Genomic DNA, 270241 nt, shown 5'->3' on the forward strand with positions numbered 1-270241 from the left:
TGGTTATTTGATAATTACGAGGAATAGGACTCCCTAAAAACCTGGATGGGTGTAGTTTTCCAATGATGTAGCAGTGCACACATGGAGTATGAGATCATTTTATTTAATGCATGTCAAGTATGAGGGCATACAGAGTCTACTATTCATATTTTTCTATAATTTGTGCATTTGGTGTTACACATGTATACATGGACATTGATAGTCTGTAGATTTTTGTTGTTGGACATAACTTCATCCATGTCAATGTCAATATATTTTAGCACAATTTACTTATATATATTTCCGGTATTATGTTGGTCAGTTTAATAATTTATCAACAGTCAGTTTGAAGTAATTTGAAAATCTACAGGGAAGTCACAGTTGCAGTTGTGCCAGCAGTACAAGGAGTAAAAGTAACTGTAGAACTGTAAAAAGTGACAAGACGATCCAATGTGAAACAACAAGAACATGTGTCTGGCACATAAGTTTTTGGGGAGTCCCCATGGCACATGCTGTGTTGAAGTATAACACTTTGCTCCTTATATGAAATGACTGAAGCATTGTGTGTTATTATTATATATTATTCAGAAAAACAAAAGAATTTCAGAGCACTATGTACTACATCTATCATTTCTCTGTAGAACTGATGTTGCTTTTTTACACTAAAATTGTTTCCAAACCAGCGATTTATGGCAGCAGTCCACATGCATACAAACGAAGTCATTTTGACAAACTGTTCAGCAAGCAATATGAAAACATGCCAGGGAGTTCATCCTCCCGGCCCCCAAACCCTCTCCACAACATTCCTTTCATAAATGTGCGGTGCTGGAGTATTTTTTTTAAGAAACTGGAGAGAGTTGGTATGTGGATGGGCCCATTATGGAGCTACTTCTATGGGAGGTTACTGTTATCACTATAAGATCTCCTCTTATACTCTGACCCATGGTCCAGTAGTTATTTCAAGGTTGGATGACGATACGCTAGTAAGGCCCACCCTCCACCTAACACACATGCAAACACACACACTCACCTCCCCACTGTCAATATGTAGACACACAGATTCACAGAAACATAAATATCATTTTACTCCCTCTTGTTAATGTATGTGCATTAGCACCTGCGTGGCAAAGACCCTTTAGTCTCTGACATTAGTGTGAGCAACAGGCGTGGCTGCATTCTACAAGGAGACATCAGGTGGGTGTCAAAACATGTTTATCTCTACCAATTATCGTCCAGCTACACTAATCCCCATTGCTTGTCTAATTTCAATCTGTGAAAATGTCTCAAAATGTCTGTAATCAGAGGACAGAGTATCTTATTTTGACATCTTCTTTTCCTGTAAGCAGCATCATAGCACTTGCTTTCATCCCAGAACACCCCTACCCTCCCCCCTCTTCCTTTTTCTCTGCCTCCTGCAAGCATTCCTGCCCCTCCCCCCTTTCAGCTCCCCTTGCCGGTATGGATCTGTGAAATGTTGGCAGGGTGTGCTGCTATGGCATGGAGCCTCTCAGCGATCGGCATGGTGATGTGTGAGAGAAAGACGTGAGGAAAATCAGAAAACCACTCAAAATGGACTCATTTCCCTGGATACAGTGAAATCCTTTTGTTTGCCATGATTGGGCAAACAAAGGGATTCATGTGCAGGCTGCACGTTAGAGGCAGCCATGTTCCACCATCCAAAATATTTGTAATGCAGCCAGTGACCTAAAGGACATTGCTCTTTGTAGGTAAGAATAATCAGTCAAACTGTAACCCACGGAAGCTGATATGAGCTGTAGTGGTGGTGGATGTCAACAAGTGGTTTGATATTAACAGAGCCTAGATGTTCTGCAAATAATTCTGCTTCTCCTGCAACTACAGTGACATCATTCTTAGATTTTAAGGTTTAAAATTACTTAATATTTTCCTGACTGGGAAAATGTGGAGGTTTTGTGTGGATATCTAGTCAATGTTGATGGTAAATGTAGCTAATTGAAACAATAAATTCCTCAGTGTGTGCTATAACGACTAAATCCTCATGGGGCTGTGACAGCAGTGCCTACATGCACCAGGATACATTGCACCCTCAGGCTTCTGATGTCTATGCCCATGTTGCCATGTATCACAGCTCCAGCCTTTAGCTATTTTTTGGCAAGAACACAGTATTAGCTGACAAAAAATACAATCTAGCATGACCCTGGCTACCAAGAGGAAGAGACAAGAAATCCAAGCTGAAATACGGTGCTACAGGAATAACATATTTTTGTTGGTCAATCCAAAAGTTAGCATCGCTCTGGTTCCCTCAACAAAAAGCCAATGGGATTTTTCCATTGGATTTTGGAGTAGTGCAGAAAATCAGCTCCGTGGTGAACCATTTTTTTTTATATTTACACCTTTTGTTTAGCAAGATAATCTTCACAAACACCACTTTTGTGATTTCTGAAGCATAAATGCAACCACCAGTAAAGTAAAAAAGCTAACATAAGGCAATAAACTAACTACAACACGGTTGCATACTCTCACATCACCTCTGCTAAGTGACTTATGTTTGGTGTGAGGATATTTGATGTTCCTGACAACCTCCATAGTTTCATTTAGCTTCTTGTTAGCAACCACCTTTTTAAGAAACCTAAAAGCTTCATAATTCAGAAGTGAGGTATTTACTGACATGTTTCATGTTGTAGAAAAAAAAAAGTGTTCAGTATTTCAAGCATCTAACGAAAAACCCATTAAAAAAACCCCCACTGACTTTGAGACAAGGGAACCAGAAGGGCTAATATGCTAACTCATTTCCAGGTTTTAGGAAATTCTTGTAGCACTCTATTGCTTCAAGTGACTGCATTAACCATGAACCCTCACTGGGCATCAACATGAAAAATTACATTTTTTTGCTTTAAAAGTCTGACCCATAGCTTAAAGTAAAATAAATCTCTGGTAATCACAGTACCTAAGGATTTGACGGATTGACCTTTCATAAGTCCTCCAGTTAAACAAGCTTAGTACTTAAGTCAGCTTTCTCCTTTTCTGCAAACATATAATATACAATAAATATATATATTCACAACTTAAGTTAGCTAATGTTAGCAAAATGCTAGCTATCTAATGATTGATGTAAATTTGCCACCAAGTTAGCTAATGATTGATGCACATTAACTAGCTAGTTAGCTGGTGTTTTGCTAACATTAGCTACTTTAAGATGTAATCTTAAAGATCTTTTAATAATCTTCAAAATGTAGTTTTCTTTTCAACATAGATGGGCCCAGCACATAGCATATCTAAATACAGTAAGATATATTTTCCCAGGATGGCAAAGGCATGTCCAGGCCTAATCTACCTCTGATTGGCTTACCCTGATATCCATACCCCATCCCTACCCAATCTCACTCTTCATGCCTAAATCTACTCATAACCTACCCAACCCAAACGACCCAAACCAATGAAGGCAAGGAGTACTAGCCAATTGGAGTCAGAATAGGGCAGGACATGACTTTGCCATTCTGGAGGGAAAAAAATCCATACAGGAAATGGGAAAGGAGAAGTACAACATTTGCTCAGCTGTTACTGGAGCACAGAGCAAAAGGGGGTGTGACTTAGGAAGAGTCAATTGTGACACATTTGACACTGACACTCTTTGCTGACAGAATGTGTGAAAAAAAAGAAGATCACTGTAGGCTATAACAATCTCTTTTTATTCTCTATTCCGAACAATCAATTTAAAATGAACAGTCCTCACAGATACCATTGTTATAAAAGGCCAAAACATTTATGTCAGGTCTCTGCATATAGTAATAGAAAGGATATATGACATTCTAAATCAGATAACATACTAATAATGGATGCTGTTCCAATAAACCACTTTGTAATATTCATTGGGCTCACACACAAGGACTGATTTATTCATTCCATTTCGTTATTATCATATTTACTGTCCTGTATTTCTTGCACTGCTGTCCAGTTTCACTGTCTGTCTTAACTCACCCTCTAACTCAAAACTCAAGTCTCCTCTCTGCACTTCCATCTCACTTCCAATGTCTCTGTCTGTCTATCTCCCTCTCTTTCTATCCTCAAGTGGTTGCATTTCATTTTTGGTTACTCAAAAGAAAACATCCTTTTGCCTGAGTTACCACTACAGACATTGCGGTGGTTACAGCATTCCAGAAAGCCTAGCTGTTTTTGAGATACCTTGATGGCTTTCTCGCATCGGAGGATTAAACTGAATTCACATTGATTTGAAAGATGGCTTCTTTTCAGACTGCCTCGGTGACCTCAGTGCTGAGACCCTCCACCATGTCGGACACTCCATCGGGAACTTCTGGGACATCCCCACTCAGATTCACATCCTTTTTCAGTTCACAGTCACTCTGCTCCTTGATAGGCGTCTGCTCATCTCCATTAACACATTCCTCTGAATTTGTGCACTCTCCATTCACAGCAGGAAGTACATCTACTTCTGCCACATCCTCTGGAACAGAGGGGCTCTCTAAATCTCCATTTTCCATCTTGTCTTCTACCTCAGGCTCCTGGGGAGGCACCTCTTCTACAGATGCTGCGGGTGCCTCTTCAGAGTCAGCACTAATTTCGCTGGAGGAGAGAGACTCAGAGACGACAATGTCAGGGACAGGTTCTGCTGCCTCTGGCTCAGCTGCCACCTCAGTTGCAACAGATTCCTCCTCCACAGGCTGAGGGGCCTCAGGTGCTTCAGGAAGTTCAGGAGCGTCAGATGTGTCTGCAGCTGGTTCTGGCTCAACTTCTTCTACTTGTTCCTCTGCTGCAGATTCTACTGCATCAGCCTTTTGCTCTGCCTCTGGTTCTGGCTCTGGTAATTGTTCAAGCTCTGGCTCTGGCTCAGGTTCTGGCTGTGGTTCGGGTTCTGGCTCTGGCTCTTGCTCTGGTTGAGGGGTTTGCTCTGGTTCTGGGGCCTGCTCCAGAACAGGCTCAGCCACTGGCTCAGGTTCTGGGACAGCAGCAGGCAGCGCTGCCTCCTCCACAGTGGCTTCTGGCTCAGTAACAGTCTCTGGGGTGGGCTCTGGCTCTTGGACGTCAGGTGCTTCCTCCGTGCAAACAGGAACAACCTCGGGCTCTGGAACAGATTCTACAGTTGCAGCAGGTTCTTCTACAGTGACTGGTTCAGGTTCTTCTGATGCTGCTGCTGTAGCCTCTGGGAGCTCTACTGGTGCTGGATCCTCTGCCACTGGAGCTGGTTCCTCTACTGTTGCAACTGTTTCCTCTGTTGGAGCTGGTCCCTCTACAACTGGGGCTGGCTCTGCTGCTACTGGAGCTGGTTCCTGTTCTACAGGAGCTGCCACCTCTGCAGCTGCAACTGGTTCCTCTACTGGAGCTGGTTCCTCTGCTGTTTCAGCTGGCTCCTCTACTGGAGCTGGTTCCTCTGTTGTTGCAGCTGGCTCCTCTACTGGAGCTGGTTCCTCTGTTGTTGCAGCTGGCTCCTCTACTGGAGCTGGTTCCTCTGTTGTTGCAGCTGGCTCCTCCACTGGAGCTGGTTCCTCTACTGGTGCAGCTGGTTCTTGTGCTACTGGAGCTGCCTCCACTGCTGCTGCAACTGGTTCCTCTACTACAGCAGGTTCCTCTGCTGCTGCAGCTGGTTCTTGTGATACTGGAGCTGCCTCCACTGCTGCTGCAACTGGTTCCTCTACTACAGCAGGTTCCTCTGCTGCTGCAGCTGGTTCTTGTGATACTGGAGCTGCTTCTGCTGCTGCAACTGGTTCCTCTGCGGCTGCAGCTGGTTCTTGTGATACTGGAGCTGCTTCTGCTGCTGCAACTGGTTCCTCTACTACAGCAGGTTCCTCTGCTGCTGCAGCTGGTTCCTGTGATACAGGAGCTGCTTCTGCTGCTGCAACTGGTGCCTCTGCTGCAGCTGGTTCCTCTGGAGGTGCAGATTGGGGCTCTTCTGGAGCTTTTGCAGCTTCAGTTTCTGCTGCTGCCACATTGTTTGCCTCAGCTGTCGGCTCAGCTTCAGTGGGTGGTGCTCCAGCCTCCGCTTTAGCAGATTCCTCTGCACCTGCAGCTTTGGGGTCGCTAACATCATACCCCTTCTTCTTCTTGCTCATTTTGCCTCCCATGGTGACTCCTGGAAACAAGAAGATGAAGGTGTCTTTTAGTATGAGAGATAAAAACATGGTTGAATTTTCCCTGTCGCTTTAGTCATTAATGAATACAGTATACATCATATATCTTCAATAAATAGACAAACATTCATTCCTTCAGGGAATTTAGAGGATAAACCCAAGATCTTCCTCTTGTGAGGCAACAGTGTTAAACTACATTGCCATCCAAGCACAGAGGTGATACTCTTTATTTACACACATGTATGTTTACTTAGCTGGTTATTTTAGGCAGTGAACATTTATGCACCACTGAGAACATTAGGAATGTGAGCCGTCAGACTTTCTAAAATGCAGGGGATGTTCAACTTAGCTCCTTCAAATGTAAAACAGTGCTCTGTAAGACTAGAGAATGGAGAGAGGTCTATTGTATAGAAGTGAACTAGAAGTTCAATTAGGAAGCTGCTCTCTGCCAAACACAGTTTGGCTAGAAAACAAATGTAAATGCATGGGAACCTTACTGAGATCAGACAACCCCTCAGACTCTATGCCTTCAGGAATGTTGGGTACGGCTCAGTGCCAAATGAGCCCACAACTCTGAATTGAACATCTATGATGTAGATGTACAACTATTCCTCTCAGCATGACAAGCTACAAAACTATACAGTGTAGTGAGTCTCATGAAGACAGAGCCTGCAGTTAATCCACATACAAGAAATATATGACAATCTGGATTTGATTGCTGTTAAACCACAATAATCCAATTGACACATCCTGTGACTGGAGGAAAGATGTACAACGGGCCCATAGTTCTTCGTGTGAATGTTGCAACACTGTTGTGGCTGTAGAGGAAGAGTTCATGATTGCCACAGATTTTGACTTCCTTTCAGTGACAGAACAGAGAACTGGAAGTTCAACTTTACACTGACTGTGTCAGCTGACCCTGATTAAATCAACCTGTTTGCATATAAGAGAAACATTGCTGTGTTTCTGCAGAATCGACTTTGTGGGTTTATGTTGCATTAATTCTTAAATGTCACATTCTGACAATTTGATTAACCAATTACGGTCTGACACATGCTAATCCAACGAAGGCTGGAAATATTATGTAACGTATTATTATGTATGTCTAAAATGCCTAGAGCAGTGCTTTTACCCTGTCGGGCAGCATGTCAGTATGAGCAATCTGGGAACTGTCCATAGTGCTACAATGGAGCAATCAAGACAGGATGCGCCACAAACCAGGATAGGCTGCACAGCCATTACACCCATTTACATTCTTAATGAGTGGTTCAGTAATAAAAATGAGCCATTATATCTGCGTTTATGGCAACAGCATCCTAATTCTGCTTTTGGAGCTACTTTTGACTAATTATACAATTTATGTGGCTGATTTATTAGCCTATTTGCCTGTTTTTCACCAAAACCCTCTGGCCTTCAAATCAGACAAAGCAAATATACAATTTAAGGAGAAAACCTAATATTTTGACATCAAATCGTTGTGGGTTTGCACTGACATTTTTTTCCAACTCAGTTTCTGAGTAAATATGCTACTGAAGTCAGATGTACAGCAGGCACAGGGCTTCACACATTTTTTAGAAAGATGGAGGAGAAAGGTTCGGCAGCATGTGCCGGCCGGTAACAAAGGATGGGGATTCCTCACCAGCAGCTACTCACTGACAAAAGTAATGGGTTGGGCTAATTTAGCAGAAAACATACACTAATCTGTACTATAGTGTGGGGTATAGGGCTGAAGCCTGCTATACGGGGGAATTGCACACCGGCCTCGAACACTTGAGTGATATAAGCTGTAGAGGGGTCTCCATCCCCCATTTCAACCCACCCACCCACCGCTGCTTCTCTCAGCTGCTCTACCCTTTTTTGTTCACGAGCATTTGAAAATTGTTGTACTCGCACGAAAGAAAACGAATTTGACCACAACAACGTGTTAATATCTAATGAGCATCACAACTTCAGAACTTTGTTTTGCGCTTTTCTTTTATCCCTGAAGGTTTTTTTGATCGGCTGGCCTACTTAAAAAAAAAAAAAAAAAAAGCAGCGCTGTTGCCTGGAAGACGCACTAAATCAAATTCCACTGCTGCTGAGAATGGTCAAGGGAAAGGAAAAGAAAAAAAGCTGCATTTATTATGCAGCCTCGCAATGTACAAATTAGCATATTAGGAGAAAGGATAAGAGAGGGTGAACAATGAAACTGCAGTCTTACTTCTTTCTTTCTTTCTTTTTCTTTTTTACCAACCTAATACCATAAGAAAACATATCCCAGACACGTTGCCATTAAAAAACATAAAACTGTGAAATAAACCAACCTGTATGTGTAGAGAGTGATCACTTAGGTTTTCTTCTTCTTCTCTTCAAGACTCCGGCTGGATGTGATAATGGAGGTAAACCTTTGGAGTGACAGCTGCAGATTCCGCCCCTCTCCCTCCGAGGTGCAGTGTGGGACTGTGATGGTGGAACTGAGGAGTGCCCCTCACAGTTCTCTAGACATCTGTCGCTATCACAATCCAGCCTACCCCACCACTGCTCCGTCTGCAATCTATACCCTCCCAGTCTTTAACCCCTCCTCTCCCGCACACACCCACTTCCAGCGCATACGTCTCTTTCTGCGAACTGAAGGTGATTATGAGCGGGCTGTAAAATGCGCATTTCTCCTCCATAGAAAATTACAGTTATTCCTTGATGTTTTTTTTTATCTTGTGTTGTTCCTCAGAAAGATCCCTTGCATAGCAAACACCAATGAGAAAGGTTTAAAAAAAGTGACATAATCATGAAAAGGAGCAGAACAAGTTTAAAGACATTCTTAGTCAATTATAAAGCAAACTGATTTTAATTGGTTTAATTGAATCTACACAATTGGAAAATGAGATTTATTCCTGTGCTGTGGTGAAGTGCTGACATGTGGACATCAATTAGGACTGTGGGCTTTTAAATAAATCAACTTGATCATGTAACATTACAAAACATGTACATGAACAGGCTGTCTGGAATATTTTTGTTCCCCGTGCCACTGTTTTAATGAGGTTTCTGTTCCTGTTAGGGACATAAAGAGGAACAAAAGTTCATCTTAACCATTGCGAAATATTCTGATACATAGCGCCTCTTTGCTATTTGCCTTCCATGTGTTAATTGGACCAGGTTAGTCCGGGTGAGACTTAATGAAATTCAACAACTGACCCTTCCAGGTGAACATGTTGTTTAGGCATCATGCCACTGACACACTGCTGAAGTATCTGAAAAACACTGATGACTATCAGATATAGTGTATATTCATCAAAGGAAGCTAAGGATTATAAAGATAATCTTTCTCCACCGATCTGAACATTTATCTACAAGAAGTATGATAATCACCTCTTGTAATCACATTTAAACTGCCAGAATATAATTTTCTTACTGGCCTCTCCCAGCAACAGTCCCACTTGTTTCCACTTGCAGAGCGAGCTTTCCTGTGAAAAGAAAGGTGAGATTGGGTCTTTCCCTGTCAGTTCACACAAACACGCTTTTCTTTCCAGTTTCTCTCAGTGAAACTGAAAGAAAGGCAATGTAAATCACCTAACAATTGGACTGACGATCTGATTACATAACTCAAAACTCACCCACCTGGTATTTGATGAAAAATCCCTTGGAGAGCTGCCAAACAGGTTATTTTGTTCTGGTTCAGTTGAAGGTGCTTTTTAAAGAGATTTCCCCACAAAAGTACAGTGGTTACATAGGTACAATATTCACTCAGAAATGTGTCTCACTGCATGAAAATATATTCTTAATTTTTTTTTACATTATATGTTTCCATTTAATACAACAGGTCCTGAACTCAGAAAGGTTTTGATTTACATTTTTGCTGCTGAATGTGATACACGCCAATGGATTTGGTAGTTTAGAAAGGAATTTTCTTCTTTTCTTTTCTTTTCTTTTCTTTTCTTTTCTTTTCTTTTCTTTTCTTTTCTTTTCTTTTCTTACCTTAATATATTTCCCATGTAGGGATCTGTAAATAAATACATTTATGAGTCTTTTTTTAACAGAGTTGTGACCAGATTGGCAGTATTATTGAAGAGACAGCCCCCTCTGCTGTTATAAGAGCTCATATCACAACGCAGGTATGGAGAAACCTTGTTGGTCATCAAGGTAATAATGATAAACACTTTAGATTTAACAATTTTAATGTTTTATGTTTATATTGTATATGTCAGGTATCTAGTTGGACATTTGTGAGATATCAATTAAAACTGTGTGCTACTGTCAATAACAAATTAAACTAACAAATTAAATATTCTGGATTTTTTCAGTGTACATCACCACAAAAAAAGAGTTAATTAAAATATCTACAAAATGAACAGTCACTGGAATACTAAAAGTGCTACACACATATATAATAATGTATATACAGATAATTAAAATCAGACTAGTATAGGATAAAATATTTTTAAAAATGTGTATATAGATAACTCTATATTTTTTTATGCTTTATTTCATTATATATTTCATCCTATTCTATTTTATTTTCATTATCTACATATATATGTATATGTGTGTCATATGTGTATGGAGCATGAAGGCACTGAAACTCTCTTTCTGTTGTGCAACACTGTGTTATATAATGAGTATAAATTACCTTAATGCCTTGACAAAAAAAAAAAAGAAAGAAAAAGAAATTTCTGTTATTTAGTTGATCTTGACATACCTAAACTATGAATTTTGTAAAACACTTTATCTACCTTTTAAGCCTTCCAGATACCACAAAGTTCTAGTTTCTATCTGTGAAAAAAAACAAGAAAATAAGCTCAATCTTGTTTGTTTTCCTTGCTGACAGCAGTGTGAAACAGTGACAATGGGGCAGCAAAGTCTGAGTTTCACATGATGCAAAAGCTCTGGAATGCATTCCCAGGAGTTTAACCAGCCAACCTCTGCTCCACATAGACACAGGACTCACAGCAGGCAGATGGGGAGGCCTTGGAAAAGCCTCCAGAGTCATCATGTTGATGTCCAAAGCTCATCTGTCTGCAAGTTCTGGTCCTGTTGACCTAAACTGACATGAAGACTGAAGAGGTGGAGAAATAAAGAAACAGGTGCTGGCTGCTACAACACACTACGGGTCAATAGCTCACCACAACAGTGGCAGAATGTGTGCAGGAATGTGCAAAACTACTGGGCTTGTGTGGAAGCTTTCACTGTGTGAGGAAGTTGACTGGACAGATGACTATATTTCTTAATAAATATATGAAAGGCAGTCACATCAAATGTGCAAAACTGGGGCATTTTTTTTCTTTTAAGCTTAAAACTTATTGGTGACAAATTTTTGAAACATATCACACAGCACATTCTGCTGGTTTCAGATGTTTTGTCAAATATTTTGATGACGGTTCACCAAAGATTGAGCAGAAAAGAAAATGTTGTGCATACAGTACAAATTACTGCAAGATATTAAATATCACTGCAATTCAAAACACTTGATATCTACAATCTAGAGAATGTCTGTGGTGATTTTGGTTGCATTTAAAAGAAAACTTGTGAAGATAAATATGTTAACGGATTGTTTATATTTCTAAACATATAGAGTGATGGACCTCTGAATTGACCAAACATTGCAGCGAGGCAATTTAGCAGATGTGAATAAAAAAATTTTAGCTCTGTGGGATGTACAGTTGATTTTTTGAAGTTTGGATTGTGAAATGTCTAGAAATTAAGATTTGTGGTAATAAGTCACAGCCAGTTTAATCAGTTATTACCAAAATTCATGCATCGACTGAGTCATGACCCGAGATTGTGTAAAAATTTTTAAATTAATCCATGCAGCCAATTACAAGATATAAACTTTTTACATTTGTGGTGCCCTCTAGAGGTGAAATGTGCTTTAATAATGAACTCTCCTGAACACGTCTCAATTTAAGTCTACACCAAGCTGTTCTCAAGATAAGTGCAAAAATGTAAACTTTATTGTTACAGCGCCACATTGAGGTCAATGAGTGTCATGACAGACAGGAAGAATAATAAGAGTAATTAGAACAAATACAACAGGGGTCTGCAGCGAGTGATGCTGCTTGGGCCCCTCATGGTGCTGTTGTTGTTGAACATCATACTTAAGGACTGGTTGGTAACTATGATGCATGGCCACAGTTTGTCTGGACTTTATTCATTCAAAGGCAAAATATTCTGTAGTTCACCAACTAAAAAGCAAGTGTCAAAATGCTGATATTTTCAAGAACATGGTTGCACAGACTAGGTGCAATATGCAAAGTATGACGTGCACACCAACTCAAATACTCCAGTAGTTTTGACTGGATGACCTCAGAATTCAGTATAAATAAATGATATTAAAATCTAAACTGATGTGACATGAAAGCTTTGCTTCATAAATACGGTGTCAGTTCAAATGGGCACATTATTAACCTTTGCAGAGAGCAGAGGATCATGGTTTGATTTCCATTCAATGTCAGCGAAAGATGAATAGCACCCTCTACTGGACACTTATTATTTGACAACAGTAATGTCAAATAAGACAAAAACTGCATGTCTATAAATAATTCTTCTTAAGGGTTTAAATTAATTAATTTATTTAAAAAAATGCAGTTACCTATACATGTGGACACTGAATTATTTTATGCATTCTATGTGTTTGCAGTGTTTAACATAATTTACATCTTAACATTAATGCATACTGATGCACCCAGTTCTCACATACTTTTATTAGTATTGTTAGTATCTTCTTTCTTCTTTATTGTATTATCTACAGTAGACTACATATTCCTAATTTATTATCCCTTTTCTATTCCTTACATACCTCTGCTGCTGTGAGACTGAAATTTCCAGGGATAAATAAAGAGCAACTTTTTTACTTTTCCACTTAAAGGAGCTGTTATCACTAAGGCTTTAATATGACCTGCCTATATATCCTGTAGAGTATTCTGTTAAAGAACATATCTGTATTGATAAAGCTGAAAGATTATTTGCTTTCCAATTAACTTTTGCTTCACTACTTGGTTATGGAAAAAAAAACATTACTTGACTCATAATATCCTCCTCCATATGCCTGAGTTTTTTGACTTAGTAGAAAAAGCAAATTATTTTTGTTGTTGTTGTTGTTGTTGTTGTTGTTGTTGTTGTTGTTGTTGTTGTTGTTGTTGTTGATGATGTGGTCATTGCCACAAATGGCATTAAATGACCATACTTGCTGGACTGTCTTGCCCCTAATTTTTACCTAAATGAAGACTGTATGTCTGCTGACACTCACACAATTTGGTTTTCTTTCCTGCTTCCGTGTTTTTACTGCTGAATTTATCTGCATGTCATGACCATATGTTAAGTGTATCATAAATCTATTTGTAAGTCACAAAATCACATCTTAGAAAGAAAGCCTTCTTTTAGGATGCTGGAGACTGGTGAAGATTGGATTGGATATATGACAAAATGTAGAATGGCTTCCAAAAAACTGGGTCAATTTTTATACATTAGACTCATCATAACCCAAGGCACTCTATGGACTAAGCTATCAATATTGCAAACATTGCCCTGTTCCAGAGTTTAAAGGCCTGGGGCAACTTAATCTGAAATACACGACTCACAGGGACAAGTAACCAATTTCCTGGTGTGTACAATGTCTGTAATACTCCTCCAATAGGTTAAGTCTTTACCAAAAACCTTAAACAAATCAACATCCTTTGACAAGAGAGTTCTTGGGTCAGTGACATGCGTGTTGGACTGTATCTATGGATACCTTCATGGTATGTGTTTATTAGACTCCTGGGCAACCATGACACCCTCTCAAAGCCCACTGTCTTGCTTTTCTCTTGCATGTGAAGTGAAACCTTGCAGAAGAAATGTTTTAAGAAAGCTCAAAATCATACCTGAATAAAATGGATAAAATTGGCAGGCTAAACTAAATCCATGAAATAAAATGTAGTTTGTAGAATTGAGAATTAAAGGTTAAATCCCCACTAAATCACATGCTACAGCAGTAGTTCTCAAAGTGGGGTGTGGGCCCCAGTGGCGAAGCATAGAGCAGGTGGGGCGTGGATCATTAAGGGAAAAATGTGGAGTGAAAAAAAGTCGAATGAATGTGGGAAAATAAACAAGAATTTACTGACACTATCATGCTGTCTTTTATTTCGCAAAAAACTCAACATAGATATTAGATACCCCTATCATTGCCAATTATTGATTTTAAAAAAAAGTATTGTGGTGTGTGGGGTGTGACTTTTTTTGGGCTTTAGAAGTGGGGCACAGAAAACTGCAAATGCTTTAACTTTTGAGTAAGGCTGGGCAATATTGACAAAATTAAAAATCACAATATTTTTGACCAAATACCTTGATACTGATATTTATCAATATTGCAACAATATAGGGATAGCCTATTAACACAATGTGATTGTTGGTAAATAGTCATCTGCAATGTAGATGATTTTTTAAAACTGATTTGGTAAAAGGCGAATAATAGAACAGCTATTACAGTGTAATATGTTTAGAAAATCACTTTACTGTAATGTAGCCATGAAAACCATGAAAAAACAACACTTCAGCCATAGTACGATATAACAGTATCCAAAATCAATATATATCAATATCAAGTCTCATATCACAAGATCGATATATCAATATATTGCCCTGTCCTACTGTCAAACATGATGCACTTCTGCCACAAGGCAATTGTTGGTATCACAGTGTTCTTCATCAGCTGCTATGACATCACTTATTGGGATGTGGCCAGAAGTGCTTGATTGGTTGAACCAGAGAAATGTCCACTTGTGTCAAATCCTCTTTTTTCGTATATAATTATCACAATTGATACAAATTGACTTTTATTCTCGTAAAATAATGATTGAAGCAATCAAAACCGACACTTTATAGCCCCTTTACTTAATTTCGGGTGTGCAGAGGTGGACCCTATGTATACCGGTCGTGTCTAGAAGGGAACCCCACTGTCCCTCAAGATCTCGCGAGAGTGATACATTTTAACCCATAGTATGATATATCCCTAACCTTAACAAAGTTTTTTCCGTCTCTAATCCTACCCAGATTTTAACCACTGTGTTGTCTTATTATTAAACATAGTTATTTTGTTCGAGGTGCACAATAAAGAAATAACGTATACAAATCTCGCGAGAGTTTTGCAAATCAATGGTTCCCTTCTAGATGCGACCAGTGGTACCGGCGCGACGTCGCAGTCAATGAATGTAACGTACCCTTGGCTACTTGGATGAAGGCGGTGCTAGTTGTGCCCAAGAAGCAGGGCCTTGCCTTTGTGGTTGTAGAAAGAGAAGATGGCTCCCGTTCTGGAGAAACAGCTCCCGGGCGCAGCCGGGGCAGGCGACAATAACAACGAAGATGAAGAAGGACAAAATCTTTGGCAAGTTCTGCTGTTCTTTTAACGACTTCATGGCTGTCGTGGCCCTTCTCGAAAAAGAACAACCGTTAATGGTTCTGCTTTGTCACTGCCGGTTGCTCACAATCAGACACCGGCCCGGCTAGCAGCAGTAACGTTAGCACTAACTGAAGCTGGGCGGTCAGTGTGCTAGCTAACGTTACTTCTGTTAGCAGCTCAGCTAACGTCAGCTATGCTAGCTAAGTGTACTGGACTACCGTTACTACTGATAAGCTACAGTGTAGTTAGCAGTTAGCGAGTTTTACTAATAAAGGCAATGTTGTTGAACTAACGAGTCAAGTTTGAGAGTCATTCATACTGTCAGAGTCTAGCCCTAGTTAATGTCAAGACCAACACCTAAACACTAACTAGCTTCTTTGTGCAGGATAAAACAGGCTAGCAGGAACGTTAACAAGCTAATACCATAACCGACTAACAAGTATGCAGAAAAAATAATGTTAACACTAGACTGCGCTTAGCATTGGGGATCCTACTCGTTCGGGGCATCAATTCATGGATTCAAATCCTTAGCTAAGTTGGTTGGATACTTATTTCTCACTGGTCAGTGTAGATGACTTATCATTTCCTGCTTTTTTCGTATTGTCGTGGACACATCACTGGACTAGCTGAAACAGTGCAGTAATTTTGTCTCTTGATACAAGTAATAGGTAATGTACGTTGTCCAATGTTTCGGGACTGTCACTGTGTCACTTGACTGTCAATCTGACGGCTGTACGCCATCTGTGTCTCTGTTTTTCTCAATCTGTGTGTCGTTATTTCTTGTAGGTCCTCAATACTGTCTGAAGTTTCAACTAGATCGAGTTCAAAGTTGCCATCAGGAAAAAATATCCTGGTATTTGGTAAGAATCACTCAAGCCACATGATTGAAAGTATATGCTTCTGTTGTGTTTGCAGTAGTGGTGCACAATAAATATCGAGGTTAATCACGTAAAATTTGTACTATTATTTATGTTATTATTATTTTTATAATCATTGTTTTGTTTTCATAGTGATGCCAGTTAGATTGGTTAGGTCAGGGTTATGAAATATTAAGTAGTCCATCTTTCCTGACTGCATCTTTACCTTTCTTGCCTTCAGTTGTGTATTCATTACAGGTTATATGAACTTATATTCAGAATGCAAAAATGTGAATCTATTGGTTATCTTATTGGTATCGGTCATGTGAAACAGGAAACGGGTATCAGCCTCTAAAAGTCAATATCATGCATCCCTAGTTTGCAGCGCATTTGAGATGGTCAACCCTGAGGGGCATGAATGGCCTGCAAACTTCAAAACCACACTGAACTGACAAAAGCTGATGATTGTACATTAAAACCCTTCTGACTTTTCAGATGGGCTAAACTCTCAGCTGTGTTTCTTCCCACACTCTTGAAAAGAAGTCATAATAAATAGAAAATACAGAGAAGTATTCTCAGGTGGGGGCATAGTTATGTGGGATGGCCTTCCAAAAATGTGAAAAATACTGTTACTGAGTAGTGAGTATGTATGAGACATTGCAGCCTCTGACAGTCATGAGAACATGTGCATTGTCATTGCATTGGAGGCGTAAAGATTGTGAAGTTTTTATATGTTTTTGTATTGGCAGTAAGTTTAAATGTTGATTTCTTTATACATCATATCCATATTATTCTTAAATATCCATTATGTAATTGAACAATTTAACAACTGCTACTAATAATAATGAATACTGTCATATTTAAACAAATGAATAAAATGTCTTGCAGGTGAGGATGGATCAGGAAAAACGACACTTATGGCCAAACTTCAAGGAGCTGATCACAACAAGAAAGGGAGGGGAATGGAGTATCTGTACTTAAGTGTCCATGATGAAGACAGAGATGGTCAGTGCTGCTGCCATCTGCTTTTCTTTGGCTGTTCTGCAGCAGTAGCCCTTACAAAATAAAAGTATTTTAAAACAATATTTGTATCACTTGTATTTAGCTAGCATTTTGTTTTACTTTCGCAGACCTTACTCGCTGTAATGTGTGGATCCTGGATGGAGACCTATACCACAAAGGCCTACTCAAGTTTGCCGTTTCAGCGCAGTCACTATCAGACTGTCTAGCTGTGTTTGTTGCGGATATGTCACGGCCATGGACCATTATGGAGTCGCTGCAGAAGTGGGCCAGTGTGCTTCGTGACCATGTGGACAAGCTCAAGATCCCACCTGAGGACATGAGAGAATTGGAGCAGAAGAGTAAGTAATGTTTGACTTTATGGTCTGTGTTCCTCGCATTATGGATGGTATCGAAATGAAATCTTCAGTGATGTGTACACTGATGATAAACACAAGGCTTTTATTTTGAAAATGTAGCCCTTAGCTTGCTGTAGAAGGTTTTTTCCCTGCTGGACCTAGCTAGACACTCATAAACCTGTACCAACTTTTAAAAGTTTGGTTTGGGTCACTCTGAGCTAAAATACTATGAACAGCAGCACTTAGTGTCATCAAAATGGGCCTTTGTTGCATTAAAACAGAACATTGGTTAAGACTGATATATGTATGGAGAGGGCTCAAAGGAAAGAGCACTCAAAAGATGCCTGAAGCATCCCAGGGTGGAAGAAACGGTAGGCTTACATAAGAGCCGAACCCCTTGCTGACTGGCGGCTGGGAAAAAAGGAGAGACTGGTCGCTGCATAGCACAGAAGACAAGCACTGTATAACATTACACATTGTCATGGATGTTTCTAGGTCATCATCAGAGAGGCCCATGATCCTCAGCTGTGTGTTCTTGCTGGAGGCGAGTTCTGCAGATCAATGAGTGTGATGCACTCAGATGTTGTTCTCCTGTTAATTTTAGAGCTGATAATCTCCCGTTTATGAACAGTTCTTTTGTATTTGGGAAGATTGTTGCTTTTCAGAGAAGTTAGTTAAGCCTGTAGGGTTTTACAGAAGGATCTTGTCTGCCTCCAAAGTTTGCTTGCTGCTGTTGCTCTTAAAGGTCTGAAATTAGTTCTTGCAAAGAAGTCAAATTATTAATCATTGTAAATAAATTTGACAGAAAAAAAAAGTTCTTGACATACAACATGTTAAGGCAGTAGTAGTAGACAAGTGGTAACATGAAGTGTAATCTGCTGGCAAACCTGTGAACAAGAAAAGGGAAGCTGCTATGCAAGTGATGACAAAAGCACATTGGTAATTACACTTCAAGTGTGTATAATGACTTTTTAATGGGTTAGCATTTTCAACTTGTTTTACTGACTTCTTTCAGTTCAGATAGTGATATTAGTTAAGCGTAGTCAATTCATACAATGCACTATAAAGGAAATACTCCTGGAGTTTATACATTAGATCTTGTGTTCAGTTGATGTAGGCTTGAGCATTCATTCCAGTCAATGTGCAATTGTAGTGTGTATCTATACTGTGTAGGCATGGGGGAAATACTTGATTCTTGCATCGCGATGCGGACGTGAAAAATTCTGAATCAGTTCTTAGATCATTTCTAACTATCAATTAACATGAAGTTGATAGAAAGAAAAGGGTGGAACTCAGCTGTGAGGGCAGCCCAGCACCCGGACAGTCTACAGCACACACACTAGAGTTATCAGCAGAGGAAAACAGGGCGATGTACTTGATCTTCTCAGAAGACAGCAGTTGCAATAATGTTTTAATTTAATGTCAGAATAATTGCATCTGCGAGTTGAACGTGAATACTCTTTACCATCACCCAGAGACATTGAGCAGCATCAGCTGTAACAAACGAGAGTACCTGAGCAACACACACAGCTGCATTAAACAACTTCGACCAACTCTGTGATGCAGAAAATAACTCACAGCTCAGACTGTTTCACCTCAAAAAGTCTGTACCTGCTCTGCATGTTGGACATCGAGGTCTTTCCTCAGAGCTCACGGTGCAGCAGAGAGACTGCTCTCCACTGCTGGAGACATAACATGAATAGCATGGAGCTTCCCTGAGTTCCCTGAGCTTCCCTCTCTGGAGCTTGAGACCCCCCCTCACATTCAAGAGAAGGCATCTCTATATATGATATCTACAAAACTCAGCAGTTCACTCCAAAACAGTCTAGATGGATAAATAGCACGATGGATCATAGGAAAAATATGTATTTTTGATTTTGGGGTGAACTGTTCCTTTAAAACCTGTTTGTCAGATTTCTGTAGGGTTCCTCCTTCTTTCTCTCTTTGGCCAAATATTTTGACACCACCCACTGATATGGTCAGATTTCCAGTTTAGCAAAGACATGTCATCCAGATGAAGCATCTTCCAGCATGTCGATGGTGATGTCAGTAGCAGCTTTATGAGACCTAGTCAGATTATGTATTTGTGGATAAGAGTGTGCGAGTGAGAGAGACAGGCTGATAGACAGACTGGGAGTGTGTGTGTCAGTGGCTTTTGTCCAGGGAGTCTTGCAGACGTCTTGCATCATGGTTCCCTCCCCTCCCAGCACCAGCGTCAGGGAGAGGAAGAGACATAAACTTGAGTGGGTCTGAATACAGTCAGTGGGCCGGGCGTTCTGACTCCTGGTGTGCTTGTAACTGAAGTAGGCTGACTGCTGGAGTCCTCTGAAGTCAAATTACAGAATCGGCCTATTGCTGCCGGGACCACACGTTGAAATGAGAAATATTTCACTCAGAGACTTCTGTGGTAGTGTTGAGACAAGGATTTTTTAAGCTACAGTATCTGCGACTGGTGTGTAGGCAAATATCTCTGGTATTTTGTTTTGACTCAAGGTCTGCTTCACCTAAATTAAAGGAAACAAGTAACCTGACAGCTGTAAGAAATGTTTTAGCCATGAGCCAGTAACCTTAAGGAGTAAACAGTTTAAGACTGATGCAAATGTTTGGCTTATTTGACAACTGCCAGTGAGACCAGATTTGCTCATTTTACATTTAGTTTTCCAGAAAAGACTCCTTTATTTGTAGCTGAACTCAGGCTTTGTCTTGCACTGATACCTTTCAAGAAAGAAAGACTGCCAGTTTTGTCCACAGGTGCCTCCACAATCAACACAACAGGAAAGTTCCTACGGTATATTTAATTTATTGAAGGCCTGCAGTCCTCAGTTATGTGTGCCAATGCATGACCTCACCTTTGTTTGTGGAACAGATAAATAGGTCTTAGAGGGGCAAAGTCTGTCTGTCTCTTTCACTTTGTATTTTATAGTGATACTCCACCCATGATCAGTCAAATCAAAACACCCATACAGAGTACTCAAATCATCCTCAGACACTGTTGAGGTGAAGACAGAGCACCATGATGAAGGGATGGCAGTGCAGATTATTTTTAAGTGAGGCTTTTTGCTTGTAACTACTCATATTTTATTATATGGTTTTCTGACAAGACAAAAGACATTCATAAAACATATTTACAATTCCTGAAAATGTTAAATGCAAAGTAAATATTGTCAGGTTTTGATCTATGCCTTCTTGATTTTGTCCCTTGCCTGTTTTCATTCAGTAAATCTACTAAATGTGTGCCAGTTTCAAGACCCAGCAGACCCCCTGTGTAGCTTTAAGTCTCTGCACTGAAAAAGATTACATGAAAGTCTTGACTTTTAGCAGTCATTCAGATTTGTCAAATTAGGTCCATGTATCCATTAACTTTAGGTAGGACAAAAAAGACAGTCATTCTTGTGAATCTTCCTTTGTAATGGTGTAAGATCACCATGTTAAATTCCTGCTCTTAAACCCTACATATTTGTGCATATGCACTGGATTTGTGTAATCCTGTGTCCAAGGAGGGCTCCCCTTTAGATTGCTTGTAACACCAGTTCTTGCCCTATATACTAAATCCCATGTATAAAAGTAAAGGAGGCTCAAAACAGCAAGTCAGTCTGGCTTTGTGGGCTGTCCCCAACTGCATTCTCAAAGCTCCTGAGGAAGTAGGGCAAAGCTTCCTGCATATAACCCCTCCTCCCCACCACCATCTCACACCACAGCTTCATAAACGTCTGGACAGCTGGGGCAGCAAACCAGACTCTCCAAGTGGCTCTGTAGTTATAACAGAGGTATCGCCAAAAATGATACTCATGCACCTAAAATAAATTGCATGTTGGGGCTATGGAGATGTTACCAAAAGAACTCTGATCTTGTGTGTTTTTTTTTACTGTATTGGGAGTTTATTACAGGCACAATAATGCAAAGTGAAGAAATTCGCAGCAGGTTTGCTAAATGTGTTGCTGATGCCTCACACATTTATAACTTACGTTTTGCACATAGTTTATTACTTTATATAACACAGTGTGTTATTCTGTGTTATACTCTGTTAAATGCATGTTGTAATAGGTCATTATGCATCTACAGAATATTCCAAAGTGCAAACCAATTCAATACCAGTTAGAGAAAGACAGGCATTTTTATTTGAGAAGAGGAATAAATGCACAGGTCTGCGTGCACTATTGGTTCCAGTTTTTATATCAATCTACAGGTACACGATGTGATTGCCTTTCTTACTGATGGGTGAGGCAGATAAAGACTTTGGAAACTGAACTAATCTTCATATTTATTGGGCTCATCTGTAGCTGTATGTTCTGTTCACTAATGGTCTGAATTCTTATTTTATTCTCTTTATCTTTCCGCTAGTGATGAAAGCGTTTCAAGAGTATGCAGAACCGGAGGATGCCAACCCATCCTCCCCACAGAGACGGGCCCCAACAGCCGGGGAAGACGAGGCCGTTGTGCTACCACTTGGGGACAATACACTCACACACAACCTGGGCATTCCAGTGCTAATAGTTTGCACAAAGGTAAAGAATTCACACAGCCACAAAACTCTTACTCTATCTAGAGGTGACTAATGTTTTTGTGATGCTATACAAGGTTTTTACAAATCTATCAAACCTTCTCTGACCTAATACTAAATCCTTGTGACCAAAGAGCCAAAAGAATGATACCATAAAGATTTAATACTTAGTCATGGCGATGTAGTACAACAATTTTTTTAATTTGCTGTATAAGAAAACAACCTGTGTTAAGACAAAAAGAGATTGATTAAAAATTAGGACAGGGACAATACATGTATCTCCTAATTCAATACTATCGCCATACTTGGGTGCTGATTGTATGTGTATGTATTGCGACTCTTAAGTATTGAGATTCTACAAGTACTGTGATTCAATATTTTGATTTACTGAGATTTTTGTTTGCTTTTTTTTAACAGTAGACCATGAGAAAAACTTTAGTCATACACTTGTAGAGACTGTATATCATGATATAATTTTCCAAAAACACTGCACATCACACATCAGTCAATCTTTGATTTTTCTATAATCAACATCATTGCTATATTACTTATAAAATTAGTAAATAAAATACTTGAACTATGCAGTAAACTTAAGCTGTTACTGATCATCAAGCTAGTGCCATATGAAATTTAAAAAATAAAACAAAACATTAGGTCAAAACGGATAGAGCCCCTGAAAACTGCCCACAGTACAAAGAGCCTTGAATTTTTTATCATCATTTACATATGAAATTAAACTTTGAAACTGTTCTAAGTTTAACCCTTTGAGGTTGCTGTAACTGGTCAATATCGAGTGTTGAACCTGCATAACTTACTACATAAATTACACAACTTATTTTTGAATGCACTTATTAAGTCATTCTCCCTTGTGATCAGTTCGTGTGAAACTGAATTTTGAGTTTGAGTTTTGACCCTTTTGAGGTTGCTATGCTAATTTCCATTAACTTATCATTGGGAATTCCCATTACATGTTAGCATTGAGCTAACAAACTAAGCATTTATTTATACATATAAAAAATGATTCAGGAATCACAAAAAATATTCACAATTTAAGAAATTTTTTTTCTCCCACCCCTATTAAAAAGTACAACTTCCCATATTTCATAGATGTAGCCTCCACAAAGTTGTTTTTTGACAGGATATATCTACAATCACACTATACCATGTATTTGCCTTCAGTGAGCCATTGCCCATCAAAGTGAGTATCCCCAGAGAAGTCTAGGAATACTTATCTTAGAATAAGGCCAACACCACTTGGTTCACCTCCAAAGTAGCATCTTGCCACCTTCTCCTTAGTTGCTGAATGGTTTTCCAGAAACTCTTTTGGGACACCTGCAGTTGTGGTCCATAACTCCTCTAAACACTCCACCAACCATGGGCTTAGCCCTAAGTTGCCTGAGATAAACAAGCACAAACAGCCTCCTGTAACACCTTGACAGACACCATCACTGCTGGTTTCTTCTGACAGGTTCTTAAATTGCCACCATTGTGAACACAGACCCTATGGAAGGGCTTTCATTACCCCCTGATACATTTTTTATCGGATGGCTCAGTTTTATGTTGTGGTTTGTGAGGCAGTATCCTCTAATAAAAAGTTGCCATTATACTTGCTTGTTAACCCTCCAGGCAAAGACTAGTGCAGAAAAACAGACTGAAGCCATCAGCAGAGCTTCACATGCTAGCTGTGAAATGTGTGTAACTAGAAATTGGTGAATGCACCTTTTTTATCTGTAGTGCCTTTGTCTAGCCCTTGTCAGAGAAAAGGTTATGAGCTGGCAGAAAAAGTCATTGTTCAAGACCATTATTTGCTGTTTGTCACTTATCAATAGATATTTTTGAAATATTGAAATCTTTTGACTTAATTATAAAACTGTCGTCAGTCTTCTTTATAACCTCACCCCACCACCAGTGTTTCCTCTCCAATTGTACAGTCCTGGCCAAGGGGAGCTCCCTCCAAAAATCCCCTAGATAACACCAAATATCCATTCAGTTGGAAATCAATGATTTGGTTTTGTTCTGCGTTTCATGCACACTATGTTCATGAAGTGCTAATGTTTTGCAAAGGTCATAAGTTGCATGGCTTATTTTTAAATGCAGCTTATTAAGTCATCCTCTCCTTGTGATCACTTTGTGTGAAATCTTGAATGTACCAGGTGAACAAGATTGAACCCAAATATAATTGCAGACTTCCTGTTGCACCATCTGAGTGAAGCCAGCCATATCAATATGCAATAGCATCAGGCCTGAAAAAAACATTACAGGGGAAACACTGATCTGATGATTAATCATGTGAGCATAGAGGTGGAAATAACGGTTGTCATATTAAGAGTCATTTGTAGTTGTACACATGAAAATCTCTGCACAGAGCCTCCCAAGGGCAAGTTTGCACCCATGTACTCATTAAACAGTGTGTTCATCCTCATATCCACACCAACTCCTTCCTCAGTAATTCGCTGTCATTGCTCTGCTAAAGTTCTGTGCTGTGAATAACTTCTTTTGACAGTTACGTTTTACTAGACGCTTAAGACAGGAAAAAAATGTGGAACATGAAAGCTCTCAGTCAGTGTGGATTGACAGGTTTTTAGGAATAAAATCTATTTGTCCCTAGAATCACAACAGAAAACACTGTCATTATAAAATGGGCTTAAGACAGAGAGAGCAGTGTAATCTAGTTCACATGTTTGTGAATGTTGACATTTTATTGTTTGTGTAATGGAAATATTTATCTCTTTCCCTCTTTCAATCTTTTATTCTTCAGTGCGATGCAGTCAGCGTACTAGAGAAAGAGCATGACTACAGAGAGGAGCACTTCGATTTCATCCAGTCCCACATCAGGCGGTTTTCCTTAGAGTGTATCCTTTTAATTAATAATTCTTTGTAATTATATCACAATAGTTTTTATATTCACAACATTAAATGTTACAGTATTGTCACATTGAACAGAAAATGGGTCAGGTTTTGTTTATATTGTCCATGATATTTTATATTTATTTTCATTACTGCAACAGTTGCTGCCTTAACTGAATTACACAGATGGAGCTGGCCTGATCTATACTTCAGTCAAAGAGGAGAAGAACCTGGATCTGCTTTACAAATATATAGTACATAAGATGTATGACTTCCAGTTCACCACACCTGCCTTAGTGGTGGAGAAGGACGCAGTGTTCATGTAAGTGAAACTAGAGGTGCACTAGTTTACCATAATGTTTTCATGGAACATACTAAAACCAAATACTCATTTTTATTCTAAGGAAGCAGTCTACACAATTATCAATAACTGCATCTTCCTTTTTTTCCAGTCCATCTGGATGGGATAATGAAAAGAAAATTGGGATTTTGCACGAAAACATCACAACAGTCAGACCCGAAGATCCATTTGAAGATTTTATCACAAAGCCTCCAGTACGAAAGGTATGGCAGTGCAAATCCTTGCAGAATGGATACTTTTAGGTTGATATTACAACAAAAAGTACTGATTAAATAACTGCATTCCTTCTCCTTTACTCTTCTGAACAGCTGGTTCATGACAAAGAGATAAATGCAGAGGATGAGCAGGTATTCCTGATGAAGCAACAGGTATGTCAGTTTTTCTTAAATATTTCATGATTTGTGTCACCAGAGGCTGTTTTTGAAGCGTTTAAAAAACTGAGATTGACAGTGTCTTAATGCTCTTTGAGGCAAAGTTTCACAATCAAATGAAATGTCATCACCTGATCAAAGTGAATTACATAATATGAAAGTTTTTAATCTTCTGAGTGTTATTGTTAGCATGATAAAATAGAGTTCTAAGTTGTCTGTGTCACAAAGATATCTCAAAAAACAACAAATAGATTGGGCTAAAATTCACTGACCAGCTAGACCAGTCATCTGTTAAATTTCAGTGGTGATCCTGAACTGGCATTTTCATAATTAAACAAATTTGGCTGCTTATACCCATGTGCTGGTGAACATCTGAAACTTCCACAAAATGAGTAACATTGCCTTCACTTCCTTTTTTGTGGACAAAATAAACCAGGAAGGCAGTCAAAAATAAACACTCAAGTGAGGCCTCAGCCTGGCAGGTTAGAGAAGTGTTCACTGTTAGTTGAGGTTTCTTTATATCAAATGATTCCCTCTACTTTTATTTGCACTGGCTGCCTTTTGTATTTGTGGGCATCTAAAGAAAAGTTTGTACAGGGGCTGATGGAAACTGTCTGATATCTACTATCTTGTCCATTATCTTACTAACATCATGCAGGCTTTCAAAATGAGATAAATGGTATAACTGTGTATGTTTGTTTTAAATTGGTTTTTCAGAAAATCCACAATTGGTGAAACATGTATGTTAGCAGTATCCATTTTGGTCTTGTTCTTTCTTTTCAAGTGTGCACAGGAATGTAATTTTGTAATCATAAACCATGTCTGAATTGAGCTATTCACTTTGTAATGCTTCTTTCTTTTTTCTCGCTAACAGTCTTTGTTAGCAAAACAGCCAGCCACACCAACAAGAGGAGCAACAGTAAGTGTCTGAACACCAATGTGAAATATTAAAAATATATGAATACATCAACATGTTGACTTGGCCAGAATAAGCTGGTGAAAACCAGATTAGTCAACTTTGTCCTGAAGGTCTGTTTGTGACTCCAGTCTTGCTCTGTGTTGTGTGTTGCAGGAGTCTCCAGGACGGACAGCATCAGGTTCTCCCAGGCCCGCGGGTCGTGCTGGCCAGCCCACCGTGGCCAGTGGCTCGCCAATGGCCGCCGTCAAAAAGCCTGACCCCAACATGAAAGGTAGGAGGCTCTGAGTGCTCATTTGTTTTCATAGGTGATAATTGAGGATCATACTACTACCCTAGTTTGTCCCAGGGGCCTCTACAGTCCTTTCTGTTTGATTCAGGATTCTTTTGATGTTTGGATCCATGGTCCTTTCTATTCATCTTTGATCCCTGATCTGTAATGAGCAAAACTTTTTTTTTTGTAAGTGCTGCAATATTGCCCCCAAGAGGTAACAACTAAAATAATCCACATAACAATAGATTCCCACACCACCTCATGAGCTGGCCTCCCGTAAGGAGAAATATTGACTTTCCTTCCATCATTAAGAACAGTAGGGGGCAAGCGCATTCCAGCCGTGAAAAAACAGGTTTAACTAGATTTAATAGAGGTCTGTTAATGCTCGCCTGTTGAGGTATTGAGTTGCGATGTTGTTAGTGGAATTAAAATTGCATGCATGCAGCTTTTTTCTAGACTTTTTTTTCACTCTGTGTCAAAGGAAAGTTCTGTGCAACTTCATCCACACATTTCAACTGTATCATCACATCTGTATCACCACATAGTTCCCCAATAAAGGATACATTGAGGAGTACTTCCTTATCCAGATCAAGGATCCTAAGATAGAAGGTGTCATATGCTGTGCAGATTGTAAAGCCCTCTGAGACAAACATGTGGTTTGAGGGTGGTGCACATACCAGAGAGAAACACACCACCCCTTACGAGTTAAAGGGCTTTTGTCCTGAACTTAACAAGATGAAGAAATGGCCTTATTTTGCAAAAAGGTTGATTGTACATGGAGGAGCAATGGATGCATATTTGAAAAGGAGTAACTGAATCTGTCCCAGATTGCTGATTTGGAATGACTACATTGTATAATCTGTTTATAATCAGTCCATGTTCTCAGTAGTCTTAGTGTTGAGAAGGTAACTAGCAACTTAGTAATTATGTGTAGTGAGTGATGGCTTTTATCAAGTCAGAGTATGTTAAGCCTTTTAAAACAGCAGTTTGTAATCTTGTGATTGTTCACAGTTTTAACAAGGGAGATGTTTAATAATACAGAAGTGATTTTAAGTTTCATGTTTCTCCTGCAGCGGGGGCTGCCAATGAGGGAGTGCTGGCTAACTTCTTCAACAGTCTGTTGAGTAAAAAGACTGGAGCCCCAGGGAGCCCAGGAAGTGGAGCGGTTGGAGCTGGAGTGCAAGGGTCTGCCAAGAAAACAGGTACAATCTCTGATTCCAGTACTCTCACCTCTAACCTCTTTCTATTTTTAAACCTTCTCCCTTACAGGTTATTAGAACAGTTAGTAAAGCATTATTGTTGAGTTATAGCACCATGTGCATTTAGATCCATCTCAGAGCATGGACTGCATGCACACTTAAGTCAAGAAGAGAAGAGTTAGAAAAACAGGGCCTTTTGTTGATAGCGGCTGTGGACCATTTTGCTGTTTGGAGTTTTATCTCTACAGTCTGAGAAAGAAGGTTAAAACAGGAGAAAAAGAAAAGTTGTCTTCTTTGACTGAACTTCTGACACCCGAGGAAACTTGTGACAGGCCTGTATGCACCAAACCTCCAGTCATGCCCCCATTAAACTAATGTCACTCACTCCACGTCTTAATATCCCGCTGCTCTCTCACTCCACTAATTTGTTTACCTGTTATTTTATTTGCGTAACCTCAGCTGTTTTGCATGTCAGCAGTTCTTATTTTCAGTTCCAGCTCTTTGTTATATTATTGAAATATAACAAATTCAAGTACTCTTTGTGAAATGGCTGACTGTACCCCAGAGAAACATTGAAGGAAACATTGCATAACTCATCTCTGTCTGAGACCACTGACATGTACTTTTTGTTCCAGCGCTGAGCAGTGTTAACATCTTTGTGAGACCCAGCTGAGAGGATAATGCATGACTACATGTTCCCTTTGTCTGATGATTAGTTTTGCATGTGTGTTAACTGTGGCAGCAAGCCGCCAATCTCCAGCATGGGACTGCATCACCATCCAACCCCCATCCATCCGCTTGCTGGCCATAGAAAACTGTTAATTTATGAATACATACAGACGCTACAGGAGATTACTTTTGGACTTTGTCTCCCATTTTTCCCAAGGGCAGAAGCCGGGTTTGACTGACGTCCAGGCCGAGTTGGACAGGATGACTCGCAAACAAGACTCCATGGTTTCAGCTAACAACATACCACCGCCGACAGAGAACGAAGCGTGAAGGCAACAAAAACAGCTGCATCGTCCACTGCATTAATACTCTGGAAAAAAACATGTACATGTGAGCATAAAAAATTGACCAAATTCCCAATGTCTATATCAGTCAGCGCACACAGTGGTTTCACCAAAATGAGATTTAGATGCTATCAAATGTTTTGGTGTTCTGGTGAGATGGGAAGAGAAGAAAGAGGATGGAGGTGTTAATGAGATGATACGTGCTGAAGGCTTGGCTTTATTTCTGTCCTCTCTTCCACTGTAAATGTTATTTTGTGAGGGGTGTCAGTTTATGGAAATGCGTGCACACTCCCTGACAGCCAACCTGATGTGCTGGGCTGCAGGCCCCCCAGATTCCTGGGGTGTAACACCCTCCTCATGGGGCTTAAAGAGTGGAAATATTACTGGTCCTGCAGCCTCTGGTTCAGCTTTTTTTCATGGAAGGAATTTGGTTGTGATTGGAAAGTTATTTAAACTTTAAATGTATTCATTGAGAAAAGTAATTAAAATACTTGCAAACATATGTAGTATGTAAAAAATGTTGGATATGATACTGATGTATTTATACAAAGTTCCTCCTTTTTATTTTATTTTGTGCACCATTTATCGGTTTAAGGAATCATTCATCTGTATCGCTTAACATCATGACACTAATATGACAAGTCCAGATAGCTGATAGCACATCATATCATTTGCCCTAATCATCTCGAAGGATTCTGTAAATATAAATACATACAAATCTGTTCAGGTTAACTTTGATTTTGTATAAAAATGCAATTCTGTCCAAATTCTGCAAATAGCTTCTTTGACTAAATGAGACTGGTTGGGATTTGACAGGTTTAGTGGCTGCAACAGAATTTATTTAGCTACAGGTGTGTATATTTGGGGAGGGGGTTGGGCAGCATCTTTCCTACTATAACTCCTAAGTGCCTCGCACAGTTAGCTGTTTGTGTCATAGTAGAGGTGCTTGTCTACATAAGAGAAAAATGCACTGTAGCGCCATCGGTTAAAAAAGGTTTTTGTCCATTTCTTGTCATCCAAATAATTTATTTCGTTTTACATTTTTGTTAATGTACAACAAGCCTGTGGTCTCTGTTATTTTTCAGAAAAGATTTCTGTGGCCTAGTTGATAGTGTTCAATAGAGCAATAGATTGAATGCCTTCATACAAACTGTTCAAGGCTGCTGATATTAAGAAGAAACCACACGATGGAACTTTTGGGTCCCCCAGATGAACACTTACTGTGGTTGAAACCACTCGCTTTGCAGCCAAAAGACACACAATGATTTGTTGTGGTTTTGAACAAAATGAGATGTTGTATCGACAGCACTGTTCTCCTTTTGGTTTCACATGTTTTATTCTCGCATGTCAGTTCAAACATTCCCAGTTTCTACATGAAGTAGCTGTAGGAACACATCCCTGTAGGAAACCTGTTTGTTCAGTCAGGATAATTTTTTTTTTTGTTTCATTCTCTTTCAGTGCCCATTTCAAATTACAGCCTTTGCCTTCAATGTACAGCTAACAGTTTGTCACACTGGGCACCCTGCCTGCCTTCACAGGAATGCTCCTAATTAATTTGTGTGTCCTTAAGGGGTTGCTTAATTGTCTTATGTAATTTCTCTTCTTTTTTTTAACTAAACCATGATACTGTACCATATCAAATAACCTGTAAGAATATTTATGGTTTCATGATGCCATAATCTAATCAAAATTAATTAAATGTACATTATCATTCTTAAGTCTGTATGCAAGGCCCTACTTAATCCTATGGATAGTGTACTTCAGTAGCTTTCACAGAATTAATAGCAAGTGTGAAGAGAGCAGCTATTTGCTATTAAAATAATAATAGCAAAAAAGGAAAACTGGAGTGAATTGGAACATGGAACCAAAGATGCATATTAGTCACTATTTTCTGCTTTTATAGTCTGTAATCATCCATAAGATTAACCAGCGGCCATTTTTTTTTGTCCTACTCATGCATGGAGCCCTTGCATTCCAAACTTCAGACCTGCCTATGAATCCTATAAAAATGGTAGAAATGCCTTACTCCACTCAACCATATCAGGGGTTTCAGGAGTCAATAAAATACCATAATTGTGTACAATAGATTATGGTAAATTCTCTAAACTGATCTAAAATTAAGATTTAACTTCTCTTTTTATTTGCTCTCTAAGGGAATAACCACACAATCGTGTTTGTGTACAGTCTGCATCTTTTCTGGATCTACTTTTGATCAAAATTAAGCTCTTATTTTTTATTTTTACTTTATTTTTCCCTGTTTTTGTTTGTGACTGGGTGGAATGTGCACCTAGGGGGCTGTTGCCGAAGTGAATGAAGCACAATTTTAAGAACAGTCAGGAGCAGCACCGCCACATGTTGAAATAAGCACTTTTCCTTGGACAGGTTTAAGATACAGAATGCATTGTTTCCCTTTTTGCCTTGCCTTTTTAGAACATTTAGCAATGAACCTAGAAGTTAACCAACACAGTAAAACTTCACTATTTATCTACATTTGCTGCTTAAGTTATGAAAGGTGCCCCGGGTGGTTAACTATAGAATTACCCATTTCTGCTGGTGATATTGTACATTTAACATCAATCCTCATAACACCTATTGCTAGGGATGTTTTTTTTTGGGACATCTTGAAGTAGATAAACCAAATAAATGTCCATTCATTTTCAGGTTTGTCCTTTTTTCCAATGAAATGCCCCCATGTTTGTGTTTACATCCTAGTTTGGCATGTTTTTGTTTTTGTTTTGACACTCTCTGTTTAAAATAATTTTGAAATCTCACCCTAACCTAATTGACCACACTAGTATTTCTTCATAAAACGTGGCCACACTTGTTAAAATTGGCATGTAACTGAGTGGAATGAAGTGCTCTCATGCTGCTTGGTTTCAAAGTTGCACTTGCTCTTTGTAAAGATTGGATGTTGCTCCCATGATTGATTATTGAACAGATGTGGTAACTTTTTGTACTCAACCGTCAGTTGGAAACAACTGCTTCTTCACATCCTAACTGAATTGCCTTCAACCACTATCGACAGTCTACACCTATATAAGACTTTGAGCTTCTGCTTCCAGTCCTTTTGTATTCAGGATATCAAGACATTGTAAGCACATGGCTGGCTGCATTTTTGTGTATCCTGAGTTAATTCAGAAGTTTGATTGTATGACTTTAACACAATTCTGTAGCCTCTAAGCTGCCATGTGGACTTAAGCTTCTTATGCCGACAAAGATAAGGAAAATGTTTATCAGACCCCTGGCTTCAATAAAAATCAAGAATCCAACATTTGGTTGACTTTCACATTTTTGGCTCTATTTATTGATTTTTATGTTACGACAAAATACGGTCGCCGGAACTGAACAATTCAGCTTCAGTCACTACAACTTCTGACTCCACCCCCACATTAAAGCATAAAACACTGAGATAATGACTTAAGTAATTTATAACTATAGAGATGTAAATAGAAAGTGATAGATTGTTCACCGTTGCATTGTCACAAACCAAAGTCTGTTTATTTGCACATCTGTAAAATAGAATAAAATTCAAAATAGATATATTGTAGTTGTAACAAATGTGCTAATGATAATATTGTAGAAGACCTAATGTATTGTAATTCAGTATGTATTTTCCACCAGATTCGCACTATGAAAAATTTATACTCTTCATTCAAATCCGAAATGGATCATTTCTCAAATCAAATAAATTGGTGTTTATGCAGATCCAGGCAAAAATATTCAAGTGCAAGACAGAAATATTACTAGAAAGTACAAAGGAAAGTAAGAAGGCCGCACATTGTTTGGCTCCAAATAAATATTTTAATTCTCTATTTTTAGGACATTCTCTTAAAAAGAAATGCTTTGATATTCCTCAGGTAAATGACAAAGAGAACATATCCTAAAAAAGAAAAAATATTTATGCCTCTGAAGGGGCATGCTATAAAAGGTTTGAAAACCACTGTGCTATTCCAAAGACTTCACAGTGAATACCAGTTTGCAATTCTGAACATTTTGTTGGCTGATTGACATTGCCAAGGTGAATCTGCTCATTTGTATTGTACATTTGAGCAGACTCTTCAAAAACTCAAAAACCAACTGAACTGAAAATACTGCCAATGCACTGGTAAGATAACCAGATAACTGCACTGCTTCATTAAAGGATAATAGCTGTTTGGATGCAACAGGCGGATTTTCCCAGCAGCCCTAGCCATCTACTATCACCCTGGCAACCTTGTAATACCACTAGATACCACAGGAGGGCGGTGAGGTACAGGGAAGCACAGTGTGTTTCATTCAAGGCAATTAGGTCACTGAATTCTGAAAGCTTACTGAACATGACAGACATGACACAGGATAAAAATCCAGGATGTTTTATTGTCACACCTATCAATAAACACCACTCCAACGTGACTATATGATCTTTCATGGAGTGTCACTTGCCCTCTGAGCTGCACAGTGAGTTCTTTTAAAGGGAAAATTCACCACTTTTCATGTGGATGTCCAGTTTTGCTGTTAAATATAGTCAATTTAAGCAATAAATTCCATAGTGCATGCCATACTGACAGAGAAGGAGTTCTCCTGCTGCAAAATCTGTAGTTCTTTATGCATCCAGTGATGTCACAACGATGTAGTTGGGGTTAAAGAAGAACTTCAGACTATATTTATTTATGTTATATTTTGGCCAGCAAAGCACATGTAGGCACTGCCAGAACGACTCTGCAAGCAGGAAAACTTTGCTCTTTTTGTTGATGTAACACTCACTGAGGTTATTACAGTAGAAGCACTTTTTAAAGAAACCACTTTTGTCCACAGGTGCCTCCAAAATCAATAATATATTGAAGTTTCTTTTAGTAGCCTTAAGATGTGATGTTGCTTTTACAGCTCGCCCTTTTAACCATCTTCAAATTCCGGTTTTCTTTTCAACATATGTAAGTGAAGTGAATAGGAGAGGACAAAGTTGACTAAGCTCGCTGAACTATCATTGGAGCACAGAGCAAAAAGGGGCGGGACTTATAAAGGGTCAATGGACTACACACCATCAAAACTGATTGGATATTCTCATGAAAAGTGTCGAATTTTCCCTTTAAGAACTTGGTGGGACCATTATGTCCTATACAGCAAAAGCAGCTATATTTATTGAGGCATGGTTGCCTGTATAATGCTTTGTTTTATAATGATAACAGGGTTTTGTAGGCTAATACAGCAAAAACTATTAATATCATCACGGGCTACCCCGGAAGATGAAGTACAGTATTAAAGTCCAAAAACCAGAACTGCAGCCACAGTGTAATCCTCTGGAGAATAATAAAATAATTTCATCAGGCCTGGTTACAGGCTGCAGAGACATGTCGACGATGAGAAAGGACCGGTCATAGAGAAAGAAAAACTGCAGCAGAGCAGAGCAGAGCTCGGTCCTGTCGGCGTGGTTCCGGCTGGATTCGTTTTGCAGGCTGTTTGGGAACACTTAAAACGGGCGCAGAGCCTGCACAAGAATGTGCAGTTTTCAGAGGGGCGGAGACAAGCTTGCCTCGCATCCATACGGACGAGTAAAGCGGCGTATAGGCAGCCTCACTGTAAGCTGCTCCTGCAGAGAATAGTGCAAGTTTACAATAGGAAACAACAAGGTTCTCTCTCGGTTCTTCTGGGCCATGATGGCTGGATGTTTTTTTCAGTCGCAGAGGGGACTCACACAGCCCGGTAGGCTTTTTGTTTCGGCACTGCTGAAGTAACCAGAACCGTCCATGGTGAAGTGACACTGGGATTCGAACAAGTGACCCGCCTAACATAGTTAAAGTGCGGCAAATCTGCAGAGACGCAGCGTTGTGTCCCGGAGGAAACACCGCAGGGTTACGTTAAAGGAGACCAGCCGGATTTTCCCGCATGAGCCTAATGTTAAAGAGCACCTTCCGCGGCTGCTGGTTCCCGGTGGGGTGGCGATGAAAAGTGGACAGTCTGGTTTGTTTTCTCCATCCACTTCCAGCCTGCATGGAACAAAGTGTGCTTTATGAAACATCATAAGCTGCTGGATACAGGCGGTTCATACGTCCCAACGTTTCCAGACAAGAGTCCAGCAGCGTCTCTCCCGAAATCATCATGAGGACCACCGAGGAGCCAGAGGGCTTTGACGGCGAGGCCTCCAACACTTCCATGATCTCCGGGGCCAGCAGTCCCTACCAGCCCACCACCGAGCCCGTCCACGCCAGGAACGTTTTAGGGGGGATAAGGTGCGACATGGAGTACCTCAAGTCCTACTTTGGGATTTTAAAGGTGGTCGAAGTGGTAAGTTTGTGTTTGTTGTCATGCTTAGAGATGTGCAGCCTCATAAAAGTGACTAAAACAAACCATGACGCACAACTGGTGGATAGCAGACACTAAACATATGGTCAAAATAACTAATAATTGTTCTTTTAACAGCTGAAACCACCACCATTGTATTCTGGGTATTAATACCCGACTTATTACGGCCACCACTGAAGTGGCAAGCCCAGAATGAAAATATTATTCAAATGTGACTCTCCAGGTGCTGCTTCACCCTGCACTACATCCCTAATAGTGGTTAGTCAGGTTTCATGCTATGCTGCCCACTGACATGTGAGGAGACAGGGAAGAGGTTGTTACAGTAGGGATCACAGTTCTGTGACATTTTTGTGTCTGTGAGCCATGCTTTACACACTTTGCCAAACATGTGAATATGTAGTCTGTTTTCTCCAGTAGACTCTTATTTTGAAGGATACAATGGTAAATTTTGGTGTTATCCTCATCTGTGCTTTTATAGTGATCTGACTGTCTTTTGTCATATTTATTGTCTGTTGTGATAAGCTAGCATTTCTTAGGAGACTTGAGTTTTGGTTTGCATGTTTGCAAGATCATATTATAAATCCTTAAAGGGACAGTCCACCCCAAAATCAAAAATACATATTTTCCCTGTGGCCTGTAGTGCTATTTATCCATATACGTTGTTGTAGTGTGAGTCGCAGAGTTTTGGTATCTGGTGTAGAGATATTGCTTGTAGTGCTCAAAGCACAATATTTGTATCATTGTGCTAGCCTTCTCAATGTTGCTAACCGATGACTGTAAATAAGATGACGAGGTTCCTCCTCTTCCTCACTGTGTACAGAAATGAAGCCAGAATATCCCAGATATGAGTGCTGGAAGCGTCATATGGACCGAGAGTCTGTGCAGACCGGGCCAACTCACTCACAAGCTGGGCTCAGCTGTCAATCATGACGTAAAACCCACTTTCTATAGCATCAAATAACTAATTAGAATGACAGTTAAAAGAAAAATGAACACTTGAACATATGGTATATCAGCATGATAAGAGCTAGGGCTTTTAATTTACCTAAAATTCTGTCAAAAACTTGTCTTATTAACATTTCAATAATTTATTCAATCATAATTCTGAAATATAGATACATAAAGCACATAAAAAGCACATTAAAAGGAGCTGTGATGCATATTAATTTAATTACTAATCACTGTCAACCCTTCACTCAACTGGACAATCAGTATTTTCACTTAAAACTTAAACTGGTTATGACATGAAGATATGTCATCACTGGAGTCATATGCAGGTAGGATGATCACTGGCAGTGTATTTTTGCATCATTGTGAACCAAAGAAAAATACTTTTTTCTGCTAACAGACAGTCTTTAACATTAGTTTTAATCATTTCTGTCTCATATGTGACTCATAAAGTGAACAGAAAGTACAAAACGGCAGAATAACACAGTTAGATGACTCATGGTGTAAAGTGAACAGCAGTGGTGCAGACATCATTGTTAACATGGGGGTGATAAAGAGACCTCTAGAAAATCCATCTTAAGGGAGTTCTGCTAACAGAAACATATTCCATGTGTTGATAATCCTTATCATGTTTGGGTGCTGACACAAAGTAAACAGGGCAATGCTGCTGCTGCTGCAGGAGGAGGACGGGTGGCTCTGTGCTTCACTTCCAGCACTCGTGTGGAGCAGTTTGTCCCACTCTTATAAGTCATGTGCAGTTTTTGGTGCTAAAGAGTGCCAAACTGTTGCATCTTTAGATGATCACGGCGAGTCGTGCTCTCTGCAGCTTGTTCTCCGGGTGGAATCATGATCTGGCATATGCAAATTCACATTTTAATTTGGCCCATGCCCTATCTGCAAGCATGGAGTGGGTGGGATTTATGAAATATACTGTAGCCTGCCACCAGGGGATGATCAAGATGTTTTGGCTTCACTTTTGGGGAGTTGTCATGTTATCTATCTTTGTGTATGTCAGTGGTGCCAACATTACTGCTCAGCTGCAGGAGGAAGCCATTAATGTATACTTCCCGTGCTGTCACGAGCATGAGCCTCTCGTCAATGAGTAGATGCACGCTTCCTTCTGTGCGGTGACTCAGTTTCCGGGTGTATTCAGTAGTAATAAAATAGTTACTACATGAACCTGCTAACAACAAAGTCTGTGGATTGTCTTGAGTAGTCAGGCCATACTATGGATGGCGAACACACATGAAATCGTGAACACTGTTTTTTAATTCCTTTATCTATTGCTGTAGTTTGGTAGAGAGAAAGTAGTTCCTACATGAAATTACTGTCAGCAAGGTTTTTGCATTATTTTTTGTAACTAGGTCATAATTCCTGGAAAGAGACATTGTTGTTGACTTTTTAAAATGTATTTTTTGGTGCACCACAAACTTACTGCCATGTAGTTCCATTATATTGGAGAGAATTCTGACATCTCTACAGCCAATATCTCTAAAACTCAGCACCCAAAACTATCTAGATGCATAAATAACACCACAGGTAAGCGGGAAAATATATATTTTTGATTTTAGGGTAAAATGTCTCTTCAACTGTGCATCTATTCAACAATACACCTGGTGATACCTGCGTATTTGATTGGATCCTGAATTGCTCTTGGAGATCAAAATAACCATTATCACCATTTCTTTGTGACGATGTATTAGTCACTGGAAAAACATATTTTCATTCATATCAGTGCACCTAAACCAGATGTCTGAGCTGAGACAGACGCAGCAACAAAGCAGAATGAGGGCTCCTAAAGCTCTGACAATTCACCAGAGGAGGAAATATCTATCAAGCCAGAGCAATTTCTCTTCTTCTGGTGCCAAAAAACTCAGACGCAGGCTGCCTGCACACTCATACACATGAAGTCCAACAGGAGAAACCATGGCAATGAGGAAACTAGCAATTACTTCTAACAATGTTTGTGGATAGCACAAGCAAACTAAAAATCCAAACTGTTGAAGATAATAGTGCTGGCTTCTATTCTGCTTCACTTTGAAAACTTCAGTTTAAATCAAGAAAAAGTAATGTTTGAAGGCAATTTTCCTATTCTTGTGGGCGGCTGAGTGTCCCACTGGTCTTACAGAAGAGCACAGTCAGCCCATGCTGTTGCACACACCTGTGATGTTTACCTCTGTATGTGGGAAGTTAGGATAGGACGCCATCTGTCATCAGCGTGGGAGACGTTTGGAGCAGGCAGTAACTAAGAAGAAGATTCATATTCACAGTCTTCATCTGTTTCAAAGAAAAATATAGAAGAAGAAAGTCTTTGACTTGGCTGATCAATGGCAACACAAAAGAAGTATTTCTGTATTTCTCTAACATTCCTGTAGCCGCAGAATGTAATATTCATAAGTATATTTTCATTAGTGTATAATCGCCTGAAAATTAGAATCATTGCACTTTTGTCTCCTTATAATGAGCCATTTACTGTATATGTTTGCGTCTTCAGTAGCCCAGAACAGACAAACTTGCTCTAGATGCAACTTTCTTGGCCAACATAGTTTCTCCTACTTGCTAGGAAGTGGCAGAGAGAGACAAGATGTTTGCAATATAACTGCTAGATGCCACTAAATCCCACACACTGGTCCTTAACTTTAAACTTTAAAATGGATTGTTGGACAGATACCAGACTGTTCAGTACTTACTGAGTACAGAATATTCATTAGTTTTACTTGTTCAATACCTTGCAATAAGAAACATAACCTTTCTGTTTAACAAACCAATTTTTTCATTCAGCAAAATAAACCAAAAAAATTCTAAGTGTTGGAGTTTCAAAGTTTGAGGGCCCTTCAACAAAGATTGGGAAAAGGAGCCACCCTTAGTTTGCTCAATTCCTTGATTTCTCTGGGATCACGATTATGTCATTTGATCCAATAGACATTCAACAGTTGAGCCAAGATAGCCTAATAATGCTGTTTGAAATAACTTTACGCTACATCAGATAGTATAATAAGGTCTGTCAAAGTTATTTGCTTTTGACTCTGGGAAAACAGTAAAATTCTCCAATATTGTATTTATGAGCGATCACACATATTTAGGCTATTCTATGTAATCTCCTTTGCATAACATGAAATATTTTTTCACTTGTGTTCACTGAGTCTTCCCTGAAACTGAGCTCTCCTGGGGAGACCTGCCTCCCACTTCGGAGACCTCTATTCTAAACACAAGCAGCTGTAGACAAACAAAGAAGAAGTAAATAAAAATGTGATTTGACTGAAATACTGAAAACAAACTGCAATCTGACAAGACATTTGACACCAGTTTCTGACAGTTTTAGAAAGTCTGTGCATTTTTGGTCAGTAACAAAAAAGTATGTAGGTTCAATAACCAGCTCCACAAATGAGCTTTGGCTTCAGCACATTTAGCAACAACGCCCACATGTGCAAAAAACTGTAAATAAAGCCGCGCACAATATTGCAAGGGCACTGATACAAATAGGACGTAAAACCTGCAAAAAAAAAGGCACACAGCAAGATTAGGAATGCCATGCAAATATTGCAAAGGTGCAGGTATTACTTTATAAAACAATGATGAACAAAACAAGTGCAGGCCCATCTCTGTGCTTGGATGTTCTCAAAAACATTTCAGGTACATGCAGAAAAATACAACAGCAAATGTGCGTACAGGTATTTAAGTATTATCTTAGCTACTATTACAGTTTTAATCTAGTGTTTGCACTTTATATTTACTTGAATGCTTTGTTGAGTGCTGATACTGACTCTCCAGTCTGAGCTAGTCGTCATATCTCCTTCACCAACAAGGACAGAACCATTGAAAGTCACCCAAGTTTACAGTTAGTATCTTAGAGGAGGCCTACAAGGCACCCCGCCAACTGTTAATAGCTTCACTGGCGTGCATTTTTACTGCTCCGTCCTCTAATTGTTATACTCTGTGCCAGTTGAGGCTGTGAGGATCTTTTAGGGCTGATAAATGATAATGCAAAGCTGGCTGCATGTGATTTACTGTCACAAGTATCTAATATAGCACAATTTCTGATTAACTGTGACGCACTCCTATGCTAAGGAAGTGTTGTTCCTGTTATTTATATCACTGTGTTAATGGAAAGTTGTTCTGTGGCTGAAAGGGCAGTAGTAATAGATCATCTCTGTGCAGAAATCAGTTACAGGAAGTAATGATTAGCATTAGTGTATAATGGACTGGCACAATGCATGCTTCACTATACCACACACACACCTTTTTGTGCATGAATAGGCCCATCATGATAATTATTGACGTCAGCATAAATGATCAAGCTCATGTCCATATATTGTACAATAGTAGCTGTAGGGTTGGGTCTCTTTAGGGACATTAAAGTGGAATGACTACCGCTGTTGTCCACAGGGGCCTCCAAAATCAACAAAATGAAAGTTCATAATCTAGTTTTAATAAAGGACATTTTTTTCAGGTCGTCATTTTTCTTTATTTCTTTTCTTTAATGTCACAGTAAGTATCATATCTTGGCCTTTTGCTCATTGTATTATTGTACCTTGAGTTTTTGGTGCCTTTACATCCCTATATTCCAATTAAATGTCTAAATTGAGGGGGGGGGGGGTGTACTTGTATTGTTGTGCTATTATATTATCATTATATCAGCAGCATAAAATGACATTATGCCATTATCTCTGGGACAAAATATTTTCCAACAAAACGCAGTTACCTACACATGGAGGAAATACAGCTTGATACTTTAGTGATGATGTCAGTTTTGCCAATCATCGCTCAGACATTAGTGGGCCTAATTGCCTCACCCACCCCCTCTGGCAATGTCCATGCTTCCTCATGACTCTGTCACGGAAATGTTTATTATATTACCTCCACACCCAGACCTTTGTTGCACTGAGGTAGTAGTTACAAACCCCTCTGACCTTTGCATTGACCCATGTTTACTGGGAAATTCTGTTTTCCTCTGTGCAGACCAGAGTGCTAGGAAAGTTGTTGTTTGGAGATGTTCCACACTGAAGTAGAGCTGTAACTAATTATGATTATTTTCAATATCGATTTATCTTTAGTTTTACAAATGATGGATTGTTTAGTTTATAAAATGTCAAAAAATTGTGAAAAATGCTCAACACAATTTCCCCAAGGTGATGTCTTCAAATTGCTTCTTTAGTCCAAAATCCAAAAACTATTTGTTTACTATCAAAAATAACAAAGAAAATCAGCAAATTTTAACATTTGATAGGCTGGAATCAGCAAATGTTTGACATTTTTGCATGAAAAATGACTGAAACAAATCATCGATTAATATTTGTCGATATTAATACCATCGAAAATAGTTGTCAATTAATTTTCTTTCAACCAACTAATTGATCAATCATCTAGTCGTTGCAGCTCTGGACTAAAGCTCCAGTCAACTCGTCATTCCTTTGATGAATGAATGGATAGGCAGGCTGCTGTTCACTCCGAACTGATCAGAAACAACCTCCAGCAGGATGTAACCTGAGCGAGGTGTGTCCACCCTGACAGCCGCTTTGTCTTTGTCTCTTTGCTGTGACTGGGTCAACAAAGTACAACTGATATTCAACTCACATCGTTCTACACACAAACAGCAATTTGATACCTCGTAGGTCCTGACAGTACACCAGGCAAACTCTCTTTGTTTCCCTACAAGCCACAAGCCTTATGCCTCCAAACAAACCCATGTTTCCCTCTTTTAAGTATTATATTAACAATTGGCAATTAAAAATTATGGTAAGGTGTTTTTTTTCAGCCTGTGGATGTTGTGTAATGAAGTTACCAGATGTTCCCAAATGTCAGCGAGCACTTCCTGCTCTGAGAGAGACGCCACATGCTCCATTCTCTTCTGGTTGAAACATTACTTATTCTGAGCTTGTAGGGAGACATAAAGACAACAAGAACGTTGTGCAGTGTGCATGCTTGTGGGGAGACTCGCATGCCTTTTCCTACACACACTTACCTTATCCTCTGGAGTGAAATATAACCTGCATGTAGGCTACATTTTCCATCACATAGATGTCTGTGGGCTGCTGTGGAATTATATTCAACTTTCTGGGATTTTTTTTTTGTGTGCATGAGGTCCCATCGCACTAGCAGTGCAGCATATAATGTTGCGTATTCTCTGCAGCGAGGCCACTTTTCTCCTCCATTAAAGAGATGGTTTGGACCCCCAGTTAGGTAGAACAGAGGGGGGCACAAGCACGGAAGCTGAGCGATGCGCTACTGTGGACAGGGTCAGCAACAAAAGGCATTTTAGCCACTTAAAAAAGATCCACCAAAAAAAATCAGTACGAGTTTAAGTGTTCGCTACTTGACTTTGCTTTCACACAGCCTTTTCTGATGAAAAACTGCTGCTATATAAACCAAATATTGCTCTCTTCAAACCAACCACACTCCATAGGTGAAATCAGTAAATTCACCGTGCAGAACAGGGGAGTTACCAGCAAACTGCTGCCTCAATCTTTTAGTTAGTTTGTGTTATCTTATGACTTTAATGAATCCATACTATCCTATCCTCACAAAATAACACAAATAAGATCAAGGCAGCAGTACATGAGCAAATCCTGTGTGCTGAGAGGTAAAATCATTTTGCCTATGGAGTTATGGAGCCATATTTGACTTATATAGCAGTTTTCCATCAGAAGAGGCTGTCTGGCAGCTAGGTAAAGTGATGAAAATATTCCAAATGTAGCATGAACTTAAACTGATATTAATATTTTTTTAGGTGGACCCTTTTAAGTGGCTGAAATATCTTGTACTTCTGATCCTGTTCACAGCAGTACATTCCATAGCTTCTGTGCTGGTGCCCACCTCTGCTTCTCTAAACTGGGGGTTTGGTGAATGCCACCTACTGTAAATAGTACACAGATTGTAGGTAAAGACCTCACACAACCCCACTTCAGTTAATCCAAACAGTCCGTTTAGTTTTCTGTCCACAACAGATGGTCTGTAAGAAGGGGATCTGAGTCCAAGAGGCCTTTAAAAGCAACTAATATTGTGCGTAATCCCTAAGATAAGGATGTACGTGCATGTGGGAGGGAGAAGAGAAAGAGGGTTGATGTGCATGATTACACGTGTATCCACGTACAATGAACAGGTTGCGTAGGGTGAAGGTTGACATAAAATCATTACTTACAAAATTAGCCAGTATGGTGCTTTGTGATCCACTGCCTCCTCCCCTGCGGCTGCCTGACACCTGCTACACAGAGACTCGGGGAAAGCAATATGCTCTCTTCAAGAGACATGACATCATCCCTCGGCCCAAAGCAGCCCTCCACTCCTGTTTGGGTGTAACCTTTTTGGTTGCGTTGCAGTCACACATGGACTGCTGTCCAGCTACATGCTCTATGAGGCATCAGCAGCAATAGAAAATGAGACTTTTGTTCCAGTGATCGCCTGCCTTGTGGGTTTGCGTTCTTTTGTCTTTGCTTGAGTGTGTCACTGCTAATGTGGCTGCTGGACATGCATTACTATCTGTGGCTCTTTGAGTGTTTCCTGTGAGGCAATGTCTCATCCAAAGAGTTGGATGATTGGACAAAGAGTCTGTCACAGACAGGAGAGTTCTTCGCTGACAGTCATCACCCAACAACACTTTACTTGTCAGAAACAGTACACCCTGCTCATTAAACTGGATAAACAGGGTTGGCTATTGAGCTGCTGAGAACCAGGGGAGAGGAGGAGGGGGTCTTTTTGGGTTTATCCTCAAATGCTTTGTTTGACAGTGTCAAGCCGTGAGATGTAACTGGCTGTGGCGGCTTCAAGTTGGATTCAGATTGGATGGAAATCTAAAGTGGGACTCGGTGCTTTAAAAATTAAAGTCTTAACTTTAAAGCTTTGTTTATATGGACACTGGAGGCAGATTAATTTCTTAATAAACAAGGTTCAAAGTTTTACATAAAACCACTTCTGAGAATCTTAATCCCTAATTGCATGGGAGTAGTATTACATGGGGACCTCTAGTAATTTGCAATAATTGTGGTGGTCGTCTGTGATCTTAATACCCTGCAAATCTGCTTTGTTTGTAATTTGTAAAGTAACAATGTCACAGAAAATTGCCTACCATGTTTTGCAAAACACTGAAGTCCTGTGATAATATTATTCCCCTGCAAACCATAATCTCTGTGATTTATTATTAATCCGTTAGTATGAAATTTGATTGTGGCTCACAATATGATGAACAGCAGTCAACCCGCTGTGCTGTGAGATTGGCTATATTGATGTTTAAAATGAGTGATAATAACAGCGATGTGTGTTTACACTTAAAACACATGCAGAACATGGGAAAAGCAACTCTAAACTGAAACTTTGAAGTTTCATGGACCCTTGACATGATGTCTGGAGGGTAATGTCGGTAAATTTTAGAAAAAAATAGACGTGAGGGGTAATTTCTATGTCACATGAGTTTTTCTTGGTAATACTAGTCCTGTATGAGTGGGGCTTTAGAGACTTTCTGCAAAAAACAAAGGTGACAGATGTCTTATCTCCAGAAAAACCTTTGACTGGTGAATTAATTGGTGATGTTCAAGTACTTGCAAAAACACCAAAAAATAACAGGCCTGCCACAAACACACAAACTATAAATGTGCACATAGAACCAATCCCTCTAAGTCTATTTTCAGTTCTTCACCATTCAAAGATGGACTTGATGTATGATCAGTCTGTTTATATAAACTTGGCACAGATTTTGCAAATCATCGTCCTTACACCTTTACAAATGAGGCTTGATTTGCACACACACACACACACACACACACACACACACACACACACACACACACACACACACACACACAGTGGGTGACAGTTCTTACTCCATCTCCATATCAATAGCTGTTTGAACACAGCTTTGCATAGAGAGTATATAGGCCAGTGATGTGTGTGTCTGTGTGTTTACGTCTGTATCCGTCTGTTCTCTTCAAATCTTTTATTATGGAGGCAAAACATTTGTCAGGGATTTAAAGATTCTGTTGATATGGGGCTTATGACAGTGTCAGGCCATATATTACTGGGACAAGTACAGGGATTTATGGAATACGGTGTTCTCTTGATACCTTTGCTTTAAAATAGTTGGTGCATAATTTTAGTCCATGACCTTGATTCATTTCAATTGTCAGTTTTCCCTCTCCCTCCCCGTATGTGTTATCCAACCATTTTGCTTTTATCATTTTCAGTCGTTCTTCTTTGTTCTCGTGTCAGTCACCCTGACACTTATAGCAGCCATGTGATTGTCTCTCTAATGTTTTTCCTTCTCTCACTGTCCACCAAAATTCTTTAGTTAATCTGACCACATCCTTAAACTCATGCCTGCACAATTCCCTTGACTTCATTGCCCCGATGACACAGAGGAAGCTGGCTTCAAAGAGGTTGGCGTCTTTGTTTAATGATGATTTGTCTGAGGATTGCTGTAAGCTTGAGTGTAAAATAGTGCTCAATCAGACTCGAGGTTGTCTGCATTTCCTTAAATAATAGGTCTGCGTTATATATAAACTCTTTGCAGCTGGACTATCCAAACTAATATGTGAGAATAAAAACAACCCCAAATTCCTATGTTCCACTGAGCCACCCCTGTGCAGTCCACATGCTGTTTCTCTGGTAATGACTTTATGAGCTTTATTGAAAAAATCAATATCATCAAGGACCAGATCATTACCTCACGACCTTGCATCAAGTCATTAAAGCGACCTGGAGCAGTGAGACGTTCAGTGTCTTGCTGATGGGGAAGAAGCTCTTAATGAAGCAGAACTTCAGTCATCTGTTCATGGAAGAAATGACTGACTCCTGCAGCTTATTATAAACTTTACTCTGCTCAACTTTGACTGCTTTCAAAGTGTTTTTCTGCACTTTTCTTAGTGTGCTGCTGAGCTGTAACAAATAATTATGTCTTTTTACTGACATTCCCCCTGTCTTCAGAGGGGAATGTCCCCTCTGTCATTAGTGTTATGACAGCAACTCCCCTGTGTTCGGCAAAGTAAAATTATTGTTTATGCCAAAGGAGTCTGGTTGCTTTGAGGAGAGTGATATAACTCCAGTTACCCTTCGAAAGAGACTGTCTGACAGCAAATTAAATATATGGATAAATATCTCACACAACGCCACTTCAGATAATCTAAACTATCCCTTAAAGTGTATAGAGGAGTGAGAAACATAGTGAGACACAAGGCTTAGTTCCAAGCACAAGTACATAATGATTCTGATGCAAAGCGTAAATATCTTAATAAAAATGGCTGTAAGTAGTTGTGCTGTTTGGAAAAGCTCAACACTTTGCCATGGACTGTTTTCTTACACTTTAACCTTCAATCATCCCTCAACTCAAACCCATCATTATACAATTTATTATATCAACATTTAATACAAAATGTCAGGCCTGTCCCGACCAAGCATAACCGGTCTAAACTGGTTTGAATAAGGCTGTTTCAGGTCTCAGTATGTCGCAGTGGCATTTTCTTTAGGTCTGTTATGTCTCTGGGTCTTGGACTGCTCTGAGCCAATCAGTAATCTGTGTGTGGTTTCGTCGGGGTCTAGATGGCAGGAGAACACCTAAATAGCAGAATTCTTCCCATACTGTGGTCTGTTGATGGATGTTGGCTGGATGGAGGCATCTTCACTGGCTGCCAGGAGCGGGGCTCATGAGATGGGCTCATGGCCTCCAGTCTATTCATAGGACAATCACTTCATCTTCTGGAGAGCTTGGAATTTCAGCACTAACAAACACTCACATAAAGTTACATAAGTGGATTGACCTACATTACCCTTTGTGCTTCAAAAGTAGCATAACAGTACGCATTTGTTTTGAAATGATGTTACTCAGTGAAACTAAAAACAGTTGGGTTTTTTGGTAGACTGTCTTTGAGATTCATCCAGATTCCAATCATACAAGTCAAACTGTAAAGGTTTGACTGATATAGTCGGGTGAGACATTTAAAACACAGTATACAGTCTATGAAACATCTCCTTCTACTGTTCTTCTCTTGTCGATCATTTCAGGTCCTATCGCTTATTGGATTCATCTGCATAGAGACGATCATGATGTGTTCTCCCTGTGGAGGGGTATACTTCTTCGAGTTTGTCAGCTGCAGTGCCTTCGTGGTGACAGGAGTCCTCCTTCTGATCTTCTGCCTCAACCTGCACACCAAGGTGCCCCACGTCAACTGGAGCCTAACGGTAGGTACATCACACAACAACATGTGTCATAATATATTTGAGTTTAGAACAAAAGGTTCTCGATGAAAGTTTAAGATAAAATGGCTGCCAGTATTGACATTCCCGGTTTGCTTTTTTATGCAACTACTGGGGAAATACCTTCATCTGACACAAGAATAGCGAAAACACATGCGTGTACATGTAACACTAGAGACTGGGGTAAAAAGAGGTAGCTAGGGTCCTTAGTCTGTTTGTGTCTGTATACTGCATTTAATACAACAAGATTTACTTTGGCTTGACAATGAATTTTTAACCTCCAAGGTGATTTTTTTCATGTTTGACTGACATATTGTTACTTTGGCGTGCATTAATGTGACCCAATGAGAAGGGTTGGAGGTGAGCGTGTCATGTCAGAATAATTAAAATGTACAGAATAATGTAGAGTAGCATCAGGCTGCAACTCCGATTATTTGTTATCAGTGTTATGAAGATCAGCAGATTCTGAGGATCGTACAAAGCATAGTGACTCAAACCATGGTCCCAGGTGTGCTACAGTCATTACAGTCTTTTTAGCAGATAGTTTTATTTATGATACGTATGATAGCCTAATCAGTGTAAAACTCATCCGTAATACTCTGGCATGTTTTACAAAAATGAACAAGACATTTTTTAATAACTAAAAGCCTGAATTAAAGCCCATGTGAGTCATTTGATCAGATTATTTTCACAGATTTATATGTTGTTCTTATTACTATAATGGATCATCTTCAGGACAAACAGGACAGGATTCAGGATTTGGGACAACTGCTTGTAATTTGGGACTGCCCTGAAGTTATCAGGACATCTGGTCACCCTAGCTTAAGTGTAAATTTAACAACACACTTCATTTTATAATTGCAAACTGAGAAACAGTGTTCCAGCAAATTGTTCGAAGGTTGAAAGATTAAAGCAGCAGTGTTTCTTGCTAATTAAGCCAATGTTAGCATGCTATTATGCTAAACATACAATCATGAATATAATCAATATGAAGTAGCATGACTGTTGACTCTTAGCCTTGTTACTCCATATTTAAAGGTCTAGTGTGTAAGATTTTCTGTTGCCAGAATATGAAAGAAGTGTATAAACACCTGAAAATAAGAATCATTGTGTTTTTGTTTCCTTATATCTACAGAGGGTGCAGGTCATCCTCTACAGAGGCTGCCATGTTGCACCGCCATGTTTCTTCAGTAGCCCAAACACCGGCTCTAGATAGAGTTTGCCGACCATTGTAGTTTCTCCTTGGAAGCGGAGGGTGAGGAGAGCAGTATTCAGTTGGGTGCAATGTACAACCTCACTGCTAGATGCTTCTAAATCCTGCACACTGGTCCTTTAAGGGTTAAATTGGTGTTATGTTCTTATTTAAACTGTGAAAGTTTAAGACTTAACAGACAGAAATGTTTGTCACTTTTATTTTCTCCCTTAGTCATCATCACAATTTTCATGCTACAAATATCATGGTAGTATTAAACTTTGAAGTTAGTATTGTTTATAAGACCAACCACTATATGTAGCATATGGTCTTGTATTTATTATCAGGGTAAGTCTCAGCACAGACTCATTATGTAAGTGAAACTGTGGAACTTCAGTTTGGAGGGCAAACACCAGAGTCTGCATTGTCAGCTGTAGGCAAATGAGCTGGTGGGTGTTCTCCAGCATCCAGCAGATACTGGTTGCCTTTCAGTATTTGCCTACATACACATGTCGGTGTGTCCTGAGCTGCAGCCAAGTATCCTTTACAGAGGAGAGTGGGGAAAAAAACGTCTTAAACAGCATTTCCAGGAGGCCACACAGCACACAAATCGTAGTAAAACAGTGGATGTTAAGCCAGATGTCCAAATCCAACCATAGCTATCAGATTGCTTTATGGTATCCTTGGTACAATATCCCACCTCAAACATGAAGAGAGGGTGTGCCTCTGGCTTCTGCTTTTGGCAGAACGGCACAAAATGAAAGCTTTTTACAGTCTCTGAGAGGCGGTTCATATAATCTAAAATCCTCCTGTTCGATCTTTTTTCAGAGACGTTCTTTTCTTTTTCTCCTGAGGCTCACTGGTCTTTCTCATGTCAGCTCTGACTGGTCAATTGTTTTTCCACTCAGGTGATTAATGGTACAGAAATTTGTCATTTAAGTGGATTGTTTGTGGCTGTGTGTGTCTGTGCGTGCAGACGTGTCAAAGCAAGTTTGGTTGCTGGTTGTCATTAGGCTCATAGAGGACGTTGTTCTTCAGAGGAGTCAGACTGTCGAAGGCCGAGGTTTGGATCTTTGGTGATGTTAGAAAAACTTTTTGTACAAAAGAATATTTATTTACAGGACAACAAACTATCTGCTTTTCACTTACACACTCTTAGAAATTAAAATGCTAGAACTAGAACCATAAAACGCTCTTCGGCTTATTCCTATAGGAGAACCCTGTTTGGCTTCTGGTTCCTTTTGTAAACTTTACACTTGGAACCCTTTCAGAGACTTCTACCTAGAACCAAACATCTGTGCAAGGTTTCATCAAGAACCCCCTTTTCGAGGTTCAACAGAGAACCCTTCTATGGTGCAATGGTTCCACCCAGAACCCTTCTGGGGGTTCTATCCATAACCTTTCCACCTTCTAAATGTGCTAACAAGAACCCACCCAGGAGATTTAACTTTTTATATTCCAAGGTTTTATCTAGAACCCACCTCAGGGGTTCTACGGAGAACCTATTTATATTCCAAAGGTTTTATTTGGAACACACTTGGGGGATTGAAATGGGAGAAGGGTTCTTTGGATGAAAAGGGTTCTTATGGAACCATAAGTCTTACAAAGAACCCTTGACAAACCCTTTCCTCAAAAAAGGGCTTTTCAGAAGCAACCGGTTCTGGGTGGAAACTCAGCTCTTTGGAAAGAACCCATGGGAGCAAACTGTAGCTAAGAAACATTTACAGTAGGTGTTTCTCTCCAGGTTTCACAGTCTCTGTCCAGACTCCAAACCGTAGTTGATAACCATCCCATGATGCTCAGCTCCACCCCACAGTTGTTGGCTACTCCCCACACTGTTTATATCTATCGGGTTCAAAGCTGCTTCAGTCACACTGAGCCCCTGGGAATTTCACCATGAGTAAGCATTTCAGAGTTGTTAACCAAGTGTTAACCCTTCTGCTGCCTTCCTCTGTTTCCAAACTCTAAACTTTAGACCATGGAGTGACGCTGCAGCTCCTCCTCTGTGGAGCGAGCTGTTTTATAATGCGGTTGAGAGTCTCAGAAGGAGGGTTTTGATCGTACAATTATGTGCTATGTGATCCCATCTCCTCCAATTCTGCCGGTATGATGACTTTGGCAGCGCAGAGGGGGAACCACAGGCCCTGACTTCCTCCCCCTTCAACAGTGAAACGACTGCAGTCCCGGGACCTTTGTGAAAAGGCCACTTGGTGACTTTTAGTTATTAAGTCGAACTTCAGGGTTTAGTCTGCGTGAATGAGCTTGTTTTACACAACCGGCTAGAGATAAAGGCAGACCCCTCAGTGCATTGTTTTCCTAATTCCCACAGCCAAATAACTGTCGATCATGCTGGGGGGGTTTCTGGGACAGAAATGAGGTGTCCATGAGGACACACAGGGAAGAACATTCACAGACTGAAGGGGAGGTAGAGAGGGAGATTAGTGTTGTTATTCTCCTTTTAAAATGAGAGCAACGGTTTGAATTCCTGGCCAGTGTGCCATGGCCAATATCTTCTGGTTGTTTTGTTCTGGGAACAGACAGTATCTCATCACAGTTAATGCATGAATGAATCGGGTCCTTCAGAGGGAAGACCGTTGGTGGGTGCTGACTAAACCGTCACAGCCGTACACCCTGTGAATTGACTGAGGTTGATAGAATTTGCCATATACACTTTTAAATTTATATGTATTTATGTATAACTTTATAACTGCCATACAAAACACATAATATCATACCCTGCGTTTATTTTTGTTTAGATGTTGGTAAATCTGCATCATTTAAAGTCATGCTGCTTTGACTGACAGCACTTCCCATTCTCACCGTACAGACAACAATCAGCTCACTCACTGTTAACCTCAGTTCATCTATGACACAAAAATTAACACACACACATGTTCAGGACTGTCGAAATGCCATGAAGCCTTTGCGTTCACTTCTCACAAACACTCATTCCTTCTGTGACTGACATCATTTTTTTATGTTAAGTCAACAAGTTTTGATTTTTAAATTAATTCTACTGATTTATAAAGCTAATATAGCCTAATAAGTTCTAAACCAATTAACAACACATACATGCTCTAAGCATATATTTTGTTGGTTGAATAAACAAAAAATTAAAAAAAAAAAATGTGTGATGTTTTTATGTTCCTTTGACCTGAAGTCAGTTTCTTGTTTGATGAAACAAATAATTTGTTCACTTAACATAACAAAAACTGCTGAACACAAAAATGTTTTTCTTTCTTAACATAAAACTGCAGCACTTTCCTGTTTTTAACAACATATTTTTTGTACCATCAATTAAGTAAAAATGAGTCAAAGCAACACTTGTTTTTAGAGTGCAGCCACAACATATTAGCAGACTTCCCAGCATGCATTGAGTGAGAGATAAAATTCTCCTGAGATCCTTCTTTTTTGTAGTTTGAAGAGAACATATGATGGAAACTTGACGTGTTTCTTGAATACATTTTGAGATAAGTCATGTTTGTTTGTTTTCACAATGATGAAAACACTGCGAACCACAATGATGGTAATTAAATCCAATCAAATTTGTTTGAAATGTTCGTGAGTGTGACTGAACAGTCGTTGGTTCTTGATATTTCAAGCTTATGGAACTTGTTTTTTTGGAAATTCAGTAAACTTAACTCTGTTTTTTACAAAACCCAAGTAAGAAATTAGACTAATTATTCAAGTTCAGTGAACTTACATTTTTAAAGGAGCATATGAGACCCTAGCGTTCAGAAATGAGTACTGTCGTACAAATAGCGAATGGGAGCCATAAACATCATATTAAATAGGTTGAATCCCCCTATAATATACCATCTATTGTTGAAGTGACAAGGAAAGTTGATCAGCTGTTAATAACTGTAATTGTAAAGCTAAGTTTGTTATCCTGAAAACTGCTCTGCTTTGAGTTCAGTCGCTGCCTGCTGGACCCTATTAACACACTCTTCAGTTTCTTCTAAAAGATTATTATGATTTCTTACAACTCATAAACAGACACTTAGTCGTTTGGCAAACATCCTGCATTAATTTTAACTCTAATAAATTTGAAAAGGGGAAACAAAAACACTTGTTCTGGACCAGAATGGAAATTTCAAAGATGATCACACTGGGTGTAGCATTGTCGACAGCGAAGCAAGTATTTCAACTCAGCATGTTTCCTTAATCTCTGATGACATATCATGGTCAATTTTAATACATCACATATTTCTCCTTGAAGTTGAATCAGCTCAACTTATTTCCTGTGCACATTACAAGTTTTGTCTGCAATCTGTTTACAATTAACTATTAAGTTGAGAGATCGAATTGCCGTTTACAGTGATGGATTATTTTTTATACTGAAGTAAAAGTCAGAATCTGATTGTTATGAGCCAAGATCAGGAATTATTACTGAGTGCCTTATTTTCTCTTTTATTTCCAGTCAGATTTATGAATGTTTGTAGCAGTGTGTGATGTCTGAGTCATATGATTTGAGTTATGGCAGGAAGGAGATGGAGGCAACAAATATCCAAGGCAAAAAAAATCCATGCTTTTCAAAGAGCATATTCAAATAATCAATGTTTTTTGTTTACATCCCTGCGACACACACATGTCAGCTGAAAACATCTATTTAGGGCCACTGTGTAACTATCAGTTAACTAATGGATAATATTGCAAGCAAAGGATTAAGATTCCTGATGGGTTTCAACAGATTTTCCCCCATGAACTTAAAGTTCCAGTATGTTGTCTTTATGTACAGTATGTATGTGTATGCTAATCCATCCTTGTGTCTGTGTTGGACTGCATGTTATTCTGCCGGTAATGATCTACATCTCTCTGCTGAATCTGCACACACACACACACACACACACACACATACACACACACACACACACACACACACAGCCAGCTGAGGTTTGTGGTTATTATTAGCTCTAGTCATTAATCTATCATCAGTTCAGACCAGAGACCACTTTACTCATGTTGTATTTACTTTACCTGCAAGTGGAATCCAATAAAAGCTTTCTTGGTTTTGACAGCTGAAGTTTGCCACCCAGGCAGACAAAAGACATGAAATGCTTCCTTCCTATCTTTATTTGTCTTTCAGGAAGAATCCGGCGTAGATGTGAGAGCCAGGGAGACGTTTTATTCTTGCATGAGGCTTTCTGGCCCCATGTGAGATGCTGCAAACTGTCAAGAGAATAGATTTCATAATTAGCGTTCAGCAGCATCCTTCAAGGTTTCCATAGTTGCAGTCCAATGAGTATTTCTAGCTTCTGTCTTGAGAACACAACAGAAACATGGAACCACATACAACACACTTAAAACAACCACATATAACATGGAACATTAACCCTCGCACAAGCTCATAAGCCAGATATACAAACAGAATAATATGCAACATTTTCCTATAAAAAAAAATGTTAAGACTCATATAAACATAATCTCTTTCAATCATCATTTATGATTATTTATGTGGCGGTGGCTTTATCTGCAGAGAGCCTGCACTCTGCCTGTATTTCCTTATTTTCTCATTATTTTCCTGCACTTGGGATGCTTTACGTTGATATTTGACATCCTGGTATCTTTCTGGTGAGTTTACAAGCAGCTCACGCAAATCCTACTGATTCTACCTTTAAATACTAAATACTTAAATACTGTCTTGTTAATAAGGAAGCCCTTAAAGGTAGTTAAACAGTTGTACCAAAGACCTTAGCAAGCAAAGTAAGGAAAACAACTTAAAGTGCCTTGACTCAATCTTAACCTCATCATGGTGAAGTTTATAGAAATAAATGAATAATGTTTGGAATATATTCTGTTAAAAATTATTTCTTTTTTAGGTTACAGTCTAAATGAGATGACTTTTTATGTCATTAAGCTTGCATTATGTTAGCTAGCTAGGCTATAACATTACCTAAAGTTAGCATCACTGTCTGGTTTGTCTCTATAGCTTAAATACCTTAATGTGTAATGAATCATTGATTAATAAATAGCTTGGAGAGGATGTCATCTTTTTACGAACAACTTCTGTACAGAACTTTATTTCGCCGTCAGTTATATACACTAACTGTTAACAGTTAGTCCAGCCAGCATAAATTAACTTAAAGGTATTCTTGAATTTCTTCCTGTAAGTAGTGATCTCGTTTTGGGCAGAACAGACATGTTGCTGTCATTTTTTAACCTTTTGGATGAAGCACGCCTCAGTGCAAACAAGCAAACAGTCTCCATGGAAACTGTAGAATTTTACTACTCTAAAATTTAAGGAATTCTGTGCAACACCTTTTAGTAAATCCCACAGGTAACGTTGAAATTAAGCCTTAAGTGTGATACTTAAGGAGAAAACCTTGGGTGTTTTGTATGACCAGCACAGTTTGCTGTCTCATTATTGATACAGATGCATGTTTTCAGAGGCCCAAACATGGTAAAAATTTAGGTTTTACTTACCTGTTTTTTATTTATTTTACTTTATTACCGGTATATTTTTACTGTTGCATTGTACATGCACTCTTGTTACAAAATAAGCAACTGTTGTTCCAGTTTTTTCTTAAAATGGTTTACACAGATGACATAATGGAGCTTGAGCTCTGTAGCTGGTCAAGGCTGAAGGAAGATTCAATTGGATGCCAAATTATGTTACTGTCGGTCAGGGGTTGAGCGCAGTGGTCTGAAATTAATTTATAGATCACAGCGTAAGAACAAATCCAACAAAATCATATATTTTTTAGAGCATATTAGTTTTGTTCAATGCTCTGAGTCGAGGACTGTAAAACAATGATACGAGCCAATAATAAGCCAGAGAGCCAGTGGTTTGGTCCAGTCTGTGCTTGTGTTATTTAAGGTTTTACAGAGTGCTGGCCTGGTTAAAACGTGGAATGTGGAAACGAGGGAAGCACAGAGACTGAACAGACTGGATCTGGAGAGAATATGGGATCTGAAAGCTGCAGAAAAGCTTTACTGCACATGAGGACAGGACACTGGAACGTGAATATGCAGTATTTCCTGTTTAACCAGTGTTTGAGTGTGTATAGTGAGCAGTGTTTGTAGTGTGTGTGTGTGTGTGGTGGGCGGGGTTGTAGTTTCATTTGAAGGTTAGAATAATAACACTGGTGTACGCTGACTGTGCCAGTTAGCATGACGTGTTATGGTTCCATATTAATGTGTTACTGATTAAACCAAAGGATCAGTGGCAAAGTGTCACTGTTTTCAGGCCCTGCTGAGTCGTCTGCGTGTATGTACCACTTGTGTGTACGTGTGTGTCTGCTGAGCATTGTGTGTCATATGAGAGACCATGTCTGCCATCATCACAATCACGCATCTGATCACGAGGGCCGAGCCCCAGTCATGCAGAGCACTTCATTATTAACCCTTCCCTCCCTAACTGTCCTCACTGCTGAGAGCAGGAGAGTAAAACATCAAAGGGAAGTATCTCTTTCATTCTCCGTCTCATGTGTAAAAGGTGGGGGATGGAGCGGGTTGTGAGTGTGGAGAGGCTGTTTGTGTGTAATATGAGGTGCTAGGCGGCTTTTTAAGTGTGTGCTGTTGGTTTCTTTTGCCCTCCTGCAGTTTAAAACTCGCAGTGAAGCACCGGAATTCAGTCTGGCTGGTTAGATGAGTGTGTGTTAGCAAACTTTGTTTGTTCAACGTGGTACAATATTATCCAGGATGTCCTACCTGGATGCTGCATCAGTCTTGTTGCAAAGACCAACTCAGGCTTAGACCATGTCAAAAAGGCCTCAAATATTTTTAGATTACTTTAATACTTTGGTGTGCTTTTGGGTAAAAAAGTCTCTTGCTGTGAGTTTTGTTAAGTTCTCTCTATCATGTGCACAACAGTATGTGTGACAGTGAAGCAGTTGTGGGCAATGAAATTCTTGTTCTCAGTCTCCGTCTATCAGTGCTGTTACAAATTGTCCAAAAGAAAATCCAGAATCCAAGAAGAAGAATCCAAGTCAAAAACATAAATAGTGCAGAAGTGAAAGTAAAGGAATTACATATATGTAAAAAGAGTGCTGTAACATTTAAACGTTATACAGAGGTAGACTGGTGTGCAGTAAAAGTGATAAAATAAACTGCAGTGTAGACGGGTTGTGCAGTCATAGTAATATATGTGCTTAAAGTTACATAAGAAACTTTCATATTGTGCAGATTTTGGAGGCCCCTGTGGACAAAAGCGCTCAAGTTTCCTCTGCCATGACCACAAAATATAACATCAGAAAATAAAATGATCTAAATAAAAATCTCCTCATGCTTCTTTTTAGCTGTCTGGGAAAATGTGACAACACGGGCTTGTTTCATCTAATTTCATGAAGAATCTGACCCAGTGTCAGGCATGAAGAAAGAAATAGCAGATGGTGGAGAAATAGCCAGTTTTGTTTGCTTATGTAGGTCACATAAAGGCATTGAATCAAGACTGTTTCATAGCCAGTTAAAAACTCCTTGTTGTAGTTTTAATGAGAAGTGGTTATGAACAGGTAAGAACAGGTATAGTACACGTAAATGGGTTTCAAAACTCAAGCACAGTGGCTCTAGAACTGAGCTATTTCAAATGATACCCTAGTTGTATGTAATTAGGCTTAAATAGAATCGACAGACATTCATGCACAGTTCTTGTTTAATTTCATGCTTTACCACTGACAACTTGATAATAGTGTTATTTTGCAAGTCTGCATCAGCTGCTTCCCTCATAAGATAAAAATAGTTGAGATGTTGCTAATATTATCCTGTGTGTGTTTGTGTCTTCCTGTAGGACCTGGTGAACACCGCTGCCAGCACCTTCTTCTTCTTCTTGTCATCTCTTGTGCTGGCCTGCATCAACCACAACACTGGAGCTGAAATAGCAGCAGTGGTGAGTCAAATTCAATTCTCCAAATCTAGAATTTGATTTGATTTTAAGGTAATCATTCAATTTGATTTCCAATATAAACTTTTTTTTTTTCAGCACTGACTATTATGGCATTTTTGTAGACTTTAAAGTTCTCACCTATAAAAAACCACCAGCACCCCTCAGAGTTTTAACTGGTTACAAAACTGATTCCTCTACATGAAAACAAGACCATCAGCGAGAAGATTGACTATTTTTATGAAGTCATTCTTAATGGCTGCCACCAGGTTGGCATGCAGAAAAATACCGTGAGATTCACAGATTCTGCTTTTAATTTGAATTATTGAAATTGAAAGCTCATTTTGATCGATTTTTGATTTATAATTGACATTGTGATACCCCAAGTGAAAACCATCCTCTTTTGCCGAGGTATACAGATACAAAATATATCAGACATCTTAACAACCGTCCTCTTATCAGTCATAAAGTTTTCAGAATCAGAATCAGGAAGATCTTTATTGTCATTTTACTCAGTAACAATGAAATTATGAATGGCGTCTCTCTGTGCACCAGAAAAATATAAACGTATAAAACTTAACAGCACTAATAGCAGCTTTAAAATAGATTATATATTATGTACATTGTGCAGATTCTTCATATTTTCTCATTTCAAATTTTAATCAAGGCATATCACAAAGGATTTATACTTGGGTATAAATATAGTGATGCGATAGAAGAGTATCAGAAAAGACCTCAGCTTTTCTTAATGTGTGCTTGTGTGTGATTAAACACATTTATCTCCATGGGTCTGTTCATGCACTTTAAAACATGTGAGCCTTTAAGCCTAATATTTTTAGTCTGTTCAGATTTTCATGTGACCTGTAACTACATCAGCCTAAATTGAGTTTGCATTGACAAGCATTTCAGGAACTCATGCAGTGTTTGGTTCTTTGGTTCCCACTCAGATTCAGACATTGTTATTCTACTTCCTGTTCTCTCTTGTACGCAGATTTTTGGCTTCCTGGTGACAGGTGTGTATGGAGTTAACACCTTCCTGGCCGTACGGAGGTGGCGCCTCGGTAATGGCTGTCAGGGGACGGCTCAGACCAGCGAGTACATGCGAGCACGCACGGCGTCTCGTGGAGAAATGGAGGCGAGACCTGAGCTTGCGTGAGTGTTGGCAGACAATCAGACGGACTAAGGGAAAGCCACACTATTGGCAGCTGACGTAGATGGATGCTACTCCGCCTTCAGAACAGCATTTCATTGAAGTCTGGAGCAGAAAGGCCATCTCAAGCTCACCACATGCTTTTGACTTCTCATCACAACACCTTAGCTGTACTTTCCAGCTGCCCAGGGACTGAATAAATCTTCATTTCACAGCCACAGATGAGCTTTGTGACTTTGTTTATCAGGCATCCAGGCTTCAGTGACACATAAAGACTCTAAATAAAAGAGCTCGAGTCAGAATTGAAGATACTCTCTGTTTTCATTCACATATCTCTCTAAATCAGCATGAAGGATGACTTCCAAGACGAGCCAAAAAAATACTTCACTCCAGCTGTGCACCAACTCCTGTTCTGGCGTAGCTGTCGACTTTGTAGAAAGTGTTTCACTGTGAATGAAGTCGAGTGAAAGAAGGTCAGCTTTTGTACAGTTTGCTTATCTCACGCTGCTTTATGTGAAGTCTGTGGTGATAAATGTGATCGTGGATCCAAGAAGCCACTGAACCGGCAACATTGCGGTAAACTAGTACAACAGAGGCACCATGACTTTACTGTTCTTTCTAAGATACTGACGGCAGTGTTTGCCTTCTACATGTGAGCAAGGCTGACATTAGATATTTTAATCTAAAGATTACATGTTGATTTTAAGATTTTTTTTCTCCTTCACAACTTTACAAATGCCTTTGTGATTGGCAGCCGCTATTAGGATCTTTCCTGCCAGCAATTATACAGTAACGGCACAGGGTCATTCTTTACTGCAATAAAGGCGAAAATGAGTGAAAAATATTTGCTTCTTTGCAATGCAAATACATCCAGTGGCTTTGACACAATCTTGAGACCAAAATTAAAATTCATTAAGGGAAAATTCAGTACTTTTCATGTGGATGTCCAGTAAGTATGGATGATAAACTGGCAAATTGAAGCAATTAATTGCACAGAGTGTGCTGTATTGACTGAAAGCTTAACTCTCCTGCTGCATAATCTTCCTGCATCCAGTGATGTCACAGTGATGTCATTGGTGTTAAGGAAGAGCTGTAGGCTATTTCCGCTTAGATTTCTAGTCTCCACCAGGAACCAGAGGGTATGCTGGATGATTTTTATTGTCACCTTATCCTGTTTGGACTGCAAGTGAGTCAGTCCAGTTTTTCACTCACTCGTGTCACACAACAGAAATCTGTGTCTGCACAGGTGTGTCGTCTCAGCAGCGTCTCACGGACATTAGTGCGTCCTGAAACATTTATGTGAGCCTCAAGTCTGTTTTTTTTTTGTTTTTTTTGAGAATACAAGCTTAAACATGAGGTTAAAGCCTAGTAACAAGGCACTGAATGCATATTTCTATCCACATTTTGTAACACAGAGCAGAGTGTGCTCCAGAGCCAGAGAGCAACTCACTCTGCTCTGGTTTATAATCTCACTGCAGGTCATGTCAGGCACTGACATGCACTGAGGAAATGATTTCTTCAATTGATTAGATTTACCGTCATCAATCAGTGATCATCCAAATGAAAAGTGCAGAATCTTCCCTTTAACACTTCATTCCATCCATTTTATCCCAGGTTGTGTGTAAGCAATCCAAAAAATATTAAGACTTGCCTTCCTGCAGTTTTAATGTTGAGTGTGTTAGGTCAGGAGTAGGTTATATGAGGCAATGATAAGGTCATTGGTATCTTTTTCCTTTTGCACATATCCAAGGCTTCAGGTAACACAAATGTTGATGGTACATCAGTGAGATTCATTTTGAAACTAACATCGGTAGGCGATCAGATCAGTGCCCTTAGCCTATACACTGTATCTCAGGTATTGACACACTCTTTCAACCTTTGATTCTTTAAAAAAAAAACATTTGAAATAAAATCACAGGGTGCCTCGACCTGAACGCTGTATTTCTTAATGCCTTCCTAATTATTAGACATGACATGACTATCATATAGAGGAACTGATTCTATAAATTAAAATTCTAAAGAGTCACACGAAGGTGGAGACAGGTGGGATAAGAATATGGTACATTTAGCATTAGTCACAGCATTCACTCTGTATGTGGTTGACTTAAAATGTCTGTGTATATATCTACAGTATATTAGCAAACACTTCTTGTATTATGAAATCTCTATCATTGCACATTGCGGCTGTTTCAAAGCTCAAACATACAGAGTGCAAAATCATTCCTTTGATGTTTTTCTGTCTGTGTACTTGACTGACAAACGGGGCTAAATCTTGAAAAATCACATCATATGTGCTTTTTAGGATGAAGGAACTTAATTTTACATTGTTCTAATGTGTTGAATCCTCACTACATTTACACATGTGTGTTTCTGTTGTTGTTTGAGACCTTTTTATGTATATTAGGCTTGGGTGAGTTTTGTGCAGGTTCTAAATTGACTCTATGGCTCCATCTCCTGGTCTTCATTTAAAATGTATTCCTTGTGACTGCCTGTAAAGCCTGATAACTATAATAGTGTGTGTGTGTGTGTGTGTGTGTGTGTGTGTGTGTTTAAGGCGTGGACCAGAGGTGCGTTTAACTGTGGGTTAAAATGAAAAAAAATAAAAAACTGTATGGCTTCTTAAACAGCCTGAAAAGTCTCAACACTACACAGTATGCTTGATTGATCAGGCTTTTCTCATGTTCGTAGTAACTTATATCATGTACAACTGCTATGTCAAAGTAGTTTTATGAATAGACAATCATATTTGTTACTCTGTCTGTCACTTACATTGATGGATTTGTTTATGACTGATGTAAAAATGTTCGCATAAACATTTGTACAGGAAACTTTGCAGCACAATCATGCAGGAGCTTGATAATATAAACTGACCATCATAAACTGTCAAGCTGCGGCTCTCGATATACAATTTTATGCTACAACTTGTTATGAACTCCTTGTATTTATGGGGGAGATTGTGCTGTAAACAGCAGATATGATCAGTCTGACTGTTTGGATGAAGTTAGAGGTGAGATGTTCTTCTGTTTAATTCTGTGTGCTTTGTTAATGATTACAACGAGGTCTGTCTGTACAGCATGGAGCCGTACTTAGCTGTATTTTTGTATTTAAAACATTGACAAAAGGCTTCACATCAGTTTATAGTGACAATTTAAATAAAGTGATTTGGACATTATTGAAAATAGCTCAGGTTTTTATTCAAACTTTTCTTGCACAAAAGGGAAAACCAGTAAAAAAACAAAACAAAAAGCAAACAGACAAAACATTTTTCACCTATGATAGTTCAGCAAGGGGCCTCATGTATAAAATGGCACTGATCTTCACTGATCTTGGTCATAAAATTATTTTAAACTTGTGTATGCACAACAAATGGATGTGGTTCTGTAAAGTAAAACACCAAATTTTTTAGATGTTCAAATGCTCCTATATGGGGAAAATTTCTCCTTCTTCTTTGGAAAGGAAATGGAAATAAAACATTTAAAACCTACGTGGATTGTTTAAAAAAAAAAGTTTACATGACTGTTTTTCTTAGCTTGTGAAAAGTTGATGTTTTAGAGATACACAGTTTTCACGGGACAACAAAGACCGAGAACGTCACACTGATTAGCAACAGTCGAATCATCTTTCCATCCATTTTGAGCTTTTTCTCAATTTTAGTCTCAAATTATTAATAACAACTTCTTCCGTATTTCTTTCAAACAGAATCTTTATATATATCAAACCGCAGACATAACAAACTACCAGAACTCTCCCAAAGGCACAACGGTGAATAATTATTAGATGTAATTGCAACTTTGGAAATATTTTCTCAACCATTAAAACACCAGTTGAAATTCCGTGTGGAAATCAGAGGCCACTGATGCCAGTTCTTATTCACCTCTCCTCAGTTCACAGCGCTGTTGTAACACTCATGTAGTGCAGTGTATATTACGTAAACAGTCACTGTGGCGTTCAAGTGCGTCTAATTTCTCAGTAGTGGAATAACTGAAGAATCAAACATACGTGCAGAACTGACAAAAAAGTTTGAATGAACAACCAAAGTAAGATTTTCAGTACACAAAATATTCACATAACAGGATATGTAGCACACAACAAAATAATACTGCATTCGGTGGCTTCAATGCACTCTTATCTTATTCACACACAGGTTGTAAGAAGCACATACAGCAGACAAACTCAAAGATAAAAGCAGAGAGTCTCTCAAACTTTGGGTTAATTGAAAATGTATCACTATTTCTGTTGTTAGATTCACAAAATATGAAAATTATGGGACATAAAAACAATGTAATGACACAGAGAAGGATTTCATGCAGTACAGCACGCCACAGGAACTCTGCTGACCCAAAAGTCAAATTTAAAAGATAAGCACATTATCCTCAAGTTATAAAAAATATACCCCTGTAGAGTTAAGACAATTGGACAGAGGTTGTAACCAGCCAACCTGCAACCAATCTGTTCTTCTATAAACTGTACATATGTTTTTATAGTCATACTGTAAAGGTATAAATGATGATGATGCCCCACAAACAGAGGAAATCCTGTCTTTCCATTTTTTAAATTTCATTTGAAATATCTTTGTTACAACTTCATTATTAGTACTCTGAAACATTTATCCACTAAGGACATTAATTTAGTGTTAGTTTAATATGTTAACAGGGTCACAGTGTATGCCCAGAAGTCACTATTAGTCATTAATTCAGATTTAGACATACGCTCCCACATGTAGATCGCACAAACAACCTTAAAAAAAAAAACATTAGTATAATGAAACCAAACAAGTTCACAGCTTTACGATCCTTTAAGCATCCGGTTTAAAATGGCATCTAAAATGCTGGATATGGGTTTGGGCATGACAGGGAGCCAAGTTTTCATAAACCAAAAAGACCAATATATGCAACACATCAGTTTAGAATTGAATATCGTAGCATGATTGTGTGAAATCTGCTGCTCAGATAATGCTCAACAGAAGAAACAGAAGAGGATAAGTGAAGAGGATCTCTTTATGCATGTAGAATACTGCACAGAGTTCCCCAGCCACCAATAAATGCACATAATAAACCAACAGTCAGTGTGACCTTGATGTGATTTTACTGTACAGAGTATTAATGTAACCTTGTGGCATAACGAAACACTAGTGGATCTTTGCAGATGGAGGCTCAGTGGCAGTTCCTCCTGCAAAGATTTGTTTTGTTTGATCAAGTGAATCCGCTGGTGAAGATACAGGCGGTCTCAGTCCGAATCCGAGTCTGAATACTCATCTGGAAAACAAAAGTGAAAAAATACCTTCCATGTCAGAATGACTGTCACATATGTAAGGGAAACTTTGGCACTTTCACATAAGAAAGTAACAAATCAAAACTATGGTGCGCATGAAGACATTTCTGACTTTTGGACACGGTGGATTAAAGTATGTGAGTCGTGATATTGCAGGATACATTTATGGGTTCTATTTTCATCACATTACACAAAAAGAGCAAGCTTTGACGGACAAAAGTCCGTTGGTTCACCCACATCACCAAAAGCTTGTTCACTTCACCCTGCCAGCATCAAAGAGTGCAGATAGTTTCGATTTTATTTACTGAGCTCTTAAAATATCCACCTCTGAAACTTGTGCAACCACTGCAATGAAAATGAGGAGAAAAGCATGTCATTTGTGGCCCTCACAGCACTGAAAATATGAATTTGAAAACTCCAATTAAAAATAAACCTGCCCTGAGATCATTAGAGGTGCAGCTATGTACAAAGTGAAAGAGTCTGAATTTAGTGTTTACTGAATATGTAAGCTGTCTGTCTGTGTTAACTTGTGCACTTTCTGTTTGGTATTTCAAAGTGAGTAGGAGGGAGGCTGAAACACAAACCCAATTTACCACAATTTATTCTTAGTAAGTTTATTTGCATCTCTTCAAGCTGCACAAAAATACAGTCCAAATGTGCAAGGCAGCATTACGAGCTTGAAGGGTGGGTTTACTCATATTAAAAACAAACAAACAAACAAATTAACATATTGCATAATTTTGGGGATTACCCAGAATCACAGAGAAAAGTGCCACGAATGCAATTAAATATCAGAGACAGATATCTCAAAACATTTGCAAACAAAACCAAAACTACATGACTATTGTAAATGAGAAGATATTTGTTGTAAATTACTGACACATTAAAGGTTCGTGTCACTCTTTGTGACTCTGTGTGCTGTAATCTGAGCTTCTAGGTTTATTTGTGACGGCTGTGCAGGAAACATTTCCTTTACATTTCTCCTATTATAGCTAAATAGTACATCAAAATATGTTTCTGAAAATGTTTTAGGCAGAATCTTGATTCATATTTGATCTGCGCTGCCCAGTTGAATAGTTTGATCTGAGAGCCTCCGTTGGAAGCTGGACCCAAAATAGGTCGCTATATTTCTCACATTACAACTAAACTGTACACTAAAATGTGTCTCTGAAAACATTTTAAGCAACAAATAGGCAGTGTGGTAACATAAACTCAATCCATATTTCACCAGCACTCCCTTGTGTAATAATTTGGTCTGAGTTTTGTGAGGAGCATGTGTTCAGATGCTGCTTTCTTTTTTTAGTAAAGTAAACAAAACATGCATCAACAAAATGCATTTGTTTTGTTGATCTGAGATGCTAGTGGTGTACTGCAGCCTCTCTGCCTCTAGAAAAGGGCAGTTGATACAGTAAGGGCATGCAAAATCTGAAATCATATCTGAAATACTGTTTATATAAAGTTTTATGTATATACAAAATAATTTTACAAATCTGCAGAAAAATAATACTTATATTTTCATCAGATAAATGGATAACTATACTGTGCTGTGCTTACCAATGTGTAATATATGGAATTTTATTGTGTGCATGTGTTAAATTTAATTTTTAAAAAAAGTTTGCAAAACAAACTGGGCTCTGTAGTTGTAATTCCTATCGTATGTGCGCATATTTTTTTAATAATAGAAAAATCCCATGTCAAGTGCAGTAGATATTTTATGTTGAATATATGGCTGTGCCCTTTATATTTAAACATCATTAGAAATACATGTATGCCTACATAAATTCTGAACTACCATCACCATTACCAAACTATTACTGCTACATATCAGCACATATATTTCTGAATATGTGAAATGTGAGATTTTCATTTGGGGTATTACCTTGCTGTCTTGATGGCTCCTCGTTGGACTCCCCTCCTTGCTTTAGGAAACTGGCCAGCTCATTAAAAATGAGGTAAAAATCTAAAGCGAAAACGATGGTGGCAATGAACCCAAATATCTGTGAAAAGAAAAACATTTAATATTAATATCATCATGTCTTAGTAAGACATGCAAGCAAACCACATACATACAAACATTGGTGGTGTAGTCTATAATGAGACAACTTTACCCCAGCAGCCTTAGAGGAGCCGTCTGAGTATTTGGACACTGCCATTATGGAGATGATGAAATATATAATGGAGGCCGTCACACATCTCATAAAATCCTTTGAAAAGTAAGAAAAAAAAAAACATCATGCAAAGGAAACAAACTTTATATAATTATTTTGGTTTTTTTTAGCATTAAAAAAAAAAAATGCTCTCACCATAAGAGGCCAGAGGAAGCCTTTAAACCTCTCATTGAATTTGGTGGAGTAGGCGAATAACAAGAAGAGAGCAGCCAGGAACTCCAGCAGGGGAACCGTCACAAAGGCTGCTGCCCAGGATGCCGCGAAACACACAAATGACACAAAGGACAGAACCTGCAGAGACAATTAAAAACATAGAGAGAGAAAAAAAAAATAAGTGGAATGTGTACTGTAGTTTAATCAATGAAAAGAGACAGTTCACCCCAAAATCAAAAGCACATATTTTTCCTCTCCTTTGTCCCTGTGACACCGCCCCTCAAACAGACGTGCACAGTCCTCGTTAGCAGCTGAAAGAGATGCGCCAGGCTTTCAACACAATACAAAGAAAGAGAAAATCTGCACCTGGATGAGGAAGGATAGACGGATGGCTCAAACACGGGACTTTCACCCAAGAGGTTTGTGTCTCATGTGTTACTCCAAACCTACCTTAGTAGTTTGTGTGCCTCAACCTACCTCAACACCAATGTTTCACAACATTAACCACATGTTAAAATCCTAAATCCAAAGACTGTGTTGTGAGCAGTTCCATGTAGGAACTATTGTCTTTCTACCAAGCACAAACCGTATCCCCTTTCAGAAGGAAGCGTGCATCAGCTCATGGAGGAGAGGCTTGTACTTGAGACCTCGTGGCACGCTTCCGTCTGCACACTGAAACAGTTTGTGGGTCTAGTTCAGTAGAAAGAAAGTTGTTCCTACACAAAACTGCTCACAACAAAGTCTGTGAATTATCTGAAGTAACCAGGTCATGATTTCTGACAAGATGAACTGCTGGTTGTTGTTTTTTTTTGTTGTTGTTGGTGCTTTTAACACCAGAAGCTGAGTGGCATCTAGTTCCGTCATAACTTGGCCACTCACACCAAAACAACCTAAATAGCACTTCAGGTGGGAGGAAAAATTTTATTTTGTATTTTTTGGGTGAACTGTCCTTTAAAGACAAAAGGCCTTGAGCAAACAGCAAACTAAATTCTGTATTTCCTTTTGTAATTAAAGACAAGAGACATTAAAGGAGGCACTTTATTTGTGCATGTATCTAGTGAACTGCATGAAGCCAAAGGCAAATTTACATTTTTAATCCAACTGAGAACTAAAATGAAGTTGAATCTTCTTTGATCTTCTCTCTTTAAGATAATGTTTCACTGTCCTGAAGCTGTAAGGCTGTGTGAATTACAGCTCCAGGCTCACTTCCTGTAAGGAGATACAGCTGTTAAGAGTCAGTGTTTATTCACACAGACTGTACACTGTTACACTGAATCCCTCTCGTTCTCTCTCACACACAAACGCACTTGTGCAAACACCCACAAACACAGACCTGTAATAATGAAAGAAGACGTGAAAATGTGCTCTGTGTTTGCAACAAAGTCTTAAGTGGTTAGAGTGGAAGTAAGTGACGCCGCCCCGTGTTTGACGGCCTCCATTAGAAGGGACAGACGCACCATATCAGCTCAAATGAAAGCAAGTCCGGGCAGTGTAATCTCAGACAGGCCCGGCCATCTTGTCTTTGTCTCAGTCAGTCATCCTACACTGCCCTGAGGTTAGGAACTCCCCCTGACTGAACCCAAACTGCTGCAGCTGCTCTTCTTTAAAAATGCTGCTACTGAGTGAAAGCATCCTGTCAGGGATCCATACGATTTCACCGTAATAAAACAAAACGCCTGCAGGTAGAATATACAGGCTTTTCTCAGAGTTTCTCAGTAGATCCTCAGTCATGTTTGCTTATGGAGAATTAAGGCTGGGATGTTAAGTTGTTTTTTTTGTGTTTTTTTTACGCTGAACAGCTCAGACAGCACAGGTTACACACATTAGCCACAGTCTCTACATTTTCTTGTTATATATGTAACGTGGCCAAAAAAACCTAACAAAAATCACATTAGAGAGGCTGCGGAAGCAAACTGCATTTACTTGAGAAAAAAATGTTTTGTTTTTCTGAATTAATGGGATATTTTTTTCATGTAAAAAGAAAAATTTGGCTCCGTTTTGTTAACGTGAAAACGAAGATGATTTTTTTACATGAAAAATTATCTAATTAATTTAGATACAGTGAGCAAACAGCTTCTGGGGGGAGAGATGCAAATTATTATTCATGTTGTTTAATGTTAATAAAGTGGGAAACAAAGCACATTTACTCAAAAACTGAAATAGAATTTCTACGTACTTTACTTGAGTGTTTCCATTTTATGCTATGTTAAACTGTTACTCCACTATAGTTGGCAGAGAAATACTATACTTTCTTTTCTTAACTTTACTTCATGTATCTGTCAACTTTAGTTGCAAGTTACTTTTCAAATTAGAATTTTACACAGAAAACATATCAGGAGCATCTAACACTGACCAGCTACACCTTAATTATAATGTTATAGTAATAATAATCTGATAATATGGTGTAGGATACAGTAATTAACAATGAAGGGGCCCATACTGTTGCTAAATGAGTACTTCACTTTTGATACTTCAAGCACTTTTTGTTGCTAATACTTTTATACTTTCACTTGAAGCTACTACTTGATTTTAGAGGCCCCTCGCAAAAACTATAGTGTTGCCACCATAGTAATCACAGTATAAAATGTCAAAATTAAATGATCTTAATCCAGTCTGGATGCTTTAAATCACTGCATCTGATCTCAGAAAATCTGACTTGATGGCAGGCATTAAGAAATATTATATAAAAATAGCCAGTCTTCTCACGGAAGATCTTGTTGATTAATGTAGGCCATATTGAAGCATCAATAATTTTGTAGTTGTTGTTGGTGGTGTTTTTTTTGCTAATTACAAAAAAAAGTAAAGAAGGTGACATCTTCAGATATGTTTTGTTTAGTTTGACCATGAGTCCAAAAGTCTAAGATACGATTAAATAAACCAGAGAAGAGCAGCAAATCATCACACTGAAGAAGCTGGAACCGCCTAGTCATTTCCTGCAGAATAGATTAACTGTGTTATAAAGTGAGATTGGAGATTGGAGAGAGTTTTCAAAGCACTTCCCTTAAAAGTACCTGATGAGTCAGATAAGCAGGTGCTGAAGGTAGTGAAGCTTGCTGTGAGTGCACATGTGGGCTTTTAAACTCACAAGAAGCCCACAGAAACACATTAACCCTTTGATGCACAACATGGGTCTAAAGTGACCCGACTGAGTTTTTATTTGCTGTATCTTTGCAATTAATTAATTTTATTACTCAGCATTCCAGGTATTCCTCAATTAACTTGTTTTTGATCATAATTCATCCTTCTCGTATATTTTTCTTTTTTACATTTTGAATAAAAACACTTTTTATATCACTACCCCTCTAATGCGCAACATGGGTCTAAAATGACCCATATCCATTTCCCATGTTATTTCATGTATGGCTGAGTGTTTCTATGCTGAATGTTTATAATCTATGTATTTCATCATTTATTAATCCAACTATTCAGTAAATTTTAATTGTTTTATTTAGCACAAATCATCATATTAAGTGTTCTGTTCTTCCTTTATGAATAAGCATAGCTTTTGTCAGTCTTCATGAAGTTTTCACACATGGGTCAGAAATGACCCACATTTGTGTAACATACAGTATTTACTGTAGCCCACTGTGGAGAACTATTTGAAGACCTGAAACATCTAAGTCTTATTTTACAATAATTATCATCTTACCTGATAAGAAATTTGATGTGATAACTCTGCATAATTATTGATTATGTTTAAGGTAATTTGAAGACTAAGTAGCTCCGTTTCTTGTCAGAAAGGGAAACATTTTCAATAGGCTACTGTTAGTTAGATGTTGACATTTGATGACTTGTGAAACATAAGTATATGATAATTGATAAGGGTTTAAGTTACCTTGAGAATTAGTCATACAGTCTATTAAATAAGTACATTAGACTACTTATCTCAGAAAGAATAATAACTAGCCTATTAGTTAGCTAGTTAGACTTGTCAAAGTAACTGCTGCTAGCTAGCTAGACTTGTGAAATATAACTGTATAATAATTGATAAGGTTTAAGTTACCTTGAGAAAAAGTACATTACTTGTCAGAGAGGAAAATATATTCAATACTATTAGCTATATTGTATTATAGCATATTATATTGTAGCTAGCAAGCTATCTTAGCTAGGACACCAAAATAAAGCTAAACTAGTGCGACAGTTGACAGATCCTGTCACTAGAAATGCCTCAAGATCATAATAAACCCTGGCTGCCCCACTATCAAGCTTGTCTCTGTATACTGATGATAATATTTTGTGCATTTGCTTTTCTAAATTCAGATCATGGCTGTTCATTGAAAATCGTGGTCATTTGTGAGGGATGTAAGAATTGAAATGGCTGTTAGCAGTCTACTGTGATCAGATGTGTTATGTTCAGTGGTGGACAGTAGTGAAGTACATTTACTTGAGTACTGTACTTAAGTACATTTTTTATGTATCTGTACTTTACTTGAGTATTTGTTTTTTTGGAAACTTATTACTTTCACTCCACTACATTTCAAAGACAAATATTGTACTTTTGAGTCCACTACATTTGTAGGAAGGTTGTTGTTACTTTTTGACTGAGCTTTGAAGTCAGCTGTTTCTTCTTTTCTAAAATGCAATTGGTCACATGCTGTGTTCCTCACAGAAAGAAACCAATCACAGTAGCTCCTCTCAAATGGGACTGATGTAAAAGCAGAAATACGTCCAGGCGCTCTGTAACAAGAACAAGCAAACTCTCCCTCTTTCATTCAAACAAAAAGCGGTAATGGTGACGGCAGGAGAAAGACAAAATTAAATCTCAAGATGTTATTATAATTATTCATTATTCTAGGTAGCTTAAAGTTAGCTTAAGTTAAGTTAAGTAGCTTAAGTTGGATGGTTTTTATCCGGGTGAAAAATACCACATAATTAATAAAAATACTGCTCCTGAAGACAGAAAGAAATCTCAGTTATTTAACAGACTTGGAGAACAACTTACAGTTGGCTTCAATCTAATTTTATGCAGTGATTTTAATACAGTTACATCAGAAAATGACAACAGCTGTCCTTTTAGTTTTTGATTGTATTTCTATGTTGAAGTGTTTATAGGTGTTTCTATAGACTTTGTGTAGCAGAGTGATTCTACAAGCAGGTCAGTGCATCATTAGATGGTTTCAGAGAGTTACAAGCTTCTGTAAATGCATCATGAAAACAATACAACATGTATTGATATTAGAATATGTACTTTGAAATTTGTACTTTTGAATACTTAAGTATTTTTAAAAACGTACTTTTGAAAACTTAAGTATTTTTAAAAGCAAGTAATCTAGTACTTTAACTCAAGTAAAATTTTGACTGAACTTAACTTTCACTTGTAGTTGAGTAATATTTGACCAGGAGTATCTATACTTTGACTCAAGTACTGGGGTTCAGTACTTTGTCCACCACTGGTTATGTTAGTTTAAATCAAATCGGATTACATTGTTAAATTATCAGTTCAATTTTATCTGCTGCACTGTGATCAGTTGTGTTTTATTGTATTTGGTCACAAATAAGATTACAATTGTTAAACTATTCAATATGTACTGTGATCAGTTGTTATATTTTATTTGGTCACAAATCAGATGTTAAAATGGTTAAAATATCAACTGTTCAACTGTTATCAGAGGTATGTGTCTACAGAATGTCCATGTTTGTGTACGACAAATAAACACATTTGAAATATAAAATGTACGATTATTTGGCCCAAAGGATTGCTAAAGTGATTAGTTGAAGCAAATTATTGTTATAGTATGAAGTAATTTAATTCAAAATCACACTTGGATAAATGGGTCATTTTTGACCCATGTGGTGTAGTAATCCAAAATCTATTTTTATTCCTAAAATAATAAACAGACAATGGAAGCATTGACCTTATACTAATCAAAAACAAGATATTAAAATTATAATTGGGACATTTAATAATAAAATAAATTGATTTTAAAAAAATACAGCAAAGAAACACTCACCCAGCCTGAAAACACATGGAAAATGAATGCGGGTCATTTTTGACCCATGTTGCGCATTAGAAGGGGTGTTCATATGTTGTGCATCAAAGGGTTAAATACTGAGCAAAGAATTCTGAACATCCTCAGTTACTTTTTTTCACTTAATACCATCTAAGAGGAGGCATACTTTGCCCACATTTACCTCGACATGAACCCTTTATTAACAGCTTGTTTGCCTTGTGAAAATATTTCAGACACTACAAAGATCTGCTTTCATTGTGCTGTGATTTCACATTCCTTATCGGGCCTGTTGCTGGCTCAGACTGAGAATCCTAATGAGAAATACATGGCGGTCTGACACACTGTGTATAATAATGCATGCTCAGCAGGATGTGTGTCTGACTAACGCTCCCAAGAATGGTAAAGCCAAGGGCTGTGCTTTCTGTGGAAGACTCATATCTAATAGCAGAGTTCAGTGACTGTAGGCTGATATAACTCTGCCTGTAAGCTTTAAATTACACCAAGACAATAAAATTGTGTCACTATATTCCAAGAAGAATAGCTTCACAGCTACAGCGGGGACACTGCACACTAGCACAGCACACAGACGGTAAGTATCAGGAATATGAATAGTCCTTTTTTGAACTGCTATTAAAACCTAAGCTTTAGTTTGTGGGTGTGGCTGTTAGCATTGTAAAGGGACAGCTCGCTCAAAAACCAAACAAACATACCATGCATCCAAAATCACATACTGAGCACTACATACTCCAAATGTACTGCTGTTCAACATACCGATGTAAATAATAAAGTCTTTTTCAGACACACTGCTCACCATGTGTCACGTAACTTCCTGAGAGCCTCCTTGCAGGTTGCAGACACGTAACCATGGTAACCCATACCAACAACAAACTAAGTATGTCTTCCGCTTCTGACTGTTGTTGTTGGTAACGCTACATTGCATTGTGGGATATTTATGCCAGTGTAGTATACTACAAAATCTCACATACTGTTTTAGCGTACTAAATTGCATGTTTACTAGTGACACAGCTCCATCCTCTCACTTACAGCTACTGGTATTTAAGCAGGGGGTTTACGTATAATTTGCCCAGTAGTTGGGATATTTGTCTCTCACTCAAATATAAAGGAGATGTGTTTTGTGGTGATAATTACCCAGGATTTAACGCACTTCAGACAAAGGTTACTGTTTTTATTTCATATGCGAAAAGTTGTCCCAGTTAGGACTGAATTGATTATACAGCAGTAACTATCTTCTTAACATCTGGGTTTATAAATTACTGTTACATAATTTGCTATATTGCAAATCTACGACCAAGACTGTTTCATGTCAGCATTGTTTTTTTGTTTGTTTTTTTGCATCAATGTGATAAAATACTTTTGTTTGTCACGTATTTAATTTGCTGGATTTGGGGGGAAAAGCCATGAGGAAACACAGCAGGCTGAGTCAGTGACTTCTTTTAAATCTGACACTTCTTTTGAATCCTACCACCTTCCCTGATTTCCCTGGTTGTTATTATGTTTATGGATTTTGCCATTTTAAATTTTTATGTGGTTCGCTTACTTCTTTCATTTATTTTTTTCTTTGATTTTATGTATTACTATGCTGCATTTTATGAGTTCTTTGCTTGCTATGTTAACTTGTAACTTTTGTTTTGTGAAGTGCTACAATATATAAATATAGATATTACTATGATCACATTATTATTTTTATTATTATTATTGTTAGCCATACATGACATTTGTCCATTTCTCATCATTTCTTAATAATATCTGTGTCAGCACGAAAGAAATTCCAGTCAGCTCCATTATGATAAGAAATCTCAGACATGGATATTTTAAAACATGGATAAATAAAACTGAAACTTGCATGGGTAGACAGTACAGTAGGTAAATGAGAAAGTGTTTTTTTTTTTCATAATTTAGCATTTAAACCAGGTCAAAGATAAAAGACTTCAACCAGACAAACCATAACTGATGGTAAACCACACGCACAGAGCAGGGTTTCCCCGAGAAATTACATGAGCACAGGTTGTGAGACACAGATACACTGGCACATTATTAAATTAAATTAGTAGATTATGACGTAAATGATGATCATGTTCATCTCAAATACTGTCACTTGTTGTGTGAAACATCACCTATACTATTTTCCTTCAAACTTGATGACATCTTTCCTTAATGTGTATTAATTTTCTCCAGTTTTAGCAGATATGACCTTTATTTCACATGAGCTAGCTCACCATAACAGGTGTACGCTCTCACCTCTGTGCACACACAGCAGGCCGCACTTTGTCGGTATAGATGCCAGCGGGTTTTCAGTTTAGTTCAGTTCTACAGAAATGTTTTAGCCTGAAGGGCTGCAGATCACAGTCACATTGTTAAGTTGCAGTAAAGAGGCTGTATTGTGTGTGGGAGTGCGGGGAGGCTGCTGAGCTCTGCATTCATTCACACACAGGACTGAGCTCCAGGCTACATGTTGTGGCAACAGAGTGAAGGATGTGACTGAGAGGAAGACGACTGCCGCTCTCTCACAGCCCAACATGATCTGAATGTCACATGACACAAATGTGAGGGTTCATACAGCGTTTTTAACACTGTTGCTGTGTGAAGACTCTAGCATGCAAGTAGGGGAAACAGGGGAGTGATGTAACACCAGATTAGAAGTAATGCTGTCAGTTTTACCAATTAAAAAAGTGTTTCCTTTTTGAGCTCAAATGAGAAGAGAAATTCTTATTGATTTTTATTGATTTCTAACATTCATTGTATTGACTTGTATAACCTGAAGCAGTAGTTTCTCTAGTGTAATGTGATGGTTTGCAGTCATACTGCCTTCAAGATCACATTTTAGCTTTGCAATGCTTGCTTACGGTGGGATGAGAATTTCTGCATCTGAATTTATGCACGGCACACTTTGCAAACTCAAGCCCAAAAGAAGCGTGGGTGTGTCTGTACATTGTCAGTTCAGTTCCCTTATGTGAGACATGCACACTCAGGAATACAGTCTCAAAGTGACTTTTATTAGTAGTAGACAAATTTGGGTCCCATGTATCAAAGTTCAAGAGATTTGGCATGAACAACTACTGAGTTACTGATGCTTAAAACAAAAAATATGTTACTAACATCCCTGGTCTCCCCTAATGTATTATACTGGTGGTGTACAGAGCACCCCAACACCACCCTCACCACGAGCACCATCACACACACACACACACGGACACACACACACAGTCTTTCAGTTCCTGGTTTGATGAAATTAACTTGTGGATTTTAAAAAAAAACTCTATAAACGTTTACATAAGCTGTAAAATTGATTATGCACAAATCGACACACTTAGAGACTGAAACAAGTTTAGACCGTTATGATCAGTAATAGTGTCTTACAACGACTGTCTTGGTGCAGTGTGTCCATAACTCTGTATAAATGTCTATTCCAAGTTTCAGACATTTACCTCATAGCTGCTATAAACCCTGACTGCTCCTCCCTTTTCTAATGGAAACCGTGTGACGGGAACTGGCTGACCCACATTCAAAATGACAGTTAAACAATCTGTTAAACTTATTTATAAATGTGCATTAAAGCCACACGCTGCCATCGCTGCCATAACTATCAGAAAACAGCAAATAAAAGTCTCCAAAACGCAGCGCGCTTAGACTTTAGTGCGCATCAGGCGGAACAATGGCACAGAAACAGTTTCATTTGATTCAGATTCCTCTGGTCATTTCTTACCACTTCACCAATAAGCAGCATGCCTTTCCTGGATGTGGCGAACTCTTTGCTCGGCAGGACAGACATTAGGACAGTCTGGCGCGGCGGACTCGACTCGGGAGCCTCGATATCCCCCATGGCTGGAAAAGATTTGAATTCTCCTCGAACTTCAGATCGTCCAAACTCCACGTAACGTAACGGATTCAGAGCAAAACAAAAAGAGAAGAGATGTGGAGGCGTGAGTGAGGCTTCTCGGAGGTGGAAACGGAAACAATGACAGCGCGGAAACGCAGCGCCAGCCCCCAAAAAAGCGCAACATCTGCTTTCTCCAGATGTGAAATGTGATGCCCCCCCCCCCCCCCCCCGAGCTGCATACAACACAATCCTGAACCGCCACTCAGTGGAAATAGCCAACTTTGATGTCACAAAAGAAAGACAAAGTTTATTGATATTTGTTGTTTCCAAAATTTATGTCAACTTTGAAAATATCCATAAAACATCTGTCAACATCTGTTTGAATTACAGCTGGAATCTTTGCTGGAAACTGGTGCATAGTTCAGTAGAAAACTTTTGAGACATATTGTACAATACAGTCCCTCAGATTTCAGAGCTCATGGGAAACTAATCAGTTGTAGGGATTTCATCTTGTTAAAGGGACAATTCACTACTTTTTTGTGGCTGTCAAGTGAATTGAAGCAATAAATTCCTGTGTGTGACTATATTGACTGAGTTCACCTGTTGCAAAATCTGTAGTTTTTCCTGCATCCAACACGGTCACAGTGATGTTAGTTCTGTTGTTGGTGTTAATGAAGAACTACAGGCTGTTTCAGCTTGGATTTCTAGTCTCCACCTCTTGAGTAGCCAGGGGGTGTGCTGGATTTTGTCACCTAGTAAGTAATATCTATTGGCTAGGGTGGGGATACATGGCAACATGGGCATCAGAACGCAATGCATCCTGGTACATATAGGTGAACTCAGCTTTCTCAGACAATATAGTACGCAGGTAGGAATTAATTGCTTCGAGTGACTAACATCAACACTGATTGGACATACTCATATAAAGTGATTTTTTTCCCCCTAGGTAAGAGTATAAATTGATGCTCATCAACTATTGCTTTCAGTGTGTATGGGCCTTAATTGCACATTATGCAAAAATGTGTTTCATAGTGATGTCACCAAGGAACAGAACAAAGGCTGGATTATAAATGAGGTGTTTCAGGCAGTTCCAGAGCAGTGGGAGCGAGTAACTCGTCAGTTAGTCTTTGACTCTGCGGACCTGTTAGATGCACAAAAAGCCGTAAAATACACTGAAGGAAAGATGAAAACCTACAAAGCGTAATATGGCCACTTTAATGCTCAGATACAATACTACATTGGATCAATTTACTGTAAATTCTTCATTCATTCAGTTGCTTGATTCTGGGTTTCACTTCTTGGCTTGTTGAATGTGATGTTCTTGAAAAGTGTGTAGCTGTCCGCACACAGCAGCCCTGCTGACATGAAGACCACTATCTGCAAATAGAGAGAACAGATCTTAAAATAAATGCATCACACTACGTATCAGCACATCCGGTGTCCAGTATGTTTGTGTATGTGAGAGAGAGAGGGGCAAAATCTTCAAGGGGACTTCAGATTGTTGGGCTACAGTAATGTAGCGCTGACACAGATGAAAGCATTGTTTGGATGTTCAAGTTTATTGACCGTGTAGAGTGGAAAACTAAAACCCACATATCAAAATTGCCTCACACAAGTCAGATTGCAATTATAGATTAAAGAAATATTCCTCACCCCTCCAACCAGCATGCCTGTCACAGTGTATGTAGCCATAGCCATCAGGCTCAAGACAATAAAGTAGAATGCTGCAAACACTGAATTGAAAACATCCTGAAGAGAAGAAGAGAGACCAATTTAAGAGCAACATGTATAGCATTCCCTTCAGCACAAGACTTATAAAAACTCGTATGATATCATAATGTTATTACTGTAAAACTTCACCCACAACGAGAGGCCAAAAGAAGAACGTTAGTCTCTTGTTGAATCTGAACACATACAGCAACACCAGAAATAAAGTGATCAGAAACTCCAACACTGTGGCTGCAATATACTTTGGTGTGGATGCTGCGGCGAAGCACACAAAGCCAACAAACAGGGTGACCTAGAGTAGAAAAAGAGATGTAACACATGGGAAAAATGTTACCGCAAAACTCAACAAAAATATAAAGGCAGCACTTTTGTTTTGCTGCCATTTTTCAGAAGAGGAAGTAAAAGATCCAAGACTTATTCTGTGCACACAAGAGGTTTGTTTCTTTCAAATTTTGCTCACAGATTAGTTCAAATGCATGTTGGTGAGTCAGTGAATAAAAGGCCTCACTAAAATGTGCAGTTTTATCTTGATAAAGACATTTATTAGGCACTGAACTATGGCTGTTTCACATAGGGTCATACCAATTTTTTCCCAAGGAGGACAAAATTCTACTCTTTCTCTGATTGGCTAGCACTTACTCATAGTAAGAATATGAGGGTAAGCCAATCAGAGGCAGAGTAGAGTGGGTCATGACTTTGCCTTCCTGGGAAAAACAATTTGGTATCTGTAGCTGTATATGAAATAGCCATAGCTCTGTACCTAATAAATGTCTTTATTTCAAGATAAAACTGCACCTTTTAGAGTCGCCTTTCATTTTATTCAATCCAATGCACACTTGGACCATAATCATGCAGTTTATTATCTTTATATGCTACACATGTCAGGTGGGTGCATTATCTTGGCAAAAGAGAAGTGCTCACTAACATAGATGTTTAACATATATGTTAACAAAATTCGAGAGAAATTTTGTGTTCATTGCGTTTTGGAATTGCAAATTGCAATATGATGACTTAAGATTTCTCATTTAACTTTGAGCACATCGGTTCTTCTGAGTCATACTTATTGCATATTTCATGTAGAGAAAGAGGAACTGAGTTTCCACTAATATTTCAACATCACTTTTTTTTTATACAACCATCTAATACAGTTGCTCCTTTAGCCTCTAAAATGCTCTTGGCATCTTAATGCATGTCAATACTGTCAACAAATTAGTTCTAGTAACATTGTTAGCTTTACTATACAACAAACTTGTGACACTACTTGTTATTGCTTCAGGTACTGTATCTGTAGCTCTTCCCTTAGCTGTTAGAGAACATCTGGTACAACCTGAAACATGTTCAAACTGTTGGTGCAACGTGAGCAAAATATTCTCACCAGTTCTGCTACTTTGAGGAGTCCCCTCTTGGATTTGAGAAAAGTAGTGTCCACGTCCATGGATGGATGATTAGTTTGATCCTCTGACATGATGGTACGGTTTCATTTGCAAAAGACAGCTAACCCTGTCTGTTTCCTGAAACTAGCAATTTCCTTTTAGCTGTATAGGAAATGACTGTTTGTAAGATTATGCGCAATATTTTCACACCTACTTGGCAACACTGAAAAAGTGAAACAAGGCATAAGTGAACAAATATAAGTTCTGACTTTTACAAGAGAAGATATATAAAAGTGACTGAACAGAGATTCATTTTATTTGCACAAAACTGAGACTGAGGATATATTTAAGATAACGTGAGCCTATGTCATTATGATGAATAAAGCTGCACCACTATCACAAGATCCTTGACAATTTAACGGAGGGAGGTTTTAGATCTTACTCGCTGAAGTCACAGTGAAAATCTCTGTTCACCGTCAGATATTTTAAGACCCATAAGCAGAACTACAGTAAATTTGCATGTCTGCACATAATGCATTCACCGGACCAACACGTAATAAAAACTGCTTTTTACTAAAAATCACATTTTGCAGTATGCAAGTACAAACGATACAGAAATAATCCAATTTTAATACTTTAGGGATGATGATAATAAATACTTTTCCCTCATCATCTGCATCATTAAAACGAGTTGTAACTCAAACCACTGACTGTTGATGCAGGGTTTTTCCGCAAAAGGTAGAAGTTGTGTCGGCTCATTAAAGTCGCAGCTGCAAAATCTATTTACATGATCAATGTAATGTTGTCATACCAACATAATTCCCTTGGTTTTACACCACATCATTCTCACTGTACATAAACAATTTTACAAAGAATTCATAAAGAGATCATTTAAAAAAATATGCTTGTTTGTTCTGTAGAAAGGCATCTTCAGGTTTTGCTTCCTCATTTTCTGCTCTCAGTGTGGCCAGTCACACTTCCAGGGCGCAGACGCTGGCACTTTCAGACACTTTCCCAACTTCTCACAGCCTGCAGGGGCCCAGTTCTGTAAAAGCAAAGCAGACATAACAGTAAGTACAAGATATGAAGTTATTAAAGATATTATTTATGATTAGCACATCATATCTGTGTTCTGTCCAGTGACATGAGAGTCTTGGGCTATTAGGTGGCCACCATTTCCTGCCCTGTGTCCTTAATGTCTGCTTCTTTTCCAAGTCTTTCCCTCTGGATTAGCAATAATTTCTATAATTTTATTGGAACAATAATTCAGAGGACTTTAAGAAGTGGGGACTTTAAAATATATATGTGGTGTCATGAAATTTTCACAACAAAAAGAAACAAATAGTTTTGTTTATTATGGGCAAAATGGTTAGCTTTTACTCACAATAAAGGAGAAGACTTTATCTGTGTGTGCTGCTATTCTGTTTTTATTCTTGCCCGGATTGTGCACCCAATACAGTGTTCATGATTTGAAGATGAGCACACTTATTACTTTTACGACCTTTTACTTTTTCGTCATGACATTTTAAAGCTTCATTCACTGCTAGTTTATATAATTGTTTTTTATTAAGCTGAATTTATTTAAAAACCTGATATTACTGACTAGATTCTACGCTGTACACAATTTTCATAATGTACTTCAGTCAGAAAGACATCTTAATACACCCAATGTCAAACTTGTTATATAAATGTATATACATTTATAAACATATTTCAGTTTATTCTAAATAAAAAACAGGAATAAAAAATGTACCAGTCACCTCTATCACAGACAACAATGAAAAGTCTTCATGACACTGCAGTTTTTTCTCCACATATATGTGAATAATGGCAACAAAGGATAACGACCTGCTTGAGTTCTCGAATATAAAAAGTTAATGGATCCATATTAGCATGACACAGGAGAAAACATCACATTACAGGATAGTGTCATGATTCATTTTTATCCTGACTTAAAACTGTGTTTATTTTGATCACCACAGGGGGGCAGTGCTGCGCCATAAATGAACCCACAGCAACAGCCTCATTCTGTATCTCTGGTGTTTGAGGTGACAAAGCCAACTGCTCGATTTAGCTGCTTTTAAGATTCCCCCCCAAAATATGTTTTTCTTCACAAAAGCAGAGCAGAGACACACAATCAAGGAAGAATGGGCCAGATTAAGGTGAACTGGTTAACATTCTAGAGTGAGTTAGTAACTGTTAAAAAATAATAATAATAAAATAAAAGCTAAATCTGTTGAACGTTAAAAGTTTGAAGGCTCAGTGCAGACTGAAAACTATTATCAACTGAAAAAAAAAAAGTCTATTCAGGACTATTACTGATTTTCAATGTTTTCATAAAGTCTTTATCAATTTCTCGTATGCTGCTGAAGTGTGATACAAAGAACAGAGAAATGAGAAGCAAACATGTCTGGCTTTGTGGGCACCTGGCCCACAAAGAGAAGTACAGTATCTGTACAGTGTCTGCTGTGAAAACTGAACTGGTTTGGCCCACTGCCTCCAGATATAGTGAGGAACGAGCTGCTGCACACAATGAAGCTTGCCTTCACAATAAGACTTCTCTTTTCTGTAAATTTCACCCTTCATAATGAAAGCAATCAATATATTTATTTATGTAAAACTCACCATCACAGCCCGGTCACACATGTTGAGCTGAGGTACACCGGGCACCAGAGTCTTCTTATGCTGCTCCACAACTGGAGAGATCCTTCTCAGCATGTCCTGGTACTCCTTAGTCAAAACACTGAAAACACACAATGCACATGCTCAGCAAGGCTGCAACTAACAATACATTTCAATATCTGTAGTTAAAAAACTGCGAAAAAATGATCATATATTCCCCCAGCCGAGATGACATCTTCAGATGTCTTGTTTTGACCAAAAGTCCAAACCCCAAAGGTGCTCAGTTTACACTGATACATGATACAAAACAGGCAGTTAATCCTCACATTTTATTTATTTATTTCGTAATTATTTTTGGAGAGCTCTTTGAGCCTTTATTTACGACAGGGCAGCTAGAGATAGACAGGAAAGAGGGGAGAGACAGAGAGGAGGCATGTGGTAAATGGGAACCAACTGGTGTTGAAAAATGACTGAAATGATTAATCAATTTTTAAAATAGTTGCTTATTATTGTCGTTCATCTTTTTCAGTTCAGAGCTCACAAATATGGAATGCTTTTAAGGTCCAGTGTGTAAGATTTACAGGGATTTATTGCCACAATATGGCAGAAATGGAATAAAATAAAAAGTATGTTTTCATTTGTGTATAATCATGTGATAATGAGAATCACTGTGTTTTCATTACTTTAGAATACGCTGTTTAAATCTACAGAGGGCGTGGATCCTCTTCCACAGTGTTGCTATGTTGCACCGCCATGTTTCGACAGCAGCCAGAACAGACAAACCAAACACTGGCTCTAGATACAGCCTCTACTGTTTTTTTTTGCCTATTCTGCAACCATGGCAGGCCCTCCTACAGCCTTGGAAGGGGAGGGGAAGGTGACAAAGGGTGCCACAATTTCAATATTACATAAAAAAAATCCTTCAAATTGAGCATAACGCATATACAGTTGTTACTTCTCCATGTGCATACTCACAGCATCTTTTCAGTGTGTTCACTCTGAATCTCTTGTCCATTTGTTTCCGTTGTGTTACTATGACTTGAAAGTCCGACAAACAACCACACACTCGTACACACAGATCACAGATGAACATAATCCCTAAATTTGTGCCTTTTTGTCAGGGAGTGTTGCACTGAATATAGGTGGTCCAAGCCTTGCTCGTCATATCAGAGCTGGGACGTGCTGTAGCTTTCATCAACATAAACATAAACACACACAGAGGCTGTCCACTCAGCAGGGTGAACCATGTAACCCCCTCTCCCATCCCCTGTCTCTCAATTACTGCTGTTGGACACCAGTGAGCCCGAGCACCTCTGTGCATTATTATATTCAGTGTGTAAAACACTGGGGCCCTGAAGGCTTTCAAAGGAACGCTGCTCTCAATAGGACCTGTAGGGTTAATGGGCTGTGTGTGCACGCGTCTGTACGTGTGTGTGTGTGTTGGGGGAGTGGGCGTCTGGTGGCGTGACACATGGACAGACAAATATCAGCAGTGCAATTACACCCCTGATACACTCGCCGGCAGCACCTGTGCCAGCCTTCTATCCTCCCTCCACTGCAAACCCAACCCTCTGATTGGCCCCCAGGGACCATGTGCATGTGTGTGAGGTGAAGTGTCAATTAGAGTAATAACCCCAGGCCCTGTCCAGCTCACACCTACCCTCCCCTCCCCTTTCAGATCTCCCACAGGGCAGCAAGGCTTCCTCCATCAGCCAGCACCTGCTCCTTTTCCTTGATACTCTCAGTCTTTACTTTCCCCTACAATTACTCGACTGGTAGCGCTCCGGCTGCAATTAGTCTCTCTCCTGGTGTGCCACATTCGTCATAAGCTAACTATCTTACGCACTGTGACCCCAGCTGATAGGGGAAAAACCGGATTACTCCCCTCGGTTCAAAATCAAGACATTCAGATTAAATTGCTCCAGCTATCTGAAATCGCAAATTCTGCTTTCGCCCGATCTCGATCAGCGAGGGGGATATTTCACTCCCCTCCTATCTGTGCCTGCTGCTCATTGCTGCGATTCATTTTGTGATAAGTGATGAAGCAACTTAATGGAAGTAAATGTAAGGGAGATTTATCAGTATTCAGTTTTTGCATACAAGTCTGCAAGCAAAGCACGGCATGCAGTGAGAAACTTGCAAGTTTTCTATTGTTTTTGTCTATGCACTGAAAATCTTACAGTGCAAACCTCTAAATCAAAAACTAATAATATCATTTGTTTATGCCCCCTCTGCAAACAAATAATAAAAAGCCCACAGTCAGCACAGCTCATTATCATGATTATAACCCTTAGTCTACTGGTGGAGAGGCAAATTCTGGAATAATAAGCAGGCTGTATGCAAATGGAGTCTTTTGATTTATAATGTATGGCACCCAAGGGGGATGGGGGCATTGCTCAGGTGTGTCACCACTCTGATTACTGATTCATAACGCTATTGCTGGAACACACACACACATACACACAACCTCACAGTGGCAGAAGGTGGGGGAATTGAGGAGACAATCAAATACATCTGTCCTGCCCACCCCTCCCCTCCACCGTCTTCTCCACCCCGGTGGAAATTGAGCACTTCAGTAAGGACTATTGATTGGGGACACAAGAGCTTGGTGGCAGGCAGCAGATGAGGCCAGACTGTGCAGGGCTGCCTGCAGTGTCAGGGCTGGGACTACACGCTCTGGACAACCGTGGGCTCTGGGGACGTGAGGTGAGGTAGACGGTGAGAAAGTAGGATGTGTTAACCTCAGGGCCTCGGGTCACAGAGATGGAGGGTGAAGTGGAAACAAGGCAGCGAAAGGGTTTGAACGGATCCAGTGGGGATCTAAAGTGTAAGGTAGACGCACACCTGGTGGGTCCGTGTTTCATTCAGGACAAACAGACCACCAGCACAGGTCTTCACACCCTCCAACTCCAGTCAAATTTGTCTAGTGAGTTATTTACTCACATTATCTCTGTTTCCGACAATGTTCAAACCAGGGCTCAACAATAATGCTTGCCTGTTTGCCTGGGACAAGTAAAATGCCACGTTGGACAATGTTTTTTTTTTTTTTTTTTTTTTTTTCTATTACAAGAAAAGAAATGCCTTTTTATTTCTAAACTGGGTAAAAGCACTTTGGTCAACTGTGGGTTGTTCCTAAACTGTGCCACCTAAAGAAACTTGATTTGACTTGAATTTAGAAGAAAGCACAGCTGATTAAGAATTTGCTTAGTGGTTTCACTCCCCCGCTCTGTATACGATTAAACAAGTTTGCCAAATACGTTGTTTTTAACTGGCGGCTCAACAATAGTAGCAACTAACATGTAGAGACAAACAGACAATATTTTTTTTTTCCACCAAGAAATAAATAACTTCTGCAAAATTACAAGAAGGCCAAAATAATTAAGAATTTGTCGTAGGCAGCATTTCAGACAGTTTACAGTTTCTCCTCGCTCACTGACTCCCCATACATAATCTACATAAAAATGAACCAAATGATGGACTTCAGTAGGAGTTCAGTAGCCTTTCAATGTGGCTCAGGACACATCGTGTCAGACCACCTCCAAATGTGGTCCGAGTGATCGGATCTCAAATGCGTCCTGGTTGCCGTCTCACCTGTATTTAGAGCTGTCTACTTGTGATCGGATCACTGAGGACGCATGTTATACCAGGTGTGAAGTGAGCCTGAGATGACGAAGGAAGGACGCTGCTTCACCTAGTGTCATCAAGGTATGTCTTTTATTTATTTTTTTAATGTGAAAGAGGCACATAGCGACAGAACTTACATGTTGTGCTTTTAAACAATGGCAGCTCGGCCGCTGTTTGTATCTGGCTGTATTTTTGTTCTCAGATTCACTCCTACGTTGCATAATCATAATCTACGCTGTTTTCCTGTGCGACTCTTTTGGACTAGGGTATTGTGTGTATGTGTGCGTGTATGTGTGTGTGCACTGCTATATCACAGGCTGCGACAGTAGTGAAGGTATGTGTGCAGACAGGCCCTACATCATCTTAAGTGGCTCTTTAGGTGCAGACAGAGATTAATGATGGCCAGGCAGCCAGTCCAGCTGGGGGACCGAGGAGCACACGGACAAAACACACACATACACATGTGTACACACACACTTTTAACTAGGATGAAGGAGAATGGTCCCAGTGGATGCGGAGGGACAGCAGCTGAGTGTTGAGAAGTGAGCTGGGGTGGAGAGAGAGAAGTAACGAGGGAAAAAATAAGACAAAAGTTTGAGGAGGAAGAGGACTGATGGTGCGTACTACGGCGGATTGAAGAAGAACAGCGGATGAAGTTCATGTGCTCCAAAGATGGTCCCAGCTTTTAAATCATAACATGGAACTAACAGGGACGGTACACAAGTCATTCCCTTAAATCACTCAAATATTACTTTACGTCACTTCTTATCAGGGTTAATGCAGCTAACTGTTATAACCTCATACCATATAAATTAGATGTGAGCAAAAAATTGATATGGAATATGTGAATTTAATTAAATTAGGGGTCTCACACATTAAAGTAACACCACAAGATGTAGTTTGATGACATTGCAAAGTAGTGTGGGAGTTGATATCTTCATGTTTAAACTGAGCTGAAAACTAGCTGATGAAAATCTATCTACATGTTTTTGGAAGAAATCCTGTGTATGGTCAAGGCGATATTAAAGTTTTATTCATATAGCTCAGTTGGTAGAGCATACGCCCCATGTACTGAGACTGCTGGTGCTCTGCAGCGGCCCATTTGCTGCATGTCACCCCTCCCTCTCTCTACCCCCTTTCCTGTCATATCTTAAGCTGTCCCTATTCAAATAAAGGCAAAAGTCCAAAAGAATGATCTTAAAGGTTTAGTCATGCTCGCCAATTTCTTTCCTCACTCTCTGATGTATTTAATGAATCCTGTTTTTTTTTTTTCCAAAAGTTATTGCAATTAGCAACTAGCTGGCAAAATAAAGCCTCTGGGCAATCTGCAGCTGGCTTAAGTCAGAACAAAAGTGTCACTATCGACGACTGTGTTGTATTTACCGAATTTATTGTATCGATTCCATTTATTATTTCACAGTGATGAACTTTTATACATCGTGCTGTTTTATATAGGTTGCTGTTTGGTTTTGTTGAAGCCTACCTGCCCAGTGACAACAGATGCCGTTGTCGTTGTCTGTTGATGTCATATACGCATATTTGCAAGTTGTGTACCAAAATTTTTGCAGACTTTCTGAGTTGTAGTTCCAACTTAAGGGGGCGTTCACATGAATTTCCCCAGCTGGGAACAAATTTTTCTGATTATTCCAACACCACATGAATGCAGGACTAGTATGAACAGTGAAGGGGTCATTCTGATTGGACATCAGGGTAAGGGCTGACCTTGTCGACAAACTCAATGACCCCAGTGAAATCTGAGTGTGGATTTTTAGTTGTGTGTGTGCGTTCGTGTTCACATCTAGCACTCAGCCCAACACATGGCTGCGTATTGATTGGTTTTTGCTTTTTTTTTAATTCTTCCAAGTGAATAGCAAGGCTAAAAGGTGGGCAATTGAAAAACAACATTAATGTTTTATCATCCAATCTCACTTCAGAAGTGAGCAGGAGGCAGAGAGGAGATGAGGCCAGAGCAAAATATGAGAGGCAGAGCTGCAGAAAGCAGAACAGAAAGGTCAATCTAGGAGGTTTTATAGCAGGAGGGAGCCAAAGCGAACACTGTGCACTAAAGGAATATTCTCTCATCAAAGCGATTTTGAGATTATCTTAATGTATTAGTCATGGTGTCAGCTTGAGCCATTTTTTTCTAAAAGATCACATAAATATTCTACATTGACAGTACGCAGCAGGAGACGATGCTCATCTATCTTTGCAGCCTTATTTAGTAATAGTCTTAGTTCAGCCTCGGCTGTCTGTGTCCTCTGGCGTCACTCTATCCTCTCGGCGATTCTTAACTCTCCTCTGAGCCGAGGCAGACACACACAAAACTCCATTAAACAGCACTCACTCTCAATTTAGACCTGAACAATTTATCTTGCAATTTTAACCTGCAGCGGCGCACCGGAGGGCTGAGGCCCAGATAGTGATCTTTAAGGAGCTGTTTGCAATCACAAAGAGAGGGGTGTAATCAGGCGTGCTCTGGCTGAGCGGATCAATCCGCCGCCTTCTTTTTCATGCCACTAAATCAGCATTGATCTCATACACATTCTGTGCTACCAATAGGCAACCTGCCTTCCTGTTCTCACCCCTCTCCCGTTCATTTTCAAACATCTCCTCACTTGATCCTGGTAAACTCCCCTCTCCTCCCACTCCTCTCCTCCATCCTTTTCCTTGAAATCAGCTGTGAGCAGAGTTGAATACTGCGTTCCACATTGGATACTTTTTCTTTTTACATTTAGTACACACTGCAGCTGCTCTTACAAAGTACTGTTGCATACAATTAAATCATAAGTCGTTATAACATTATGCCTTGAACTTTGACCCTCTTGATCATACATTCATCACAGTTTGCAGTGCAAAATTTGAAGTAAAACAAAAAAGTATGCAATTTAGAATAATGTAATGTCATGACGTGACGCATCTTTTGCTGTGCAGAGGATTCTGAGTCACAATAGCCAGAAAAGCATGCTGGATTGCATGCTGGAAAATGCGACAGGATGCAGTATGACATCCTGGTATTTTTAGCATATTGCATTTAATATACTTCGTAATGGGACATATTAAACCTTTTTCTGGCATAATAAATAGTATGGCAGTATGGGAATTGGAATGCACCCAAAGTTTTCAGAGAACTAACCTGATAGGGTACTTTTCCCCAGGATCTCGTCCCAGGTGGAAAATGAGTGGCTGCATTGTGTGCTCCTTCTGCTCATGAGTAGTCACACCCGGGACCTCTTCACCAGGACAGAAGTTGATGCCCTGGAAGAGAAAGCACACAAAATGACAACTTTTACACTAGAATGGCTACATATTCATATTAAGATAAATATATTTTCTTTCTTTGAAGCAAATCTCAATATTGGCTAATAATCATATCTCATTAAAAGGATGCAGGAAAAAAAAATGATGAGGGCTCACAGTTAAATCTTTCATCCACAGAGACCCCACCCTGTCATTCCTCTCTTATTTTCTCATTATTTTGCTGTGCTTGGGACACACAAAACATTACTTGATTCCTCTTTCGATACCACATCACAAAGAAAAAATGTATCCATACTTTTGACGACATTTAGCCTTCATTAAGTTAATAACTTTGCCTCAACTGGACAATACAGATGTGTAAAGTTTTTGTAGCTACATGTCTAATAACGAAACTCAACCAGAGTGTGGGTTAGAGTAGTGACTGATAATACAGCATATTGTCTTTTGAAGGCAAAAGTTATAAATGGAGTCAAAAAAAGAGTAATATCTGACATTTGAGGAGGAATGAATAAAAGGTTTTCCTTCTCTCTATGTTTCTAAAGTATCTGATTTACTTTTATTTATTTATTTTTAAACCTCTGAGAATATTTCTCCACTCACCAAATATCCTGTGGCCCTGACATCTTTATGTATGTTTATGTGTACTTGGAAGCCAAGTAAGGTTTGCAATCTGCAAGCTCACCACTAGATGCTACTAAATCCTACATACTAAAAGTAAACATACATGAAAAAAAAAGAAAAAAAAGATTATAACATCCCATTCTCTCAATAATGGCCTCACCAAGGCAATTCAATGTGCTTTACAAGATAATAAAAATACAGCTAAAGTAAAAGATTTACAATTTAAAACGTGCAAAAATACCAGCACATGACATAAGAAAAAATAAGTAAACTAGCGCAGTTAAAAGTTGTTGATGATCTCAAAGAAAAAATACAGCCTAGCAGTGTTTTTTCAATCAAAATCAACAGGATTTGAAGCTGGGGCAGTTTCAGATTTGATGGCTTCGATATACAGTGTCCTTTTGTTGAGTCTTTTACATTTTTTTAAACAAACGTACACAATAACTTTTGTCCGTATGTTTTATCATGTGCAATTTTTAATAAACTCAGATGAGGGGATCTGGATGTTTAGATTTCACTGCACCTGCGACTCCGTGCTCAGCGATTAATCTCGTTGTAGTATGGCCTGCACGCATATTGTTTTCTAATCCGTTGTGTTATTTATGCAACTACTGTTGGTTCATCATAAAGGGGTTCAAAGTCAATGGCAAAATAGACGACTTTTCTTCCTTGTGCTGCCTCCCTTTCATCTCTCCACGCCTTCGCTCCTGCTCCCTGACTCCATTCTCGTGAGCCTGGCACTGATCGCAGCCTGATTGAGTCACACTCAATCCTCCATAACCCCCTGGAGATCTGCCTCCTCCTTCAACACACACACACACGCAACACAAAAACACACACATTTGATGAGCACAACTAATATTGAGAAAGCATTCATCTGTAAGGCTCTGCTGCTGCCCCCCTCTGAGATCACTCGATGGAGAACCTCAAAATACATATAGAAGAGAGAGAAAGGGAGAGGGTGAGAACGATAGATACCCCCCGCCCTGCAGAGCCCCCTCTCATCCAGCCTTGTCCTGTCTTTTGAAGCCAACAGCTTAGAAATGCAGAAAAGAATGAAAGAGAGAAAAAAAAACTCATCCCAGAGGAGCAGCAAGAAAGGCCTGCTGTGTGTATCTCTCTGACTCTGTCTCTTGTACCCACGACATAACAGCAAGAACTCCATATCTCCCCTGACATTAATGCTATGGATACAACCAGGCTGCTTTCAAACTGGAGCAGAGCAGTCGCTATTACAAGATAAAAAGCAGAAGCATCCAGGGGTGGCAGCACGGATTTTGGAAAAGGAAATATTTGGTGTTCATTTTGATCCAAAAGGGAAGGAGAACAATTATTTTACATATATTGTGGTTGAATATTTCAACCAACATATAGGCTACTGTAAACATATCTACTTTACTTTGATAGTGTATTTGACACATTATATACAGACATGTAAATCTATTGATCTATGGACTATTTGCAAAAGGTCGATCAGTTCCAGGACATCTTTATGCGCTGCACCCTACTGGGAACTGCTTTACATTAAGATCCTTGTAATAAGCATTAGTTAATATTCAATAAGTCACTTATATGTCCTTGTAAGAGGCATATTTAACATTATTAAGGGTTAATAACACCAAAGTGTTGATGTAAGAAACTCATAAGGCTTTTATTAACAATCTTAAGCAGTATATAAGCTGTTCACAACTGCATATATGTCTTGTAATCTGACAATAAAGATGTATATGTTGCAATTATTAAACACTGATATAGTCTTAATAAAACATGTTAATGAGCCTCTTATAAGGACTTATAAGGGCCTTGTTACCATTGCAATAATGTAAAGTTCTTGTAAAAAGTATTAATTGATATGAAATAGGGCCAATTATGAGTCATATGAGATGCTTTTTAGCATGATTATGTGTTAAAAATCTATATACATGTTAATAATAACATCATAAGTATATTTAGAGATTAAGAAATGTGTTAACATTTAAAAGACAAATTAAGAATGTTAATAAAAGCCTTATTAGCTTCTTATGATTATTCAGAATAGCATTACAAACACATTTTATTGAGTTAAACTACTAATATAGTCTTATTAACACATAATAATTAAATGAGCATACAAGGGCCTTATCTAGTCTATAAATCCAGTATATAAACTGTTGACAAGTTCCTTAGAATTGCTTATAAATGTCTCATAATCTAACATAAAGGTGTTTCAGATGCCATTATTAAAACATATATAGTCCTGATAGTACATAATAATATTTATGTAATGTAATAAGCATACTATAACAACTTACATGGGCCTTACAGGGATTTATCTATTAACTAACACTTCTTGCCTTTTGCCATAAAGTCACTGAACAAGTTCATTATCTCTTGTCAACTTCTGCAACAGAAGTGATACAGAAATAAGAAACCAGTGCAGGACTAACAGGTGTCTGGGAAACAAGTCATTTTTCAGTTTTCCTTCATCACCTAGTGAAGCACTCAACAAAAAAAGCAATCACAGCGGTCATAGAGCTCCTCCTTTAAGCAGAGGTTACTCAGCAATCCAGATACAAAGCAGCCACAGTCACGACAAACTATATTTCGCAATATTAACATCACTACACTGCCTCCCGAGAGTTTGATAAGAGCCATTTAAGCCTGTGAAATTTCTCATTTTCCTCATGGCTGAGCTGCATGAACACAGCCAGGACAGAGCAATACGTCTCCCAGCTATTAACCTGTAATTTCACTCTTCTTCCCAGACACACATCTTCCCTTGTTTATTTCTCACCATGGGCCAAGAAAACCAAATTATATTTTAAAGTATTACCACAGCCGAAGAGCGAGCAAGAAAACAGGATTTTTAAGGTTTGATTGTGGATTTCTGTCAAAAGAGCGGTTAAACTGAACCCTATATGATCATTAATCCGAGTTATTCCTACCACAGAATGACCCTGAAACATCTTTTCCTTCTAAAGGTAATTTTCAACACATTTCAAGCGTAGTCTGACTGTGTGAAACAGCTCAATATGAGTGAATAGGTCAGTTTGTTTACATTTTTCATGTTTATAAAAGGCACTATGGGTTACATGAGATGGACAGTTTAAGGATTCAGCTATAATGACATGAAGCATATCAGGAATTGAACGCTCCCTTGTAGGAGATCAAGAGTCGCTCCATAAAACACACACAGACATGCACATCTATATAGAGAACCGAACATACATGTTCTCTCTCGTCCTCTGTCTCTCTCATGTACACACGCACACACACCGATCGATAGGCAACTCACAGGCAATCAGACGCCATTATTTGTGAAGTTCCACTTCAGTTCACATGAGTTGATAAAGGAGGCTGCTATTGATTCAGCGGCCCTGAAGGAGAGAGCAATTTAAGCGACCGATGGGGCATAAAACAAACTGGATCACAGGAAGCAGAGCCACGGAGGGAGGACAGGAGGACATGTTTTCATGGGCAGAGAGGGGGGAAAGAAGAACAACACTATCCTGCTCCTGTGTCTGATTTAATATTTTTTTTCATGATACACTGATACATTTAATTACCACTGAGCTGATGTAATTACGGTCGAGAGAACTGCCTGTCTTTCTTCCTTTCTGAGCTCCGTGACGCCAAAAAGAAACAAGTCTACAGCAGGCAATGTCGGCATGTAAATGGAGAGGAAGAAAATCTCCACTGGAGTTAGAACAAACAAGTCAACTGGTTGATGAATGATGTAAGTTCGCTGATGTGGGGGCTCTTCATTAATATTCATTACGCTCTGATGTACACAGCAGTCAACTGATGAGCCATTTTCAAGATAACACCAACAGTGAAAGTGTTTGTGTGTTAGAGTAAGATTAGGAGAGACAAAGAGGGAGGATGTCGCACTGCAAATCAGGAACTGAGGAAACACAGACGGGACAGAGTTGCCGTGTTAAGAGGAAATCTTACTTTTTTTAACTCCTCCCATGAGTTGCTCCAGGTCCAGTAGTGTGCTTTGTATTGTCCAAGCCTCACAGCCATCAGCTCATTCCCACGGTAATAGAAGATTGGCCTGTTGAGGACGAGAAGACGGGAAAATAATGCTAAGATTTGTTTCTTCCCAGGCGAATTTCAGCCAAATTGGACATTTGCTTTAAAAAAAATATCTTTTGTCTTGACATGGTCACACTTCAAGGTCCATTGTGTAAGTTTTAGGGTGAGTTATTGGCAGAAATTTAATTTTCATTTGTGTATTATCACCCGAAAACTGTTCTGTTTTCATTACCCTTGAATGAGCCATTTATATCTACAGAGGGCACAGGTCCTCTTCACAGGAGTCTGCAATGTTGCACTGCCATGTTTCTACAGGAGCCCAGAATGGACAAACTGAACACTGGCTTTAGAGAGAGTCTTTCATGTTTTGCGCTTGTCACATCCACAGACACTGGATACGTAATCACAGAGGACATTAAGTGTTGGATTTGAGTAATGATATCGTTAGCCTGTCTTGCTGAGCTTATTTTAGGGCTAACCCCTTTCATTTTTCCAGCAGTTGGGAAACAACAGACAAGACTTTTCTTGGTCTTGAGAAGTTGCAGCGTTTCTTAACAGGTACAGTTTAACCTGCTTTGTACTTACTGCCAGATTCATAATGTACTGCTAACCATTTCCTCAGTCTCAGTCCTTCCCTAGCTTGCATGCTACACACACATAATGCACTACCGTATACCTTAAATGAACTGATGACAGTATGCTTCAATAAAGTCCAATAAAACAAAATTATGTGGCCAGTTTCTCACCTTTTTTTTTTTTTAACTTATTCTCTCAAATTTTCACCATCCAGTGAAGGTCATGAACTTTCTACCTCCAAAAAAATCACTGAGAAGATTAGAAATTTTAAATCCTCCTCTCTTCTGTGGGGCTGTGGATAGGCTTACAGCAGTGACTTGACCTAAATGCTAACATTAGCATGCTAACATGTTCACAATTCTAACATGATGTTTAGCAAGTTTAATGTTCACCGTGTTCATGACTGAAGTGTGGCATGTTAGCATGCTAGTATTTGCTAATTAAAACTAAATACAAATTACAGCTGAGGTTGATGGGGATTTCGGTTTTGCATGGATTTGCTCATAAACCAAAGTAATTTACGACATATAATTTTGAATTGATGATATGATGGTGTGAAAGGAAATTACAAAATTTCACTGTAATCCACGTAAAGGGCCAGTGTGTAGGATTTAGTTTCATGTAGCAGATTGTATAAACCTTGCCTTACCAAGATGGTAAGACAAAAGCCTACAGTGACAGCAAAACTCACATTGAGCCGCCGTTTGGTTTGTCCATTCTGGGCAACTGTAGAAACATGGCAGTGCAACATGGTGGACTCCACGGAAGAGGACCCCACCCCCAATAGATATATAAAGCTCATTCTAATGTAATGAAAAAACAATTCTTATAGTTTTCTTAATGTTTTGAAAAATGAAGGAGATCTCTGTCCCAAGGTACTGGCCACAAACGCCAGACTACCAGCTGATGTGTGTACTCACCTGTTTTGAAGTGTGTTTGAGGTGTTTAGTAGGTGCGGTGTAAGATCCAGTCCATCAATGATCCTGTCATCAGGAGGGGTGATACCAGCCAGAGCCAGGCTGGTGGTGAACAGGTCCATCACACTGGCCAACTGGAAAGTCACCTGCAAAAGAAGACAAAGAAAAGAAAGAAAAAAACATTGCCACTATTTGCAGTGAGAAGCTCCTTCCCACAACCTGCAAGTTGGGATTGGAAAAAGTGAAAGCTCTGAAGAAATGAGGACTGGCCAAGAGTCCTCTCAAGGACTAAAACTGAAATTGGTCCTCACCTGCCAATAATCAAGAGTTCACAAATCCGGAATAAGCAGTTTTATACTGTGGGAAAACATCAAGCCTGCTCTTTTACACTGGATTTTCTTCATGAGCGCAGACGTGTTAACAATGCATCGTCATGATAGGATGTTTGTATGTGTGCTTGTGTGTACACATGTAGGAGAGAGGTGCATTTCTTCACTCTCTTCTCTAATCTCCGCTTGCAGGTTTATTATAAAAACCTCCAAAATGCCTCTCTTTCTAAATGAGTTTTTTGGGGGGAAAAGGGAAAAAGGAGGAGCGAAGAAAAAGAGGAGAGGAAGTAGGGAGAGGACAAGGCCCGGGCAAGCAGGCGGCTGGAGCTGGAGCGAGCTGGTGTTTTATCTCCTTCTCCCAGTCCCAGTGAAAAGCTTTATTTTATTTATAAACTTTGAACTATTTTCAGATAAAATGCCATTTTTTCGCTGTCATCCTTGATCTTCCGTTCCATTCTCTCCTGAGCGAGCCTTAGAGGGAGACGGCACGCTCACAATCAGATAGCGCTATCAGGCCTCTGCAGCTGCACTGCCATGTGCCGTTGTGCTCCTATCGGCAGCCAGCACACATACAGACACAGACGCACACACTCGCACACATACACACACTCGCACACAAGCTCCTAAGCACTGAAATGAATTCCCTTTTCTTCTGTATCCACAGAACTAGCCACAGAAAAGGCTTTGCAATGCATTTCATGATCTATCTGCACATCCAGACACTCTTTCTCGCACACATACACACACACAAACACTCACAGATTTAGTCCTTCACTTCATTTTTCTTTTCTTTTTTTTTTTTAAAAAAAGTCTCCACACAAACCATTAAAGAAGACAGGACAAAAGGACACAAGAAGAAGCAAAACTGACATTTGGTTGGTAATAACTTGCATGACCAAAACCCCCAAACTTTCAGACTCGGACTGCTCTGACAGGAATTTATCTCATCTTTTACTTCCTTCCTTTATTAGTCCTGCCCTCTTTCGCAGTCCATGCTGAACTTCATTCTTTCTTCACCCTTTGTTCTTTCCTTTTTTTTGACTGACTCATCACTCTCTATTAATGCCACACTCTCCGTCCTTCTTTTTCTCTCGTTTCTTTCTGTGTTGTGAGTGGTGATGTTGGTTATCTGAGGAGGCAGTGCTTCTATCCCCGTCTCTGCCACTCTGCCTGTGTGTCTGCCGCCTGATAAAACGCAACAAAAGGGATTGTGACGCTCGACAACATTGTGGGGCCGACACCCCCCCACCCGCTTCCCCAGCTTTGTTCCTACAGCCACCATCACCCCTCATCATCCTGGACCCCCCACCCACCCCCCCGCCGCTCTGGGAGAATGCTGAATATGCACCTGCTTCAGACCGACCACGCTCCTTCATTCCAGTACACCTCCCTCCATCCTCCTAAACATGGGAAAACACACACTGAAGTGGTTTTTCCATCTACCAATTTTATTGCTACTAGATCTAAATCTATTCATCTTTTTTCCGTGTAGATTTTCAAAGTTTCTGAGATTTAAACATGTTTTTCTATTTTTTCCAATTTTATATAAGATTTAATAGCATTTTTCTCTTTTTGTCTAAGTTTTTCTATTTTTTTCTAGGTTTCCACAAGATTCCATGATATTTTTCTATTTGCACTAATATGTGATTGAATGTGGCTCTTGGTTTTGCACTATACTGAGAGAATAATTCATCAGGTAGCTGATAATAGTGAAACTTTGATAGTGTTTCCCTGAGATCTATGTTAATGTTATTGCCATCATGTTTAATCCTATTTATATCAGTGTTTGCATACAAATCTATGTATTTGCAGTTTATCACAGATGGTGAATGTATGTTTTAAGGGTGCTATATGCCTTCTAATGAGCTAAATACACATGCCTGTGGGACTGATTTCCTGGCAGCTCAGCACAGGTCCCTGATTATCCTCACCTGAGTAGGTACAGGCTATATCTGTCTGGAATGTTCTGTGCTTTACCTGATGAAGAACCAAGATGTTGTATCTTTAATAAAGTTTACTAAAAATGAAGGACAATGAGCGGGAGTTCTCTCTTCTCTCACCCATCGCCAAAAAACATCCTCATCTTAACCTTGTAAAGATGTATCTGTGCTCAGTTGTAACAATAAACATACTCATATCCCCTTTCTAACAAAAGCCTGCGAGGCTGTTTGTTGTCTCCAGCATTTTGCTTTTCAACGCACAGATCAACAGAGATTTCAGAAGACTATGAATAAGAGTGGGGGGGGGGGCGACCCTCAGCCTGTTCTGTCCTCCTTCCCGAACAGCACGGAGTGGTAAATCCAGAGCTGTGGAGTACAGTGGCTCCAACAAAGCAGCTTTGTCATCACAACCCCAGAGAGCTTCAGGGAGGATCTATTGACCCTGGTTCTCACAGATGAGCAACAACTGCACGCGTGCACGTGCGCACACACACGCACGCACACACACAAATAAATAGGTGTGTTGTGATATTCTGCATTGGTAGTACAGTGGGACACGCTGACAGTGTTCACAGTTACAGTTATCAATCGCTTATGTGGATCAAAAAGCTTGCGACAGAATCAATTAATATACAAATGCTGTTTAAATAATTTGCTCACAGTGATCAAGTCAAGTCCGCTTAGTGTTGGTTTGCTTCTTTTCAGACATGAAAACATATGGACACAAATTAAAACTATGGTAATTCTACTTTTTTCACTTTACCTCACAGTAACCTGTCTGTTTCCAGCTGGCTATCTGAGGCTGCAGCTGCATGCACACTGAAATCATGATTGAAAAAGGAAAGTAATTTTCTCTCAATGAAAAATGTCGCCTCCTTGAAGCCAAAAATAAGCCAACAAGATGCAGCAGCGAGACTACGGCAAGCTATACTTCATGTACTGTACTGTATTATAGTGTATTTAAATTATACACAGTAAGGTAGACCGGGGGCAATTGTAAAATACTCAATTCCCCCATTCAGAAACAAGGCAGACTGATGACACTCTGCACATGCTCAGTAGGACTCTCTCTGTCAGCAGAACAGGATCATCTCACTTCACTTTTTGAGGCATGAAAATGACTTTTTACATGTACAGTAGACTGCAAATTTAAACTTAGATCAATTTTATTGATTTTTATTGATATTATTGTTTTAACTTGAACAAACTAGGCTAATATGGGTGTTGTTAGCTCACATATTTTTTCACAGCCCCTGCCACATGGTCCAAATATAAGCACCTTATTTGTCTTTGTGTTGACATACATTTCTTACATACTGTATTAACTGTTAACATTTAAAAGCTCACTTAAACATAAATAAATATAAAACACTTGACTACAGGCCAAATAAACCAATTTAATACTTAAGTAACAGTTATAATGCTAATAACAGTAGGTTAGTTAGTATTCATATTCTACAAACTTCAGTTCTTTTGCAGAAATATGATCATCTCTGCTAACCTGAGCAAAGGCCGCTGTCTTCATCATCACTGCTGTCATCACACACATCACATTATATCTCTGCTCCTCATCTCTGGGGTGAGGGACACCCACACTGCCAGCTGATTAGCATGGCATGCAGTCACACAAGCAGCCAAGGATGGTGCATCACTTTGCTATCAGGTATAGCGCAAAATGTTAAACTTGCCCCTGGTCTCCCCTACAGTAATTTAATTTGTACAGTAATTTAAATGGTGTTTAAACCAGCTGTAGTCAACAAATAGCAAAGCTGTCCTTCGATTTCACCACTTTATAGTCATATAATAAATATACAAAGATCATTTAGATGGTAATCTGCATTGGGAATAAAGAAAAAGAAAGAAACTATGTCAAATAATCATCAGCTTTTAGTGATCAGTTTGACCTGAACAGGCGTGATCACTTTAAGTGGCTCCCACTCATTTGTCTCCCTTCCACTGATCTAGAAAGTTATCTGTCACACATACGACCAATCCAGCACACATCTGAAAGCATGCATATATATGTAGGCATGTAGAATCAGACAAAAATTGCTCAGACATGTATCCACAAACACACTGGTCAATTATAATGTGGCACGGACGCAACAAAGCCCCGCACGAACATAACAACCATCCTGGCAGTGTGGCAGTGCCAGCGTCTTTAGCACTCTTCCTCCTTTTCTCTTTTCTACACCAGCCACCTCTTTTACTTCTTCCTTGCTTCCTTCCCTGTACCGCCCCCCCCTCCTTCCCCTCCACCCCTCCGTTCCTTTATCCTGAGCGCCTGGCATATTCAGATACTGAAGTCCTCATTACAGCTCAATCCAACCTCAGCAAACACACAAACAGATTAGCCGCTTAAGACGCTCCCAATCCCCCTCTCCCTCGCTACTCTGCTGTGCTATCAGGCCCCAGCACACCCCTGTGAGATGAGCCAGGGGCAAGGCTTACTGCAGACTGCAGCCTCCGCTCGCTCCTCCACCAAATCCCTCTGCGTCACAGCCCCGTGTCACAGCTGCCCCTAATACAATTAAAAGTCATTTGCAGAACGCACAGGCTTAGAGGATCACGGTGTGGGTGGGGGGTTAAATTGGGGAGGGGGGAGAGAGGAAAAAGTGGGAGAGAGTTTGGGGCATTAATTCCAGCCAAACATATTTGAGGAAACAGAGGAAAAAGCGCCCACACGCTTCGTGGCTGCAATCACATGGCTTATCTTACAGTTTCTGGAGTTCAATCTCTCGATAGAAGTTGAACATAGTTGAGATTAACTGGGTGCCAAAAGAGCGTGCACATGTAAAGTGGTAAATGATACACAAGTGAAACAAAAAGCAACAATCATTCAAAAGAGAGGATTAGTGAAATAATTATTCCTTTACAGTCCTATACATCGCCTGCAGCTTTGCAGGGAACATTTCAGCTCCTGGTACCTGTTGATAGGCACATTAGGGAGCAACAATGCTTAGAAGACAAAAAAAAAACCTGGCTCTGGTTCCTGGGTCTAACTCCAGTCTGGTCTCCAGAGAAGATGGCAGGGATTAAGTGAATGATCGTCTGTTTTTTTTCTTTTCAGAGGCTTTATTTGGTAAAAGCTTTAAACCACGGGGGTATTCTTCTCACCGTGCCCTCTTTGATGTGTCCAGGCCACCAGGCGATGGCAGGCTCCCTCATACCCCCCTCAAAAGTGGTCTCCTTTCCACAGAGGAACGGACCGTTGCTGCCACCTGAGGAATCGGAAGCACAGAAACACACATATGACAGACAGAAAAGGGTGTACATAAGACTGGCATGACACCCTTATAAACATGAGAGCTCACATGAACATGAGTCTTTATCAATGACTGTTGTCATTAAGTGTCATTCAATCAGTTATGTTATTTTAATGCAAAGTTAACTGTTTGAGATGTCATTCTCATGACAACATCATAGCAGGCCTAATAATCAAACTTAAAGGAACTGTTACAACATTACATTAAACTGTCATATGTGGTTGGTTGTGACTTTTTTGACCATTATAAAGTGTGTCATGAATATTTTCCTGATCTCAGAGATTTATTTTGTACATAAAGATGTCATAAATGCATTTGACAGTAACGAAACTCCATGTCCTGCTCTATGTCCTGCTCCTTCTTGCTCTGTGTTGCAATAACAGTTGAGCAAACTTGGTACCTCGATCAACTCTCCTTTCCTGTAAAACTGACATACAGGGTTATATCTTAAGTTAGTAAATGTTTGCAAAATGCTACCTAACAAGGTAGCTAATGATCGATGTAGATTAGCTAGCTAGTTGACTAGTGTTTTGCTGTCATTAGCTGATTTAAGATGTGAATATAGGTGTCTTTTACAGGCTTTTACAAGCAACATCTTTTAATCATTTTCAAAATGTGCTTTTCTCTCCAGTGTAGATGAGCCTGGCACATGCCATACTGAAGTACAGGAAACAGGAGAGGAGAAAGTTGACCGATGTGCCAAACTTGCTCAACTGTCATTGGAGCGCAGAGCAAAAAGGGGCGGGACTTAGGAAGAGTCAGTTCTCTTGACGTCTAGTAAAGTGGTAACTTTGGACTGTGCTGTACTTGTTGCTGAAATAAGCTAACTACTGCTGTTAACTGTTCCTGGCGTTCAGCTCAGTTAGCTGCACAGCTAGCGTTCCTGTTAGCTGACTCAGCCCTAGGATGAGACGAGGCAAACCTGGCAAGCAAAACACATCGGTCACCAGTCATGTTGTCACTGGTCTGTAAGTTTACCAGGAACGCCTCTTAATGACCACAGTCATAAACACTGATGATGTGATTGAATTGAATGCCTACTTTCGCGTGGGCCTGACATTACAGCAGCGCCGTTGTCTGAGGTGAAGAAGACAAACGTATTATTTTCAATGCCCAGGTCCTTCAGCCATGACAAGATCTGACCAATGCTGTGGTCTAACTCCATCACTGCGTCACCATACCTACAGAACAGACAGTCACAGTGTATATCAATCCCCATCATGAGAAATACATTCATTTATAACCCTCTGCCTCGGAAATAAATCACTTATTAAGTCAGGAAATAATGTACCGGCCTCGCTGGCTCTTCCCTAAGAAGCGTTTGGAGGCATATACAGGGGCATGAGTGGCGTCAGCTGCCCAGTAGAGGAAGAATGGCCGCCGGGCCTTAGTCTGTCTGAGGATGAATTCAAGACCTTCCTGCGGAGGTGTGAGAGAGGTTACAACACTGTCAGTGCACACGTCAAACAACTTACTGTATCTGAATTATGAACTCTAACCATGCTTTGAATATGCAGCAGAGGTGGAACCAAGTCACAATTAAGTCAAAACAGGCAAGTCCCAAGTCCTAAACTTTGAGTTTCAAGTCCTCAGTCATAATGCCATTTTAATAGTAAAGGCTCAACTTACTGTTCTTTGTGCAACTTCTGATGTTGAACAAAGTCAGAAGCATCCCTGTTTGCAATGTCAAACTGCACATTTTACATATTGATTTTTCTTTTTTTTGACCACCTCATAGTTTCTTTGGTAGAATTTTTTCTTAGAGAAGTAACTGCAGTAAAGTAATGTTGGTTCTTCATGGTTATTTCCTGCAACTTGATTTGATGCTGTCGAACTGGTTCAAAGTTGAGTTTAAAGTTTACTTTGATTTATTTTGATTTTGTCAAGTCGAATCTAAAGTCATCAAATTTGTGACTGTGTGAGTCCACACGCAGCTGACAGTTTATTAGGTACACCTAGCTAAAACTAACGCCGTCCCACACAAGTGTCCTGCACTAAACAACCTTCATGAAAGGTTTAAATTTCAGTTTTTCTTTAAACTGTTCAAACAAAACTTTTGCGCACTAAAAGTGTAGTAACCATTTCTGGAGAAAGACCATTGATTGTTGAGTTTCATTCTAAGGTTATAAAGAACTTTATGTTTTGGGAATGAGACTCAGCAGTCATCTATCTTACCAACCTGTTACTGGCCAAAGTCTCCCGCATGGGCTCGATTTTCTACAGGCTGAAAACAGAGCCAAGACAAGGAGCAGAAGTTTTCTCTCAGATCACTAGAATTACATTATGCTGAAAGGTTATTATGGAACGTTTGTCTAGCGATGCCAAAAATAAGCTGCCTATCCCAGCTTTAACTCTGACAGGCATGTCATATGAGGACTGATGTCAAACTTCTGTATTTCTGCAGAATGCAAAACCAGATTTAACAATCATAGCTACCAGCTTGTAATTCAAAGATTTGCCCTTGTTTAATTTTCTGAAACAGTCATCCACATTAATAACTGCACTACGGAAACTAGTCTAGACCCAGCAGACATGCTAATGTGAGCTTTACAAAGCTCTACTCGACAGATCCGTCCTCTTCTTCTGATGACATATTACACCTCTCAAATATGCAGTGTGTCTCTGCAGGCTGCTTTTGATCCCTTCAGGAACAGAATGGGAGGAACTGACGTAGGCAGCAGAGATAATCAAGACGAGCGCGCACAAAACTCAACAATCACACTTCTGCTGGTGAAAAGCACAGTGATGATCAAAGCCCAAAATCAGGCTTTAATTGCACTTTTCATTTGTTAAATAGATGATTTATGTTCTTGTACTTTTATGTTTTGGTGAGACAAAGACAATGTACCACTCTGGTGGGCAATTAACTTATATTCTCTTACATTTCATTCTATTCAGTTCTATTACTTGATTTACAAAGGAAAGTGTGAAACTCTGCTCCCCTGACACGGTTGTATCATCTGAGACGGAGACAGCCTGCGAGCTTCAACTTACCATCAAGTAGATCTGTGTGAGATTGGACTCTCCAGTCTTCCTGTCAATCTTGAACTCCTCATAATATCTGGAAAACAAGTGTGTTCATTAAATAAACATCGACTCTTACTAGCCTGACTGATATGGGATTTTTGAGACCGATGCAGATACTGATTTTAGTGGCGAAAAATTCAGGGATTACCAATAAGGCTGCCAATACGGTGAATTTTTAGACTTTTGTATGTACATGGTGCTCAAATATAACTATGCAAAGGTAGAAAGAAGTAGAGCTGAACCGATTAATTGATTATGAATCCATTATTAAATTAAATTAACTTATTATTCAGCCATCAGCTCATCTGAAGACTTGCTGAGACAACACCACGTCTTCTTTCCTCTCCTTATTCAACCTCTTGAAATGATTCCTTCACAGTGACCTGATTGTATTGTCAGGCTTTTCAATCTGCCTCTAAATTGACCGAAACCACTGCAAACAATATCATCGAGACAGTGGAAGCAAATTTCCCTCAATGCGGACTGTGTTTGCAGGAGATTTTGGTGGAAGACATATTTGGGAAGTCTCGGCAGAGCTGAGCTGAGGGAACTGTTATGAGGCGTTGCTGAAGCGTGGCGCGGCGAGCAGAGAAGCAGTGACAGGCATCTCTCTTTCTTACGCTTCACTTCCTCCAGGTGTCTCCGCATACAGCCAACGCAACCTGCCGTCTCTAGAGGGCGTGTGTGTGTGTCTGGGATGCGTACGTGTCTATGTGTGTATGTGTGCGTCTGTCCAGGGCCCAGGTATGCAGCGCTGATTAAACCCACGGCTAAGCGAAAAACACGCCCGGCTGCCAGTTCCAATGACCCTGAATACACATATGGCTGTTTTGGGGAAAACAAATGGGCGGAAAATGGAATACACAAGCACAGCTGGTACAGAGAAGGAAGAGGAGGGGAGACACTCAGCCAGACTATTCCTCTGAGTCATGTGGAAAGAAGATTTTTATAGATTCTCAGCCTCTGTATCTGTCTGCTGTTATGTATATCTGAGTGCTGGAGTGTGATACTACCTGCCAAACATCTCAGAGTTGTTGTAGACGGGGATGTTGGGTCTGATGCTGCTGTTGTAAGGACCAAAGTGGCAGTTTGGTGCACCAAACCATTCATCAAATCCATTCTCCAGAGGCAGGTACTGTGGTCTGTGGCCCAGATGCCTGCAGTGACAAACAAAGCGCACTCACACACGGTTGTAGAAAATTGACGGTTGTCAGACCACACTTTTTTTTTTTTTTGCTCATCTCCACTATTGAATTCTACTGTATTAGCATTATTTGAAAAATACTGAAATCTACTGTATTAAAGGGACTATTTTTTTTAAAGGTCCCACTCTTAATTTCTTCTGTTCAAGCAAAAGATGTGCAGCTTTCTCAGTTCTCAGCTTTCTATCTATTTTCAAAAGGGAAACTTTTTACTTTCATTTTAAAAATGGTTTCAGCAGTGTTTGTTCCACCAAAATATCTTCTATTTTCACTCCTTTAAGTGTTACTGTTACTGATAATAATATAGTAGGTGCTATTTCCACCAAGGGTGGAACAGCCACTCTGGCTATTTGCACCTGGGTGTATATAGCCTAGCGTGGCAGAGACAAGTACCCAGGTATCCGTATCCAACAATACTAAGTACTTTTGTTGACTAAACCCAACCAAACTGTGACTGAAAATTGAAAATAATACTTAAAAACTGTAACTAATAAGTCTAAAAATGGAAGCTGACTCTAAACTCTATGCTCCCATGGCAGAGTCCTGTGCTGAACCCATTCATCCACCACAACCTCTCATCTACAGAGAACTTGTTGCTCTTTACAGCTGTTCTCACCTGCAAATAAACACTCTGTAATAGCAATACTTTGATACCATGATATTTTCTGAGACAGTTATCATATCATGAAGGTCTAATACTGTTGCAACCTTACTCACACTGCAAGATCAGTGAGACTGAAGGAGCATCGTGCTTGATTTGCAAGTTTAAATTTAGACAATTACTAAAAATCATGGATACTTGTGCTACTACTACTACTACTACTACACACAATTACAGTTCAGTATGTAAATCAAACTGCAGAGACTTGAAACTTAGACACAGGTATGCAATCTACCACAGTAAAGTTGTGTGTTTGATGGTAAAATTCATAGGTGTATTATTACAGAGCAAAAACAAAAGTGAGATGAGATGATATTGTGTGTGATAATATTATCTATCCCAAACAACTTGCAGCTCTCTGCAAAAAGATTTTCATACCACAGTGAAAGGAATGCAAATCACTGAATGCCTCAGGGATAGGAAAATGCATTCAAAACCTACTATAAAATGATTGTATACCATGGAAAATGATCATCAGTAATGTTAAGTATGCATGATTAATTAAGGATTAAATTTTGGATGCATGATATTGGATTTTTGCCAATATCCAATATTTTCAAAATCATTTTGGCTGACTGCTAATGCTGATACCACATCTACACTTATTTTTTTCCATCTAATAGCTGAGGACATCAAGGAATTAACATATCATTATTCCTACTTTTATTGTAATGGCCCACTGGCAGATGCAAACATAAAAAACAGTGCTTTACAAACTGTATATATTCACTAGGCAATACAAGAAAACTACTGCTGACAGTTTTTTTTTTTCTCACTGGTGTCTGTTATGCTTTGGTCTTGTAATACTCATGAGATTGTTTCTTAAGATGAGCAACTAAGTTAAAAGTTTTGAAGGAACGTGATTCGGCAACACTTCCACATTGCAGACATTGTTTTGTATGCTCATAAATATACTTTATAATTAAAGTGTCACCTTATCAGCCTGTCATATCTGCAAAAATGTTCATTTCAGGTTGATACCAATATTTGATTTTAAAGCCTTTATCAGACAATTCAGATGACTTGCTGTTAATATTGTGCTAAAATGTGCAAATATCCTGCATTAGCCCCCCACAAGACTACTCTCAGTGAAAGACTCATTCCACCAAAATGCACCACAGAGCGCCACAGGAAAACATTCCTGCCTGCGGCCATCAAACTGTTCAGCTCCTCCCTCTGAGTGTCTGACACTCGGAGTCAATAGACTCATCCTGGACTTATTTCACGCGTGACAACAACTCTAACCTCGTTATTCATTCTCCATTTATAATTTAACCGTCCACTACTGACTGTCATACAATAACTCTGCAATAATTCAGGCAATAACAGACTTGGATTTTCAATAACTTGTGCAATAACTCACCGTTCAATACGTACAGCATTTTTTATTATACTGTTATATATGATTGTAGCTCAATGCACATTTTTGTAGATAATTTTACATTCATTCCCATATTTCTCTAAATCATTTACTTTTCATATATTGCTGTTTTAGATTTCTGTTACATATTGCAGATAAGGCACAGACACCTTTACACACTTCTTATTGTATATATTTCTTATTGTTATTATTATAGTATCGCTTTTATATATTGTAGTAGAATGTACATATTTTTACATGCTTCTTATTTTCTATTCTTAAAATACTTCATGCTTATATATATTTTTTTCTAATCTTGAACGGGAGCACCAGTAACATCAAAAATCTCCTGGGGATCAATAAAGTATTTCCTGTTCTGATTTAATTCATGAGTAATGAAACAAAATATATATATATAAAAAATCTATCTATTCAATTTACGATCCGATCGTGTTGCTCAAGTACACTTCAGCATGTGGACAGCAGGAGCCAGGATCAAACTGTCAATCCTGTGATTAGTGGATGACAGGCTCTGCATTTTTATTCAATGTTTATTTTGTGTTGTTTTAATTGTCTGGTTTCATTTGCCTCTTTGCGGCCCTGAAATGTTAAAATCCTGGTTCAGCCACGTAAAGCACTGTGCAGCTTTGTTTTAAAAAGTGCTGTACAAGTAAAGTTTATCACACCTCCTGAGCCACAATCACCAGTAATCATCAAAGTAACCTCTAAAACTTCAGAAACCTCTAAAACTTGTGGATTAAAAGAAGATGAAGAGCTCACCACTTGCCAACTATCTTGCTGACGTAGCCCTTTTTCTTCAGCATCTGGGGTAACAAAATCTCATCCTTGGAGATTCCTCCCACTATCTCCTGTGGTGTGTACGCTATAAAGAAGGTCAAGATTTAGTGAAGAAAACTTTCCATGACTTTATTGCACACTGTACATTAATGAGACAACCTAAAAGAAATTATTTGCAGCTGGATAATTTGCACAGCAAGGATATGGTGAGACTGTACCGTTTCTGGCGTGGGCATTAGTGGTGTAGAAGCCGTTTCTGACAGGCAGCCTCCCGGTGAGAAGTGCAGCTCTGGCTGTCGATAAAAAGACAGAACAAAGTCATTTACGGATGTTTTCTTCTAAATGCTTTTAGGGCAATTACAAAAGTCAAGTGTCCACCAAGTTCACATACGCTAGAAATTATAAATTAATTTGTCCAATTTGTGAAGTACTTTGGGTAAATTTTTGATTTAAATAAGCAAATTCAACATTTGTACTTCAATGTCATATTTAATAAAATATGGATTGCTCTAGAATGCATCTCAGTTTTGATGTGTATATAAAAATACTTCAGCTTCATGAGAATTTGTACTCTGTAGCTACCATGAGCAATAACCTTTATTTACTGTTGTCGACTGTCAGACTTTAATTGAAATATTCAGCCATTTGCGAATAGATTCTTCCCTACTTGTCAACAGACAGAATGCTGTGGAGGACTTCGTCAGTCGTATTTATTGCAGTCTGATGAGTCACAGAGCCTTTTATCATCCTCTCTAAACTATAAGGAATTCTTAGGCAAAAAAAGATGCTTTGATTTACTGATCTCTGCATACCAAGAGTCAAACTGGAAATCTGGAAATGCTAGTAGTATGTAACATAAAGGAAAAATAATAAGTACAATAGATTTTTTTAATTATATTTATCAACTGCTATTAATGGCTGTGATTCAACTAAATTGTGTACCTTGTGTAAATGTTCCTACTCAACCTTTATCTAGCCTTTGTTTAATATCTGCTGTCAGGTGAAAACCTGTGCCTCCATATGTCAACTCAAAAAGAAGAAAAGCAGCTTTTCTACCCAGAATTTCATTCTTGCACTTCTTTTAAAATGTTGCATTTTTCTTGATTTTATGCATTCTATATCTCTATTTTGAACTTTAATTCATTGTCATTATTCAGTGGGTTTTATCCATTTGATGATGCATTCATGAATTCTGTTCTCATCAAGTAATAAGTATTGGGTCCTGCATCACCCTGTCTGCGATTATTTCGCAATAATGACCTGTTGTACATTATGCCTTACAACGTTTATTATTATTATTATTAACAATTTATCCACAGGTTTTTAAAAATAACTTTTCACAAGGAAAATGCACACAAACTCTATTCTGAATCCACAGCATTTTTACATAGGCTCCTTCAGTTAAGTTAGCTAAAAACATCTCTTACTAGTGATGTTACAGTACCTGCTTTCCTGTGTAGAATCACTGTAACATACTGTTTGCATGTTGCATTTGAATGATTGCGATGTGCAAGTGCAAGCTTAATTTTACAAAATAACAAATGTTATTCTGGAGTTGGTCAGTGTTAGGTTTGTGTTATGATTATATTCCATGTTGGGGTGTACCTAGCTGCTCAATTAGTACTTAAACTACAGTAGTAGTTGTAGTTGGGCTGTAGTTTAAGTAATTTCAGTATCTTTTTAGCAGTTTAGTTATTGAATTGCAGACTGAATATTCATATTCTCATGGCGTTTTTTGCCATACAATATGCACAATGCCACAGCTCACTGGCCCTGATTATCATTTATTGACAATCACCTGCTAATTGATTAGAATCAACTATGGTTTGCTATTTGACAATATGAATTCCTCTTGTTATCTATCATTTTCCTGATTCCACCTAAATATCTGCTCCCTGTTCATGTACCTAGTGGTATGGTAAAGGACAGCTTTAAACTAGTTTCCCCAAGTTTACGCAACATTTTAATGATGCAACAATAAAAACAAAAGTAGAGATGGAGGGCTGCAACTGTGATGAAAGACAGGACCTGCTGGTTCTGTTTTAGAACATGCTCAGCTGACTCACATGGGGAACAGAGGGGGTTGGCAGTGTAGAAGTTAGGGAGAAGCATCCCCTGAGCAGCCATGGCATCCAGGTTGGGGGTCTCTTTAGAGGGCTGTCCAAACACTCCCAAGTCTCCCCAACCCATCTGAAAAGTTAAGACACACATGCAAACAACAAACACAGTCATGGACTGAACTTAAATGTTCAATGAGAAGAGGACGCACAGACAAAGAGAAAACAAACATTCAGAGAAGGAAAGAGACATATTTTGGACTCTCAAACTCATTCACTGCTGATGTGATGAACTGAAGTCACGAGGAACCAGGCAGAAAAGAAAAAGTAACTTACGTCATCCATGAGCAAGATGATGATATTTGGAGAGGAAACATTTGGTGGATTTTCTGCCGAGGAACAGCATATTATTGCACAAAATAGAGTCAAAGTTTCACAAAACATCACTCGCATAGCTGAGCTGCTGCAGTCATATGAGCAGCAACATCGAGGAAGTGGTTTGTTTGCCTTCGTGCGGATCTTCAGCGCAACACTTACGCATACGCAGTAGTTTTTAATTGTTTTCAGGCGTTTGCTCGAATAAATTAAGGTTTTGAATTCATTTAAAATGAATTGATTTTTATGCCATTGATTTATGAACGTAGTAGCGTTATATATTACGATTAAATCGATAAACTGTAAATAAATGTAAACATTTTCCTTGATTTTTGGTGCATTCAGGGACTTCTGAAAAATGTTGGACGTGCTAGGTGTGAATTCAATATCAGTTGTTTTTAATTTTTAAATTAATTAATTTTAAAATAAAAAACACCATGTAACACACAAACACGCAGGTAGAATAACAGCACATTAAATACAATTAAAATACATACAAAGAACATAATCTTGAAATTAATAAACAAACAAACAAATAAATAAAACACATGAATGCAACTATATTCAGAGAGAGGTATCAGCCAGAAACATTTCACAATATTCCATAAGTTTATCGCTCTTTTTGTTGACTACTAATGTGAGTTATTTTAATAGAAAATGTAGTTCTATAAGAAAAGGGGCAATCAGGAAGTGATCTGGAAAATATATTGTGAATGAAAAACTTTTTAAATAAAACACTCAACAGCACCGTCATCTGATTTATCATGGTAATACAGAGTAAACTGATTTTAAGAAGTGAGACTCCAGATCTTTCCAAATTCTTTTTGTCTCCAATTACCAATCAGAGATTGTGTAGCTCCACTTTTCCACCTGCAGTGAATGCACCATATCACATGACCGCATCTGACAGTTCAGAGGAGGAACACTAACATGGCGGTGTGTATAGCAGTGATCGCAAAAGAGGTAATGATTTCTGCTGTCAGATGTCCCTGTTTTTATCTATATCTTGTTATTAAAGGATAAAATGTTTGTTTTATTCTTGTAATTGTGTCTAAGTAAATGTCAGCTTTCTCTTTAAACCAGAAGGCCCGGCAGGTTGAAATACCCAAACCGAGCTAACGTTAACATTTAAGCTAACAACGTTAGCATTCTTTTAGACTGGCTGCTCCTTCTATTTCTTGCATCGTTGTTGAGATTTTGTGGAAGTGACTGAAAGGTGTTGCGTTCAACAAGTTCGTTATTGTTCAAGTGCACTCCTTCATGTCGTTTCCCCAGAACTACCCGCTGTATATCCGCAGTGTGCCCACTCAGAATGAGCTGAAGTTTCACTACACAGTGCACACCTCTCTGGATGTGGTGGAGGAGAAGATCTCAGCTGTAGGCAAATCTTTGGGAGACCAGAGAGAGCTTTACCTGGGTCTGCTCTATCCAACTGAAGACTACAAAGTGTATCCTTGTGTGTGTGTGTGTTTTGTGAAGGTTAAGAGTTAAAAAAAAACACATAAGACAATTGCTCCACGCGCCGAGCTTATCTTTTAATTAGATCATCTTTCTATTACAGGGGTTAGACTGTGATCTAAGGTTAATTATATTTTTAACAAGATTGTGAACACATCTGCAGTACATAGAACATGACTACGTGTACAGACCTCTGCTAATCAAGGATGCAGCAATTCCTATGTATACCCATATTCTCAGATATGTAGACCATTGCATTTCTTTTGTTGTTGTTGTAGAATGGTTTAATGGATGTTAAGTGTATGAAATTTACTGTAAAATAAAAAAGTTTATTTTTTAGAAAGGCCACATTTGAAAAAAGTGCCAAGAGTCCAGACATGTATATTAGCTGTATCTGACCTGTAAAAGTTCTAATTTAAATGTGTAAAACAGTTCACCTTTGTATTTTTGTCTGCTTTATTAGTTTTTGCAATTGGCAAACAAACATACAGGAAGAAACAATGTACTTTTGTAATCCTAGATTAAAAGTAACTTGGTTTAACACAGTGTTGCATTAGGCATCTTTCTTCATTCTTTCTGATTAAATTCAGTCAGCTTAAAAAAGCCAGAGATATTTTTTTTTAAATATTAAGTGTCTCTATGCTTAACGGACATAAGCAGTGGACGGGCCTACTAGCCAACTAATGAAATGATGATCTTCTAATAAACAGTGTAAATACCCATAAACTTATGTGTGCAGTTTTTAAAAAGTACTATCACAGTGATATACTTTTTCCATATTTAGAAATGATCAAAAGTCTGGATTGACAGGCCTGTTGTAAAAAAAAAAAAAATCTTACAAGGGAAACTGAATATCCTTAACTGGTAAACCAGGTATGGTTATGTAACCAACTCCAAGGTGAAATTTGTCATTGTTGTGGACTCATCGAATACGTCATTACGGGACAATGAAATTAGAAGTGTAAGTTCATCTTAACGCAACCAACAAGCATAATTCACCACAAGCCATGTTTCCATTGTTTATTCCACATCTGCACTCTTTTCTCTGTGTCAGGATGTTGAGCTAGTTATACAGTGTTTATGCAAGCACTGAATTATGCCTTGTTGCCCTAAATGTCAGCTTGGATATTAAGAACCAATAAAAGAGTCGCTATAATGATCCGATTCCTGAATTTATGTAGGCCACTTACAAAAAAGCTGCAACAATATTGACAGATTAGTGCTTGAGCTTTTCTGCATTTTCTCAGTGGTGTTACAGAACCTTGACCACACACACAATCATGTTTGAATGAAAAAAGCCTGAATTTAGGATGGATATGCATACATACTTGAGTCCACATTACAATTTGTGATCTGGTTAATTTGTAACTTTTTATGATTAAGTATTAACTTTCTCTTCCAGATGTTCAGAAAATTACACAACTCTTTCACAGATGTAATGTGCAACCCATTCCACAATCCTGGGGACTCTATTCAGTCCAAGTGAGTTCTTCTGAAACATGATATTCAAAATATTATGTATCACTGATCTAATGTAGCAGTGATTGATTTTTTGCCAATCATTCTCCAGGGCTTTTGATGGCATTGTGTCTGGAATGATGGTCCAAGGAGGCTGACATCTTGTTCACCCCTGATCCTGAGCATCCACTGTACAGAACACCCCTCATCCTATTTTTTGTTTGTTTAAATGTTGCCTTGATTATTGAACTGTGATGTAATAAACTTAAGTGATGTTACACATCAATGCATTTCGTGTCATTTTACTACAAAGGGAGCACTGAATCATTGTTTTATTTATTCATTCACTTACATAGCAAAGAACTTATAACTTATACACTGGGAGGATTTCTACGTGAACATTGCAGGCAGCAACACGATACATTCGCATCAATTTTGTAAAAACAGTAAGACGCAAACTGCATAACAATTAGAGGATTGTCCCATGCATTCACAGCAACATAAGCTTATAATGCAACACCTCTGACCCCAGTCTTCATTCCTCACAGCTCACCCACATGAAGGACTGATGAAGGGATGTAAAGTCCTCTCTTCTGTCCACTCTAGCGCTCACATGATGCTCAACTCAATAATGCCTGGAAAGACTTATTTAAAATCAGTTCCATTTGCCCACTGTAGTGCAGCAGGTGGTGCTAGCGCTGCTGAGGGTAGTGCTGTCCACTCGACCCTGCCCCCAACTCCTCTGATGGAGGGGTGATGAGAAGGAGACATGGGTAACGTTTGGGCATCTGTTCATGGTAGTCCATGTGTCCCCACTGTCTTTTCCCCACTGAGGGGCCTCCATAGTAAGGGTGGGGTATTTGATGTTGGGGCCTGGTTGACTGGTACCTGAACCTTCCCCGAGAGCCGTTCTGGTAGCGCGGTGGACGGTAACCGCGGCCTCTGCCTCTGGTGTGACCACCTCGGTGTCCTCCCCTGTCTGTGGTGCTGATGCCTGGCATGTTGGTCCTCTTTGGCATTACCTGCAAGCCAAGGAACACCGATTTTTACTGTACTGTTTAGGATGATTGATTAGTGTTGAAGAAATGCCATGGTTGCTATTCAACAGTGATGAAACAAAAAAAACAAAATGTCTTGCTGCATAGACGAGTACAATTTATTCAGATCTAAGAGACCAGCTTAAATCGAGGAAAACTAAAAGGTGCTGTGACTGATTTGCTTCAAATGGAATTACATTACCTTTTCAAGTTTGTTTCCACTTCCAAACAGTGATTAAGTTCATCTGCGGTACACAGGACCATTAAAGTACTAACCTGCAGCCTAAATGTGGCATCACCAAACTCTTCTCATCTAAAACTTAGTTTAATAATACCCTCGTCTTGCCCAAATCAAATACAGACCCATACCTGACTGTCCATTCTAAAATTTAAGATGCGTTCCGAATCCTATACTTTCTTTTTAATTCAAGTATGTAAAGCAGCTGCTCTTACAAAGTACATATTGTTGCAAGCAGTATGCATACAATTGGGACATACTTTGTCAAAACATTGCACCCTGAACCTCGCTTGCTCATTCATGCATCGCAGTCCGTAGCAGGAAATTGTCAGTGCTCTCTCAACAGCTCAATCAATGTGATAACTCTTTCATTTAGGATTAAGGCTCAGAAAAGCCAGAAAAGCATACTGCAAATCAATGTAATGGGACATCCTGGTATTTCTGACATACTGCATTTGACATACTGAATAAGATGGGTATTTGAATGCACCCACAGTGAAACTACAAAGTGATTTGGGAGATATCCCTGCACCAGTAAAAGTTCCACAAATTGCTGAAGAAAGACAGTCCACTGAACTTTAACAATCACAAGTGGGCCTTAAGGGACAGTTCACCAGTAGCTAACTAGTTTGAGGGTTTTCCTTCAAGACTGACATGTAGTGTAATGCTCCTCACCTTAAGGACTCTTCCTCTGAACAAGGTCTCATGCAAACCAATGGCGCTGAGCACAGAGTCTCGATCAGAGAACTCAATGTAAGCAAAACTGTCAAGGGTGGGGAGACCAACAGTAAATAAACCTGGAAGCCAACATGCTCACAGTTATAATTTATGGTCAAAAAGTATTAGGTAGATGGAAGTATAAACTGTGCAGAGGTTGAACCCACCCTTTGGGATGGCCAGAGAACCTGTCACACAGGATGGTTACTCGGTTGACAGGACCGCAGCCGTTGAAATGGATCTCCAGCTCATCTGCAGTGGCTCCATAGTCTACCTGAGATTTGTTCAACAGGGTGTCAAACCAGAGCTATGAATAAAAACATGCTCAGTATGAAGAAAAGAGATATACAAGCCTTACATTTCCTACATAGACAGATCTGTTGTCTGCATCTATCCTCTCCTCAGGAGTCATATTGTAGAAAGGTCCTGTGGAGGAAACAAAAACAAATCGTATAAGTAATGTATTATCTACACAGGGGGGTCAGTCCAGGTGAAGTGAACACAGGGATTATTTTCACCAACATATCTATTTCTTGCGTTATCTGTGACAATATATATCTCAGAATCTGGCTCCCCTCTGATTGTATCTCTGTTCTGAGGAGGAACCAAAGGGAGGATGGGGGGGGGGTGAAAGGAATGAGGAGATGCACAGAAGCAGAAAATCGCCACAGGCAGCAAGGAGGACCCTTCTGGTTCTCTGGGGCTCACTGCTTCGTCTCATTGGGCAGTGATGAGGCACATGTGAAGCGTCCCAGGTGTTAGCCAGATGGTGGAGGATGCAGCTACCTCACCTGCCTAGAGGCTGCGATGCTACACACACCTGGCTAAGAATACTCTGTTGAGGCTTCCCAAATGCATGATCAGCATTTAGCTGTACAACAATGTGACACAATAACAAACCACTAGGTGGATCAGACCCGTGGGCCATCTCACCAGGTCGAGGGCTGCTGGTCAGGAGCTGCATGTCTCCTGCATCGCACCTCTCCTCCTCCTCCTTCAGTCTTTCTGACTCCTCTTCCATTTCCAGCTCCTGAACCCTGGCCTTGATGGCTGCCAGCTCCTGAAAAAACACAGCACAGACACCAGAGCTTTAAGTCAGTGAGAACTAAAGCAGAAAACTACATTGAAAACCAGACTAGTGACTCATTTATGGATAAACTTCAATCACTAAGTGCAGAAATACAATGTGTAAATGGCACAAAGTTGAAACTAATTGGTTTGAGAATAAAAATTATGTCAAACATGTTGTGGCCTTTAAATTAAACTTATCTCAGCCAAACTCAACACCTGATTTTGGATGAGTTTTTGGATAACCAAAATATGAAATAAGAGAAGATTTTTTGGATTAATGGTTCCCTCAATGATGAGGAGCATCAAAGGGATATTAAGTCAGTGTTCTTCATACGTGTAGTAATTTGAAGCAATAAATTCCTTGGTGTGTTCTGTTCCGACACAGAAAGCTGAATTCCCTGCTGCAAAATCTGTTTTCCTGCTTACATTTTTAGTCTTAGCCTCTGGGTCCTCAGAGGGTGCGCTTGTTGGGCTTTTTTGTCACCCAACATGCACAGATACGGCGCATCGGCCTTTGGATCGTATGTCAACATCACCGACATGTTGGACCAGTCAAGACCGGCTTGTAACACATAAGTACATGGGGATGTGTTTTTTTGTTTTTTTTCTGGATAAAAAGCACTGCAACATCTACATTTCTCAACCGATCTGCATTCGCAATTTTTTATATTCAAAGCTTTATGATCTATGTGGTGTAAGTTTTTTCAAACGTCTTAGAACATTTTAGTGCTTTTTAGCCAGAAAAACAGCAGCTCATTTACATGCTTCTTCACAGGCCTGTTTTGCCTGGTTCAGTATGGCCCAACAACTTCATGTACTGTGTGATTTTCCTTTGTCACTCATCTGTGTATCGACTGTGATGTAACAAGGCAGACAGAGGTAGTCTGGATTTATTGATGTTTAGGCCTAAAAGAAGCAATTTTTTTAAAGTATTGGTTTGATATCTTTAAGTGAAATGACTACAGCAGGGGTTACCAAACTTTTCATATCAAGGAAGGACCCCCCACAATATATGCAACTTAGACTACAGACACCCAGTTTGGAGAGGACTTTCTTTTAAGGAATCCCTCTGAGTACTTTTATTATTTTTAGGGTTGACATTATGTTGCTTGTTTTGTGGACTACAAAAAACTAAATCCAACTTTTAATTGGCATGAGGGTGAGTAGGTAATGACTATAGGTAAGGTAATCACTATAATTTCAAATGTTGTTCCAACTTCAAAAATAATGTGATTCAAGTTGTTATAATTCTCTTAACCTTTTGGTACCCAGACCCTAGTTTGAAAACAACTGGACTAGAGTGTATGGGCTGCTTGGCTGACATGTTTATCATTTCTGAACAAATTTGTACATGTAAGTATCATGTAAAAGCACCAAACGCTCTCATAGATGTAGGCCCCTCATTCAGTCATAAATGGACCATATTGATATTTTAATCCGTCACATTTTATTCTTCCCAGATGTAGGTTAAATCAGGCATGCAGCTGGCCCGAGATTTCAGGACAGATGGGTCTAACAGGGTTTTACCATTCATTCAGAGCCATAATTTAGAACCACACTATGCGTCCTTTAACCTGGCTGCAGTGCATCTGATTGACTCCCTGCAGAATAAGTCACTCAGCATGTTAACCGGGATGTGGCTCACCGATGTCGTTCATCGCACTTAACGTTTGTCAGTGTTATAGCCACACTACATAGCATAACGTTAGCTTATGTTTGCGCTCGTTTGTCCAACGTAACAGTCGTCATTTGCCTACTGACGTGCGTAAAAACGAACAAACGTGACGGCGGCATCCTTTTGATCCACCACAGCATAAACACTATGATACCCACCGGGTCCTCGGCGAAATGCTCCCCGATGGACTCGCCCTCCAGGTAGCCGTACTCCAGATGATTTTCCGCCATGCTCACTGCTCAAACATGGCATCTGCAAAGACACTGCAGCTTCCCAGAATACCGCCTCAAAAATGTCTCTCGCACAGCAAAAGAAACGGGTCCACGGAGTCGCACCACGACACGGGATATGAGACAGGCTAATAGGTTTCACCTGTGAACGAGAGTCATCACGCGCTGGATTGATTGACAGCGAAACGCACGTGAGAGGACGCTGGTGGTGGGGGTCTACGTCCCAGTGGCGCATCAAAGAGGGGGCCAGTCCCTCATTTGCCCCTGTAAAACTGGTGAATCTGCCTTTTGCTTTTAACATGCTCCCTAATCATGTCAGGTGTGCCACAACACCACCTTTTAAAACTAAACTGAAAACATTTTGTTTTGTAGTCTGGTTTGTAGGTCCTAACTTTAATTTCATTTAATTTTATTTTCATTATACTTTTTGTTTATTTTACCCTGCATGCTTTTATATTCGTATTACCCAACTGTTGGTTTTAATTATTTTATCTTACCTTGATATATTTTATATTTTCTTCCTTTTAAATTGTTGTAATTATCATGTCTTACTATTTTACTGGTTGATTGCTGGTCTTAATTGATTTTATTTTGTATCTGGTTTTAACAATGGTATTTTTATGCATCTGTTCTTGTGGCTGCAACTTTCGTGTACAGCTCATTGTGCATCTACCTGGAGTGAAATGTGCTAAATAAAGTTTTGCTTGCTGGTTATACTCCTTCTCCATACTTCACTTTAATAATAAATAATATAATAAATTCCTTGATAGTGAGTTTGATAAATTTGAAAGTTGAAACTACAGGAAATTTTGTAGTAATCCTTACACTCTAAGAAAAACCAAAGACCCACAGGAATTTAGTGAAATCAACAAATCTTTTCAAATTAAAGGAGAAATATGTAATATATAAAGAAACATACTAAATTGAAATATCAGTTGCATCTCTAACATCAATGCTACACCAATCCTGTCATGTCAAGGCCTATTGCTCCTTTAATGTATTAATATATTTTTGTTTATTCAAGTTCATTAAACTTGAATTGTTATAGCAGGAAAAGCCCAGGCGTTACTAATTACATTAATGGCTCTGTTTTATTTAAGTGTCCCAGTGAGCCAGTATGTAAAATAGGCCTGTCCTCATGGCAACCATACTGATATGAGACTGTGGGGTAAACTCCAGTGTTACCAATGATACTAATGAAGGTCCTGTTCCATTTAGTGTAGCAGAGCCTTTCCAGTGAGCCAACATAAACAGCAGCAGCACCCTGACTCTGTTTGACCTGAATGGAACAGAACCTTAATTTGTATCATTGCTGACACCTGTGTTTACTATTTCATGCCAAAATGGCTGCTGACAAAAAGGCCAGTTAGATCAATTAAACCTTTAATTAGTTGTTTGTTGTCTTTCAGAATCTTTCAAATGATAAATAATTGTGACTAATATGAGGTCAAAGATAGGGAGTGAGTTTGTTTATGTGGTTTGGTAATGTTTCCATAAAGGTGTATAGGACTGTTGGAATATATTTTGAAAAAAGATATTTAATTGTTATATTGGTTTTTCAGTGTGTTATACGGATCTGCTATTTCTGTATACACGAGGGACCGCAATCATATGACTTCTGAAGTTTACATAATAACTTAGTGTTAGTGATGACTCAGTAACAATGGGTGATTTTCCTCTTGTGAGGATCTTTTCTCAGAATACGCTGCAGCGTGTAAAGAAGAAAAGCAACGAGAGTGATGAATATTTCATTTCATGTTTTAATTACACAGTTACATTGTTCAACACAGACAATAACCTGAATTAGAATGTTTTACAGCTTCACACATCCAACAGAGCGAACAGTTAAAGAGCGGTATTAGCAACAGGGAGGAAAGCATGCAAGAAATAAATACAAATCAGAATTTAATTCTTCTGGCACAGTTAACTTCATCTAAAAACGGCAACAGGACCTTTTGAAGAGGGAAATAAAAACAAAAAAAAAGGAGAAAGATCTTCAAAGCGCCAACCTTTCCTACAGAAACATGTTTTTTCTGTAATAATGTATTGCACAATACAGTATAGAATGCTTCCCTACACATATAAAACCATAAACCTTTTTTCAATTTATGTAAAGGTAAAAACAGGACCATCCTGAGCCATGGCTTTTGGGAAAACAAGTGCTGTATCCACTGTTTGCCACTTTAGCTTCCTACTGTATCTATTCATCAGTGCCTGTTTCACAGGAAGGACGTGTCACCATCACATCAGATGAGCCTTGAAACTTCATTGGTAGAGTTACTGGTTGGGGTATAGGGAGAGACAAATGCCAACCTGCTAATATTTGTCTTTTCTAAACATGCGTTTTGCCCATATCATGTACATAGTTAAACAAATAGAAAAAGTGGCTGATGGAAAGTGTTCAGAGACCCTTTTGATGGTATTCACAACAGCAGAGCCCTTATGCGTTTGCCATCTATAATAATAATAATAATAATAATGATATCTTCACAGAGAGAAGGATATGACACAGATCTCATTTGTTTCATGACTTAAAGGGACAGTTCACACCAAAATCAAAAATACATATTTTTCCTCTGGCTTTCAGTGCTTTTCATCCATCGAGATTGTTTTGTTGTGAGTTGAAGATTCGGAAATATCGGCCATCAGAGATGTCTCCCTTATAATATAATGGAAGTAGATGGCACTCGGCTTGTGATGCTAAAACCGCCAAAAACATACATTTGAAAAATCTGAAAGCAATGTCTCATTTAAAAAATCAGACTCTTGGTTATTAAATCTTTTAATGGGCCAAGCTCCTGGTGATTCAATTATATTTTACTAAATATAGGCGTAAACCTGACAAAATGTTATTTTTTTCATTTCACAGCATAGTCATAGTGAGTAGCCATTTTATTTTTTTTAAGTTGCTATGAGCCTCTTAATGCTAATCAAAATACACATTTTAAGCCATAATTTGTATTTAGCTTTGATTTAGAAGGCATAAGGAATTGACATGGCATTTTATAGTAATATTACTTAATGAATTTGTCCAAAAAATATAAAATTTACCAGTGCTAGGGCAGTATCTGCACCCTATTTTAAAGCCACAAAGTAAGACAGGGGTCTTAAAAACTTAAGACAACTCTAAAACTCTGCAACTCACACCAAAGCAATGTAGATGGATAAATAGCACCACAGGTAAGATGAAAAAATACTTATCTTTGATTTTGGGGTGAACTGTCCCTATAATGAAGCTTACACCCAGCTGAACGGAACATTTAACTGATCTTTTGTATCCTGTCCATTGAAATCAGGAGGGAGGGACAGTTTGCACGTTGGACGCTGGGACATAACACAAAAACCTTAACCTAAAAGTGAAATCTGAAGAAGGAAGTTGTAGCTTTTGGTTGCATTTTGGTCATTATAACAGGTTTATTGGGTTTGGTTTTGTTTAGTTTAGATGAGGGCTTACTTGCAGACACGGAGGCACACGCAAAGCACTTCAGAGGTGAATGGAACTGTCATCACGATGTTGTTTCGATGTTCGCAAACATGCTGTTTTACTGCACAAAGCTGTTGCTACATATTGTGAATCGATCTGCCACTAAAGTCTGTCTGGGATGTTTCATTAAAGCTCTGAAGGTTTCAAGTAGTTTGTACAGAGACACGAAAAAAAAAAAAGAGAATATTTTTGTTTTACAAAAACACGCACACCACCATTCACACGCAAACGCACACCCACCACATATTCAGTTCTCTGCAAGGCTTTGTAACTGTAAGAACACGCAATCAGTAGGCTTTTCCAAAGGAGATGCTTCCATTATTTTTACAGAAGCTCTATTCAATATGTAGACAACAAGCGCTTTGATTGCTTGAATTAAGAATTCTACACATTTGAAACTCAGCGTGCTCTTCTTCTTCTTGTGCCCTGATTGTGTGTATTCCAGACACTTTGGTTAACTGGTGTAGTGGAGCTCTAACCTTATTATTTCTGGTCTGTCAATACACACCGTGTCAAAGCCTACTATGGCAATGCAGGAGTACTTTGGTCTGTGCTTTTATTGGTTTAGGACAACAAATGGCATGTCATGCTTGATTCTGTGTTCAGTTATAGGTAAATGCATGTTCGACTATCTGTGTATATCTGTTGCTAAATTCCAGCAGTGTCAGTTTGGTTATAGTGGGATGTGAAAAGGTGAGGTCTGGTGAGGATAAATATTCTATTACATCATGTGCAATGGCAGTTCCTTTCATCACTTCAGTTTTGATCGTTTTCAAACGGATTCTCTCTTTTGAATGTGCGATTCCGTGTCTGCTCTCAGCCCAGCTTTTCAAAGTCCAGGTCAACCTCTCCTGGTGGTTAGCTGTATGGTCACAGGAGGTAGCTAGTGTGAGGGAGGGAGTTATGAAGAGTGGTCTGTGGTAGGAATTAGACATCAGGGGTGGAAAAGACACAAAAAGGCTGAGTTCAACATCATATCGTTGTAATTATAACACACATACATAAATGCTACACACAGATGCAGGGGTACTTTGTAGCTTATCCCATCTGAATTCTTAAATAGTCCCAAAAATGATCCACTTTATCCATCTGCAGATGAACAAAAAGCAGAAAAGGCTTCTTTTTTTTCTTTTTCAAAGTTTGGTCCACGTGTGTATGAGGCCAACCATGTAAGGTTTACAATGACTAATATCAAATTTGTGTGAGAATGGTTTATTTAGGCCCTGTGTTGCTTTAAGTAAAAGGCTCGACACTTATAAACACATAAATCTACATAGATGCCACATTGGCCTTTGGATTGTATGTCAATGTCGTCACCATATTAGTCCGGTCAAGACTGGCCTGTAAACACAAATAAGTAAAAGGGTGAGCAGTTTTTCTGGATAAAAAGCACTATGACATTTACATTTCTGAACCGATTTCAATGAATCACTTTTGTCGTCAAGGGCTCATGATCGATGTGGAGTAAATTAGAAAACAAAAAGCTTTTTTTTCCCAACTCAGTGTAAGTCATAGACTCTTGAATATAACCAAACTCAATGAAATCAGTTGAGAAATGTAACAGTACAATACTTCTTTTCTCCCATTTGCATGCATTTGTTCACAAGCTAGTCTTGCCCAGTCAATATGGTGGCGTGTTAACATATTGCAACAGCAGGCCAAAGCTGTCAATATGGCATCTACCTATACCAGAGGTGAGGGAAGAGCTGAAAAAAAAACCCTATAAGAGATGACAGTTCTCTCTTGGCCTGGGAATAAAGACCCATCCCGGATCTTCAGCTTATGCTCAGATTTCATCATTGCAAAATTGCAACAACAGTAAAAAAGGAGAAACATTTCAGAGGTTGGGGTATCAAAATTAGGTTTGAGGTTTACTGTAGCTTAACTCTGGTATATCACTTAATCCTACAGTAAAGGCATGTCCTGCACCATGGGGGAAACAAACACTCCTAACACACACACACACACAGGTTGATGAGGACCAAGACAGAGGGTCATTACAGTGGCACTTGAGCCAAAAGGATGTTAAAGAGACAGTTCACCCACAAAATCAAAAATATTTTTCTGACCATGACCCAGCTGCTCGAGATAATCCAAAGACATTGTTGTGAGCAGTCTCATGTAGGAACTACTTTCTTCATACCTTAGAAACAAAATTGCTTCGACGTGAAACTGCTCCACAAAAGTTGTGGATTACCTTGGGTAACCAGGTCAGGATTTTTGGAAAGAGACTTTGCCGTTGCCTGTAATTTCTGTACAGCAGACTGTTGTATAACTGACCATTGCTAGAAAGAACAGACCATTGCGATGGAAGCAGTTTTGAAAGAGGAAGAGTAATAAAATAATTGTTTGAATCCATAAAATGATTTTAAAATTAATATGTATGTCAAATTATTGTTTTTTTTAGTAAGTAACCATGTAATAAGCAGGATAATGGACAGTGAGCATCACTTGTCGGGGTCTGTTTCACAGTAATGACCTTAATAATCTTTACATGATCTTTGGATGAACTGTCCCTTTAAGATATAAATTTGGTCTAAGAAACAACATTTTAATCTGAGCCACCATTTTTTCTTTTTTTCTTTTTTTTTCAAACCAATGACTATATTCAGGGTTTTTTTTTTGTCAGTACACACTCTGATCCCCTCCTACAGGATGTAAACTGACCTGGGGTGAATGAAGGACATGACAATGACATCATTTAGGCCCAGTTGCGCCACCCCCATACAAAAGATCAAACATAAACAAAATGAATTGATTGAGAAAATGATCTGGAAGTCTTGTAGTGTCCATCCACCCTTCATCTTTTTTCATCCACTTTCAGCTACATGCATTGTGGTCCTGTCTGTATGGAGCCACTTGACCTCTGTTACCAACAGTCTCCTCCACTCAGGGTCACATGACACTCTGATCTGAGTGAAAATTGAAACTTGTACGAGAGAGAAAAGAAAAACGAAAATTGATAAATTTGAGAAACAAATGAACTGTGAGAAAAATCATATTCTGGACATTAATCTTTAAAGGTTTCTGTTATTTGGCAAACACATTTTTGGACCTCTTTAAATACTATGTACATTCACATTAAGTTACTGATGTTACTTTAAATATATTTATATGTATCTATATTATATGACACCCTATGGGCAGTTGCTGAGGTTCCATTCAGTAGCTGAATTCTCTTCATATTGCACCTCCGTCCTCTCACTGTCTTACAATGCGAGCAATACAAAATATTCTACAAGAGGGGGTTTCATCTCATTAATATAGATACAACAAATCAAACGAGAAGTAAAATGTGGGGCTTCCACTTGTAGACGAGTGTCCGTGCTCTGACTTCACTGCTCAGCCCGAACGCAAAGGAGGAAAAAAAAACAAAAAAAAAACAAAACAAAGTCCTTCTTTCTGGATATACACAAGGGCAGCACATATGGACATCAGCGACAAGAGACATTATTGAAATTTTGAAAAGAGGAACAATATCTACAAGCAGGTTCGGACCCTTCCCCACGTGACTGCTCTGAGGCTCTGTGTCCAAAGCAGGCTGCGGGGGGTCAGGGGCGGACATGAGTCAAGTAGTCGGGGAAGAGTGTAAGAAGGGAGGTGTGGGGTGGAGGGGAGGTAGAAAGAGAGAGGAGAACCAAGTCTACACCGCCCTTCACGAGCCTCTTTCATCTGTTCATCATGCTTTGGAAAAGGAGGGAGTGAATGTAAAGGTAACAGCAATTCCTTGAAATATCTCCTCATTTTGGAGCTTTTTTTAAAAAAAGGACTTACAAACAATCTTCCCATATGTCTCCTCCATAGTATCCTTCTTGGACAATGTTTTCAAGCTTGTTTTTGAGGTTTTTGGCAGCTCCGTTTGCCATGTATCATCTCCTTTGAGGCTGTGTAGCTTTTCCTTTCTTCTTTTTTTCCTCTGTTACCATTCACAAAAAAAGAAATCACACTGTGGCAGGGTTTCCATCCGTTTCATCTAAGTCTTTCTCAAGTTCACAGCATTGTCCTTATTCACTAGTCTGGGCCTTCACTGAGGAATCGCTGTAGTTTCTGTCCAGACTGCAGGAGGAAACAGCTGCAGGTCACAGTTTTGTTTTTTTTATGTTTTAAATGTCTGACTATCTCTGGGTCCCGTTCTGCAGCGTCTTGTCTCTGCAGCCTGGTCCTCTCAGGGCTGGCTTATCTGCTGAGGAGGTGATGTTGCTTTGCGTTTGGTTATAAGATGAGTGCTTCTCCTTATCGCTTACTTACTCACTTTGGCAGTGTAATAATACAAAGGTTTGGATCATGTTATTTTTCATCTTTGAATTCATTTGGGTTCACAATGGTGCAGAGAGGTGAGTCCGGTGTAGATTTTCTTGGCTCGCTAGCAAGGTAGTTAGCAGTTTAAAATTAATTTATTCTCATATCATTATCGTTATCATCAGCATCATCATCACTATTATTCTTTATTTAGAATATTTGGACTTTTCTTTATTTTCCCTTAAAGCCAGAAAGAAACATTTAATAAATACTAAGCTGTTTCTGAGGAATTAATCGCGTCCCCTTCCCTCATCCGTTTGAAAAAAGGTTCCTGTCTCCGTTTGGACACTGTAGAATAAGTGCCACATCAGTGAACTGTTTGGACTGGTAGTGCACATGTCAGGGCTGCTCTCTCATTGGTGCTAAATTAAAGGGAAATCCAATCCAAGTGCTAATCGTCCTACTCATCCCCCCCGTCAATGTTGTCTTACCACAGCCCTTGTCTCGTGTCCTCGTGTGGACAGTATTTTACGTGCTGCTTACATTACTGAGGGAACACCTTCAAGTCAAAGCTCAAACACATCTGATATGTTTCTGTGACCGAACACAGAGATAGGAGACACTTTCCATGCTTTCCACTACACTGAACCCCAGGCTGGAATCTTTGTATTTATGGTTGTGAAAGAGACAAAGACAGAAAAAGTGTTTTTGGGGGAGGGGAAGGTGAGAAAACAAGTCTATCATCAGGTAGTGAGAAGATTTTCAGAAGAGCTTAGGATAAGAAGTTGTGGAGAAGGAAAGGGAGCAGTGTGCGATGAAGATTCCTCAGTTTGGTTTTGTGTGGAGTGTGGGCACTGTCGCGTCAGTAATGCAAGGAAGGGACGTCAGCGAGAGGTGGCATCCAGGAGGGCGGGGGTGGCTGGAGTCGTGGAGCGAGAGGCACTGCTGGAACTGCTCTCCTTGGGGCTGGCGGAGACACTTCCACTGCCACTGCCAGCCCCGCCCGCGATACTGCTCTGGCCCGCCAGGGACAGGGGTCCTGGCGGAGTGCTCTCCGAGTGGGTGGGGGGCGCACTGGAGGACGCTGAGGAGGAGGAGGGGGTGCCTAGAGGGACGCTACTGCCCCCCGGCAGCCCCTGCAGGCCCTGACCACAGACGTGGTGGTGCTTCTCCCAGTCTTTGTGTTGGCAGAAGGAGCCACAGTAGCGAGCCGTGTTGCAGCCGCTGCACGTCTCACTGGCTTTTCTCCCGCAGTTCCAGCAGCTCTGGTGAGACAGTGGGGAGAGAGTGCGTTGATAAAAATAAGTCTCTTTTTTGTCTCAGGATAGCACAGTTTTTTTCTCTTTCTCACATAAAGTATTTTTAAAACCAGGCATGGAAGTAACAAATACAAATTACAGTTACTCACATTATTGTTTATCAGTTTAAGTGTACACTGAGAAATATCCCTTATAACTCCATAAACTAATTTTACCTTAAAGAACACAGGAGTTGCTGGTCTACTTTGTTAGCTTTTAAAACACTGGAGTTGCACAGGACCATAAACAAACAAAAAGATCGAGGTAGCTATAGACCAGCAACTTCCATGTTCTGCAAGGTAAAACGACTGATTTTTCCAGAGTTCGATTGGTTTGAAAAGAGCCCTATTTGACTTAGTTAATGACCATTTCCCATCTGAAAAGGCTGTCTGACAGCAAAGTAAAGTGGTGGAAATATTCTAAATATAGCATACACTTAAACTGATATTGTTGTTTTTAGGTGTACCTTTGTTTAAATGGCTAAAATATGCTTTTGTATCCAATAAGGTTTTCCAGTTGCAAATGGGCCAATGAAAACCATGACATACAGACAAAACAAACAAACAAACAAACAAACAAAAACAAAGCAGTAGGAGGCTGGGGAGGTAACTGTGACCAATGACCAGAACAGATTTTAGAGCAATTTAGACAGAAGATTTGGAGAAACAAAAAACAATGTGCAATTCATAATGCATTAAACATCAATAGTTAAAAAAGCAACTAATACTCTGAGTAAAAAAATATTTTTACTGTTACTGAAGTATTTTTAACAACAGTAGTTTTACTTGTTTTTTACTTGTTTTTTTTTTTTGTTTTTTTTGCCTGATCCTCATTTTGTCTGTTACTCTTTTCATATGGATTTGATTTTGAGGCTTTGGGTCCTGGTCCAACACCACTGGTTTGTGTTACCAGCAGGTGGTGGTCAACTGCTCCATAATGGCCTCAGCCTGGCACTCTGCTCCAGCCATCTGGGTCTGTCTGCTTTTATGAACACAGACAACTGGACTGCTTCTGCAATAATCACGACAACATGGTGCAGCACCAAACCAAGAGCAGCCAGCTGCAAGGATTACACAACACAGGATGACTTAGAGGATAAGTGGAACAAAGTGAAGGTTAATGGATGGCGCAAAAGAGTGTTAAAAATGAGCCTGAAGAGTGTATGACTGGGTAAGGAATTAAACCGAATTTCCATCACAGGGTCAGTTCTGGGGACATTATTTCTCCAAAACCTCCCTGCTCAGGGGGCATGTTCCAAAAGTAACATTTCTAATTGGTCAAGCACTTGCAGAATTTTATTTCAGCCACCATTTCTAATGATGTCACATCATGATAATAGTTTGTTTTTTGATTATCATGCTTTGACACATCAACATGGAGTTACAGAAGAAGGCGTACGACAGATTGATGACCAGTCTAATAATTGTGCCAACAAAATCCAGCAGAAATTGTCCCTCTATCACCCAAATAATGATGCCTACCTGTCACTTTTTATGGCGTCATCGTTGTTGTATAATCACACGCAAAAATGTAGCCCATCCTCACCAGAATAACACAAGTGTTGGTTGTATATGCATGCAGCTTATTCTGACAGATATGTTGGTTTATTGTTAAGCGGTGACCTTATGGGCGTAGTTAGTATGACAGGAAAGGATGGCTCAAATACAGGACCTTCACTCAGGAGACTGGGGTTTGAATCCTGTGTGAATTATTTAAAGTTTTGAGTAACTTAAATTTCGTTATCGATGTGACTTCCGTTGCATCATTCTCATTGAGCAACGTTATTTTCGTGAAATGACATGTAATGAAATTATTTTAATCCAAGCCATATTCTTTCCCTAAACTTAATCAATTAGTTGTATTTACAAAACCTAAGCAAGTAGTTTTTGTGCTTAAACTTAACCAAATGCACGTGACTTATGTAATGTATAACGTCCAGCCTTTAGCGTTCGTTACACTTCACTGTTAATATATGTTGTGTTGGGAGTAATTGCTTATCGACGTATACTGTTTAGGAACGAGGATGTGTTACAAAAATGACGTAAAAACATACGTCAGTGGACTAATCTTATCAGGTCTTCAGACTGCAGTGGAAATGCAAACAACAGTCTGAAGGACCCATTTAGTTCTTTGAAAAGTAAATTCTATGACTAAAAGTTCCAGGTAATATGGGTGGAAACATGGCTTAAGAGAGCAATGAGAGGAGAATGAGGCAAAATGTGAGTGGGGGGTCTGTGGTACTCACTTCACTGGAGTCCTCCTGTTGGTTGATGACTGTTAGTGCATCCTCAGAGGCTTGCCTCTTAGCCTCGGCCAGCGCCCTCTCCATTTTCGAACGTTCGGCTGAAATCATCTCATGAGCCTTCCTCTCTGCGTCCGACACCGCCTTCTGCAGCTCTGACATCGCCTGTCGCTTCACCTCATTCACTGCCTCTTCTGAGAGAAACAGAAAGAGAAAAACAGAGGGGTTAATGCTTGCGACCATCGTGCCATCCTGGGTACTCTGTCATCCTTTATTGAGGCTCTTTAAGCTGCCATCTTGTTGTATCTCAGCGAACAGATGTACATCATCCAAGATTTAAAACTTTCTGCCAGAAAAGGGAAACAGCCAGACTTCAATAATTAATTCAGACACGTCTGGCCACAATAATTTCCAGTGCTGACAACAGCAGATGTCTCCAAAGTTTTGTCACCAACTTGGCTGTTCATCCAACATCCTGGGATTCCCTGTTTGCGTGATTGTCATCTTGTCATGAGGATAATTTTAATAGAAATCATTCATTTACAGTGAATAATTTCATCACCAGTGGGCATGCATATCTGCACTGCAGGGCTTCCTATGATGTAGATTTTATCATGGGGTCTTTTTCTTCTTCCAGCACAAGCACAACCGTATGAGTGAGGAGGCTGTGTTTTTACAACAGGCAGGTGTGTAGACTCCTTTCCAGATGGCAGTCTAAAATAGAATCGTCCCGCAGTCCCTTCACAGTAAGAGGCAGGAGTGATTACATTTTGCCATCTTTCATTATTGGCCTCACGGTGCACAACAAATGTACAATGCATGATTTCTTGTCGGGCTTTATACGCCTGAGAAATAGGTTGCCAAATTTACACTATTTATTAATCAAACGCTAATGTGGTTTGTGTCATGATCACAAGATATGAATTCCTCTCAAACAACTTTTTCTTCTGCTATCAAAGACAGCAACATTTTTAAACATTAAGTGATTTTTTTTTTTCCCTCCAGCTCCACCTTCTCCAGATGTGGACACACACACACACACACACACACACACACACACACACACACACACACACACACACACACACACAGACAAACACACACATAGAGTTGCACCAACAAATATTTATTTAATCTAAGATTAGTTCTAATAAAAGTTGAGCAAGCCTAGGTTTAAAATCTAGATTTAAGACTAAGCAGAGCTCTGTTGCACAATTACAAACTAATCTGTTTAGTAATTCCAAGTTTATTGATGTAAACCAAAATTAAATAGAGTTGAACCAACATGGAGGTGCTTACTCAGCCAAATCACAATAAAGAAATTTCTGTGCTGTTAGAATGTAGTAAGTATAAAAGAGGGGGGAAACTAAGTTTCGGTTGATCTGTATTGATCTGTGTTGATCTATAAATGTTACATTGTTTGCTAGCTAAAGAGTTAACAACACATTACATTAAGTTAAAATGTTAAATTGTTACAGTGAAAAAGTTAACAAAACTTTCCGCTGCTTCCTACTGAGGTAAAATGATAGTCTTCTCATGATGGCTTGGCAGAGAAGATCAAATATCTCCTCCTTTGAGAAAAACTTGTTGGCCATTTTAATGCAGCAATATTGCCAAACAATAAATGATTATGAACATTAAAAACAGACAACAGCCAATAAGGAAAACGAGACTGCCTTAAGTTTAAAGAGATATTTAAATTTAATCTTTCTGAATTTTAAGATAGTTTAAATGTTTGGTGTAACAACAATAATTTGAATTTAAGCCATGATTTAATCTGATCTAAAAATGAATTCCTCTTGGTGCAAGCCAGCCTCAGACACAAATGACACATGTACAAGTGGCTCTCCAGGTGTGTTAGGCCAACCGCGTAGGAGGTAAGACTGATACTGTTCTCTCCGCTGCTCCCCATTTCCTCCAGTCAGTGTTTGTTTGAGAGTGAACTCATAAATAACTGTCACTTTTCCTTCCCGCTCCACTCGAGTTGTTTCAAACTACTGTGCAACAAGATAGGCAGTGGGGGAAGCCTTATCCACACTTCGCAGTGCGTATGTGCATGGTTGTGTGTACATGGATGTTTGTGTGTGCATATGTGCATGTCTGATTCCTACGCTCATATGCTAAAAAAGTTAGTATCCCGTCAATCCTGTCAACATACAGTCACACTCACATACACGTCTCAGCGCTTTCCCTCATCCAGTCATCCCGTCACTACCTTTATCCTTCATTTCATTCCGACTCCTTTTTTCTTCTTCTCACACCCCTCCTCCACCTCTTTCTTCTCTCCCCTTGCAAACACTATCTGCATTATCCCGAGCTTCTCAATTATCTGGCCTAATGCATGCACCACTAAGATTAGTTTGCAAATTTAATTAATTCTTATCAAGGAGACTGCATAGCAGATGCTGGGGCAATTAGCACTTAATGGAAAACACGGGGGCAGCAATATTAACGTTTTAATTCCACAGGGATTTGGCAAGTCCCTGAGACGTGTTATTTCTGTCTGCTTTTTCACACTTCAGATCTTATTTTTCAAAAGGCACTGCAGTCTCTCAACCTGAACCAGACCAGAGAATACGTGTCTGGTTTTAATTAAAAGCAAGAGGTGCTGCAGCTGAATCAGGCAGACTTATACCTGGCTACTGAGATAGAGGTGACATATGTACACAAACATACAGAAAAAAAACCACACACACACACACACACTAGAGGTGAGATGTTGTGAGTGAGATATGTTACTCACCCTGCCTGTTTTTGAGGTGCTTTAGTGCTGGGGAGAGCGGGATGCTTGTAGTACCTGTATGAAAAACAACTGCAATTAAAAGAGCTTTTTTTTTTCCTGCTGGTGAAAATGCAGCACAGAATTTTTGCCGACAGCAGCAGCATCTTTCCTCCGCAGGGTATTGGAGTATGACTGCAACATAATAGTGCTGGGACTGGGGGTGGAACAAGGGCTGAGCCAGATGACTCCTGGGATGGGCTCTATCTAACATGCAGTGTACAACGAGAAGGCCCGTGCAAATGCAACACTCCCACCTGCTTCCCTTTGCCAAAAATAAATACCGTGGTCAAGATTTTTTTGTCTGTATGTCTAAACACTTTTATCAACAGACTAAATAAGTGTGTGGGTACATCAGGAACGGCTCTCAAATGGTTTGAATCATATCTCTCAAACAGAGTCTACATTTGGACTTTGGTTTTATTGTCACCTTCACTGACATGTGGGGTGCCACAAGGATCTGTTCTCCCGTTTTATTTTCCTTTTATATGCTTCAGTTTGGGAACATTATCATTGCCATTGTCATTTTCATGGGGTCTCCGATACCCAAATCTACCTGTCCTTTAAGCCAGATGAACAATTTAGTTGACTGCAATCCAGAAATGGATGACTTGTAACTTTCTACAGCTAAACTCAGACAAGAGAGATATATTATTGTTTGACCCTGATCACCTAAAAAGCAAATTACAACCATTTTATTTTTAATTCCATTGACAACAAACATAAAAATTTACAGCAAGAAATTGTAGCACCAAGGTAGCACTTTCAACTCTCAACTGAAGTTTGAATCTCATGTCAATAATCTCATTAAATCCTGCTATTAACAAACTCAGATTAGCCTTGTCTCCTCCCAAGCTAGAAAGGCTTATCCATACCTTTTGGTTTTTCATGCAGAATGTGGCTGCTTGCATTTTAACTAAAGCCAGTCGCAGGTCTCACCCCAGGTCTTGCCGCCTTCCACTGGTTGCCAGTTAAATTTTTAATTTTAATTTTAAGGTTCTTTTCTTAACTTTTAAGGCACCCTGGTCTGGCTGTGGCACCCTATTACGTTACAGAGCTTTCGACCCCTTCTACTCCATGTTGTGATCTGAGGTGCTCCAACGTGTCATTGCTGGTCGTCCCTAGGTCAAAGCTGGTGACTAAGGGTGGCCAAGTTTTTGTGGTCTGGGCCCCTTGGCTATGGAGTTCTCTGCCAGAGGCAATTAGGCTTAGCTCATTACCTGTTTTTAAAATAATTGCTTAAAACATTTTTTTTTTTATTGGAAAGCCTTTTCTGATGCATAATTTGTAGTGTCTGTAATGTTTGTCTTAGTTTCATGTATTTTATGAAGCACTTTGTAACCTTGTTTAGTTAAGTGGTAAACAAATAAAGTTATTAAATGACTGTATTTGATTCAGTTCAATAATACAGTTTGTATACTGTACACGAGGAAAACAATCACAATAAAATAGAGGTATAAAAACCTCAGTGTGTGTTTCTTAGGACAGTGGAGAACAGTTAATCTCCAACTTGTGCTGTGCTGCTGTGGCCTGCCTTGGGCCAGGTGACTGCATTTTCACTGCAGCTTTAACTGCAGTGGCCTTTCATAGTGGTGACAGATGGAGGGCATTTAGCCCTAATGACACAGAAGGCCTCCAATCCTCTGCCCTGATGAACCTACGGCTGTAAGGCCTCTGCTCTGTCTGACTCGGTGGCCAGGGTGAGGGCCCTGAAGACTGATGATGGCGATTGCATGTGTGTGTGCGTGTGTGTGTGTGTGTGTGTGTGCATGTGTGTTTTGTTAGTCTGTGTGAGGTCAATCATGAAGACAATAGAGAGAAGGGAGATGCTTAGCTCTTACCAGCTTTTCTCCAGATTTCTTCTGGCAGGTATCCTGAGGGAGGCCGATGTAAGAAGTCTCTGTGGATCTCTGAAACACACAAGCAGGCACACTCAGTCTCAATATACAACACACACACACACACACACACACACACACACACACACACACACACACACACACACACACACACACAGACAAACATACACATAGAGTTGCACCAACAAATATTTATTTAATCTAAGATTAGCTCTAATAAAAGTTGAGCAAGCCTAGGTTTAAAATCTAGATTTAAGACTAAGTAGAGCTCTGTTGCACAATTACAAACTAATCTGTTTACTAATTCTAAGTTTATTGATGTAAACCAAAATTAAATAGAGTTGAACCAACATGGAGGTGCTTACTCAGCCAAATCACAATAAAGAAATTTCTGTGCTGTTAGAATGTAGTAAGTATAAAAGAGGGGGGAAACTAAGTTTCGGTTGATCTGTATTGATCTGTGTTGATCTGTAAATGTTACATTGTTTGCTAGCTAAAGAGTTAACAACACATTACATTAAGTTAAAATGTTAAATTGTTACAGTGAAAAAGTTAACAAAACTTTCCACTGCTTCCTACTGAGGTAAAATCATAGTCTTCTCATGATGGCTTGGCAGGGAAGATCAAATATCTCCTCCTTTGAGAAAAACTTGTTGGGCATTTTAATGCAGCAATATTGCCAAACAATAAATGATTATGAACATTAAAAACAGACAACAGCCAATAAGGAAAACGAGACTGCCTTAAGTTTAAAGAGATATTTAACACACACAGACTTGTGTTGCGATAGGGGCATCACATCTCAGTGCCTAATACTAAAACCAAGTCTTACAGTTCCCATGAAGTAACAATCAATGTTGTGTGTTTAATCACGATATATTGCCCTGTATGTCACTTAAAAGGCAGTATCTGGTCCAACAATGACAAAAAATTGTTTTGTAGATATTCTTTGGCATTTGTTATGGTATTTCAGAGTTTGTCTTTTCCTGGAAAACAAATTAAACATGCTGATGACTCATCCCACACTTGAGGGCATCCAATGAAATTTTTTTCTCACTTATGACGCAGCAGAGCATGGAGGGAGAATACATCTGTTTAGTCCAGCAGACTGGAGTGTTTCAGGGGAATGGGTCCAACTGTGTAAAAGCATAACTTTATCTTTATTTAACATTATGCACTGATTTGGGTGAAACTGGATCATATTTTGTGGAGAAAATATATTCTGGTTTCCTATCTGATTCCCTCCAGCTGCTCAGCTTTAACTTTCTGTTATTTAAGTACAGAGTTTCCTGATGGACAGATGGCTTTGGCTTATTTGTTGCTAAAGCAGCTAAAGATAACTCTTAGTTGTTAGCTGCCTGCTTAAGCAATCTCTGATGACATATTGTGATCATTTTATGATTTAACATAGTAAATATCTTATGTATTTCTCCTTTAGCCCTTATACAACCCCAGATTAATGGGGCCCCTTTTGGCCTCATTAATCTGGTTAAGACCCTAAGAATATAGATAAAACAAGCCCACACACACACTCTTGTTCTGCACAAACACATCCATGAGTCTCCCTTTTCAATTCTATATGTACTGGGACCATTCAAACTTTCTGTGTGGCAACATCAGTGAATAAGCTTTTCAACCATTTCTGGGAAGGAATGGGAGTGAATACAAATCTTAATTATGAGTGAGCATGCTGGCTGCATAAAGGTGCAATCAGCTGGTTAAAGTTTCAGGATGTTGCAACCAGATTTATATTGCCTCACAGCATGAGAGGCAATGATTTATAAATGTGCAGAAAAATACGATAATCTAACTGACTTTTTGTGTCTAAATTGATGTATTAAGGCATTTCAAATAAGCCCTACCTTGCTGTGAATGTGTTACTTTGCCAAGCATACCCTGTCTGCGTGTGTTTGTCTACCTGTCTGTCTGCCTGTCTGCCTTTCAGCAGCCGAGGGAGTTCCTATGGGCAGTGACTCGCTGCTGCTAGCTGTGTTGGAGGAGGAGTTGTGGTGAGGAGTAGGAGGAGGTAGAGGAGGAGGAGGAGGAAGGCAGTGCTGGCCGTTGCTCCCACCTTTTTTCATCTCCTCCACGTCGCTGTAGCGCCGGATCCAGTGATTCATCTCCTCCCGGTCGGCCTCCTGGCAGCGGCGCAGCACTGTCAGAGAGCGGCGCGTCTTCTCCACCATGTCCATGATGCAGTTCAAGAGCTGCAGTGGGACAGGAGTGAGGACGAGTTAAGACATTTATTTATAAACATTTACTTATAGGGACAGTTCGGATTATTTGAAGTGGGTTGGAAAGAGTGATATTTGTATTATTATTATTTATATAACATCCATTTCCCATCAGAAAAGCTCACTTAAGTAGTGAAAATAGTCTAAATATAGTATACACTTGAATTGGGCATTTGGCTAAAATATGTTTTGTTGCTGACCCTGTCCACAGCAGTACATTGCTTAGCTTCTAACACCATGACTCCTACTGCTTCTCTAAACTGGGGGCCTGTTGACTGCCATCAACTGTAGGTAATACACTGACTGAACAGGAAGAGAAATTAGACATTACTTCATGTAGCTGAAGGTAGGTAACTTCTCATGCCTAGAAAAATCTAATATTTTCCAGAATTTCTGAAATAAACCTTGATAAATCGGTAAAAAAAAGCCAACAACAACAACAACAAAAAACTCCACAGATCATAGAATCAAAGCCCACTTTCGGAGCCACTGGAGCTGTAAATCTACACACTATTTTAATCTGTCCCAAAACACATACCACCTAGCAGATGTGTATGTGTGCCTGCATGTGACTGGGTTTGTTTCTGTGTCTGACTATCTGTTCATGTGTTGTGTGTGCTCGTCAGTGAATTTCAATGTCTAAGAGCATTACAACAATGATAATGTAACAGCTGGGCTGCTGATGAAAAAGTTGAGCCAATTCCTTCCACCCTTCTGCTCCGTTCTCTGCCAACTCAACAGATTTCCTCTCCTTTCTCTCCTTCCCCCCACACCGTTGTAAACAGTGTCACTTTTTTCCACAGTGTGCCCTGTGTTTCCAGACCCAGCCCGCTCCGCTAAATGGGTTTAACATGTCTGACATTCAATCCATATCATTATTCCCATTCATCTTTCCCTCTGTGTGTGTCTCTGCCTCCTTTCCTCTGTCTCTCCGCTCCCTCCCCTCCCCTCTGAGTTAGCTATATTTATTTCAGTGAAGTGTTTCTAATTTGGCATGGGTCCAGGCCTGGCCGGTTCTCTCCATGACTGCAGCTCTTGTCTCAGCTGCTCTCCCCAGCTGGAGCTGCTCTCTGCTGGGTCCTGAGCTCCATCTGGGGCCCTGTTTCTGTGTGTGTGCATGCGTGTGTGTGTGTGTCTAATGTACATGATTTTATCTTCATGGAGGTAGGTGCCAGGAATCCAGATAGGTGGCTGTCTGTTGTTAATTCACCACACTGACACAGACCTCTGTAGGTCAGCTGTCCGTCAACTGCCAGCTCAGCTGGGATGCTGAGGCAGTTCTGTCTGTCAATAGTTACCATGATCCGCATACCATCTTTAGCACTAAAACTAACTTTAAGCACCTGCTGACCTCTTAGATTTTTATTCACTGCTTTTTGGTGTTATTTTAGATTATGGACATTAAACATGGCTACCATGCTGGTACGTACATTATCAAGGTGCTTCCATTCCTCTGCCCACTCTCGATCTGTAAGACGGTGGTCAATCACCTCCTCTTGGCGGGCTCCATGCACTGCTAAAAGACAAACAGATGGGTCTCTGTCAGATTCAGCACATATCCATATTACAGCAAATACTATAACAGTCCCGGCTGGATTCTTATTCTCCTAGTGAAGGGCTCGCTGCATGGGTGAAACTGTAAAAAATCAAAAATGCAAGTCTCCTTCAAAGGCAATTCAAAGCAGATTGCAGGCTTGTACAAAAGGTTTGTACAAAATCTGAATTAAAGGATTTAATTTTTTTTTACAAACCTTACAGTGTGCCTTGGATTGTTTTTGAAGGAGAATTGTGTTTTTGATTTTTTACTGAGACTGTTTCACCCATGCGATGAGCCCTTCTCTGGATGGATATCTAACTATCTTTGAACAAAAACTGGATGTTTGATGACGGGAAACTGGTCAACAGTCCAACCCTAAGCCCAGTCCTGACTGTGAGTGATTTAGTGACACATAATCAATCAATCAAATCACACCTCTCAGGTCATAGTGCTTTTCTGCCTTTACGTACATATGAATAACGTCCATATTTGTCCAGATGTTTTTAGTTACTGTGTTCCTGTTCTCTTGAACAAACTGCCTGACAAGATGAGATCTTTCAAAATGTTTCCATTATCTTACATTTACTTTGAGTTACTGTGCATGTGCCTGTGTATGTTTTTTTCACCAATGTGAACCTAGTGCTAGTTCCTGGCTGATACTAGTCTCAGTTCAACTTGTGAACCTTCTAAGAATCGGTGTGCTTTTCCACAAGCGAGACAGCCGCCATATAGCCACATCATTACGTCATTGCATACATCTCCACTTACCCAGAAATGCTAGTGCCATCTTCAAGCATAACAAAATCAATGGCGGACTATTTTTTCTCTTTACAATTGTTGCTCCTTTCTTTGTGAGCCAACATTGGCATCCAAAAACAACTGGTCCAAGTTTATTTTGAGCCTCTGTTGGGGGCTACTGTGCAGAAAATTTTTGATTGATTTCATGCCCACACTAAAGCTCTGGTTTTCCTTCCTCCTCTTTGGATTTGACAGTCTAGATGCTACACTAGCTCTGAATTTTTAAAAATCATGGTCACAACATTTTAGTTGCCCTTGTTGGTCATGATAATACCACCCCGAGCCCTTGATGTAAGCAGTTCTTGATTCTTGACCAGTAAAAAACAGTAAAGTGTTTGTGCCACTCTCAAAACAGTTTTCCTAGCCAAGTACCAGTTCTTTGGCTGCCGAAATGCAAACAACTGTTTAGAGATTTGGTACCGGATCTGAACCGGTCTCAAACTGTCTTGGTGGACAGATTGTTCATTAATTTCTTGTTGGGGGCCAAATTGAATTTTGCTCTTCTTTTCTATTATTGTTGTATTGTTGTTTTATTTTCTGGTGTTTTATGTAAAGCTCACTGAGTTTACTTGTAAGAACATGTGCTGTATGAATAATATTACCTGTCCTTGTAATTAATTGAGTGGGAACACTAGACTTTTCAAACAATGTGTGGCCAAAACCTCTTCATGCTCAGGCTTTAACACCATGAAGCATCAAATCTACAATTCAACCTTGTATTCAAAGTTATTAAAGTTAAATTTAACAAAGAAAATAACTGGTGGCAGACACTTGTGTGTCCATGCTGCAGTCTCACGTGTAATCAGTTTGGCAAAGAATTCAACTCTTTCCTTTTGGGAAAGCAGAAGGAAGGCATATATGGTTGCCATAGTTGCAGCACATGGGCATGTATGGCTGTGGTCTTTATATAGACGCACTGCCACAAGGATTATCACACTTGACAGACAACTGGCCTTTGTTCTCTATATGCACCCCACTTTCATATGCACAAGCCCACAGTCTTGACTATATATCTGAGGATTGCAGACCCATAGATTCATCTGACCCTATGTGTGCTGTGCAGCTGTCCTACCTGTCTGTCGGTGCCTGTCTCGGGCGTCGCGGTGTTCATTATGTCTGTAAGCGTCTCTGTATTGGTGTGCAAGGGCCATATCTTCTAAGCGATAGTGCTGGGGTCCCATTTGGGGGTTGGGCGGGTGGGATAGACCATTGGGAGGGTGAGTGGGGAGGCCATTGGGAGGTGGGTGAGCAGGAAGACCGGTGCTGGGGCTGAAGCGTTGGCTGGGGCTGATGGTGCGGGGCCTCTTAGCCAGGTGCTCTGGGTGCAAGCCATCTCTCTCTGAGCTGTCTTTGGTCCTGTTGAGGAGTACAGCGGAGTGGGTTAAAACATGACTGAATGAAACAGAAAGTATACAGTATGAAAAAGTAGACCCAAAAACATGAAACCTCCTATAAAGAGCTTCATGGGATGAAACTTGAACTGCTTTGACACAGACTCGAAGGCCTGCGGCGTTCTTCCAGCAGTGGGAAGTGTGGGATGTGTGGTATACAACAAAACAGATCCTTGTTGTACAATTCACTGTTTATCTGCCAATATGCAGTTGTCATGCTCAGCCAGACTACATCTCATAAGCTCTGTTTCCACCATCACATTTACCATTATTCCACAAATGTCCGCCCAAAAATCAATTCAGCAGCTTCCCAGAAAAGCTGGACCAATCAGAAATGGTTTTGATGCCAATGTGACTGCCCTTATTCATAAAAAATCTGCAACTTCACGGCTCATTTCTCACCTCAGTTTTAGCCAGAAACCAATTTTTGACACCATGTTGATGTCTGAAGGAAGAGAATTAACTTTGTACTGCCCACTTCATCTTTCTCCAGCTAGCCCATCTATGGCCTCGCCAAACCACAATGAGTAATGTGAAAGCTGTGGGATGGCTCTGCCAGACTAAATATGCAATGCCAGTGTATTACTTCATAGCTCAAGAAAAAACATGTCCAAACAAGGACCAGAATGTCCTTAAAAATCTGATAAACTGGCTGCAAAGACATGGTAAACAAACAGACAGATATAAGCCATTGAATGTCACAGATGCTATTTGCAACCAGGGTGGTTTAGCCAATGGGACTATTTGCACCCAGTGTAGCGCAAGGGTGCAAAGACATGGCAAACAAATAGACAGATAAAAGCCATTGGATGTCACAGATACTATTTGCATCCAGCGTGATTTAGCCAATGTGAGTATTTATGACGTGATGTTGCTAGAGTTGCTAAAAGTGGCTAATTACACCTGCATGGCAGAGACAAACCATGATCTTTTCCTAAATCTAGTTTTAGTAGTTTTATTGCCTAAACATAACCAAGTAGTTTAATTACAGAAACACAACCAAACTGTGACTAAAACTGTAAATGATGAGCCAACTATATCTAAAAGTTAACACCAATGTCTACTTACACATGGGACCCCCAGTCTCCTGCAAGGAAATCCTGTGTTTAACCCACTGACCCACCAAAACTTCTTAGCTATAGAGAATTCATGGCTCTTCATGCCTAAACTAAGGCTGTTGGGTGTGAATAGCGTAATAGCTGCTGTGTGCCTATTCTCACCGAAGCTGCAAATAGACACACCTTGATTGATTTCATGATGTTAGTCTATTAAAACAAAACTAAGATATCAACTTAGATAGCAGCAGTGAAAGAGCTGAAATAATTCCTTTACTGGGACTCTGGATGCAAACTGTAACTTGTGTGCCACAGCCGACAGATAATCTGTCAAATGGGAAATCACAGTTTACTGTAAATTGTCATAAACAATTCATTTTCAAAGAATACAGCATCTACAGTACCATTGTGGATTGTGGATATACCTGTTTGAGGAGGCTCTAGAAAGAAACCCAAACTTGTTTTTTTAGCGTTCAACAACTCCCATGTGGTGTATATATACACACACACGCGCATGTATGCCTTCTGAGAGCTGCTTGTTGTTCAGTTACAGTATGGCATTGGCTCTCCAAAGCTTTTGCACAGCTGTACGCCATATGTATCAAACAAAGCCAACTGTACACCCTGCGTCTCAAGCTCTTAATCTGAATATCCCTCAGCCTACTCTTAGATTGCAAGTATTTCTCCCCTCTCCCTCCCACCCTGCTCTCGGGCTTAAGGGGCAATATGGGCTGAATGCTGTGTGTTTGGCAGATGTTTAGTGACACTCTTGTGCGTCTGTGTACTTTCAGCGAGTGTGTGTGTGTGTGTGCGCGCGTATGTGCTTGTGTTTTCAAGCCATCTGGACAGTTTAAATGGGGAGTGTTGATATTAATCTGTTTAGCTGGATGGCAATAGCCAGACATTCAGATGGAAATCACTCTTTATCATCCTGGGGATCAAAGGCGAATAAATGTAACACCGCACCATGAAGATGATGTGTGTTTATGTTTATGTATATGTGTGTGTGTGTGTTCATACTTATCCATGTGTATATTTGTGCATGTCGCCTATACTCGTACACATCCCTTGCTCTAGTATCTGACAAATCAGAGGAACAGCTGGCACGACGTAGGCCTCAACCCCCCCGTCCCCTCCTCCCCCTCCTCGGCTGAGCCCCGCCTGCTGTGCATAAGCCACAGGTCGGGAGGCGGAGGTGTGCAGATTACAGAGGAATCGCACATTCAGCTCCAGCCCCTCGGTCCCACCACACCATCACCACTACCACCCACCTCCCCACCACACCCCACTCTGGATGTGCTCAGTGTTACGGTCAGCACATCACCATCTGGACACATCTGTGACATATGGACAGCTGCTGGGAGCCTGCAGGTCAGGCAGTCGGAGAGAGTGAAAGGGAGAGAAAAAGCAAGTGAAAGAGGTGAAGCAGTGACCAGAAAAGAAGGACAGTAAGAGAAGAAGACAGAAAGAGGAAGAAAAGGAAATGCCTGTTAATTCTCTCTTGTGTCATCTTCTTAACGGGGTGAATAAAGCAGAGTGCTCAGGAGAAATGTGGGACAAACCACAGCTCGCACTGTTGGTCTTTGGGTTATTCTGAGGACATCTACTGTACTTCACTCCCTCTTCTCTTCTGTTTTTCTCTCTCTTTCTCTTCCTACACTGCATTTATCTCACCCCTCCCTCCCAGACAGCTGGCAGAGCCGGCCTGGCATCGCGGCTGTCCAGACTTCCGCCTCCCGCACAGAGGATTTATAGACTCCCCTTGTCGCTTGGCATTCTGAAATATCCTGAAATAATTCATATATATAACACTGGCTGTGTTCTGTGAGAGTCTGCCAATGTATGTGTGCCTCTGAAGTCTGCGTGTAATAAGTGTTTTCTTGTGTTTAATGGACAGGCTTGGGGAGTAACAGATTGTATGTAACAGGCTTATATTATTAGGATATTTAAAAAAAAACCTGTATTCCATAACAGTTTCAGAAAAAAGGATAACAGTTTTAAGATATTTTAAGAACAATATACTACCATGCACACACATTACTACACTCCACAAGTCTCACAACACCAGTCTGGTCTTGAGTGAAACCAGCTAATTTTACAGCTGCCTCTAGTGAAAAAAAATGCTTTCACTGGGTGAAATTCCATCATTGTTGTGTCTTTAAATCAGAAAAGATGAGCAACATGGCAGTGCAGTGCAAATTCTGCCTTCAGCTGTGAAAATACTGTCATCATGTAAGGTCTCGATACCTAATTAAAAGGAACATTTACTAGTCCAACCACTAACATTAGCTATACAGAACAACCGCTAATCTTAGCTACTCCGAACTGTTAATGTTTTTTTTAAGTTCATATTTTAGACATGTAGCCTTTATTTGATTGGACAGCTTATAGACAGACAAGAAATGGGGGAGAGAGAGCGGGGAAGACACGCAACAGAAGGCCACAGGCTGGAAGCGAACGCACAGCCCCTGCTGAGGACTCAGCTTCTGTGCATGGGCTACACACTCTGCCAACTGAGCTACTGAGGTTCCCCAGAAAAAACATTAACGTTAGCCACACGGAACAATGTTTAATGCTGGCTACTACTATGAAAAATATTCAGGGACAGAAGGTGGTGATGCTGGTGACTGGAATGGTGTGTGGGTAAAAAAGCAAACTGGCAGTTTACTTGTTGAGTAAACTGTAAAGTTTCAGTGTGAAGTTTAGCATACTTAACAAAAATGTGCATAATTGCTGTTATTAATATTAAAATAGGAAGGAATAGCTGGACAGACAATTAATAAGCCTAACAACAAACATGAAACATCATCTTAAAGCTAAACAATTTCTCCATATATGGTGCTGAGGTAATGCAAAAGTGATGGAAAGTATTCAGGTTGCATTGCTTTGATATTTTCACACTTGGATTAGGTCACTGAACCACATTTTTTAACATCCCAACCCTAATGGAGAACTGCTGCTACCTGTCAGGGGTCCTTCTCTTGCCATGTTCATTCATCTCCAGCATGATCTCGGAGGAGTCGAGGGGCGAGCTGGCATTGGCGTCCAGAAGAAGCTGCTCGTGTTGGGCCAGATACTGAGCAGGAGTCTGCTTGGCCAACCTGGCACAGTGGAGCAGCTCTCTCTGCAGCAGGGGCAGGTTTGCCTTCAGAGGTTAAAAACAAGGAAGACAGACATCTCTGGATTAGGAGAGAAATAAGTTGTTGTACAAGGGATATGGATTTATTGACCTGATGTAAATGCAGAGAAGAGTGTTAAGTGGACAAGAGGTGAGCTAAAAACTCATGGTGTAACAGCAGATAGATGGGGTGAGAGTGAAATAATGCCAGATTAGGGCGAGAAAAGAAAGAAAGTGATAGATGAAGAGACAGGATGAGATAAGACAGGTCCCTTGACACCTTCCTCTGCCATGTGTCTCCCTCTCTCCAGGGTGTGCTGATGTGGATACTGTGTGTGTGTGTGTGTGTGTGTGTGTGTGTGTGTGTGTGCGTGTGTCTGTGCTGTCAAATAGCTCTCTCAGACCTGTCTGGTTGATATAACGCAGCCATTGCTGCAATGTCCCAGATGTGGAGGATCATCGCACGCCAGGAGGTCTGACACACTCACACACACCACTTTTAACAAATATTCGCAAGCGCATCCCACCGTTTTCTACATTATCCTTTTTCCATAGACCCTGCCGGCTTGACTTGACTCAGTTTGACTCAGCACGTCAGCCCAGAATGGCAGGAATTTGCGTCTCCATTACAGGACTACCCCCTTGTAGGTGTGTCTTTTAGCTTGATGACAAGCTTGGCTCGAGTCAAGCGGCTGTGAAATGGCAAATTTCACCTCCAATTAATTCTTCACAATTTAAGTACTCTGATGTTTTATTATTTAGCATCAAAAACAGGAAAAGTTGAGTTATCATTGGCAGTAACTTAACAGAGCTCCTATTTGGCTAAAAGTGTGCATGAAACAGTAAAATAAAACAGATATCTGATCGTACAAACTGAAATGCAAGAGAAACTTCAACCAACAGAGATTCAGTCAGAAGCTACATTAGTAGGGAGAGCTGAACACATGCTTTTAAAAAGGCCTTTCTCTCTGTTCACTCTTGTTTGAGGGGGAGAAACGGGGTTGGCCACGGTTGGTGAGATGTCACTGCAACCTGCTTGGAGGTCAGCTGGGTGCGCTTTGGCCCCACTCTTGACATGGCTCTTCTTGGGCATGACTCGGCAGAGCTCATCACGTTGAAAGTGCTAATGGACATGCAAATCAGTGCAGCATGGTTTGACTCAGCATACCCAAAAGTGCTGATGGAAAACCCCCATAAAAGTACCATATCCACCTATAAGTTTCCCTTCCCACCTCTCTGTGAACCCTTTCTATTTGGCTGCAGAAAATGTTATAATATCTGCACACACATTTGCACACAGTCCTGAATACTGGCCATATGGACAGCAGCAGAAAGCTTTGAGCTTGTCAGCTGAAGACATCAGGCATGATTTACTTCACATTAAATCTGTGAGTATTTACCTTCAGGAAGGGAATGACGAACGGCCTCAGAGGGAAGTTGGTGGCCTCGTGAAGTTTGGAGTGAAACTCTTCGATGGTGAGAGTGGAGTTCTGTCCAAGAGAGGGGACACAAGAGTCGCTAAGAAACAAACTTTTATAACACTCTCTTGCTGAGCCGCCAAACTCCACAAAGATTATATTCTTTATCTCGCTTGCACAAGGTCCATATCTTAAGCGAACAAGATAATATATTTTGTGCCCACAAGTTGTTATCTTTTGTGCACAGATAAAAAATATAAGCTTTCGGGACTATATGTAAAATACTCTGCAAGACATTAATCAATTGTATGCTATCATCAAATAATAAGTACACTCAAAAGAAAATATAAACGCAACACTTTTGTTTTGCTCCTATTTTTTATGAGCTGAAGTAAAAAATACAGGACTTTTTTGTGCAAACAAAAGGTTTGTTTTTCTCAAAATCTGTTAAAAATTGCTCTTCTCCTTTGGCAAGATAATCAATTTACCTGACATGTGTGGCATATGGAGATGCTAATCAGCTATGATCATTATTGCATGGATGTATCTTGGACTGGTCATTCTAAAATGTGCAGTTTTATCTTCAAACAATACATTTATTAGGCCCTGAACTATAGCAATTTCACATAAGGCTACAGATACCATTTGATTCAAAGTTAGAGGGAACGGAAACTGCAGAATGAATGAAAAACTCCACATGAACAGAAAGAGAACTCACCACCAGCCCCAGCACAAGGCTGCGCACCCTCTCTCCAATCTCAGGCGATATGTCGTTGCCAAACTGCTGCAACGTGGTCAGGAAGCGCTTCAGCTTGCACAATTGCCGGGCCCCACAAGCTGGTGGGAGCTGCTGGTTGGAAAGCGAGGCCGTCGAGGACATGGCCGGCCCATTACTGAAGCCGTTAGGAGTGGATGGAGCACCGTTCAGCGATGTAGGAGAGTGGCTGCTCCCATTCAGCACTGCAGATAAACAGACAGAAGGAAGAGACAAAGTGAATTGGGTCAGTAGTTTTGGAGGGGCCCGGGGGGCATCTGGCAGATCTGGGGGCGAGATGAGGGCAGAAGTGCTTACATCTGGCTGATAGAGGAGAGTGTGGTTAAGATTAAACAAAAAAAACCCAAACATTAGTCTCAGTATATGATGCACAGTGACTTCTGTGGTGCAATTTTCTGGCAGTTTGAATGCTGTGAGCATGTGTGTACGTGTGTGTGTGTGTGTTTGCAGTAACTTCAGCTGTCTCACAAGTGGTACCATTTGAACCCCCCCCCTCCCTGAATCAGTCTATTCCACCCAGCTCCTCCTCACCCTCTCTCCCGTTCACTCAGTAGGACACAACTATAAGAGGAACTTGTTAAAGAGGTGCCAAAAATAGTCCTGAGGCCTGTGTTACTTTTATTCCAATAGCAGGTGTGTAGCTAAATCTGGCGCTACACATGTCCACCAGCTGAAAGTAGATTTGCAGCTTTAAGGTTCAGAATAGACACAGCAGTCATACGCATATATAATCACTCGCATATTCTCCGTAATGCAGGCACAAACAAACTTGCAAATACGCAGGAGCTCACACAAACACCACTGACCTTTCCCCCGTTTTCATATTTTCAAGACACAGAATGCAGTCAGTCTAAGATGTGATTCATGCGTCAAAATATTAAGTTATTTGAAAAATTGCTCAACTTTTTCTATCTCCTGTCTCCTGTCAGTGTGTCATATAAATATTTATGTGCATTATATCGGCTTGAATAATTGACGTAACCTAGTTTTCTTTCAGATTAAGATTTACTTACAATTTTTTGTTGCCTCTGAACGAATTTGTTTTATTTAATAGCTATTATCAAATAACAACAAAGAATAAAGTTAATTGTCATATTTAATCTAGGGCTGCAACCGCTATTATATTTCAGAAAATAGTGAAAAATGTCCCAACTTAATCTTTTCTAAATGTGTTTACAGGACTCTGCAGTGAGCCATTATTGTACTATATAATATATACTGTACATTACACAATACATCAAATGACAACTTTTCTGTTTAGTTCTTCTTGTTAAAATAATCTGTACCTATTGCTTTTATATTCACTTTTGTTTTATTATCTTTTGTTGTTTTAACCATTCATCTGCTTTCTTTTGCCTTTTGCTTTAATTTGTTTTTATTTTACTTTATTTATACGCTCACTTTGAATTGCCTTGTGTCTGAGTGGTGGTATATAAATAAACTTGCCTTACTTAGTGTTGTACATGGTCCCTAATAAATACAATAAAATACATACATTGTAGTCATACTTGAAAACAACACTATAGGAAGAGATCATTTGCAAAAACACACATGTATATCTCCCTTGTCCACTCCAGGGAATATCAGTCCGACTTGTTTTGATAAGATATCTTAACATTTTTTTCATATTCATAAACCGCATTTATCGCAAATCGCTTTTACTGTCATGGGAAAATCAATCAAACTGGTGTCGGTTTATTTATTTTAACAATGGCGTTTATCTGTTTAGATTAGTTGTTTAGTTGTTCAACATTCTCGTTCCCAGGGTTCCTCTGCGGCACGCTTGTTGCTGGGTCAAGGGTCTGAGAACACATATGGACTGACCCATGTGATCCCAACAGGCAGCACTTGTGTTCTGGTTTTAGAGAGAGAGGGAGAGAGAGGTGCAAGGAGAGAGCTCCACTGCTGACCGCCCGCCACAACAGGTGAAACAACATGGCTTGTCATTGCTATATAGGGAAGAAAGTAGTCCACACACACCGCCATCGCCACCCCGGGCCACCGACGCCCAACCAGCTGGTAAACAACACAGACACACATAATGCTGCCACAGCCGCACTTGCACATGCGCTCAAAGACACTTGTCCCACGAGCAAGGGCATTCTGCACACCAAAAGACACATACTCACATAGATAGATGCTTGCAGAGACACACACCTGACACACAAGTGACTTCAACACTTGTCCACCAGAACGGGGAAGAAACACATATTTGGAATTTCTCTCCCTTTACACAAGCAGATAAAGTGTTCATGACAGTTGGCCTAGGAGGGACAAATGGCTGCAGTCCATTGTGAATGGCTTCTGAGGTGCTGCAGTAATTAATTCTAAATTAGTGGGTGAATCACTTTACTTTATTATATCACAGATCTTAACGACACATTGAAAGATAGTTGTCGAAATATTGTTGTAAAAAGAGTTAAATTTCTCTTTCAAACTCAAATTTAATACAGTTTTAAGGATTTTTGGGACAGTTTTGCTTTTATTTGACAGCTTATTGACAGTAAACAAAGAGAAAAATGGATGGGAGTTGATCCCCAACAAAGGTTTCTGACTTGAATTAAACATTGTGAACACAGTGTATGATATGCACCTCTAAGCCATTGGTTGCCCCAATTTAGTAGTGGTTTAACCTGGATGCCAAAATGGCATTTGACCTACAAATGAGTATCTGTGCTTTGATATGCATGTCAGCTCTGTAGAGAAGCATTATTTGTATTAGGCCTAATGTATATTGCACTTTTGGAGCTGATGCTGACAGTAATACCAGTGAGTAAAAAAGCTCATATCAAGATATTGGTCAATATTCTTTATACAAATTACAATAGTCAGAATGTAATATGATATAATATCAGGACAGTCGAACAGTAAGCTTTGGCTGATATTTTTATTAATCATAAATAACAAATTAATAAAAAAAAGCACAAATAGAGCAACATATATGTATATATTAAGCCTGAATTAAGAAAAAGGATCAAATGTACATAAAAGGCTGCCTATAAAGCTAACAAAAACAATCCACATTAAGTTCAGTAACAAAAACTTTTTATATAGGAACATATCAGACAACATATATAGCCTGATATAGCTGTGATAGGCCACTATCGGACCAATAATATTGGTAAACCGATATATTGATCAACCTCTAATTTGCAATGATGTAGATATTAGCTCTGGCTATCCTCTCCAATGCTTACTGTGAAATGAAGAGTTAGAGCTGTTCCAGCGATGGGTTGCTGGTGCCGTATGCCTAGCAGATCACTTTTTTTCTCACACCTGCCTGGTCAACGGCCTGCTGACATGATTCTTCAGCACGATAGGATCATCTTAAAGTCAAAGAAAACACGTATCTCATAGTATGTAAGCTAAACAGCTGTGGGTCATGTAAAACTAAGCAGTTTGTGGTAAAGGTTTTGGACACAAACAATAGACACAAATTGGGTTTCTTCACCTTTTCCAAAGTCAATTACAAGTTCTTGTCGAGCATTTTCAAGGTGCGTTTTCATGCTTTTCCTGCACCTTACAGCTGCAGTAAATTATCTATTTATATGCACATACTCAAAATGATTATACAACTTCTTCACATTAAATGAAAAGTTATTGTGTTATAAGAGATTATGTTTCGTGATAGTATTCTACAGAAAGGTGACAAATTAAAGTAAAACAAAGCAAAAGTAGACTTAGTATCGTTGAGCCAACATAAAACAATTACTCAATCACTAGACAAATTATTTAACTTTCTTTTTTGCCTTCCAATTTTTGCTTTCAAGCCACTGCTCATTAAAATTGCAGTGTCTCAGCATGCTGTCATCTGTTAGCCTCCCACTCACTGTTTCATCAGAGGGCACACATCAAAAAGACGGACAGATCACATTAAGCATAGCCACAAAAATGGAGTGGCAAGCCAGGCTTGAGTGGAATCATCTTAATTTTGGGCAAGAGGAAAAAGAAATTAGGTTTGCTCCTACTCTTCATTTTCCTATGTAAAAAAGTGAACTATTCACTCAGAAAGTGATTTATTATGAAATTAGTACAACTACAGTTTCAAGCTGTTTCAAGCACTTTTAAAGCCTTTTACACACTACATTAAAATTCAAGTGTTTTCAAGGATCCGTACTAACCTTACTTGGACAATGTTTACTGTATGAACTCAACTTAAGGTGACATTAATATCAGAATAATAGTTATAAATAGGAAGGGTCCTTACTTGATTTACTGGTAGTAGGGGTGAATGAGGCATTGCGATTGGTTGCTTGGCTGACAGCCGGGGGTGGAGGAGGCATGGTGGGTGGGGTGGACCTGGGCTGGGTTTTCACATCCGCAGGTGAATCTGGCATTGTTCCAACCTTCTGCACTCTGCTACCTGCGATATGAAAGAAAGGAGAAAAAGAAAAACAGAGACAGTCATCAGGATGGAGCTCCAGCGTGGATAAAAAAAAAATAAAAAATCATACTTTCAAAGTGGAGACAGCTGGTTGAGGAGGAGGAGTACACTGACATTTTCACCTGGGAACCATTGATTGTTTCCTTAAACCAAAAGCCCCATAAAAAGAACCAAAACAAATCAATGCAGGGAGTGGAAATGAATCCAAACTTGTATTGTGTCTCTCTGGTTGGAGATTCATGGGCCTGGGAGACATACAGTAACACCTGCTCACTCGCTCAGCTGCTGCTGACTGAGAGCCCCCCGCTACCCCCTTCTCCTCCCTCTCTCTCCTTCACACACACACACACACACACACACACACACACCATGCTCTGACATCCCAATCAGTGCCCCTCCACTGTAACCTCCAACCCTCAGACACACACACACATTCACATGCACACACTCCTCCCCGCCTGTCCCCTCTCGTCCCCTAGCTCAGACAGCCGGCTTGACAGCCAGTGACAAGTGCAGCTGGATCTGCTGCTGTCCATCACTGCGGACGGGCTTTCAGCAGACCTCCGTCCTGCTACCAGGAGCTCGGCTGTCCTCTGCCAGACACCCTGCCAGGACCAAACAAGGCAAGGCCAGGCTCTGTGGCGTGAAGGGGATGGATGGTACAGCGAGGGACACGAGAAGAAAACATGACACGGGGTGGATGTTTCCACGGCCGCAAGCATTTGGGAGGACTGGTGCTTTACATTCTGTGTTTGGGGCCTCAGGCAGTCTATACATGTACAATGTGTCTTTTACAAAAACATTGTCATTCACAAAACTACAAGTCAGACTATACAGTAGGGCTTCACAATATTGTAAAAAAAATATTACTGTGATTATTTTTGACACATAATAGGACTGTGATTTACTATTAGAAGAAATTATAATTTTTTCCTCAAAATTTTCATTCTCACTGGAAAAAAAAAACTATTAGATGATGATGTGATGAAGTGACATTTGTTAGGGTCTGTACTAAAAAAAACATTTTCTTATATCTAAAGCCAGTTTATCTCTGCAGCTCCATGGCCCTTCATTATAAGGCTATTTTGTCACATTTTTCCTCTATCATAAAATTGCAGCTTCTGCGTCCACCTAAAAAAAAATCAATATCAGTGTAAGTGTACGCTACATTTAGAATATTTTCACCACTTTACCTTGCTGTCAGACAGCCTTTACCAACGGGAAACCACTGTTATAAAAGCCAAATGCACTCTCCAAACCAACCAAACTCCATGAGTGAAATCAGTAGTTTTTTCCTACCGGAGCTCAGCAGTTGCCGATCTACTGCTGCTTCCATCTGTTAGTTATTGTGCGACTACAGTGATTTTAAAAGGATAGTTTGTATCCACCAGTCACACAATAACACAAACAACCCATTGGATCAAGGCAGCAGTAGACCAGCACGAGGTAAAGTTACTGATTTCTCCCATGGAGTTTAGTTGGTGTGGAGAGAGCAATATCTGGCTTTTATAATGGTGGTTATAAAGGTTATAAAGGTTGTCTGATGGCAAGCAGAATGGTGAAAATATTCTAAATATAGCATACACTTAAACAGATTTTAAGTAGCTACAATACCTTTCATCCTCTGCTTCTCCAAACTTTAACCCTTTAACTGTGCAGTCCTACTATACAGTATACACACTGTATAAATAAGCAGGACGTCTGTTATTCAGTGAAAGACAGCGTTGGCTGTCCTTCTGTCTATGTGTCTGTCTCTCTGTCAGTGCAGCTGCTGGATCCAGATTCTCCTGCAATGTAAACCTTAGCTGAGAGGTGTGATGACTTTTGCAGCCTGTGACACGATCGCTTTAGAGTATGTGTACATATGCGTAACTGGCAGAGAGCGCTATAAATGTGTACTGTGCAATGAAAAACAATTAAATAAATACACAGTATGGTTTATATATATATATCTCAGTACAGAAATGTGTTTACTTCTGTACTAGTGCTACACACCACTATTAAGTGTAGTAAACATATGCATTTATTATGAAAGAGTAAGGTGAGAGACAGCCCTCTTCTGTGCTCCAGCAAGGCAGATGTAAACCCCATTGGGCACTTTATGTGACATTCATTGATTCCCAATAACTCTCCTTTGTTTTGCTTTAAGCTGACCCTTAATGCATTACAAGAGAATGAGAGAAAGAATTAACTCAAACATGGCACCCAAACAAAAGCTAATCAAAAGTGTTAGTTTATACTCTCATATACACAGAGTACAGGTCACTGCCAGAATGGCCTTGCCAGACACTGGGCTTCTGCAAATAACACAGGGAAGGGTGATTCTAGTAGTCAGAAATTACCCGTTGTTATACTTCTAATGATAAAATAATCATACCATCACTTAAATGATCAATTAAATGAGCAAACTACTTCAATGTGGTGTTTTGGAGGGATTTTAGACCATTTTTCATCAACTCTGGAGCGTAAAAATGGTTAAAGGTTGCACAAAAAACTGTCTAGTAAATGGCATGAACCCCAAACTTGCAGCAATAACTTGTCACATAATTGATCACGGGAATAGCTATCAAATACTTCCATCATAATGTTCTAAGCACTCTAAACTTTCAAAATTTGAATAGGGGCCTAACCAAAACAAATTTATTACAAATTTATGACTAGAAAAACACAACAGTCAGTGCTGAGCTGCATCTCAAATTAATCTTCAGGTTCCCACTTTTCAGATGATGTATTATAATTTCTATGTACAATATATTGCTGATCTTCTATCAAAGACTGACTCCCTCTAAACAAGGCAGAAGAGGGTCTGCAGTAGAGAGGGGTGGAGTGGAAGAGCATACACATGAACGCTGTTTCAACACCTCTTTTACAGCTGTAAAAGCACTGTAGTCACCAAACTAACATATTAAATCACTTTGCAATAATGTGCTTTTCACTTTAGTCAACTCCACAAAACTCCTGCCTCAGTCGGCTTAAGTCCGTGGCGTTAGCCTATTTCTGAGAGCTCATGTGGATGCGTTCAACAGCTGGTGTCTGTATTTAAAGAGTGCCACTCTGGAGTGTGCTGCACGAGGGCCATTGACACAGTGATCCTCAAGAACACGAGGGCCGCTCCGCTGTTTGCCCCATGCGAGACGCTCGGAACATAAACACACAAGGTTGTAGATCGAGGCAGACGGGGGGTGGGGTGGGGGGGGGTGGCTTGCTGGTATAAATAGATGCAGCCATTCTCTTCTAAAGAACCCTACACACACAAACAAGCCCCCTGTGCTGCTGATTTGGCGGACTGCTTCCTGCAGTTAGACAGCCATATGGTTCACTAAACCTCCTCTTTGACCAAATTTAGTGTGTCACTGTATGCAGAGTGGACTGTAGGATTATATCCAGTAAACAATTATACTAGTGTAGACTGTAGTTAATTTGTCTCCATATTGATATATTGATAGTCCGAAGCTCAGAGGTGGAAGTAACATATTATAACTACTTATATTACTCAAATTAGGTCTCTTTCTGGGCACTTGTACTTTTAGGAGTATTTTTTCTGGTCTGTAATTTTACTTGTACTTAAGTATGCATTACATTATGTAATCTAAGTAGTTGATTTTAAAATCAGTATTCACTTCTGAAGTTCTGAGATAGGTCTACAATTTTAATTTACACCCAAACCTTTAATTTTTCATTTTCGCATTTTTGTTGCCAATAAGGCTACATGAGCCAATGAAAACCATAACGTCAACATTTTTCTCAGAAGTGGATCTACGCCCAAGCATACAGACAAAAAAAAAAAAAAAAAAAAAAAAATGCTGCAGCAGGCAAAGGCTTGGTTAGACTGAGGATTTGGAGAAACAGCCCCTTATGGCAGTTAAACAGTGAAAAAGTAACTCAGACCCTTGGTAGCTCTTGAGAAAAATACTTTTACTCTATTACTGTTATACATTTAAGTGTTTTCTTAACACCAGCATTTTTACTTGTAGTTGAGTAACATTTCAATAATGTAACAGTACCTCTTTTGCCTGAAGCTACACTCAAATGAACAATGGCTGGACACGCACACGATCAAAACATCAGGAGGGTGATAAAAAACCAAAATGCTTTCAGGACTTTCTCTGTTTACAACACAGCTATTTTGTCACTTTGTCACCTCTCCCCACGAGGAGAGGAGAGGAGAGGAGAGGAGAGGAGAGGAGAGGAGAGGAGAGGAGAGGAGAGGAGAGGAGAGGAGAGGAGAGGAGACGAGAGGAGAGGAGACGAGAGGAGAGGAGACGAGAGGAGACGAGAGGAGAGTGTGTTTGCCGCTCCCACCGTGGGATTATAGACAGCTGTTTAATCTGACCAGCTACAGGGACAGGGCACACACACACACACACACCAGGCTCTGGATTTCACTTTTAATACATTAGGAAGTCTGCTAGGTCTGCCACCCCATCTGTGGCCATTTGTGCTCCCATTGTGCTTTGTGCTGAAGGACGAAACACTCAAAGCGACAGAAGCAGAGAGGGAGAGAGACTGGTGTACCAGGTAAAACAGACCTGTGTTTAAGGTCCAGGGCTTTATTACGCACACAAAAAATCCAAGCAGCTTGGCCTATCCTACATTAAGTTTCAGAGATGTGAAACATCCTGTCTTCCTTTCTGTGCCCTATCCTGCAGAAATCTTGTAACTGTGCAAGAACTAGAACCAGAACTGTAAATTCAGTTCTTCAGCTGATGCTCATTCTGTCATGTATCTGAGTTTACAATGTACATGAGAATGCCCATATCCTTGGCAACGGCTGGCTAGCAAGCTGCTATAATGGAATAAAGACACGGGACGGGCGTTCACTTTCAGTTTTGATGAGTCGGAGGCATGAACTGTTTCAGTGGTGGACAGGAAACAGATACATTTTCTAAACAGTATCAGCATAGGATCAGGAATCACATCTATCAAATTCAAATTCAGTCAATATATGCCCATTAATTTATGGTCGGGGAAATTTAAAGTGGCATCATAGGGTCTAAGTAGACTTTGTGTTTATGTTGTTTTTCATCTTCATTATCATTGCTATCCACACCTAACAACATTGATTCTGCCATTTTTGGCCATGACTTTGAATTTAAAACAAGGGGGTTAATGCCATCTGAACTTTGTAACCCTAATTTAGGAAAATATTCAGTTAGGACAGTTCTGTTATGCAACGGTTCTCAGCAAGAGGGTCCTGATTTAATTTCTTGTTGTGGAGAATAAAATATACATGAATAGAACATACTGTGGTAAGCAGCATGGAATGAGAGCCAGAAAGGAGCTATCAGTGACATCAGGCCCTTCAGTATATTGTAATATGCAAAATACAGTTAGGACTAAGGACTACTGATGTTTAAAACTGTAAATCAGCACAAAAATGACGGTTACCAACATAAACCACCATGTTCTGAACAGAGACAAACACTAACAACTAAGTTAAACATGCATTTTGTAACATAAAATGGTAAAACTAACTAACTATTCAGTCCAGCAAGCATGATGGGAAATAATGACCATGTTGACGGAGGAATGTTTTTCTTTTTCAATTACATCACCTGTACCACAGATATAAGTTTGCTAGCTTTCATGAGTTATACAGTCTTGGGCAGATGGAGGGTGGGGGTTCACAAACTCCACCGCAGTTTTTCTTGGGGGGTCGCAACAAAAAAGGTTGAGAACCCCTACTGTAAAATAGATAAAACCCTGTCCTAAGATTAGATAGGATTTTTTCCTAAATGCAGTTAGGAAACATACTTCTGTAATACTGAAAGACCTAAATGTCATCCTAAACTGAGATAAGACTTGTCTGGCCCCAGGTCTGGACCATGCTCGTGCTCCCGTCTGCATAGCTGCACAGGGTTTTTATCTTAACACTCTGAGAGGAGCCACTTTGTGATCAATACAGCTGAGAATAGATCCGCTCAGGATACAGATACGTAGCTGTTTGTCACAAGCACTCACTACTGAGATCATGCTAAAAACAATGTGATACAATCATTACCTACCTCTCTGCCGCTGACTGCGTCTGTCTATGTTTCTCCACTCTCTGAACAGCTGTATGTCTGCACATTTGACGTAATTGGGGCTAAAAGATTGCTCACCAAAGAAACAGTCTGAGTTCTAAAAATGTTCTCTGTCTTCTGCTTTCCCCTTGTGCCATGATGAAACAAGATGAAAAACAATTCACTGCGAGGCACACAAAACCACAGATCATGTACTGTACAACCGCACACACACACACACACACACACACACACACACACACACACTGCACAGTGCTTTGTCTAACTTTCTGAAGCCATTCTGATATCTCTTTATACATTTAAGGACATATGCCATCACCAAAGTCCTTAAAAACAAACACACATGCGCACAAATAAATGCTATCATCTAATGACAAGCCATTAGAAGACCATTCAGATACATTGTGGTCTCATTTCACATTGGCATATGTCCGTGTGTTGACTGCATGTATATATGCGTGTGTGTGCATGTGTGTTCGTGCTTCCACTGGAAATACAGCTGCAACTTATTAGCTTTAGCTAACCACTGCAGAACAGTCCCCTTAAATCCCCCCTGTCTATTCAATCTCTCGTACTCTGCAGAGACTCTCGTCAGTGACCACAGAGGCCTAAAACTCTCCCTCTGTCTCTCGCTCCTTACATCCCTCCCTCCCCCCGCCCTCCCTCCCACTGTAATTCCCCCAGTCTCCAGGAATGCTGTTGTTTTTAATTTCTCCCAGCTGCTCTGGCTGGCTGCCCGGCCGCCTGCCTTCCCACATCTGTTCCCTATCAGGCCGCTGAGGAGTCCACACAAACAGAGCCTGAGCCCCTGGCCCCCTGCCTCCCACCAGGCCTTCGTATCAAAACATGGGGATTGTAGCCCTGGACCTAAGACTTAGGGGTACAGCACCCACAGCACCCTACAATCTCATACTACCAATGCAAATGCCATCAAAACAAGACGTCTGCTAACATCAGTAAGTTATCATCCTGTAAAATCTAAAAAAAAGTGCTTTCTGTGTCTTTTTTAAAATGAGAAATTAATAATATATTTACTTTAAAAAAACATCTTAAAATGATCATAATATGTCATCATATCCAGGAAACGTTAAGCTGAAATCCTCACTACTCTGACAGCAACACTACAGCCACAGTGCCCCCCTTTGAAATTCCTTTTTTTTTCTTTTTTGACCTTTTGATATTAATCAGAGTTATACAGAATTAATGCTGAATGTTTGCTGAATGAGTACTTTTCTGTTTGTGAGTCACAAGAAATCAATAGTAATCTTGCAGAAGGAGTAGATGTTTGTAACGGTTAAACTGTTACGTACATGGAGTCAGGCAGTAAGGCAGACAGTCACTGAACTCCAATTCCAGTGTGTCTTTTTAGAGCAGCGTCTGTTTTCAGGATAACGGTATATATAGGATTTAAACCTATTTCATATACAGTCTATGGCTCCAATTTGCTATTTTCACTGCTGTGCTCATTTTTGCTGCACAATTGCTACATATTGCTCCTTTATGCCTTGTTATCAGCATGAAGTCTGAACTGTGTCACAGGTAATATGTGATTGTGTGTGTGTGTGTGTGTTTGTGTGTCAGCACACTCTGCTTCTGCAGACAGATCCCAGACTCCACTTCATCTTGAGCTGATTTAGAGTTCAGAGGCTTTAAAGCCCTCACTAATGACAGGGTGGGAGACAGGGCCTGTACAGTGTGTGCACAAACACACTCACACAAATAGATACACAGATGTATGAACACATGCTTGCAAGTTTGCTGGATGCATATGCTCACGCTGTGGACACAAACACATATTTTTCCCCTATGTTACTTGAGAAACCCTGTGATAGTACACATGCAGCGCCGGCTGAGCAAACATGTCGAACAAAAAAAACAAACTGGGTGGTGGGGGTGGAGGGGTTCTCCTTAATAAGCGCTGACAAAAGCACCTCCTGTCTTTGATCAGATTACCATGAGCAAATCAATGACAAGTCGCCACTTTTTTCCAAGTCAAAAAGCTTCAAACATCTTCTTTACAATGGGGAAAACTGGCGAGGAAAAACAAGGATAACTTGAGGACAGGCGGGGAGCGAGGATGGATTGAAGGCAATTTATCCAGAGCCAGAGGTGCTAAGGGTAGAGGAGTTGTACTTGTGTCTCTCTGAGCTGCAGGGATCCTGTCATACAGTGCTTATATCTGTGAAAGCTGTTATTGATGTAATTGTATTGAAGTTCTAGCGACCATCTGTTCTCCTCTGGGAGGGCCCGGCTCCTCTCGTCGGCAGTGAAGTGGTTATGTGCAGCATATCACTGCTGCCGACGTGCTCGCAGAGAAAAAACTTCCTTTTCAGATTTTCCCAACGGCTGCTAATAAAATCCAGATGCTAGACTGGAGCTGTTTCTCCCTCCACCGCTTCCTCCTCCTCCACCCTCTCCATCTTCTGTCCTTCTACATCTCTTCAGTCCCTCCTCCTCCTCATTCTTTCTTGTCCTTCTCTAATCATTTATTTTGCTCTTTCATCTACCTCTCCTCTTTTTCACTCGCTCCCTCCTGCCCCAACGATCCATCCATCCTCGCCTCCTTCTTTCTCTCCAGCCACTAACCCAGAGCCATTCCTAAATAAAGGAAAGTATTTGTGACATTCGGCCGAGGCGGCGGTGCCAAGAACAACTCCCCGGCCAGCCAGACACATCTGGAGTTTGTTAGGACGGCACTGGGCACCGGTACCAACACTGGCTATCCCACCACATGTACACACACAAACACTGGACCGTACACTCTGAGAAATAAGCCCTCCAAAAGGGTTCTTCCTGAAGGGCTGAAGTTCTACTCTGCACCATTTGCTGACAAAGAACCCTTTTTTGAAGAAAGGATTTGTCAAGGGTTCTTTGTGTTATAATATAAAAAGGTTCCTGGTAGAAACCCCTGGTTCTAGATAAAACCATTGGAATACAGAAGAGTTCTCAGTAAAACCCCTCTGGGTGAGTTCCAGATGAAGATAGATAAAACCTTTAGAATACAAAAAAGGTTCTTGGTAAAAAGCCCTGGGTGGGTTCTAACAAAGGGGTTCTCGCTAGAATCCGTGGGTGGGTTCTGGATAAAACCCTTAGAAAACAAAAAGGGGTCTTGGTAGAACCCCCTGGGTGGGTTCTAGATAAAATTCTTAGACTATAGAAACCCCAGACAGGGTTCTGGGATGAACCATAACACCATAGAAGGGTCCTCTGTAGAACAATTCACGGGGGGTCCTGGGTAATAAATTTTCAGGTGGTTAGGTATAACCCTTAGGTAGAACAAGAATAACTCTTTTTGGTTCTAGTTACCACCTTTATTTCGTAGAGCGTAGGAGTAATATAATCATACACAAACTCGCCTGCATACATTCACAATGACTAGCTTGTTGTTTTCATCTCATATTGAAAACTGTAATTCTTCCCAGACAGCCAGCAGCTGTGTGCACGAAGTCTCTGTTGTGCTTGTTTCTGTGTTGAATACACTTCCTCAGCAGCAGTAGAAGAATACAGAGTTTCTATGCATAATTGTGCAAGTACATGACGACTTGCATGTTTTCTGCGTTGGAGTGCACGCATGTTTATTGTGCGTCTGCGTGTATCTGTATCTGTGTGTGTGTGTGTGGCTCCAGGGTCTCTGTGTGAGAGGAGTTGAACACCTGAACATCAATAACTGTCATGTGGGCCACCTGGGACCCCACAGCCAGCTTGCACCATGGGCACACAGCCATCACCAGCACAGCTGCCACAGAGAGCGAGGGGAGGGGAAAGGAGGGGAGGGGGATATGGGGGAGGAAGTAGGAGACAAGAAAGAGACACACACATACACGCACACACACACACACGACTATGTGAGGAGGTGACTGTGCAGATACATCTGGGATGGGTCAGACAGACACGAGAAGACAGAGGGATTTACATGTAGCTTCTGCTCTGCATGATAACTCTCCTTTGTTCCCTCTCATCTACTTCTTCTTCTCCTCGTCCTGTCAGCCGTGCGCCTAATTTTGCCAGCTGAGAGCTCAGCCTCAGGCTGCCACGTTTCAACATCAGATCAGACTTTCTTTCGTCATTCGTCTTTCAGATGAGCTCAGTTAGTGGGCTCCACCAGACAAGACAGAATTCACTTTAATATGCAGCATACTGTTGATATACTAGTATGAAACAGTTCAACGCAACAATGAAATTGTGCCTGTTTTTTTTTATAAGATCTGACCTGACTTAACCCAACTGATACTGCCAAATTTGAGACTAGAGCCCAACCTGAGGCTTTTTTTAAATTCTTATTCAGGGCTGCAATAAATTCTCACACTTAATTTCATCTGTTGATTATTTTCTTGATTAACTGATTAGTTGTTTGGTCTATAAATTTCAGAAAATGGCATCAGTCTTTCCAGTCAGACAGCAGAATTCCAGTATTAAAGATGCAGTAAGCGATTCCAGAGACGGATAGTTTATTGTTGAGTCTCATTCCCAGGTCGTCAAACTTGCTTTAGACTGGTGGCTAGAAACTGGTTGGATGTTGAGTCTCATTTCAAAAATGTAAGTATTTCACAATCTACAAATGAGACTCAAGAATGAGCCTGTTGTGGGATAGATTTTCTCAAGTCTGAAAACGGAGCCAAGAGGAGGAGCAGAAGTCTAGTTTTCTCCCAGACCACTTGACTTGACTACATTATACTTATTATGGAACTTTTTCCTAATGATGCCAAAGATAAACCACAACTTTAAAACTGAACAATATTTTTGATCATTTCAAGTGTATATCATTGACTGTTTTACTCAATAACCATCAATAAGTCACACACACATATATTTAAATGGCAATAAAAAGAAGAAAACCCTGTGTCCCTCTCTCAGAGGATGTTCACAATGAGTGCACTTACATAAATAAGCTCCCCGACCAAAACACCTGCAGCCTCACCCAGCACCAATTAGCTCATCAGGCTTTTAATTACTCTGTTAATTGCGTACAGGCAGCATGAAGGGCAGCCTGGGAATAGGGCAAGGGGGGCCTCCAGAGGACCCAGCCTGACAAGCCTGACAAACAGAGAGGAGGTTTTCCACCAGCAGCAGCCACAACAGAGGAACTCTGGAGGCTGGGAGGAGAATCTAAAACAAGAGACAATATGTAGCTCCAAGTGTCTCATCAGCAGCAGCGGCATCAAGTGATATCACCTCCTGTTCTGATCAGTTTGGCGTGGAGACTGTGAGCTGAGTGATGAGAGAGGCGGGGGGGGGGGGCAGAGACATAGAGGAGAAGAAGTGGGGAGAAAGGAGTGTGGCCATGTAAAGACATCTGTGAGTGGCTACACTACATCTGGATTAGTTCATATTGGTCATAGGAGGGAAGGAGGCGGGGTGGGCTGTGGTTGGAGGGGTGGGTGAGAGGAGCAAGCGTGGGAATGTCCCACTGTTAAGTTTAGGGTATGTGTTGCATTTTGTGGGAGAATTAGGCTGGAGTCTCCACAGAGTGACCTGTCTGTCACAGAGCTCTGCGATAACACAAACATCCTCTAAACTAGACATACACACACTATGACATGAGAAGGACAGCACAAGCATGAGAACTTCTATATTTGTTTTCACCTTGCGTTATTTTTTGGCATTTCTTCTTCATCTTTCTGTGTCTATTGATCTTTTTTAGTGTACCAGTCTGGCCGCCTGTCTGTCTCTCTCCCTCGCAGCAGATGTCCTCCCTCCATCTCATCCAGGAGCAGTGTTTGAGGAGGTGTATCCAGGAAACAGTGGCCGGCGCTCGCTTCCTGTGTGACAGGTGTGCGATGGAGGCCTGACAGCTGCTGTCCTGCTCTCTCTTTCCCTCTCTGTATCCCTCTCTCCTGTTTCTCCCTCTTTCCAGCCAGCTGCAGCAGAGAGCAGCTCTGTTTGTTCTTACGTCACCGCTGCTGCCTGCTGATTTATGGAGCACAAAAGACTTAGATTTGACCCTGGCAACACACACACATACACACACCACAGCAACTGCAGCATCTCCGTCCTTCCTCCTCATAAACTCCAACTCTTTACAAACATCTTCAGGCTCAGTGCGTGACCCTGACCTGGGGAACATACCAATCAAACGTCTTATAACCCTGATTCCAAAAAAGTTTTGATACTGTTTAAAACATGAATAAAAACAGGATGCAATTATTTGCAAACATTTTTTGACCTATATTTAATAGTAAACAGTATAAGGACAACATATTTAATGTTAAAACTGACAAACCTTATAGGGTTTTTTGTAAATATACAATCATCATATTCCAGATGTGTTGGGACAGGGGCATGTTTACTATGGTGTGGTAAAATGTGCAGAATGTGTCTTGGCATTGTCTCATTGAAATAAGCAGGGGCGTCCTTGAAAAAGACTTGTCTGAATGGCAGTGTTTGTTGGTCCAAAATTGTATGTACATTTCAGCACTAACACACCCCCATACCATCACAGATGCTGGCTTTTGGCCAATGATGCTGGAACATGTTGCAGGCATTAAATTAAGAAAGAGTGTATATTTACAAATTGTTTATTAGTTTGAACATAAATTATATTGTCTTTGAACTGTACTCAACTGAATATAGTTGAACAGGATTGGCACATCATTACATTCTGTTTTTATTCAAAGCTAGTTATAAAGTCACTATAAGTGGTCATTTTAAGTAAAGTGGAAAAATCTATCAAAATCTATGCAAGAACAATGCACAAAAAAATGTAAAATTAATATATTTGTTTAACAGGGACGCCAGCTTTTTTGATGATTTGATAGAAAACTGAATGATAGACATTTAGATTTCACTAATGTAATGTTCCCCCATTAATACATTATGCTTCTTGCCAAAAGTGTTGGCAGGTGACTATGAGGATGATTATGAGGTGTTGTGTTGTGACGCTTGACCTTATAAGTTATTGTGGGGTGCTTTATAGTATGTGGTGATTACTGCTATAAAGCCTTGTTAATATTTATGATTGCTATAACTATAATCATACAAATTATGAGCAAAGTATAAGCATAGGCACAGAATATTTGTGTAAGTTAAACAGAATGTATGAATTGCGGCTGCCTATTTTTCTTGCGCTTCTGCTTTGTGCACTGTTAAAAACCTGACACTGAGCTGTCACTTACAGCTAAGATAGGAAAACAAACAGCAGATTAGTCATTCTCCTGCTTGATGTCATGTATTTCATTTCATTCAGTGTTAAATGTCTGCTCCGTCACTGTGGAGCTGTCAGCACTGACAAAACTGTCTGTAGCCTGAACTGCTCCCCAGCCTGCCAGCACTTCTCTCATGCCTCTTCATTTGGCCCGCAGGCACAGTAACAATAGCTCCTGACATTAGCCAGGCATGGGTAGGGTGTTCTGTATTATCCTGCAGGACCCCATAGGTTTCACACATAGACGCACACACAAACCACTGGGAAACAGAATGTGGCAGAGAGGGAGGGGTGGAGGTGGGGAGGGGGGCATTCATGTGACAGGTTAGAGAGAAGCTTTGACAGTTTCTCCATTTAGCCTACAGCCAGCTCATGCTGGAAGCTGCTGAAATAAATACCAGCTACTCCTCTGGGATAGCAGCCGACTACGGGACGCCGTCACAAAAACAGAGCGAGCGGGCGAAGAAAGAGAGTGACTGTGGTGCCAATAACATGCTGATTATGTGAGCTAATTGGCGAATTAAGATGACGACACTGTCATGTTGCGGTCAAAGTAAGTGGACGGCAAACAGAGCCCCTGTTATAAAGGAAAGGAACTGCTCTTTTGAGAATCAAAAAGAGAAAAGTCTGAGAATATGTCAGTGTTTGAATATTTTAATCCATTCCTAAGTTTACTGTCTTAATGTTGCCACTAATTAAAAGGTCAACTATTGACAGTTATAGAATTTAGGACAGAAAACTGGGGCTAAAGTAGAAATAAACTCTGTTTCTGAACAAACAGAAGTGTTTCTATTTTTCTGAAACGTTTAAAAGATTAATGGTGTGTTTGAGGAAAGTCCTATTTTACATTTGGTTTTACAGCCATTGAGTGTTTTTGTTTGCAGGATGAGCTTTTGCAGGGTTTTTTTTTCCGGGTTACATTTAAGTCTTTTAAGACCTTTATAACATCATTAGTAGTTACTGGTCAAATGTTGATGAGGTTTTGTAGTAGTTACAATGTGATTAATACAGTTCTCAAAACAAATACATTTTAAGGCCTAAGATTTCAATTATTGGATTTTAGACTTTTTAAGACTTAGAGGGCCTACAGAAACTCTGGTCTGTAGTGTCAGGGTTGTTTTTTCTAACATCCTGTGTCTATCCTCTTAAAATATCTACTAGAAGCACCACTATATTTCCTATACTTACTATAATGTAGTGCTAAAGTGAACATGAAGCCCATGACAAGCCTGTGATAGATACTACAGTTTTCAGAAGGTCTCTGGACTCGAGCATAATCACAACACTCCCGTTTATATGTATCTCTATGTATATTTACTGTACAGTAGAAACCTTTCCATAAATGATAACTCACAGAGGTCAGAGCACATCACTAATAGGATGATCTCTCTGTGAGGTAGTACTTGAAAGACGGCATGGAAACCATCAAACACACCCCCATAGTGACTTTAAATGCCAGGAGATAACACACTCCTCAAAGTGACCACTGCTCTTTGACGCATCTATAAGATCTCTGACCTTTCTCTTGCTGTACTTCAAATACCTCTGAGAAGGTAAAACGTCCATTTCCAAGGTAAATTAGCGCTTTACACAGGCAACATAATTTATCTGAACTGGTTTGTGTGTGTGTGCGTGTGTGCGTGTGTGTGTGTATGTGTGTATTTAGAGAGAGAGAGACAGAGAGGCAGAGGAAGGAAGGCTGGAGCCGAGATTAAGGTCTGTACAACTAACTGGTAACACAACGGCACTCAGTGGCTCAGCCTCCCATTTGAAGAGAGACGGAACCATCTGTGTGGCACAGGATCTGTTTCCAGGAGATAACGGCTTTTTTAATTTCACAAATACTGTACACGGCAAGGAAGAGAGCGAATGTGAGAGACGTGCCTTCCTTCCCAATCTCTGCATGCATGCTCCTGCGTTGCAGCACTTCCTCAGAGAGACGTCCAGAGAGGACCGCTTTGGAGTGGCGGCCTTAATAACTTCAATGTGTGTTCCTTTGTGCTTGTTTACTCCATGCCTGTGATAAAGGCCTCGGCATGGGGCAGAAGGAGGAAAGGGAGGGATTCATTCTATCAGGTAGCGGCGGCGATATGGACTTCCCATTTTCTCCATTGGCCTGTCCATTTGGCATGATTAAAACAGAGCTCAGTGCTACTGTAGATTAGCCCAGCTGTTTCCTGTGTCTGACTCTGATCTGAACACACTTCCTACCGTGAAGCAGAGAGGGTGGGAGGTGAGGAGGTGGCGCGGGGAGAATGGGACATGGAAGAGAAGAGGGTCAGCGCGAGGTCAGAGGTCAGTGGGCAAGTGAGGAAGTAAAAGGTGAGGAGGGAGAGCAGGAGGTGAAATAGGCACAAGATGAGGAAGGGAGGAGGAGGAAGTGTTTCTTTTCAAGGGTGTAGCTGTCAGCAATTCAGATACACACACACTGTAAAAATAAACGATTTTATTTGTTTTAATTTAATTTGACCGAATATGAAAAGACAAGTTGAGATAATTTTGTAATGATTCAAAACAAATAAACGTCTCTAGTCAAATAAACTTTAAATTAATTAATTGGACATTGATACTCATTAGACTGGAAATATGATCAATAAGCTTAAGACAACCAACAACCCTCCAGTCACACTGATGTATAACATTCAATATTTATTATAATATAGACTCATAAATTTAAGGTGGTAAGGGTTTCATCATCATATGTTTTCTTCAAACTACATTGTATAAAATAGAAGGGTCTCAGGAGAGTTTTAACCCTCACACAATGCACACTGGGAAGTCTGCTAATACACTGATTAGATTTATTTAGAAACTTAATTTGAAATAATTGAAATCTGTACAATATATTTCCTCAACTGATCAAGTCGAAAGACCCATGTTTATGAGTTCTGAAGTGTTCTAAAATAAATAAAATATTAACTTTAATTAATTTGAATAAATAAAACTTGTTTGTTTATGTCATCTTAATGAGAAAAGATTACTTGATTCCGCTAAATTCTTGTATGATCTTTTACAGTGTACAGCACATATGAATTTATCAATTGTGACATTTGTTTGCAATTGCATTCATGATTGAGCATTTCAGTGCTCTGAAAATGTGCCTCCCTTTTGAAATGTGTAATTGAGGATGCTATTTATCCGTGCTGTATATGTTGAAGTAATTTTAGTAAAACGTAGATTCAATTCAACAAATAATTTCCAGAAATGCTCAGCCATAAATGTCACAGATAAGGAGCATTTCACCTAATCTGCATGCAAGGAAATCTTCATAAAAAACAGCTTATAATTGAGGTGGATGCAAAACAACATTATGACTAACTAGCAGTGAGGAAATGAGGACTTTGTGTGTGTAACTATATGTTATTCTTGGGAATCTGAGTGGATATGTGCACATGTAGGGGAGTGAACGAGCAAAAGAGAGAAAGAGTGATATTTCACACACACATTTGGGGTTTTACTTGGCCTCCACCCTCTGCTCTGCTCCCACGCTGTGGCGTCAGCAGGCCAGCCATCTAGCGAGTGTGTTTCTCATTCCATCAGATGTTGGGAAGCTGTTCACTTCTCCGCTCTAGTCTCTGACATTCTCCATCTCCCCTGAGAGGCTGGGCAGCCTTGTCACAGTAATGTCAAACACATGTGGAACAGACCAGGGCAGAGCAGACCAACACACACACACACACACACACAGGACAGAGGATGGAGCAGGAGGCAGCCAGAACCACACTGGTCTTTCCCACTGTGTGTATAAGGATAAACAGCAGTGAAACCATAGAGATGCAGCACCGGGAAAGTCACTTCATCACTCTTTAAGTCACTTACTTGCACCAATATTCACACAAAAACACACAAATTTACACACTGATGTCATTAAAGTCTTCAAATGTACAGTCAGTACACTGTGTTAAAGGGATAGTTTGGATTATTTGATGTAGCATTCTATGAGGTCTCCAGTTTAAAGGAAGCAGAGAGGGACACAAGCACAGAAGCTAAGCAATGAACTGCTGTGGACAGGGTCAGCAGCAAAACATACTTTAGCCACTTAAAAAAGGTCCACATAAAAAGTATTTGTATACATACATACATGTATATATATCACTTTAAGTTTATGCTATATTTAGAGTATTTTCATCACCTTAGTTTGCACCAGACAGCCGTTTCTGATGAGAAAACCACTGTTACAGAAGCCTAATATCACTCATTCCAAATCAACCAAACTCTATAAGCAAAACCATTTACTTTACGTCACAGAACACAGGAGCTGCTGGTCTGCAGCTGCTTCGATCTGTGCAATGTTTGGTGAATCTAAACTATTCTTTCAAAACGCTCGAGTCACACAATAACAAACAAACGATCAGATTGAGGCAGCGGTAGACCAGTAGCTCCTGAGTTCTGCAAGGTAAAAGCACTGATTCTGCCTGTGGAGTTTGGTTGGTTTGCAGAGAGCGATATTTGGCTTCTATGATGTTGGTTTGCCATCAGAAAAGGCTGTCTGATGGCAAAGTAAAGCAGTGAAATATTCGAAATATAGCGTACATTTAAACTGGTATTGTCAACAGCAGTGCATTGCTTAACTTCAGTGCTCCTCTCTGCTTCTTCAAACTGGCGTAATGACTGCTATTTACTGTAGGTAATACACTGACGATCAATAAGGACCTCATTCAACCCCACTTCAAATAATCCAAACTATGCCTTTAATTTGTCATCCTGAACACAGAAATACCAAATAACCAAAAGTCAAACAACTCTCACAGCCCTTCACTGTCTCCTCTTTAAAAACCATACCAATTAAGTGGTCTGCCATTTTTACTTCTATCATGAACACACACACTTACAGCAATGTACGAACACTCGTATTACCAACAATTACGGCTTCCCCAGTTTCATCCTTCTGCAGCTATTTCTTCTCCATGGCACAAACTAAACATAGGGTCTACTTTCCCCTCTTATTTAAAAACTATCTTTATTTGAAGCTAATGTTCTCACCCTGGAGGCAGAGCTATGTGACTGCCTACAATCAGCGAATCTGAGAAAAAAATAGTCCCCTTTACTCCAGTCGCCAAATAAATACACAATTTGGAGTGCAGAAACATAAACAACATTTAAATCGGTCCCTGAAACATATTTCCACACGTCAAAAGGCACAAATATGAACTCTACACACCAATCAAAGTGTTTTGAGTCATTTCATGTACTGTTTGTATAAGAATAGTGTTGTTAGAAGGGGAAATTAGGTTGACTCTTTAGTTTAATATATAGACAGAGGGTCTGTTTGGGTCCCACTCACTCACGCACAAACATAAAAATAAATAGGCCACACATGCACTGTATAACTCTGTGTTATTGTAGGAGCTTATAAACACCCTGATGGAAAAGACTATATAGCATAGCTTCCAACTTTGGAGTCGGGTTCCTCTACGTGACTGCCAATAAATCTGAAGGTTCATGAGATGACTGACTGTGCAGAAAGAAGATGAGGAAGGAGAAATAAACATTTTCTCCTTCACAAAATTGTATATATTCTCTAATGTCTTGCTTTTTCTCTTTCCTGTTTAGTTTTACATCTTTGGTTCAGCAGTTCACAACGAACATATGATGAGGATCACAAGCAGAGGTGGCTCCTTTTCACATGATATCAGATACGACCCTGTACGTACGTGTTTGTTGACTTTCAGGAGGCCCATACTGTACACACACAGACACACAGGCCTGATGTCTTTGGCTTGTGTTGACCGCTTTGGCTTGTCTTGTTTGTGATGGCCCAGGTGTCTGTGTTGTGCTGACCACCTGACCGGCTCGCTGTGCGCTCACAGCTCCCGCCCACCCGAGGCCATCTGCTCCGCTCATTAATTAGGAGACAGCCAGTTTCACCTGCACTGCCCGCATTTAGATTACAATAATTACCACACACACACAAAGTACACTCAACGAGCCCACACACTCGTACAGTAAACACCAAAACACATATCCTGCAGCATCAAGGCTTTTCTACTCGCACCAGATGACACTGTTAGACTGAGATGATGAAAAATGACTTTCACCAGCTAAAACGCTTGATATGTAACTCGCTGACAAACTATATAGTTAACATTGGCACGTGCAAGAGTACAGAAAATATTGTGTCTTTGATACCTTGATGGTAACACATTTGTCATGATGTGCCTGAAATAGCAGCAATGAATCACAGATTAATAAAACAAGAAGAAAACAAAAGTATGTGGTTCTTCTGTCAACAACACTATAACGCAAAACTTTTATTTTTGCACACATTTTTCATGAGTTGAAGTAAAAGATCTAAGCTGCTTGTAAAGCCACCAGAATGATAGGTCATTGCTGAGTCTCATTGCCAGGATGTCAAATACCGACGTTTTGGGTTGATGAAAGGTCCCAAATCACTTGATTAGAAAATAAGGAAAACAGGCAAAGGGCAGAGTCTCTGCAGATAAAGCCACCACCACACACTTCTAGTGGGTCGTGAGTAATGAGTCTATACATTGTTATTTTAGAAAAATGTTGTGAGCACTTCTTCTTTTTCAAGATAATCCATCCTCCTGACATGCGTGGCATATAGAGATGCTGATTAAACAGCATAATTATTGCACAGATGTGCCTTGGACAGGTCACAATAAAAGGCGGCTCTAAAGCTTTATCTTGCAAATTTATTAGGAACCGAACTATGTTTATCTCAGATAGGGCTTACAGATACCATTTTTCCAAGGAGGGAAAAAAAAATTACTTAAATAAATATAAATACATTTTATTGGCTCGTACTTGTTGCCTTCGTTGGTTGGGCTGATTAGGTTTAGCCCTGAGGAGAGTTTTTCAAGATAAAACTGCACATTTTAGAATGGTCTTTTATTGTGACCAGTCCAAGGCACACCTGTGTAATAATCATGCAAATCTGTGAACAAAATCTGCATAGAAAAAGTATTAGATCTTTAACGTCAACTCATGAAAAATGGAAGCAAAAACAAAAGTGTTACGTTTATATTTTTGTTGAGTATTTTTCTGACTCGCTGCTTGATTCTGTTTCTTCAAAAGAAAACAGGTACTCTTGCTTTCTTTCGAAGTCCTCCTGTGGTATGTTTCCCTCTGTGTACAAAACAGAAGACATCCCATCTATGCACCTGTGGTAGATGGGAACTGAATAAACACTCGGCAGGCAGGCAGGGGTCATAATGAATGGTCTGCCTTTTAAGAGAGCTACTTAATGATGAAGTGGGGACATCTGCCTTAGCAGGCGGCTGGCCGGGCCCAGCTGAGCGATGGGGCGGCCAGCCTCGGGAAGGAGAGAGGGGCAGAGAGACGCTCTCGCTTGGTGGTGGTGATGGAGGTATAATGTGCGGTGAGGCAGGGTGTCTGCACTGCGGTTTCACCTCTGCACCCTCCCATCCATTGTTCAAGACTATTATCAACTGTTCAATTATTCAGATGATATTTACCAGGGCCAATTATACAGGGCTGCGTCCTGCAGAGAAAATGGCCTGAGTGTTTTACTGTTGCACTCACAGGCAGGAGAGTGCGCTACTGAGGCTGTTCAAGTGGGGGTAGAAGAAGGAACCTTTGGCTGGACTTGTTTCTTCTCAGGGAGTGTCCCATGCCCAGTCACAAGGGTTGCAATAAATTATCCAACATGATTTCAGCAAGAGCGCTCACTTTCTATGTTTATTAGGTTTGGTTGCCATAGTATTCCTGTTAAACACTGTCCTTTGTCTCCTTCTTTAACGTCTCTACAAGTTTGTATCACTACATTAATGCAGATACACCAGAAAGGACTGGTCCTCAGCTCTTTTATTACACCTGGTGATGCACCACAATATCATCAACAAAAGGTGGAGGGGGCACCATGGAGTTCAGTTCAGGGTAAATGTCTAAAATGATCCTTTCACACCCATCACCTCCATCCAGTCCAGGTGGACACCAAGTTCATAGAGACCAAAGATTTTGTGTCATCACTTTGTCTCAGGATCACTTTGATGTGCAGCACAGACTGATGGACCAAACAACTCATGAACACCTCTAAGTCTCTCTGTCTCCCTCCACTTCAGATCTCTCAACACCTTCCCTTCACTTCTACAAAGCAACAACAAAAAGGTAAATGAAAAGATACAAGTCTGTACATTGTAATACTACTTCTTCTTCTTCTACTACTACTAATAATAATAACACAGACTCACTTTTTCTGTCTTCACCAATACGTTTGTGCCTTGGCAATGTCAGATAAAGGTAGGACTGCAATTAATTATTTTCACTGTTGATTAATCTGTTGATTATTTTCTCGATTAACCGATTACTTGCTCGGTCTGTCAAACATCAGAAAATGGTGAAAATTTTCAATCACTGTCTCTCAAAGCCCAAAATGATGTCCTCAAATGTATTTCTTTGTCAACAACCCAAAAATATTCACTTTACTTTCGTAGAGAAATAAAGAAACCAGAAAATACTTGCATTTAAGAAGCTGGAATCAGAGAATTTTGACTTTTTTTTTCTTTAAAAAAATTACTCAAACCAATCAATCAATTATCAAAATTGTTGGCGATTAATTTAGATGACAATCAATCGATTCATTGTTGCAGCTTTAGATAGCTAGCGAGATGGCTCTAGATATGCTACAGTCTTGAATACAGTCTGCATGTGTGATAAGCAACAAATAATAAGAAATGTGTTATTTCACTTGCAGAGAATTCATTGTTTTTCCTATATTTAATATTTTTAACCCTCAGAAGACAATTAATATCTAGAAATATTAATTTAAAGCTGATATAATGGGGGAAGGGATTTTAAAAAGCAGTTTAAAGACTGTTGAAATTGAATTTAATAGTTGGCAGCTAATTGATTAGTCGTTGCAGCTCTAGAATTCAGGCATAAAATGCTACAGTTTCCAAAGCAGTCTCCATGCCCCTACATCCATGATAAGCAACAATTAAATAAAAAATATGATTTTTGTTTTTTTTTTACACGCAGAGATTTTATGTTTTTCCCTGTATTTAGTATCAGAAACCCTCTGAGGACGACATAATATGTAAAAGGATGAAATTCAATTGGATATAATACGAAAAATGATATATTTTGCCAAAAAAGCATTTTAAGGGTTGCAGAAACACCATCCTGGTGCTATTGCACTAGCAAATAATGCATTGTTTTCCCTATATTTAATAACCAAATCCGTCTAAAGACCATTTAATGAGTAAAAGGATCAAATTAAAATGGATATAATAGGAAAAAATGATTTTAAAGGATAGAAACAGTAGCCTGATTTGTCTTCACCTTCACATTAACACGTCGCTCTAGCAGAGCTGCAAATTTCACGTTGACCAAAATGTGAGTTTAAACTTGAGATTTCAGCAGTCTAAGTCTTTCAATGTGAAACATTTCTTCCACTATAACATATGATCCAAGCAAGGACTATTATTGCAAGCCCTCAGTGCATTTAAAACATTTCACACCGATAACAAATTAAATGTTTCCCTGTTTGCTTCAATACAGTCGAGTTTGCAGGTTGTACTTACTTTGTGAAGGTCGAGGTCAAGCTGAGGTAATTGTAGCGGTGATAATCCACACCAAATAGCTTCAAAAACAGCGTTTATATCGTCTCAATCCTCATTATTTGGATAAAAAAAAAAAAAGAAAGAGTAAAGCCTTTTGCAAAATAGTGCGAGAAACTATTCAGGTGTTATCCCCCTATTTCTTGTCTTGTTTTTTGTAATATTGAGAGGAAAGAGAGGCAGAAGCCACAGTCTGACACAAAAGACAATGTTTAACTTTCCTTTGGGAGTTCAAAAAAGGGGTCTTCTTGACTTTCCAGGATTAATAAATTATGAGGTATTTCTCTCTCGTTATATCAGAATAAATGAAAAAAAAAAATAATAATAATAAAAATCAAAGCCAGGGCTCCTGCATGGGTCCTTAAGCACACTGATGTCTTTGGTTTTACAGTTTGTGTTTTTTTTTTCAAAACAGCTTCTTGTGTTGCAGGTGAACAAAATCACAACTTGTCCCTGTCATGTAAATCCGCTCTCTTGCTCATTTTAACGATCCCAGACAGAAGAAATTAAAGAAGAAAAATGCAGTTGCAGCTGCAGGTAAAGAAAAAAAGCGTCCTTTCTCTTCGTAAGTCCGTTTTGCTGTGTTTAAAACAGACAAACTATTCTGTTTTGTTTCTGTCAAGTCCACAAATCCTCGCGTCTCCCATGTAAGAAAAAAAAAAAAAACAACAACCCGCAAATGATCAAGATGCGGATCCTCTTGTCTGCAGGGTGCGTCTGTTATTCCTCCTGTGACAACTTTAAAAGCCTCTTCTTTACTTCACAGTTCAGCCACAGTCCGTGGTGTCGGAAACAAGTCCTCATACATCCGAGGAGACGAAGTCGGCTCCTTCTTTTGTTGTGAAAACAGTTTCTTCACAGCCTGCGGACAGTCTGACCACGTTTATTCTCTGTATGGTCCTTCTTCTTCTCCTCCTCCTCCACCTCCGACAGACGGACGCGCCGATCCTCCGCCGACCTGCCTCCTTCAGATTCTGCTCTTATGAAAAGATTCACTTCTCCCGCAGACAATTACAGTCAGCGCAGTGTATTTTTTTTTCTTTTCCCCGTCAATATGAACAATTTCGGGTTTTTCTGACTTGGTGTTTTGTCTTCACTGATGAGTGGAGCGAACGGGCCCACTGTACGCAGCTCTCTCCTCCTCCTCCTCTCTCTGTCCTCGCTGTAGCCTTCTGTCTGCGTTTAAACACCATCTGGAGCTCCAAACCTCCCTCTCTCTCTCTCTCTCTCTCTCTCTCTCTCTCTCTCTCTCTCTCTCTCTCTCTCTCTCTCTCTCTCTCTGTGAGTGTGTGTGTGTATTTCTCTCTCTCTCTCTCTCTCTCTCGGGTACCATCAGAGCAGAGCTGGCAGCTATTGTACAGGAATCCTCTCTAAATTGAAGAAGATCCAAAAAAAAAAAAAAATCTCATATTGGCACACACTATTATTAGGAAACTAAATATACTGCACTATATTACAGATGCATACCTGCCTGAAGAACTTAATCAGTGATTGTGGGTTACATTTTGCTAAAAAATGTCTTTTTACAGTACTGAAAATAACATATGTGCAAATTTGAACATGCAATTTAGCTGCAGAATGTTCTTGTCCCATGTGATTATTTCAGATATCAAAATCAGATCAGAAAGAGCTGAGAGAAATCCAACTGTGTCCCTGTGCCGCTGTCTGCCCGTGGGGGCCGCTGTTTCCTCATATCAGGACGTCAACAGCACAACAAGAGTGGGAAGCAGAACTGAGTCCATGCAGACTGCAGACTTTATTTACTTTATTTAGCGCTCGAACAAAAAGAAAATGCAGGAGCAGATTTCTGAGGGCTGAATGAATGTGAACACACATCAGTAAATACTGCAGAGCTCGTAAAATGTATTAAGTGCTGTCAGGTGTTTGAACAATCAGAGGAGTGGACTGATTTATTTATTTCTTTTCAGGGACGATGTACATTGATCACTGTGAATGTGCCAGCGTTGCCCAAAAAGTTGGTTTCCAGATGGATAGATGGAAGATGGCATAGTAAATTGTGGTATTATCTCTATCATTAATGTTCCTTTTTTATTGCTGTCAATTATATATCTCTCTGTATTGCTTGTTTTAGCATTGTGTTGTCTTATTGGGTATTATATATTATCTTTACTAACATTAATATTCCAATTTTATTATTTCTATTAACGTATTTCATTGACTTCGTTTCAGCCTTTTATTCTTTACAAGGTGACTAACATCAATCTAAGGATAACAGGATGGGTATTGTTAGGATTTTATTGTTATCAACACTGAAACATCAACACTTATCGATACACTTATTAATACAACACACAAGCCAAAATAAGTCGACAATGCTTAAAGAAATTAAGCACTTAATTGCCACATTTTTTCTGAGTTCATAAACTCAAAAGTTGGAGGTTATTAGAGTTAAAATATTTAATAATAATAGAATAATTTTAAGTATAAAATAAATATATCACACAGAGTTTAATGAACACAAGAGAAAGAAAGTTCTGCTGGCACTGTACTACTTATCAGTCTGAGCATTCGGTTTTGCAGTGTACTCACTATAATTTGGTGCAAAATAATTAAGACATGACCTGAAAAGACATGAAAAGGTTTAACATTTAATTTATTATTACTTTTTTGTCCAAATGAGAAGTTAAACTGTTTACTAAGTTCTTGCATTTAGCTGCATTTTCATCAAGAATATGGTAAAGTGAGCCCACACTTTAGATATGCTTAACTGAACTGTCCACCGTTTATGTAACTGTACAGAACAATCAGGAGGTGGTTTTGTACTTTGCCTGACCGAAAGTCCAAAACCTGCTTAAAAACAAATTGTTTCAGATTAATTTAGTAAATAAACTAATTTAGTAATTGACTAATCTCTGCCATATATGAAAAATTAGGCTTTTGACTTGTGGCTTTTTATACATTTAAACTAAATAAATAAACAAATATATTACATAGAGACATACAGAGAGAAAGCGGGTAGTGAGAATCCTCCACCTGTCCACACTGATCTGTTTGCCCCACCCACCTGCCCTCTCTCTCCCTCTGGCGGACACACACACACACATATATACACACACATACACACACACATACACACACACATAGCCATGGAGGTGGACAGAAGACAAAGCTGACACCCTCCTGACCCCTCCTGTGTCTACAGAACAAACAGAACCAGCTTGTAAAGTACACACAGACAGCTGCTCTGCCCCAACTCCAGTCTCACCACCAGTCTCACTAGCCTCCAACACAAGCGCTGCCTTCACATGGAGCCACAAGGACTTTTGAAAAATGCTCCAGTACTAATTAAATAATGTGAACAAGCATGCAGGGGGAAACCCCAGTGCTCTTTGACAGGAATATAACTGTGTCCCTGTTTAGCCCATGAAAAGGAATAACTGCAGGCCCTCAAATACAGAAACTTGGAGATTCTAGCTCAGCTGTTTGGTAACCATGGTGAGTAGGGTAAGGACCTGATTTAGGAAAAGTCAGTGTTCCTATCCTACCTTCAGATAGGAAAAGTGTATTACACAAGCATCCTAACTTCTCAGAATTAAGTTGTAGAAGTAGATAACACACTAACTAGAAGGGAACATCAGACCCATGAAAGATCTTGAAAGAGTGATAGCTTTAACACATGATCTTTACCTAACCCTAACCCAGTGTTTTCTGTCCCTAAACCTTCAATTTTAATCACAGCACTGTCACATTATAAAACATCATTAGTTCTTACACAATGTGCACAATGACAAAACAACCAATCTTGCCGTAGTTTTGCAAAATAAGAGTTCCCTTCTTGACACGACTGTAGCTAGCTTAATTAGCTAATGATAGTGTTTGCTCATGGTAATGGTTGTGTTAGCTAACAGTAGTGTTAGCTAACATTAGCTTATGGTAATGTTAAATAACTTGTTTAATCTGTATGCGGAGACTGTGTCCACTATCTTAACCCTTTCTCTTTGTTTTTTCTTCCAAGTTAGCAGTAAATTTTCCCTCCAAAACGATCTTTGGGTTTCTCTACAGATGTTACCAAAACCTTTAACTCAACAGTCTTGAAGGTAAGAGGGCTTTCACAGCAGGGACCCAGGCCTGCATCTGAGTACACTTGGCCCTAAAATCTCTGCGTACCATACTCGGGTATGGTTTGTTCATGCTCAGTTCACCTTGAAACGTTGGTCTCCAGTACAGTACCTGTATACTCAAGTATGATCTGCATCAGACGTGAAAGCTAACAGTACGTAAACAGGAAGTGAACCAGTAGCGGCTGGTCAACAGAGAGTGCTAAGTCTGCATCTGCTGATCTGCATCTGCCAGTTAATACAGCAGAGTGAGATGTGTTGACAGCTGGAGGAGTCCAGTGCATCAGCTGCTAGAATGGACATAAAATCCATGAAATCACTATAAAGAAGGTGTTTTTTTTTAGTTCAGCAAATAAAATTAAAGGTCCATTTCGTACATTAACATACACTGGTGCGTCAACTTAAGACATCTGCCTGATTTTCAATATAGATCTCTCCCCAGGGGGAAAAATTCACCAGCCGCCGCTGAGGTGGACTATTTTTGGGATATTGCAATTGGCAGCCTTTTCCGAATACCACGAACTGGACTGAGAATCCTCACAGACATGTCCACATATAGTACAAGTGATGTTGCAGTGGCAGCAGATGAGTAAATTAACTGTAAACCGGGGGACAGTTTTAACTCACAACAGCTTCAAGATTTCCGTCTAAACTTTGTGCTCTTTGGGGCTATATCTATAAAGAAGTGGTTCATATAAGATGTGCCACTTCTCAGCCTTGTTAATTAGTCTCTGGTTGTCCATGTTGAATGCTGACTGGAGAGGACTAAGAAACATCAAGGACGTCAGCATCGATTTTGACCAAAGAAAAAACGTGAAACAAGTGAAATATTGCTTAGCCTGTTTGCTGATAAAAGAAGCAGACTAGGACATCTTTAATGAGAAAAACTGACAAAATCAGATTTTTGCTCACTCACTTGCTTCCAGGTAGGAACCTGTGTGAGGCTCCTCCTATCTTAAGTCTTAAAATATGAAGTTTTTATAATATGGCCCCACTTAACCAAAGGTCCAGAGCCAGTGTTTTCATCCAAACCTGCTGATTTACTGTGAAGTTGCTGCTGCTGTGTACGTGGTCAAACCCACACACACCAAAACACACCAACATTACACACATAAACAGATGCACAGGCCATTACAAGCTGGGTCTGTCAGAGGCAGCGTGTGTAGTGTACCATGGTGGAAGTACGGTTGTCAAGGAGATGGATGGAGTGTTTATGAAACTCACTCTCTATATTTCATGGCCTTAGGTGGCTCTATACACATCCAGCATTGTGTGTGTGTGTGTGTGTGTATGTCTGTGTGTCTCCTTAGTATGTTACTGTAGGTATTTGTTTCCTGTGCAGAATACTGAAAAGGGAAGAGGTGTGTGTGTGTGTGTGTGGCCTTGAGTGACAGAAAGGTTGGCGATGGGGGTTGCATCCAAAGAAAGGATTCCTGTCAAGGTGACAGCTCCAAGATTGACAGGTTGCTATTCTCCTCGGGAACGACGTCAGTCAACCTGTCAGCCTCCTTGTACGACAGCCTCTCACTCCTCTTAATTTGGCCTTTTGTTGAGCGGTCACTGGGTTAGCTCTCACACTCCATGTGGCCGCCCTGATAAACTGCACAATGAAACACACATACGGCGGTGGGAACTCGCCTCGATGAAGTCTTTGTTCCATAGCGCTGTGAGTGGAAGTCCCTTTGATGGCATTAATGACGAAAACAGCTTTGTCTCCTTTCATTCAGTCCTATATTGCAAACACACTCTTCACCACCGCCAACCTGCTCTGAACTCTGTTACGTTGACAGCACTTGTGGACAAAATGTGGTAAAAGTGCCCTCTACAGTTCCCTGTTATTGGACGAAATGTGATAAAAGTAACCTCTAAGGTGCCTCCCAGTGGACCAAATTTGATAACTTGACCTCTCGGGTGCTTTCCAGTGGACAAAAGGTGATAAAGTGCCATCTTAAGTGGACCAGTGTCCAACATAACAGAATAAAGTGCCATCTAGGGTGGCCTCCATTAGACAAAACATGATAAAGTGCCTTCAAGAGTACCCTTCCAGTAGAGAAGACATGTCAAAATGCCCTCGAAAGTGCCTTCCAGTGGACAAAATGTGCCCTCTTGGTCCAATGTTCAAAACAACATAATAAAGTGCCCTTTAGTGTACCCTTCCAGTGAATGAAACACTCTAAAGTGCCCTCCAGAATGCCCCTACAGAAGAGAAAACATGAAAAATTGCCCTCTGGGGTGCCACTCTCAGTGGACAAAACGTGATCACAAATTTTGCCCCAATAGTGCCTGAACACACAGAGCTGGTACCCTTTACTTTTGCCCCTGCTCCCCAGACAACCTGGGTTCGCCACTGGTTGACAGCATCTCCTGGATGGTTGAGCACTCCTCACTGAGATACAAGAAGTAGGTTTGGTCATTGTCCTCGTATGAAAATCTGTGTGTGTGTGTGTCTGTCAGAATAAAAGCACAAGAGAAAGAGAGGAGTTTGCAGCATTTCCTCCACTCACACATTGTAAATCCTTTCCTATAGTGGCAGTCACAGGCTCATGTGTTGAAATGAGATAAGGCCCTGAGCCGACTGAAAGGAACGCAAGACCCATTGTGTTCCTGCGCTCCTCTCTCTTCTCCTCTCCTATCCTCTCCTCTCTCTCATGCACCTTCAACAGACCACACTCTTATGTTAGTTGCTATTAAAGTCATTAAAGGAGAAAGAGTACATCTCACTCGATCAAAACGGGAAAAAAGTAAAGTTGCATTTTGCTGATTAAAATGCTGAGACAAATGATCGGGTTTGTGTTGAGACATTTCCCTTTGAGTCACATCCTCAGTGAATATGTCGTTTTGTAATTTAAACACTGCTCCTCTGATAGCCTGCTGAGGAGGATGTTGTTTTATCACTTTTGTGTGTTAACATCTTTAATGTGTGCTCGTCCTCGAGCCATAATGTTATGAAAGAGGATGAGACAGAGAGTCTCTCTGTAATACGGCATGGTGTAACGGATCATTGACCCACCCACTCAAGCACGTACGCTGGAATGCTGCTTTTACAAATTGCACCCGTAGACCCCCTGACATTTTGTTTGCAATCGAGCAGCAAAGTGTCGGTTGTTTGAATCATCCAGACATGATGGGAATTCAAAATTCAATCCATGCGCTTTGGAAAAAATAACGTCCTTTGAAGTACTTGACTCCCAGGGTAGTTTCTGCCACAGAACAACCTGAATAAGAGCACTACAAAATGCATTACTCTAGCTATTCCACTATTTTTCTTTTCTATGTAGTTTTCAGATTTTTTATCCAGTTTATGTTTTTGTAATTTTAAAAATCGGTGTGGGCCATTGCAATGCCTAAATCATATTTCACTTCAGTATTTCATATGCTTACAGGCTTTTTTTTTCTGAGCCTAGCAACACATATTTAATGCACTGACCTATCTCTTATTTCCTGAGAGATTAAATTGAACAGAAAACTATGTTAAATTGCAGTACAATTTTACATAAATTCCTTTACACCGTAAAAAAAAAATCATATATGAATTTAGTGGAATCTTACTTTTATGGCTTAATATTTCTGGAAATTATTTGTTGAATTGACTTATTTGTTGAATTAACTTTTATTTATTCAAGTTAATGAAATGAGTTGAATGACTGAACTGAACAGAGTTTAATGAACTCATTAATTTACAAAATGGTCAGCATAATAGCAGACTTCCCAGCATACATCGTGTGAAAGTTAAACCTCTCCTACGACCCTTCTTTTAATAGTTTGAAGAAAACCTTTAAGCAGCTGGAATTCAAGTAACTCATTAAATTATGTTTCAGAGGAAACGTGATCAGTATATTAGCAGACTTACCAGCATGCTTTGTTTAAGACCCTTCTTTTTTTTAGAGTTTTAAGCCAACATATATGATGATGGCTGCTTGTTTTCACAATTTCACAACACTGCCATAATGAAGGCTTGTATTGAAAAGTTGTTGGTTCAACTTAATATCTTAAGCTTATGGAACATTTTTTCTCAAGTACAACTAAATTAATATACAATTTATTTGATCAGAAAAGAAAGTTTGTTTATTTGTTCACTCAACTTAAAATTTAAGGCAGCCCAGACACTAACTTTTTTTTAAAATTAAAACAAATATTTACTTTATTTCATTGTATTTTTTTTTACTGTGAGGCATTCATAGTTCCACTACCACAAACTAATCTGGAAGCAGATAGGAGGCAACAAGTGTGAGGCACTTTGATAAGACTGGTTCTGTTTATCTGCAGGGTGATTTTAGGATGACCTGTGTGGGGTTTAACTTCTGTTTTGCATACAGGTACAGTGAGTGCATCTGTGTGTCTTCTTCGGCCAGACTACCAGACTGAGTAAAAACTCTGAGCGCAGCAACACAGCTGACCAGCAGAAGTGCAAACTGACAAAGGAGGAAGTGACACCTGATTAAATCAAGTGTTGACTTAAGAACAGGATATGCAGCCTGAGCGCAGGGGGGAAACGGGCAGTAAAAAGTCCTCAGAATGCAGGTGAATACGCCCCCGTACGCTCACATGAGAAAGTCACTGCTATATATGACTGTCTTTCCCAAGAGACAATATGTGTGTGTGCTCGTTTGTGTGAATGTGTGAGTGTGTGTGTGTGTGTGTGTGTGTGAGAGAGTTTATGTGTGTACAGACAGTTGGTGGTGCTGGCACTGGAGATAGTGAGTGGAGGGGGATGAGGCACTGTATCAAGTTGTGAACATCTGTTCCTCATAGAAACCACAAAGCTGGTGCTGAGGAAATAGAGAGGGTAACTTCTCTCTCCTACACACTCTCTCTCTCTCACACACACACACACACACCTCTCATTGCCACCTCGCCTCTCCTCCCACATGTCCTTCACTTTATTTTTCCTCCCTTATTTACTCAGTTATTCCTCCTCTTCTTGCATCATCTTTTCCCTCATTTTTTAATCTCTGTCACACTTATTCCCGAATCTGTGCCAGAGATAAGGTGATGTAATCATTAAAGGTCGAGCGTGTAAGATTTACAGGCATTTATTGGCAGAATATGGCAGAGTTTTATTACCTCTGCCAAGGAGGTTATGTTACAGGAAAAAAAAACTACTGGCTGGTTTTCATGAAACTTGTTGAAACAGTGTAGCAGGGGCCAAGGAAGAACCCATGAAAATTTGGAGCCGATCCAAATCATGGAGGTGATAAACACATTGTTTTTCACTTTTGTTAACATTGCAAGAACATTGTAAGGAGGACTGTGCTTTCTGACTGCCCTTCTGGTTACGACATGTGTCTAATTTCTGGTCAGTCATTCTGGTTGTGATAACAATGTTCATCAGCTGAGATGCTGAGATATGATGAGATGGCAAAACTGCGAGACAAGGTTGTGGGAGAAAACAGTTACACACTGACAATCATAATGCAAAGAATAACATTTTAATATTTTTACCACAGTTTCTATATGACAGTCCTCTTCAAGGTGTTGATTCAATATGCAACCACAACCTGTGCTTTTTCAGGAGATTGAACTCGGTAGAAAACGAGTTCACAGATGAAAAAGATACTGGTATTAGAGCTGAAATGACTAGTCAATTAATTAATTAGTCAGTCAAAATAAAAATAGTTGCCTACTATTTTCATAATTGATTATTCTTTTCAGTCAGTTTTAGAACAGAAGTGTAGAACATTTTCTGCTCCAGCTTCTTAAATGTGAGAATTAGCTGCTTGTCTTTGTCATTTATGGGAGTAAATGTAGAGTCTTTGGCTTTCAGTCTGTTGATTGGACAAAAGAAGCAATTTGAAGATGTCATTTTAAGGGTTAGGGAAATTGTGGTGTGCAGTTTTTGAAATTTTATACACTAAATGATTAATTATGAAAAAAAAATCAGCAGTTTAACCGATAATGTAAGTAATCATTAATTGCAACCCTTACTGGTATGACTAATCCAGTGAAAATGTTTTCAAAGAGCTGGATATTAATTTCTATGATATATCACAAAGTGACATCAGGATAGGGAAAATGACAAAGTTATGTACTTGTGTAGAAGTTATCTCTTTTTGTGAGAGAAAAACTGTAAAGAATAGCCTATTCATTGCTATAGAGGATTAGGATTGGCACAAAATTACGAAGTCTATGATACAGCAGACATGAGCCAAGGCTTTGTTAGGGATTCACTGCACCTTCTCCCTCAAAGTCCCTTGATTTAGTCCTTGCTCCTTTTCTTCCTCTCTCCATCTCTCTCATTGCCTTCCTCCCTCTATCTGGGCCCGCTGTGAGGGTGTGCTAGTGCTGGGTGGCAGTTCCTTATTGTAGAGTGTCTATATGAGTGTGTGTGTATGTGTGAGTGTGTGTGTGTGTGTGTGTGTGTGTCTGTCTGTATGCTGTGTGCGGCTGATAAGACCCAGGGAGAAGAGCCAGCGTGCCGACATATTCTTGCCACCGCGGTTATCGCCCGTCGCAGCTGTGCCTGAGCTCTGCGACATCTGCTCCCTCACAGGAAGCCTATGCTGCAGCTCACAACACCTCACACACACACACACACACGCACGCGCATGAACACACACATTACTACTACTTCTCCATACAGTGTGAGCATATCGCTGGACTATACACCCCCCATACACAAAATACACGTACAGTTACATAAGGTAAACTACTTGAGACAAAGAGCTGTGTTTACACTTCACATTGACACATTTTGATTTCCTGTGTGCGTATTCATATGTGTGAGAGAGACGAATAGGTTGGAGCACCGACACCAGAGTTCTACTGGGTTTTTATCACAGAATTACAGGGGGGGATGCTTATGACTAAGCCTAATTATAGAGGCCTTATCGCTGCGACGTTCACAAAGCTCATTACTGCCAAGAGACGGCAGGCGCTGCAGGTAATTCACTCTGTTGGGTATTAGTCCTTGCTCTGGCTTACAGTTTCTACATATTTAGAGTCTATAAAATTGGGCCTTTAATGTCTGATTCTTAATGCATCTCTTTCTCCTCGAACCCTTGTGCTGATTTAAGTGAAGGTTTTCATTTTTTTTACCTAAAGGCACTACTTCAGTGTTTTCAGCGCTTTAAGAATCAATTACATTTTTCTTCCCTTTTTTTTGGATGTCTTTCAAGTATCCCTCATCTGTCTGGCAAAATGCTTCCTTTAAGTTTCCCCTCTGTCGTAATGCACCCTCACGACCTCCATGCGTATTATTATTATTATTATGAAGCTATTGGAGCTGAGCGACAAAACTCCAGATTCTAGTTCTGTTCCCTGCAGCTGTATGGGGAAGCCCAGAGGAAGACCCCCCACCCACCAACCCAGTGCTCTAGAAACCTCTTTCCCCTTCCTTTCCAGCGCCACAGGACAAATGTGCTCCATTGGGCCTGTTAACACTAATGACTTGTGCTTGACAGCTCATATGAAGACTATACTATGTGACAATAAGAGGATGCTGTTGAGTGAAACTGCACTTTAAATTGGTAGTTTAATGTGGTTGTATGAGGTATTGTCTACAATAGATACTGGTCAATTCGCCCCCAGTGAGAAGGGCACCAGCATGGAAATTAAGTCATAGGGTCAGCGACAAAAGGTATTTTAGCTAAAAAAATAAATAAATATTGATTTAAGTGTATTTAGAATATTTCCACAGCTTAATCTTGCCATCAGAAAGCCTTTATCAACGGGGAACTGCTATTACATAAGCCTGATTGGGCTGCAACTAATGATTATTTTCAGTAACAATTGACAGGTTGATTATTTTCTTTGATTGATCAAACAGTTATTCGATCTATAAAATGTCAGAAAATGGTGAAATATGTTAATTACTGTTTCCCAAGGTGACATCCTCAAATGTCTTGTTCTGTTCCATATTCAGTCATTCAGTAGATAGTTACTGTCATTGAGAAACCAGAAAATATTCACTTTGAGCTGAAGTTTGTAAATTTTTTTATTCTTTTAATTATTAATTATTACTATCTGTTAGTTACGAACAAACTAACAGATAGAGGCAGCGATAGACCAGCACCTCCTATGTTTGGCAAGGTAAAATCACAGATTAAGCCTGTGGAGGTTAGTTGACTTGCAGAGAGTGAAATTTGTCTTGGATAAAATAACATACAGTTAAACTTATATACATGTTTTTAGGTGGACCCTTTTAAAGTGGCTTAAATACCTTCTGTTGCTGACCCTGTCCACAGCAGTACATGGCGTCTATGCTGGTACCCCTCTCTGGTTCTTCAAACCGGGGGCGTGCCGACTGCCGTCTACTGTAGGTAATACTCCAAGTATGGAAAAAGGACCTCATACAACCCCACATTAAATAAACAACTATCCCTTTAATCCTGATTCATGATTCAGTTGGATCTCTAAAGTGAGTTTGCTTTACATAAAAGGCCACATGTAATGCAATAAATGGCTAAATGCACCAGGAAACAAACCTTACATTATTTTACACATGAAAGTAATTTAGATGGTAATGTTTGATGTCATTCTAACCTTGAAACCCCCGCTTCAATCATCAAATAGCACATCTACTAACAAGATGAAGAAACCTCGCATTGCCCTTACAGCATGCGTCGCTAAGTCAACACAAACTGATTATCCGTCAATCACTCCAACTTAATGAGCAGACCTGACAGCTGCGGGACCCTCCATCACTCATCACTGTAACACACTGCCAACAGATTTCATAAAACAGGTCCTGTAAGATGACAAGCTTCTACCTTCACTGCGCCTGTAGTGGCTGCTGCTGGTTGCCAGGGTCGGATCAAGCCTGTGGGCCGTGTGTTTATCCCTCAGCTCCCGGTGGCTGACGAGTGTGACCGTGGGGACACGTGGTGGAGCAAACATTGGAGCCGAGGAAGTCCCGGCTCTCAGGTCAGCCTTCTTCTGGTGCTCCAAATGCACCTCAGCAGACATGTTCGGACCTTCAAATCACCACTGCAAAGATCTCAACTTTCCAGTTTGTTTGGGACGAGAGCGGCTTCGAGGGTAAACTGCTATATACAGGTCCAAGCAGTGTAGCAAAGACAAATACAAGGTGATCAATATTAAAAATCTCTATGAGCTCCAAAATGCTGGAAGCCTTTCCTGCTGGACCTTCTTTCTCCTATGTCCTTGAGGGTTTTTTCCACATAATATTCAGCCAGTTTGCCTTTGAGCCTTCAGCAGCTCACGGTATGACCCACTGAACTGCCATGCAAGGACTCAGCTTAAAACTCCAAACAGAGAAAAACAAGAAACAACCAGAGGTTTGCTTCTTCCTTTTCCTTTCACCTCCTCATCAAAGACTCTTCGTATTATTCCTGGATTCCTCTTTTGTTTTTTCTTTGCTTCATGGCTGCAACTTTGGGTTAGAAAGACGTCTGGTACCCACGACTAAAAGTCTTAAGCTAGAAGTCTCTCTTGCTGTCTCCTTTACTTGGATCATCTTTTGTGTATATCTTCCTTACTTCCTCTCCGTTCATCATGGTTCTCTAGATGTCTCTCCAGCACAGTGTGTGTGAGAGTGTGTGTGTGTGTGTCAGTGGTAGGTCAGCTCGTCTCGTGGCTCTGGCTTAGGGGCTGTGCTCTCATATGAACCCTCCTCCTGCCCTGCCTGCCACTGCAGCTCAAAAGAGAAGTGTGTCTTAGTATGTTACTGTGTGTGTATGTGTGTGTGTGAGCGCAGTGTGTGTGTATGTGTATGTGCATGTGTTGCAGGGCTGCAGTCCCTGGGGAGGCCAAGCAGCAGTGCTGGCTGCGGTGATAGCAGCAGGCAGCAGCAGGCAGTAAGACCTGGGCCTCCGTCTGGGCTTCCTCTGTCAGGAACCAGCTGTGTCTGCGGCCAGCAGCAGCCTCTCCTTCCCTCCTTACATCCTCCGTTCGAAGTAAGCCCATTGCCCTCCTTCCCAGGATCCTTTACTTCTGTGCACCTTGCCACAGTGACACTTTCTGCTGTTCCAAATTTGAAAGTTCACCCTGCTTGTGCATCCATCTGCACATCTTTAGGGTTTATGTGTGTGGAACAAACCTTAGGCCTTAGGCTTTTTCTACCATGCTCTTTAATTCTTGTAATCAGCTCTTCGTCTTTGCTTTCATGCGTCTTTATTTTCTTTCTTTGACATCTGTAGTGTGCAAGATACTTCACAGTAAAGTGAAACAGGAAGTACAGCCACTGTGGTGTTGTGGTTCAATGACAGTGAATGATGATAATAAATGATGTCATCAAGTGGACCAAAACTGAACTTTACATGAATGCCAATAACGGAAACGAAAAGCTCCCTGGACCACCAGTATTTTTTTATAGAACTCCATCATGCAAATGTTTTCTCTGTGCATCTCAATACACCTATATCCCAACAGAACAAACTTAGATAACAATGCTTTTCTATGACTGTGTGCATCAAAGTTGTGAGTTTAGATGAGACGTTTGAATTCCCCTAATTCTGAAAAAAAAAATCCCCATTGCACTTTTCCATTAGTGTTTCTGGCCTGCTGAACAAAATCTAGTATTCACTTTAGCTCTGGTTTGGCCCACCAGCTACAGAGAAAAATTTCTGTGTTGTTAGCTTGTTAGATGATTGACTTTCTTCACCAGCTGCTCTGGCTCTCAGACGTTTTGAGCTGGACAGAGAGCTTGTTGAAGCTTGTTTATTGGAAACAGCTACCTCAGACCTGTGACTGCAACTCACCTATATAAAAATGTAAATAATGAAAAAGTGAAAAAAAAATGTCAGTCACATTTAAGGTGCAGTGTTTAAGAATTACAGGAATCTATTTGCAGAATATGTCAGAAATGGAATATAAATACTTAGAAATGCATTTTCAGCAGTGCATACTCAGCTGAAAATTAGAATGGTTGTGTTGTTATGTTACTGGGTGCTGGGTGTTATGGGAATGGGTGCTCTTCCCCTGAGTCTGCCATGTTACACCGACATGTCTTCTACAGTAGCCCAGAATGGACAAACCAAACTCTAGATATGGCCTTAGGCTCTCTTATGCACTTGAAGGAGGAGGGTGAAGTGAGGTATTTACAGTCTGCAGGCTCATTGCTATATGCCACTAAATTCTACACATTGTTCCTTTAAAACAACGTATTGTATCAGCAAAATCGAAAATGACTCAGTCAAACACAGTCCCCGCTGACCATTTCCCAAGAAGTTCAAACCACAAATTCGTTCCACAGAGTTTGACAGGGACAGCTCAGCAAATTCCCTGTTAACTTCTCATTTCATTCCAGATAAACAGAGGTTTTACCTCGGAAAATCTTTCCAACAGAATGGACAAGAATTAGCCGCTAAGGTAGTTTCTTTAACACGTAGACACATAAATTATACAAAAGGTCTTTACTATCTGTTGTAACATCTTTAAAAAAACATAGAAAGAGGTGCAATACAAAGTAGCTATTTCTATCATGTTTTCTATTCATATACACTTTTCCACCATAAAAGCGAAAACGTATTCTGTAGTGTTGCCTTAACTGTAGAAAAAAAGTTGAGAAAACTCATCATTTCAAGGCAAGTGTCTTCACTAATTTTTTGAGTTTTGAATCAAACTTCAAAGTTTTGCTGACCTGGAAATATAGATGATTCACTTCTTTTCTGTGGATAAACTTGTATATTTGAGTTTTAGAACCCCCTAAAAATGTATTTCCAAAATTGTTCTCACTGAGCTATGAACCTTATTTGTCATTATTTGGGTGCTTGAGCCCTGCGACGAGCTGGCAATAGGCTCCAGCCCCCCGATGACCCGTTAGGATAAGCCGTTATGCAAAATGAACGGATGGATGGTTGCTTGAGAATTATATGGTTCCAATTAAAAATATTAAATTATTTACAGTCATTTCACATCCGATTTAATCAACAATTTTTGAAATACAAATTTTTGGGGTTTCTATTCAAATTTAATTTAAAGAAGAAATGGAAATGATCTCAAAAGATAATAGAAGAATCTATGGAAGCAAGTTGCCTTGTACTGCTGAGTTTTCTCAACTTTTTCATTTATACAGTGTTGTTGTCGGTGTGCTGGTGACCTTTGGGGAAGTTGTGTGGTCAATTTAATCAAAGTTCATTTTATTTCTACTTTTTAGTGTGATTTGACACTTAGACTTTTATTCATTCTCCCCACCACACTATATCATGAAGGCACTAAGCAGCCCCCTCTAAATAAGAGAGGAAAAGCACACAGGGCTACGCCTGTTCTGTGAAAAGACATATGCTGAAACACTGCTGTCTCACATTTAGAATCAAAGGTGCCAAAGTAAACTTCACAAAGCTCAGACAGCTGAACGAGGCTCTCTTGTGAAACTCTAGCAACACTGTAGCCATCACCTCCTCAACCTCTGACCCCCCAGGACTCATTAACCCCTAACCCCAATGGAGTGGCCAGTGTGTATGACAACAATACTTCTGACTGCCTTGCCTACATCACCACATATTTTTGTTGGATCATAAAAGTATGCTGATGAGAGAAGTGAGAGGGGATGTGAGCACACAGATGTGCCAAGTGGTTGGCTGAAACTAACACACATATGGTCATCAGCAGAGAGGAAGTGAGAGAAACTCGTGTTGCTTTCTGTCTTGGGGTGTGGAGGACAGAGTGAGAGAGAGAGAGAGAGAGAGAGAGAGAGAGAGACAAGTGATTTCTTTATAAACCCACAGTGTACACAACTCAGGTACTTTAGGTGCTTTTCCTACCTATAAGATTTCCCACATTTACATATATACATATATATATATATATATATATATATATATATATATATATATATATATATATATATATATGTATATATATACATTAGAAGTGAGGGAGCCAGGGCACATGTGAATACATGGTAGTTTTTAAGTGTCTTTGACAAAACCTTGAATCTTGACGCCATTGAAGACATTCACATTTTATATTAAAAGAAAAGTGCATAGGATTTAGTGGCATCTGGCAGTGACCTTATAGATTGCAAACAACCTGTCTCACTCTCACTTTTCAAGCATGTAGGAGAATCTACAGTGACCACAAAACCACAAGGCCGTATCTAAAGGCAATGTTTGATTTTACCCTTCTGGGATAATATAGAAAGGTGCACAGACACATCATTATCTGTATCTGTATCTGTTCAACCAATAAAATTATCTGTCTCTGTACCTGTATTCAGATGAAAGACCATTTACTAACCTAAGATTCATTGCCAATGCAGTTTATGTGCCTTCAAAGCAACAAGTTGATTTAATATCGGCATATAATTAATTATGAAATATGTTTCCACATCATCATACTATACTACAGAAAAAAAAAATTATATTCTGTACAGAAGATATATAGAAAAATATCCTTTAGTTGAAGGAAATTGCAATGATGTTGCATTTGAGTTCAAAGTTTGCAAATATTTTAAGCTTCCGTCACAATGGTGACAAAAATAGTCAGGAACAGCGGAAAGCCCTCAAATAGCTGCACTCACTGAAGAAGTGTAGCAAATGTAGCCAAACCCACAATGCACAGAACATGTGTGCATTTGATTTTCAGTCACATAGCGTACTTGCTGGATGTTGCATTATATCAGGGATTAATTAAGGTAGATGCTAACTTTCTTACTGAAAAATAATGAGCAGGGGTAGAAGAAATATCAGTTTCAGTTGCGTTATTTGTGCTTGTGCTTTGGACTCGACCAGCATGGAAGAGGACCTGCTCCCTTTGTAAATATAAACTGCTCATTCTAAGGCAACAAAAACATAATGATTCTTATTTTCAGGTGACTGATTATACATAATGAAATATAGTTATAAACAATATAATCAATTTCTGCCATATTCTGCCTATAAATCCCCATAATTACACACTGGACCTTAAAGACAACATAAATCTCAGTGATCACATTTACATTTTATCTAAGATCTGAATTCCCGGAGCAGCTGATTAAATTCTGGCATTCTTTTGGGTCAAGTGGACTAGCACTGTAACAACAGTCATCAGCGAAATGAAAATGAAAACATATTTCACGATGTGAACTGCCATGAGAACATAGCAGGTGGCGGGGCAGGTGGAGGCTGGATGTTGAGGTTTGGAAACATACAAATAGATAAAGGAGCAGATAATGGTTGCAGTCAGAAAAAGGGGTAAAAAATTAAGGTCACACAGGATGGAAAGTTTTAACCTCACTTGATTGGATGATGTGAGCGAAGAGGGATTTGTCTCTGCAGTTTAAAACTGATTAGATAATGGTGGGGAGAGGAAATAAATATGAACGGAAAGAGCAAAGAGGCGTAGCTAAAGCAATTAAAGGGAGCAAAGAATGGTAGAGTGAAAGCAGTAGAAGAGCATATTTTCTCCGGCAACATGCGATTTTATGAGCGTTAGTTAACCTTTACTAAACTTACTTGGGAATCTAGGTTGTGACAATCATGCAACCTGCTATAAACCATGATTATGTAGCAGATAACACTAAACATATAATCTTTATTTTCCCTGGTGAAAAATATTTAAAGGGGATTAAATTGTAGCGTTCTTGAGTACACTTTCAGTCAGACTAATAATCAGTATATTTCTTTGGTTGCAAATAAATTGCACAAAAGCACAATTTTAAGTGTATTTAATGTGCTTTTATGTGCTAAAATGGAACAGTTTCAAGTAGTACACTTGAGAGTACATGTACAAAATTTAACTGTGTATGTACTAATATACATGCTTGTTTAATGAATTTAAAGTTTTGGTAAGCATGCTTAAATGCAATCCTTATTAACTTTATTACTTTATTTCACTTTATTAAAACATACTAATTATAAACTAAACTAACTTATCACTGTAAGTATTTGCAATTTAGTCTAGCTTTTACAAGTACAACAATGTACAATTTACAAGACACCCACAGTAAAGTACATTTCTTGTAAATACACTGAAATGTGACTTTAATTACTGCAGAATTAATATATTCATTTTAGCACACTGCAGTTGTACTTGATGACATCTATTTTTTTAAACTATACTTAAATTAAGGAAAAAAGTATACTTGTAATAATTTTGTATTCTTAAATTATATTTCTAATACACTGAAGTCTACTACTTTTTACCCATGTTATCATATTTATATCAGAATGAAAACCTACATGGCTAAAAGACAAGATATTTTGCTGCATTTTTTCCTATGCACCTCAGCTTACTCTCCTGGTACAAACACACACACACACACACACACACACACACACACACACACACACACACACACACATTTTCCCTGTGTTACCTGTTATAGAAGCCTTTGCTCCTTTGCCCCCCTCCCCTCAGATGTTGGCAGGTATAAAATGAGTTTTTGGGGAGGGAGAGATAATGATTCCCCCATAATCACCAGAGGCCAGCTCTGGTTCTGGCAGGTGCTATCACAGTAGCGACCCAGTGGTGCCTTCTCCCCTGAGATAAGGTCAGGGGGATGACGGGAGGGAGGATGGGTGGAGAGAGGAGCAGGGGAGGAGAGGAGAACAGGGCAGAGGGGGGCAAAACGTGTGTTACAGGCGAGCGGCTAGCCTCGCCTTATCTCCCCCCAGCGGCTGCCGCTACTGGCTCCCAGATGCGGCGGGCCAGAGCAGCCGTGTCAGAGAGATCCCTCTATCAGCGACACACAGGCACCCCTCGCCAAATACAAACCCAGCAGGAGGACACACCAGGACTTCATTACCTCTTTAAAACTCCAATCAGCATGCAGGAGAGAAGCAAAATAATCTGCAACTTTGTTGGTGTATCAGAAATCCAGAGGAAATGCATCAAATCTGTCTTTCTTGTTTTCCAGCCAGGTTATTAATTGTCTCGTTGTCATACCAGCACATTTCCTAACGCTGATGGAACAAGTTTCTCTCCTGCACGAATATAAACACAGTTATTTAAGTGTGCTGGTCAGGGTTTAAACAGGATGCGACTTTTCACCTTGTGCAGCAAAAGTAAAGCATGTGAAAGTCAGTGGCTGGGACGGCTGGCGTCTGGTGGCGAGAAGCAGCCATATGGTGAAGTGTCTTGCCTGCCTGTGAGACACCTGGCCACCACTAACCGGCTGAACTTTTCAACCCTGCAGCCGTCGTTACAGCACTTTGAGCCAACACATACTGCAGCGCTGCTCAACACTTAAAGGTTCTGAAGGATTTTTCTTTTAATACAGCTGAAGTGATCATTATTCTCGCATTCACAGGCTGTAAAAATGTCAGAAATCACAACCACTGAAGGGAATAGTTTCAAACTAGTGCCCTCTATAACAGTGAAGGTGATTTAACAGTGGAAATCTCACAACTGTTTACCTACTATTACCTTAATAAACTTAACATACACACTAAAATACGATTATATGAAGAAAAGATGTTTCTGTTTTAACACATGAAGCTAAAACGCTTCATAATGTTTCTGTTTAGATGGTAAAATATAACGTTGGTGCAGTCACCAGAGCTGGAAGTTACAGTGACTAAATGGAAACTTAACTTAAAGATCAGTTTTAAAATGCTAAAAGTTAGTGTCTGGGCTGCCTTACAATTTTAATTTCACTGAATATGAAAAGGAAAGTTGTGGTAATTTTGTCATGAAAAGTCAGTTCTTCATTTCACACAAAGAACTCGCAGCTGCAGCTGCTCTTGTTAGAGCTACTTTGTTCCCATATTGGCACAAAGACAATATGTGAAACTGCTTCCAGTGAATTTATTGAGTTTTAAGTGTAAGTGGGGAAAGAACTGAATTCAATACTAACCTTCATCATGGTTCACAGTGTTTTCATTATTGTGAAAACAAGCAACCAAGACTTATCTTATCAGCAAGCTTTCATCATGTTTTCTCCAGACCATGAAAAAGAAGGGTCTCCAACAATGCATGCAAGTCTGCTCATGTTTCTATAGAAACTTAATTTAATGAGTCGATTTAACTCTGTAATGTACATTTTTAAGGAAGTGGTCTGAAAATACATAGCATTAAGTTTAATTAAAGGAAAAATATGTCATAAGAGATGAAGAAAGTTCAAATACTGGCTTCTCGTTTGCTGAAGTGTTTGTTTAAAAAGAAATAACTAGCAATCTTTAAGAAAGAGTACAAGTTTATGACTGTGACATTGAGCAATGTGTTAGTGGAGTCTGGTGGTCACTGGAATCAAACTGTGTATTTTCACCGCAGTAGGTTTTTGTTTTCAGGATAACAGTTTTCACTTAACATCGACAGACAACTGACAAGACTTATAAACAGAAACTTACAGTGTCGGATTTGTCGTCACTTGTCACTGTCAAAGTATAATGTTGTGCTCGTCTTGCACTCCAGTTCAGTGTTTGTGCAGCCAGCAAGCGACCTGCCTGAGCTTCAGTTTGTGGAGGAGGGTGCAGGGGGAAACAACTTGCTTCAACTATAGATATGGCTGCAATTCCCTATTTGGACTGCAGTACCCATTTTTGAATACCTGGAACTCACATACATCTTTTTTTTTAACTTGAATAAATAAAACTTGTAGATTTACTTTAAGATAATGAGAGGGGATTATTTGATTATATTCCTTTTCTGAGTTTTTACAGTGAAAATTCTCTAGTTTGTTTATAAGTTTCAACAACAGTTCATGGGAGACTTCAACATTAATATGGATGTGACTGGATTTGTTTCCATTTGCCCACAGTGAGACAGGATGAATGAAAGCACTCTGGGGTAATGTCTCTTCCAAAGGGAGTAACCGCAACAAATTTGGACCCACATAAAGAAGAAAAAGCACTGGCAACCTGCTTCTATCACTACCAGACAAATAAGTCATTGGAGGCTTGTTCACCTTCTCTCTCTCTGGTGTTTTTTAGAATACACACCTGTTTGGCACAGACAGTGTCAGAAAAACCTCCAGATCTTAACAGAACTCTATAAGTTAAACCGTCCCCATCTGTCACAGTCAAGCTCCACACAGATGCACATTGAGCGCCTCCTCTCTCTTATCCTTCGTACAGCAGACTTGGCGCTCGTTCAAGAACTGTCAAAGCACACCTGCTAAATTAAGCCCGTTCTCATACTCGCACAGACACAGACACAAGTTCAGGAATACACAGTGTATACACACATGCACAAACAGACACACATAGCCATGCATGCACACATGCACGCAGATGCTGATATGTGCTCAGGGTGATATTAAACTTATATGTACAGATAGGGTTACTGGTGGTATTGTATATTTTGCATGTGCGTGTATTTAAAGCTCAATAAATCCCTAAAAATATGTTCATTCATTTTTCAAAAGCATACTGGTGAAAAAGACATTAAAATTTGCAAATAACAGTCCTATATTATTTCTATTAAGTTAAAAAAAGAATGTATTAGCAGCAATAATTTGTATATGCAGTGTATAAATTGATGCACTGGTAGATCATCTGACAAAGACAAGAGTAATGTTACACTTTCATCACAAACAGGCCCAGATGGAATCAGAATCTGAATTGCTTTTTTTTTCTTGTGGTGTGAAAGACTATATTTATTTAAGATGACAAAAAACAAAAATAAGCAATACATTAAAACAACCTAAAATTACCTCAAGTAGGGCAGAAAGACACGATTTGTGGATATTAGCAGAGCTTTTAAATGTTGTTTTCCATCAACAACAGTTCAAAACAAAATGTGACCATTTGTTGGAAAAGTCAACCTGCATAAAATGTAGGACACGTGGCTCCTAATATGCAACGTTCATTGTGGAGCAGGTAGAGCAAAAATTAATTTGCAAAACCATTAACCATTAGCCATTAATCACTCAGCAGCAAGCAATTACCAACTTCAAAACACAACAGTCAAATAAATTAATCAATAAATGTGAATGTTCCTTATTAAAACTCAGAACATTATTACATTCTGAGTTTTACAAGCAGCATCTTTATGTTTGGAACTGCAAACAATGTTTGAAACTGTTAATCTGTATGTGTTTTCAGATTTTCTTTATAAAGCCAGACCGATGATCAGTTGGCTGGTATCATCAGTCCGACATTGGCCTATCAAAGCTATATTGGTCTAAATTAGTAACAGCATATACTATACTGTCCGATATGCAGCAATTTGATTATTTATTTATTTATTTATTTTTGACAGAATATAATGCAGATTATTTTTATTTGGGGAGAATTCTGTTGTTTTATTTGCAGCGTTTTATGTATATTTCATATTTTCATACTTTATATTTTTCTTAATTCAAAATTAATACATAGATATTTTGTTCTATTTTCTTTTGAACTATTAAAAAATACCAGGGAAAGAAGGACATTTATGATATTATTATTGTTATTAGCACTGGCCCCAAAAATCCAGTATCGGCTTTCTTTCAGCGTTATGAATGCTTCTTTCTTTCATGCCCCACTGGAAAAAGAAACCTGATGACAAACTGATTACATCAGAAATGAAATGAGAAATGCAATATGTGACATCGAAGCTGATGTATTAACATGATAAGATCATATATGACAGGTTCTGTCAAATATGACCCCATAATCTTAGTGCCCTAAACTCACACATGTGATCATGTGATGTCCACCTCTCTTGACCCCCCTAAAACCAGCCTCTCCCCTCTCTTGTGGCTCGTGGCATGCACAGCCGCTGAGCTGCTCTAAATAGGTGCCACTGTGAATTGGAGACAGATGGAAACGAAGGTTCCCCACAGAGTGGTTCCCCTGCAGCTGTGCTGTGTACCCGGTGCCAGGGAGTGATGACAGCTCAGCAAGGGGGCACCCAGAGACATAGAAGACAGCGCCATCTCCGTCTCACTCTCTCCCTCGCGCACACATACACACAAACACACTTGCAGGCTGGGCAAAGGTGCAAAGAGAAGGGGTGTTAGCTCCAATAGCAGCCTCCAGGAATGTGAAAGTAGAAATTTAAGTGAGGAGACAAGCGATAGACTGCTATAAGACAACACATTTCCACTGCTGTATGGCAACCAAACACAGACACACTATTACATGCCTAAAGAGTCATACATTAAACATTAGCACACTGTCCTCCAGCAAATAATAATTAAATGGGATATGAAGGGAGGTGTACAGTGATGGCCACTGCAGGAGTATTCCCGTGACTATATAGCACTAATATAGTATTATAAATTAGTAAAAGTTTCCAACAATAAATGCTCAGGCTTATATGGTTGCTAAAACTCTCCATCTCACTTGAAAGCAATATTTGGTGTTTTTTGGAAATATGCTTACTTGCTCATATTTAGATAAAACTATTGATACCATTGCCTTAACAGACAGTTACTGCCCTGTTATGCGAGAATTTGTATGTTTGGTAATGTTTTCTACTTGATGACCCTACAGATTTGGACTGCAATTCACTTTTTCAACAATTAAAAGTTAGTCCAAAATATATTCTTGTTAGCTTCTTAGCAACATCATTTTAGGTCTCCTCACCTCTGAAATGATGTCCTGAGACTAGTAAGCTAGCGTCTTCTCCTAGCAAGCTGAAGACCATAGTTGGTGGTGTGTGTGACATGGTGCTGCAAAGCATTATGCACTTCTTGTGGGAGACCGTACCTGCTCAACCCAAGTTACATAGTGCAAGAACTACAAAATGTTTCTTAAAGCGTTTTTTAAAGGTAAAATAGTTGCTCAGCCAGTTAGCTTAGCATAAAGACTAGAGACAGGGGGGAAATAGCTAATCTCAGTCTCTGTTGCAACCTAGAAATATTTGAACTTTAGAAATCTCATAGAAATTCTGTGTGTTATACAAGGATACTCTAATTTCATTTTTGTACATTATTTAACCACTCCTTTCGGTCCATTTTGGTATTTTCATTTCTATTGTTGCTTATACAGAAAAAAAAGAGTGTATTGTTGTTTTGAGCAACACTGCACAACATCAGCACATCTGTTTTACAGCTGTGATGTAGTCACCCTTGTCAAGTCTGTGTTGTGCATTTGTATGTACACGAGTACTGTGGGCTGCTGCCTGGGAAAAGAAAAGACACACACACAAAGAGTGTCCTTGGGTCCAAGATACTGTCACATTTCAGGTATAGCCAGTATTAACAACAATTGAAACTCCACTATGACACTCCATTGGACATACATATATAGTAATATATATTATATTAAGTCATCATAGCTAAATATGAGACTAAATTTCTTGTTTAGGTGGAAGTTTGAGGCAGTTTCATACAAAACTGAGAATATATTTACCAATCAAATGAGCTGTAAAATATGGTGAAGTCAACATTGTCAGACCTGTGAGACAGAACCAAGCATTTTGACCATGGTGTGTGTGTGTGTGTGTGTGTGTGTGTGTGTGTGTGTGTGTGCGTGTGTGTGTGTGTGTGTGTAAAAGACAGTCTGAGAGAGAGAGCAAAAGAGAGCGAGGCCTTCAGAATTTACCTGCAGCTAATTAGCCTTGTCTAGCTGTCTGACATATTGTGTTCAGGGTCATGTATATTTCATGAGAGGAGGCTTCTTGTAAAGGTCATTGTGGAATTTTCAAATGAAGAGACACCTGCTTTATTCATTACATATAATTGTATGAATTATCAAGTCTTTGCCTAAGTTTCAACTCTCTCTGGGGAGAAAATGCAACAGTGGATGGTTCAGAGCCATCCACTCTATTGAACACAATCATTCTTAGCAATTACAGTGTACTGAAGATGTTCTAACTTTGTTGGAATCAAAAATCAAGATTGTCTCTTATAATAACTGCTGCTGCTATAACATTGAATTACTTTGTGTGTGTGTGTGTGTGTGTGTGTGTGTGTGTGTGTGTTTGTGTGTGTGTGTGTGTGTGTGTGTGTGTGTGTGTGTGTGTGTGTGTGAACGTGCTCACATGTGTGTCACTTTGTGCTGAGAGAGAGAAACAGGGGGAGAATGGGGTGAGATGTTGAAAGTGTCAGGGTGCTCCTGCTCATTAGAGCTGTATTTTACACATAGAGGGGAGTCCAGGGAGTACTTCTGTTTGATCTGCTTTGCATAAACCAATCCAATCTAACCCAGCTTGTGAGGAAAAATCAATTAAATTCTCCGTAATTGGACTGACAGTGCACTCCAAAGTAGAACAGCAATCAATATTAAAGATGAAAAATGAAGCCAAAGGCCATCTCACTCCATTGATTTGCACTGAGAGGAGGAGGGATCTAGATATTATTGCCACATAGGAATATGAGCTATTGAGCTCCATAATGTTGTTATTGTTTCAGTATTGAAATGGATAGGCTGGAAGTGAGCATGGGCTGACAGCGCCAATTAAGGTTCACTGATCTGTAAACAGACCTGGGTCAAACAGTATTTGCAAATACTTTCTATGCTTTGTTTATTCTTCTTGAGAACCATATGGTTGGGGTAGCGGGACAAAATACAGATACACGTTTTTGACATTCAAATCTGCAGTGTTTGCAAGTTACATGGGAAATGTCATAAATTATTAACTATTCAAATGAATAATATGGAGCATTTTCACATTATTCTAAAAACAACTCTTTATATTTTTGTTGAGTTGTGAACTCACATTAGCCTACACAGTGTGCTTCCAATCATATCCAAACCCAAAGTAGCCAGTGAATGAGTCTAAACATCACGTGCAGTCACTTTGTTTTTTTTTTGTACAGTCATTTATAGTCTTAGCACCACCATGAGGTTCACATTTGTGTTTTAAGTGGAGATCTCTCAACAACTAATGCATGGATTGACATGAAATTTAATTCAGACATTCCTGTTTTTCTCCATAATTAATTGTAATCACTTTGGTAATTTGTTGAGTGCTTTGCTTTCTAACCAAATGCCTGCAAAACTGAGGTACACTTTGTGTTTTGTGCTATTTAGCAAATGTTAGCATACCAACATGTTTGCTGAAGTGCTGTGTGTGTGTGTGTGTGGGTTCAAGCACATGGTTAAGTTGTGGCTCAATTTAAAAGTTATGTAATTGATCCTACACTAAGTTCATTAGTCGACTATAACCAGTGTTGGGCAAGTTATTCAAATATTACTCCTTTAAAAAGTACTAATATTACTTTAATGATTACTTGGTATCAAAAGTATTTACTTTACTATATTTCTAATGCTCATTGTATTACTATTTTACTTTTGCCCCTTGTTGGTGGTCTAGCTGCTGATCCAGTGAACTCTAAACACCCTGAAAGCTTTTGTTGTCATCTGTCCAGATGTTGGCAGCAGTGGAAACAAAGTCTACCTCTCTGAGTATGTCCCTCAACTTAGATTCCTTTACTGCATATTCTCTCTTGAGGAGAAACACAAACTCAAAGTAATGACAATATTTTCACCTGCAAAAAGCATACCCATCTCTCTTCCTTATCCTCCATCCAGCTGAGGTGATCTGCCCTGACCTGCTGCACGAATACGTCATCATAAGATAGCCAGGTAGGTCAAACAGTAACTCAGTAACTCAGAGATAGATGGATTAGTAACTGTAATATAATTAGAGGTGCCCCTGTGGCTCAGTTGTGTGTGCCCCATGTGCCGAGGCCATCAGCCCTCTGCAGCAGCCGCCCGTTTGACTCCCACCTGCAGCCAATTTGCTGCATGTCACCCCCCCCCCCCCTCTCTCTATCCCCTTTCCTGTCATACCGTCAGCTTCCCCTATCAAATAAAGGTAAAAATGCCCCAAAATAATCTTTTAAAACAAACAAACAAACAAACACCCTGTAATATAATTACTGTTTTGGAAATTGTAATCCCTTACACTACTTGTTACTGGGTAAAACAAATAATATTACAATAATATATCACTGAGTAATTAATTACTGCCCAACACCGACTGTGGCTGACATACAATCAAATATTTGACCAACTTTATTCATGATTTCATTATGCTGAAAATATTGTAATAGTGTGGCATTAACCACTGTAGGTGAATGAACAAAGGATGTTTGTGTTTTGAATGATTTCATTTATTTGTTCGTGAAGCTGCATTAAAACCATCCATTCTGAGGACACACTGCAGTGCACGCTGAGGTCAAGCTCATTTAATAGGCTAGGCCATGAAAATGTAGCTAAGCTTTCATTTCCTGCAGACATTGTAGATGCAATGCAAGGCGGTCAAGTTGAACAGGCTGGATTTGTAATGTTTCTTTGCAAATACTTCCTAAATGAAAAAACTAAACAATAATAGAGCGTAAATGATGACTGAAAGGATGTTTTGCTGCTTTAATCTTTACTAGTTAATATTGACTAAACATAGACTGTAGAAAAATGATTAATTTACTGTGCTGCTTAAAGGGTACCAGCAGCTACTGGCAACTTACTGCATAAGGTTAAATGTTTTCTTGCATGTTTCTCAATGCATGAGTTGATGTCATGAAGCAATCAACACAACTTTAGTGTCAATGTGACAACTTTGACCTTCAAGCAGTTAAAAAATGTAGGCTTATATGAATTTCAATCAGATTATGCAGACTGTAAATATTCTATTTCTTCATTTGGAGGAAAGAAGTGGCATCATTCCAGTGCACTCCAGCAGAACTACACCTATGGTACAGTAATACCTGCTGAAGCTTTGCCATTGTGGGTTATGTTAGCATGTTAGCATTCAATAGCATTTAGCTGAAAGTGCTTCTGTTCCTAAGTAGTCAATGACATGGCCGTAGATCTTCAGTCTGGTGCTCTTTTCAATCCATCTCTATCAAAAGGGCCTCCAAATCCAGTTTGGTTTTATTTAAAAAAGAAATGCAGGGTTACTGGAGTGTAATTGCTGAATTTTAGAGTGTAACACCCTGTATTTGTCACACCAAATATAATCACATTATTGTTAGATGTTACTCAGTAAGGTCCCACTTACCTGTGACTGACAGTTGCCTCATAAAAACACTGATTAGTCAAAAATTGTTATTATTTGCTAATAATGTTTAATCTGTGCCTGTCAGAATTCATAGTTCTTCAAGTAACGGCAAGATAAAATGTCAGGCCACATGAATGCTGCGTGTATGTATGTGTGTGTCAGTCTGTTAAACATCCGGTTCAGTCCTCAACTGCTTTTTGTTTACTTTCAATCTCACTGTTTTCATCCTTGTCTCTTCTCACCACTGCTCTACAACAGGACTGTTGTGTTGCTCATGTCATCCACACGTTGGCTTCAAAAGCTGGCAGATGGATAGACAGACAGATGTGTACTAATCAGCAGACAGATGGATTGACCAACCATCAAAAGACAGGCAGATGTTCAGATAGTTAGAGAGTGAGATTAAAATACACGTTTGGGTCATGGCGGACCCAAAACATAAAACATAAACATATCCTGTAATATCCCAGAGGGTACACAACATGATGTTTATCACTCCGGGCTTATAGGGTGCAAATATACAATACTGCAGTCTCACTTTGTTTCAGGAAGTTTTGACAAATGTCTTGCAAATTTGTTGATGTACAAAAAATGAGAGACTGCAAAATGTTAATGAGGATCAGTATTAAGTCACATATGGAGTTAAGTTTGTGGCTTTTATTATACATCTGAATCTCGTCACCTAAGTTTATCAGCAGACTCATGAAATTACACAGTATTTAACCTTCCTCTCCTTTTTGGATTATTTCCCTCTCATGCTCCATGCTTGTATGTCACATCGTACTATTTACTAGTTGTTAAACATCAAGAAGAAAAAATAAATCTTGACAAAGAAGACAGGTTTTCTCTAATATGAATCTGTAGGAGGCAGATGGCAAACGATGAGGATACTCGAGTAATGAGAACCTTTTTTGTCAAAACTGTGATGGCCAATAAATAATAACCCTCATCCCTGAAGTATTTTGGTTTATTGTCTGAATGTGTTTACATGTCAGTTGTAATTAACTGAAACCAACACTGAGCTGTGAGTTGTCAGCAGGTGGATGGTGACGCAAAAGGGTGTTTGGCAGATTCTACTACTCGGCTAAGGTAAGGCATTCTTTTTTTCATGTCGGCAGCCAATGGCTCACTATATGTTGCTAGTAAGTAAGTAGCTTTCATAGCTGCAAGGCTTAGCATTAATCAATTCTGCTCGACTCAACAATAAATCATTTCTCAATGACTCAACTATAAATCATTTCTCAATTTCTTCGTGTTTTGTGAGAAAAGATGTAAGTTGATGCAGATTCAGTCCAGCTTGAGTAAACTGAGTTGAAGATGCATCTGTAACTACTGTGACGCATAGTACTATAGTATGTTTGTTTCCACTTCATGCACATAAGAATGAGTAAATTTTAGTTTTCTAATGACTGCGATTCTAATGGATGTTTCTTTGGGTCTGTCGTGACATTCATGGACATTAGTGCTCAGAGAGGGGTGCACCCTCCATTGTCAACAGCCTTACATCCCCACAACCACAACCCACTCCTTCCACCTCTCACTGTCCTCTCCTGCCTGTCAGCTTATCAGGACCCTGGCAGACACTCTGATCAGGGTTGCTAAGCGCTGCTCGTATGTTTGTTTGCTCCTTATCCCACCTCGTGGCATGGCACGCGGCACAGTGCGCCTCGAGCCCCTCAGTGTACCCTGCATGGAGGAGAGAGATAAAACAAAAAAACTGCCATGAAGATGGCAGTCGGAGAAGAGGCAGTCATCACTGGAGGAATCTTAGTGCCCTTCCCTCAGGAGAGGAGACTTGAATGTCACGCAGAAAAGTTGCGTTCAGCTATGTCACCGATACTTCTGTCACAGGTGTGCCAGTTAATTGTCTCAACATTTTAAGTGACTGATTGGCTGCCAAACACATCCTTTCTGTTTTAGTTGCATTTGCCTGCAGGTTGTGATGCAGTTGAAAGCTGCTGTACACAGCTGCCTGGTAATAGTAAGGTAAGGCAAGTTGGAAAGAGAGTAACTTGTTTAAAGGAATCATCCCTTTGGGGCTTGGACCACATCTGGTGCCTTTTGGCTGGAGAAATTTTGGCAATATGATTTCTCTTAAATTCTTGATTGCCTGATGTTACACTTGATTGTTAAAAAGCTTTTGCAAGAAACTTGCATCTTTATATATCCAGAAACAGGTGTTCTCAAACTGTTGTGCATGTAACACAGAGAACTAAGCAGACCCTAGTATACACCATTTGTGAGAATGTAAAAATAATATTGAGTTAACAAGAGTTTTACAAATTATTACTTAATTTTAAAATGTTAATATGTATTGCTTCTTATCCAGAGTTCACATACTTGCAGTATTTGTGCACACCTGAGATCCTTGTGTTTATTACCAGAGGAGAGGACTCGATTCAGACTCAAGTCACAAATTTGATTAATTTTGACTCAACTTGACAAAATAAAAAAAACCCCTCATAACTCAAACTCCAGTCTTTTGACTTGAAAATACTTAAACTTATACCTTTCCCTTAGGCCCAAAGACTGAAATTTTCCTTTCATTTCCTGAATCAGCTAACATTAATACTATTCATTTCCAGCAATTCCACACTTTATTTCCCAGGTCCACTCACACAGCAATCAAGTTGCAGCCGGAGAGAACCATGAGAACTAATGTTACATTACGAGTTTGATTTCACCTCAGCATTAAATGCAGTCTCTCCAACATGAAGCTGATTGACAAACTGAACACTCTGAGCCTGAGTACCACAGTCTGCAATTGGATATTGGACTTCCTCAAAAACAGACTCCAGACAGTTTGGATTGGTGGTCTCACCTCCTCTACTCTTGGCTGTGTGCTCAGCTCCCCTCTGTTCATGCTGTAAACCCACACCTGCAGCCCCTGCCATGGAGAAAACTCTGTTGGGAAGTTTGCAGATGACACCACCATCATTAGCCGGATTTCAAACAACAATGAGATTTCATACTGGGAGGAAACCAACAGCCTTGCAGAGTGGTGCCCAGAAAATAACCTACTGCTCAATCTCAGCAAAACTAAGGAGCTGATTGTCGATATTTGGAGAAAGGAGGCAAAGACACACACCCTTGTCTACATCAATGGGAGTGGAGCAGTTCAACAGTTTTAGGTTCCTGAGAATCTCTCATGGACATCACACATCTCCACCCTGGTACAGAAAGCTCGGAAACGACTGTTTCTCAAAGAAACTTAAAAAGAAAAAATTCTTGTGCTGAGTTCTTGTTCTATTCTACAGAGGAGTAACAGACTCCTGAAAACACCACACACTGACATGGGATGTGCACGGCGCTGGACAGGAATAATCTACAGCAGGTGATTAAAATGACCCTGAACAATATTGGTAGCCATCTACCAAGGATCAGTGAAAATGGAGAAGTGAGATACACAGAGTATAGAGGATACTAAAAGACAACACCCACGCCAGGCTACTGTTGTAGCACAGCTTCTTCCTCCAGGCTGTGAGACTCCCAATTTCATCCTCAGCAGTCCACCATGAAATAGTTTTATTTTTTATGACATTTATGCGCCCATTTACGGTAGATATTTTTTATTTTGTAAGTAGCATGAGGGAGACTACAAGTAACATCTTGTTCGTCATACAACATGGTGTTATAAAATGATAAATAAATGAACCTTGTAATGTTTTCTGCCTAATTAATTATACTTTATAATAAATTGCTATCAATACCCAATTCCTAGACTCAAGTGTTTCTGATTGAACTGGACCCAGAGTGTCACTGTGATTTAATTTAACTGTTACAAACATCTACTCCTTCTAATAGAATAATATTGATTTGTTACAACGCTTAAACGGACAGTAACTAACAATCACAGAAGTTATAGCCTGGAATCCAAATTTTAAAGTTGTCACTGTTGTCAGAGTGGCTAGTATTTCAACTGACTGTGTTTCCTTTATTTCTTATGACATATCCTGGTAATTTTCATAATTTATTACAGCTAATAATACAGAATTCTCAGTTGGTATGAAATAGGACATGAAGCACAAACTCTGATGTTAAAGTCACACATTTTTCATAGTTTGAACACATGACCAAGGTTGTTCTTTTTCTGTGGAGGACAGCCTCCTGCTGTGCAAGGTGTCAAGCAGGCCTCCTCATTATGGATGTAGTATCTGTATAAAAGTATTCCTCTACTCCTTAGCTATTTACTTCTTGGTAGACAAAGCTGTGTCCAGAACTTTATGTCATGGTGAAGGTCAGAGGCAGAAGCAGGACAAAAAGATATACAGTAAGGAGACAAACAGTAAAAAAGACCTAGATAGGCATAGCCAAACACTGCGAGGAAAACAGAAAGAGGAAGAGATGAGAGACAGCGCAGTGCCCGGTGGAGGGAGAGGAGGAGGAGGCAGTGAGTAAATAGTCAGCGGCTCTAATAGGAATATCAAGCCAGTGAAAGGTAAACAGGCTTCTCCAGGCAGATACAAAGGGAATGTGGCGGCTTTGAGAGCGCTGGAGTGCCGGCACGCCACTGTGGCACGGCGATAACGGCCCCAGGCCTGCCTGCATCCCAGAGATAAGGCCGAGCACTGGCATGTGTCGCCCCTGATCCCAATTTCACAGTCAATATTCATCCAGCCCGACAAACAAGCAACATTTAAGATAAAAAATAAATATAGAGTCCTTCTGCTATTACCTCCTGTTTATTAATCTGCACACAGCACCCACTGCCTTTTAAACAGTAGTAAACACCCAGCCGTCCCCGCCACACCCCCACCCCCCACCTCCATCAGACCAACCCCTCCCTCCCCTCCTTCCAGGCACTCCACTCCTCCTCCTCCTCCCAATCCCCTCTTCCTCATCTTCCCCCTGTCTTCCTGCACATCTGGGGATTTGCATGGCTTCGCTTATTCTTCTGCGATTGCCGCAGGCGTGTGTCTCTGCATGTGTGTGCGTGTGTGTGTGTGTGTGAGTGAGTGCACCTGTGAATGCATGTGTACATGATATTGTTCCCAGATATCTTTCAGATATGAGTACATGTGCATGTGCGACTACTTTTTTTGATTGTTGCAATAGGCGTGTTTGTGTGTTTTAAGCATCTTTGCGCGCCGTGTTTCTGTACTCTTGTGTTAACATATGGAGTCAGGCCCCAGCTGTAAACTTGAATGCTTCTCTGTCTCCCTCTTAACATCTTCCGTCTCTCACCTGGCACCCACACTGCAAGAAAAACTAATTCTCACAAGTCACTGATGCTGTATTCTGTCACAAGATCGTTCTGTTGAAAAAAAACTGAGGCGTTCTACAGCTAAATAAATGTAAAATTGTTTCCCTCATGGTTTCACTTTGGAATACTTCACTAAGACAGCAATATTACAACAATAAATAACCAGAGGTGTTTCTTTACTGTACATAAAGCTATAAAGTAATATTTCTACAATGAAATGTCAAAAAACACAAATGCTATAGATTTTGTTAGGTTGTGTACTTGTATTATCCAAAATGTTTCCAACAATGTTTAAGTAATCCATAATTTATTCGAGGTAAAGGTACTTTCCTGCTAGTTGTTGCTGTAACAGACACATTAGAAAGTGAGAAAGGAAGTTGCTGAGTGTCTTTTCTTTTTGTTTTAATAAGAGAGAGAGACAGCAAGCAGCAGAACATAAACATTGTGTTTAAGCAGATTTTTAAAGTATCTGCACTTTACTTGAACATTTATTTTTATTTTCAATTTACGACAAATACTTGTACTTTCTACTCCTCACATTTTCAAAACAAGCTTGTTGCTTTGGCTTTAATGGCTTTTAGGGGAATTATTGATTAGTTTATTTTGCATCATTACTTTCGCAACATCAAGACCAATTTCAACCTAAATAGATGGGTGAATAATGCATAGCAAAGATGATTCTTTGATCCATCAGTGCATATCACACATGGCAGACATAACAAGAAGAAAATAGACACAAGAAGACAAAACAGACAAGAGACTCGACCACAGTCAAAAAGTGCATTTTAGTTAGCTTTGCACAGTAACAGCCATTAGAAATGTTCTTCAGAGGGTGACTTTTTACTTTCATACTTTTAGTACATTTCAGAATAAAGAAGTTGTCAGTACATCTACTTTCACTAGAGCCCTTTTTCACCTCTACTTGCATGAAAAATCTGTGTACTTTTGCTATAACAATCAGAAAAATAAGGCTGTCTGAAGAAAAACTAAAGGATTTTAAGAAATCCTTGAAACCAACTGAACTGAGTTGGGGATTAGTGAAATTATCTTTTTCTGGAATTTTTCCCACTAAAATAAAGTTAAATACTGGATTAAATGTCTTGCTAAGATTGATATTATTTTGAAATGCAGGCCTTAAGCTGCAGCCGACAGGCCAGCTGGGCTCTGATTACCATCTGCAACAATCACAGACAGGAGTAAACCACGAGCTAAGCAGAGCTACTTGGCCCTCAGCTTGTGTTATTTCTTTTGCCGGAGTAAGCAGAGAGCACTCTCTTCAATTAGCTTCATTAGTTTTGTGACACGGAGCAGTGAGAAAAGGCAACAGAGCAGTGAGATACAGCCTTACAAGAGCCGGGATTGACACAGGTACATGTTAGTCACATTACCACATTGTAGTTTTCACAGTTACATTACATTCAGCCTGTCCCATTATTTGCTGGCAGCTGGACTATAATCATCCTTATCAGTGCTCTTTATTGCTCCCTGACCACCAATCCTCCGCTCCCCCATCACGCTCGGCATTACACCTGACCTGCTTCATCACAGCTCACTCACTCATCCCCTCCTGTCTTTGTGGCCTTCTCCTGCCCTTCCTTTCTCTCCCTGGTACAGACCTGTCCATGCCTGGCCAGCTGGCCATATCCCTTTAAATCTGGCCTGGGCTGAGCCGCTGTCTCCAGGAGATTACTGCACACTCTCCTAGGCTCCACAGATGGGAGAGACAGGCTGCCAGCTGGCACAGGGACACCCACTATCCTCACTGGAGACTGGCCAACAGGCCTGGCTCTCTGCTCCACACTCTGCCCATTCACACTCCTCATGGTCCTCCGACTTCCTGCTCTTACATTTCTCTGTCTCTCACTTTCTACCTCATCTCTCCTGCTCTTTTCCTCTGATACAGCGATGAAGTAATCAGATCATTAGACTAACTGTAAGTAAAAGTAACAATACCGCCATGTAAACTTAAACAAGTAAACAAATTCAATTCCTGCATTTAGATTTTAATTTTAGGATACTTTCCATTATTATAACCTGTTTTTTCTTTTAGTAGGTTTTTCCCATAATTTCTACAGATTAGATTAACATTATATTCAGCAACGAGATTTGGGAGCACTGCATCATTCAGGATGTTCAGACAGGTGGATAACAGTTTTACTTGATCATCAAAACCACTTCTTTTGGAGGTTAAACCGAAAGTGAGTTCAGTGACATATTTCATTTTACAGAAAAGTTGTGTACACACCATTACAATTAGAACAATAAGATCAAAACTGAACTAAGAAGTTGATTACAATGGACAGTTGGGGTTGTATATTTACTATTTGCATTTATTATCCTTATTTAAATACATTTGGCCATGGGGGAACCTGTCAGAACATCAAAGTGTTCATGATTCTTTCCTTGTCTGACTTCTTTTCAGCAATGTTAATCAAATTGTTTCTGCTGTACCCTTTTAAATCATAACAATTCTGTATGCTCCAAACTATCTCGTTACTGTCTGTCTGTTGAGGTACTGCCTGATGTGCAGATATTTCCTAATTCTTGAGGCATTCTAATCAGATGCTCAAACCACCTCATGTGTCTCCTTTCGATGTGAAGGAGCAGTAGGGTGCCCAGACACTCTACGGAGACACATTTCAGCCACTTGTATCTGCGATCTGATTCTTTCAGTCATCTGCTAGAACATAGATCAAGTGGTAAATCAAAAGATTTGCCTTCTGACTGAGCTCCCTCTTCACCACAATGGTCTGGTACAACACCTGCACTATCGGTGCGCCAATCCGCCTGACGATCTCATGCTTCATTTTCATCACTCATGAACAAGACCAAGGGATCCTTTGCAGCGACTCACTCACCATCTGGAGGGAGAGATCCACCTCTGGCAGAGAACCATGGCCTGAGACTTGGAGGTACTGACTGTTATCCTTGTAGGAGTGCAAACTACTGCAAACCACCCCATTGCATGTTAAAGATCATGGTCTGATGAAGCAAACAGAACCAGATCATCTGCAAAAAGTAAAGATGCAATTGTGAGACTCACAAACTGTCCTCACCCCACCTGCACCTTGAGATCCTGTCTGTGAATATCACAGACATGACTGGAGACAAGGAACAGCCCTGACGGAGTCCAACACCACTGAAAATGTGTTTGACTTTGTGCTGAGAATACAAGCTCAGCTCTCAGTTTGGTCAAACAACCCAGTAGCTTGCAGTGATGGCCCTGGTACCCCATACCCCACAGTACCCCGCACAGGATCCCCTGGGGTTCACGATCATGGGTATTCTCCAAGTCCAAGTTAAAATACATGGAGCAACAAAATAAATACACCTTTTGTGATTTTATTGATTTAGCCACTTTCTCCTTTTGCATTCATTATGGAGGAGAATCAATTATCTAAAATATTGCCTTGACATTGCATAACACATCTATTCACTAAGATAATCATATGGATTTAAAATGTAGATAAATTTGCATTCACATGGTGACATGAAATTACATACATAAATAAATGGCGTGAATAAAATGGAAAAATAATGGAGAGCCCAAGAGAAGCCCATTGGTGAAACTTTCAAATAAAATTTGATCTCAACTTCCATTTAAACCTCCTATGATCCTAATTATATCTTAATCTACTCTTTCTCCCCACCCTACCATCCATATTTTTCAAATTATAATTGGATAATTTTTTATTTTCCCTTTTCTCTTCCCTTTTTTTGAATTCATTTCCCCCTTTAATATTGATACAGAAGATAGAGAAATTTTATACCTCAATTTAAAGATGCTGGTTAAATGTTTGAGTTCACCTATATGGAGAAGTTGCCCACAGTGGGTTAAATTTGTAGATCACATGCACTTTATAAAACCATGAACCACCAACATGAATATAAGAATTTAACCACAGTATTTTAAGGGAATCTATAAAAATCCAAAAAATGGATAGACCTAAGTCTACAGTAAGAGACTTTACTCATTCTTCCAATCACTTCCTTTGCTCTCCTTTCTCTTTCAAGCACACAACTGTGCGTATACACATGTACACACACACACACACACACACACACACACACACACACACACACACACACACACACACTCTTTATCTCTCTGGCCTCCACTTTTTGAGAGCAGGGGAGAGAAAGGTAGAGACTGAGGGTTATTGAAAGGTGTCACATGTGCAGATGTGATAAGGGCGCCAGGTAGAGATAACCAAGCGCCCTTCATCACTATGTAACAACACACAGGCTGTCCTCTTGAGTTAAAACAGAAGACACACACACACACACACACACACACACACACACACACACACACACACACACACACACACTGACATGTATATAATGTACCAGGATAGGACAAGTTCATTATCCCTGTGTGTGGTGGCATGATAAGGCCTAGATCTCCTGAAATAGCTATGCTATTGAGCTAAGACCTTCCACTGCTAAGCAGAGGCAAAAGAAGCTGGGGTAGAATATATATCATTATCCTCTCTGCTCTGTTATCTGTCACCTTCCATTACAGGAGAATAAGGCGCTTTCGTCCCAGAGGTAAACAGCTATCTGGAAATATGTTTTCTGATGTAGTGAGGACACACTGTTGTAGCTCATGCCATAATGATGCTGTTGTCCCTGCTTACATGCACCTCCTGCTGTATTTCCTAAACAGGCTGGACTGTCCCTTTGCAACTGTTGGCACTTTCCACATGTAGTGGAGTGGGGAATGTGTCAAGTGCACCAAAGCTGAGGACAGCACTGTCAACGTGGACATCCCACTGCTGCAGATAGTAATGTGATATGAACATGAGACATGCAGGATTCTATCCTCTTTAAGCTGGTTACAGGGAACAGGGATGGTATGGATTATTTGAAGTAGGGTTGTATGAGGTACTTATGCACAGTCAGTGTATTACCTACAGTAGATGCCAGTCGGCACGCACCCAGTTTAGGGAAGCGGAGAGGACTACCAGCATGGAAGAAAAGCTGATCTACTGCTGCTTCGATCAGTTAGTTAGTTAGTGTTATTGTGTGACGTCAGTGTTTTTAAAGGATGATTCCGACTCACCAAATTCACACAATAACACAAATAAACAAACAGATCGAGGCAGCAGGTAGACCAGCAACTCCCGTGTTCTGTGAGGAAAAATTTCCTGTTGAGTTTGGTTGGATTGGAGAGAGTGACATTTGGCTTTTGTAAAACTGGTTTCCTGACAAAACATCCATCTGATTGCAGTAAAGTAAAGCAGGGAAATATTCTAAATACACGTTACAGTTCAACTGATACCGATCTTTTTTAGGTGGACCTTTTTTAAGCGGCTATATACCTTTTGTTGCTGACCTCTTTCAGTTTCTCCAAACTGCTCCTTACAAAATACTTCTATTGATAAGTACCTCATAAAACTGCGCTTCATATAATCCAAACTAACCCTTTAAGATTCTGATTTACTTCATTTCTCTTTACACACACTCAGTAGATTTCAGTTCAGTTTGATCTCACAAGGAGCCTTTTAATACATATTTACATGTTCAATGTATATGTCTGTAGTTCTATACCACAGAATGGCCTTGGTTAGCTGAGAGAAAATGTGCAGAAACTTTTCTCCCCAGCCTTCTGCTGGACCACCTGCTGAGCACTGAGATGATTACAGTGTGAGATTGCTGTGCCAGATTACTGTGACCCCAAGGACCCCTCCAGATGGACACACAGACACGCACACACACGCATACACTACACACACACACACACACACAAACACCTGGCATCTCATTTTAGGACACTATCTTGCAACCATAGCTGCTTGTGTTGATTACACGCACATTGCATACAGTACATACTTACAAATACTCAATCATTGGTCATGGCCGCTCGCCATGTGCATGAGCAGAGGGCAGCTTGTTGGCAGTAGGAAGCAGCTAAACATAAACTCATGCAGGTGGGACCTCGAGGTAAAGAGAGAGATGAAGGAAAATTGCGTGTGTCTGTAAGTTTAAGGGAGAAAGCAGCAGAAATATACTGTACATTTGTGTCTGTGACTGTTATATTTATCCTACTAATATAATTGGGGAGCATTTTGTGTGTTTGTGCATTTGTGTGTCCCACCATTCCTTCAATCCACATTCCTCCAACCCCCTCCAAACTTGGCCCAAAATGTGTAGTGGGGTAGCCTTTGCATATGGTGTTTGTTATGTCTGTTTTTTTTTTTTCATTTCATTTTTAATGTCAAATAAATACTCTGCAGTTTGACTTTTTACTTACCAAAAGATGATGATGATCTCCTCTGGTATGGGTCTTGCTTCAGTCTTGGCTTGCCTTTATCATGGTCTTGACTTGGTCTCAACCCCTCAAAGTCTTGTCTCGGCCTCCATACACTCTGGTCTTGGTCATGACTTGGTGTTGGTTTAGGTAGCCTTGACTACATTACTGCCATGCACATTCATTTCATCCTCCAGACAATATGGACTGAGTGGACCTTATTTAAAATTTGTCTGATTGTCTGACTACTTGTCTTTCTTGCCACAATTTTTTCCTCCCTGTTTGATAATGCTGCATTGGCCATTTTCACAGCATTTTAACTTCACATAGGAAAATCACAGATGTTACTAATAAAATTTACAAAGCCTCTGGTATAAGCTATAAAAGTTATCATTACTAATACTCAAACACTCAAAAACGGCCTTTGACTTCTTTCAATGTCACTTATGACAGAACATCTTGAGCTCTGTGGTTCTCATCAGAGTCATATCAAGTTTTTGCACTATATATAGAATGAGCTATTAACACAGGTGAAAGATTGCACGGCATCAGCATGACAATAACAAAACAACTGATACATGAAAACAAGATCTTGTCAAGATGCAATTTTCTTTATGTCAAGGTAGAATCTGAAAAGAGGTAAATAGGCATGCGGTTCGACACCAAAGACCAGACACATTATCAAAGTAAAGAATCCAAAAGTCATTGTTATTGTGTCTTTTGAGGTGTTTAGCTATTTCTAATGGGATATTATTATAGTCATTATAGAGGCACTGTACATTAAAACAAATTTTTTGAGCAGTAAACTAGTACTGTAATGTCCGAGCTTTGTCAGAGCCTACCTCGAAACAGCCAAGGGTTGTCTAGACTGAAATCTTTTGGATCTCTTGCAGCACACAGCTGCAGTATTCATTCAGCTAAAGGGTGAGGCCCAATAATAACTCAGAGATCCCACTGTTGCTACCAATGTAACATCCAAGTTTGGTTAGAGCACACCCCAAAGAACCAAGGGCGGTGGACCGGGAATTGAACTGGGGATCTCTTAGCACATGCATCTGTGCTATGATAAAACACATCAGTGCGTGCTGGTTACTGTGCATATGGGTGCAACATAGGTGTGTGGTTGAGAGGGAGAGGGACTGACAGGTAGGCTGTAGAGAAGATGGACTATTGGACGCAATGTTTTTGCAAGTTATTAATAACTTACTCTGACTGCTGCTTTGTCATTTGATCCGCCTGTGTGAACCCGTAGTATTTTCTAGTAAGTCAACCCACAACCTGCGGGTCTGTAGATCCATGCATCAATACAGGATACCATACCACATAATTACACCAGAATCAATGTTCCACTAGCAGAATCGGTGACTCCCTGAACCAATGCAAACTTTGCCCATTCTTCTCTTTATGACGATTCAATGATAAACAGCAGGGCTACAGCTATGTACTGAAACTCCCCTGAAGACACAAACACACTGGAGAGCCTCTCTGACTCACACCTGGTTATGAAGTTACACTTTTAAATGTTGCTACATTCACAACAAAGAGACGAGAGCTCAGACATTTTAACCAACTCTCGCCGCTGCTTGTTTGTGGCACCCTGAGTCTATTGGGCACAAAACAGCTGCAGATCGATATCAAAAAGGGTCGAGGCCTGTGTTAAAGGCAGAGGAGGAGAGAAACAGAGGAGGTCTACGTTAACTGACATGACAGTGCATCACTTTGCATCACATGTGATGGACTGTCATTACGCTTCACATCTCTCTTTTCCAGACTGTGGACGTCACATGATATCAGTGAAATGGAGAAGTTAACTTGAGGCTCTGTCCCCGTCACTCCCCTCCATATATGCTGCTCCACCGACCCCCACCTCCCCCCCCCCATCTTTCCACCCTCACCCTACACACCACCTACCAGCCCCCTCCTCCCCCCTCCTCTCCTCTCCTGCCATGTTTGCAAGAGCGAGGGCTTTGGAGGGTGGCACTCTGATGGCGTGAAGCCAGATGGCAGCCACAAGGCAGGCGACGTGGCGCAGAGCAACGAAGGGTGCACACACACACACACACACACACACACACACACACACACACACACACACACATCCATACTCAATCACTCACTCACACTTTCTCTCCTTAATGAACAGCCATGAATTATTCATCACACACACTTGCACACACACACACACACACACAAGCCTCTTGCAGGGCACATACACAGCTCCTGTCAGCAACAGAAGGCTGTGCGACTTCTCTCTATTTTATTATCATTTCTCTAGGCATTTTCCTTGGTTGTAAAGGAATACCAGGTGGTGCTCGACCCCTCAAACTATCAACTCCTCCTCCTTCCTCCCTCCCATTTCCTCCACCGTGCACCCTGTCCCTCGTTCTCCCTCTCTGTCTGAGTCCTTGTCATCCTCTCTCAGCCTGTTTTTTTTTTTTCAGTTTGTCTCATCGCCTCTTCCCTCTCTCCTGCACTGGCTTCCCCTCTTTTCAGCTCATCATGAGTCGGGTGCATTACAGGTCTATACAGAGAAAGGGAGAAGAGGAAAGCAAGAAGTGTCTGAGGAGGATTCACACGGGGAAATTCCTGCAAGTATCTGGCCCACCAGGGATGTTCAGTGTCCCAACTGCCTCAGTCAATCAGTTTAAATACATAAAAGAAATTCATGGTGGAAGATTGAGAAGTTTATTGTCATACAAGTTTGCCTCTGTCATACAAGTCATACAAGTTTGCCTCTGTCTCTTAGTGTCTGACACACAGGTGTATGCACCACCATAACCACTGTGCTATGCAACATATTCAGTATACTAAATATTGTAACACCACTACTAGTGGTACAATAATATTACCACTACTCATACCTAAAGCAAATTCCTTATATGTGAATAAGTACTAATGATAAAACTGATTCTAAGAACTCATTGCCTTGATCTCTTGCAGAACAGTAAAAAGGCAGTGAAATTAGATTTTTATGATTTTCATAAAATCAACTTGCACAGACATAAATCTGTTTTGAATCAGGTAATCCTTGAGCTTGAATATATCTTGTTTAATTTATTTTAATTTTATCCAAAGTATAGATGAAAATTCTATGATATTCAGCAATGCAGAACTACTGTGATTTACTATATAGAAATATTTGCTCTTCAGTATTTTTCAGAGGCATATCAGGATAAATTGTAGGTATCCTTCACTGAGATATCCTTGCTTCTTTTTACTTGTATGGTATTCTTTTTGTATGCACTTAACATTTTCTAAAGCAAAGTGTTATATTGCACATAACTGACTATATTTTTCTTACCTTATATGCATTTCCATTCAGCTCTGATTGAAAATCATCTTTAACAGACTTGAAACCTCCTTGAACCCAGTAAGCCTGTAGCTTTAATATGTGTCCTTTTATTTTTATCCAAGTTACGTTATGTTAAAAGTGCAGACTCACTTGTTTTGTGGTACATTCTTGTGCACCTGCACCCCCAGATTTCAACAATACTCACACACTAATTGGGATTATGGAGGTGTTTGGAAGGGGGGGTGAGACGTCCTCTGTTGTAGTAGAGGGAGACATGCAATCCGATCGACTTTTTCCATGAGTGCCACGTTCACAAGTCTTACTCTGCACTCCCTTTATGGCTTTATTGCTTTGTTGTCTAGAATATACTGAGATGGTTATTTTTCTTTCAGCTTCTCCTTTTCTCCACATGGGGGGTGGTGGGTGTAAAGCAATTGTGACAGATATGACGGATGGATGGATGAAAACTTGCCCTTGCTGTCAGAGAGGTTCAAGGTATAAAAGGGAGATGTGAAGGGGAAGGGGCGGGTTTGGTGGAACAGAGGGAGGAGCACGGCTCTCTGGGGAGAAAGAGAAGGATGAGAAAGTGTGATAAGGTGTGTGTGGATGAGAGGAGCGATGGAGGAAAATGTAAAAATGGAGGAGGGGGAGAAGAGAAGGAAAGAGCTGTAGAGTGATGGAAGGAGAGGGACAGGCTGTGCTGCTGTGGTAAAGGTCAGTAGCCTCCCCTGTGAGGTTGAGTGGTATTTGAACCTCACTTTTGTGGTTACAATGTCTATTCACTGTCATCTGTGTGTGTGTGTGTGTGTTTTCATGTGTGTGTAGGTGGATTGTGCACATCTGCGCGAGTGTGTGTGTTTTTCTAGCAGGGGGCACAGACCGGAGCTGAGTTTAATTGTCTGTAACAAAGAGCTGACTCCTTTAGGATCCATTGCTGTGCTGAGCATCATTTGGGAGACCACAATAGAACACACACACACACACACACACACACACACACACAGCACAGCACGGCACAAAGGGTTTGTTTCCAGGACTGTGTGTTCATCATTAACTCTTTGGGAGGTAGAATCTCAGTGAATGAAGGAGGAGAGACAACTGACCCTTACTTTCTGTTGAGTTGATGATCCCCAGTATAAACTGACTATTTATTCATCCATTTTTCTCCAGTTTTACAAGCATCCTACACATCCTTTTCCCCAGACACATCCTCCAGCTTCTCCTGGAGGATACTTGTCTCCTGGCCAGGAATAATGTGGAATCCCTCCAGTGTGCTCTGGGTCTGAGTCTGGGTCTCCTCCAACTTGGACGTGCCCAGAATGCCTCTGCATGGAGACTTCCATGAGGCATCCTGATCGGACGCCAAAATAAACTCAACTGGCTCCGCTTGACTGATGGAGCGACCAAAGTTTTGATCTGAGCCTCCATCAGCCACGGTCTTTACTGTGTGAATTAACTTTGGCTGCAACTAAATCTTATTTTCATGACCTATTAATCTGACTGTACATATACATATATATAGCTGTATGTAAGAATTAATTACCTGTCAAATTCACGCTTTAAAAAACTGGCAGCATATCATCAGAAAGTTGGGGTGTCCACCCCTTTCGTCAGAAACAAGGAAATGGACAGACCCTCTTATAGGTCTTTCCTTCAGCAAACAGCTAACCTAACAAATATATTAAGGCTGTCAGTAAAAGTAACTTAATAGCAAACATTTGCATGAACAGCTGTTGACTTAGCAGTCTAGAAGAAATGTCCTGAGTTCAGCATCAAACATTTTCCTTTTGCTCACCAAGAGCTGTCTCTAGTAGTTGAAAGCAACACTAATGTTAATTTTTGTTTACCTTCTGTTTCTTTTCTGCTGAACGTGCTTTCTTGCCCTTGGGGCAATGGTATGTCAGTTCCTTATCCTGTCATGCTGGACTGAGGGCAGACTGGATGCCCTTGAGACAGGGCGGCCCTCGACTAACTCGTTAGCATGATGACTTCAGCAGAAAGGTTATCTCTGCAACACAATATATTATATTAGTTGATATTTATAGTACGTCAAAAGTGTTATTTCCTCACATTCTGTTGACAATGTTAGTTGAACAACATTTCAAAACCAGTAAATATTCAGTTTACACACATAAGACTCAGAAGAGTAGCAACTGATTGACTGTTTCACATCAAATTACACTCATTTGAAATTAATAAGCAACTACTTTGATAATTGGTTAGTCTTTTAACTAATTTCTAAGGCAGAAATGCAAATATTCCAAAGTTCTGGCTTCTCAATTGACAAGATTATCTGCTTGTAAAGTAAAAGAAAAAAAAATTGTCAGCTGATGACACATTGGGTTATATGAGGGTGTGATATTTTGTTTTGTTTTTATTGTTTTATTAACTATTTTCTTGCATTTTAATTGTTAATTGACAAAAAATAATAATAAAAAGAAAAGAAAAGAAAACTAAAAATAATAATAATTAGTTGCATACCTACTGAACTTACCCTATCCTGAACTTTCTTCATCTTCATATAGGTTACAGTTTGAACATAATATCAATGCTTCCTTTTTTATTCTAATATTTCTTTGTCTTGTTGTTCAGTTCATAAAACTTTATTCAGATGTACGTAGGCTGTTTTTTGTCATCACCAGGTTGAAGAGGTTATGCTTGCCTACATCAAAGTTTAAATATTTTTTAGACTTATTTAAAAGAGAAAAGGGAGTCCGGTGAGAGAACACACAGAACTCGCCTCTTGTGGCTTTTTGCATGCAAACTCATCTGGCATGCAGTGACAGATACAAGCAAATGCTTTTTCGCTACAAAAGATGGGTACTGTAGGTGATGTCTGATGTAATGAACAACAGCCAGAGTGTCACTTAATATTAAGACCGTCTTCAAATGTGAATTAATGTTTAATACAGTTCTTGTGTTACATGTAAAACATGTGAGCAACTATCAGAGTTTGTAGGTCAGTTCAGTTCCTTGTGTAACATTTGAAAGACATGAAAGTTGTTTTGGTCTGCAGATGTTCATTATCTTTATTTTAATCACTGGCTTTCAGGTGAACATCATGATGTGATCTGAAAACACAGCAATCTGATTACAGAGGAGAGCAGCCATTGTTCTCGATGCTTTATTTCTGTGAAAGTAAGTGTAACTAATTTTGAGAGACATGATGAGGCTGGTTTGTGTGTGTGCATGCGCGTGTGTTTATCTGGCGCACACACAGAGCAATAGAGAGAGAAAGCAGCGGGAGTCCTGCAGAAGATGTTTAAGGCCAGTGTGATTGTGATGAGGCGAGACAAGCAGGCAGGGCAGAGGAGGCCACAGTCATTATCACCTGGGCTTTGCTCCTACGAGGCGTCCCCTCTGCGCACGACTCGCCACCAGCACCTCATTTTCTTACCCCGCTAATCAATAGATCTTTGGTCTGATTGGTTACCATTGAGTCTTCGAGAGGAGCAGGCAGCTGTGAAGAAGCTGATGACCTGCTCTTCATCAACTGACTTAACATCGATATTCAGCTGCCTCCGCCTTTGCACTCACATGCACATGTAAAAAGAACAAAAAGGGGTTTGGTGTGTATGTGTGTGTGGCAAAGAGATGTGGTTTAGATAATCTGAGGTGCCAAACTCGATCTGTTAATAATAATAATAATAATAATAATAATAATAATAATAATAATAACTTTTATATTTACTTTTTAATTTATATAGCACCTTTAAAACCAGAGTTTACAAAGTGTTTTAACAGACAAAGCAAAAAATAAATTACTTTTATTGAATTTATTTTCTTCTTTCTGTAGTAAAACTGTAAGACTGTAGGCTGAATAAAATAATGATGAATTTCACAATTTGTAATGTCAAAACATATAAGTATAACAAAAGAGCACCTCTGATCAAGTGAATAATTTATACTTGTGTAGTTATTTAACAGCTGAATTGTATAGACATGTAAATGACGATAGTTTAATGGTACAGCTATGTTCAAGCACAAATTAATTCAGAGAACAGGTTACAAAAACTTGCAGCAAGCAGAAGTGTGTTGGCCATGTTTGTGAAAGGTTTATCACATGACAAACCAAAGGTGTAGGTTTAATTTAACGTTGGATGGGGGGCATATTAAGGAGGGGGGCTGGCATGAAACAGTTCAGACAGTTCTAACAAAAAGGGAGACCACACCATAGCAAACGTCAAAATAAAGAACCTTTATTAAACTAACCAAATTGGACGAAATTAAGCCAAATTAGAAATGCCAATCAACCAAATTTAAGAAGTGAAAACTAACTAAAGTCTGGCCTGTGGATGTACGTTAGTGAAATCAGTACTGTGTGTAGGGTTTAATGGTGGGCATGTGTGAGTGTGTGGTAGTGCGGATAGGTGCAAAAAGAAAATTAACTAATAGAGGGATACTGCAAGGCAAACCAAACCAAATGCTGGTGCACTGAAGGAGGAGCAGAGAAAGAGAGAATGACTGCAGCCTTGACTCGAGTAAACTTGGGACACTGGGCCCAGGTGACCCGAGTTACTGCAATGAGTCACCTGCAAAGGAGACAGATTAGATGCAATACAAACTCCAAGATGACATCACAGGGGTCTGCATGGAAACATTTCCCTTCCTGCGTACATTTTTGCACACCAATTTGTGCCTTTTCTGCATAAATTTATGGTGGAAATGTCTTTATGTAAAGGACACCACAAAATTCAGGCCCTGGGGCAATTCAAAATATTATGGCTCTTAGGCATTATGTTTCGCTTTCATATATGCATTCTCCTTTAGATCAGCTTTTCTCACCAAATGTTATCCCTCCTGAGTGAACACATATGGAGGAAATGCTTCTCTGTCATTTTTTGTGTTTTTTGTTTGGGGAAGTATTGTGCATGTGGCACCTAGTCATGTCAATGAAAAATTAATTAATGGTCTGTAGTGTTTTTTTCTGCTCGTGTTCAAAACTTTCTGCACATTCAAAACATATCTGTATTTTGGAATATTTCTTAGAAATGAAACTGAACTCGCATTCACTGTGTCACTGCGAACCTTAAGCTTAACAAGGTCTGTTTAGATCAACTGTCAGAATAAGAGTGAGAAAACTGTTAGACACTCACTGGAAAGAAGATAATAGTTTCATGGCAGATGAAATGCAGACGTTAATTTTCAGGTTGCGTACTTTACCTGTGACCGCCCCTCTGCTTGTTTCACTCAGCTGTGCCTTTGGTTTCTCTTCTGTGCTGCTGACCAATTAGAAGCACAGTCAGCATGGGGCAGTCATGGGCCTGTTGTGCCCCATGCTGATAAAGTCTTGGGTGCAGATCTCCTCGTTCCAAAACGTTTGCCTCTCTTTCTTTGTTTTCACAGCACAGCATCCATATAGCACATTTTCACTCACAGTTTCCCTACACTTCTGCCACTACAGATTTATTCTATCTGCTTTTTTTGTTTTGACTATCTTTGCTGTAGATAAATTACTTTTTGATTTTGTTTACCTGTGTGTCTTCTGTTTTTATTGCAGTCTAAGAGCCAGAGACATTGTTTTATCATCATTTCTCAAGTTTAAGTCCTTGGAGCCTTTGAATACTTTTATCCTGTTTGTCTTTGCTTGTGATCATTGTAGAATATATCAAGACGGATGCCATGTCTCTATTACAACATCCCAAATATACTTTCTGTTACAAATAAAACCTGAACCTGAACCTGATTGTTGCATCTGTGTATGAGTTACATTCTAGCTGTTTGTCAGTATAAAAATCCTCTGCTACTTTCATGTTTTTTTTTTTGGTCTCAATATTGAGAGGGACCCATCTACACAGCTATTCCCCTCCCACTCCCAAAAGGACGTCTGTTTATTACAAATGAAATGCCTTTAAAACTGCTGACAGGTCACGTCAAAAGTTTTCACTTCAATTTTTTCAAAGAGATGAAACTGAAAAAATAAGCGCTTAAAGGGAAAATATAACATCTGAAACTGAAAAATATGATGTGAAACTTTAAAGAAAAAAGATTCAAAACGGAAAAAATAAGGCCTGAAATATGAAAAAATGAAAAATAATGTATTTTTAAAAATCCAGAAATGAATCAAATTTACATTTAAAGCAAGAAATTTTCCATACACACATATATATTTTTTACCTTTACAAAGTTCAAGATAAATACTTCAGTTTTCACTTTTGAATTTTATCTTTTCATTTACAATTTTATCTTTCAAATTGACAAAACATTTCTCCCCCATTTGGCTCCATAAAGATCTTGTTGAGAGCTGTGAGGGGTTGGGGCCTCCCTCCCTCTGAGTCTGTCCTAAATGGCTATGTAATTGCAGGGCTGCTGGTCGTGGGCCCCTGCTGTGTGGAGCTGAGAGCTTGACTGCTTCAATCCTGACCCCTTGATCCCTCCTCTCATTCTGTCTTTTTCACTCTCCCTCGCTCCTTCTTTTTCTCTCTCCCACCCTCACTCTTAATTTCCGTGTCTTACTCTCCTTGTCTTCTATTCTCCCATCTCTCTCTCTCTCTCTCTCTCTCTACACACAAAGTTGGTGAAACATGCAGAATGACTGCACACATACATTTCTGTCTGTGGTAAATAGTCTAATGTCCGGCCCAGCAGGGCAGCGGACACACGCGGGGCTGGGCCAGGTTTGTTAATGCACAGGAGTGTGGAGGCCTAGCAGGTGCCATCTTTAAAGCCTTAACAGTGACATGGAGATAAAGAGAGAAGCAGACTGAATGCATTCTCACAGCATGGGGCTCCTCCATCATCGGGCACGGGGCACCACGTTTTGTGAATAGCCCTCACTAGAGATCACAAAAGTAACAAGGAACAGGTCTGAAATGATGGAAAGATTATTTCATTGATACATTTGTCATCTGATCCAGTTCACTGTCATTTTAAAGGGATAGTTTGGATTATTTGATGTGGTGTTGTATGATTTATACGTTGGTAGTCGGTGTATTTGCTATGTCGGTCAGCACAACCCCAGTTTGGAGAAGCAGGGAGGAGAACTGGCATGGAAGCAGAGCAAAAAAGTGGTTGGTGACTGGATCAGCAACAAAATGTATTGTCCACCAAAAAAAACAAAAAGAGCTCAGCAGCCAGGCTTTTCATCACAACTAAGAAATGTGACTGCATTGCTCCTATTTAGCTTTTTTACACTGGCTCTGAGTTTGTTTTAGAGTCGTTTTTTGGATTTTACCAATAACTTTTAAGGCTCCTCATGGCCTCGTTCTTCTCTCTATCACCTCTTTGTACCTTACACACCAGTACATCATAGGTGCAGGTGAAAACAGACCGTCTGCCTGTGAAAATCAGGTTGGCTGAGTCAGTGGTCTCCTTTAACTCACCTGTTTTATTAATTTTTTATTTTTTGCGGACTGTTGCCTGATTTACATTTTGATTGTTTTGATCCATCTTTCATTCTTAAATTTTTATTTTCCTATTTCTGTTTTGCCTTTCGCACTTTAATGGTTATTACACACTGAATTCTTTTTATTTGTTTTCTTCCCAAGTCGTCTATTTTAATTTGCTGCCTGTGTGAAGCACTTCGTAACGTTGATTTTGAAAAGTGCTAGTTAGTTTGTGTTATTGTGTGATTTTGGTGATTCCAGATTTTTAAAGCACCAAACTAACTACCTTAACAAGGCAGTGGTAGACCAACAACTCCCATATTCCTTGGGTTAAAATTTGTGATTTTTCTTATGGAGTCTGGATGGTTTGGAGGGAGCAATGTTTGGTATGTATGACTGTGGTTTCCCATCAGAAAAGGTTTTTGTTGCTAACCCTGTCCACAGCGGTACTCCTCCTTACAACCTCACTTCAAATAAGTCAAACCATCTTTTTTAAGTCCTACTCTAAACATAAAATTGCATTTTTTCTTTATTTAAACCCAAGAAAAACAATATGGTTATGAATCCTGGCATTATATTATGACTTAAACTGAATCCTGAGCCCCTGTTGTCATTTAAAATTTAGTTGTACATCCAAAAAAGACAAATATAGTCCTAAGTTTCGATGTTCAGTGTATGACAGACAGATGGATGAACAGATGGAACGAGGGACAGTTCTGTAGTTTTTGTGAGACTGAAGCAGGGGATACTTAATGATCAATTTCCTCCTCCCTCCCTAACACTAAATCCTTGCGAGCTTATAACAGAAATACTGCCATAATGTTGTGTTTTTCCCTCCAAAGTTCAGAGGGATTTAAAAGAAACAGCTATTAAAATTCATGTGTGCAGCTTGGTTTCACAGCAGCTGTTGACATAATTACAGAGAGAAAAAAGTGTGAAATTAATTTCAAATTTAATGTAAATTATAGTGATTGGCAGAGCCGCGCTAATCGCCATTCATGTACAAAGAAAATATGCATGCCTCGAGCTTGTGCGGGTGCACAGGGAGCAGCTCAGATAAACAGACCATCAGAAAACGGACAGATACAGACGCGCACAAAGATGAATGTAAAATGCATGAACAAATGTACAAGTCCTTGAGCAACAAAAAAGTGAAGCTGTAGCAAGTATAGCACTGATAATTCTGACAATAAAACAGCATAAAATAACATTAAATTCATTACAACATTTTCAAGTTATTTTAACTTGCAGCGCACACAAAAGATATTTTTTTGGCCTTGCATGCAGCCTCAATTTTGGCATGCACTTTCAGATTTGTCATTTATTTTGTGATGTAGGGCAAGGTCTTAAAAATTTATTTAAGTTTTATTTGTCCAAAGGAGCAGAGTTTGAAGAAACTGGAGTGTCACACATTTCTTTCCAGTGATAAAACAAAAATTTACAAGCCTCAGTTCTACCTTGAATTATATTCCCATTTTATCACATAGATTTCTTTATAGTCAAAATGGGTAACACTCTACATTAACCTCCTCGATTCATCATCAGTTCTAGATTATTGGGGCAGATGCCGATAATGATAAGATAAAAATGGCAATCGATCTGTCAGTCAATATTGCAATGATCACTCAAATGTGGTTATCAAACACTTAAATAATAATAAAAAAAAATATAACGGAGTTACTAAGTGCTTCACAAAGAGAAAAAAATAAATAAAATACCAAAAGGGAGATAAAATCTATGAAGGGAACTTTTAAAGTAATTCACAAATAAAATAAAATAAACAGGCAGCCTCGGTAAAATCAGGAATCGCTTCTTGATAAAAGTATGTTTTTAGAAGAGACTTAAAAGAAGACACTGACTCCTCAGGCTGGTCGATCCAGAGCCTCTGGACCCTGATTGTAAAAGCTCTGTCCCTATAGTTTTGGGACTGACCGATATATCTGTGATAAGCCAATATCGGCAGCTAATACTGGCTACCAGTTATCTCTCTCTGGCTCTGACTCATATGTGTTCGTATAGTATAGTCCAGTTATGAATGCTTAAAATGTGATAATACAAAAAATACAATAAGATTTTCAAAGATCTCTTATATCTATGTTTATATACTGCTTAAGAAGGTTTAAAGTAAAATGTTAGTTTAAATTGTTTTACAGTGCTATTATTTCATAGCTATTTTGTTTTACTGCCTTCTTTGTAATTGTCACTACCAATTTATTTTGTTTGCATATCTAATTACTTTGCTGGCTGCACATCAAATTTCTTTTTGTGAGACAGCAGAGTTTGTTTGTTTTATGTATTGGCTGATTGTTTGATTCATTCACTGAAGAGAACAATGGAGTTACTTATTCCAGAGCAAAACTTACATGGACAGCAGTGAATTGCGTAAAGGCTAAAAGTTTAATTTCAGAAGCTGTAAGTTACTGACTCCTTGTTTCAGCCCTGTTTGCGTGTGTTTGATATGATTGACAATTCAGCATCAAAGACATCCTTAGTTTTATTCAGTGTCAATAAAAAATGTCTAATGAACAAATGTCTTTGAAAGATTTTCAAAACATCTGCAGACACATTTTTATGCCAACATCTGCTACATCTGCAGTGACAACAACAACAACCCACCAACCCACAGATTCTGCCTTCTTGAGCAGGTCCGACTCATTGCACACATCAAACAAAATAATCCTGTTTAGATGATAATATTAAAAAGCTTTTCTCACAACTGTTGTGACAACTGTTGATTATTTTTCTGTTTTGAAATAATTCACAAAATGCAAACTGTTGTCATAGATGTTATGTTTCAGTTAGATTACAGTTACAGTTTAATGGGATAAAATCATCAATGTATGGAGTGTCGTCAAGTGTCATCTTTATTTCAAACACACAAATCGGTTTGGTTTGAATCCTGCCTAAATGTAGCTTTCAAAGTATCTGCAGGTCTTTGCACATTGGCAAAATATCTAAAAATCTTAGGGCAACACCTGTAAAATTCAGATTCCGGTGTAATATTGATTTTAAAATGTTGTATTTATTTAACATCTTATTAAATTAGTTTGTTTGACATAATGATGAGGGATACAGTGTGTCGCACTTACACCACTCCTGCAACAAATGTGGGATTTACAAACTAAGTCAATATGTACAGTAGGGCCCTGTGAATGACATTTAGCCAGACGGTAATGAGTTGCATCATTCTGCATCAATCTTAAAATCAGACTTGTGGATGAGATCTCATGCTTACTGAATGAACACACACAGAAATCTTGTAAAAAGTAAGATTTCTAAGGTGTGTGTGAATGCAAAATCTGTATACAGAATCAGATACTGAAGTTTTGTCACAGACTAAAAGCATTTATGGTAAAAGTCCTTAGCAACAGCCTTGTGTCACCCCTTTAGTCAGCCAGCACACTGTCCTTCAGCCACATCCAGAATCATTAACAGCTTTTCCTTTTCTTCTGTTCCTGCAGTGTTTGGCCCATAAACACTTGTGGTGAGTGTTCAGCGCCTGTAAGTGGTGATCGGGTCAAAGGGTAAGTGGCCTGAGACAGAAAGTGTGTAGGGGTGTGTGTGTGTTTTCTCTGAAAGAGGAAAGACGGAGAAAGAAGAGGGAAGAGAAAGACAGAGAAGGTGAGGGTGTGGTTTACCTTCTTCCTGAATTATGACTGTTTGTATGGTATATGGATATAATATATAGGATGATACATGCATGTATAAACATACTTGCATGTGTGTTGTGTACGTGAGAGGTGGAGAGCTCAGTGACTTTAACTTGCTTCACTTACTGTAAAGGGGAATTCCACCAACTTTCCACATCAAAGTCATCAAAGTGTTTACTCGTCTTGGGGAGTTCCACTGCCTATGTCAGTAAGCTTGTGTAAAGTCTTGTGTGGCATAAAAATGTTTTAAATTCCGATAAACTGCAAGACAAGTAAGTTACGAAAAAATGGCAGTGGAAGAAGAGAGTTTACCAGACTTGATTGGATGCTGTCAGATTGGTTCAAACAAAGCGGATCTGAGGAATTCATTGTCGCCTTGCTAAAAATAACTCAAGTTAACTCCAGTTGATTCAAGAAATGAAGGAATGAACTGATTTGTGGCACATTTTTAAAATTTTAATGTTTGAGCAGGATCAGCATCAAGTATTTTCAAAAGTCAAAAGGTTCGAATCCAAGTGAAGTCACAAGTCTCTGGTGATAACTTCAAGTCAAGCTGCAAATCTTTTTTGATTTTCTCATTTTGAGTCTAAAACGATCAAATTTCAAATTTCTCTTACTCGAGTCTGATTCAAGTTCAAGTCATGTGACTCGAGTCCACGCCATTGTGAGTTAAAGGAATGCAATGATAAATCAGTGGAGTACTCTTTTAGTCATGCCTCAGTCAGCTTTATGACACAGGTCATGCTCAGCAGTGACATAAATACATACATATAAGCTCCACATAACAGCACATTTACAAGAAACTCAACAATGAAACATTCTGATCAGATCATTCTGCTGCAGTTACATCCATTTTTGCATTTAGAAATTTAGAGAAAACACACCATACATACACGTTCATTTTAAAAAAAGCAAATTTCTTCACACAAATGCACACAGATATCTTCCTCTGCTCTCCTTGAGGCCTGTCACTCAGAACGTCACCTTGGCATCTGGAGTATACCCACCTCCACCCAAATTAAAACAAGGAGGGCAAAAAGATATTTTCCAATTCAGCAGATGTGAGTCATTTCATCTTGTGATTCAAATGAGTTTGGTGTTTTGTGTGAACAGATGTCCGTACCCCGCCTCCTTTATCAGCATTAGCTGATTGGGTTTTAGCATGCAGCTTGCCGTGCCTCTGCCTCACAGGTACTAACACACTAATCTGCCTCTGCACAGCTGTGCAGCGGCGGCGATGGTGGAGGAGGGAGGAGAAGAGAGGAGAAAAGCAAGAGAGCAAGGGCAGAATGGAAAAATGGAGAAGGGCTGGGAGGGATGGAGAAAGAGATGGAGAGGGGAGAAGGAGGGAAGGTGGGTGAGACGGAGAGCCAGAGGGCGGCCTGGAGAGAGGATGCTGATGAGACAAAGAGAAGAAAAACAGATGCTGGCAGAGCAAAGAGGACGGACGAGAGGGAAACAAAGGAGAAGTGGAGAGAAAGAAAAATGAATGAAAGAGAAAGAGCGTTGTGGGATACTAAAACCTTTCATCCACGAGAGCACAAAGTTTGCATGTGTGTGTGTGTGAGAGAGTGTGTGTGGTGAGGGCAGTGGCTCTCAGATAATCCCTTCGTGGCTTCTTGGCCTGTAGCAGTTCATACAGAGAGCACCTGCAGCACAGCGAGGGTCACACTGCGGTGACACACTTTCTGCTCTAATAGTGTGTGTGCTTGCAGGTGTGTGTGTGTCACTTCATCATTGTAATGCAGCTTTGTGTGTCCCCCCACCCCCCCAGCCATGTTAAACTCCATTCTGCACTCCTACTCCTCTGAACTGAGATGTTAGATATCTGTGAGAGTGCATCTGATTGGTGAATCTGTTGTGTGTGTGTGTGTGTGTGTGTCTGTGTGTGGGTGTGTGTGCGACAATGTGGCACAGACCTCTGGGTGCGTTTGTTTACCCAGCCGTCCCGCCACAACAACGGGGCTCTTTCTGTCTGCACACCTGTTCAGCAGCCCTGACATCAGCAGCACTCAGCGCACAAAGACCACCTCTGCACCCCAGAGGGGAGCAGCAGGAGGGGAGAATGAATTAGGGCTCTGGGAGGAGCAGACTGGAGGGAGGGAAAGTGCATACAGTGATAGGAGAGGTAAGAAGAGGCTGGTCATGTGAGGGATGCAGGGTAAGAAAAGTTTGGGCTAGGGTGTCATTGGAAACAAAAATCAGATGTAAAATAGAACCAGAGTGGTTAGCGGTGAAAAGGGGAAAGACAATTGAAGGGTGGGTGGTGGTGACAGCGAGGTGAGGTGGTTGGGTGCCGTGTCCCTTGCGTCATTCTCCTCCACCCCAGGAGCTGATCGGGTGCACTCAGCTTGTGAGCTCATTAAAAAGCACCCATTATCCCGACATTTGCACGCATCGCATGCAAAACTAATTTACTTGTAAGAAATTAAAAGTTCATTTTAATTGAGCTCGCACTGCAGTATGCAAATTAGGAGTACATAATGTACATCAATGCGGAGCAGACAACACACTGAAAATGGACTTAACCCTTTCGTAACAATACAGGGAATCCTTAAAGGGATAGTTTGTATTATTTGGTCAGTAGATGCTGGTCGGCATGCCCATAGTTTGGAGACGCAGAGAAGAGCACGGAAGCCTAGCAATGTACGGCTATGAATAGGGTCAGCGGCGAAATGTATTTTAGGCACATAAAACAAGGTCCATCTAAAAAAAATCAATGTCGGTTTAAGTTTACGCAATATTTAGAATATTTTCAGTGCTTTACCTGTTTTGCTGTATTTTTACATTGCAGAGAGCAAGAGTTGTTGGTTTGCTGTTGCCTCGATCTGTTAGCTCATTTGTGCAATTGTGTGACTTTGGTGACTACAAACTAACTCTTTAAAACACCAAAGTCATAAAATCGCACACACAAATTCTGCGAGGTAAAATTATTGATTCTGCCACTGGAGTCTGGCTGATTTAAAGAGGGCAATATTTGGCTTATAAAACAACAGTTTCCTGTTGGAAAAGGCTGTCTGATGGTAAGGCAAAGCAGTGAAAATACTGTAAATATAGTGTATATATAACCTACATATAATGTGTTTAGTGAAGACTTTAAAGGAATTTAATATGAAACTTACCACTATATTGACCTGTAAATTTGAGGGAATTTAATAAAAAGTAGTTTGTGTTTTTTAGCTAAATGGAAGTGATCGCTACACATGTATAATTCCAGTGAATTATTTCCGGTGAGAAACATGCTGTCTTCTCTTACAGACTGTTTTTACAGAGGAGGACAGAGGATGAATTCTTGAGTTCTGAACAAAAATGTAAAATCATTTCATCCTTGAGTCCAAGTGGTCGTTTGTGCCAAGTTTGAAGAAATGTGCTCTTGAGATATTGTGTTCACAAGAATAGGATGACCTGAAAACATGGGGGCCATAAAAAAGTTTTCGAGATTTTTCAAAATTTCTGAATCACAGAGGTCCTTCAGCGTACAGTCAGAAATTTGCACAAAAAGCTGATTGGTCCAGAAGTATGCGAGAACACCTCCAGACAAGATGTGGGTCTATTGCAATCACACTCACTCTTGCAAACTATCTCTTTAAAGCAGACTAACTGACAGTAACCTTGACAACAGCATCGTAAATGTTGTTTTTCACATGTGGAGAACGCACGTTAAAAGTTCTCCTGGCAGTAATATCTCCTGTATTTCAGTTGATGCCCAACCACGTCTCAGTATCTCTGATAATAATTTAAGTCAAAATTGTAAATAGTTGTTTGTTATGACACATAAAAGTGGTAGTGAAACTATAGCTGCAGTGACACAGCAACACCTTTACAGTAACTCCAATCTGTTGTTTATTAAGTGTTTGTCAGATCATACAACAATGTAAGCTTGTTAGTCCATTATCAGTAACATCAAAACTATGTGCTGTTTATTTGTATTTATTTGATGCTTTTTTTAAAAGCTGGGTTACTGTTTTACATCTGTCTTGCTGTAAAAAATAGAGGTCTGTATTATAGATTTATGTGTGTGAGTGTGCATTATGCACAGGGTTATGTTCAGCTTACTTTTAATTGTATCCATAGGTTGATTTGTATCTTGACACACATTTTAAAAACAACCCAGACAATAGACAAACATAATAAAAGTAGGTAGGTGGGTTGGTAGGTTTCTTTATTGTCCCCTCAGGGAAATTTGTTGTGCAGCAAGAGTTTACATAAAAGTAGTAGACTCCAATATTTAGGAGGTAAAAGGAGAAAAATAACAACGAAATGAATACACATGGGTGTATGTGTGCACATGCAAGTGTCCAGAGTTTGTCAGGAGGGTGCAGCTCAATAAGTCAGTGAAGCAGTCAGGATCCATACGTATATTCCCCAGGTAGAGGGCAGAGGTGATAGATAAAGATTGGGGTCAAGCAGTAAATAAGATGGAACTGTGCTTTCATCTACTCTGTGTACGTGTGTTTTTTTTTCCCAAGAGTGTGTCAGCTCAACCTGAACCCTGAGCTCTGACCTTCTTGACCCAGCCCCCAGGTCTGTCAATAGCAAATAACATGTCAATAAAATGACACTGTCACCTGGAGCGTTCCATTAGAGGACAGGGGGTGTTAGTGGACGGGTCACAGTGGGGTGTGTGTGTATCTGTGTGTAAGCATCTGTGAGCACTGGTATGTGGGAGTCAAATACATCAATGACTGCAAAACAAATGTAAGACAAAGACAATGGCTAAATGTGCACATGATCTAAATGTTTGTGTTGCTGTTTGTTTTTGTTGACTGTCACTGTTTTGTGATGTCTTTCTGTCTTTCATGTGCTGCAGAACAGGAACCTGCTGTTAACCAGTTTTAACTGAGTCAGGCCCAATTAATTGTAATTGATTTTTATCATGTTACTTTTAATCTTTTCCTGTATAATAAACAAATAAATAAATAAACAACAAATCTTTTAATTTTTGTCTTGGTGGTCAGTCCACAGGTGTAGGTGTTTTTAGAACATTTCAAAAATGTTCCAACCTCATGTTTTAGCGTGGACAATTTAAAACTGAGCTTTTGGTTGAACGACATAAGCCTGCTTAGACTTTAACAGTCACATCTGTTTCTTTCTTTGATCATTTTTTTGAACACTGAAATATTTTCTGTGGTGGACAGTCTTGTACTTTATCAACAGAAATAAGACCAGTAAAGTGAAAAATAAAATGAATAAAATAAAATGAAATAAAGTGTGCAAGGATTCAGAAGGGTGAGGTATGGTTGAGGTGGCTGGGAAAGGCTTGGGATGGATAAGGTTTTGGTTGGCTGAGGACGGTTTGAGTTGATGTTCTCTCTGACGTAAAGAGAATGTACAGTTAAGGTCTGGGTGAACCAGAAATGGCGAACAAGAGAAAGAAGGATTGCATGATGCTGTGTTGTGTATCATTGTCCTTTGTTGTTGTTTTTTTCACAATACAGTAGATAGCAGCATTTGTCTAACTTGTCTAGTTTACATTATCATATAGCGCAATAAGGTGTCTCTCTGTGTTTTTGGTGGTGTCTGCTGAAGGTGAAAAAAGGTAACCTGGTAAATGTTGTGTTACTATTAATGACACCAACCTTTTATATCTTAAAGGTCAAAGAGAAAGCTGATCAGTGATCTGACACTCGCAGCTGTCACATGATCAAATAGAGACGTGACATCATCGTCAAGCAAACATCGTTACATATCTGTATACAATTAAAATACTGAGATTATTAATTCCATTAAATTGATATTCATAGTTTATTCCTAGTTTTTAAAGCTTATGTAGAATAAGCATATCATTTTGTTATATATCATCATTGGCAGTTTTACCAAAAAATGAATGTAATGAAACAGACATCTTAGGCTTTTACTAAAATTTATTGACTTTTCAAATTACCGTAGAAGAAGAATTACTGTACTGTGTAAAATAGAAGTACACTATAACACAGGACAGTACTGTATATAAAATACTGTTTACTTTAGTTTCACTGCTGCATCTCGTTGACTTGTTTTTAGAAGGTTTTCATAAGCATTGAGGAGACATTTCTCATTGAGAGAAAAAGATGAATCTTTTTCCAGGTGTGCCGAGAATGTGACAAGACCTAAGTTGAACACTTTAAGTGGAACTATTTAAGCAAATTATTTAAACAACATTTGTATTGGAATGATTCTGTCCCAAGCTTTTTGGTCCATATACGTGGTTTCCCACTGTATTTTGAATTTAATAAGTTGTTCTTTGAATATGTATGTATTTCCGAGGGGGCAATCTGAATCTGAATCCCTTGCAAGGGCCTGTTCTTTGCCCAACACATTACTGGAGAGCCCGCTGTCTCTACCCACCCATGGGTCCTACTTGCACTGTCTATTTATGCCCCTGCACAGAAAATTGTCACGAAATTGTATCATTCAAAATCTGTTGACTCAGCAAAGTGTTTCCTGCATGCTGCTGTGCTCACCCGGTGACGACAGGTGAGTCTGGCACTCACAGGGCATGGCTGGTTGGCACAGAGGGTCGGCGTGGAAGGCGGGCGCGTCGTTAGCTGGCGTGTGCAGGCCCTTAATGAGCAAAGTGTTGATTTGGCGCTGATCCTAATAGGATCAAAGCTGTCATTTGGCTCCCCCGATGGCTGACAGGAGGCCAGGCCTGGCACGCCACCAAGAAGGAAGAGAGACGACATCGCTTTCACAGGCGACGTAAGTACACATAGTCAAACACAGCCTCTTCTCTTTTGGCTGTGTTCTCTCCCACTCTTTGGCACTGCCTCTCCTCTCTACTTTGCTGCTTTTGATCTCCATTCTTCCTTTTCTGCTGCTCAGTCCTTCCCTCTTTTTTTTTTTTTTTTTTTACCAGACACATATACACACACAAAACATACAAAAGATCTAATGGAACTCCAGTTCATTATGGGAATGTAAGTCAGGAATATGATATAGTACGCCTGGTGCATGTTCATTTAGGTCTGAATGTTCCGACAGTCCACGGGAAAAAGCCTCAAGGCCGTTATTTCAGCAAACTGAAATCACCCACAGTGAGGGCAATAGAAGCGATGTTTATTGAATGTAGATGATATTGTAATGCACTAAGGAGCGTCTCAGCTGGCTTCAGCTCATTGAGAAGAATGATTTATTGTGCAGGAGTAAGTGGGGTTTATTTTGGCTTGGGAGCATTGCATGCCCTGAGGGCTGGTGATGGATTCACTCACACACATGCATGCACTGTCATTTAGAGATATGCACACACAGACAGACACACACACACACACACAAAGAACAACTTAAAGGCAGATGTAGACACATTGAAATACTACACCACCACAGTATACAGAACAAAATAAAATCACAAACTCAGATATGATGGAAAGAGCAAGGGCAAGAGAAAGAAGGAGACAAAGACAAAGAAAAAAATCCTGATTGAAAAAAATAGTCCCCCCTCTGCTTCCAAATTAAAATGCAAATGTTTTTTTTTTCTTTCTTTTTTTGTTATCATTATTTGCCTCATCCTCTTCATCCCACATGCCACCCCCCCACCCTTTTGCCCTCCTCCACCCCCACCGCCGCCCACCCCCCTCGTCTCCTCCATCCTTTTGTCTCAAAATTAGTGAAGCAGAGTGCTCGGGCGGCTAATTATGTATTCAAATGAAAGAGGCTCGTTAATGTTGCACTGGGGAGAGGCAAGATGATTGGGAGAGGGTGATGGAATTGAAATGAGTGCCGGGGTGTTGTTCCTCTCGCTCACTCGTTCGGGTGGTGGCGGTGGAAGAGGCGGTGGTGCATCTGGAACCAGCCGAGCACATCCCGGCAGATGTCACCTCCCGGGGGGTGATTGGAAAGCAGGGTGGGTGAGAGAGAGAGAGTGGGAGTGTGCTCAGGGAGGAAGGGGGTTGTGGGTAAGGTAGGAAGGCGATGGTTGGGAAGGGGGATGGGGGAGGTGTGAGGGGGGAGTACGGTAAGACAGGAGACGCACACTTTACAATGACAGGATGGGTGGGGAGTTGGGAGGGGAAGCGAGGCAGGGAGGGAGGAAGGGGTGATGTGGAGGAGGGGTGAGGGTGGGTGGGGGGGTACGTGGCTTTGTTTCTGCAGAGGACACACAAAGAAGAGAAATGGGATGGTTAATTTAGCTCAGCAGAGAAAGAGAAAAAAAACAGAAATGAGCTAATGAGCATGTTGTTGTTGTTCTTGTTGTCGCTCTATATGGTCGCTCTGCTATGTGACCTGCTGCAGCTTATGTCTGTGAGGCATCATGAGATGAGGATAGCAATGAGGCTAATTTTGTCTAATAAAGCTCTGACTATACACCTGCAACCAAACAGAATGGAAAATTGTTAACCAGGCATGCATCTGTGCCTATATATTGCAGAGCTATGTCACTGAGTGAAAAAGTATAAATATTGAATCATACAGACAATCTCAGGGTCCCATGTGCTCTGTGTTTGTTTTCTGTAGGTTTCGTGGTTGTGTGTTGGGTTGGGTATCAATTCTGATTCCGAATCTTCTGATCAATTCTGGTTCTTAATGATTCTCCATTCTGGTTCTTTCAGTCTCCTCCTCTTCCCAACAGAGGAAATATTATTTCCTGTGACCATCATTGTTGCACAGTCTAGCATTGACCGGTTTTTATTATCTGTATGTCTGACATTTTTCTCACTATGAGCACCAACCGGAAGATGCTTGCTCTCATATGACCCTTTTCAATGTGTTGACTTGGTTTTTGGGACTTTGCAACTGGCCTACCCGCTTGATGGTGTGTCTTGATACGTGCTTCTCTTGCTGTAAAATGCTGGTTAGCCACATTTCATATGAATTCTTCACAAAAAATGTCCCCTAATCTGAATGCTTTTATTATGAGGAAGGAAAAGCGGGAAATGTTGGGTTTTCATCAGCAGTAACTTAATGCAACTCTTATCTAGTCTAAACTGAACATGAAACCATAAAATAAGGCAACCTGTACCTCCAAGTACAACCAGTCACAGAGGAAAAAGAAACTAAGCATCAAACCAAAGACATCAGATAGAAGCTACTAAAGTACTGAGAATACAAGTGCTGAAAACATAGTGACATTTAAAAACGTCTTTCTCTCTGAGCTCCTGCATGGACATCTCGACTTTCTGGTACACATCAGAAAAAAAGACTGAAAAGCAAACTCTCTTCTGTTTCCTTGATTAGCAAGATGGCAAGTCCACATCTAATATATGATCAGTTGTCTAAAAAACTGTCCTTGTAAAGCTTTTATAGCATTTGCTAAATTGAGGTGACTGTTACAAGACTCACATAATTTGTCTTGTTCACCTGGTAGTCAAGCAATTTAGCAACGGCTGAGTAGCTCAACTGAGAACAATGTTAGACTCACAGTTTAATAAAACAAATGTTTAAGGAGACAGGTACACATGCATGCATTCAACCCATAGGTGCAAACAGATAGCCAGGTGGATATATGGTAGGTGTCTGCAGTACATGTTTTAATTAGAAAATAGTGCTGGTGAGATGTAGAAATCAGTTGGCAGAATCAAAATGAACATTTCTTGATGATTACTTTGGAATCTTCATTTTGGATTTGATTCCTATTTGGAATCTGTCCTTGATGCCCAACCCTAGTTGTGTGGCATTGAAGTGAGCGAGCAGTGAAGTCCACTGAGTCTGATGCTGCAGAGGAAAAAGTCCAGGCTGAATGATGCACAGAGGCAGAGAAAGAGATGAGGTGAGGTGTTCATATGGCCCCAACCAGCCATCTGCTCTCTGTGTCCTTCATCTGACATACTTCTCACCCATATTGGCCCATACAGGCGCATGCACATGCACAAAGACACACTCAACCTGTACACAACACACACACACACACACACCCACACACGCACAGTTTCCTCCAGTCTTATCCTGTATTCATGAGGGCTGTCCTGCCAGCTCGGTACCCTGAGGCCCCTGGCCCTGTGGCCTGCAGCTATCATTAGAGAGAGCCTGTACTCTCATTATTGATCCCCTGCCTGATAATGCTATGCATGCTCTGTCCCTAGGGGGCACCACTGGGACCAGTGGCCCCCACCAGCCCTGCATCGCTGCTGTGAGGGTGTTCCATCAACGACACGTCAGTACACACACACACACACACTCACACATATACTGGTTTCTCCAACCAGCCAGCACAGAGGCATGTGGTACGCATACCTAAACAACAAACATACATGTGGCTGTGACCTGATGGATATTCTGCATGTAGTGTTCCACTGTGGAGAGACAAAGTGATGAAAGAGGATTAAAGGTTGCTTATGGGATCTATTTATCTTTGTATTGTGCATGCATGTACAGTATCTATCTATCTATCTATCTATCTATCTATCTATCTATCTATCTATCTATCTGTCTATCTGTCTATCTATCTATCTATCTATCTATCTATCTATCTATCTATCTATCTATCTATCTTTGATGTTTATGTCTGTCTGTGTCTCTTTCTGTTTCTTTCTCTTTTCCTCCATCCCCTCCCTAATTTTTTTTCTGTGAATCTCTGACGGAGATGCATGGTGTTTCTAATTTGGCATGCAGACATTAATTCCAGCACAGCTGCTGCCTCCTCCTCCTCCTCCTCCCTCCATCCTCTCCCCACCCACCTCCCTCCGCCACCCCCACCCACCCCCTCAACCCCACGTCTCCTCCCTCCCTCCCTCTCTCCCTGAAGGCTTCTCTCTAATGTGCAGCTTCAGAGAGGCGCGGCAAATTAACACCATTTGTTCTGCGGAGCATGCCTTCTTCTCAACACTACAAGCATATCTTATGAGGTTTGTCTAAATGTGAGAGGGAGCAAAAAAGAGAAATCCACAGAAATGTTGCGATGTTGTTGTGTTTTTTCCCCCTCTTCTATTCAAATCCGCAGCAGATACAAGCCCAAAACACATCTCAGTGTGTTTTTTTCAGTTTTTACACAAGAGATTGCAATCCTTGTTACTTTCTTATCCGTGCAAAGTTGTGCCTTCAGCAACAGACGGTCTTTTGCCTCTACTCACCAGCACTGACAGAGATCAAAATGTGTAAATTGTCTCTGTTACAACAGCCAACATCTGTGCAACTGCTGAGATCTATGTCGCCTTAGACAAAATGCTGCAGCAGTGCTATTTATCTATTAGCACACATCAACGGTCTCTCGAAACAAATGTTTTATTCAAACTTAAACCCCCCCATTAGAGGCAAATATCAGTTTTGTCAGAGGAATAGCAGCTGAAACGGTGGACCATATGTGTGAGGAGAGTGCAGGGAGGAAACAGAGCAGAGGAGGTGGAGGAGGAGGAGGAGAGGTTGAGGGGGGAGGAAGGTGTGGAGAGGCAGGAGCATCTGTATACTCCCAGACAGGTTGTTTTGGTATTCTAAGTCCAGGCTGACAGGAATATTGAATATGGCAGACCTGGCTTTGCATACAGCACACAAAGGAACACATGCAAGGATACACACAAACACACACACACACGCGCACACACACACACACACACACACACACACACACACGTGCACAGCCCTCCAGACTGCCACCTGCCCCCCCCTGACAGACCCAGCAGGGCTCACTCTCTGTGGGCACGGCTCCTTTTGAACCATGGGCTAATTCCCTCTTGCACTTCTTGTCCTCCCTCCACTGTTCCTCCTCCCTCTCACCCCTTCTTCTTCTTCTTCTTCTTCTTCTTCTTCTTCTTCTTCTTCTTCTTCTTTTATTTACTTTTATTTTCTCTCTGCACACTTCCCTCCCTCCCCCCTCCTTCGTCCTCCTGCTTGCCTCCAAGATAACAGCATTATTAACTGGCCTAGTTGACCTACACTCCTGATAAACTCATCCCACTGAGGATCCCTGCTTTTCTCTCCCTGCTGCTGCGCGGGGGATTACTATCTTCTGGACCAGAGGAAACCATAAACATTGAGTGATCGAAATACCTGGGAAGAGATGGGAGATACAGATACATGCACTCACAGAAAAAAGGAGGGGAAGAGAGTGTAGCATTCACAGCCAAATGTTAAAAAATGAAATGTTTAGAGTAGCTAATAATTGAAGAATTATATTAGCTGCTAATTAGCTGATGATGTAGAAGCAAGTTGATTAGCTAGAGTGGGAATAGTGCCGGATGTGGGCCAGAGAGTAGTCAGCTGTGCCTCAGCTGGGAGAGAGCTGAATAACCTCTTTACCACAGGTGCATGCTGGGAGACTGCAGGGGGATCGGTGTCTGAAGCTAAACAACTGCTTGGCATCAGAAGAGTTTCTTTTTTAAGGCACAGACCTTCTCTCGTTGCCTTTTTCACTGGATAGGGCAGTCAAAATGGACAAAAGGTGTGCAATTGAGCCAGTAGACAAGCTGTTGAGGGAGAGACAGATGATACATTGAGGCACGGTCAGACAGGTAGGCAGAGCACCTACTTGAAGGCAGAGAAGAAGAAGAAGCAGCAGCAGCAGAAGAAGAGGGGAATAGAGAGTAAGAAAGGAGGGATTAAGTGTTGCTGCACTTGGAAAGCTGCCGCCACATCTGCTCGTCCATGATGTCTGCGCGGCAGCCGTCAGCTGTCATTTTGGACCGCAGTCAAGTGGAGCAGAGGTACCGCCTGGCTCCCTGCCTCCCGGCCTCCTTTTGTACCCAGAAAGCTGGTTTGTCTTTCCACATGCTCTGAAAATGAGCTGCTTCTCCTTCTCTCAGCGCTTGACGTTTTGCTCTTGACTCTGAATCTTTTAAAGGGATAGTTCGGATTATATTTGATGGGGGGTTCCATAAATCTTGGAAAGCAGAAATGAGTAACAACACAGAGACTAAGCAACGAACGTCTGTGGGCTGGGTCGGCAACAAAAAGTATTTTAGCTACTTTTAAAAGGGTTTACCTAAAACACACAATATCAGATTAAAGCTGTAACATTTCCATATTAAAATGTCTGAAATATATGCTGTCATATTATGTACACACAATATTCCAAATGTTTCCAGAAATGTTAAAAAAAAAAAACTTTATTCAAGGTAATGGTGTGTTTCCTGCTTGCTGTTATTAGCTACTTGCTGAAAACATGAGATACATCAGAGAGTGACAAAGTAGACATAATAAAATGGTTTCTCATTCAAAAACACTGTCTGGTGAAAATATTCTATTCCTCTGTGCTGACTGTCCTCTCTGCTTCTCAAACTGGGGGCATGCTGATCAGCATTTACTGTAGGTAATCCATTGATTCCTCTGGGCATGTTGCATCTGCATGTCCTACCAGCAGCCTTTCAGAAGTGGAGCGTTTTGCCCGCCGGATTACGTTGAATTGCCCAGATTTGATTGATTTGATAATTTTTCCTTGATTTTAGTGCTTTTACCATGAATACCACTGTGTCTGACTTCCTGCCCACTCAATCTGCTCTGTGCGGCTGGATGTGGCTTCCATCAAAAATAGACTCGGCGAGTATCTGAAGCAGAGCAGAGAGGAGAGCCACTTCTGGGATGCGCTGCAGCGCTGCTGGTGGAATCACAAGCATTGTGTAGAATGGACGCAACCAGCTCTGGTATCTGTGGCATAGCTGTAATGCGACACTGGCTATTGATAAGTACCCCATACAACCCCACATCAAATAATCTTACCTATACCGTCAAATATCGTATTAAAAAAAAAAAAACCTATACAGTTTTTTGTTTTCAGATTAATAAGTTCAGAAACACAATATATGAATTCCAGGTTCCTCCTGCCAGGGTTTGGAGTGCCACTACTTAGCCAGTGAGGCAAAAATCATGAATGTTACTTGGGCGTCTGCTGATAAGTAATGGCCTCCAAACCTCTGTCCAAACAACAAGCCGATCCATCATGGAAAACATGCCACTAACAGCCCAACAGGATGCATTACTGTAGAGCATTTAGCCCAATTATCACCACCAAACAAAGAATTTAAGTGTCCCAATGCATTAGGCAGGGTTGTAAATAATGGCATTGTATTTAAGCACTACCATTAGGCTTCACCGACAAACATCAGTTATTCAACACTCCATTCACGCCCCACCCATCTGCCTAATAAAAGTGAGGGGTAGACAGAGAGAAAGAGTGCCAGAGAAAGAGAGAAATCAAGAGCAGGGTAAAAGAAAGGTAGGAAGGAGGGAATGATCCATCAAAATACCCACAGATATGGAGTCTGGCATGTTTATGTATCTAGGGGAACCACGCCAATGAAAAGAAACACAATAAAGGAAAAAAGGATGTGGTGAACGACTCTGAGAGGAACAGGAAGGTGAGAAGAAGCTCTTGTATGTTGAACTGTTGTTGTGCTTCAGACAGCCAGGCAGCAGGGTGATGAAATAAATAAATAAGTGGTCTCTGGTCTGTGCGGCGCGGTGCTGTGCTGTGCTGCGGTGCCTGGTTGCCCATGAATATTCCATGAGGCAGAGAGTGGGGAAGTGTGCTGCCTGGAACATCTGGTCCGGTCCACAGGGACCCTCGTGGCGAGAAAGCTGCAACTTCAGGAGGAAAGGAGGGAAGAAGGGAAAAAAAAAATGCCAATAAAATGAAGGGAAAAAACAGCAGCAATCAGCAAGCCTGCGCATCATATGGTTGATTTGTTTTGCTAATTTGATTTTAAGACCAGCGGCCCCAGCCAGTACAAAACAAACTGAATGAATGAATTCAGTCGGCAAAATAAATCCTGCACATCATCAGGGTCGTCTTTTTTCCGCCTTAGCTTTGTGTGATCAAATATGTATTTCACACTGGAATTTGTATGTGAGGCACTTGTTTGCATACTGATAAATTAGCATTCCAATTTGCAAGGCTCAATATAGGTGGACGTCCAATTTGAAGGAGTTTTTGTGTTTTGTGCTGCTTTTATTCAAAAGCCACTCTGAATGAGTGTATTACATGTGCGATTATGACGGTAGTCTCCAAGTTGTCCACCTCCATATTATATTAGTATGTATGCAAAGGGGGGAGCTGGGGGTTGAACATGCAAAGCTGTGATTCAGTAGTGCTCAATGTGAAGAAACCTGTTAGAATGGAAATGTGAAGATGGTGAAGAGCTGAGCGAGGCAAAGAGGGACTGTCATCAACATAATGCTCATGGCAAAATGCAAAGTAAAGTGGCACAATGACTGTGGCCTTGTTCCTGCAACTGTATTGTTAGAGCCGGCCAAATGCTTTGGATGGATTGTGAATGTGTGAGAGCGTCCTCACCAGAAAGATCAAATCTACTGTATTGCCAGACAAGAACATCATTATTCGACTAATCTGTGCATGACAACTATGGTATGATTGAGATAAGGGAAAGACTGTAGCCTATTATTGCAAAGAAATTAAGATTATACAACTAAAATACTTGGTTAATTTTAGAGAAATATTGTGTCACAGTATTATTAAGAATGCAGGTCTGTGCTTCAGCCTGACTTCCAAGCCGCACTTCATAAAGGGCATGCTATTTTCTGCATTTGCACTGAAAGTTGGTGTCATGGATTGTATATAAAATATGGTAAGTGCCCATGATAGGTTTCTGAAATGCCATTGTGAAGCTCAGGGTATGTTTGCTTCAGACATTGCCGTTCTGGCAGTGGCTGAAACCGCTAACTCCCAGCTAATCCAAAAGTGGGCAAAGAGGTGAAGTGTGGGTGGAGGTGAGGCGGGCCGAAGGACGCAGCTACCTAGCAGCTAGCCATCTGTGATTGTCATCAGCTGTCAATCAAAGCTGGTATGCCCTTAATTCTGCATGACTTTAAGCCTTAATATGATATAAACAGGTGAGTTATAGAAAAATTCTTCCCCCGTACAGTTGAACAGGGAAATTAGCTATAGAGACAGAACAGTTTTTTGTACCAGGCTGTAAACATGTTTATTTCTGCTGTAAAGTTGACAGTTGTAATACTGGGGTCTACAGGGATTGACTTATTTTGGGATCCAGTCTCAAGTGGCCAATTAAAGAACTGCAGTTGTGGACACAGAGTTGGCAGTAATTCCAATGATGCTGCAAATCATGACCGGCCCTTCCACAGAATTATCTACACTGGCCGTTTCTTCAAAAACCATAAAGCTAAATGTAGTATGGTTTTGTACATTAGCAGAGTGAGAAGTACATTATGTTACATGATTATACCCCCACTTAAAGTTTCAGGGAATTCAGAGGGCATTGTTCGGTGAAAAGCCATCAAACTTTAATGATTTGATTATAATAGATGGACATGTCTTCTCTCCAACTAAAAGTCAGTGTCACTTTCCTGTAACCATGAGGGAAATCTTTCTTGACTTCTTAGCAACATTATACAAGAACTGTTCCACAACAACTTTGCTAAGTGCAACAACACAAGACACAGCAAGCCAGCTAATATCACTGAGTAGTCCAACTGCGAGAAGCCCCAGATTTACTCTGGTCCAGCCTCTTACTCTCTTTTCCCCATTTTAGCTTCTTCCGTCAGTGTCCTCTTCAGTCTCTTTGCCTCTACCATAATGTCTGTAGAGGCTTTTCTGGTTCTCTTAATGAGAGGCCCCACCTGCCCCAGCTATAGGCACTTGTGGTTGATGGCAAAGCAGCTGTCAGACAGATGCCATTACGCATTATGCACTGAGATTGTACCCGTCAAGCCAGTAGTGCAAGAGCAGGCATTCAGGGTGCAGGATGGGAATGACAGAGGCACCACTCTCATTATTACAAGTCAGTGTACCATCAGAAACTGTTATTTTAAGGTAAGATAATGTAGATTTAACCAAGGAGTTACAGCTTTGGCACTATTTCCAGAAGAATATCTGTTGTTTTTTTTCCCCAAATCAAAGTACATTTTCCCAGCTGATGTGCCACAAAATGGGATGGATATTATACAGCTGCGAAAAGTCTTAGTGAGGAGGACAGCATAGATTGTTGAGCATACACAGCATGTGACATTTTGATACTCGACACGAAAGTGTGCATCTCATCCCCCAACAACAGCCAAACTTTGGTTTGAAAGCGATCTTTGCCTGTTAGCATACAGACAGTCTTTTCTAAATCTTGGGTTGTTTTATTTTCACAATCTCAAGAGACCTTAACCACAGTAGTGAAAGATCAGAAAACTTTCTGGAACAGAACAGATATTGACAAGAATGTGTGGACTTGCATACACACATGCACACAGCCACACACACACACACACACACACACACACACACACACACAGCTGTTATGTGGTAGAAAGTTCTTGTTTTCTGCAGCAATTCCAGTCTTTTTTCGATTAAAAGAGAGAATAAAGTGAATGGCAACTTTCTGAGTGGAAGAGAATGCTCAGAATCGCATAATGAAGTTCCTTCCACAGAAACACCTCAAGGTTTTTTGCTTTAGAAAGCGTCTGACATTCCTATTTACTGTAAGAACAAAAATACCAAACCTTTTTGCAGTATAGTAGTTGCAAGGTTAGTTATAAAACCCTGCACAGAATGTCTGTGCTGAAAGCAATTGTCTAAGAAGCAAAACATGGCACATTGAAATGGATTAATTTGCCTGACTTATTGTGATTCCACCTGTGAATCTGAATGAAAGTAAGAAATATGTTTGTTTTCAGGTTGTGTAAATCTGCAGAGTTTATGTGTTTATGTGAATGTTTTCCACGTTCGTTTTTTAATCACTCTTTTGTTACTTTAGTTTACCAAAGGAAGAGAGCAAAAGACCTCCACATTATGCTGAACGTATATAAGAAGATCAATGCGTCAACGCAGCATCTTTCTTAGATTCAATATATGTGTGGCTTTTTTATTTTGGATGGCAAGTGACAGTAAACAGAGCGTGGAGTTGTATTTTATTGTAAATCAATGACCTTGTGAATAAGAAAGAGTGAAACTTTTACAAAAGAGAACGTTTTTAAAAAATCTAATTAAGTACCTGTTTTTTGTGATGCATGCTAATAAAAAGTAATTTTTGTGAATATTTTTTTAGCCACAAATTGATTTTTCCAGAGGTTAGACCTTCATACAACCAGCTACTTTGAATTAAAAAACACTAGCATTAACATCACTATCAGAATAAAAATTCTAGCTCTTAGAGATGGGAGGTAAGGTCAGTGTGATGTTACTTGAGTGTGCGTCCTCCTCAATTTACATCCTGTTCCAGTAGGGCGTAGTAGCAGCTGGAGCCCTGAGCTGGGAGAACTGGTGGATGAGGGTCAGGGTACCCTGTCCTGGATACTGGATCATGGAGATCCTCTCATTAGGCAGAGCCAACCCTGCGATGATTGGCCTTCACCACGGAGCACCTGAGCACTGCTCACCAGCCAGGCTCGCTCCTGACAACACACTGCTGCTGCTGGCTGCCAGGCTTTCTCCGAAGGCTTTATTATCATGACAGTTGTAGTCGCATGTTTGCTGCAGGTAGGTTATATTATTCTGAAACCAAGAAAACTATTTATACAGTACAATCTTTCTGAATAACTTTCACCATCAAAAAATGAAACAACATGTAAATAAATTATGGCTGGAATTAAGGTCTTTTAGAGATATATATTACAGAGTAATCTCTAAGTAGAATATAATCAGTGAATTTTTAAATAGTAATAGTAATTGTGGAATCTGTTTTAAAGTATGGACTTATTTGCAAATTTACTTGAACAGAAAAGGAAGGCACAGCAAGTAAAAATACAAAACATTTTGCAGGGTTTTTTTTTTTCTTTTCTTTCAAACATTTGTCTCTGGAAGCACAATTTCTATTTTACAAGAGAGACCCGTCCAATACTGAGACAAAAAAAATCATATATTAAGAGAAACTATTGCACATTTTTACAAATATCTCAATGGAAAAATATGTTAAATGCACTTGTTTCACACGAGGAAATATTTATACTGTTCATGTCTCTGGATTATCTAAATAAATCCAGATTACAAAGTGACAGACCTTGTTTTTTTTCTCATGAGGAAAGAATGTTTTAATTTTCATTTGTTTTCCTCTATCTTCTGGTTCACATGCAAATCCAAATAAGAAGTGAAGTGAAGCCACTGATCCTCAGAGTTATGGTGGTTCAACTGTGAGGCAGTGCATCATCTGACAACATCAACAGACACTTAGTCACGCTAGCTTTAATATGCACTCCAATATGCATTGTATGTTTTCTGTCTCACTGTCTTGTCCAATTGTAGCTCAGCCCGTTCATGTAAAGCTCTCAAGATTTCATGGTTAATATAAAAGACTGTCTGCATGTGAAATTCAGGGTCTGAATTCACACAGTGCTGTATTTTATCCCATTGCACCTGTTGCAGTTCTCCTTAAATCCCCAACTCACCCTTTCAAAAAGCAGATGACAGCAGTGGAGGAAGGACTGGACAGACCCCAAAAGCTTCCGACAGGTTTGAGCTCTGCTGCGAATTATGTTGTGATTCATGTATGATCTTATCTACAATGTCCACAGTGATTGAGTGGGTTTAGTGTGAAAACACTGACAGAAGTACAGTTGCTCATTATGACTGACAAAAACATGATGTAAGATAGTAGCTTCAGCCTATTGAGGATAAATAATATATATCTTTTTTTTTCTTTTTTGGTTATTTTATGAATTTTTTGTACAATGTCCTAGGCATGCCACTTTCTGTTGTGCTATTTTGTGTTTATTTTGTTACATTATTCAAGAGACATGTTTGCACACAGCAGGGTTAATGTTTGCAGTTCTGTCCAGAATGAGGATGTTTGATGTGCTGCATGTTGATAAAACAAAAAGCTCAGTTACATGGAATATAAATGAGAGATGCTAAATATTTAATTCGTGAGTGCAGTATGTAACTTAAGGTCGGGCTGGGCAATATATCAATATCATGGTATGAGTCTAGATATTTTTTTATATTTTCCTTATCGTGATAATGTGATGTTGTGTGTTGTAATTTAACAACTTACCACACTGCTGTTCTATTATTTGCCTTTAATAGTATTCCTTACTTACCTTACTAATACTGTTGTAATATGAATAGAGGTATTTTGTTAAAGAATATTGTGATATTTGATTTTATCCACATCGCCCAGCTCCACTTTATACACTGTTGGGTAGCTTAATCTACAGAAATGCCTCATATTCTATAATGTCATCAATATTTGACAATTACTGATATGTTATTGTTGAGAAAATATATATCAAGATATATAGCCTATATCACAGCATAGCCTGAAAATATGGAGATATTATATAGATATAATACTGAGAGCATGTATGTATATATATATATATATATATATATATATATATATATATATATATATATATATATATATATATATATATATATATATATACATACATATATATTTGCATCATGTATGTTATGTTTCTTGCAGAAATGCAGAGAGGCATTTGACACACATTCAGTTTTTATGATTCTTAGAGAGTGTATAGAGAGCACACTACACATCTGCTCTGCAGTTCACAGGACTGATGGGAGTGCAGGAATCCTCTGGTCCAATATGCACTGATGGATTGTCTGTTTGACCATAATATCTGTGGTGAGAGACCACATGAGCACACCTCATCCATCACACACACACACACACACACACACACACAAATTCACCTTACCATCACTCCAACCCACATATTTGCTTTTCCACCTGAGACCTTCACATTCAGAACAAAAAAAAAAAAAAAAAAAAAAACACACACATACATACATCTGTCCTTTACCCCTCCTCCACAACAGAGATGACCTCTCCATCTTCACCTCTACTCCTTTCACACCCACACACAGCAGGGCAGGGAGAATAGCTCTGCCCCCCAACCCCTGTGGCTTTGCCAGTGCTTCATAAAATGTCGAAGCAGTGTATGGCACTTCAGTGCTGTTGGAAGTATGTAACCTTGAGCTATTCACATCGAGCTGCACTAATTATTACAAGCTGTGATAGTGAGAAAAACTGTGAATTTTAAACAGAAAGGCCACAAAGTTAAATTTAATTGGATAGGAACATTTGTAAGAAATTTTCCCACTGATTTTATTGTGGATGTTAATGTTGAATGTTACAGCTTATAGAAGATGAAATAATACTTTACAGTCAAGTAGATGTGTATAAGCAGAAATTATAAGAGACGCATTCAGAGATGTCCTCCCTACACAAAGCTCTCAGGTACTACACTGGGCCTGGTGGTTATTTTGGTGTTGCTAACAACCAAATACATTATAATAGTAGTAGTACAATAGTTTTAGTTTACAGGGACATTTACAGTGTGAAGTGCTCTCTTATTGCAGCATTGATAAGGAACAATAACTCTTGGGAAAGAGCAGATCACAAATAATTAGGTTTGTGTTTGGTGGAATTTAAAGAAAAAGAAGAAGAAAACTACTGGATTTATGTTAGCTACGTTACGGAAGGAAAACAAAACTGACTTAAGATTTTTTTTTAGTTATGACTAAAGACAAATTATGACAGTGACTTAGACACTTGACTTACTCATCTGCAGAGGGAGAAATCACAAGTGGTGCAGCTGTAATGTTGCTCTTATTGAATATATGGACAATCTTTTGCCCTCATTCCATTCAGGTTTGTTCACACGCAGGAAGCTGTCTAATGCAGATGCAGAACTGATAAACCAAAATGAACATGTACTATTAGAAACAGTTTCTGTAATTTCTTTGTACTACATGTATACAATCATTACTATGAATGTGACCATCTTATCCATACAAGTTAAGCAAATTGCGACTTTGAAATGTCTCTGCAAAATAAATTTCACCAACAGAAAGTGAAAACTTTATGAGCATTTTTATACAATTTTTTCTTGAGATGCATTGCATTTTGTTACCCCTTTCGTAGCAACACTGGACAGGTTTATAAATCTGTCCCCTTGCTATATACTTCACACAAACAAAAAAAATCATATTGTCCCTATACTATGTCAGTGTGGACTTTTTTCTATTGATAGATTTGCTTATTTTCCAAATAAATGTTGTGATTTTTTTGCATGTACAGTCTGATTATCTGCACATCGGTGCAGGTAGTGTAGGAGAGGTACTGTAAGATTTAGAGTGAGCAAACTCATATGACTTACTGCATGCAAGACATGTATTATACAGTATGTTGTGTGTAGGCTACAGCGCCATGCTCTCTTTCACATTTCCCTGTACTCCCTCTATCAAATCAGCAATTTAGATAGGATGTTGGTCTGTTTTCACAGCAGACGCAAGGAGTAAATTAAAAGCAGTGGCTGACAGAGAACCATATGGTACCACTCTCTGCAAGAGAAAAAACACAGCAAAGATTAATTGATAATAGCTGGCACTTCCACCACCTCCAACAGGGATATTAGTGTGTGTGTATGCATGTGTGCGCAGGCGCCTGTGTATATGCATGCAGTACATGTGTGTATGCAGGCAGATTTCAAACAGCATGCTTATATTGAAAGGCCCAGGAGGGGGACCTGTCAGACAAAATGGTTTGTATTGTCTGTAGCATCAACATGCCTACATTTTTAAACTTGCCATCTTGTAAGAGATGCTGAAGACTTAAACAAGCAACACATTACTCATGCATGAGAGCTTTCAGGGCACTGTTGGATTCTATTGTTGAATGTGGGTTTCTTTGACTGTGGCTGTTTGTCCTTGTTTGTGTCTGTGTGTAGCCTACAGTCCATTCATTGCACAACCTGGTGCTTTCTCTCACAGCTGCTGCTGCAGGAGGGAAAATATGACATTAACACAACGACTGAGTATGATTAAACACATTCAGCTGGCAGGATTGTGCAAGCAGTTCTCCACACTGTAAACATTATTATAAGGAAATCAGGATCTCAATTGTGTCTGCATGTGTCTTTGTATTGTCCAGTGTTCTGTAACCCTTCCAACCCAGGATTTAAACCCTGATGTCAGATGGCTGAAGCACCCTGCAGGGGTGGAAAGGGCTGGAGGGGGTAAGTGAGGGGAGGAGAGACGTTCTCTTTGATTGGATGGACTGATGCAAAGAAAAAGAGGGAAAGAAAAGGAGTAAGAGAGAGAGAGTGAGAGAAAGACCACTCAGGGGAAATCAGCTCTCTCCACTCATAAACAGATTCATCATCAGCTCTGACAAACCACACGCCGCATAACGATGAGCTTAAGTGCACGGAGCAAGAGGAAGGAAGTGTGAGAGAGAGAAAGAGACAAGGGACAGATCGCAGGAAAACAGGAGGTGAACATAGGAGTGGTAAACCTCATGCATCCCTCATTAATTTGTTAGTATCACTACAAGCCGGATGTTGCAAAAAAAGTTCAAGTATATTGTTATGGAAAAGTTTCTATCAGAATAAAGAGGTTTTTAGATTATGTGCACAGCATTTAATGGCTGAAACAGAAATTCTGAATGGCAATCTAATGTTCCATGTCTTACAATATCTGGTGCAGTGCTGGCTTGCATGACTTACATTACAAGATTGCTGCAATTAAATAGTAACTTGTTACGTTACAGCATAATGACTCGCATGTAAAATCACAACACCACAATTGCTGATTCTATCACCTTCATTTGCTCACTTTGAGCAAAAATAACAAAACACTGAGGTCAAAATCAATCCCGATGCCCGATGCTACATGTTTGCTGTAAAGACAGAAACTTAGTCCCACCCCTTTTTTTCTATCACAGCTGATTATCATCTGATCAATCCCAATAGTTACTCAGAATACAAATTTACTACAAATTTAATATAAACGCAGAAGTTAAAAGATAATACTTATATCATCTCAATGAATTTGTAAATCATGAAAATATAGTTAATACACAGGCTCATAACCTACAGTACATAATGTTTCAACATGCAACTAAGGAAACATGCAAACTATAAAGGTGCACAGACTTTTCAAATTGACTCACCCAACCAAAGTTCTCTCTATTATACTCTTTTGAATGCAGGAGAAGTTTTTCAAAGTGTGCATTTGATTGTCGGTTCCTCTGACGAGTCTTCCATAGCAAAAAAAAAACTTCTCCACAGGCACGCTAGTCTGGATGGTGTTGAAGTACTGACTTGAAAAAAGACTTGATGATGGGGACTTTGTTCAATAAATCCACCTCCAGGCCTGACTTGAGATACTTAAGATTTCAGTATCCACTGAGACTGCAGGCCAGCGTCTGTCTTTTGTCTCGACTGAAAGATAGTCACCTTCAGAGTTGTAGGCAGCGTTAGTTCTTGCAATGGTTAAAATGCAGTAAAACTGTAACAGGAACAGATTGCTTATTTGAAAATCTCACTAAAACCTGTTTTACACTGAAAACCTTAAAAAAACTTACGTTCAAACACAGAGATTCAGTTAGAAGCTACAAAAACTAAGAGCTGAACACAGAGATTTTTCAAAGCCCTTTCTCGGGGGTGCCCAGGTAGCTCAGTTGGTAGAGGGTGCACCCGATGGACTGAGGCTATCAATCCTCTGCTCTGCCCCTGGTTCAGTTCCAGCATGCATCCCTTTGCTGCATGTCATCCCTCTCTCTGCCCCCTTTCCTGTCATATCTTCAGCTGGATAATAATAACAAAGGCAAAAATATATATATTTTTAAAACTCTTTCTCTCTGCTCCTCAGCAGACAAGAGTTGAGGCTTGACTTTGCGCATCTTGGCCAGATGTAAGGTGAATGGGGCCAGATAGGCAGCAATATTTTAACAAAGGATCTGTATCAGGTATTTATTTCTCAGTCCTATGCTAAAATTACCTCAAGTAACAAAGATTTTAGATAAGGATCATGTAGAGATAGGTTACTCAGATATATGTGATGATAAGTGATGGTGGTAAACGATGGCAGTCTGGGTGTGGTGCAGGAGGAGGACATGGACCCATGAGATGGAGGAGCAGAGGGGGTGCCAGAGGCTGGACTGACAGCCCATAATTAGGGCTCATTTTCAGTCATTAAGCCATGGAGTGTGAGCAGCTCTCACACTAAGGGAAGGGCCCTGATTAATAATGAACCCCCCCCCCCCCGCCTCCAATACACACACACACAGATATGCCAAGACATGCACACACAGACACACATGTACACATGTGCTCATCTAAAGCTAATGACTGGCATGAAGAATCTGTCTCTCACTCCCTCAATTATATAATCATTCATACGTATGGATAAAAATACATTTTGTCTCAGTGAAGTTGAAGTTCAAAATATTCCAACCTACAACTGCATAACTTCTTGTTTTCACGGTGTTGAAGGCCGAGGGAGCTGTCCAGGAAACTGGTGGTGCTGAATCTCAACTGAGCACACAGCAATGCCTCCCTCCCTTACTCCCCACTTTCCAACTTGCCATCTCTTCTTCTCCCCCACCTCCTGTCTTACCCCAGTCTCTCCTCCTCCTTCTCCTCCTCCTCTCTGTTCTGGCTGGCTGTCAGAGGACCCACCGTCTCCTTTGAACTCCTACACCAGCACCCTGCAACGATCAAACTTCGATCTGCTCCCCACCATGAAATATTTACCACACAGAAGGGACATATTCAGTCAGTGTCGGTCGAGAGGCTGGTACAAAGGTGCAACATGAAAGACAGAGGGAATATGAAAGGAGGAGAGGAGCATTTTGAAGCTGAAGCTCGCTCCTTTCTACCATGAAACTGCAAAGAAACATGACTACTCTGCTAGCATTTTATTGAGTGATGTAATATTTTGGTGGAGGATAAATAATGCATCTTTTTCCCAAAGAGGAGGAGGAGGAGGAGGAGGAAGAAGTCAAACAGATGAAACATGAAAGCGTTCTCACTGTCATCCAAACAAGACACAGTCTTTCACTGTGCCACCTTGCATATTTCTATTCAAATACACCTCTCACTATGCAAAACTACAATATTTATTTACTCCAACAATAAACAGACCACCTATGGTGCTGTGAGCTTATTTTGTTGTTGAATTTAAGCATCAAATATGGATTAACTATTAGACATTAGATGTTAAGCTTTACCTTTATCTTGCCATGCAATGGGAAAATAAATTAAGTGCCTCATCGTCTTGCTCTTTCCAAATCCACCAAACTCCTTGGTCAAAAATGTAAAAAGAACTTTCAACAACAGAACATGAGAATTGCAGGTCTACCAGTGCCTCAACCTGCAGTTTATTTGTGATACTGTGTGACTTCAGTGTTTTGAAAGGACAGTTCGGATTTAACAAACTTACAGAGCAAGAAATATTTTACTTCTTTTATTTTTTGTAGGTGGCTGAAATATGCCTTTCCATTGACCCTGTCTAGAGCAGTACATTGCTTAGATTGTTTTTTTCACCAAAATCAGTGCATGCATGTGATTTATTTCTTTCCTATTGGGAATAGTTGTCTTGTTCTTTCTGTTTTTTTTGTTTTTTTTGTTGTTGTTGTTTTTGTTTTGTTTTTTCCAAGATTCAACTCATATCTGTACAGGAGTGCAGAGAGAATGATGTTGTTAAAAGTCTGTGTGTTCAGATGTCTGTACTTTTGTAGCTTCTAACTGAATCTCTGTGGTTTTGGTTTCTCTTCTGCCTTGCTGTTCATACTTTCAGGTGTCTGCTTTATTTTACTGTTTTTAGCTCCATAAGAGTTCCTGCTGACGAAAATCCTGCATATCCTGTTATTGCTGCTTCATTGTGAAATGTTTTCAGTAACAAAAAATTGTGGGGCTTTTATTGAAGAATTTAGAGGAAATTAATGAGTTTATCCATCATCATATAGCTGCTCGACTCATAACAAGTGTGTCATCAGTTAAACACACACCTTCAAGCAGGTATGCATGTATGGAAAACATGTGCAGAAAAGGGGCAAAAGAGTTGTTGTACCAATGGCGGCCTTCGTTATCTCAGCCGGAAAAGGGGCAAAAATTAGTGTGTCCACCCAGGTGTGAAATTTTCATCAGAGCCAATAAATATCCATGACCACTGCAGAGTCATTTGACCCACAAATTAATGAATGCTGATTGTACCCTCTCCAAATGAAGACAAAGGCCAGGTGTATGTGGGCTTTTTGTCCAGCATTAAAGAGGCTTTAGCTTCTTACCGTACTACTGCTGCTCGTTCTCTGAACTGGATTGTGTTGACTGCCATCTTCTGTACCTTAATGATGTATAAGTGCCTCATACAAACCTACTTCAAAAACATTTGATCGATCCTTTTAATATGGAGACTCCAACCCCGTTTGATCTGTCAAAGTTGAGTCAGAAATATAAATATGATCAAAGTAACATCCACTCATAAATCAGTACTCTGCTGTTCTCAGTTGAACCTTTTCAAAACTGAACAAAAGCAGAACAACGTCGAGTTCAGCAGTGTGAATACCCACTTCTGCCATCTCATCACTGTTATTTGCAGGCGTCACCATCTCCTCCACCGGCACACACATACAGTAGACACACACACACATACACACACACACACCCCAACACCAGCAGCACCAGCAGAGAAAGGGCCGGGACAGAGCTGGCTGGTCCCAGCTGGTCCCTGCTAACACATTCCACTGCACCCTAATGACAGCGGGCCCCCCAGCCTCTGTGACCCTGGCCCTAACACCCCTTCATGGGCCCCCAGGGATCCCGCAGGGCCAGGAGGGGTGAGGAGGAGGAGGAAGGATGGGGGAGGAGGAGGGGGGAGGAGTGACACAGATGAGGGAGGACACTCCAGGTGGTGGGACAGCTCTGAGGGAATTGGAAGTCATGAATATATTAACTGACAGGAGGGGGAGTAATGAATTCAAATTAAATTATATGTGCTGAGCACCACACGAACACGAGTGAACACGCCGGGGATATTTGAAGGGGGCCGACATAATTACACCTTTCAGGAAATTTGATAAAAAGGAAATATGTGTAAGACAATCAGAGATGCAAAACACAGCTGCCAAGCCTGTGCTACACTCTCAGAAAGTTAGATACTATGAAACAGTGAAGTTTTGTGGGGTGTTGATTGTGTTGTGTGTGCTTTTTTTCTTTCTTCTCTCTTTCTTGAAAGTCTTTTGTCTTCTCTCTCTGTCTCTGTGGACATTTAACACTTTGTCTAGATAATGAAAGTGAAGAAAACATGCCTTTAAACAGATAGTTTGGATTATTTGACGTGGGTTGTATGACGTATTTATCAGTGTATTACCTGTATTTTAGCCACTAAAAAAGGTCAACCTAAAAAAATCAATATCAGTTTAAAAAGATTTCACCTATGGAGTTTGGTTGGTTTGGAGACAGCATTATTTGTCTTATTTACCAGCGGTTTTCCATTGGAAAAGGTAAATCAGTGAAAATATTCTAGTGCTGGTGGTCCTCTCTGCTTCTCCAAACAACTCTAAGTAATCTTGCATCACAGAACGCAGGAGTTTCTGCTCTCCTGTTGTTTCGAGCTATTAATTTGTTTGTGTTACTGTCTGACTTTGGTGTTTTAAAAGGATAATTTGGATACACCAAACTAACAGAACAAGGCAGCGGTAGATCAGCAACTCCCATATTCTGCAAGGTAAAATTATTGATTCTGTCAGTGGAGTTAGAGAGTGTCTTGTCTAACAGCGGTTTCCCACTGGAAAAGGCTGTCTAATGCCAAACTTAAGCGATGAAAATATTCTAAATATAGTATACAATTAAACTAATAATTGATTTATTTTAGGTGACCTTTTTTGAGTGGCTAAAATAAATACATTTTGTTGCTCAGCACATCCAGTGCAGTTCACTGCTCAGCTTCTCTGCCAAAGCCCCTCTCTGCTTCTCCTAACCGGCATCTATTGTAGCTAATAAACTGACTATTGATCAGCATGATTATCTCATACAAATCAGACTATCCCTTTAATTTTTTTATGGTGTACAGTCATAGCTGTTAGACACTGATTATCACCGTTGTAAATAACAATATGGTAATCTTTGTAGGTGACTAGTGACCTACAGGGCTGTAGTCCCAGGCTATTGTCTGATCTATATTAATTGGACTGTGGTAGTAGTAGACATCTCTCCTGGCCAAATCCCATCCGAGACATTGGTGACGTTCCAGGCCAAGGATTTGGTCCTTATGGCTGTGGTAACCCCCAAAAGCCAGGAGGTTAGAGGGAGTCCAGCTGTCTCCCAGGGCTGGCTGGAACTGACTGAAGCAGCCATGCAAACCCCCCACCACCCCTCCGGCTCCTCCCTCCTATCCCATCACCCACTTTGTCCCTCAGTCTGTTTTTGCCTCGCCAGGGGCAACTGTCAGCCCCGAAATCCTCTCTGCTGTGGTGTGGGGCCAGGTGACCAGAGGGCAAACAGTACTGGAGGATGATTGGTCTGCAACAACAATCAGGACAAGCAGACCCCGAAATTGTCCCCGACTGCTGAGGAGAAAGGGGACGCAAGAGGACAGAGACAGAGGGTGAAATGCAGGAAGGGAGAGGTCAAGATGATGAGGAGAAGTGCAGCTTTTTAAAAGAGTAGAGGAAGAAGAGTGGGAAGGGCAGTCCTCTGCACTGCCTGAGGCAAAACAGAGATAGAGAGCAGAGAGGAGAGCTCCCCTGCCTATTGTTCAGCTGATCCTATAAACAATATCCCAATCCCTGTGATCTGCTGAGTATTAGTCTGTCCATACGGGCCTCCCTGCTCAACAGCAACACAAACCAGCCAAAGTAAACAGGCCAGATGTATAAAACCCTTCTTCATTTCCTCATAACTGGTCATTGATAATCAACTTCTCAATGTAAAAAAAAATCATACAGGATATTTAAGTTTTACTTTTCTCCTCACTTAACATTAATATACAAGATTTATTTATTCAAGTTAATTAAACTTTAAATTTCTATTTATTTTCAGACCGCTTCGAGTTCTTCTAACCTGAAATTATAATATATGATAATAATATATCTATGATGTAAGTTTATTTGACTGGAAAATTTTATTTGTTTTCGATAATTATGAATTAACTCAACTTGTCCTTTCAAATTCAGTCAACTTAAAAAATTAATGCAGCCAGAACTTTTTCTAAGTTAAACCAAGTAGTTTATTTTTACCAAATAAATTTAGTGGAATCAAATAATCATTTGTCATTTTTTTAACAAAAAATATAGAAGTTTTATTTCTTCAAGTTGATTAAATTTAACTTTACTTGAAATAAAAGGTTGAATGAGTGTACTGTATAGAGTTCAATCAACTTCTTTTCTCAAGAAACATGATTAGCATGTTAGCAGACTTCCCAGCATGCGTTGTTTGACGGTCAAAATTGTCCTGAGATCCTTGTTTTCTACAGACTGAAGAAAACAAATGAAAACTTGCTGTGTGTCTCTAATACACTTTGAGAAAAGTCATGTTTTCACAATAATGAAAACAAGCAAACTATGAATATTAGTATTTGAGTAGTTAATGAATAGTTAATAAATTATGATAAATATTAAATGTTCTAAACATTTGTCACTGTAAACGATGAGCTGTCGTTTCAACTTTACATCTTAAGCTTATTGTCAGGGTTGAGTGAGATGACTTTGAAATGCAATCAGTTACTGATAACAATTTTTGTGATTAGCAACATTATCTATTGTATTACAAAAAATCTAATGTAATCTAATGTCAATACTTTTGGATCATTTCAAAATCCAACATTTAAAATGTTGTATATCCTAAAAAACTGGATGCAACTGTAAGCAAACTTCGTTCCACAAATATTCATTTATTTTTATACATTACAAAACATTTTGACAGCAAATACGATGCATTTTGTTGTGTAAGAAAGCCCTTGTCAGCCACACAAAAAAAAAATTAAATTTCAAGGCAGCCAGGACATTAACTTTTATAGGTTGATACAAGTAGTTTATTTTTGCAGTGCTTTGACTTTGTTTATCCACCATCTATTAGGTTTCCCTTCACGTCCTGACAGCACTGCATTCATTCTTCATCCTTCCTTTACTTTGATTTATTTAATTTCTTTGCAGAAAATGGATTCTAAGCTTGACGCTAAATGAATCATGCTCAAATCTAGTGAGGAGTGGAATAACATTTCTAATTTTCCTCAATGCGAAGTGGTAAATGCGAGAGCAATCTGCAAGTAATGGCAGACAGTGTGTTGTCTGCACGTTAAGGTGCAGAGTTAATTATGGATTCTGAAGACCAATTAAAAACCACAGTCACACGGGGCTTTGTTTCAAGGTTTCTATTATTTGGTGAGACTGGAAGATGGGGAAAGATACGGCACAAGGAAGGCAGACGAAGATAAACGCAGACCGAGATGACGCAGGGATAACCGGTTATCTCAGCCTTCACATGCCTTTAGCTTTGTCCTTCCCTTACCCTCCTTCCCCCACTCTCTCTATCTCTGCCTTTCTATCGCTTTTAGATCTCTCACAAGTAATCTGTTTTCCTCAAGCCCATGTCCTAATGTCCTCTTTCAATATAACATGCTTATTTTGGTATGTTCAATTTAATACCCACATATCTCACCATCTCCTCACATCATCTCCTTTCTATGTAGTGTATATAAGTAGCTTTTTTTTTTTCTTTCCCCTTGTCTTTCTCCACACCATCCTCATCTTCTTATCTTGATGAGCACAGCCAGAGTCCTGCATCTCACCTGGAAAAATTACAAGGATTTGGTCCATTACAATAAGGGAGGTCCCCCATGCGAATGAAAAAAATTAAGACAGATCTTATATATCTTATTAATTTATATTCATTTTTATTGTCTTCCAAAACTTGTTGAAAACATACAAATACAAAATTGAAGTAGTAATATGTAGGAACTGCACATCCAGAAATGAATGCTACAGTTCAAATGGTGAGTGTATTAAATAGGTTGAAATCTACAATATTAAAGCTGTTTAATATACAAGTCTGTGGTTGAAGCAAATGCTTTCCATTCATCCCCTCCTCCCCAGACTGCAGGAACACTGCAGGAGCACAAGACGAATGCAGCATTGTTATCTGACGATATCAAGCAATGATGAGTTGATCAGCTGATTGTAACTGTCAGTTGTCTGTCAATATGAGACTAAGTCCATTTTCCCAAAAAAGCCCACTGCTACAAAAATACACACTCTGGAGTTTGAGTGCAGTGACTTCCAGCTTCACTGCCAGCCAGACTCCGTTAACATAATTCTCAGTTTAACCGTTATAATCATCTAATCCTTCTAAAAGATTATTGATGATTTCCTGCAACTCAAAAAAATAAAGTTACAAGCCAGAATCGAAATTTCAAAGGAGGATGCAGCAGCTGTGGTGTTGTCATCAGAGAGGTGAATATTTCGCCTTAGTACATTTCCACAATCTCTGATGACTTATCTTTTATGATTTATTACTGTAAATATGTTACAGATTAAAAGTGAAAAAGCATATTGCTGGAGTAAATATATTGTGGCACCAGTAGTGGCTGAATTTTGTGTGTGTGTGTGTGTGTGTGTGTGTGTGTGTGTGTGTGTGTGTGTGTGTGTGTGTGTGTGTGTGTGTGGTGTGTGTGTGTGTGTTCACTATGTTGCAGATTAGGAGGTGCGAGACAGCAGATGGGTATGTCTAAAAAAGCCCCAAGCTCCCAGCACCAATCAACGATTGCGGGTTGGGATTGATGTTGAGGTGGTAAATTATTTCATTGGTGCACATGAAAATTGATCATTAGATATCAAAATCACCCCACATTAGTGTCTGTTTCTGACAAGTGAAACAATTTGTGAAAAAAAGTGAGATTTATTTGACCTCTTGTGAAATTTCTGAGGAATTATTGTTTCCCTTGAAAAGAAAAAAGGCTCATAACCCGAAAAAAGAAGAAACTGCAATGTTTCTTAAAATTAATGTTTATATATGCTTCAACAGGACAGCTGCTCATCCAACCTCATCTTTCCCTCATAAATAAGTATATCACCACATCTTGCTGTGTCAGTCCCGTGTGTGTGTGTGTGTGTGTGTGTGTGTGTGTGTGTGTGTGTGTGACAGATGAACACGGACTAGTGTATGAGCAGAGAGGCTGATGACAATGACAGGACTTGATGAGCAGATATAGCCCGCTGCTGATGCCCTGACCATATGGACGGGTATTGTTGTGCCTCCCCCTCACCACCACAGATGGTGCCCGCAGCAACACAACACAACAAAACCTAAGCCATTGTTTTACCAGTAGCAATCATAATAAGGGGAAGGAGGGAGAAAGAAAAATAATTACTTCTGCAGCCAGGAAAAAAAAAAAATCAGTCCCTTCTTCGGAGCTGGTGTCCAGAAGGGCAGATTCCTGAGAGAAAGCACCCAGAGTGGTTGTTGGTAATTGACTGATATGGTAATGAGTGCCTAATTATACCCGGTACACGGGCGCAGAGGGCCGCCTACACAGTGACTGCCCCATGACCCGCTTTCTGACAAACTGTCACTTCATCTTGCCACATCACTCAAGGGCTTATCAAACATGACCCCAAAATAGACAAGCGATAATATACACACAGGCAGAGTTGGACATATGCACGCACACACACAAATACGTACAGTACACTTGCAGGCGTGGTGCACACACAAACATATGCTTGTGTGTGAATATTATGACAATCAGGCGTCTTCATAAGCAATCAGTGGGTGCAATAATAAGCCTGGAAGTCATGGCAAAACTCAGCAGTGCTATTATAGAAATCCTTATTATTGTTTCCCCCTGCCTCAGTATCCAAGGGAGATCTACTGCATGATAGTATCGTGTAACCAAAAATATACAAAACAATTTCAGCATTATTTGCAATTGCATAACATTGTTCTATTTCTCCCTGATCAGGATCTTCAGCTGTATTATTGCTTTGAAACACTGTAGTCCTATTATCGTGCATCTGATGGGGGAATGATTTACTGTGCGGATAAATGGGGCAGAATAAAAACATACAAGATGTAATAAATCGAAATATGCGTGCCACATAATTGCAAGCCTATCATGTAGTAAAGCCCCTTTTACATGTGCTTAATGGTCGACTCTTTAGCTCCACTTCACTTGAAACCTACTTTATAAAACATTCACTATTTTATAAAAATAGAGCCACGGCAATTGTCTGGCGCATTCATTCAAATGGCTTGCCCATTGTTCACAAGGTATTCATGTAGCCTTTATTTTTGACAGTGATGTGAATAGTATTCAAACTTACTCTGCAGGGAATCCAAATTAAAAGCCCTCTTGACCAAAAAGAGTTTTAACTCAACTGAGTCAGTGGCAATATTACAGCAGCAGACTTGATGCGTTAAAATTTCAGTGAAGTATTTTAAGAGGAAAGGCTATACACATAAAAATGAAATAGAGTAACTAGTGACATATTAATTCACGCAAATTATTAACATAAGACATAATGTAAGAAATTGAGTGTGTGAATATAGTTATATATGTATATATTTTCAGAAAATACAGGGAGATGTATTATAAATACATTTGTTCATGTAAGTTACTTAACGGAAACATACAATTTAAATACAGGATTCATAACAATGGGAATAATGCAGGTATCTGAAGAAAGAAAGTGAATTTACTGTAATAATAATGTGATTTGTCCACACTGAATCAAGAACAACACCCATGTTTTTTACTTCCAACTTGTTCTGTACTGCAATAGGCCAAAAGGTTAAGCTCAAGACTGTGCCTCTCTATCTTACCATGAAGAAGCAGAGTCTGTACATAAATCCGATGTTTTCTGCAGTGATTTTCTCAGTTTCAGCAACAGCGTGGTGCCACGGAGGTTTGATGTTAACAGGTGGAGTTCTCAAAGTCGATGCAATCATCTACACACATACCCACCTTTCCACCTGAACACCGGTACAGTGCTAACATACTGGAATATTCACACCTTTTTTTTTTAAACTTCTCTTTACAGGCTGTTGCAGAATCACAGTAGATCCTTCTGTTTGTGTGATATCTCTGTAATCTGCACAACCTGTCAGTATTCCTTCCCTCCAATCTGGGCTGTGAAGATTTCGTGCCAGAGAACAACAACCTACAAGAGTAAATGCAAACATACAATGTAGGAACATTTTAATGTGCCTCAGCTTAACAGCTTAAGTTTCCATCCTTTGAAATGTCAAGGTAAGGTAGAAGAAACAGTAATAGTATAATACTTATTTTAGTGAAAGAAATACTGCTGAATATACCAATGTCATGATATTTTTTAACTGAGCAGAAACTCTGAGCCAAAGATAATGATTTGTGTAGACAACTTCCTTTAAGGTAAGGTTAAGGATAATTATTATTTTCTGTTGCTTTATACTTACTGCACTGCATTTCAGAGGGAAATGTACTTTTTACTCCACAACATTTATGAGTTTTAGTTAATGTGCAGTCACATCACATTAAGCTTTAACCTAAAGGTCTACAAAACATATGATGAACATATCAAACATGGTAACAATGCATTATGTATAAGTACACCATTTGTATCCATAGGGTAAACTACCCAACAGAATATAAAATATTTCAAATCAGCCCCACCTCAACCAGCTACTGCATTAAAATGTTAAGTACACATGAATGCATCAGAAATATTAATACAACGACAATGCTCATATGTATTACATATATATTATATGTAACATTTTCAATACAGGAGTTTCACTTACAGTGGAATATTTTCACAGTCTGGTCTACTTCAGTATTTACCTACTAACTACTTTTACTTAAGTAAAGGATCTGAATACTTCTCCACCCCTGCTCACAAACTGGACACATTAAAGGGCAAGTGTGTAGGATTCAGTGGCATCTGGCGGTGAGCGTGCAGACTGCAACCACCTTATCTCAACTTTTCTAAGCCTAGCCTCAAGTATAAATTTTAAAAAAAAACAGAACATATACAGAAAAAATCCAGTATAAATACTTGAACAGTGTTTTTTTTTTTTTTTTTTTTTTTTTTAAGACAAAACTAACATCAAACAAAAACAAAAATGAACACAAAAGATACAAAAGGGTTACTCAATACTATTAAAGTCAAATATAATAAATAAATATACATACACACAAATATACATCATAATACATGATAAACTGTAATAAAAGTACTTACACTTACATGGGGTAGTATTTTTATTTTTTGGTAAAACTGATTTCATGCCTCTTACACCACAGTCAGAGGGAGAGACAGACTGCAATAGAGATAGATGAAGACAGATCAGACAGACAGACAGACAGACAGAAGGCCGAGCAGCAGACACGCGGGACGTTTCCTGTCGTGTGGTGTGATCATGTATCATTGGTCAGCATGCTGGGTCAGACCCTCGCAGTATCAGTCCGGAGAGATGGCCCACCCTCCAGATGGCCTCGGTCCAACAGGTGGTCCTGGACTGGGGGTGGGGCTGAGAGGTCTGACATCTGCCATCCACAGCTAACCCATCACACACACACACACACACACACATTTCACACAGTAGCACTGAGTAGTTTGCAGCAGAAGCAACACCTTTTCCTCTCTGCTCTACATATCTGCTGCGGTGAGATCTTGGGGCCCCAGGGCTCCGTCTCCCAGTGTCTGTCTGTTTCCTCGATCAGATTTCACACTCATCTCACACATCGCAGCTCAGTGTGTGCTCATTTCCATGGTTCAGGCTTCAAACAATGATAACTCATTAGCATGTATTGTATGGCCTTGGATTGTCACGAGCTGGCAAGAATGAATATGGATTCTATGCGCAGGTCTTTTGTTTTGTTTTATTTTAATTTACTCATAATCTGGAGTTTGCTGTAGCTGTTTATGCTCTACCACAGAGCTATGCCACGTACAGCCTTGTACTTGTTAGTTTACTGATGTTTATTTAATTGCTTATATATGAATGATGCTACACAGGAGACATGGCTGACTGGAAAAAACTAATCACTATAGGAAGTTTACAGAAAATTCTACTTGTCGACAACATAGACCATCACAGGGATACTGCGAACTCAAAGCAGTATGTAATGTAACATACTTAGTTTGTTGGTTTCTCTAAACACTCAGTGCACATTTTGTTCCAACTCTCCCGCCTGTCATTAGGGGACAGATTTGGTTGTGGCTGGCTGAAAGAGAGAAAACAAAGCAAAGAGCATGTTAATTATTCCTGGCATATTGTCAGCAGTCTGGTGGAGTAGCTTGTTGTGTTTTGCAAACATGTTTTCATAATTGTTCAGATGCTAGTTTGAGAAAGTACCTTCTTGATTAGCCACTGGGCTGTAATACTACCTTACATGGATATTTATGGATATTATAATGTGTCAGATTTCCAACTTTAAGAATGAAGAGTCATATCAGTTGTCATCAATATAACCCAAAAACCGAACCGTGCTTGAAGGTAGAATAAGCAAGATATGTCAGTTGATGTCAGTAAACGCACCAGAAAGAAATCTCATTCCCAGGATGTCAAGTACCAAAATTTTTGGGTTGGTTATACATCCCAAGCACTGCCAAATAAAAAGAAAATAAGATGGTATGAGTGGAGGATGAGGTCACTGGGCCTCCAGTCTAATAAGAATTTGTTTGTAATGACTAGCCTGGTTAAATAATGAAATAAACTTTGTATGAGTATGCATTGTTTTTTTTTAAATCCTGCATACTGTGCCTTTAATGTGGAAAGCAACAGCAACAGAGAGGAGAAACTTTTGTTCTGTAGATTAAACCTGCATAATTACTCAAAATATTATCAGAATATCCAAACCGCAGAAACTGCAATTTTTGAAAAATGATGAAGGGTAACATGTATGACAAAACAGCTTCATAATGAAATACTGTAGAGCTGCAGAGATGCCTACAAATCTTGTTCTCCAGATGTTAGAAAACATGTTTGTTTGGTACAGACCCCAACAAATGTCACAATATCAATGATGCAAAATGATCATTCCCACTAATATGAATGATATGCAACCGTAAAATCTATAAAAAGAAAATAATCACAATGTTATTTTTTTTACCATATCATGCACCTCTAGTCTAGCTCTAGTCAACCAAGTAAACCATTACAATTGCGTCAATCAAAAATTGCACAACCAAAAAAAGAAAGGAGTGCACCTTTCTTTCCTGTAATAATCTATTATTACACAAATACCACACGTTGTTTTTAATATGGCCAAATAAAACCAAAGCTTTTATTTTCAGGTCTCGTAGAATTTAATCTAGGAACATAATTCTAATCTCAATCTGCTGAACAAAAGGTAAATGATCAAACCTTGCAGGCTCTATGAGACTGAATGAATAATCATTATTAACTTGCACCAGAATGTTTGTGAGGATGGTGTTACTTGAAGAAACATTTTGATTCATTAATTAATGTTGATTCCCTTTACAGACTTAACAATTTGTTCTCATTAACTTTCTTGTGAGAGGCATTTAATACTTCTCAACATTGAAGGGACTTTAAAATGTACTTGGAGTTTAATATGTTTTGCTTTCTGAGAATGGAAACCAGCAACTGTTAATGACACACGGTCTGCAAGAAGATTTTTGTCTGTAGTCAGAAGAATTTGTTGTGCTGTCCTGGAGTGGAGTGACAGAAGATGTAAGATGCAGTGATCTCTTTGCACAGGTTCAGCAGAACTTGGTGCTAAAGTTGAATTATTCATCAGACATCATTGCCATTCTTTTCCACCTTCGACTGACAGGTGTCTAGGTGAGTCCATATGGCTCATGTGCCTGGATACACACACACGCAACCAGGAAGGATGGGAGGTGCTGGGGGTTGAGAACAGATGATTGGTACTACAGCCTGTGTGTGTGTGTGTGTGTGTGTGTGTGTGTGTGTGTGTGTGTGTGTGTGTGTGTGTGTGTGTGTACATGGTAGAGGTCTCGTTAGCACCACAAGTGTATGGCTAAATTAGTCTCCTCTATCCCTCTATCACACCTGCTCTCAGAGCCTGCAGCTGTCACTAAGCACATGTCTGTCTATCTATCTATCTATCTATCTATCTGTCTGTCTGTCTATTTATAAAGGGTCTAACGTTTCATTCCTTACATTGATGCATCAGTTGCAAAGTATGCCAATTTAGCACGTTCTTTGCTGAAAGAAAGAATCATATTTTTTCTGGCTTCAACAATAATGAGGATGAAAAACTTTGGATTCAATAATCAGACTGAATCAATAGTCCTCCTCTGCCAGCATTAAGAATCTGAGAGTGTACTGCTGCCTCTACTGCTGCTGCTGTCAGTAATATTAATATTACAGCCATTATGAAAAGTAGCTAAATACAATTACTTAAGTCCCATACTTAAGCACTATTTTAAGTGACTTTACAGGAGAATTTTAGTTTTCTGCTACTTTCTTCCTCAAGACATTTCAGGACAAAACATCATACCTTTTTACTCCACTACATTTAGCTTTAGTTACTGTACGCAGTCCTATAAAATAATGCATTGTTATAGATCAAACTACCCAACAGTATGTAAAATCTTTAGTTTTATATATCGACCAGCAACAAAATGCTCCTTAGCTACATGTTAATGCATTAATAATAATAATAATCTAATAACTCAAAATATTTTATAATATAAGAAACACTTCTAAAGGGGGCGTTCTGGATTTACCTGAAATTCTTGAAGTACACTTTGGTAAACTAGGTATGTTTTATTGCTGTCTTCAGTAAAATGTAGACTTTTACTTTTGACAGAGTATTTTTTTATAGGGGGGTACTGCTAATTTTACTTCAAGGAACCAGTGTGTAGGATTTAGTGGCATTTACTGCAAAACACAGAGGAGATGTCAGCGAAAGACGATCTACACCCTCCAATTTAATGCATCAATAATTATCTCTCTGTATTCTCTACTTCTTTATAATTACAATAAGTAAAAATGAAAAATGACAAATTGTTTTGATTCCAATGTATAACAATTTATCATTAAATTACACAATTTGTAAACCTTAAACTTTTCTGTATTTCATATTCATACATTCAGTATTTCACAGGAAAACAATGTATTTTTAGTTGTTCTACAGTTCCAGTGAGCTTAAAACTGACCAATGTGATGTTTTTATTAAAATACTAAACTCTCTTCTTCTTCGTGTTCCTGCTACATCTACCCTTAACTGGCCTCTTGCTCCCTGTTTTACCTTGAATCGTTAAATCTCTGTATCTCTTTGCTCCGGTCTTTAATGCCTCCTCTCTGTCGTCTCATTAACTAAAATGTTATGCCTGACCATGTTTTCACCCCCTCTTCATATTGTGCAAAACTCCGAACAAAAGACGAGCAAATGGACCCGAATGAAAGTGGACAATGGACCACAGCAGTAAAAGGTTAAAAGGTCACTTCGATCGTGACCCCTGTGGTCAGTTAGTAGCAATGTGGTCTGTGCTGCCACCACCTCCGCGGCTTGTTATTGCTGGTCAGGTCACCTCTGTCTGCCCTCGCATTCAGCCACACACAGCAGGCTTATGAATGATGTGATGATGAGAATATGTGGGCAATATATAAATAAATTCTAGGAAATAAGTATTTTTCTCATGTCTTCTTGTTACTTCGACATTACGTTCTCTTTTTATGTCTTTGCTATCTTTCCACTTATGCTAAGTGACATGGAGTGACCTTCCTCCAGTGTACACGCCGGCTCCCAGAGCCTGCAGAGACCTTCACAATATTGCTTTTGAACAGGGTCCAATAAACAAACAATTACAAGAGAGGAAGACGTATCGGGCTGAATTGCTTCACGATGGTGAAGCGTTTAATTTCTGATTTCACAGTCTTTTGGAAGAGGGGACAGGGGGCCAAGCCAAACAGCAGTCACTTTCCCAGGGATACACACACACACACTGCTTCTCTCTCTCTCTCTATCTCTCTCTCACACACACACAAACACACACACTGTTATTTTCATGCCCTATAATGTCTTTGAACAGCCTGTAATTATGTCCCATCGCCTAATGTCATGGCCCCCCATTTTCAATTTAATGTATAGATGTAATGCATTGTGGCACGAGGAAAACATCCATCTCTATCTGGGTTTTTACATGCTGCTCATAACTGAATTGCATATTGAATAATTCAATTTGCAGCCATATATAATCACTAAATATTGTGGAGAGTGACCACAGTTTCAATGCTCACCTAATGGATTGATTCAGTTATAACAGTGGGCTGGAGTAAGTAGTTTTCCTACTGGCTTGTGTAACCGCAGTGTAGCCATAAAGACCAACATTAAGCTACACGCAGATCAATACAGACCACTGGAGAGGGGGCGGGGTGGGAGAAGAGTAAGATCATGATGAAGCTTTTTTCCTTAGTGAAAGTTAAATGTTGTTCCCATATAAAACATCTGTTAATGCTTTTCCCTCTTCTATAAGACACATACATGCTCTGCTACAGTAATAACAAAAATATTTAATCTGAGGTTAACTACTGGAGTGGTTTCAAACCCTGGGTTCAGCATCCCCCAGGGGGTCAAAACATACATCTGAGGGGTCACAAGAACAATTAATAAGGTAGGGAATTTAAAAAAAAGGCAAAACAAATTGTTTATTTTTTCTCTCTGTTCTGTAATTATATTTTTAATGTAGTAAAATACAGAGGGCTCTAAAAACTGTATGTAATTAAACAATCTGAGAATGAAAAATCATGTTAATTAAACTGCAGGAAGATTACACTTCCACAAGGTCAGGGGTAGACTTCTGAGCCTCTTTGAAAGGTCACAAGCCAAAAATAATTGGGAACTACTGATCTGCAATGTCACACAGTCTCAGTACATATTTGTACTATTCATTCACTTATTTGAATTGTGCATACAACCAGCTAGAGGTGGATGGAGTTATGAAATATGTTTCCACATCCTCATATTTTAGCTTTATTAAGTTTTATGAAAATGTATGAATAGATAGAAACTCTGCAGTAAAGATATACAAGTATATTAAATAATCTTGGTGCATTAAACCAGTTATTGATTAAGGTAGATGCAACCTTTTTGTTTAACTCCGCCGAGGTAATCAAGGAGGTGACTTTTTCCAAATAATAATGAGCAACTTTGGAAATATCAGTTACTGTCACATTATTTGTTCTTTTCTGAAAAACATATTTGGATTCAGGTGCATCTCTATAATCAACTTTGCATAAAAAGTAAAGTTTACAGAATTTGGTCTATACTGTACATGTAGAGTAGAGTAGAGTAGAGTAGACTAAACTTTAGCAACAAAGCATCGTAAACATGAGGAGATTTTTAATTATAAAATTGACACTAACCGCATGACAGAAAACATAAACATTGTGTGAAAACAAGTGGCACCACGGCACTGTACTGACTTATACCTGCACATATCTGTAAATAATACCATAGTTCTTCTGATCTGCTGGTTAGATGCTTTTAAGTTCCATTGTCTTAGTGCCTGCACACTGCACACTGACAATAAAGATGAATCTATCTAGATGAAATATTGTGGTAGCCAAAATAATAATCAATTTGTGATCACTAGTGAAAAAAAGTATTAATATCCTTCAAGCTACATAAGGAAAAGCAGAGGCACCAAAATTGAAATAATGTATTAAAATGACTGATTCAAAAGACTGGTTCTTTTCAAGTTGTTAAATATTTATGTCCTAATTTGTTAGCAGCAGCGTAATGATGTAGCTGCTTCAGGTGCTGCTAAATCTAAATACTGCATGTTATATATGGTTGTTGGGTAGTTGTCATGTTGTATGAAAGTATTAAAGGAAGCAGCTAACTACAGCCTTTATATACTGCAGTGGAAAGTACAATATTATTTTTTTTGTTCTTCTTTCTTTTCCTTTTTGCAGTGCTTAGAGTTTGCACTATTACAACATGAGGAATTGGGGGTTAAGAACCCAGTCGTGACATTATTAATAAAGTAAATTAATGATAATAGAATATAAAAGTATAATATTTCTTTCTGAAAAGGAAGTCTCACAAAAAGGAAATGATTAACTTTAATACCAGCACTGAAGCAGTGATACTAACTTATTGTAATAATGATAACTTCTATGCTAATGCAGTAAGTCTTATTTACAATAAAGAGTGTTAAGTGTGAGTAACTCATGAACTCATGAATCCCCTCACTTTCTCTCTTGTACCCTCCCTCTTTCTATTTTTTGAGGCA

The 270241-nt window shown here is 39.8% G+C and overlaps 9 protein-coding genes across 19 annotated transcripts; 3 read left to right on the plus strand and 6 right to left on the minus strand.

Moving 5' to 3' along the window:
• Positions 1–3626: 3626 nt before the first annotated feature.
• Positions 3627–8556, minus strand: LOC146332811 (uncharacterized). The gene is made up of 2 exons (XM_084715658.1): positions 8345–8556; positions 3627–6043 (listed from the first exon to the last, which is right to left on the minus strand). Exon 2 carries the CDS (start codon positions 6033–6035, stop codon positions 4206–4208), a length of 1830 nt encoding a protein of 609 aa, XP_084571784.1. The 5' UTR covers positions 6036–6043; positions 8345–8556; the 3' UTR covers positions 3627–4205.
• Positions 8557–15212: 6656 nt separating this feature from the next.
• On the plus strand, positions 15213–29584 carry dync1li2 (dynein, cytoplasmic 1, light intermediate chain 2). 2 transcript variants are annotated; one of them, XM_084715671.1, is made up of 13 exons: positions 15213–15372; positions 16174–16247; positions 17133–17249; positions 17375–17605; positions 21944–22107; positions 24862–24955; positions 25137–25272; positions 25403–25514; positions 25620–25679; positions 26557–26601; positions 26755–26872; positions 27946–28074; positions 28958–29584. In XM_084715671.1, exons 1-13 carry the CDS (start codon positions 15287–15289, stop codon positions 29068–29070), a joined length of 1479 nt encoding a protein of 492 aa, XP_084571797.1. In that variant the 5' UTR covers positions 15213–15286; the 3' UTR covers positions 29071–29584. The 2 variants fall into 2 exon arrangements, with proteins under 2 accessions (XP_084571797.1, XP_084571806.1); XM_084715680.1 differs by having other exon boundaries at positions 28963–29584.
• Positions 29585–34376: 4792 nt separating this feature from the next.
• On the plus strand, positions 34377–58897 carry cmtm4 (CKLF-like MARVEL transmembrane domain containing 4). Its single transcript, XM_084715690.1, has 4 exons — positions 34377–35345; positions 47298–47474; positions 57407–57505; positions 58491–58897. Exons 1-4 carry the CDS (start codon positions 35160–35162, stop codon positions 58653–58655), a joined length of 627 nt encoding a protein of 208 aa, XP_084571816.1. The 5' UTR covers positions 34377–35159; the 3' UTR covers positions 58656–58897.
• Positions 58898–63631: 4734 nt separating this feature from the next.
• Positions 63632–76168, minus strand: LOC146332814 (CKLF-like MARVEL transmembrane domain-containing protein 3). Its single transcript, XM_084715702.1, has 5 exons — positions 75917–76168; positions 66224–66379; positions 66029–66124; positions 65800–65917; positions 63632–63904 (listed from the first exon to the last, which is right to left on the minus strand). Exons 1-5 carry the CDS (start codon positions 76031–76033, stop codon positions 63876–63878), a joined length of 516 nt encoding a protein of 171 aa, XP_084571828.1. The 5' UTR covers positions 76034–76168; the 3' UTR covers positions 63632–63875.
• Positions 76169–77164: 996 nt separating this feature from the next.
• cklf (chemokine like factor) lies at positions 77165–79543 on the minus strand. Its single transcript, XM_084715725.1, has 4 exons — positions 79134–79543; positions 77895–78050; positions 77684–77779; positions 77165–77407 (listed from the first exon to the last, which is right to left on the minus strand). The coding sequence occupies exons 1-4, from the start codon at positions 79221–79223 to the stop codon at positions 77297–77299; spliced, it is 453 nt and encodes a 150-aa protein (XP_084571851.1). The 5' UTR covers positions 79224–79543; the 3' UTR covers positions 77165–77296.
• A 142-nt stretch (positions 79544–79685) lies between these two features.
• On the minus strand, positions 79686–109900 carry galns (galactosamine (N-acetyl)-6-sulfatase). Its single transcript, XM_084715714.1, has 14 exons — positions 109743–109900; positions 109416–109539; positions 107568–107642; positions 107332–107434; positions 104342–104485; positions 103296–103362; positions 101593–101720; positions 101343–101482; positions 100153–100256; positions 94770–94912; positions 93190–93292; positions 88511–88632; positions 81757–81874; positions 79686–80176 (listed from the first exon to the last, which is right to left on the minus strand). Exons 1-14 carry the CDS (start codon positions 109857–109859, stop codon positions 80090–80092), a joined length of 1575 nt encoding a protein of 524 aa, XP_084571840.1. The 5' UTR covers positions 109860–109900; the 3' UTR covers positions 79686–80089.
• A 723-nt stretch (positions 109901–110623) lies between these two features.
• Positions 110624–112983, plus strand: trappc2l (trafficking protein particle complex subunit 2L). Its single transcript, XM_084715755.1, has 4 exons — positions 110624–110744; positions 111057–111229; positions 112113–112200; positions 112642–112983. The coding sequence occupies exons 1-4, from the start codon at positions 110712–110714 to the stop codon at positions 112723–112725; spliced, it is 378 nt and encodes a 125-aa protein (XP_084571881.1). The 5' UTR covers positions 110624–110711; the 3' UTR covers positions 112726–112983.
• A 31-nt stretch (positions 112984–113014) lies between these two features.
• On the minus strand, positions 113015–117908 carry pabpn1l (PABPN1 like, cytoplasmic). The gene is made up of 6 exons (XM_084715739.1): positions 117594–117908; positions 115623–115749; positions 115048–115115; positions 114857–114963; positions 114648–114735; positions 113015–113719 (listed from the first exon to the last, which is right to left on the minus strand). The coding sequence occupies exons 1-6, from the start codon at positions 117663–117665 to the stop codon at positions 113390–113392; spliced, it is 792 nt and encodes a 263-aa protein (XP_084571865.1). The 5' UTR covers positions 117666–117908; the 3' UTR covers positions 113015–113389.
• A 3271-nt stretch (positions 117909–121179) lies between these two features.
• Positions 121180–186666, minus strand: cbfa2t3 (CBFA2/RUNX1 partner transcriptional co-repressor 3). 10 transcript variants are annotated; one of them, XM_084715808.1, is made up of 12 exons: positions 185770–186666; positions 150100–150255; positions 145836–146077; positions 145100–145189; positions 143545–143726; positions 139208–139491; positions 137231–137316; positions 135485–135773; positions 133549–133617; positions 131672–131725; positions 128932–129122; positions 121180–126653 (listed from the first exon to the last, which is right to left on the minus strand). In XM_084715808.1, exons 1-12 carry the CDS (start codon positions 185963–185965, stop codon positions 126273–126275), a joined length of 2220 nt encoding a protein of 739 aa, XP_084571934.1. In that variant the 5' UTR covers positions 185966–186666; the 3' UTR covers positions 121180–126272. The 10 variants fall into 10 exon arrangements, with proteins under 10 accessions (XP_084571934.1, XP_084571942.1, XP_084571950.1 ...); XM_084715816.1 differs by lacking the exon at positions 185770–186666 and adding an exon at positions 172947–173295; XM_084715824.1 differs by lacking the exon at positions 185770–186666 and adding an exon at positions 166885–167065.
• Positions 186667–270241: the final 83575 nt, after the last annotated feature.

Source organism: Lutjanus erythropterus, chromosome 1 (genome assembly GCF_056507025.1).
Source record: "Lutjanus erythropterus isolate fLutEry1 chromosome 1, fLutEry1.hap2, whole genome shotgun sequence".
Taxonomy (NCBI): domain Eukaryota; kingdom Metazoa; phylum Chordata; class Actinopteri; order Lutjaniformes; family Lutjanidae; genus Lutjanus; species Lutjanus erythropterus.

Excerpts from the sequence above, each read along its gene's own strand:
- cmtm4 (XM_084715690.1), top strand. The coding sequence starts at position 35,160 with ATGAGGACCACCGAGGAGCCAGAGGGCTTTGACGGCGAGGCCTCCAAC. Across the intron at positions 35,346-47,297 it reads TTTTAAAGGTGGTCGAAGTG|GTCCTATCGCTTATTGGATT; the intron begins GTAAGTTTGTGT and ends CGATCATTTCAG. Across the intron at positions 57,506-58,490 it reads GAGCTGAAATAGCAGCAGTG|ATTTTTGGCTTCCTGGTGAC; the intron begins GTGAGTCAAATT and ends TCTTGTACGCAG.
- cklf (XM_084715725.1), bottom strand. The coding sequence starts at position 79,223 with ATGTCAGAGGATCAAACTAATCATCCATCCATGGACGTGGACACTACT. Across the intron at positions 77,780-77,894 it reads TCTTCTTTTGGCCTCTCGTT|GATGTTTTCAATTCAGTGTT; the intron begins GTGGGTGAAGTT and ends TCTTCTCTTCAG. Across the intron at positions 77,408-77,683 it reads CAGGCATGCTGGTTGGAGGG|ATAGTGGTCTTCATGTCAGC; the intron begins GTGAGGAATATT and ends CTCTATTTGCAG.
- pabpn1l (XM_084715739.1), bottom strand. The coding sequence starts at position 117,665 with ATGGCGGAAAATCATCTGGAGTACGGCTACCTGGAGGGCGAGTCCATC. Across the intron at positions 115,116-115,622 it reads GACCAGCAGCCCTCGACCTG|GACCTTTCTACAATATGACT; the intron begins GTGAGATGGCCC and ends TTTCCTCCACAG. Across the intron at positions 114,964-115,047 it reads GATCTGTCTATGTAGGAAAT|GTAGACTATGGAGCCACTGC; the intron begins GTAAGGCTTGTA and ends AACAAATCTCAG.
- LOC146332811 (XM_084715658.1), bottom strand. The coding sequence starts at position 6,035 with ATGGGAGGCAAAATGAGCAAGAAGAAGAAGGGGTATGATGTTAGCGAC.
- dync1li2 (XM_084715671.1), top strand. The coding sequence starts at position 15,287 with ATGGCTCCCGTTCTGGAGAAACAGCTCCCGGGCGCAGCCGGGGCAGGC. Across the intron at positions 22,108-24,861 it reads TGCTAATAGTTTGCACAAAG|TGCGATGCAGTCAGCGTACT; the intron begins GTAAAGAATTCA and ends TTTATTCTTCAG. Across the intron at positions 26,873-27,945 it reads GCCTGACCCCAACATGAAAG|CGGGGGCTGCCAATGAGGGA; the intron begins GTAGGAGGCTCT and ends TTTCTCCTGCAG.
- galns (XM_084715714.1), bottom strand. The coding sequence starts at position 109,859 with ATGCGAGTGATGTTTTGTGAAACTTTGACTCTATTTTGTGCAATAATA. Across the intron at positions 101,483-101,592 it reads GGGAAGAGCCAGCGAGGCCG|GTATGGTGACGCAGTGATGG; the intron begins GTACATTATTTC and ends TCTGTTCTGTAG. Across the intron at positions 94,913-100,152 it reads GACACATCAAAGAGGGCACG|GTGACTTTCCAGTTGGCCAG; the intron begins GTGAGAAGAATA and ends CTTCTTTTGCAG.
- LOC146332814 (XM_084715702.1), bottom strand. The coding sequence starts at position 76,033 with ATGGGGGATATCGAGGCTCCCGAGTCGAGTCCGCCGCGCCAGACTGTC. Across the intron at positions 66,125-66,223 it reads GCTTCCTCTGGCCTCTTATG|GATTTTATGAGATGTGTGAC; the intron begins GTGAGAGCATTT and ends TACTTTTCAAAG. Across the intron at positions 63,905-65,799 it reads GGAGCCATCAAGACAGCAAG|ATGAGTATTCAGACTCGGAT; the intron begins GTAATACCCCAA and ends TTTGTTTTCCAG.
- cbfa2t3 (XM_084715768.1), bottom strand. The coding sequence starts at position 162,363 with ATGTTCCCCAGGTCAGGGTCACGCACTGAGCCTGAAGATGTTTGTAAA. Across the intron at positions 145,190-145,835 it reads GCCTTGTGCTGGGGCTGGTG|AACTCCACTCTCACCATCGA; the intron begins GTGAGTTCTCTT and ends TCTCTTGGACAG. Across the intron at positions 131,726-133,548 it reads AGAAATCTGGAGAAAAGCTG|GTACTACAAGCATCCCGCTC; the intron begins GTAAGAGCTAAG and ends TTTTTCATACAG.
- trappc2l (XM_084715755.1), top strand. The coding sequence starts at position 110,712 with ATGGCGGTGTGTATAGCAGTGATCGCAAAAGAG. Across the intron at positions 111,230-112,112 it reads CCAACTGAAGACTACAAAGT|GTATGGTTATGTAACCAACT; the intron begins GTATCCTTGTGT and ends CTGGTAAACCAG. Across the intron at positions 112,201-112,641 it reads GGGACAATGAAATTAGAAGT|ATGTTCAGAAAATTACACAA; the intron begins GTAAGTTCATCT and ends TTTCTCTTCCAG.